The sequence below is a fragment of the Semicossyphus pulcher genome, unplaced genomic scaffold (assembly GCF_022749685.1).
Source record: "Semicossyphus pulcher isolate SPU_LCO1_2020_fin unplaced genomic scaffold, fSemPul1.0.p SCAF_16, whole genome shotgun sequence".
Lineage (NCBI taxonomy): Eukaryota > Metazoa > Chordata > Actinopteri > Labriformes > Labridae > Semicossyphus > Semicossyphus pulcher.
In genome coordinates, this window is record NW_027211670.1 from 15250682 (window position 1) to 15529143 (window position 278462).

The 278462-nt window shown below is 41.3% G+C and overlaps 13 protein-coding genes across 16 annotated transcripts; 5 read left to right on the forward strand and 8 right to left on the reverse strand.

The window, feature by feature from the left end:
* The first annotated feature begins 1155 nt into the window (after nt 1–1155).
* Nucleotides 1156–36586, forward strand: ccdc186 (coiled-coil domain-containing protein 186). Its single transcript, XM_069664788.1, has 16 exons — nt 1156–1222; nt 2757–3762; nt 4041–4167; nt 6073–6201; nt 8223–8435; nt 9981–10100; nt 10776–10880; nt 13045–13143; nt 14547–14633; nt 14715–14857; nt 17616–17871; nt 18078–18267; nt 20225–20323; nt 20482–20710; nt 27343–27562; nt 33426–36586. Exons 2-16 carry the CDS (start codon nt 2810–2812, stop codon nt 33507–33509), a joined length of 3054 nt encoding a protein of 1017 aa, XP_069520889.1. The 5' UTR covers nt 1156–1222; nt 2757–2809; the 3' UTR covers nt 33510–36586.
* An 11359-nt stretch (nt 36587–47945) lies between these two features.
* Nucleotides 47946–50072, reverse strand: adrb1 (adrenoceptor beta 1). Its single transcript, XM_069664394.1, has one exon. It carries the CDS (start codon nt 49937–49939, stop codon nt 48746–48748), a length of 1194 nt encoding a protein of 397 aa, XP_069520495.1. The 5' UTR covers nt 49940–50072; the 3' UTR covers nt 47946–48745.
* A 6790-nt stretch (nt 50073–56862) lies between these two features.
* Nucleotides 56863–82541, reverse strand: nhlrc2 (NHL repeat containing 2). Its single transcript, XM_069664459.1, has 12 exons — nt 82379–82541; nt 79900–80052; nt 77311–77360; nt 74311–74716; nt 72694–72815; nt 72477–72606; nt 69487–69580; nt 68969–69200; nt 64531–64653; nt 64181–64390; nt 63780–63993; nt 56863–59794 (listed from the first exon to the last, which is right to left on the reverse strand). The coding sequence occupies exons 1-12, from the start codon at nt 82539–82541 to the stop codon at nt 59538–59540; spliced, it is 2154 nt and encodes a 717-aa protein (XP_069520560.1). The 3' UTR covers nt 56863–59537.
* A 505-nt stretch (nt 82542–83046) lies between these two features.
* On the forward strand, nt 83047–100306 carry dclre1a (DNA cross-link repair 1A (PSO2 homolog, S. cerevisiae)). The gene is made up of 9 exons (XM_069664843.1): nt 83047–83479; nt 84608–85939; nt 86023–86156; nt 88427–88545; nt 89460–89603; nt 89831–89976; nt 91683–91837; nt 92287–92428; nt 99710–100306. Exons 1-9 carry the CDS (start codon nt 83074–83076, stop codon nt 99874–99876), a joined length of 2745 nt encoding a protein of 914 aa, XP_069520944.1. The 5' UTR covers nt 83047–83073; the 3' UTR covers nt 99877–100306.
* A 1527-nt stretch (nt 100307–101833) lies between these two features.
* Nucleotides 101834–113008, reverse strand: LOC138594008 (pleckstrin homology domain-containing family S member 1-like). 2 transcript variants are annotated; one of them, XM_069665098.1, is made up of 17 exons: nt 112844–113008; nt 112379–112416; nt 111989–112086; nt 111773–111888; nt 111523–111657; nt 110289–110364; nt 110118–110144; nt 109367–109423; nt 108976–109047; nt 108778–108855; nt 108585–108625; nt 108453–108491; nt 108251–108376; nt 105893–106012; nt 104910–105005; nt 103630–103765; nt 101834–103549 (listed from the first exon to the last, which is right to left on the reverse strand). In XM_069665098.1, the coding sequence occupies exons 2-17, from the start codon at nt 112401–112403 to the stop codon at nt 103478–103480; spliced, it is 1314 nt and encodes a 437-aa protein (XP_069521199.1). In that variant the 5' UTR covers nt 112404–112416; nt 112844–113008; the 3' UTR covers nt 101834–103477. The 2 variants fall into 2 exon arrangements, with proteins under 2 accessions (XP_069521199.1, XP_069521198.1); XM_069665097.1 differs by having other exon boundaries at nt 101835–103549; nt 108778–108858; nt 112844–113007.
* Nucleotides 113009–115126: 2118 nt separating this feature from the next.
* On the forward strand, nt 115127–118258 carry LOC138593743 (E3 ubiquitin-protein ligase TRIM39). Its single transcript, XM_069664836.1, has 6 exons — nt 115127–115174; nt 115289–115384; nt 116788–117015; nt 117128–117147; nt 117301–117443; nt 117619–118258. The coding sequence occupies exons 1-6, from the start codon at nt 115139–115141 to the stop codon at nt 118194–118196; spliced, it is 1101 nt and encodes a 366-aa protein (XP_069520937.1). The 5' UTR covers nt 115127–115138; the 3' UTR covers nt 118197–118258.
* A 1202-nt stretch (nt 118259–119460) lies between these two features.
* casp7 (caspase 7, apoptosis-related cysteine peptidase) lies at nt 119461–128476 on the reverse strand. Its single transcript, XM_069664122.1, has 7 exons — nt 128386–128476; nt 127963–128078; nt 124791–124942; nt 124566–124694; nt 122798–122973; nt 122325–122463; nt 119461–122115 (listed from the first exon to the last, which is right to left on the reverse strand). Exons 2-7 carry the CDS (start codon nt 128076–128078, stop codon nt 121889–121891), a joined length of 939 nt encoding a protein of 312 aa, XP_069520223.1. The 5' UTR covers nt 128386–128476; the 3' UTR covers nt 119461–121888.
* A 1043-nt stretch (nt 128477–129519) lies between these two features.
* On the forward strand, nt 129520–150777 carry nrap (nebulin-related anchoring protein). Its single transcript, XM_069664837.1, has 43 exons — nt 129520–129714; nt 130439–130533; nt 130632–130719; nt 132481–132585; nt 132913–133020; nt 133148–133255; nt 133365–133469; nt 133554–133661; nt 133748–133855; nt 134210–134317; nt 134772–134888; nt 135599–135703; nt 135838–135945; nt 136057–136161; nt 136251–136349; nt 136471–136575; nt 136688–136795; nt 136898–137005; nt 137102–137299; nt 137960–138064; nt 138156–138254; nt 138341–138445; nt 139684–139791; nt 139922–140079; nt 141728–141881; nt 141966–142070; nt 143184–143282; nt 143527–143631; nt 143738–143845; nt 144099–144212; nt 144296–144493; nt 144786–144890; nt 144996–145094; nt 145182–145286; nt 145385–145492; nt 145587–145898; nt 145985–146089; nt 147004–147102; nt 147211–147315; nt 147419–147526; nt 147645–147956; nt 149526–149681; nt 149772–150777. Exons 1-43 carry the CDS (start codon nt 129649–129651, stop codon nt 150063–150065), a joined length of 5418 nt encoding a protein of 1805 aa, XP_069520938.1. The 5' UTR covers nt 129520–129648; the 3' UTR covers nt 150066–150777.
* Nucleotides 150778–150822: 45 nt separating this feature from the next.
* Nucleotides 150823–160668, reverse strand: LOC138593061 (hyaluronan-binding protein 2-like). The gene is made up of 13 exons (XM_069663900.1): nt 160641–160668; nt 159467–159553; nt 159267–159377; nt 158930–159049; nt 155674–155689; nt 153641–153735; nt 153194–153365; nt 152984–153075; nt 152640–152868; nt 152405–152547; nt 152182–152319; nt 151151–151293; nt 150823–150978 (listed from the first exon to the last, which is right to left on the reverse strand). The coding sequence occupies exons 1-13, from the start codon at nt 160666–160668 to the stop codon at nt 150823–150825; spliced, it is 1530 nt and encodes a 509-aa protein (XP_069520001.1).
* A 2704-nt stretch (nt 160669–163372) lies between these two features.
* Nucleotides 163373–169558, reverse strand: LOC138593062 (hyaluronan-binding protein 2-like). Its single transcript, XM_069663901.1, has 13 exons — nt 169469–169558; nt 169351–169378; nt 169164–169262; nt 168880–168990; nt 167441–167557; nt 167244–167360; nt 166970–167141; nt 166580–166671; nt 166246–166498; nt 166026–166168; nt 165797–165934; nt 163736–163881; nt 163373–163645 (listed from the first exon to the last, which is right to left on the reverse strand). Exons 1-13 carry the CDS (start codon nt 169556–169558, stop codon nt 163487–163489), a joined length of 1665 nt encoding a protein of 554 aa, XP_069520002.1. The 3' UTR covers nt 163373–163486.
* Nucleotides 169559–170892: 1334 nt separating this feature from the next.
* On the reverse strand, nt 170893–221384 carry dnmbp (dynamin binding protein). Of its 3 annotated transcripts, none has more exons than XM_069664135.1 (17): nt 221143–221384; nt 206014–206168; nt 204917–205039; nt 200585–202867; nt 180928–181136; nt 180726–180825; nt 179325–179472; nt 177105–177122; nt 175948–176147; nt 175249–175379; nt 175052–175156; nt 174843–174971; nt 174405–174737; nt 174130–174306; nt 173852–174050; nt 173090–173763; nt 170893–171874 (listed from the first exon to the last, which is right to left on the reverse strand). In XM_069664135.1, the coding sequence occupies exons 2-17, from the start codon at nt 206156–206158 to the stop codon at nt 171689–171691; spliced, it is 5160 nt and encodes a 1719-aa protein (XP_069520236.1). In that variant the 5' UTR covers nt 206159–206168; nt 221143–221384; the 3' UTR covers nt 170893–171688. The 3 variants fall into 3 exon arrangements, with proteins under 3 accessions (XP_069520236.1, XP_069520235.1, XP_069520237.1); XM_069664134.1 differs by having other exon boundaries at nt 174402–174737; XM_069664136.1 differs by lacking the exons at nt 200585–202867; nt 204917–205039; nt 206014–206168; nt 221143–221384 and adding an exon at nt 193476–195333 and having other exon boundaries at nt 174402–174737.
* Nucleotides 221385–228918: 7534 nt separating this feature from the next.
* On the reverse strand, nt 228919–247691 carry cpn1 (carboxypeptidase N, polypeptide 1). Its single transcript, XM_069664405.1, has 9 exons — nt 247076–247691; nt 244527–244723; nt 242728–242883; nt 237262–237438; nt 237011–237122; nt 232677–232816; nt 232055–232154; nt 230215–230333; nt 228919–230039 (listed from the first exon to the last, which is right to left on the reverse strand). Exons 1-9 carry the CDS (start codon nt 247308–247310, stop codon nt 229929–229931), a joined length of 1347 nt encoding a protein of 448 aa, XP_069520506.1. The 5' UTR covers nt 247311–247691; the 3' UTR covers nt 228919–229928.
* A 2327-nt stretch (nt 247692–250018) lies between these two features.
* Nucleotides 250019–270494, forward strand: LOC138593509 (integrin beta-3-like). Its single transcript, XM_069664544.1, is given in 17 exon segments — nt 250019–250084; nt 250087–250168; nt 250171–250245; nt 250672–250757; nt 251408–251606; nt 251739–251991; nt 253449–253611; nt 253888–254049; nt 254204–254299; nt 255137–255226; nt 255721–255855; nt 257569–258013; nt 262858–263080; nt 263167–263267; nt 264004–264123; nt 268813–268979; nt 269647–270494. Coding segments are annotated over 17 exon segments (2532 nt in total). The 3' UTR covers nt 269716–270494.
* Nucleotides 270495–278462: the final 7968 nt, after the last annotated feature.

The window sequence follows — 278462 nt, forward strand, 5'->3', positions numbered from 1 at the left end:
TCTTGCCAGAGGGGAGGGTGTCAAAGAGACTGTGTCCAGAGTGAGAGGGGTCGGCCACAATCTTGCCTGCATGCCTCAGTGTCCTGGAGGTTACAGACAGGTCAACAAGTCTGAATGAAACAGGAATGAAATTGATTTTCAAGTACTTCTGTTTGTTCAAAGAAAAAAATACTCCGAATCAACTCTGTCTATATCTTGTTTTGATAGGTGATATGAGTGTCCACGTATTAAATCTTGATTTGCCTTTATTGCTATTTATATTAGTTATTACTGCGCCTATTTTTTAACGAATACAGAAATGTATGCAAGGATTTATTTCTGTCCAAAAAAGCTGCAAAAGACCAAAGCAATGCCCTGAAGTAATGAATTTGAAACAAATTAAGACATATTTATCTTAAAGTGCTATGAGGACATTCATTTCTTAGAAATAATCATCTGTAACCTCTCCATCAATTGCTTTAAAATTAGCTTCACTAGTGAGGGCCCAGATTCAAACCAATAGAGAATACACTATATTTTGGTAGAATAATTTCCATGCATACAATATTTATATACATTCTTATATCATAATCTGTACGTATTGGAACTTTCAGTCTGTACATTAAGTTATCAAAGCAGCAAAAGCCACAAAAAAATTAAATGTCCATTAAAATGTCCAACCAGAATACTGAGCATCAAGAACTGTGATATACTAAAAGAGGTACTTTTTAATCTTATCAGTTAATGCCTGATATTCCCCCCCCCCCTTTTTTTGTATCATAAATTCAACAAATATTTAAATATATCATGACAATGCGAGAGACAACTTGAGAGAAGTTTGGAGTTAAACACACCCATCTTACCTTTGATTTACATTTAATACAATTATGGGCTGCAAGTAATTTGCTGCCTTGCTTGCCAGGTGTGTGTGTGTGTGTGTGCTTGATTGTTCTTTCACCTGCCTTGTAAGAATTTATTATTATGTCACTGATTATTTATCCACTGTAATTTCGAAAGACGAATAACCTGTACCTGTCGTGTTTTGACGTCACATCTACGTCATATCTGACTGGCTGTCATTGGTTGATATCGCCTCATCGTTTCTCCCGCAGTGGCCATATTTGTTGATGTGTCATATCAAAGTGACTTGTTAGGACTATCAGCTGGTGAGGCAGAGAGCTCAAAGTTCAATATTATCCCGATTGTCTCCGCGTTGAGCCACATCATGGGTTTTTCGCATTCGGTGGGTAAAAATATAACCATATTTATTTGGCGTTTATGTTAGATGCTAGTGTTAGCATTGCTATCTGAAGTGTTAGCGGATTTTAGCCTGCTTGTAACCTAGCATGCTAACGCCTCTCTTATCAATGTTGGCTTAGCTAGCTAAAGCAACCAGTGACTCCATGCAATATGTCAGTCTAAACTTTGACATGGAGTCTAAATGACCCACCCATTGTTATTTTGCTGTGTTTTAGTGTGTGCTGTGTAATGTAAGGTTTTTCATATTACCTTGTCGTGGCTAACTAGACAGCAAGCGAGCTAAAGTCAGAGTTAGCCTAGCAGGGCTAACGTTGAATAATATGTTGATAAAACGGCCCTAAACACAAATGGCACATCGGCCTTCTGCTTGCTAACTACATAATAACCAAGTATGGGTGTGTTTCAATCAGGCTGGCCACTGACATAACGCTAACTATTTTCGACAGGGTTGTGGCATGACACCTGTCACCAGAGCATCCACATCATTTGTGTTTCAGCTGCTATGCTTTCGCTGCTTAGCACCACAAACACGATTGTGTTTCTGTTGGTATTTATGTTACATTTACCACGAGGACTATGGTGAGCATAAAGGCTCCAGGTTTTAATGTAAGACTTTAAAATTCCATCTGTTATGTGTGTGAAAGGGCAGTGGGAGACAACAGTGCATAGAAGATGGTATTGAAAGAGGTGTAACCAATGATTCAGAGAGGATTGTGGATAAGGAAACATGATGTTACAGAGGAAGTCATCAAGAAATTATCTTCGAAAGACTTTTTGTCAGAGAATTGTTTTAAGGTTAACATAGCTTACAGAAATTTTTAGTCATCTCTAATAATAACAACACAGTAGATGCAGAGGTTTAAGCCATGACTGGATGTTTCAGGCAGAGATAGGGCTTGGCTAATTTGTTTATTTGTCTTTTTCATGGTTAAAGTGGGCAGGCTCATGGGATTGGAAGGTTGGATTGGAAGCAAACATAATAAGGAAACCATGTCATCTGTAGTAAAGTATACAGTACCTGTACACTACAGTCTTTGTCAGAGCTCACTGTGTGTGTTTTAACATAACCTCTGACTGGATTGGTAATACACCAATGAGGCTGTGTAATAATCTTGAATTGCTATCTTAGTTCTATGACGTTCTGTGCTACATTCAAATATGTATTACCATGTCACGGGCGTTGACAGGACCACACCTCTCAGTGTGATTCAAAGTGAGTGTGTCTATTTTGGCCATGTCAGGTATGTGTTCCTGCAGGTAACAAATAAACTTGTAAATTATGCAAGAGCTAACATGAGGAAATGTGAGGCTTATTGTTGGGATTATCAGGGTTTTTCCTGTCTCGACACAAAAATAAGATTGTACTTTATGACTTGAAAGCAACCTGGATTTTTGGCTGTTCCTAGAAAATCTTTTATTGCATGATTTATGTAAACCAAAACAATTTATTAGTATTTGGGCTTACTACATGTCCCTCTTTCTCCTGTGTATCTGCGTCTCCCCCTGTCTTCTGGTAGATTTGAACCTGAGAGGGACCAAGGAACAACCTTGTCCTGCTTCAGAAACACGCATGATGGAAGGATCAGAGGCTGAGTCTGTGTCGGCGGGTTCGCAGCCGGAGAATCAGCTTCACAACAGCGCGTCTAACATAGAAGAGGGGGAGCAAATCTCGCACAGCAGTGCAGACGAGGCAGAAAAGCTCAGTCAGCCCGAGGATGACGCACAGCTTGACAGTGAATTAATCAAGACTGCGACAGATGTTGAGACGGACACAAACAAAAAGGCGGAAGCTCAAACATGTCAGGAACATGTAGATGGGAGCGAGCTGGATGCTGATACCGGCTGTGCTGAAAGTACAGTTCCTATTGAAGGTGCGATACCTTCACTGTCAAATGAGGCAGATGGACTTCTGGCAGTCACCACTTTGAATAATGTGGTAGAAAGCTCTCCATCTGTTCTTGAAGGGACTGTAGAAACCTTATTGACATTTGATGAAGTGCAGGATTCTCATGCCACCTCAAACAGCACCAAGCAGCCATCAGTCTTGACCACAAATGGCTCCACAGAGCCGTCGCCCGCAGATGATAGCGGCTCTGCAGAGAGTCCATCATCCTCTTCCGTCCAAAGCACTTCCAAAAACTCCCCAACCGACTCCACAACAACCTCTGGGATCTCTAATGGCCCTTCCACCCCCGATTCAGACACCGTCAGCTCCTCGCTCGCTTCCAGCCCGCAAACCGGCGCCGACACCGCAGCCCCCTCGCACACGCTGTCAAGTCCATACGACACTGATTGCAGCCGAAAGCTCATATCCCAGATCCAGCGCTCGCTGTCGCAGGAGTCGCTGCTGGATGAGCTTGAGTCGGAGCTGTTGGCTTGTCAGCTGCCTGAGGGGGAAAGCGGAGGTGGGAGGAAAGGCAGCCCGCCTGTCAACGGACTCCCGGCAGACCAGGAGGGCTGCATGGTGGTCTTTGAGAAGTGTGTGCAGTACAAGTACGCACAGCAGGAGAAAGCTATTCAGAGGTAAACTGATGTAAACACCACCTTTATCACATTATTACTCTGCTATTGCTGTATGTACAGTACTAAGCTTTCAGTGCATCAGCTTAACAAGAGATTTCCTACATAATATATGCTATTGTTTTTATTTAAATCTGTCTTAATTAAATTCAGACAAAAGAATGATTGTTTTTTGCAGCCATGAGACCAAACGTTATGTCTGTCTGTATGACAGAATTCTTCAATATTTTGTGTGGACGTCAGATATTGTATGGTTGTGTGTTGGGTGTCTTTGTGTACAGGTTGCTTGAGGAGAACAAGAGGCATCAGGAGCTGATCCTGGGGATCTGCTCAGAGAAAGACAACATGAGGGACGAGCTGAAAAGGAAGGCAGAGACGGAAAAGCAGCACACGGCCACCATTAAAAAGGCTTGTTCTCTTTTTTTTTTTACAGTCTATTGTTCATTGTCGTACGGCACCGACTTTTTTTGAAACATGACCCAGGTGATGTGGTCTGTATCTGTCCCTCAGTCCTAAACAAGAGCATTGTGAAGAAATGTCTCTCAAGACTATTTTTAATCACAGCTTGAAAACAACAGCGACCTATTCATCAACGTTTCATCAACAAGGAAGTGCTCCACTGTGATGCATTGTCTGACTTCCAGCCTGCTGGGCGCGCACTGACCTCTGCTCGTTGTGATCAAATAGCACCTGCGTTTTATGCAAGTATTTTGCTGTATAATGTTTAGTTTGAGGAAACGTAATGAAAAACTTTCCTCCGCCGCAGCCTTAAAGGGCCAGTTCGCCGATTTTCAACCTCAGTCCTGTCATGCTATTATGGGGAGCTAATGCTATAATGGTAGAAAATAAATGCAATTTCGCTCTGTGCCTTTGGAGGACGCTATCCGCCTCTCCAGTGGGCCCTGGAAAACCTCCGCCAGACTATGTAAAACACATCATCTGGCGGAGGCCAGGGAGCTCGCTAAACTACACTTCCTCAATCTAGGACGCCCGCCTGCGATGGCATGTCTCGTTCAAAATCGTCAGGTTTGTAATGTAGTAGATTTTTTTAGACGATCCACCAGTATATTCTCGTTGTATTTCAGATTCTGTACCGCTCTGAGCCGTTGCCTGCAGCGAAAGCGGTAGTATTTCACTCCGGCGTCTCTCACTGGTCCGTTCCTTTAAGGGAGGGGCGCAATGCATGCTGGGTGTTGTAGGAATGTAGAATGGGCGAAACCACGAGCTGTTTGTACGACTTTCTCCACAGCTACGGCGCCAATTTCAAATATTATTACTTCTATCAATAATAGAGAACACCAGCTTTGACTGACAGTGGCTTCTTCCAGGGGCGAACTGCTCTTTTAAAAACAGACACAAACAAGATGGCTTATTCCTCATGTTATATCTTACATAATATTGCCATCCAAAAATGTACATCAATGCTATATTTCCTTATCAAAATCGAGAAAATGTGCAGCCGATATACATCCATCTGTTTATTAGGTAAAATAACTAATAAGACATGAACAATACTTTGATATATGTAAAGTTCAAGGACCAATTTCCCCTCTTCTGAAAGCCTTTGCTACTATTAGAGGACAAAGCAGAGGACAAATGGCGTCACAATGAACCTCCAATTAAATCTAGATTCTAGCCCCGTACAGCTGGTAATTAGGGAAGTCAAACAAAGCAGCCGAGTGGGGAGAAGAAAAGGACGCAGAGCTCTGATTACTAGCATTCAGCATGCATCATGTGCATGACAGGCCGCATTCATTAACGTGAGTTCTGTGTGTTTTGAAGCGTCCTCTTGTTTGTGTGTCATACCCTTTGATTTACAAACCCATAGCATGTACGTAGCACTTCAAAACACAAGCGCTCCTCTATTATTGATTGGACCTTCTGTATTCATTGGACACCTGAACGGCTGTTGCTATAGAAGGAACGGTAATGAAGTCAGGCTGTTGAGGTAGCAGCGTTTGTTTAAGCTTTGTGCAAGCAAAAGGGTGTACGTGGGATGTTTGTGACTTACACCCCATGTATTTTCCACTAACAGTTTACGACTTGTTAGATAAAGTGTCTGTAGCTTATGGGCGTAAGTAATTGCATATTTCAGATCAGAAGATCATCGCAGTCGTACGTAACTGTTAGACGCTAATCTCTCTAAAACATTTCAGTCATATTTTAAAACAAATAATCTGATTTCCAGATATAGAAAAAAGCCAAACTGCATTCCTCTGTCTCCATTTATTTGCCTCCAGCGTTTTGCATCATGTAGGTGTGACCCAGGCTTACTCGCTGCTTACCCTGTCTGTACACTCCCTGTCTCCGCAGTTGGAGGGCAGGGTGGAGGAGCTGGTGAGGGAACTGAAGGAGTCGCGGGATAGACTGATCCACCAGGATCACGCAGCTAAGGCCGCCCTGCAGCAGATGCAGAAGGAGACGTCCTACCGGCTAGAACAGGTATAACTGGAACCCAAATGCTGCAGAGAGTCTTTGGTAAGCTGGTCATACCAGATTAGCTTCACCCCCGTCTGATCCTTATTTGCATGTCTGGCCCTGTTACAGGCTTTTATTACATGCTGCTACAACACCACCCTTATGCTGCTGAAGTGAATATTCTCCTTGCAATGTTTTTACTTTAATAATATGATCGCTGTATCTTTTTCAATGGCTGTTTTTATTTTATAATATTTAAACTATATAAGATCATTTGATATTGGTCAAATATCCATCCATCCATTCTCTGTACCACTTATCTTGTTCAGGGTCGCAGGGGGGCTGGAGCCTATCCCAGCTGTCATTGGGCGAGAGGCTGGGTACACCCAGGACTGATTGCCTGTCAATCACAGGGCTGACACATAGAAACAGATAACCTTTCAGGCTCAAATTCACACCTACAGGCAATTTTAGTGTCAACAACGAGAATGTCTTTAGACTGTGGGAGGAAGTACCTGGAGAGGACCCTAGATGCACGGAGAGAACATGCAAACTCCACACAGAGAACTAGGAACCTTTTAGCTGTGAGGCAACAGCACTAACCACTACACCGCCGAGCAGCCCCTTAAGTGTTCTAAGAGTTTGGAAAAAATGGAAATGACCTGAGATCGAGATACCCGACTGAAGCTGAAGTTAAGATTCTAAACTCCTCTGATCTTAGCCAGATAAAACAACAGAAATTAGCCTTTGAAATACCACGGTATGAGAAACTCCCTCTTAGTATCATTGGTGCATTTACATCTCTGAGTCCAGCTCTTGTGGTCAGATATCCCACTAAAGCAGCGGCTTGTCAGAGAGAAATTTCCAGCCGCTTACTCACACAGTTAATGAAGACATTTAAAACCACAACGCAGCACGGTGCTGGTGCTCTGAGTCATTCACAACACATACAACAATCAATCACAATTTTTTCACTGGTTCCATTTGCTGCATCACAATATAATCAATATAACTTCCGGTGTTTAACTTCTATCTCATTAAATATAAAAAAACTGTCATCATTTTTAGATTAAAATTATGCAAAAAGCTAAAATAAAGGTCACTGACATCTGGCTAAAAGTATCTTTTGGAGACGTTTGCACAAAACCAGCAGCTGACCCGTCCGGCTCTTTGCAACACAGAACTCTTGTTATTGCAGATTTAATCACTTGTTTAAGCGAACAGTGCAGGAAAGCACATTTTTCATCCTCCAGGTCTGCACACCTGGCTGAAATCATGTCGTGTACCTTTCTCTTGAAAGTTTTGTCACACCTGACAATTTTTTAATTTCACCGTCCAGTGAACAATACGAGGTACATTTGGCACTCAGTCGCTCCTTTAAGCTCTTCCCTTGTGTCAGCCCTGCCTTGTACTGCGATGGCGACCCAGTTCTCGTCAACTGTTGCCCCCCGGAGGTTTGAAACATTTGATCTGGCCATCTTAAAGAAACTCTTTCTCTTTTAACCTTCAGGATGCAGGCAATAATGAACAAAATGTACTTTATCTATTTAATGTGTGTCATATGCAGCTCTTAAAGCTCTACACAGTTTCTCCCTCCACCTCCTCCTCCTCCTCCTCCTGCTCTCCTGAATGTCCTCTTGTTACAGCACACAGCACAGATTTGCCACAGCAACATAAAACTCTTATCCGACAACTAAGAAATGGCACATGAGCGTTTCATTGGCATGAGGAATGTACACACCAGCGTGAGACCTGTACAGAAAGCAGAGAGTGAAGTGTTTGCATAGAAGGTGTATCACGCTGTGCCCTGATTTTTCAAGTGCTACGTTGGTCGAGAGCTGCTCTAGCTCAATGAAAATATGAACCTCGAAGTTGCAGCATGCTAATTAGAGCAGCCACATGTCTTCTCCCAAGCCATCTGCTGTCAGGGAGCTCTAATGAAACATCACTTTCTTCTGATCATCTAACGATCCATCAGTATAAGCAGCTCAGTGATTATAGAGTGGGACATTATATAAACCTCATGATATCAACACCCGCTCCAGGTGAACAAGAAGTCAGACGAAGCGCGCCAAGAGAAGGAGGCCATGGTGATGAAGTACGTCCGGGGGGAGAAGGAGGCCCTGGACCTGAGGCGGGATAAGGAGAGTTTGGAGAAGAGGCTGAGGGAAGCGACGAAGGAGGTGGACCGCCAGGCCCTGAGAGGAAACCAGCTGGCTCAGGAGAAAGGCCGGCTGCAGCAGCTGCATGATGGAAAGGTAAAAACTCCGTCAGTTTAAAGTGTCTTTTAAAGCGAACATATCCTAAAAAACATGAAGACTTTATAGCAGGTCTGCTTATTTGCATGTGGCTTGAAAGTAAGCTTCTGACAGCACACACACCTGTTTTAATGTATCTAATTGTACGGAAAGCCCTTTGAGCATTTATTCAATATCCTTGATAACAAGCCTCAGTCTACTACACTAGTTCAGTCTTTGACAGCACTAGTTCACTAGTTAAACTCTGAAAGCCTTACTAGCTAACTAGTAGACAGCAAAAGCTCTGACATATTGACTAGTAGGCGCCAAATATCCACTAGTTATACTAGTGAGCGACATTTTGACATTACTAGTTAACTAGTAAGGCTCAAAATGTTTACTAGTAATGATCAAAGTGTCTCCTAGTTACACTAGGTAGGGTCTGTTTAATCTTACTAGTAAACTAGTGAGGCTCAAAAGGACTTACTAGTTAAGAAATGGGAGCAGAAGTGTCCACTAGTTACGCTAGTGAGGGCATTTTTGACCTTTACAAGTTAACTAGTAAGACTTAAAATGTTTACTAGTAACGACTATAATGTAAACTAAAAAAACCAACTAGTATTACTAGTGGGCATTTTGGCACACTAGTTAACTAGTCATGGTGAAAATATATACTACTCAACTAGTACGGTCAAAAGCACCCTTACTAGTGTTACTAGTTGACATTTTGGCACTTACTAGTTAACAATCAAATACTTTCACCATGACTAGTTAACTAGAAGTGTAAAAAAACCCTCACTTGTGTTACTAGTGGATATTTTGGCTTGTAGTAGTTAACTAGTAAATATTTTCACCATGACTAGTTAACAATTGGGTAAAAAAAAGGCCCTCACTAGTGTAACTAGTGGATATTTTGGCTCTTACTAGTTAACAAGTAAGTGTTTTCATCATGACTAGTTAACTAGTAGGATCAAAAACGCTCTAGCTAGTGTTACTAGTGGACATTTTTGCCCCTACTACCTAACTATTGACTCCTTTTGAACTCAGCAGTTTACTAGTAATTTCAAACAGACCCTTACTAGTGTTACTAGTGGAAATTTTGGCTCTTACTAGTATAGAAGTAAACATTTTAAGCCTCACTAGTTAATTAGCAAGGTCAAAATGTCTCGCACTTGTATAAGTAGTGGAGATTCTGGCTCGTACTAGTTAACATGTCAGAGCTTTTGCTGTCTACTAGTTAACTAGTAAGACTTAAAGTGTTCAACTAGTTAACTAGTGCTGTCAAAGACTGAACTAGTAAAGGAGCCTGATGCTTGATACTAAGGATATTGAATAAATGCTCATAGGGCTTCCGTACAGTTGAACTAATCTTTGAATCTGGTATTTAGAGGTGTAGCGAACATACAGATTTTATCTTGCTGCTCTTTAGTGTTACTTCTGCTCTGGTTTGAGTCTTATCTCGGCAGTGTGTTTGAAGGTAAAACATCAAAACCTCTTAATCCTAACTCAGCCGAAGGTATGTTTGTTGTTCTATCCTCTCACACTGTTCCTGCTTTGTGTCCTCAGGAAGGCGAGGTTGGCAGGCTGACCCGAGAAGTGGAGAAGTTGAAGGAAGAGGTCAACTCGCATCTGATTAAGGTCAAATGGGCCCAGAACAAACTGAAGAGTGAGGCGGACGCACACAAGGTGATGTAGCTGTGCTTTCTTGCATTTATTTTATGAAGCAAACATGTTGAGATGCAAGTATGACCGATGACTACATGAACTCCTTTCACCTCCAGTGCCGTATTAGTTTGAAAGTGCACACTTATATTTCTAAGTATATTTTCTTCATCAAGTCTCGAAACCATTCCTGTTTGTCAAATCCGTGCGCCTTCTCCTAAGTACTTTCAGAATCAAAGTGATTTCCCCTTCAGTCATTTTATGTGCAGCCGCTCCACAGAAAACATGATTAGATGTGTCTGTTTGATTTCAGGGGCGAAATGAAATGGGCCGAAAATGGCGCCGTAATGATCCTGCGAGGAAATCATCGTTAACAATGTTTCTATTTCTGAAAAACGTCTGTTACAAAATAACGCTTTTATTTTTAACTGCCTCCAAGGAAATACAAAGCTATAAACAAAAGGGGGGAAAAAAGCAACAACTCAGCGGGTGCTGGAGGCCACAGGAGCTGAGTCACTAATGTTTCTCTTTGCGTGTATGTGTGTGTGTAAATCACTCTGAACATGTGTATATATGCCAGGAAATAAGTCACAAAACAGTTACCTTAACAAATCATGTTCATGGCTTTATACAGTACAGGCTTTTGCTTTGAAGCGAAGAGCTCTTTTTCTAAGTGTGTTTATGTAACTGTGTGTGCAGGAAACTAAAGACAAACTGAGAGAGACCACTTCCAAACTGGCCCAGGCCAAAGAAGAGACCGAACAGATCCGCAAGAACTGCCAGGACATGATCCGAACGTACCAGGTCTGTGGAATTTATCACTCGCATATTGAACGTTTGCTCACATTCTTGTGCTTCAGCAAACTTGTACTTCTGTGTCAGAGAAATGGAACTCACAACTCTATGTGAGAGATGTGAATGGAATAGATGTAGATAGATTCAGTTAATCTGTCAAAATGAAATGGATGAAATTTGAGGAAAAGATGTGTTAAGATGTTAAACAGGATTGATTCTGCTTCAGGAGGCAGTTTTCATTCAAACCTTATGATGGTGGTAAAGAGCTGCCTGTGTAGGAAAGATGAATGGGAGCGACTGCACTCCTTCATCAGCAGTGTGCTGATGAAGCAGACAGCAGTGCCAGCATGTAACAGAGGAGTATGTCAAAATAAAACAACAGGACCTGAAACTGTATCTGTACAGGAAGGACTTTCTGTCTGTATATCTGTTATTCAGTTGTCTTGCCGACCAGTTTTCCGCTGGAGGTTACACTTGGTAGGTTTGTGGTGAGGACCGGGGATGCAGGCTCAAATTTGATTCAGTTTTGTCAGATGGTGGTGCTATAACAATAAACTGTACGTCTCAGCTTGTAACATTTTTACTGTAAAACTCCAAAAAACATGATTTTTTCTGATTTCTTTGGGTCCAAACAAATCTATCCAGATGAGCCACTCATATTTTTATCATCTTTGCCATGTGGAATATTGTCCATGTATGTGTTTTTGTCTACTACTTTTTAACATGTTTAACTAGGAGTGGGACAAGATATTGATACAGCAACATATCGTCGTCCTGACTTGTGCAGTACAATTATTAATATGCTGGTGCCAAATATTGATTTTGTAATTTACAAATATACGGCGCTCTAAACAGATTTTTCTGCAATTTTTTTCTGCGTCACTACGTCATGACTTGTGGTGGCGCTTATGACATGAATGAGGATAATGTGAACAGAAATGAATTGGCCAAAGAAGAAGTTAATCAGATATCGTGATGTCTCATTATATGATTGCAATATATCAATTATAGCAGAATCGCTGTATCGTGATATTATCATTTTCGTGGGCCACGTAGCGCGTACTGTATCGCGTACTGTATCGCGTACTGTATCACGCATCGTGTCGCATACTGTATCACGTATCATGTCGCGTACCATATCGCATACCGTGTACCATATCGCGTATCGTATGGTGTACATTATCGCGCATCGCATCGCATATTGTATCGCGTATCATATGGCATATCGTATCCTGAGGTACCCTGCGATTCCCACCCCTTTTTTAAATACATTTCTTTGGCCTTTCATGCCTTTATTGACAGAGAGAGGACAGTTGAATGAGTCGAAAACAGGGGAAGGGAGAGTGGGGATGGCGCGCTGCAAAGGGCTGAGGGTGGTAGTCGAACCCGGGGCTGCCACATGAACAAGCCAAATAAACAACAGCGGGACCAGTTTACTCCTCACACAGTGTTCTCACGGCAAAAGAGGGTCCGACATTTCTGTCCACACATGATCATATGCAGTTCTGTTACGCAATGTAAACAATCCTGTTCAACAATCCATCTCTATGTCCCTACTGTGAATTGTCGCTGTTTATAAAGCTTATAGAAGGTGCAGATGTCATTTGGGATCGATCGATCGATTGTTTTCATCGCTACGTCATTAATAACGTCCCTCGTGCACACGCGGCTCACGTGCTGCGAGAACTGAATTGCGAGAGAAAATAGCGGATTCTTGATATGAAATGTCATATCTTCTAATTGCTTCTCCACCTGTGTGTGAATGTGTGTATGACAGGCCTTTAAATATCCCGGGAATCCTTCATCCAAACAAATTCACACTTGCCGGGTGTGAAGACCCGGGGGGGTGCAGTGTGGAGAATAATGTAGATCAAATGAGCGGCTTTTGAAAGCGGTTCTGAATTGTCACTGCACTAGTGCATGTAGCAGGACCACAAATAAAACCATCAGATTTCTTTGTTGCAAACATGTGACTTATGTTTTGGCGTCTCACAGTCATCACCAGTTGCTTCCTCTTTCCACTGTTGCCATTTCATAAATCTTGTCTTTCCTCCCCGCTAGCCTCCTCGTTACGTCAGCCCATCTGCTACTGCAATGTTAGCCGCTTAATTCTCTCTCTCTCTCACCCTGCTTTGTGTCTTATTTTGGAATCTTGTGCCCGTCTTCCCTGCAGGAATCAGAGGAACTAAAATCCAACGAGCTGGATGCTAAACTGAGGGAGACTAAAGGAGAGCTGGAGAAACACAAGCAGGAACAAACAGACCAATTAGAGGTGACTACTGCTGTGCACACATACAAACACTCTCTTAAACACACGTGTACACAACTCTTCAAACATGAGCTGGCTTTGTGAGTTAGCTCTTAAATCCTGCTTAAAAATGTGAAACAAACAACATTATTTGTTGATACACTTGGTGAATATTCGTCTGTGAATTCTGTTTCTATTCGCGTCTGTTTGACAGTCCATCAGGGACAACAACAAGAAAAATAATGCACCTATTTGCTATTAATCCGAAATTGAATTTACGTCCCGTCCTGCCAGACCATTAGTCAGCCTTTTACTGATGGTCTTCATGCCAGCCCTGCTAGTAAAAATGTTTATTCTCAGCACTTTGAGAGGTGTAATTGCCTTAAGTAGGAATGAGTAACAAACTGGCACATCGGCTCGACGGGCAGACAAGCAGGCTCGGACGTGGACTCGATCCAAACACAATGGCCTGTTTTTCTCTCTTCCCTGTTCTGAGGGGAATCACTCTTAAAAATAAATGGCCTAGAAATGATCAATACCAGAGCTGGGCCTCTCGACAACAACCCAGAAGAAAATCAACCAGGCTGGTTAATCTATCGGGGTGTTTACACCCGTTAAATGTTACACTTACACACATATCAGGCTTTAAATTGTCTTTTTATGCTTTAATTTAAGCTGAAAAGTTGTATTTTAGTCAGAAATTTGCTTATAAAATGATTATAATCTTTCCGATTCTGTTTATAACAAACTTCTGTTAGTCCGTTGCTGGTCTGATTTAGAGTTTTTAGGTCAATCTCAACCACACAGGACCTTGATTTCGTCGCATATCTCTGCCCTACTAATGAAAGAAAATAGTCCCAGCCTGTGTTTATTTTAGCATGTGTGTTTAGCCCAAAATATGATGCAGCTCAGCCGTGACTAATCCAAACACAACAGTTGATTTTTCCATTACTTTGTTGGTTGTAAATAAACCAGGATTGGACGGGATGAATGTAGGACATGGACGGTTAATTTGCCTGCATCTATTTATTACTGGCATGTTGTCTTGGATACTGCGGGCTACTAATAGCTTCTTGGAAAAATTGACTAGCGGTGGTACCGTTAATGGCTTTTGTTAAAAAGATGAGAAGGAACATTAATAAGCTTTGCTTTCATATGCGTAATGAGGGCAAAAGCAAAATAACGTTAATGAATGCCCCGCTTTGATCGCTGGAAATGCATCTGTAATGAAAGATGCCACTGCCAGGATTTTTCATTAATTCTTTTGCAGGAAGAAAAACGTTTCATTAAGTGTGACTGAGGATTAAGAGGAAGGGTGACACCACTGAAACATCCTTTCAGAATAAGGTGTCTTTTTACACTTTGGTTTCTGAGGTTTAGAAGCAGAAATAAGTTGGATCTAATATCGACCTTCATGCACGTTTCAGGTCCACAGAGTGAAAGCAAAGGAGCTGGACGACCTGAAAAGAAGCTACAAAGAGGGCATGGATGAGCTCGACACTCTACGCACCAAGGTGTGTATCGCGCGTCCTTGAACGCCTGTGTGGGCACAAGATATCAGCAGGTATTAAAAGCTTAACACGTTGTTTCTTCAGTTAAAATGTCTCGAAGACGAGCGTCCACGCTGGGAGGACGAGCTGAGCAAGTACAGGGAGATCATCAACCGGCAGAAAGCCGAGATCGGCCGGCAGAGGGAGAAGCTGGAGGAGATCACTGCGCTGCAGGAACAGCATGAACGGTACACACGCACACACACTCTCTGTCTCTTGCTGATGCAGGAAAAGCTCTGAAAGTAGAAGCTCAAGCATGGAGACGCTGCAGCAGGAAGTTTAATGGTACACCGGGTATAGAGAAAAATCAATTTAACGCACCATAGGATCAGTACAGCATCTCCAGAATCTAAAGGGAATAATGAATCTGCACGTTAACATACAGTACGTTAACAGAAGCCACAGTATGAGCCAACAGTGCGTCTTCTGGAAGCTGGAGACACTGGGATTTCCAACATGAGCATTTACCGCACAAGTAATTACCATTAATACAGTCAGCCTCTTTAGTCGGAGTGTTTCATTTGCTTTAAATGCTGTAAAAAAACTCAGACATTGCAGTGCACTGAGACAACCCGATGATTATGTGAGACATGAATAAGCGTTTTTAAAGTTTCGCCATGTGTCAGTATTAAATTGCAGAGCTGTGAACATCATGAAATGCAGAAATTAACGTCCTAAAATGTTCATTAAACCCAACCGCAGTCGCTCTAGATGATGGCCAGAAATATGACAAGCTCGGGCATCTTTAGAGCTTTAATAGCTGCACTGATATTTTCCTGATGTGGCTGTTTGCTGTAAACTTTGTAAATGTGAGGTATCACTCTGTTAATGCAGGGCGTGATTCTAAAACAGTACTTTATTAATCCCAGAGGGGAAAGGGGGGTTTTAGTAGCTTATTAAACATTACAATGAAAGAAGAGCAGCAGGGTGCAGACAGGGTCTCAAGGTGTATGTATGTGTCATACTATATAAGAAAGATAAGGCACTAGAAACACTTAAAAATGTGAAGTCATAGGTATAGTTATAATTAAGCACACTCGAGGGAGTGATGTTATACTGAATATCAGCACGGCTGTCGAAGATAACTACAGCCATGCTGATATTCAGTATAACAGCACGACCTCAAGTGTGATGTTGATTTTATACAAGTTATACAAGCGGCAAATAGAAGTAAAAAGTAACAATCAACAACAGATTTTTTTTTTTGCTCCACCAACTCAACTAGTCTTTTGTTGCCAAGCAACCCAAACATTCTCCTGCACTCTGCGTCTCCAGGTTACCACAGATCAGCTGTTTTTCTATCATGTCATCTGTTTGTTTTAATTGATCATCAGCCAGTGAAATAAGAGTCTGCTGTGTGATTCAGAGGTACCAGCTTGATCAATGTAGACACACACACTCTGCTGTAATGTTAATTAACAGTATTCAGAACAGCTGGCTGAGGCGGAGTGATACACAAAGTGAAAAGTCCCAGTGCTGTTATACTCTATATTAGTACTAATGGAATGCCTCTTATCCAATCAGATTACTTGCTCGGAACTAACTGTTGTATATCATTGTATAATATATGATACAGTAGGATAGGAAGTATTATCATATAGATAATATCACGTACATATAAAGTTACCTGTAAGTATTGGGTCAGATGTGTGAAAGGCAGAGTGGTTAGTACAGATGAATTTTAATCCAGTGGCTGGAGGTTTGGCACGTGCAGATGTGTCGTACAGCCTGATTGAGGTAGGTAGGTACGGAAGCCTTTAGCGGACACGCATACATACATTTTATTTATTTTCCTTTGATAACAAGTAATAAATAAATGATCGAGATCTCGCGAAAACAACCAGAAATGACTTATCATCACAGGAAAACAGAGTAAATAAAATGTATGGATGCATCTCCGCTAAGGGCTTCCATAGGTAGGAAAGACTTACTACTACTTTATACTACGTAGCTTAATATTGTGAATACTTTCTGTTCTATACTGTATATATTAGGCCCTGTCTCTTCGCATTAAACCCATATACACTTTATATTTTATATTTCACTGATATTTGAGTTGTTATTTTGTATCACTCTTATTTTGTGCTGTAAATTTGGAGCAATCATGCACTAAAATGTCCTTCAGGATGAATAAAGTTCAATCTTATCTCATCTTATTTCTCTATCATGTTCTGTTGACTACAGTGATTACTAACAGGCTCTTCCAATAACCTTTTTTAAAGGCCATAGGAATAAAACGTGGTCCTATCAGATGCTTTAATCGGCTGCTTTGGTAAGCGGAAAATGATCAGGGGGATCTTATCACCGAAATGTAAGATAAAACTTAAAGAGGACGGACGGTGATACCTTTTAAAGCTTTTAAATTTGCTGAGACAGTAAAAATAAAATATTTGCTGTTATTTAGTTTCAAAATAAAAGCATCGTTGCTGTATACAAGCACAGGTCTGGACAGTTTCTCATCAAGTTTGTCATGTAAAGGTCAACTTAAAGTCTGTTCGTTACCATTCAAACATAATTAGTTTTAAAAGAGCCGTACAGCCTTTAATAAAGTTCTGTCCCCTTTTTATTTGAATTCCTCCAGTCCCTTTCTCACAGGATTCAAAGGTAGGCCAGTGACAGATATAGCTCACAGGGCACAAAGTGACTCAGGTCCTTCTGTGGGAGTGCGGTTCTGCCAGCCGCGTGCACACGACTTGATAGAGAGAGAGAAACTTTTCCACTTTCTGAGCGTGCCAGGGTGCCGTAAGTAGGTGGTGCCAAACCAAATTGATTTGTGCAAAAGCTTTTTTTCTGGCTGTCATTTGAGCAGCAGGACGTTTTTCCACAACTTGTACCGACATTTTTAGTAATTGGCAATAATATGTCTCCAGTTCTGGGTTCATAGACAACTTCACCACACATTTAAGTCTTCTTTTTAACACCTTTGCATTCCCGTTTGTGTCTCAGGGATCAACAAGAGATCACGTCGCTTCGTGAGGAAGTGGACGGCCTGACCAACCAGATGGCCGACCTCCACCGCGATGTGCAGGGCAGCAGGGAGCGCGAGGCCGAGTTGCTGGGCTTCACCGAGAAGCTGAGCAGCAAGAACGCACAGCTGCAGTCGGAGAGCAACGCGCTCCAGACGCAGCTGGATCACCTGACCAGCACCTTCATAGAGCTGCAAGCGAGGCTGGAGGAGACCAATAGACAATTAGATGACAAGGTCGGGCAAACCTACAACTGCGATTAAAAAGTGTTTATTCTAGTGTCTTGTTGAGATGTTTGACCTAGAACATACAGTGTCCTTAAAGGGAGGTATCTTCTCCTCTGATTTTCAGGAATTCAGCAGCCATTGTCACAATATCTTACCATCAGGGCTGTTATTGCTGTATTCCATTAATTTTATCCCCGTCTCCACTAATCCTGCAGTCGCGGCAGCTGAAACAGGAGGAGGTGCTGAGGCAGCAGGAGGTGCAGGGCCTGCAGGAGGAGCGGACGGCGCTGCAGGTAGAGGTGACCCAGCTGAAGACCAGAGTGGAGGAGCTGAGGGACGAGCTGGTGACTCAGAAAAGGAAACAAGCTGCCAACATCAAGGACCTGACGAAACAGCTGACACAAGGTCAGGAAACCACCCTACAGGATGTTTCTGGAGCTGAGTCATGGCAGGATTGCACCTTATTAGAATTTTGTTTTCTCTGCGCCATATGTCTTGATGAGCCACTGTTATTCACCCGTATCCTAAAACATGTGAAAATACAATCAAAATAAAACCCTGTGATGCTTTGTTCCCATTGAAAACACACAACAGACTTTAAATTACGCCCTGTGCACCAGTTAGACTGAAGCCCTGTTTGTGCTGCACCCGGGTGTATCTTTTGCGCCTAGGATGGAGCAGGCGTAAGTTTAGAAAGTCAGACTTAAATCCACGGTAAAGCAAACGGTAAAAGTAACGGTCACAAAACTTAAAAGAAAAACACAGTGGCCGTGCTTCTTGTTGTTTTACAGGATAAATTTAAGGCCGTTAAAACGAGCGTGAGTCATCCGTGACTGGACAGGAAGTTGATCGAAAGGTTTTGTTTTTGTTCCCGTTTGAATTAATTAAAGAGCTCTCCCCTCAGCTGCAGCATGTGTCGGACAGAAACGCGTCGCTGTCCCCGCCCTGCAAGTGCTGATTGAGCTCAGATTTTGTGTCAGTAGGACCTTTCAAAACACTGAGGGAGACATGATAACGGCATGCTCGATTATTTATGTTTCCTCATTTCACTATCCGTAAAATGTATTTTGCTTTACTTGTTTTGTTAGGCATATCTTCTGTCGATCAGTTGATGGGAAAAGTTAGCAAGTGGAGACGTGTGTTGCTTGGTAACAGTCACCGGAGCGTTCACATGGACGTGCATCATAAGACAGGGCGCAGCTACAACCGGTGTCAGTTAGGTTTGGTGCACTCGGTGTAAATTCCAATCAAGAAGTCGGTCCTCGTTAAGTTGGACGTAAGAGATAAGACCTATTTTATTCCGTCCAGCTTGTGCGCACAGTTTTAATTCATCATCAGCCAATGAAATAAGAGTCTGCTGTGTGATTCAGAGGTACCAGCTTGATTAATGTAGACATACAGTCTGCTGTGATGTTAATTAACAGTATTCAGAACACCTGGCTGAGGCAGAGTGATACACAGAGTGAAAAGTCCCGTACTCATGGAACGCCTCTTATCCAATCAGATTGCTTGGAACTAACAGCTGTATAATTATAAACAGGACATCACCTTTACATTATTACATATATAATTAACTGTGGATAAAAGTGTCTCGTTGTAAATGGCTTTTAAGCCTTCCCTGGGTTCATCCCCTTCACTGTGATATTGATGTTTAATGTCGATTGGCTCTGCTGAGAGAGACTCAGTACTCTGGATTCAATGTCAGGTCACACATGCAGATTAAGCACAGTGTTGGAATATCGAGGGTTTATGTTCCTCTCATGCTTGGATTAACAGCTTCCTCTCCTTCCCTCTCCGGGCACACACACACACACAGTAACTTTAAGACACTATTATCTTGTATGCACATTAGCTTTCACTTTAAGTTTCACGCAGAGGACGTTTTTATTAGGAGAGAGTGTGCGATTATTCATCATCAGTGTTTCAGACTACAGTAGAGTCATATTAGTCTTTGTTTATGCACCAAGAGTTTGCTGAGCTAGCAGTCTTCTTCAGCAGCAGCCTGTGTAACATTTATTCAGGTAGACACCTTCAAAGAGGAGAACGGAGAGGGAGCTCAGCCAAGTGATTATGCTTAGATTTGACTTTTATTGTGCTTTTTGTGGACTTTTTAACAGAATTTATGAAGTAAAAATATTTTTTTTTCCTTTTTAAATCCAAATATTTTCCTGCTTGCCTTTCATTAATAAGATTGAACTGAAAATTTGGCATCACCGGACTCAAATTAAACCCAAATTTGGAAAGAATTTGCTAAATTCAGTAACACTCATTTGTAGAAGCATCTTAAATAACTTTAATGTCTATTGCACAGATTTGTACGTGTTTTACATCTGACAGTTCCTCTTTCTCTCGTCCTCTACAGCCCGAAAGAAACTGGAGCAGGTGGAGAATGGAGGCTGCGACCGGGAGTCCAGCAGTATGGGCAGTCGATCAAGTTCCTCAGGTACTACTGCGAGATTTGGTTAGTATTTAACACACAGAAGTCCTTTCAAAAAAGACTAATACTCTTCCTATAAAGTTTGTTTTCCATTTAGTCGCATTCATTTTCCTCTAAAAGAATTCAGTGTTTGTTTATAAAACAATAATAAAACTCCATCTCCCCTTTCTCTGTTCCCAAAGGCTCCTTGAATGCCCGTCACGGCGGCGGCGGCGGCGTTGAAGAGCGCTCACCAGAAAGCCAGTCCAATCCCTCGGTGGTGGTCGTGGACAGCTTCCCAGAGGTCGACAAGGCCGTGCTCGTGGACCGAATCGTCCGCCTGCAGAAGGCGCTGGCTCGCAAGCAGGAGAAAATCGAGTTCATGGAGGATCACATCAAGCAGCTGGTGGAGGAGATCCGGAAAAAGACCAAGTGAGTGGCATGGGCCGAAGTACAGGGAGCAGAGAAAGAGAGGTGGCGGGGACATTTTCTTTCCTTCACAATGCACTCTGTGGTCAAACTCCTCCCAAAATGTGACTTCAGCAAGGTGCGGATTTCCCTGGTGCAGCGGGTGGTGGTGTATCGAGCTCAAACAATATTAACAGATTAAGTCTGGACATGCACAGCAACTTAACTCAACTGTTTATGTAGCCTCTTTCGCACAAATATGCAGCCCAAAGTGCTTCACATGAGAACAATGAAAACAAAACCAAAGAAAGAAAAGAAGCTAAAATTGCAACAAAAAGAAATGTTACAAACCAAACCAAAAAAAGATTATACAAAATAAACACCAGGGATAACAATTAATTTAAAAAAACAATGATAAAAAAACACCAATGCAAATGCCAAGAAGCATCCGACTCAGTGTTTCAGAGCCTACAGTAGTTTTAATGCAACATTAATGCAGACTTTTTCCGCCAGCAGGTAATAGTCGGGAACATTTGCAGCGAGCGAGTGGGTGGGGTGATGACGTTTATATCATCAAACCAGAAGAGCGGCACATAACGGGATGATTAAAAACATCCGAGGTTGAAGGGGAAGGGAGGGTCGGTGAGGGACGTGTGTAAGAGGGCAACTCGGGGGCAGAATGGAATTGTTCTGGAAATTGTCAGGAGTGCATTTGTTATATTGTTAATATAAAAGTTGCTCTGAGGAAGATACAGCACGCCCCCCAATGACTTGTTCATTATAAACTGCCAAATACTGTGGTACCCTGAAACATCTACGGCTGTCACGATACAAAATGTTTCTAAGCGCAGTGAAACACTAACGCCCCCTTGCGGTTCAGTGGATAACCGCCGCCCCAGACAGCTGCCGGAGTATGTTTTGTTTATTCAACTGCAGCGCGACCCCCAGACGGTAAAACATCATCGACATGAGTGAACACAGCACGAGCGGTGGAAACGCAAGTTTATTATCACTGCTTAGTTTGTATCCTTCATTGTCGAAATGTAGTTGTTGTTGTAGCGGCTAAACGAGCATGTCGCGAGACTGCACACGGGCTCGTCAGCGGCAATTAGATGCACAGAGGGTTGAAACAGCGGTGCTCTGACAGCCAGGTTTCTTTTGCTGATTACTGTGATTTTTAAAAAGAGTTTGTTGTTGATGATGTATCGTTCTGTTTGGGGAAGATGAGGTGCTGCCCTGGGACGCACGGACAGTCCCTTTGGACTTTAATCCACCCTGTGGTTTGCATCACATAACAGTGGTATTGCGGTTACCATGACAGCGCTAGAAACATCCTGTGGGTACTTGAACAGCCACAATCGGTGTCACTCCAGTGTACCCCAGCAGTGAGAGCTGTTTCTTACTTCTTTACGTGTCCTTAAAAGAGTTTAATAAGTGCATACATTAATGCATTTTTACAAGGAAACCAAATATTTTGCTACACTGTACCTCACTCCGTCGTGTTTCAGTGCTTCTGCTTACCTTGTAAGACCGTATCTGCTTACACACACAGTTTATCTCTTCTCTAGTTTCTAACTCATGCAAACACGGCAGTTCTGATTCATGTCAAACTTTCCTCCGAGCTATTTATAGTCGAGCCGATCCGGATGCAGCGGTATGGATCCTGGATGACGTGCCATCCATATTCATGGCAATAACCTAAACTAAAGGGAGGGTGTGAAGGACGGTATAGCTGTCCTCATTTTTTGTGGATCGTGGGATAAAACGGGTTGTGGGTCTAAAAGATTTCACATAAAATAATCTCATAAGTAGCAACAAAGCTGGGAAAAAGTTTTCTCTGCTGGGCAAAACAAGTGAAATCTTCTCCATTGATCAGTTTCGATCACTGTATTAAAGTTCTGCATCCCGTCGGCGCTCGTTTCCAGATATGTCAGACGTCTTCATTCGACTGGGATCATCCCACTTCTCATTTGTTTCTCGAGCCGTACTCTCTGATTGAATCCATTAGCCTCAACCTACATTCAAGAGTTAAAATTGAGGACGAATCCCACGGTTGCTGCCGCTAAATTTAGCTCTGTAAGAGATCTTCAGCTAAGCGGGGGGTGTTACATTATACAGAATGTGGATGTGAATTTGTCCTTTCTGTCCCTTCCCCTCCAGGACAGGCTGGTGATGAGCTCACTGTAAGCCTGGAGCTGGAGATAAATGAAAGAGGCACAGACGTGGAGGCAGGAACCTAGAGGGTCTCTGTCAAAGGAAATCAATAGGCCATTATTTGATTTGGTCACCACATCCATACCCTTCTTTTTTTTGTATTTTTGCGCTTTTAAGCTCATTTACTGTTAAAGATTACAGCCATTTACTTCTCATATTTACCCACTATTTGAGTTTGGAGGTGGGAGGTGCTATTTCTGTTACATCGTTTCAGGATGTTCATCTTCAAAGGTGCATTTGGGTTAGAAACATCCGATCACCAGAGCTGTGAAGAGTACTGAAATATTCTACTCAAGTATAAAAGTACTTGTTTAAAGAATGACTCAAGTAAAAGTAGCTCGCTAAAAAAGTACTCAAAGTAAAAGATACTTAGTTACTTCCCCACCCCGCTGATTTTTATAATAAACGAATGTTGCCATGGTTACTTACACATGCATCCTATGCAATGAACTGAAAAGGAAGAGACATCAGACATCTGCAGCAAGTTCAGCTAACAATGTGTTCTAGATCTAAAATTCAACTTGAGACCAATTCACTTGACGCTGTGTCAGGAAAGTCGTTCAGCGTTCAGATTTCCCGACTTCCTCGAATGCATCAGATATCTTCGATCCGACCTCCGTTCAAACAAACGAGCATTTTAAAAGTTGTTTTCTTCTCCACTAGAGGACAGACCTGACAACGCTTCATTTTTACTTTAAACTAATCTGCACCATGATGTTGAAATTTCAGCGAAGGCAAGATCCGTTAATAAAAATAAATTACAAGAAAACGGTTTATTTATCTGTAAGCAAACGCAGCACGTGAAAGAAGCTGTGTCGTCGTCAGACTATAGCCGTAGGATCCGAGATTGCTTCCTAACTAACGTGTGTTACGATGTGTAAAAAGCCAGCGGTGGATCAGCATGTCCCGTGTTCTGCGAGCTAAATGACTCTTTTTTTCGATGGAGTCTGGTGGCTTTGTAGAGATAGATCTAACGGCCATTTCTGGTTAAAAACTTCGGCACCGCTGTGTTGACGCGATGCTTGACACTTTATGATGCAATGAATTTGACTGGCGTCTAGTCCAAGTCAGTTTTCTTTCTAGCTCCGAGTATCCGTAGATACATATTTTACTCAGTAACAGATGGATGTACAAATGTAGCGAATTACTTTACATACTCACGAAGCTTAAACTTTGTTGCCGTCAGATACCTGATTGTACAACCTCCAGCTTTATTCAATTAGCGTTCGGATGCTGGGTCGACTTTGGATGAAGTAGACGACTACCACATTGTGTTCAAGCAGCTTATTCATGTCCCGCTAGGACGTCAGTCCCAGGTCATTGACTGTAATGTTCGTACAGTGTGTGCCACTTGTTGTAAATGAGCTAAAACACGCAGAAACAGAAGCATCATCCGTTAAGGGCAATGATGTCTGTCCTTCAACACCCACACCTGGTTATTATCACTATTAAGCCTTAATGGTCCATTCGTGGTACTTGAATTAAAATGATGCTGATGTAAACCAGATGAGAGCAATGCAGGAGGAGGAGGTGAGGGCTGTTTATCTGCAGAGCATCACTGTTACTGTGTTAGGTTATCAATGGTAACTGTGAATCGGAGCGATATGAGCTCCCTTGTAGCCCTTTATGGATCCACAGCTGCTGAATGTGGTTAAGATTTATTGTAATGGAGACGTCGAAGGTTATCTGGGAAACCAGTGGCAGATGGTTTTTGAGCTTCTCAATGCTTCTGCTTTTAAAGGAAGGATAGTTGCCTTTAGATTACAGCTTTAAGATAAGATGATTGAAAGGCTTAAGCACATCTTTCTTTCTCTGCATCTGCATTTTGTTTTGGCCCCACATGTAGCCACCTCTAAAAATAGGGCACATTTATAGCTGAACTGTACCCACAAGTACCACCTCCCGTTCATGCATGCTTGACTTGCCGCGTTCATCGCTTCACACTCTCGCAGCTTGGATAAAATTTTTTACTAACAAGTAAGTCATTGTCTTGCTCACATCCGACCCCGTCCCCCCTTCCCAACCCGCCAGCCCGTGCATGCCTCTCAGCCCCCCATGTGGCCACATCTTTAATTTCTGTCACTTTTTTTGTTTTTACTAAACACTTACGTGATGGGACTGGGGTCCAAATATGGACCCTCGCAAGTCTAGTGAGAGGTAAGTCTCATTTTCTGTCCGTGCAAGCCCAGCTGGTATGTGTGTGTATGTGTGTGTACGTGTGTGTGTGGGGACGATTAATGATGGTGGCTTCTTTGTAGTGCTTACGCAGCTGCTGTATCATTTCATTCTGCTTTTTTTGCACCACAGGCTTTTTTAATTGTAGTGCACACACTGCGAAATACACTTTTATGTGCATGCAGTGCAAAGATATGAATAAAAAACATACAAATTAATTAATATTTCTGGTTTTATCCTCCCTTCTAACTGTACTTTTATTCTCTAAATTTGAAATCTTAATTCGCTATAAAATGCTGATAAAAGGAGCGCTGGTTTAGCTCAGTCGGTAGAGCAAGCACCCCATATGCAGAGGCCACAGTCCTTGACACAGCGGCCGCATGCTCGACTCCCGGCCTTGCCCTTTGCTGCATGTCATCCCCCCACTCTCTTTCCTCCTCATATTTCCTGCCTCTCTTCAGCTGTCCTATCTAACAAAGGCAAAATAGCCCAAAACAAATCTAATAAGTAATTTTGCATTTTAAGGATGTTTAACACTCAAGTGTCCCAGGCTGCTGCATGCCCATAAACAATTGTCTTGGCATTGTCCACCACCAATAATGCATGGTACATATTCTGTCTTTCGCACAAATCACTCGCATGTTTTCACCCCTTCCAAAATCTACACACAACAATACAACCCTTGTTAAACAGAGATATTTAAAGGGGGGGTATTATGCTAATCTCAAGCTTCATATTTTACTCTGTGATACCTGTGGAGTAGCTTAGCATAATTTACAGTTAAAACAACTCCTACTTTTTCTCACGCTAGTGCTCTGTGCAGGCCCTCATACAGCCTCTGCCTGAAACGACTCAGTCAGCTCTGTCCCTTTAAGAAACCCCGCCCCCTACAAGCCCGCTTTCTTCTGATTGGCCAGCTCTCCCAAGCCTGCTGAGGCTTCACTTTGTGATGTCACAAAGTGCAGCGTGTAGAAAAAGCAGTGTGAAACCTGGCGTTCACAGCAGCCTGCAGACTGAGCTGAGAAGCCTGGGGATTACTCCAACATACTTTTACCTACAGATTTGAAACTTCACCCACGTTAAGTCTGGACATCCAACATTATATATATATATATATATATATATATATATATATATATATATATATATATATATATATATATATATATATATATATATATATATATATATATATGTGTGTCTTAAAATGTGAAACAGCATAATACCCCCTCTTTAGCAGCATCACCACACGTTAAATCAAGGCCATCACAGCGTAGGATGTGGGTAGGATAACTGTTTCGGTTTCTTTTTATTTGTGGTACCTATGGTCTTGTTTTTATAGCTAGATAATGATCAGTAGTAGTAGTAGCAGTAGTAAAATTTGTCTCTGTTGTAGTCTTAGAAATTGCTACGTCTTGGTATTCCCCTCTACAAGTCAAGCAATCCTTTTGACTCTGTAGAAAAATGCTGATTCCTCCCAGTGGAAATCTTCCTGCAGAATCTCACTTACGGTCAGGAACGTCCCTTTGCACAGAGCTCATCCTGCTCATACCCACCTTCAAAATGCATCCCTCTCAAACACAGCCTGAATTTGAACGAAACAAAGCCAGCGTGTGCGGGCGGAATATGGTCGATGTTTCAGGTTAGTGCTTAAAGCGTCGGAGATATTGATTACTGACCCGTCTCATGGGGAGGTGTTTGACCTTCGATGCTGGACTGCACACAGCCCTCTTCACCTGTCCACACTAATAGATAATAATGTAGGAGGCAGTGATGAATTTAACTCTTTAAATTGAAACACACCTGCACGTCGGCGCTTTCTGTGCTGCGCACGGTAAAAAGGAAGTTAACCTTGACACTGTGTTTCTGTTTAGATGACGACGTATTATAAGAATGAAGATTTATCCTCCCTTTGAACGCACACACATTCACACAGGCATGCAGTTTATATATTGAATCCTGCAGTCTGTTCTGATGCTCTCTGGCTGGTACAATAACAGTCATTCTAACTATGACTGAATGTATCCTCCGCACAGTACAAGAAGCCATCTCACTTAATTTAATATTCCAGAAACGTCCGCTGCTTTTTCTGCTGGAATCAGTTTTCCGCCTCTATAGGAGCCCTCCACGCTCCCACCTATAAATCCCACTCTCTCAATTTTCCTTGCCTGGCCGACGCCACACATTCAACGTCGCTTCCCCCTCCCTTTTTCTCCTCCTCGCTTTTTTTTTTAATCATCTCCTCCTCTTCCTCTTACTCCCTGCAGAATTATCCAGAGCTATGTGCTGAGAGAGGAGTCGGGGGCCCTGTCGTCAGAGGCGTCCGACATTAACAAAGCCCACCTGAGCAGGCGAGGAGGCATCATGGCGTCGCTTTACACCTCCCACCCGGCGGACAGCGGGCTGACCCTGGACCTGTCGCTGGAGATAAACAGGAAGCTGCAGGCGGTGTTGGAGGACACGCTGCTGAAGAACATCACTCTGAAGGCAAGTTCTCCCTCAGCAGGTGTCACGCTGGCTAAATTTAGAGACGCTTTGGTGATATTGTTGATGGTGCAGTTTACTTCTAAAGCTCTTATTTTGCAGTTTGTGTGTAATTGTTTTAATCAGACGAGACTGAGTGGCTAATTAATTGGCTGCGTCAGTGTCATCACTGCACCTCTGGAGCTGCACAGCCTGACGTGACTTGACTATAAAGTGTGCAGGCACCGCCATCGTTATATAAATCATACTCTGTCAAACCAAGCTACAAAAGGGTTACGTATGTTAAAATACACTTAAATCACACATAAAATAGACACGCTGTGCAAACTGTATCTATGTTGCCACCCAGCTCGTGAGGGGAAAGGGAAGCAACATAAAACCAGCTGTTTATTTAGAATAACATAAAACAACAACAGAAGGTGAGGCAAAATACAAGTGAAAAGGGGCCTGTACAACAAAAGGAGAACTCCAAACTAGAGCTAATACCCCGTTTCCACCTAAATTTAGCGTGTCGACGCAGGTTTTTCCGACCGGGGTAGACCCACTTATAAATGCCAATTGTCTCCGTTCCCATTGTCAGTGAAGTATACTCCTGTCGGTCTCTTTTCTGCTGCGTCACCCTCCACCGCGCCGGGCACAGGGTTAGTAAACAGTTAAGATGTTATGGTGGTTTGGTCTTTGTTGTATCTATTACTCATTCAGTCTGTTTATCAAACTGTCTACTGCAGAGTCATTTGATCTGGGTCTGTAACCTTTCCCACTAAGCAAAAAAGCTGGGTGTTAGTGGGTTTTTTGACCAGGGTGATCTTTCTTAAGGTGAAACACAACAGAAATCAAACCTGACTAACTAAACTAGACTAACCAAACCAAACACCAAGTGATACAGCACCCCTGCACCTAGTGTTAGCAAATTAAAGGTGCATTGTGTAACTTTGAAAAACCCTCGTTGAGTGAACTGCAGTCAACCTTCTTGCACGCGCTGATGTTATCCACTTGACTGTATTTTGCTAACTTTGGCTAACTTTGGCAAACCGCCTGCGATAGCAAACAAGCTAACATTTGATTGTTTGCTAACGGTAGCTTTTTGCCAGCTTACAGCTAGCTGGCTAACATTAGCCTATAGGCAGATAATGCAACGATAATGGCTAATAGAAAACAATAGTGTCGTTATACACATTTGCTTTGTTCTGCTACATAATTTACTGTTGGCCAAAGTTAACAGCGTTTGTCGTGTTAGCTGGCGGGGTTATTTATCAAGCTAGATAACAGATATACACACTCGGATAGTATTTTGGTTGCCATAACGTTAGCGAGCATGCTAACGTAAATACACTGCATGAATCTGGCATTGTGCTTCGTAACAAAACGGCGAATTACGCTGGCGAACCAGTGAATCGTCATAAGCATTAGCTAACGTTAGCCAGCTAAAACCACAATATCACAATGATATATATTTCACATGCTTTGCAGCGATGTCAGCTTACTTGTTCAATAGCAAGAAAGTCAGTTATGTGTCTGTTTTGGTCCCCAAAAGCAATCGAACGTCTCTGTGATTCACATGCTCTGCCGATGTTGGCTCTAGTTTCCCCCTGACGTCGGTCACATTCCTGTTTGGCCGGAGGGCGTCACTAGATAAAACGTATTTTTGTTTTTTATTCTTGCGTGTACTTTGTGTTGGTGTTGTTGTGGGTGCCGGTCGTTTGTTGACGTTATCCGTCTCCATTTCTCAGCTTGCGTTGTCGCATGTTGCACAATGTTGGCTGTAGGGGGCGGAGAATGAGCTCTCGGCAGCGAGACGTCACGTCCTCTTCTTTTCGCGGGTAAACCGGCCCGAATGCTTTACATACAAATCAGCCCACAGGCTGTTACAGGCAGGGAAGGAAGTAAGGGAAGGTCTTAATTTTTCAGTTCCTCTACTATCCCTTCACACATTTGCAATATAAAATGATTAATACATGTAAAAATGCGCCTTTAATCCTAACGTGAATGGTGTAATTAACTAAACTAATCTAATCCCTGGCCCAGTCCAGGTACAAAAACAAGTGCCTCAGAACAAGATCAACACAATCGGCACTCTTAAATACAATGCTGCGCCCTGTGTGTTAGGCTGGCTAAGCCTTGAGAGGGGGAGTTGGCGGTGCTCTCCTCTGATTGGTGCGTCATTCTGGGCCGACACCAATCAGTCTTCTCCAGCCAGGAGCACAGGTGTACCAGATATCCAGCCACACACAACACACACAATCAAACACACTCCAACATGGTTAGTCAACCACACTGGGAGTGTATGCTGGCGGCTGTAACAATCACTTTTATCATTCCTTCCTGTTGGCCCTTCAGTTTTATTGCTTTTATTGACAGACAGAACACAGCTCCACAAACAAACACACTGACGTTTCACACATGTGATCACTGTTTTTTTCCAGACGGTGCCATTATAAAAAAAAAAAATATTAAAAAAGGCATGTATATAACGATCCATCAGTAAGGATTGCTGTATGCATTCAATGATCATCCATCCCTCCATCACCTATGCAGTTTATCCTGTTCAGGGTCGCAGGGAGGCTGGAGCAAATCCCAGTCATTAGGCGAGAGGCGGGGTAAACCCTGGACTGATTGCCTGTCAATCACAGGGCTGACGAATTGAAACAGACAACTGTTCACGCTCACACTTTACGGGCAATTTCAGAGTCACCAATGAACCTAACGAGCATGTCTTTAGACTGTGGGAGGAAGTCGTAGTACCTGGAGGGAGAACATGCACACCACATCAGTTGTGATATCAGGAAATGATGCATTGTTGTTCTAATAATCCATCTAACATCCAGCTGAATGAAACCTGTAATTAACACGCCTTGTAATTGGGTATTTAATCTTAATAGTGTCCTAAGCTGATGCTTACATAAAGACTTTATTTAGCTTGTTATTTTTCCAAACTTCAAACTTCACACCTACACCAGCCGAGAGGACTGCTGGATCCCCGAGTGCCTCTACTGTTACACTCCTGCAGAGTGTATGAAACGCTCACGCAGAATACTGATGAGAGCCTCATTGAGCTTTCACGCCGTGAGAAGTGAACGTGTTCAGGCATCGCAGCCGACCTGGCCTCATTCAGGAGCAGTTGCTAATCTTCCTTTTCACTTTACGAGTTCTGACAGAAATGACACGTTCCTGCCCGGGCGGCTGACGAGTTTCTTTATGGTTGAGATTTCAATTTGAATCATGTCGGGTACCTTTTTTTTAACACGTTTTCAACCTCTCGGCAGCTCCACTCACATCTCGTTTCATCGTTTCTGCTCCACATCTTTCCAAAGAGCTGAAGAGCTTCTAATAGAAACTTATTTGAATTAATTTTAAATACTTTATCGTCATTATTATTGAATATTTCGGCTGATTTTTAGCCACAGAAGTAACCAGAAAGGGACGTGTTTTAGGGGCATATTTAAGCATAACAGGAATCATACAGTTAAGATGTGAAATCAAACCTCATATCGGCGTCTTAACAGCTTTACTGCGACAACAACAGCACAGGAGAGTTAATAAACTCTCTGCAGACAATATGGCCGTGTTGTTGTGGATGAAAGTAGGACAGGAAATGTCAAGCCAGCTGTAACTCTTTGTCCGGTGACTTGTCTGACATTTGCGTTGTGTCTCCCCAACCTTTAAAGCGAGGGAAAGCTTGTGTCACGCTGTCTGTAGTTAACTTTTCATTTCATTTTAAAGGCCGACAGTCGAGTCAGGACGGCGAGGCCGTCACGTTGTCCGTCAAACATCTCCGTTTTTACAGAGACGACACGTTGGAAACTCATTCAGAAGCTGCATTATTGATGTTAGCGCTAAGTAAAGAAGCCATGCCCCACTGACACATGTTTTTCCGTCTTACTGGTTCATGACCTAAAATAGTTGATTGAAGCCTACTTTGGCTTTATCCTCATTCAGCCCCTGTGTGCGTGAGCTCAGGCCTGTGGGTCTTCATTGAATTAGGGTGCAACTGAACCTGTTAGTGTTCAACGAATGAATGTGATCCACCTCTAAACTCTGGCAAAATGTGACTCATCCAGATGATGGACTGTACCCACAGGAAAATGTAGCGACAGTCTGTTGTGTTTAGGTTGTTTCAACTGAATGAAATAAGAACATTTACCATATTTACCTTATAAATGTTTACCTCAACCATCCGGCTAGGATATGACACATTTATCAGTGTTCAATTAGTTTGACATAGAGTACACTTTATGTCGGTATCTTTGGATTAAATTAACCTGTATTTAAACTCTGCGTCATGTGCGTTGAACTTAAAGTCTACTGTCTTGATTGATGGTAACAAACAGTGTTAACAATGGTCATCACAGAGCAGCATTAGTATTGATTTAGAGTCGTGTTTTTTGGTCATGTTCAATATTTCGTCTCCGTTTTGCTCTGTTTTGTTCTCCACCATCTGCTGAGTTAATATCTGCCTCTTTAGCTGCTAAATGTTCGCTGTCTAGTTGCTAACTTTGTGCCTGCTGTGGCAAGAAACTAATGCTAATGAAAGTTGTTCGAGTGAACAACTTGTTAAGCATAAAACCAAAACGGTGAGATATGAAGGCCGCTAAAACTTGCATAGAATGGAGGAGAATCTTCTCCAGACGCTTTGTGATGTCACAAAGTGTAGGAACTCTATATTTGGGCATCTGCCTGAGACACAGCAGAACTTACTGCCCCTGGCACAGTTCAAGGACACGCCTACCCAGCAGCTCAGTCTGCCTCGGAAGTCTTTTTCCCTCCACTGCTCAGCTCGACAGCTCTGCTCGTCAAGTTGTTTAACAATGTCTTGTAGAAAGTGTTTCTTTGGCTGTGAAGGAAAGGACATCAGTGTTTACTTTTCCAAAGAACAAGAGCTCCAGACGTTCATTTCAAATCGAACAAGTGAAGTTTAATCTTTGCCGACAACTCTGTAACAGCCACAGGGTAGGAGGCGTGCCTCAAACACTGTGTTCTGCCCCTTTGGCAGGCTTTGGAGAGCTGGCCAATCAGAAGAAACCGGGCTTGTAGGGGCGGGGTTTCTTAAAGAGACAGCGCTGACTGAGTCGTTTCAGGCAGAGGCTGAAAAATTAGGAGTTTTTTAAACAGTAAATGATGCTAAGCTACTCCACAGGTATCACAGAGTGACATATGAAGCTTGAAATTAGCATAATACCCCCCTTTAAGTGTATTCACTAATAGAGGGAAAATGTTTTGTTAATTCTACTTGCAGATTGCTCACTTATTTTCCACAGGAACTTACTAGAAAGTGTCAAACACATCTTGATTTTATGTCAAACATCGGCAAAAAACCTGCTCAAACAGGCCCAGAGTTACTACTTTAACATAATAGAAGGCTGAAAATGTATGAATGCTTCTAATATGCCCACATAAACAAGATGAGCTCACTAAATGTGCCTCATGTTCTGTTTTAATTTGTTTATGCTGGCACATTAGACGCTTTAATAATTATAATTCTATTTTCGCAAACAAGCAGCTTCCTGTTGTTTTCAAGCAGCACTACATTAAACCTAAATGTGACAATAAATTGTAACGTGGGAGATTTTCTGGCAGCCACTTTTCTTCTGTGGAATAAAGATGATTGGCAGTAAGCACGAAGTAATGATATAAAAACACTGACAGGGGCGCAATAAAGTAACAATAAAACAAAAGGCTCTGACAGCGGCCAATTAAGACGTCGCATTTACTCTGATGGATGGAGTCTTTGTTGTCATATTTCAGTTAAATCTGCTGCCACAGTTTGTACAGAGCCTCACACAAATATTACCGCTGATAAGCAGCCACAGCAGAATATTTAACTTTAACGTTTTGTTGGAGTCTAAAAGCCTTTTCCTCTCTCTAACAGGAGAATCTGCAGACACTTGGGGCCGAGATCGAGAGGCTCATAAAACAGCAGAGAGACCCTGAGGACGGCGCGAGGAGGAAGTGACATCACACCGTCACAGGAAAGAGGAAATAAAGGACCAGGAAGTATATAACACCATCTTTGAAGGGATGGCAAAATCAAGGATACCTTATGAAGGAGCAAAGTGAATCTTGTAAGTGCCAGTAGCAGCTTCTTGGACGACCTTTTGACCTCTCGATGAACATGTCCGAACTTACTTGAACTCTCATTAGTCCATCCACATCAAACCAACTCCGTATCCTCCTCCGGCACAACAGATCTTCCTCTGGCTAACGCCTCTGTCCCTTCAGGCCAGGTGCATCGAGCTTGAAACTCTCTGCCTTGTAAATTGATTGAAGATGCCATAATCATGAATGTAGAGCAAATTCTACTTAAAAAAAAAAAGACTCCTCACAGCTCCTTCCACTAAACAGTAAGTTAACTAAGATGATCATCGCCCAGCATGCTCTCTCTACTCTCCTCCTAATGCCAATCAGCCAAATGTATTCATTGTGACTGCACAGCTCTCCATATGTGAAGCAGAAGTGAAAAAAACAGACAGCCCTGGCTCGTGGGGACCTCCGTGCCACCTGCGTATTTGTCATCTACTCCTGCCCTGCACAGCACTTACGAAGCAAAGGTGCCTCACATCAGCAGAGCCACCCATCTGTGTGACACCGGAGGCAGACTTACAGCACTGTGCCATCTGCGTGGAAGTATCCTCATGTTTAGCGCCAAGAAAATCTGTGACTATAATATCATGTTAAGGATGAAGTGTAGAAATTTTGGCCATTTTGAATGTGTTTTTTTATTTAATTAAGTTAGCCTGTTAGTTAGCCTGTTAGCTTGAATTCGATTTTTACGGAAGCCCTGAGTGGACATGCATCCATACATTTTACTTCCTCCGTTTTCTCGTGATAACGAGTTATTTTTGGTTGTTTTCTCGAGATCTCGACTTATTTACTCGACACGGTAACAGTAGATCATAACGCGTGTCCCCAGAGCTGGTCGGTAATATCACAGTGACCAGCCTGTTGTTTTGTTTTCTAGATCGCCAGAAAATTATCCCGTTATCTCGGGGAAAACCAGCTTTATTATCTCGAGATAACGGGAAAAATAAGGCGAGATCCCCAGAAGAAACGGAAATTGTTATCCCGAGGTAACGAGATAAATAAGTTGAGGTCTCGAGAAAACGACCAGAAACTCCTCGTTATCACGGGAAAAAGGAGTAAATAAAATGTAAGGATGCATGTCCGCTTAGGGCTTCCGTAGATTTTAAGTCAGTATGTTTGGTAATCTAATTTTATTCAGGCATTTAGACTGAAGATCATTTTTGTTTCCTTCTTTGTTATCTGTTTACATCCGCCCCTTTTGCAGGCAGCAGCCTCTCTCAATCAGACATGCGCATCTAAATATTTACGTTGCAGCTTCCCTTAAAGTGGCTTGTTAGCATCATTATCATTCCTCATCCAAACAGAGGCTGCAAACATGCTAACATGTAGCTTGTAGAAACTTCTAAATATGATCTTTTAGAGGCGGAAAATGTTGCCGTGTTCATGCCACACTCCTGTTTTTATTTGTCTCTGTAGTGCCACTGAGTGTGTCGAGCTAAACCAAGTGTAGAGAGGGAGGAGATATGTAGCTGTAGCTCAGGAAAGCCGATGGAACCTACAGAAATATATCCAGGGACAAAGTGCAATCCTTTCTTTGTGCTGAATTTGTTTGTGCGCCAGTTTTATATGTCTGTTTTTATGCTTGTGGACGTGCAACATGCGACCGTGCCGGTGTGTGACTATTTAAGTGTCCAAATTGTGTGTGCCTTTTCTTTTTTTGTTTTGTTCAAACCTCTCCAGCGTTATACCTTCATGTGTGCATGGTTCAGCTGTCAGAGCTTGTGGGCTTTTTACCCGTTTGACCATGTTTGCTACATCCAGAGGGGTAAACATGATTTGCATTTAGACCAGAGTTTGCAGCCGCGTGAGCACACCTGCAGCGCGGAGCGCAAAAATGCTTCTGTCTCTCGTTCACAGCTGTTTTTTCGGTCGTACACACACAAACATGCAGGATGAAGGGTGTAGAGCCGACGACGACTAGTTCGGTTCAACAGGACTAAAGTTTCCTTGATCTTTATTTGATCTTGACCTCAGAAGCTGTCACAAAAGATAAGCCTCCATCTCTCTTATTTTCCTCCCCCCCAATCAGAATCAAGCCTTTATGGGTCATGAATGGTTCCAGGCCAATCCCCTTCCCGTACACCCTGAGGCGATGTTGAAATAGCCCACTATGTGAATAGAGATGAAAGTTTCCTGGATTGAGGTCACGGAGTCCTTAAAGCCTCCCTGCTGCTGCAGTGGTCGCTCGCTGTTTGATGTACCTCGACTTTTATGTCATGCAAACTGATTTCCCTCTGAAGAACCTGAAGATCGCTTCTTTATCTCCCTGATAATGGAACTTAATAACCTTTTAAACTCCAAAAAAAAAGTTCCATACGGTTGCACTTTTGCCCCTCTTCACATGACGTTAAGGTTTCTTTTTCTATCAAGCTGCAGGATTATTTCGCTTTAATTCATCTGGATGCTTTCATGCATATTTTACATCGTTGAAATTAAGCCGCTTGCTGCTGAATAGGTAGAAATGTTCGCAGCTTTTGTCCTTGTTTCAGGTGCAGACGTAAAATACAACCTATGCAAAACATGGGATTTCATAATTAATTCCTCATAATTCTCCGAGGCATGCCAACAGGCTGCTTCTGATTTCGTCACCTGTAAAATGCTGATTCACACATTTCCACAGCCTTGAAATGAAGCCATGCTGCAGCATTATGTGGACGAATGACTAGAACCTAACTATATGGATATGAAGAAAATGGTATTCAGTATGTGTGAGTGTCAAATTGTTACATGACATGATTCGTTTTTGTTTCTTCCTGCCGTGCAATGATTCCCCCCGTTCTGTTTTGTGGAATATTCAAACTGTGATTATAATATACATTTGTAAATAAGTCGATCTGTAAAAATATAATGAGATGTTTTTAAAAAAAATGCTGATTCTGGATTATGTTTGTATATATGGTGTTTCCAGGGAATAAAAGGAGATGAGTCTTAACTTTCTCTTGAATGTTGCACACTGGTCTTGTCTCATGTTTTTCGGGGTTTTAAAGGGGGGTATTATGCTAATTACAAGCTTCATATTTCACTCTGTGATACCTGTGGAGTAGCTTAGCATAATTAACTGTTAAAAAAACTCACACTGGTGCTCTGTGCAGGCCCTCATACAGCCTCTGCCTGAAACGACTCTGTTCCTTTAAGAAACCCCGCCCTTACAAGCCTGCTTTCTTCTGATTGGCCAGCACTCAGAAGCTTGCTTTCTGACATCACAAAGTGCAGCGTGTAGAAAAAACAGTGTAAAATCTGGTGTTCACAGCAGCCTGCAGACTGAGCTGAGAAGCTTGGGGATTACTCCAACATACTTTGACCTACAGATTTGAAACTTCACCCACGTCTAGTCTGGACATCCAACATTGTAACATCACATATATGTCTTAATATGTGAAACAGCATAATACCTCCTCTTTAAGGATGACAAAAACATCTGTTTGCCTGGTTTATGTGTTTCACTGACTAGCATGAAGTATAATAAAGGTTGTAGGGATATTTTACAGAGTCGAACTCTCACACAGTGACTCTTTGTGGGTTGCAGGCAGCTGCAGGTCCCCTCTTCAAAAGCAGCAGTGTCAGCAGTACCAGAGGTCACGCACATTACTGCACCACTGTCAGTCATAGCGGATGATTTAAAACCCAACGCTATGGGAATTCTCAAGGGTGAACTTCTTCACAACCTGTCATTTTAGTGTAAGGGAATGCATCATTCTTGTGTAGGTGACCTAGTTTCATAATGGCCCTGAAGTTACATAAGCTGAAAAATTGACATTAGTACTAAGTTTAATATTAGTAATATATTCACATATACAGAACATTTTGAAAAATGTTCATTACAGTTTCCTTAAGTTCATGGTTAGAGCATTAAATTTGTATTTAAATTTGTTGGTTAATTATGGCATTCCGAGCTCTGTTATTTCTTGATAACAGACCGTTGTTATGAAAAACAGACCGTTGCTAGGGATGCGGCTCTAATCACACAATCCGGAGGACTAACTGTAATCATATCAATCCACCGAAAGAAGTCCAGTAAATTTGACGTCGGTCTTTTTACAGAGGGGGAAAAACAGAAAAGAGACAACACAGCGGAGAGAAGGCAATGAAGGTTAAACGATGCACAAACTGTAAGCTATGACAGAGAGATCTACAAAACTGGAGACGGCACATGAAGTTAACATTAAATGTAACACAGCGCCGGATACAGCAGGGTTCAAAGAAAAGAAAATGTCAACAGACTCAGAAAAGTGACGACACAGAAAACCTCAATGAGATGCTACGCTGATTCCTGCGATCTGGTTCAACTTGTCTTACTTCACCGTCAGTGGAAAGGTTTCCATTTAATGTGAGTAAAAGCAGCTAGCTTAGCTCATTTTGTGAAGGCTACAGAGCTAACCGTTGCTATAGACACAACTCTCACTGTGTTAATTTTTAAATCAATAAAATCATTTCCAATATATTGTGTCAAATAATTGATTTCGTAAGTAAAAATTGTGTGTAATGAGCGGGATAACGTATAGTGAGCAGGTTGTTATCGCAGAGGAACCCCGACAGTGTGAGCAGGGTCACCCTTACATCATATTAGGTAAATAAAAAGCTACACATTTTAAACTAGTTAAATGGAATTCCATCCTTTTTATTCATTAGTCTGTTTATATATCTTTAAAGTACAACTGCATAAAATGTTGTATAAAGCTTTCTGTGACTCCAGGGGAAGTAGAACTTGGTAAATTGTCACTTGAGTTTGAAATGGTTAAGTTAAGGTCTAAGGACTACAAGTTTGCTTTTAATAAGAAAATCTGGGTTGTTAGAAAGAAGTGAGCTAACTAGACCTCGTAAGCTAGCTCCATATCTCTTATTGAGGCTAGCAGCTGGAGGCTACATTAGTCACACTCATGTGGTGTGAACAGAACAAATTGTAGTTTGGAGCAGAGAAAATGAATCATCTGTGTCCAATGAAGCAGCCTCCAGTGCACAAACAAACTACAATTTTGTCATGTTCATTTAGAGGCTAGCAACTGAAGGCTACATTTGATGTTATTGTGTTATGCTAGTGTTGGCTAATGTAGCGTTCAGTTGCTAGCCTCTGAATGTACCTGACAAAATTGTAGTTTTTGTACGCATTGCAACAGAGAAAATGAATCCTCTCAGTGTCCATTGAAGCAGCCTACAGTACACAAACAAATAATGTTGTCATGTTTATTCAGAGGCTAGCAACTAAAGGCTACATTTGCTGCTACAAGACACAAAAGTCTTTAATGAACATGCGGCAGTCAAGTTGCATTTTGGGTAATGTAGGCGTCAGGTTTTGACAAGGGAGAATAATTATTTTTTAAAAGGTCGCTTTGGTTCGGCTGTGCCTGACAGGGTAATAGGTCTACAATGATAAATCAGTTCACTTTTAGCATTTTTGCTAGATAATTACTCAATGAGTCACTTATCAACTTGGCGACTAGATTCCAGCCGTAGTCCAAATGAGATTTTTTGCGGTCCCTTCCTTCTGCATAAATTAGCTAAACGGGCAGTTTTGTTGAACTCATTCATCCTGCCAATCTGCATTCATCAAAATCAATCATTGTGCACAACACTTCACTTCTCATTACTCTGTCCCACGCTTGCACATGTGCAGACATTTGAAAAACACCTACAGACCAACTGGTCGCATTTGTCATCCACACAAAACACCACTTAGCGGGAAAGTAAGACATTCCCTTTCTTGAACATTCCTGTCATGCTTGGCTGAAATTTCCCATTTTCTCTGCAGGCGCAGCGGCACACGACAGGTTCAGATATCCAATTCAGGCCAATGATTACCGAGGGGCTATTTTTAGCTCGCTGATAATGGATTCTCCTATCAGCTTAGATGACCACCCTTGAATTCATAAAGCATTGCCTGTGTCCTTTTAGATGCAGACGCAGCAGCGGCCATTAAAGCAGCTCTCGAGGTGGAGAGATAACAAGCCTGACCTTGTCGGACTATTTTAGTTCTCTATATACCCTAACGCAGGCAGCTGCAACATTAAGATAAACACATTGAATATAAATGAGGCTCTGTAATGAGTATGATTACAGACCACTAATTCTCTTTGTGCATAAATATACCTTAATAATTGGGAATGTTAATGTTTCCATCCAGTCCTACTAATTAGAAAAATCAGTCCTCATATGTGTGGAAACGCTCAGTAATGTCGTACAGTAACAAACTCTTTTGGAGAGTAAAATTTGTGAATGGAATCATGAATGAAAGCCTTTTAAGCTTAAACAATTGGTCTTTCAGTTACATAACATGCAGCCCCCTGAAAGCTGTCTGGATATTGTCTCCTTTATCGTCACGCTGGAGGCCGACAGAATAGAGTAGCAGAATCGCAGCCTTGGGTCAGTGCTGAGTGCGGGGAATCAGCAGTAACGGGCTTTGAGAGTGATGAAGGCTTTTCAACAGGCTGGTGCTTGAATATTTCCATTTACTTGTCCTCAATGCTTTTATTTTACATGTAAGCTACATTTGTTTAGAAGCTGTACTTTAGCTACTTCAGATGTTCTTGTTTTGGGAGCGCTTTTGTTACATAATGGGTTATCAGCAGTTCATGTATTTTTAGCATTGTTTTAATGATAATTTAACTTGAAGGTGAAGTGTGTAGGATTTAGTGGCAACTGGCAATGAGGTTGCAGATTGCAACCCACTACCAACTGCTGCACTCGCCACTTTATTCCAAGCGTGTAGGACAGATTGTCCCAACCATGTACCACTGTGTACCAAACTAAATCTTCCACTGCAGATTTCATTAAAATAAGCCTGAAAGACACGGAAAGATCCAACTTGCCTATAACAGCAATTTACATTTTTTAAATTAAATTCTAGCTGCTGTTTGGCACAATGGTGGATGTAAATGGACTGTACTTATATAGCGCTTTTCTAGTCTTCCAACCACTCAAAGCGCTTTTACACTCACATTCACTCTGATGGCAAAGGCTACAATGCCAATCACCAATCAGTACCATGCACATTCGTACCTGATGGCTATGCCTTTGGGAGCAATTTGGGGTTCAGTGTCACGTCCAAGAACATTGGACACGTGAGTGCAGCATTCAGGGATCACACCGCCAACCTTCCGATTGAGAGACTACCACTGAGCCACAGCCGCCCCAGCTAATATTGGAATGTCAGAGTATGTAGGAATGTCAACATGAGCTGCGTTTGCACTTGCTTCTCTAGTGCGATTGAAGAGTTCAAATCCAACCTCATCAAGCTAATGTTAATGTTGCTAGTTCAGGCTATATTGGATGTTAATAATAATAACATGTAATCACTTTTGTCTGTTGGTTTTCAGTCAAAGATTTGGGCAACTTGGAGTGCAATTGTTGCAGCAAGGCTCCCGCTGCCGGGTAACAGTCATGTACCATCAGTGATACACATTGTTAGGCTTCTGGATGACAGGCAGTGTGAGTGAGACAAAAAAAAAGGATTCAAAACCAGTTGACAATTTACTAGTTGAGGTGTAGCTTTATTCAGGCAAAAAAAATCATTATCAATCAAACATCATCAAGTGTCCTCTGTAGAGACAAAAGAAATGGAGGTTATTCAGACAGAAAACACAGGCTCTCCTCATAGCCCTCACCTCCAAACTGACACACATCAATCCAACAGTTGATTTCACACACCTTTTATACTTTGCTTTTAGGCCAATCACAGGTGACCTCTGTAATCAGTGCCATCTTGACCACAGGTGAACTTAATCTCACCTCTCCAGGAGTTGATTACACTCAAGCATAACTGAACAAAGGAAAAATACTGAACAAGCGGCCATTTTAAAGGAATAAATAATGAAAACACCCCATTTTTATCATAAATTCAAACAGAAAATAAAATAAGAAATGTAATCAAATCACACATATTTAACAATTATTATGTACAATTATGTTTGAGAGGAATGTACACCTTCCTCTTAATCAGAACAAATCTATCATTTTGCGGGGTTGCACACTTTTTAACACACATACTACAGTTTGGAAAACAATGGTGTATGAGAAGCTATGTTGGCCATGAAACTATACAAATAATAGAGGATAAAAACATAGAGGGTTAAAAAAACGCTCAACAAATGGCTCAACATAGAACATGTTTGGTATGTCCATTTGAGGCTACTGTAGAAACATGGCAACGAACATGGCACACAATGTGGAAAAGACCTGCTTCCTCTGGAGCTCATTTTTACGGTATTGTTAAAAAGTCTTCTTTAGATGTGATTTAACCTCACAGAAAACCTACTTATGAATATGCCAATAATTCTTACAGTTGATCGCCCTGTCTTACACACCACACCTTTAACTGATCTGCTCCAAGCCTGTGCAGGTGCTGGAGGCAACTTGAGGCTGACAGCAGCAGTTTGTTGCGGAGGGTTTTTGGATGTGGTGAACCATTGTGATGTTTAGCTGGTGTAACACATTAGCCTGCACTGTGAGGAGTAAAAGCCCTCAATATCATTTGGCGGTCTTCCAAAAGGGCATTATTCCTCTTTTAATTCTCTGAGGACTTTGAACACTGTGAAGCCACTAATCCTGAGAGTGAAGTCCACCTCCTGAATCCCAGTGTTTTTGTAAAGACTGCTCATTTACACAGAGCCATTAACATTAAAACTAAGAGGCTTTTAAAAGGATTAAGGGCTGCGCAAAGACTTAAAGGCAAACATTTGTATCAAAAATATTCAAAAAATGCTTCGATGTGTGAGAATGGTGGTCAGTTCTCTGCAAGCTGGGTGAAACACAGATGGTATGTTAGTGTATTAGCCAGCTGTTGAGCTAACACATCTTAGTCTTTCTCTTGTTTTGCTCTTGTGTGGTCATTTTTTTTTAACGTTGGCGTAGTCACGTTTGGTAAAATGCACTTTTTATTTTGCTTCTATTCTGTAGAGTTAGAGAAGCAGTCCATTCAAATTTGAGGGAGCTGATTAGCTTAGCCTAGCTTAAAGTAAAAACAGGCTGAAACAGCTAGCCTGGTTCTGTGTGCATTACGCAAAAACCAAGGAAGTCACTGCATCCGGCCCAGAAATAGTCCATCACAACTCTAACCCAACCCTAACCCCGACCCCTAATCCTATGAAATGTTTTTTTAATTTTTTAATTTTCTTTAATTTTTTTTAATTTTTAGAAGAAGTCACCATCTCCAAGATCTACATTTTTCTATCTTCGTCGGTACTTGTAGTTGTAATTGCAGGCGTGATTTTGGACCTCAACCATAGTATTCATTTAATCGCAATGCTAGCCAAGACACTAAAAAATGTGTCATTTTTTCCTACGAAATTTATGATCTAATCATAAATTTCGTAATATTCATTAAGGTGAAAATCTGTGAGATCTTTCCTGAAATTTGTGAATTTTACAGGTGCTGATTTCGCTTCCTTTGGACAGCCAGGCTAGCTGTGTCCTCCTGTTTCCAGTCTTTATGCTAATCTAAGCTATTCAGCTAACTAAATCTGGCTATGGCATCAAATTTCATAGACACAGTGTGGGAGTTGTATCATCTCATTTGACTCTCAAAAAGCAATGCCAAACTGCTCCGTAAAGGACCATTGGTGTTAGCATACTCATTGCCATCTTGTTCACAAAATATCAGGCGATCAAGACGGACTCCTTCATGGTAAGAAAACGAATCACCTGCTTAAGTGTAGGATTTAGTAAGAGGTCAATAAATATGTACAATTCGAAAAATAAAGCCACATTTGCTGCAGCCTGATCGTGAACGTTTCCAAAAGGCAGTCATTGGTCTGCTACGCTAACAGTTCATATTTCTGTACGTACATCATTTGACATAATAATTGTCAAATGCTTAACATGACTGACCACAATCGCCCAGCCTTAACATGATCAACAATCAAAGCAAGCCAAAGTGGAGCAGATGGAGGCTGCTGAGCGCCAAGTTCACATGGGAATCCAAACAGATGGACACACGAAGAGAAGCACCTGCGTTTGGCACGGAGCTGCTACGCTCACAGCGTGAGTTAGAGTGGAAAAAATCACAGGGGAATTTAGTCAAACAGGGTTACGACACATTTATTAGCTAATGAGAGCTTTATCAATGATTTGCATCAGAGGCATGTACAAGTTAAAGGGTCTACTTGAGTTCATGTTTGTCATTTAGCCATAAAATTAAGGTTTAAAATGTTCTTTGCCTGCAAGCTAATCTCACATATTACCCATTAAATCTAGTGTTAAAGTGGTTAGCTTAACAGGCTAATGAAAAATACATTCTTTACATATTAATATTGATGTTAACTAAATTTAATGTCCACAAACAAAAGATTTGAAATGATTTAACAGCGCCAAAGGGGTACAAAAGCTCCACTTTTACCCTCCTGTTGCATGGACTTAGTATGCTAGTGGGGATCTGATAGCGCCGCAATCATTAGCAATCAACAATAATTAGCCCCAGGTGCTGACATTTCAGTTATTGTTCTGTTTTTCCCTCTCACTGTGCAAGCACAACCTCCCTTCTAATCTACCTCCTGCAGAAAACGACAGTATTTGCATAATATTTTAGAGCATAATGTTTTTTTAATCATGTTTCTGCTGGATGTTCGCTAATTAGCTTAACTTTGTATTTCTGTTGTCAAAAAGCCATCTTACCATCCTTTGTTTGGTCACCAAAGGAGCGCAGTGAGGGTCATGTAACTGACTTTGATTTAAAGTGTTGTTTTTCTTTGTTCCTGGAACATGTTTTTTTTAAGAAGGTAATGTCTCTTAGCATCAATGTCACAGTAGCATTTTCGGGAAAAGCAAATAAGTCACATAGTCTGAATGTTTTTCTTGATGATTATGATGTTTGTCTTGGTCGGTCTTTAATCAGTGCAGATGGCAGTAGGAGGTTGTTGGCAGAGACAATAATATTCCCGGTCTGGACGGGAGGAGGTCCAGCCTGTCTAATAACTGAATGAATCCTCACACCTGTTGCTGCCTGAGATGATCTAAGCGAAGTACAGACACTCCTTTAAAGCTGTCTGGCTTCATTCTGCTGCAAAACCATGTTTGGTGCTTGTTTCATTAGCATGTGGGAACAAAGGAATTGGATGGGGAATGATTTCAGTTTGGATTGTGCCATGTCTTGTGAAATGGCCTCATATTCCCTGGACAATTAATATATTTGAAAGAGTTTGAACAATTAAAGTGTAAAGTTTCAGATTTCTGGAGAAATAAACTTATTAGCTGTCTTTCTGAGAGAAAGATATGAAGCTATATGAAGTTGGTAGCCAATTAGCTTAGCTTAGCATTAAACGTGAAACAACTCTTTTGATAGGTATCCTGCATTTTTGGGTGACAGCAGTAGCTTCCTTCAGTCTCTGTTGTTTGCTTAGCTTAGCTTAGCTTGGCTTAGCTTAGGTACAGTAAATAACAAATTGTTGTTTTTGTATGAATTAAACAAGATATAACATGTTAATTTATTGTGCTAGCTTGAACAAGATCGATTACAATAAAGTTAATGTAGTAGTTTGACATATTGGGAAGTGTACTGCAAAGCAGAGAGTCAAGAGAAGATTAGCTTAGCTTAGCATAACGAGTAAAAACGGACATTTTCACAGACAATTGATATATTTGACCCAGTTTGTAAAGTTTCATATTTCTGGAGAAATAAATGTATTAGCTGTCTTTCTGAGATAAAGATGAGAAGATTGAAACCACTCTAGCATGTTAGCTGATTATGATGCTGCAGTTTGTAGCCAATAGGTTTAGCTTAGCATGAAACTGGAAACAGCTCTTTTGAGAGGTAACCTTGTATTTTTTGGTGACAGTAGTAACTTCCTTTCGTCTCCGTTGGTTGCTTAGCTTAGCTTAGCATTAGTGCATAGCCTAACTTCCTTGTAAATCAAGAAATTGTTGTTTTTATTGGTTTTTGTATTAATTAAACAAACAAGATATAAAATGATAATTTCACATGCTAGCTTGAACAAGGTTGATTACAATGAAGTTTATGTAGCAATTTGACATTTTGGGAAATACAAATATTCACTGTAAAGCTGAGAGTCAAGAGAAGATTAGCTTAGCTTAGCATAAAGAGTAAAACAAAGGCTCTGTCTGTCGGTGACAAAATATGCCTCCAATTTCTTGACTGGAAACCTTGAATGGTGGCAACTGCTCCTAGCCAAGAAATAGTCCGACCCATAACCACAAGAAAACCACAACTACATGTTTCTAAATGTCGATTGTTGAACATGAAAGAAAATGGAGTGTTATTTGGTTGGCTTCAGAAGGGCAGGTATCCACATGATAGACTAACTGTTTGCCCCTGATTCCAGTCTGTATGCTAAGCTAACCAGCTGCTGGATGTGGCTACATATTTGCTGTATACAGACAAGAGAATGGTAGCATCTTTTCATCTAACTCTTGGGGGAAAAAAACATGTATTTTGCAAAATGTAGAACTATTCCTGTGACATTTGGGAATAGAGGACTTTCATGGGGGAAATAATTGTGCCTCGGCTGGCACATGGACTTGTGAAACTTTCCCAAAAAAATCCCTGGACAATAAATAAATATGAGCAAATTTGAATAATATCAAAAGACGATACAGTCAATAAAAAAATATATAAATATTTTTCAGTGTCACTGCATACTAAAACATATTCTTGGTGTGAATATTTAATAAACTTGACCGTGGAATACCCCATTGATTATTCATAAGTCTGAAACAATAACGTCTGATACTGCAAACGATCCGTTGATATCAAGTGATCTACCCTGACTCTGGAGCAGCGAAAACGTCTACTTATACACATGAAATTTAAAACAATTATTCTTATACTGGCTGATTAGCTTCTCCATCTGTGAGCCCTCTGCTGATCTGCACAGACACAAACTTCCTGCCAAACAAACAAAGCTTAATAATGAAACAGGCCTTTGCCAGCAGGGGGCCATCAATGATTCTTTCTGCACTGCTGCTGTTGTTGTTTTTTCTGAAAGCCGAGTTTCATTCACACACATTAGTTCAGCCAATCATATTTGAACAAAGTTCATCAGTCAAAACAGCTGAGCTCGGTTTCATTCAGGTTTTTTTCCAGTCTAATCGGGATGTGCAGCTCGGCCCCCGAGGGAGAGCGTCATTAGCAGAATACATCATGCTAATGCATTTTAAAGACGTCCAGCTTAACGGCTAATTTATATTCCTGAGAAGGAACTCCTGTAAGAGCCACTTCATAACACCAGCTGTCAGAATATTTACTTAAACAGGTTCCAGAGGCTTTCAGAGTGAGGCAAGAGGAAAATTCAACAATCAAAGAGCTCACATGAGCGGTATCTAAACTCCTGGATGAGAATCTTTCAGCCTTTTTGGATTTTAGGTTTGACAATGATACTCAAAAACAAGATGATACATATGAGACTTTTGATGGATGTTCACCTGTGAAAACATTTATGTGATGTATTTGTGGCTGAAAAAATCTATAATCAAAAAAAAAATAACCCTGATGATGTCATAGTGATGTCACTATTTTGTCTTTGGTTGGAGACTTTTTAAAAAGAAAGCCAGTGTGAAAGTTGAATATGTTAGACATAGGAGGCAAGGAGGGTCTAATGAAAAACACAATCAAGTTGCATTATGGGATATGTAGGATTGAATGTTTTTTTTAGCTTAATCCATATTACAGTCTAAGATTAAGTCTATTTTGGGCTCCAGTGAACCGAAATCGACCCTTCTTTAAACATGTCTCACTTCCACAAGTGTGTTCAAGTGAAATATTAAATTACTGAGGGAGTCCTTTAAAGTTTAAAATAGAGCACAGTCACAGGAATTGTTGTTTTTGTTGCAATTAACAAACAGGTCAAAACTCATTTAACTGGGGTAAAATGCAAGTTGAAATACTGTCGTGCAAAAAAAATGTCCAATTTCAAAATGTCGTCAAAAATGGTACAAAAATCTTTCCTGAAACAGATTCATTATGTGAATTCAACACGTATAAAGTTGTTTCAGATTTGTAGAGTAAATATTGTAGACCTGAATGAACCTTTATCATAGCAGGGCTGAGAATAGAATAAGCATGTAAACACTTAAATCACAATATTCCACAGTGCATGAATGTGTATGAAAATCCATAGTTTAAAATTAGGATTTTCATGGGCCGAAGTCTCCACAGGGGCCAATCAGATTCCAGCTGCTCTCAGCGGTCCAACAAACACAGAGGGCCTTTAGCATTTGGCACCAAAACCCTGCAAAACTATTGTTTTCCATTTTCAAGTAGTTTGTGAATGAGCGAGGTTCACAGCAGGAAGAAAATTACATAATATCTCCCGAGGCATTTTTAGTGAAGCTGAAAAAAATCCAAATGAAGCTCAAACAGTTTAAATAACAATGAAACGTCCTTTTATTTCACAGGAGTAAACACACCACCTGACAACAGCATGTAAAGCTCAAATGAGAAAGACAAAGAGAGAGGCTCAAATTCCTCACTTCAGTACTAAACACCACCGACTCTAATATGTACAAAGGTCGTGGGAAGCAGCCCCACATTCACGCCCATGTTGTTGTAAAAGGACAGAATAAATACTCGTCTATTTTACATTAATGTTTAATATAAACAAATACCTGCCGTACAAATTGCACTTGTCGATGGCCGTGAGGTAAAACGGTGAAACACATTGTGAGCACTACAGGACTACAGTACAGTCACTCTGACAAATGTCTCGCGCTTGTCCAAAGCTTATGAATAAATATAACCAGTTCATTACGGTGCGCCTGAGGGGACATTTTTAGAGGAAATTTAAGGATACCCAGTTCCCATAAATAGATTATCCTCCCACTGAAGCTCCAAACTGCTGATTTAATAAAATAAGAAATGCTTTAAACTACAGGGTCCCATTTTAGGCGCATGTACCCATTTTTAAAAAATTAAATCTATCTACATTTTTAGGGTTGGTCATTTTTGGCAAATTTGAGTTCCTAAACGGTCTTGCCCTGCTTTCTCCATCAAAAATATGGCTTGTAAAACATTTCTGTTGATTTTGCCTGATGTTTGACTTCCCGGAACGAAATGGAACAGCTCGTGCGCAAACCCTTCCCAAAGAGACACCCGTGTTCAAAGAGTCAACGCCCGGTTTTGTCACCATCTGCTGTAATCCTCCTTGAAAAAAAGAGTTTATTTTTCATTCACAGCTGTGATTCAGAGTGCGACAGTTTTACGCCCCCCACCAGGCTGCTGTCACTGTTGTCCAAGGCTCCACAGTCCGACCACATCCCCAGCGCGCCGGGCTCCAGAGCAGTGACGAACCCGCCGGAGCACCGGGACAGGTCGCAGGAGCTGATGTGCAGCCTGCGGTCCGCCTGCCTCGGGCAGCACAGCAACCGCTTAAAAGCCTTCCTGAAGTCCGGGCTCCGGCAGTAAATGATGGGGTTAAACGCTGAGTTCACGTACCCCAGCCAGTTTAGAAACACGAAAAGGTTCTTGTCCACCATCTCTGCGCAAAACACCCGCACGACGTTGACTATAAAGAAAGGCAGCCAGCACAGGGTGAACGTCCCCATTATGATGCCCAGTGTTTTGAGCGCCTTCTGCTCCCTGAGCGCCAGGATCTTGGACGGCCTCTTCTTGCACTTGGAGGTCAGTCCGGTTAAGGTGTTGTGAAACCTGCCCTCGCACTTGTCGATCTTCCTCAGCTGCTTCTTCGCCTCTCTGTACACGCGGGCGTAAACAAAAATCATGACCAGAAGAGGAATGTAAAAGGAAATAACAGATGAGGAGATGGCGTAAGCTCTATTGGTGACAAAGTCGCAACATTCCGGGTCCTCGTAGCAGGCTGTGTCCTCGCTGTCCCGGGACCAGTGCATGAGGATGGGGAGGAAGGACACGAGCGCAGAGATGGCCCACACTATGCACACCACCGCTTTGGCGCGAGCTTTGGTTAACAAGCTTTGGTAGCGGAAAGGCGAGGTGATGGCCACATATCTGTCTATGGCGATAACGCACAGGGTCTCGATGCTGGCGGTGACGCAGAGGACATCCACAGAGATCCAGAACTCGCAGAAGAAGGAGCCGTATTGCCACGAGCCGCGCACCTCGAGCGCAGCGCCAAACGGCACCACCAGCAGCCCCATGATCAGGTCCGCGCTCGCCAGAGACACGATGAACACATTGGTGAGCGTCTGCAGCCTCTGCGTCCTGGCTATAGCGACAATCACAAGAATATTCCCGAACACGATACACAGGACGATCAATCCCATCACCAGGCTCATCCCCGCCATCCACTCCTCGGACGCGGCCGCAGAGGAGCCCGGCGCGTCCGACGCGCCGCTCTCGGACCCATTCTGGAAGTTCACCGGCGAGGTCGCGCCACCGTCCCCCATGACGGGCTGCTGCGCTGTGTGCGGGACCAGGTCGGGTTCATCAAGGCAAGTGCGAGGCACCCTTTTTCCAGTCTGCACGAGCCCCGGCTCTCTCCTTCCAGTCGCGCGCCAACTCCACCTGGAGCTCCTCTCTCTGCTTCAGCCTGCGCGAGCTGCTGCACTGGCCGGGACATCAAAGCAGGCGGTGACATCAGAGCTCCTGAGGACCAATCAACGCCGCTCAGCAGAGTCACAACAATGAAGCTGATGAGGTAAACAACACCTGAACCTCAAAGATTAAACATTGAGAAGTTAAACGCTTTGATTTAGGAAGACTTTTTTGTCAAGCAACTAATAAGTCTAATTTATTAGAAAATCTGGACACAGGCTTGAAAAAGAAGAAGAAAGAAAATACTTTAGTTTGAAAATTCAACTCTTCCAAAAATGAATGTAGGATAATTAAGGTATGATCTGTTTTTATAAAGTTTTCTTTTCTTGTCGCCTAATTTTGTATGTTTAATTTTTATATAGGAGAGGTGAATTATTGAAGACTGTTAGTGATGTTGTTTGTAAAACATATATGCTATTTTCTCTTTGTATACTTCCTGCTTATTGTAACTGTATGAATGTTGATGATGTTAGTCACCCTTGGCAGTGTAGGTGGTTAACTACAGCTGCTATCAAAGAGCTAAAATATTCACCTGCAAAAGACCAAAGTTGTACTGAAACGTTGGGATATTAAAACCTTTGTGTTGCTGCTTTTTCTCCTGTTGTTCTGATTTCCCTACACCTACGTGATGTGCTTACAGCACCTCTCTTCACACATCCAGCCTCCTACCTGAACCTGTCTGTTTCTGTTATCTGTCAAAAAATCTGCCAGTCTTTGGGAACATGAGAAGCCAAATATGGAAGCTCAAAATCCACCATGGCATTGTGAACTATACAGGGAATTCCCAGTTTTCATCACTTGCCACCACAAACAAGATTTGTTATTCCACTTGTTCGTTTTTATATTTTTATCACAAAGAATACATTCCGGGACGATGAGGTCGGGCCAGACCACAGATCTGCAGCTGGATTACATGAAACCTTTTAAGTTGACTATTGACAAACAGCCAAACCTTTCATGCGCATTACTACAGAAAAAGTGCTCAGGTCAGCTGCAGGTCATTAAAATCCACTTTACTAAACTTTCTTAAACTACCGGTTAAAACAGGAATTTAGAGTTGTCTGTGCTTTGAACCAGAATGTCAACACACAGACCTTTTACACTTTAATATACGGTCAAATATGTTGAAATGACAGCTGCCTACATTCGCTGCAAATTTGCAAGACGCAAGACTTTCAAATGTGACCACAAGGACAGATATCTAGATTATCGGTAAAGTGGAAGCATTTGCAGCGGCCTTGTGAGACACACACAGATGGATGACGCAGTCGGAGCTGCTTGTTTGTCCTCTGTGCTGATCAACATGCCTGTTTCTGAACCTGAGGAACCCAGCGCCAGAGGCTGCGACACGACCTGACCCAACGTGACAAAGCTCATCTCAGTGTCAACAGCAGCGTATCATGGATGTAGACCTCGGGGACTCACTGTCAGCAGCATGTCAGGAGGCTGAAATAATCCTGCTTCAGGGTTTTCTGAGGACGATTCAAATACTGGGAACACAGGTTTTTCTTTGCTGGCAACTTAACATCCTGCTAATATGTAGCTTGATTTTGGTTGTGACTTTGGCTGTGAATTAATGATAATATATCAGACTTATAATCAACAGTTTATTGATCATTTAGTGATGTTTAATTGATCAAATTTTGGGTTGCAGTTTGTGAAAGCTCTCTTTGATTGACCTCTTACTTTAGAGGCGACATATTTTAGCTCTGCAATCAATTGTCTATGATTCTAATGTGTGTTTTAAATCACGTTGGTAAAGTTTGTTTCATTTTAAAAATTGTTTACATGTTTTACTTTAATTATTTTTCGGAGCCGCTCCTTCCTCTTGAAACCAACAAGCCGTTTTGTCATTCAAAGGTTAGACCTTAGCCACGATTGGCTGACAGTATTTGGAGTGACCACGTAGCCCCTCCCCCCACGTGGGGGAGCGGCCACACTGCACTGTCGCTCCAAAGTTGTAGAAAACACGGCTGCTCTAGGATCGGCTATTCGGCCTTTATATGTACGAGCCAGAAACGCCAGGAGGTATGGGAATGGTTAGTTGAAATTTTGACAAAGACTTGGCTACAAGCGAGTGCAAGAAGGCAGCCTGAGGTAAATGACGGTGAATGATGGTCGATTTCAGCGAAAGCAAGGTTCTACGTAGAAACCTGCAGCTGTTCTGAACGGCCCATTTCAGAGGCGACCTTTTTAAAACATGTAATTCTGGAAAAACACAGAATAATGCAGTCATCACTTTTTCCCTGTGAACAATAAACACCCACAGATGTGAAGCCCATGAAAATATGAGAATATCCATTCAAAAGATATGGCCCCTTTAACACACAGTGCTGCACAGGATCAGGACCAGAATCCATTTAAAACATTTATAACAAAAGGGATTTTTCAGACACTGAAAATCCAGAATTTGTTCTTGTAAATGGCTTAAAGCTGTTATATAAGACCTGAAAGAACAATGATAGAATTAGTTTCTCAGTCTACAACGCATAAACACTCAATATTAGGAAGTGTGCTTAAGAGTTCGGGTACAAGCAGAAGAAAATGTGTTGGATGTAACATCGATAAAAAGTCTAATTTTACACCAACAACAAATACAATTAGAGGAACATTCAGTATTTGCCGACCACAGTTTGTCCCTAGAAGTTTGGGAAGTTAAATTTACTGCTTTATTTTTGTGTCTGACTTGGGGGGTCGCTTTGGGAGCATTCGGTCTTGTGACCTTAGTTTTTCTCAAATCTTGGCTCCCTCTCATGTCTGCCGTGCTTTCTCAGGGGGTAGAAAGTAGGTCCAATAAAAACTGTGTACAGTGAGGTCTTTTGATGCTTTAAAAAAAAGAGATAAAATGTTGCTATGATTTTTTTTGACTGCAAAGATCCATGCAAATAAAGCCCACACTACCTACACGGACAGATACCACTAGAGGATAGTGATTCTGATTATACGTACTTTAAAAAGCTGTTACCTCAGAAACATTACCCACAAACCCTTGCAACAAATCCTCAGCTCTTCTGGTGAATTGATTTCTCTTAGAGGCTACTTTTAAAGCATTTGCACCTCTTCAACTTTCCACATTTTTGTGAGATTGCTCCCTCACTTTCACAAAAAAAATAGGCCGAGCAAAGTGCTCTCGACCGCTGAGCAGCAGCTACCTCCCACATATCTTCAAGCAAGTTTTGCATGCTGGAGAAAAAAAAGTGAGGTGGAGCCGGTTCAACTTGACTTAGCAGCTTGACCTCTTAACACAGGCATCGGGTCAAAGCTGATTCCATTATCCAAAGTGTAGTCTGCAAAACAGCAGCAGACAAACTCTTGTGTGTTGTGTTCGGGTTAACTTTTCATTGTAAAACTTTTTATTAATGCTTTTTGAGTTAGTATTCTGTCACACAGGCTGGAAATATTGGCTAATAATATTTTATCTCTCGCACAGATATGATCTAAATGGATCTCACTCAGCCGGAATGAAGAGTAAATAAATGTTTCTGTAATTAAACGTCTGTAAAAACATTTTCCCCACCGCTAAGCCTCCATATGGTTTTAACTTTTAGCCAGCTAACATCATTATTTAACTCCACACATAAACCAGAGCTAGCTTAGTGCATCATATGAGTGTCATAAGGATGGTTACAGGCCCTTGAGGAGCTAAAAGGAGTTGTGGTCGCTCTTATCTGATCACCCCGATTCAAAAATCCTCGTGGCTTACTTAAGAGGTTATATCACGTTTAAATCTGTGTTAATTTTAATTCGTCATATGACTTTATAATTCATCAGTGGAAGCAAGTAGAGGAGGCTGCACTGCCTAATGACAGCCCTGACCTGTTAATATGTAAATGTGCTAGTTCCCTGATGATATTTTAAGTGGGCACGTGTTAATCGAGATTGTGTTTATGTGTGTGAGGCCGGGTTAATGATGCTGTCAGAACGACGGCGAGTAGAGCAGATGAGGGGGATGGAGGGATGAGACAGGAGGCGCACATACAAGAGGAGGGAGAGAGGAGAGCCTGTAATGACATTTTAAGTAATTATCTCATCAGCAGCCACATAGTTGAAGGCAGATTTAGAATTAATAACTCTAGTAAGTCCAACTTTTCCACATGTAGCTAAAAACCACTACTCTGAATTCATACACTTGATTCCTTAAAGGTGGTATGTGAAGCATTTTACACAATTTCTTTGTATTGCCAATTCTCACATAGCTGCTATTTCCTCCATGTTGTTCAAGGTTTCCGTGGTAAAAACGGAGGGAAACTGACAAATCATTACCATTTCTCGCTTCCTAATTCTTCAGTAAGTAAGTGAAGACGATGGAAAGTTAATTCTGTAGGACATTGAGCCATATCAAAGTAAAACAACATATCTGATAGCCTGTTAGCTACCTTTAAAGAAAGGCTAACATTAGCATTCAACCACTTTCTAGCTAACATTAACAGATAACTGTAAATTAATTAAGGACTCTACATGGTTTTTCTGAAATGTATTTCTCTCTACAGCTACCCTACAGTACACTAACTTTAGCTAGTGTGCTACAGTAACCAAAATCAACAAATGAAAAGCAGCCGTCAGAGCACAAAGTCCCATACAAAGCACAAAGTTTATCTAGCTAAGCTACAGCTAGCTAGCTAACCTTAGTTTGTTTACTTGCTGATGTTATTGCTAGCAAAATACTATCTGATTAAAATTGTTTGTTGGCTAGCTAGCCAAATAACTTTTTCAGCTAACGTTAGCCATGATACTTTGTTAAGCATTATGACAAAAGGTGTTGATTTTAGCCAACAATAACTGATACAGAAAACATTTTACGCAAAATGTAACACTAATGTGACGCTGGTCAATCACGTTCAGTCCAGTAGGGTATGTACAGTCACTGTTTTGGGCGATGATCAAGATGCTAACTTGCGACTAAGGTGCAAACACAAGCAACAGGGTGCTGCCTGTCGTTCTTTCAGTGGCCATTGGTATTATTGATAACGTTTTTGTGAATTTGCACATAGTTCCTTGAAATTATTTTAAATTAAAGGCCAGCAAAGACAAGACATGTAAGCCTTTATGTTATATAGTAACCTCTGGTTGACCACTAGTTTATTCATATGCGTCTTATCTCACTTAAGTAACATAATTAATTCAGCTTTATGTATGTTGCATTCGATAAAACGATATTTCCGACAGTATCTTTTGACATGTATATCTTGAGTTACAAAGCATTTATAACAAGCACGTGCTAACATAATTATAGATATTGACTCTTCTCAGAAGTAGCCTATTATCTGTGCAGTTACAGACTATAAACAGTATACTCTCGCTGTAGTTTCATATAAACTGTTAAAATACCAACTAGCCAAATTCATGGCCAAACATCTAATATTTAAAAGTTGCACGATTTACTCCTATTAGAGCGACACAGTGCCCAGCTGTTTTATGGGAAATCATTTTGCCTTTTTAAAGTAAATGAAGTAATATTTTTGCAACCACATTTGACAGGGTAATGTCTTCAGTAGAAAGGAATGGGCTTGGGGCTGAAAGCCACAGACCGAGTAGCAGTAAGTCACAAAGTGTTGAGGGATGGACTAAAACATTGTTTTTCTTTTCATTTATTTTGTTGACAGAGAATTAGCGAGCGGTAGCAGCCTTATCTATGAAGTGTTTTGTCCTCCATCACCTCAGGCGTGTTGATCGATGGCTCCTGCTAACGTGGGAGGCTATTTGTTCTGTGTGTATTTGGCATGTTTCATGTGCTGACAAAGGTCTGCTTCAACAAATAACCATGTATGATATTTCGTTCCAGGGCTTTTTTGCATTTGTGTAATGGTGTACTTTCTCTGGACAATTAAAAACATTTCAGATCCTTACAGATTTCATTCTTTATGATTGTGTTTTGGCTTTTCTAGTTCAGGTGGTGCTTTATATTCAATGGTGGTGTATTTTCAGTGTGGTATTTTTACTGAGGTCGTAAATCTTCCGGCTTTGACGAGTCTTGGGCGATAAAGGTGTCAAATATGACGACTTGCTTCCAACATTTTATTGTGAATCACTTGTTTATGACCAAAACGGAGTTAAGTGGTCATCACTCCAATACTGATCTGCAAAAATGAAGGCAATGTGTTGTCTTTACTAACAGGAATGAGACATAGGAGAGGTATTTACTGCATGTTGTGAACAAGAAGCATGAGGTCAGCTCGCATGTAAAATGGCATTGGTCAAAATAATGACGGCACTCATTTGAGAAGCCTTTGATTATATTTCTGCAGTGAAATCATGTATTAAAGAGGGGGTATTATGCTGTTTCACATTTTGAGACATACATATAGTTACAATGTTGGATGTCCAGACTAAACGTGGGTGAAGTTTAAAATTTGTAGGTAAAAGTATGTTGGAGTAATCCCCAGGCTTCTCAGCTCAGTCTGCTGTGAACAGCACTTTGTGACGTCACAAAGAACCGGCCAATCAGAAGAAAGTGGGCTTGTAGGGGCGGGGTTTCTTAAAGAGACAGAGCTGACTGAGTCGTTTCAGGCCGAGGCTGTATGAGGGCCTGCACAGAGCACCAGTGTGAGTTTTTTTAGCTGTAAATTATGCTAAGCTACTTCACAGGTATCACAGAGTGAAATATGAAGCTTGAAATTAGCATAATACCCCCCCTTTAATGGATAACGTTAAGTCATGCTGCGTGACCTGATGCTGTGAATATGTAAAGACCTCGTATGGATTGGAAGCAATACTCTCTATTCAGTTCACAAACAAACCAGACTTCATAAAAATGTTTTATTACTTTTTTCTTGCATCTTAAAGTGCTGCATTGAAAAGCATTAACACACACGGTCCCAAACAAATAATAAAAACGTGCCAGAATGTGTCTGAGAAGGCGGAGCAGTAACAAGAAATCAAATGAGAACCGAAAACAATGTGAGGAACTTAATGCCCACCAGCAGCAACTCAAGCTCATTACACTTCATTAAAAAAAATGAGTGCTGAGAAAAGCTGCAAGCAAACCGTTCGCAGTTCATTTGAAATAAATAACTTGTGGGAATAAAACATTCCTCCCATTACACAAATATTATTGCTTCTGATACAGTTTAAGCGTCGTCGGGTCGCTCCATCCATATAGTAGCATGCGGCATACGGGCAGAGCGATCCAAACCAAACAGTCGGGAAATACCAATTATGTTGTGCGACATGATAACAACGACTCTAATCAAAACACTCTCAGGCCCATTTCTGACAACAGCTCATTACTCTGAAAACCAATGACAGCTTCATTATCATATACATTAACAGAGCATGTTTTAATCTTCACATGAAGTGTATAAATGTTGGACAGAGAGGTTTTAATAAGACTTTCTTAACACAGCATCGCTCACAGTGCACAGGCAGAAGCAAGTCTGCATTGGTTTGCATGTGGTTGCTTCCACTTAAACAGAACAGGCACTTTATTCATTGCTTAGATAGGAGCAATATTTCATGGTCTTAAACAAAAGGGCTCCTTGTGTCATGAATAATCTGGAAGTCATACAGGCAGTGGAAAGCTTTAAGCTGTGAGTGTAAGCTTTTAGAGACAGTAAAATTATGTAAACAAATGTTTATGAAAGCTTGAGTAGAGCGCCTGAAGGCACCATCTAAGATGTAAACTAAAGTGGCAACACTTAGACATGGAAATACATCATTTAGAGGCATCCACAGTGAAGATATGAATGCTCTTGTGCTAGACGTTACTGATATATTAATGATTATACAAATGTAATCTGTGCATAGATAACCTCTCCTTAACCTCACATGTTTCATTTTGGTGATGAGATTAAAGGAAAGGTGCGAGATCTTTAATTTCCTATCCTTATAATCCCACTGAAAGCCTCTTAGGATTTAAACATCATATTTTCTTTAGAAACTGGCATTAACTTGATATTACGTTTAACAGCAATGTGAGCAAAGACAGAACGTCTGAATCAAATATCAGCTCCTTTAAACTTCCCTTTTTCTTTTATTCCTACCATTGTTCGTAATTACTCAATAGGCCGAAAGATAGAGCTACATTAATTTTTGTATTTTTTGGTTCGGACCATTGACCGCATAAAAAGATGGACGACATGACAGCTCCCTAAAAGTGAAGCCAAAACATCTCTATCGCCCCCTGCTGACTGGCTGCAGTACAGGTCATAAAGCCCGCCTCCTCCATGTTAACAGATGGGACATGAGTCAAACTATAAAATCAAAATACACGTCAAATAAATGTTTCTCAAACATGGTTTCTGTCATTATAGCTAGTTATTATCATGTTGATTTACGTCCAAGTGTTCATTTTTCTGACAAGTTTATTTTCTAATTAGTTATTTGATGCTGTCAAAATGATGATTGACAGCTCTGTTGACAAATACGGCTCCTGCAGCCAATCAGTCCCGGATTAGCAGAGTAGAGGAGGAGAAACAAAGAGAGGAGACATAACTAAAACAATCACTACAGTCTGTGAACGTCTGCTTCAGACCAACATAAAGAAGCTCTTCTGCTGTTAAATATGCAGACGTGCGGGATCTTTGCTGTTTATTGCCGGTAATTTAAGTGTGTGTTTTGGTTAGTAGAAGTGGCTACCGCGTCTCCACCCGCCGATCTCTACTGCGCGGTCTCTGGCTCCAAATGACGTCACCAGCGCAAGATGGCAGTGCCTGTCACAGGGGCTATTTTAGCTTTAATTTTGTACAATGTACGAATTATATACAGTCTTTGGTTTGAACACAAACATACGATGGCCAATACTTTTTGCAACGCAGGAAATAGTTGAATAATAATTTTTTAAAGTGGCAGGAAAATTTTGTTCGCAACATCTGAATGAAAAGAATCCTTTCTCTCCATCTGGCATTTCAATCAAGGCTAATCAAGGTTTTAGTTTTTCCTTTGCTTTATATATATATATATATATATATATATATATATATATACATATATATATTACTATCTTAACTCCTCCACATCATTCAATGACAAAAATGTGTTAATTTGTCTTCCCGTTTCTTATTAAATCCATGAAAAATCTACTGTGTTCTGCATTCATTTAGTCCTGTTGCAGTGTGTAATAAATACGAAGGTCACTTATTAAAGGTACAGTTATTGTTCCTTACAGTTAGTCCACATTTCCTTGTAGGAATATGTTTCATAAATATAGTATCATACAGATTCTGAAGTTGTTTTTTGTGCACAGCCTTTAAAAGATGCCCGGGGATGTTCCTATTTGTACTCCTATGAATAAATGTCACAAGGATTCGGAGAAGGGGCTTCTGAGTACTTTGAAATGAAATTCCACTGAAAATCCGGTTTGTATGAACGGCATTTTTGTTAGAAGCGACAGTCAGAGACACTCTGTGCTTTCTTCCTCCAGGACTATGAACAAAGCAGGAGCTGGAGTTAGCTTAGCCAGAAAGTAAAAACAATGTTTCAGAGAGTGTTGAATATAAATACAATAAATAGGTTTCAGAAGGCATGAGCCAACGCCACAGTGACGTCTCCGTCTCCAGGACTGGCACTTATTTGAAGAGGCTGGGTGAAGGAGGCAGCTTTCATCAAACAGGCGTTACCTGTTTCCATACAGTAGTAAACCCACACACCCAGAGTGAGTTTTGGATTGCTGTCCTTTATAACAGCTGGAAGTTCGGTGGAGATGGAGAGAGGCTTTGACAGATCCGTGATGTCACCAGTTACCACCTGTCCTCCTAACAGCCACTCGTTACCTGTGAAAAACAGGAAACAGAAGTTTTGTAGTTCAAACACCATCAACAGGGCAAAATCAGAACTACAAATTTTGCAATAAGCTGAAACAAATACACTACCAGTCAAAAGTTTGGACACATTTCCCCATACAAGTGAATGGGAAAGTGTGTCCAAACTTTTGACTGGTAGTGTATGTCTGCAGACACCTTTGCAGCTCTGTGACAGATATTATGAGCTAAATGCTAACTTGCTAACAATGGCAATGCAAACATGCTAATTTTACATCACGTTCACCATATTTGTTCGGTATGTTAGCATGCTATCGTTTGCCAAGTTGCACTATACATAAAGTACATGATGATTCAAATGTCATTGGATTGAAATTTCATTGCCTGGCATCATGAGACTTTTTCCTAGAAAAATAAAATACAGACTTTTACAAAGATAATATAATCTAAATCATCACTTATGGGCCTCTATACATGTGTGTTGGTGAGTGTGTGTGCAGACCCTTGTGAGACCCTTCCCTCTGCATCCATTCTGTTGTTTTGCTTTGCATGGGACGTTTTCGGGAGGGGCGCTGTTGTGGTTCCCTGAGCCAATCACAGTGTATAGGTGAGAGTGGGAGTGGTTCAAATTAGTAACTGGCACCCAGTTTGAATGTGTTGTTGACTAAATGCAAGGAAAAATCCTACTCATTATACCTTTAATCTCTTGGTTCATTTTCCGTGTCAAAGCAGTGATTTCAACGGGTGACAACCACAATGCATCTGGGCAGTACGTCCAATCAGAGCAATGAAAGTGGGACGTAGCGGTAGGCTTCTGGGCTACTTAGCTAGTTAGCTAGTTCCAACATCCAATTTATAAGGCTACTAGTTCAACATAATACACAGATGTTTGGCATGACATGATTTGGTCACCAATATTTACAATTTTTTGTAATGTACATTAACGTTGAGTTGATTAAAAATACACAATAACAGATTCAAAACAATCCACATCAGTGGCAGCCATCTTTGTTATTCTTAAACGGAACTACCATATCAGATAAAGGGTTTTGATTAGCCTGACCTGAATCACGCTGGATGGACTTTATTGGGTTACTTACAGAAAAAGCAAAATGTTGACCTTTTGATGCTGCTAGATGAAAGGTTTACGAGACCACCAAATGTCATGGTACTTATTAAAAACAATAAAAATGTCAGCCTTCTGATGGCGCTAGATAAAAAGTTTGGCAATCACCAAGGTCATTAGGATTGCCCTGTGAGGACCATGAATGTCTGCACAAGATTTCATTGCAATCAATCCAATAGTTGTTGAGGGGTTGACCTACCCACCAACCTTGCCATCTCAGAGGTACAGCGCTTTCACGGATAAAACGAGATCAGTAATGATGTTCCTTGTTCTGAAAGGGCAGATGTACTGTATCTGTATGAAAATGTCTCTCTGATGTCTAATTTTTAAGATTGACTCTGGCAAGGTGCTCCCTTTGTTCCAGCTCAAGTGAAAGCATTACGCAGCACAGCTAAATGGAGTCCTTTACAACATTAGCCACAATCCCAAATAACCCCATTGAATCAAGTAGAGTGAGCATGAGGACATGACTTTACTGAAACACCGGGGGATATTTTTAGTAACAGAAATACATCTTTAGTGTCTCAACCTCTGAAAGATGAATGAAAGTCGTGAAAGAAAGGGCCTCGAACTTCAACTGTGAGAAAATATTACGCCAGAGAGTCCGTCAAATCCATGCCAGCGATGATTAATGAAGCTGATGCTTAACATGAGGGCCCTGGGACGCCATTTCTAAAAAACAATTTAGATGTGCCGTGCACTTTTAACTTGATCCATTAAAATTCCTGCCTGTGCTCTGATGTGATCAGCATAAGTCTAGACTGGGTTTAATCGGACAGCGGAGGATCACGTAACATAGCCTGGTAGCTAATTATGTGAACCAAGGCATGTCGTCTTATCGAAATGTTCTAAAAATAGCCGGCTGATACGGCTGACTGCGTGCTGCATCGCCCTGAATGATGGAAACACTTTTGTTCCAAACCTAATGAATGGACCATCAACCACATCATATCTCAAATCACTTCACACACGACCAGCGACTCAGACTTCTGCTGAATACAATGGAGCAACACTGAAAAAAAGCCATGTAATTTATATATTTAATTGCAATTGTAAAAACTTAATGTCTAAACTAAGTCATCCCACATCTCAGAACTATAAATTGATGGTGTGGGCCGGCAGAGTGAGAGCTTGTTGTGCAGTGAAAATGATGGTTAAGCATCATTCACTTCCATTATTTCTGGACAGATTCATGGCTAACAAGCAAAACAAAGCCTAGTAGGAGAGATGGAGGGTTTGCATCCAGAACAGAGCCATATTAAATGTACAAAAAGTATTCGAGGAGCAACAACTTTTACTCTTAAAAGCTATTGAAAACAATAGCAGGGCCTGTCCTTGATATGAATTGATCCTGCCTAAAGCAGCGTAGGTTCTGCCAGCTGCAGAATCGAATGCACAAAAGCAGCCAAGTCCTAAAGTGTAGAAATGGGATTTGGTTTGATTTCACGACAACATCCTAACTGCCCTCTTGCTTAAATAACTCCAATTCTCCTCAATAAAACCATTCACAGCAGATTATTGGTCAAGTCTTTGTCAAACACAGCTCGGCTTCCCTAAACAGTAAGGCAAATCACAGTTTAGGAACTGCATGCAGGTACAGCAGATCTGTCAAACTTGAGTGATGCAAACAGGGCAGTATCAAAAGCAATACTTGTCATACAAAGACTTTGTGTTCATGTATTTGTCTTTATGAAACCCAAAATGCAAAAATAAAGTGTAAAGATACAGAATATTGGTGCGTTTGTGTTTAGCTAATTTAGCTAGCTTACTTCCAAATGTTTTAACGCACACATAGCATAAAACTAGGTACCGGTACCTGTTTGATCTACTTTATTATACTGTTTTTTTCTGTTATATTAGCAGGAATAAGCTAACTATAAATCATTGGTGGACATGGATAGCGCTCAGTGTTTTGGCATGACATCATTTATGCATATTAAAAACCGTTTGTCAGCTGGTAGTTCTCAACCGACTCATTGAGCCAATGCCTTTTAAGCTAGCTACATTAGCTAGCCAAAATAGCTACGTTAGTTAGATGAAATAGCTAGCTAAATTAACCGGCGACGGTAGCTAGCTACAATAAAATTAGCTAGCAACACTTGTTGCTAGCATATTTAGACTTCTCGTTTTAAAGTGGACAAATAGGCCCCGACTAATGTAAAACTTTTTTTTATGAAGATTAAGACACAATGTTTCAAAAATGACAAATCATTTTTTGTGTTGAAGCTACCACCACTATCACTGTTAGCTGCAGAAGTTCTTACTTACTACAGTTTAATAAAAATTAGTTAACTGTTTAATTTTAAATTCACTACTTTACGATACAGTAGGAGAAGTAAACTTTGCATGGCTATACAAAACATTGGTGGCCATTTATGAGTTATTTCCATGTCTTTTACATGGATAGCCTTTGCATTTTGGCATGACATCATTCATGTTGCCTGTAAATGCATATTAAAAACCCTTTGCTAGCTGGTAGTTCTCAGCCAACTCATTGAGCCAATGCATTTTAAGCTAGCTACATTAGCTAGCTAAGTGAGCCAGCTAAGGTGCCTAGCTACAATAAAATTAGCAAGCAACACTTGTCGCTAGCATATTTTAACTTCTTACATTTTAACGACATGGACAAGAATAACAGCATTACTTATGTAAAACTTTGTGTGAAGTTTAAGACGCATTGTTTTAAAAATAAAATAATTCCAGTGTTGAAGCTACCACTGCTAGCACTGTTAGCTGCAGATGTGCCATGCTAGAATGGAAAACTTGACAGTCATAACAGGATGAGGCTAAAGAACAATGTAGATGCCTTTTGCAGGTATTAAGATTCATGTATTCATAGCATGAATGTGATTAAAACATGATTGAACTCACCCTCAGCAGAGAGAGCCCAGCAGCTGGGAGCCTCTTCAGTGAGTTTGGTTCCTTGTGGAAGCGTCAGGGTGACTGACATGATGAGAGTCTGGCCTGCACACACCGCCACTGGTGGCATTTCTTTCCTTGGAGCTGATTTAGGCAGCTTGGGGGCTTTGGTTGGACCTAAAGGCTTTGTAGGTACTGAATCTGTGCAGTCCATGGAGACGGGGAACTGGACAGGAGAGAGATTTGGATGTTATGTTTTGAAGGAACAAAGAGAAAGCTATTAACACCCACAATGTTCTTTCTTTGTACAAAAGCTTTCAGGATAGTTTAATTAATTACAAACGCAGGAAGACAATGTTGAGTGCTTTCTCAAATTTGGAAATTAGATTTTCTCTCAAACACAAAGAACGGACCAGTGAGACAGTCTCGGAGGCCAGGTCAAGCACTTTGATTTGGTTGTTGTTGGTATCAGCCACGTAGAGAAGCTTTCCGTTGTCGCCCACACAGATTCCTCCCGGTTCATTGAAGCTGGATTTGTTAAAGTCAGGGCCCAGAGTATCTGCAGCCTCTCCGGTCCCTGCTAATGTGCTACACTGCTTCGTCTTTGGATCGACCACTTTAATCTGAAAAAAAAAAAAGGTCATGTTCTGTTTGTTCTCGATATGCTACATGCTGCGTTTATCCACTCAAAAATGTAAAGAAAGACTCAGAGGCATTAAGTTTAAGCCCATTACAGTTGAACCTTGTGACACGCAACAGTTACCTTGTGGTTGTACGAGTCGGCCACATAGAGCAGGCTTTGTTCAGGAGCCCAGGCAACACCGAGAGGATGCTGCAACTTGGCGCCGACCCCTTTCCCGTCTACATCCCCGAAAGCAAAAAGGTTCTGGTTTAAAGATAGAAAACATCCACAAGAGATCAGTTGTAGATATAACAAAGTACAAATGCCCAAACTGCACCTTGTGACACCTTTGTTTACGATCAGCAAAGGGTCAAAGAACATAGTGTTCGACCGAAAATAGTGAAGCAACTCAACTCTAAATTTCATTTCTGGAAAGAGAAGAAAGGGAGGCTTTTAAAGCATCAAGATAAAAGGACAGGAAAACCAAGAGCCTTTCCCATATACTTTAAACGATAAGATCTCATTGAAGTGGAACTATCTTAAAGGTTTCTAAATTATTAATAGAAGAATGGGACAAGAAATATTAATAAGTCACATTTGTAAAAAAGAAACTGGAAAGACAAAAATAGTTCCATGAAGCATTCTTAAGAAGTTGTCAAGAAAAGTATAAGTACATAAGTGACAAATGTCATGAAAAGAGGAACATTTTGCTCTACAAATCTGATTCATTGTTTTCTAAAAGTGGCAAAAAGCTAATTAAGTAGTGACAGCAGTTCTTCATTCCCCAGATTGTTTCACATCCAATCAAAAAACAATTTGTGGGAAATGAAAAACATAGCTATTCATTCTGTATCACCCCGGTCAATAAGCACAATTAATTACATAACAATCTCGTAATATGTCTCATGACTCTACAGCTCACACAGTTCACTTAACAGTGCTGGATGTTCTGTTAATTCCATCAATCCAAATGTCAGTGGGTTCATCTTCACCGCAGGAGTGTGACCTCTGCTTCACATCGTGACACAGCTGTTTGCAGGAAAATGACAAATTCCTGCTGTTTAAAGGAGGAAAACAGGACATACCTACTGTTCCTGGCTTTGAGCTTTTACTTTGAAACATACAGGACTTTTAGTAGGTTGGGCTTTAGCTTAAATAACCTTATTTGCTGTCTTGTCGAGAGTTAGACGAAAAGAATGATACCACTCTTGTGTCTTTTTACGAAGCATAGGCTAGCAGACAGTTAACTTAGCTTAGCATAAAGACTGAATAAGAATTAAAAAACTTAAAAACTTTCCCCCCAGCACTCTTAAAGCTCATTGATTAACACAATGCGTCTGTTATTAAACCTCTTATTGGCGCAAGAGCAAACAACAACTTGCACCAGGAAGTCGTTGCACCCCGCCAAGAAAGAGTCCAGCGCATAACCCCCAGTAAAACCACAACTTGTTGTATTTAGACTTGGGTTTTTGTTACGAATTATCCAATATGTGTGTTAATTAGTGAGCTTTAGAGGGGCTGGTGGCTCGACCTGTGGAAAGAGCCAGGCTAACTGATTCCCACCATTTCCAGATTTTATGCTAAGCTAAGCTATGCCGACTAGCTAAAGCGTCATATTATACTTCTCCCCCAACTCTCTGTAAAAACTGACTCTATTGTTTCACATTTTAACACATATATAATGTTACAATGTTGGATGTCCAGACTAAATGTGGGTGAAGTTTCAAATCTGTAGGTAAAAGTATGTTGGAGTAATCCCCAGGCTTCTCAGCTCAGTCTGCAGTTTTTTCTTCATGCTGCACTTTGTGATGTCACAAAGTGCCGGCTCAGCAGGCTTCAGAGAGCTGGCCAATCAGAAGAAAGTGGGCTTGTAGGGGCAGGGTTTCTTAAAGGGACAGAGCTGACTGAGTCGTTTCAGGCAGAGGCTGTATGAGGGCCTGCATTGAGTTTTTTTCGACTGTAAATGATGCTAAGCTACTCCACAGGTATCACAGAGGGAAATATGAAGCCTAAAATTACTAAAAGTGCTAAAATGATTCCTGGTTTTAATACTGTTAATGTCTGTACATAATAAAAGCAGAAAGAAGAAGATGACTTGAAGAAAAGACCTACAACCGCTCAGTAAGAGACAAAAATCTATGCTATGCTAACGTTTTCCCAACTGAAGTGCAAACATGTCACCTCACATGCTCAATAACTTGTAAAAGCTTTAATCCTGTTAAAGGTTTAATTGTCTCAGTTGAAATAGCTTTAATGTGTTTGGGAAACAAACATTTTACTGTATAAAAGGTTTTTGTTGACTTACCACAATGTTGCATAAACTGTCTCAGACTCCCGTTCTCAAAGGGGACCATTTTTTAAAGTTCTTGTGGCTTTTCTAAAATACACCAGTGTGATAAACTAGAGGGAAAAAAGGCCTTGAGCACATGAAGGTACTACAAAAAAATGTTTTCAGTTTTTGCTTAAGCAACAATGAAGAGAGGTCGTGCTTATTTATGGCTCTTCTTTAATCAATGCTCTCTATCGAAGGAGTAATGGCCTTGAAACCTCATGATTGCAGAGAAGTTAACCAAAGCTTTGTGCAAAATTTCTCCGTAGATTGTGTTTGTTTTCCATGTCTGCAAATGTGTTACATAAATGTGCAGGTTTTACAGTGTGTGTTAGCTGCTGATAGATGGTGGCTGTACAGGACGTATCATCATTGAAAGCGCTGCATTAGAGGTGATTTATTTATAGTTCTTGCAGTCTGCTTTGGGAATGCACTTTAAATTTCCGCTACCTTCTGTTCAAGCTTCTGTTCACTTTAGTGCCTTTGATAATATTAGATAAGAAATTTTCCTTTTACAGAAAGACTAAATGATCAAAGAAGCCCTCATGCTAACTAGGTTTGAGGGAATGATTGGATCATAAATTAACTAAAGAGGAAAACTTCATTAGAGCCACTTCAGGTACACTTAGTACTCGTTCTCTGTAGCTGATTTGCTTAAAACAGCCACCGAAAACAACTGTTATGAACCATCTCATCATAATGATGTTAAACTAGAACTGCAACCATGAGTATGTAGGTCTCTTTCAACCCCTAAGGGCCTGTGTCCACTAACTGCGTTTTTTGTGCTGGCAGCGCCCACAACCTCAATTTGAGAGCGATTCTCACCTGCGCTTACTGTTGCTATGATACGAAAGCTGTGTTGCAGCACTTCAGCTTCCCTTAGTAGTGACCATTAAGTCTGTTTTAAATTGCTCGGTATGTAATATTTGATTTTATTCATGACATTTTTACGAAGAAAATGTGAAAACGAAAGGAATCCAGTTTATATCTTAAGTCCCGCCCTTTCTTGATTTTGATTGTTCGTTGAGGGGGAAGTGACATTTACGAGTGCACAGGTGTACCAAAAGTAAAAGAGGGGGTATTATGCTGTTTCACATTTTATGACATATATATATAAAGTTACAATGTTGGATGTCCAGAGTTTCAAATCTGTAGGTAAAAGTATTTTGCCAGGTTTCACACTGTTTTTTTCTACATGCTGCACTTTGTGACATCACAGATAGCTGGCCAATCAGAAGAAAGCGGGTTTGTGGGGGTGGGGTTTCTTAAATGGACAGAGCTGACTGAGTCGTTTCAGGCAGAGGCTGTGAGAAAAATGATGGGTTCTTATAACTGTAAATTATGCTAAGCTACTCCACAGTTATCACAGAGTGAAATATGAAGCTTGAAATTAGCATAATACCCCCCCTTTAAACTATTTTCAGCTGTGAGTGCAGCAACAAAAAACAGCTGACGCTGAGGTTTTTGTGCGGAGGACGTTGAACTGTGTTGGTTTTGTATAGAAAAAACTGTCAGTGTAACTGTGGCCAGGACAGGGGATATATTTGTATATTGATATAAATAAAAAATCCCATTAGCCTAAATATAAACAATGGAATAAGTAGGCCTTCACTAAACAGGAGATGTCGCACCACAGTCAGACACGTTTCTCTTCAGAGCATGCTGTTGTCAGTAGACACGTCTTTTTGTGAGGTACATGGAGGGTAGAACAAGGAGAGATTGTCCACTAATCATTGTCGATGACGTCTTTCTCTTTTGACGTCACAAAAATTAAACAGATCACATGTATTAAAATTCCCTCCAGGTACTGCTGCAAAATCACATTCAGGAGAATGGGACAAACGTATGGTCACAATGGCCCTAACCGCTGACCACCATAAATTATTAAGTTCATCCTGGAGTCCAAATGAGTATTTAAAAGATATCCACTCCAGGAGTTCTTCAGATATAGCTTTGAGGGAATCGGACGGTAATAAGGCCATTAAGTGATGTTGACCTTTGACCTTCTTGGTAGAAAACTTTCTTATTAGTTTTATCTTATTAGATGTATTTGTGTGTGTAATGAATTTATGAGTGTTTGAGAGATCAGAGTGACCTTTTGACCTTTGACCAATACAATCTGGTGTCATCTAGTCCTGAAATATCACAGTCTGCAGAAAGGACGGAAAGACAGACAGATAAAGTCAAAGTAAATACAAGAAAAATTAACTCCATCCATCGCCATCAGTCTGTCAACTGTTGCACACTCACCATCGGGTCCCTCTCTCCCCCGACCAGCAGCTTCACGGCTCCGTCCTTCAGTGCCAGCGTGCGGATGGTGCTGCTTTCGCTATCGGCCACGTACAGGCAGCTCCACGGCTCCTCCGGGGCCGAAGCCAGGCCTGAAGGCTGAGCGAAGCCCGCCTTGTGTGGGTAGGAGTTGTTTCTGTTCTCCTCGCTGCCGCTGCCAGCCCATCGCACGCACGTCCCCGCCTTAGACTCGCTGTTTGTGAGATTAAATATCAATGCAAAAAAGACTTTCATACAGAGCAGAGAGTATGACTTTAAATATATCATAGACATGGCTTCTTCTAGAATATTCCTCTGCGGTTAATGCGGACATACATCCTTTTTGTCATTGACTTCCTGCAGCCACACGAATAAAACAAGTCATATAGGAGAGTAAAAAGTGTTTTTTATCTGCTTTTAATTCTTTCTATTCTTGGAGAAGTTGTATTAGTGTTTCTGAATGGAGGCGTCTGCCTTCATGTCCATGTCCGGTCTCTCACCTTCCTTTGGGCAGCTTTCCATCAGCTAGGAATAAAGCCCAGATCTGATGGGTCCCTGCCATGGCTATCCACAGCACGTTATCTCCAGCGCCGCCTACGCATACACATAAAAAACACACACACAAACACACACATTTGAGTAGAGAAACAGGAAAGCTGTGTCACTGCTTTTGGCTGTCACTGTCATTGTCAATATCATCAGGAAGTGGAGCTAATATTTGTGCTAAAGGTGGAAAAGGTCATTTTGGACGTGTCTGAGCTATGAAGAGAATAAAATGTCTTAGAAATGAAATGCATTTATTTATTGTTTTTACACCATTACAGAGAGAAATATCTCTGCTGATGCAACAATTTTGAAAAGTTTGGTGGCGTCTGAGTGTCAGAAATGCAGCTCTGCAGGTTTCAACGACAGCCGGTCTGACAAAGGCCACATGGCACCTCAGATACACTGCCATCATGACTGAAGCACAGCCCTTGCAGCCTCGTACAGTATCTCAGTTGTATTTTTAATGCCGCGCAGAGCTCGGCTCCTCTTCATCACATCTGGAGCACTGTCGACTGACAACTCCGTGACTCACGGCGTCAATGTCGCCGCAGCACTTTACAGTTCAAAAGGTGCTCGGTCCTCTTGATTTGATGCGTTTAATTATTCATACACATCATGGGGAATAACATCATGAATATGCAATGAGTGTTTGGATGTAGAGGACAATGTTAGAGGAGTTAAAGGTGTGATAGCACTTCCTCAGAACATGTGGTGACGCGCAAACCAGCCGGCTGTGTCATCCATTAACCTGAGCAGAGAATCTGACTAAGACTGATTACCTTCTGCATGCAAGCTGAGTGCAACACTAAAATAATCAAGGCCCTGAAAATTAATTTAATTAATACTTTAAATTTACACGACTATGATAAATGATTCAATCAGCATACCTCTGAAACGCAAACTGACTGCTGATGAGAACAGAAGTCGCCACAGGCAGAACAAACACGCAACACTTTCATCTTTTGTTTGATTTATGTAAGTACACAATGTCAGTGGGACACACACACACGACATGGGCGTCAATTTGACTACACATGTCGGCTCGTACGACCACCTCAGGCTGGAAGAAGCACTTAAGATGCCTGCTTGTAAACAAAGTCAACCAGAGGCGACAAAGTTAGAGAAGAAAAGAGGACTTAATATTTCACAATAAAAGTTTGTTTGAACTTCTTCGTCTATTTAAACACTTCTTTTTTAATGTTGTTCTTGAATGAAAGAAAAAGCAAGTAACTATTTCAATAACAAAGTCTTGTATTATGCTCGTAAACAGAGAATACAATTAAATAAATAAAGAATTGGAGCAATATTTGACCTACAATTTATAAATTAGGCTAAATCAGTACATGGTAATTTTTTATTTAACGCTTATAAATCCCATAGACTGTACAAAAAGATGGACGCCATGACAGCTCCCTAAAAGTGAAGCCGAAACATCTCTATCGCCCCCTGCTGACTGGCTGCAGTATAGGTCATAAAGCCCGCCTCCTCCATGTTGCCAGATGGGACATGAGTCAAACTATAAAATCAAAATACATGTCAAATAAATGTTTCTCAAACATGGTTTCTGTCATTATAGTTAGTTCTTATCATACCGATTTACGTCCAAGTGTTCATTTTTCTGACACGTTTAGTTTTAATGAGTTATTTGACGCTGCCAAAAGGATGATTGACAGCTCTGTTGACAAATACGGCTCCTGCAGCCGATCTGTTCCTGATTAGCAGAGTAGAGGAGGAACGGCGAGAAGAGACTTAACGAAAACAATCACTACAGTCATTGAAGCTTACATATCTGTGAACGTTAACCTCAGACCAACACAAAGAAGCTGTCCTGCTGTTAAATACACCGACGTGCGGGATCCTTTTTTTTGGTAATTCAAGTGTGTGCTTTGGTTAGCGGAAGTGGCTAGGGCGGCTACACCCACCGATCTCTACTGCGCAACTCTGGCTCCAAATTACATCAGCAGCGCAAGAAGGAGCAGCGTCTATCACGGGGGCTATTTTGGCTTCACTTTCGTACACTGAGGACAGATGGAGATGCGTCGTCCATTTATATATCATGGATAAATCCTATCAGCCTTATCTTTCTTTTTATAATTTGTAAGGCTGATGGGCACATGTGACATCACAAAGGTCTACGATATTAAAAAGTGAGTTTAAAACAGCTTCCTGATTTAATAAAGAGAGTGTGGAAGATATTAAAAAGGATTAATAACGAAGAAACATTTCCGAAGGGGAAAAAAGATAAGGCAGAGCATTTAGAACGATTTAGTTTTGATATTGAAGAGGAGGTTTTAGACTCCTTTGTGGGAATGTAAAAGGACCCTGTCTGGTAGTTTTCATTACTGATTGTTGAAGTCAAAATGACTTTCCTAGAAATGAATTCCGAGAATCCCGGCAACTTCCGAGAACTAATAAAGCCCCATTCATGTTTTCATGCATGTCTGAGGATGCTGAAACAGTTTGTGTTATCTGTGTACTGATACAGATTCTATTCAGGCATGAGGGAGTGTCAAAGTTAAATTACTATTTGCTTCAACTTTGTTCTAATCATGAAGAGATGATTTGTAGAAAAATAAAATTGAATTATTTGTTTTTACACTACAATGTAATTTGGTTTCCTTAAAGTACATATTTAATGCTATGTATTAGCTATAATATATACGCGAGTAAAAACAACCCTTTTTAAGAGATGTTTAACTTCCTGTTAGACTTTCCCCTCCTTCCCCATCACTGTAATCTAACCATGTCTATTTAATCTGCGACCGAGGGAGGGACCGCCCTGCCTCTCAGAATTTATTGATTGTATGGCAGCATGCACACAGCAGAATACAGCTGATTCAGTGTGGCAGGCGGTGAAAGGAAGGGCAGACACAGAGGGGAAATAAGAGGACATGTTTCACATGTTGCCCTTCCAGTTCGGGTGTGACGGCGGCCTGAGACTCACCGGCAGAGCCAAGAGTCACATCCCAAGGAGAGCTGATGGGCTGCTGAGGTCCCATGGCCCCGCCCTCTCTGTCTGTGCCCTGGGAACCTACTCCGGCTAGAGTGCTGACTTTTCGCTCCAACAAGTCGATCTAAAACACCAAAACAGCACAAAGGAACGATCAAAAGACGGGAAATTAATAAAGAAAATGCAGTTATTTAAAGCGAAAGTTTACTACCTTTCTGATCAGGTGGTTCTCTGTGTCGGCCACGTACACAGTGTCTCCTTTTATGGCGACACCCTGAGGGGAGTTAAAGGATGCTTTGGACACGTCGCCATCTTGCCTCCCGCTGTCAGGCCCTGGGACACAAGTGGAAATCACAGTTTCATGTGTGCTTAGAATACCTCTTTTACAGGCCGTATTAACGCCATATGATTCATCCGTTTTATACATTAGATGTATATTAAGCGTCTTCATCCTGGATTAAATAAGTTAAACACAAAGACGAGTGATCTGTCATCAGAGATGAATAAATATCATCCATGTTTATGTTTCTAGTAGATTCTCTACATCAAGAAATCCTGAAAGAGCTTTGAAGGGAAATTTGTGGGTGTTCAGACATGATTAGGTATTACACACTTAATGTAAGCGATATTAAGAATATGTGATCTTATGTGGCTCTTAAAGCTTTTGACATTGACGAGTGGCCACGCAAAGCAGTGTTAATTCTTCCTTAAAGCTCCTGTGAGGAGTTTTTAGCTGGTTATGAAACAGACTGAAATTAACACAGATGCCTCTATATGAGCTAAAACAGCAAACAAGATGCTCAGTGACAAGACTGATTATTTCTATATAGTTATTTTTAATGCCTAAAGCTGCTGGCGATTAACTGCATGCTGCCTTTGTTAACATTTTCCAGGGCAAAAATGTAAAGTGAGTGATACATATGGCTGTTAAAGAAAGCTGGATAAGATTGTTTGTTAGAAACCACCACTTAAGCAGGTACAGGACAAAATCAGCAAAGAGATAAGAGGTGCAGCTTTGTCGACAGGGGGCGCCAAAATCAACACAAACTGAAAGTTCCTCACAGGAGCTTTAAGTTAACTATTTATAAATCCCTAATCAGTCAGTTGACAAATCAGTTAGATGTATGCATTTCTTTCTTCCCTGCCTAAACTTTTGCAATAAAAAACGTATGACCTTGTGAAGATATGATTTGGTGGATATGTAAAAAGCATTCATGTCTATTTACAGCTGGAGCATGTGGAATTAATATTTAAACTTGTGGCTGTGATCTGTTTAATCCGATGTGCTTGAACTACATGTAAAAAAAAGATGTGATCTATTTTAGGAAGGGTAAATACAGAACAGTACAAGTAGAGAACATTCGGGTCCAAAGCTTTTTGTCAGTCCATTTAAACAGAACAAAACATGTTTTTCTTTCTTTCTTAAAAATGTGTCCAAATAACGACCTTTAAGATTTATTTGACGCGTCGTGCAGACATACAGATGAATGGGGTAAACGGGGTAAATGAGGTAAACCTAAACCCCCCCCTATTTTGTCCACACTTAAGTCAGTGCCAGCTCCCAGCATGCACTGGTCCCTGCTACTGCCAACCTCAGGGACAACACAGAGTACCATGCGGCTCCTCTGAGAGTTGCTGAAGCATGGGAGCAAACTAAAAATATTAGTGTGGCTAAAATATTGTGGTTAAACTGAACCGCTTACAAAGCAACAACAGAACGTTTTGTCCAAAACTTTTATAAAAAAAAGATTAATGTCTTCTTTCAAAATACCCAATAATGGAACAATAAGGATCTCAGCATCTCTCCATCCTGTTTCCTCCATCTCACCTCCTATGACATGTTCAAGCTGTCCAGTCACGGTTACCACCAGTACTCGGTGATGCCCAGTGTCTGCGATGGCCAGTCTCTTCCGGCTGTCGTCTATGGCCACCTTCCCAGGAAAAGACAGGACGCTGGGAGGCAGGGAGTCTCGGTAGAGCTTGATCCCCACTGTGTGTGTCTTCAGCAGCCCCCGCTCACCGTAGTACCGCAGGGCGATGTCAGTGAAAAGCATCAGCCGGTCACGGTGGCCTTCGCCAACCAGGGAGAAGAGCAGGTTGCCACGAGGGCCCAGCAGGACCAGCGTGGGCCAGCAGGACACCTCCAGCTCGTGCCAGAGGCTGGCCTCGCTGTCGTTCACCACCGGGTGGCAGATGTCGTAGCGGAGCACAGCGCTGCGGATGTTATCCAGGACCTGAAGGGTTGACGAAAAACAAAGACAAAGCAGTCAGAGCTGGGAGTCTGTTGCTGGGATAGTTTCTTAGTTATTTTCATCACTGATTACTCTGGCAATTCATTGTTCAACTCTTTTGCACCTACTCTTTGTGTTGATAAAAAAATCCTAATGTACATTATAGTTAAAAAGCAGCCCAAGTTGACACCAGCTTGTTATACCTACAAAAAATCACTTCCTGTGAAACATGTACCAAGAAACAAAATACCACGCCGTATTAGGGTCATTGTATAAACAAACATACAAACAAACAAAAAAACGGAGCCGTAGGAGAATAGTAATATTCTGAGAAAAAACTTGAAAATTCCGAAATTAAATCCCGAAATTTTCCAGAAAAAAAAAACGTGGATATCCCTGAGATTAAAGTCGGATATGTGCCCCCAAAAAAGGGAAAATTTGTGAGAAAATACGAAAATTTATGAGATTTGCGAGAAACAAAAACTAGGAAAATAATGTTTATAGGAGCCACGACCCCCCCCTGCAAAATGTAGGTTGGTTTTCACGGCCACCTCCCCCTCGATTCACCTGTTTCTCTTCGGTGCTCTGCCCTGTTGCCACTGCTGCTTACACAGGCGCTCTGTGCGCACAAGAAACAGACTACAAAGCGGAGAAAGACTGAGCGACCCTCTGCTGCAAAAACAAACTATGTCTATGCCCCCGGGGGTTACGATCGAATGTGAAAGTCACCCTACCACTCATGACGGCTACTAAAAGTAAACAAACCTGCATTAGTGACAAACAGAAATACAAAACTACTTTAAACACTCCTAAAAACACTATTTACACTTTTACTAGTTGTTTCTCGCAAATTTATATATTTGCTATTTTGTTCTGGCAAATTTACCAAATCTCTCGCTTTAATTGCAGAGATATCAGAGTTGTAGCGTGTGACCAGGAGGTGCCTGACATAGGCCTGACCTGACCAATAGTTTAATCAGTAGAGAAAGTCTCGGATATGAGGAGTGGTCAAACTTGCGCCGTTGCCCCAGACACCCCCCGCCTCAGAAGGAGAGACCCTTTAAATAAGAAGTGACACCTACTCTTACTCTCTTGCTTCTTCCCTTTTTGTTTTCCACCCTTCGTCCCGGCCGCTGACGAGCGCCACCGTCCCCTTTTTCCTCCGGAACTTCTTCCCTTTTTCGTTTAAAGTTTTGCCCGCGAGGAGGCCCAGAGCCTGCATGCACTTTGCCGTGCTGAAGACCTCGCGAGTAGACATTGTTCCAGCATTAGATCCGAACTGCTCAAAATACAGTCTCCATTTCTCCTGGTGCTCAGACAAATCTCAAGCCCGAGCCCAGAAGACGCATTCAGCCTCCATCAGGCCCAGGCCGCAACGTCGATTTATGCTACATAGTTTTGTTCTGGGAATATTACTCTTCTCCTCCGGCTGTTTTTTTCTTTTTTTACAACAGCCTTAATACGCAATAGTAGCAAAGGCGATCTTAGCGTGTTTTCTGGTCTCATATGACCAAAATGAGGGTAGATATGATGTGATTAATAATTTCATCTATGCTGGGATGTCATCTAGTGTAAAATTGCAGATTAATGCTCGAGGGAAACTTGTTTATGTTGATTTTTTTTTGCATCACACACATCATCGTCCAAGCTGCTTGAAGTTTAGCGCCAAGAGCAGCTAAACGTCACCCAACAGCAATGTGACAGACTGGTGGAGAGCATGCAGAGACGCCTGAGCTGTAATTAAAAATCAGGTTATTCCACAAAATATTAATTTGTGAACTCTTCTTAAGTTAAAACATTCGTATTCTGTTGTTTAAATACAAACATGTTTTCTTTGCGTTATTCGAGGTCTGAATAAAATCTGTTTTGCATCTTCCTTTTCTTAAGCAGCCGTCATTTTCTTCAAATAAAAGACCTAAATGAGTAGAGATTGACCGATATGGTTTTTTCAGGGCCGATACCAATTATTAGTAGTCAAGGAGGCCGATAACCGATATTTGGAGCCGATATTTATTTGCAGTAAAAGTGAAAATATTGGCGTCAAAATTTTGAATAATACAAACTCCAACACTTAACTTTGTTTAAATGCCTTTAAGCATATGTTTATTAAACAAACAAACAAAAAGCGCAGGGAGTTCCCAGGGTCAGCAGCATCTCTTATAAAGTTAACTGAAAATGTAAATAAATAAATAAATAACTTCCTGAAGTTTTATAAAGTAAATAAAACAAAGTCAAATAAAATTTGCAAAGAAATGAACTTTTTCTCCTCTCCGCCGTGTGTGTGAGCACTCTGCACTCTTATCGGCCGTCGGATAAAAAAAAAATAAAAAAAGGCCGATGCCGATATGCGTCAAAATGCCAAATATCGGCGTCGATAATCGGCCCGGCCGATAATCGGTCGATCCCTATATGTGAGAACATTTTATTTGGAAGTAGAGAGACATGTTGTACACAATAATACTAAAGTTAATTTTACACATTTGTTTCCAGAGCTGTATATTAGTTCCTAATTTGCAGTTGTGTAAACACAGATTGAGAGCAGAACCGGACCAGCCGACCCAAAGGTAAAAATGAGGAGGAACAATGAAGACACTCACCTTTTCATTGGGAAACTTAGCCGAGTGTACGCCAACAATAACCAGTCCATCTAAAGGGGAGGGAATATTAAAACAATTAAGCATCCACACATAACATCGTCGTCATTTTATCAATGAACTGAGTGTGACAGTAAGTGAAAAAAAACCCCACAAACTCATGTCCAACAAGTAATTGCATGAGTATCTGTAAAATCTTCCCTCTAAATCACTGTGTCAACAAGTTACATAAGGTTGATCAATAACAGGGTCACAAAGACACACACACACACACACACACACACACACACACACACACACACACACACAGATGTGTATTACAAAGAGAACCGGATGTGGATTTTCTACTAATCCTCAAGGGTCTCGCCTTGTTGTCAGCTCAGGTTCATGGAAATGCTTTAGAGCCGGGAGGCTCTGAAATGTTTATCTCAGTTATTTCTTGGTACTTACCAAAGTCTGCTGACACCACGCTTATTACACACACAGTGGGACAAATTGCTTAAGATTCATGACTTTGATCAAGGCCAGCGGATGTTTCAATGTTACGTAACTGATGCTCTCAAACTTCATAAAACACATGTTTTGATGCAGCTCATTTCAAACAAGCTATGTTGTTGTAGCTGATGATCTTGATAAGGTCACTTCCTGTTTCCCAAACAGCCTGGCACGCTCTATTGAAACACAGTCACTTCTGTAACCGTGTCCTGTTGCTTGATTTGAAAGCTGCATGTAAAAGAAAAGTGGAGCGATGATGCGCGATAAATATACAAATATTGAAGTGTGCATAGTAGCTATAACTCCTACTTTCTTTGTCTATATGCTGTTCTGCATGTTATACACAATACCTGATTGCTCGATCTAAATTGACACCGATTAATCTGAGGGTAGCTGCTAGCAAGCTTGGGTTTCATCTGATTGCATGGCCATTATAGCCAGGCTCCAATTTACAAATATGCGGTGCTCTAAACAGATTTCCCTGCGAGTTAGACGCACCGCGTCACCACTTCATGACTCCTCGCGGTGGCGCTTATGACATGAATGAGGGTGACGTGATTAATTGGCCGAATAAGTTAATCAGATATTGTGATGTATCATATGTCTTGCAATATGTCAATTATTGCAGAATCACTGTATCAGGATCTTACCGTTATTGTGGGCCACGTATCGTATCGTATGCTATAATGCTAGCGTCAGGCCGGAAGAACAGTAGGTGATTTTAGATTAAAATATGAGAATATTGTGCAAATAAAGGGAGCTGTACTAAATCTAAACAAGCATACAAAATGGAAAACGGGGCTTATAACCACTGTGGGCATCAAATTAGCAGATTAAATGCACAATTTAGTTGTGAAAGACAATTTAAATCATGTTTATTTTTATAACTAACAATCCCTCTGAGTGAGTTTTTTCCTTGTTACAAAAAACAGGAAAAGATTTTCTGCCGTTTTTGGCACACAACACCATTTATAGCTGCTTCCAGTCGCAATAAAGCAAACAAAAGCCCTCCATCCTCCATAAATGCACCAAACTGGACATTTCCTTTGCATCCACTAGCATCATTAAGTCGGCAACAAAGGTATAAACACAATCCCAAACCCTCAAACTCGCTCTATCTGCAGTGGATTTCGTCACCCCTGGCCTCTGCCAAGCAGTACAGTACCAGCACAGATTGCGGTGACGATGGGTGGGTGGGCGGTTGACTGTGGGAGTGACTGGACAGGGTGGCTCCCACACCTCACTGACCAGAGCAGCAAACAGAATGTACCCACAGCCGTGCCAAAGATAAGGCGAGTGAGATAATGTGCGACAGCACGGCGGTGCGTGTGTTCTGCGTCCCGCCTCGCTCGCAACTGAATTGCGACTGCACAGCTTCCTCAGATGATCCCTTTGAGGGTCAGCGGGGAGCAAGAGTCAGTCGGATGTGATTATGCTTTACATGGAGCGGCTATATAAAGAGCCATACAGTTTGTGAGGACAACTAAGGGCCCTTGTGACACTGCAGCTCGGGAATATTTTTAGTTTCCGTCTCCTCACAGCTCAGATAAGGACCCGCTTTCACTTGGAAACAATGTTCGACAGCTTCTCTGCCCCAGTGAACTTACACATGTTCCTGTGACACAGCAAGACACATAATACAGAACTATTGTGTTCCCTCAGTAACACCTGCCAGGCAACTGCCTCCTTAGAGACCCACTGTACCTGTAGTCTTGACTTGTATTTTTGTATTTTCTTCTTACTTTATGAACCTGTTGGTAAACCTGAGCTAGATACTTTTTTATTTAGCCTACAGCTAGCTAAACCTGTGATTTTATAAGCACTGGATAGAAACATATGAATCCTTTGTTTAACTCTGCCCGGTCAAGACCACAGAGACGACAGAACACAGACAGAGAGGCGGCTGCATTTGAACCAAATCAGCACATTTTTTAATTCATTTATATTATCCGTAATCGGATAAAAAAATAATAACATTACCGATAATTGTAAAAATGCTGAATATCACCTCCAATAATCAGCCAGGCCGATAATGTGTTGACCCATAGTCAATACACCCACGCTGACAGCTGTGTTAAAGCCAGTGTGAGTCCGTACCTTTGACAGAATGCTTCTTCTCCAGCTGGTGCAGGTCAGGCAGGATGTGCATGCAGTTGATGCAGCAGTAAGTGAAGAAGTCCAGCAGCACCACTTTCCCAGCCAGCTCCTCGTTCAGAGACAGAGGCCCCTCCGTGTTCAGCCATTCCAAGCCTGGAGCAAATCACAGAGTGGAAAATGATGCGGTCTTATTATTAATTATGTTTAGTCACAGTGTAGGCAAACAAATTCGCTTTGCAGTGCCCATCACTGCACGCGTGTATCTGTTAGGCCTGATTCTGCCTTCATGTCACACGGGGGGAAAGTTGATGGATCTGACGCAAAGACTTGGAAGTGCCCACAGCTTCAGAAGTGTTATGAAGCAATTAAACGCCACAAATTAATTTCTGTAGATTTAGATTCTTCTCTGATAATTTACACTTATCTCCAAAAGCACTCCAGATGGTGCCTGATAGTGTTTGTCATGCACACGCACTTCATTAATAATTTTTCTTTCAAGTTTTACAGCTAAATGAGCCCCAAAAAAATCCAGCACAAATTACTTGGAAGTAATATCCGGAAGTTTTACAATTTTCAACACACACTATGTTATAATCAAGGTAGACATAACCTTTTTGTTACCTGCCCTCCCGTCTTACAGGTAACTTGATGTTACGCCAAGGATAACCCTAAAATTATACACCTCAAACTTGCAGATTAAGTAGAAAGACTTGAATGTTATGCACTTTAAAAATTGTCAGGAGGGTTTGTTTGGGTGCCTGGTTATGATCCCTACAAAGCCCTGCTTATTCTGCTGTTTGATGTTCTACTGTAGATCCCCATCTACTGGTGTGATCAGATATTGCCAGCATGCTGCATACCTAAACAGAGGACCTAACTGTAGTGTTGTTGACACCAGAGGCATTTTATTTTATTTTTATGACTGTACTGGAAAAATTTGATTTTGAACACGATTTATATGATTTTGTGCCTTTACAGAGACCACTGGAGACAACTGGGGCATGCCCAGTAATGCTGCGCATGGTACAAGCAAAGACAAGGCTTTAGGGATGCACGATTTTTTATCGATATCTGATCTGCCAATATTTTCCAACCGTTTTTGCCGATTGCCAATTTCAATACTGATATATTAGGCACATGTTTGTGGCTTACCGCTGGGGTACACATGGGTCTGTATGTGACTGAGTAACTGACTGACTGAGTGAGTGAGTGACGGTACATTCACAGCCGTATAGAGACAGAGTTGTGACATCGCAATGGCAGCTCATGGAGCATATTGGACCTCCACTGACGCGACTCTCTGTCTATAAGGCTCTGGATACTTTGTTCGGGGGAGTAGGCGGGGCTGCCCCTCGTCCGCAGCGCGCACCTGCTTTCAAAAACGTTGTCATCGGCCTCATAAGGACAGTCCATGTAACATATTGCGCACAAAAGCGCACACTGACCTGATGCGGTTAGCCACATACTAGTTTTGACCTAGTTTTGTTTTTCAACCGAATTGCAAAGAACATCAAGTCTCCCCTGTAGTGTAATTGATATCATGCCTACTCTTATTGGAATGGCCCACTGGCAGATTCTTGATATGGGCGATTAAATTTGTAGTGTTGAATGAATGAGATTTGGCCCCTCCTCGCATGACTGATGCTGAGCACAACCTTGCTGTCTGTTTCGGAAACTTTGGAAAACTGCCATACCACAAGACATCTTGCACCTTTCTTCACGCTTGATGGAAGAGGAGTGGTGCAGGCAGTGTGCACGCAGAGCTAATGTCTGAGTAAAGCTTTTTAAGGGAATCATCGAGCATTTAGGCATAATTAAAGTGCTGTTTTATTGGCAGAAAATATCGACAGAAAAATGACATATGTGCTGATGTCAGTATGTCATTTTCAAGCAGTTATCTGCAGATACCGATAGCATGCTGATAATATTGTGCATCCCTACAAGATTTTATGTGAATTAAACGTTCAAGACACGGTGACTTCCTGGTTATACTCATGGTCATAAAATAAAACTCGTCCACCGAAGAAAGTAGCCTATACATTTGACAGAGGAAGTTGACTCATGCCTGCTGAAACCTGTTATATGTTATATGCAGAGCTGACACACTGTTGCAACTAAACACACATCCGGAAGTATTGCATTCTGCAAAATAAGGCATCTATACATAGCAGCAGCTCTGAATTTGGTAGGAAATAGTCCCCTTTGTCGCTCGTTACATGACTGTATTACTAGTTGCTTTAGGAAATGAACTGTTCGCTTTTAATTATCGAAAACACTTAGCAGAAACATAAACAGACATGGCGAAACTTTGTCAGTAACTGAATGCCAATAGAGAAATAAGACAAAAGTCTATTTATGTCGGACGGGACGTGTCGAGACATGTAGTGACAAGCTGAGTTAGCAAACTAGAGTTTAACTGTTTAACTGCTACGAAGAGAATTACAGTGTTGAACTAGCTGGAGCTGTAACATGGACTAACCTGTTTGGAAATTGGGTATTTTCAGATCCTCTCCTTCGTCTAGTTTTTTCAAATACTGGTGGACAAGATTTTCTTTCTCTTCTTGCGTCGTAGCTTCTTCTAGGTCGAGATCCAGCTGGCTTTGGATAGGAAATAAAGTAGAGAGGCTGTACTGGGACGCCATGTTTCCAACAACAACCAGCCTAGCAAGGTAAATTCACAATGGTGATTCACGTCGCTCGTTTCGACAAAGTACGTAAAACAATATAATAAATCAGAAGGCTTTTTCATATTTAATAGGTAAATGACTTAACAAGTTATTAGAACAATATATATATATTGTTTATTCTAACGGTAACTCTAAGTTTTAATTAATCCAGTTTGGCAAAATATGTGGAATCTGCTGCTCTGATTCTACACTTGTCTTTACTTTACATTCATTGTACTGTGGCGGTAAGCGTTAACATGTATTTGCTAACTATACAGCATGCAGCTATGGGAGAAATTATAACCATGTCGTAAAATATTAATTAACAGAAACTAATTCGTATTTGCAATCGTTCCGGTAAAATGAATCTCTAGTAACCGCTTTTCTGCTGTTACGTAGCTTGTTTTGGGCAACCGCGGGAAGTTAAAACATCCATCTCTGTGTAATAACAAGGGTTTAGCCGGGGTTGTTGGGTAACCTCGGGGACGTCACGCTCATTTTGCTCCAAATGTCACAGAAGGACGACTCTGAAAATGACATTTGGGAATATAAACCTCTTGAGAAGAAAAAGAAGAGAAACAAATCAACGTCTGCATCTTCTACTGTCATTAAAAGAAGATGTACAGCCAGAAAAACCTCCAAGAAAGACACAGCGAAGTCACGTGACATTAAAAACAAGACAGTTGAAAATGGGGATTGTAGCACTGTTAACGGACATAGCAGTTTAGAGGAAATTAATAAAACCTCAACGTCGTGTCCTGTTGATGACACAGAGCAAGTAGACAGTGCTGGTGAGGGACCATCCTCTGGAGACTTCTGCCCCATATGTCAGATGCCCTTTTCCATTCTGGTGGTGCAGAGTCAAAGGTGGCATGTTGCTGAATGTATGGACACCACCAGGAACACATGCAAAGGTACAGACATCAACACTTCCTCATGTACGTTATCTTAGAATTGACTGACGCACTGATGGACACGTGCATCATCAACAGAAACCCCTCATCACATTATCTGTATATAAGTATTTGTAGACCTTTGGTTGTCTAATGGCCTGTTATACTGTATTCTGATGCACACATGCTGTTTCTTTCAAATGGAGGAAATTAATACGAGTCCTATCATGTTATACATTATAGACACAATTCAAAAAACACCTCTAACACACTTAAGTAATATATGTTACAAGATTTTCTGCCTTATTATTCCATTATACTTCAAGAACAACTCCCGCAATTAAGTACTTATTTCCCTAAAGTTGTGGGCTTACAAGAGACAGATTAAAAAAACAAAATAATAATAGTCAAAATTAATGAACCAGAGCTGCGAGATTTGCAGACTTTTTTCACTAGGACGGTCAAACACTACATTTCCCATAATTCAGCTTCCTGAATCTGCTGCATGCTGCTCATGACATATGGGCTGGATGTCGGAGGTGAGTCCCCTGTTACCGACTCATCCGACTACCCAGGAACATTGTATTTGTTCAGAGTTTACCATGTAAGGGTTTGTATAATGTATTAATGATATGGCATTGTATTAATATGAATGTAATTGCCTTAAAAGGTTGACTTTGGCCGATATGAGGCATCCATATATTTGTTTGTGTTCTGTATTTTCAACCTCCAAGTTGGATATTTGTACACTGACAGGGAAATATGAGTTTCTCTGTCATTGTTACAACTTTATGTTCAGGGGAACTTTATTTACCTGTCCATTTACCAATCAGGTCCTCCCTGATTGGTAAATGTCTTTCAAAGAACATGCCACTTGTTTGTCAAGGCTTTTTTTGTTGAAAGCCCAGTTCAAGGAAACCTTACGACATATTTTGTGTTATTGTCTTTAGAAAGCTCCCTTAAGAGCCTCTCCAGATTTTGTACCTTAGAGGAAGTTACTTTTCTCAATTAGTATGTAGATGTGTAAAATCATTGTATTGCGAAAGGCTCCTCAAAGTGTTTTGTTTTTATTTTCAAAGTGCCTTTTAATTATCATTCCATGCCCTGCCCTGATAATCCTACTTTCTAAATGTTTATCTGTTCACACAGAATGTCCCGATGGCCTCCAGTGCTCCTCCACCATTCCAAACCATTACAAGAAATTCAACCACACACTCCTCGCCCACAGTCGAGCAAACGGTGACACAGCCCTCCTCAGTCTGTCCCAACAGGCCAGCCCCAGTTCGCTCCAAGGACTAATAAACAATAATGAGTCTGACTCTGTTTTGGAGTCTTCACAGGACAGCGCTGTTAGTCTTTCTGTTTTATCCAATCGCAGTATATCCCCTCAGAATAATCACACTGGTGCAACCTCTTCTAAACCAACAAATGGCCTTTTGTTGCTGCGCTCGCCTTGCCCCGAGGATTTAAAGAAAAAGAAAGGCTGGTCCTCCTTAACCAAAAGCCAAAAATCAATCAGTTCTTCCCAAGAAAGTAGATCAGAGCTTTCATCCACTCCTGTCGAAGCAGAGAGTGGGACACAAGCTTGTGAACATTTCCCCGAAAGCGAACCCTCCCCTGTTGATGATTTAATATCCTATTCTCCGCTTTCGGAGCTCCCTGCAGAGACTGAAGTCAAAATTAGCGAATGTAGAAAATCCCTCTTTAATAATGAAGCACCTAAAAATGAGGCTGAAGACTCGATGGAGCTTTTCAGGGATGGTTTCTCAAGTGAGGACGAGCTCCTCTCTGAATTTATTGGTAGTTTGGACTCCGGTAACGTTCAGGTAAAGGAGCCTTCTTCCTCCAGCACACAGCTGGAGTCAGTTACCTCATTAGCGCCCACCAATCAGCTGGCTGCCTCTGCTTGCACAGGTGAGTCCACCAGCGCCGTCAAGAGTAGTATTCAGTCACCTCAAAGTCTGGTTTTAGAGCGGCTGAGAGAAACTATTCTGAGCTCAGACAACCTGCCTTTAAAACACTTGACTGACAGCATTGATCAATCAGAGCAAGCGCCTTCATCACAAGCCTCCACTGTTCAAAGATCTCAAAGCATGCCGCCTCTGAAGGGCCCGAGCAAGGCGGGTCAGGCCTCCAGTCTGAAGCAGTCCGACATCGGGGTGTTCTTTGGCCTCAAACCTCTGAAGGTGAAGGAGAAGGAGGCCGAAGGTGGACCAAACGGACTCAACAACAACTCTATTCCAGCACGCGGTGAAAACTCAGGACGGAGACGACAACAGAGAGGAGGACAAAGAAAAAGTAAGACTGACAGCGCTGCAGGCGCCTCACAGAGCACAGGGACTGTTGGTAATGATAATGCAGGGGATGCTCAGGGAAACGCAGGGAGAGGAAGGAGCAGAGGATGGAGAAGAAGGTGGAACAGAGTGAACGCTGATGGAGAAGTGGAGCTGCCACGTTGTCCCTTCTACAAGAAGATTCCAGGTAAGGACAGTGACCAGTTATGATAATACATGGCTGCAAAATGTTTTGATTTTATTGGATGTAAACTTGTAATGTCTGCTCAGGTACAAAGTTTACCATTGATGCCTTTGGGTACGGAGAGATCGCAGGCATCACTGCCTACTTCCTGACACATTTCCACTCAGACCACTACGGAGGGTTGACCAAGAAGTCCACGTTTCCAATCTACTGTAACAGAGTGAGTCACGTTTGCATTAGTAAAATATAAATGACTACCAGTATTATTGAACTCCTTAACTAGGTGCTTCTTGGTGTGTGTTATATCTGTGCCTGAACAGATTTATTTAAAGGGCCAGTTTGCCAATTTTCAACCTCAGTCCCATCATGCTGTTATGGGGAGATAATGCTATTATAGTAGGAAAAAAAAATGCAATTTCGCTCTGTGCCTTTTGGAGGACGCTACCCGCTTCTCCAATGGGCCCTGGAAAACCTCTGCAAGACTACGTAAAACGCGGAGGCCAGGGAGCTCGCTAAACTACACTTCCTCAATCTAGGAAGACTGCCTCCGATGTCATGTCTCGTTCAAAATCGTCAGGTTTGTAATGTAGATTGCAGACCCGAAGATTTTTTAGACGATTTGATACCGCTGAGCCGTTGCCTGCAGCGAAAACGGTAGTATTTCACTCCAGCGTCTCTCGCTTGGCCGTTCCTTTCAGAGGGAGGGGCGCAATGCACGCTGGGTGTTGTAGGAATGTAGAATGGGCGAAACCACGAGCTGTTCGTACAACTTTCTCCACAGCTATGGCGCCAATTTCAAATATTATTGCTTCTATCGATTACAGAGAACAACAGCTTTGACTGACAGTGTTTTTTTCCAGGGGCGAACTGCTTCTTTGAAGCTCCTGTGAGGAACTTTCGGTTTGTGTTGATTTTGGCGCCCCCTGTGGACAAAGCTGTACCTCTCATCTCTTTGCTGATTTTGGCCTGTACATGCTTAAGTGGTGGTTTTAAACAAAACAATCTCATCATGCTTTCTTTAACTGTCATATGTATCACTCACTTTAAATGTTTGCCCTGGAAAATGTAAACAAAGGCAGCGTGCAGTTAATCGCTTCGTCTGACACCTAATAAATAAATAAATAATCAATGTTGTCGCTGATGGTCTGATTTGCTGTTTTAGCTCATGTAGAGGCATCAGTGTTAAATTCAGTCTGTTTCATAACCAGCTAAAACTCCTCACAGCTTTATTTGGTAGGGACAAAGCACGTTAATGTAGAGCTTTACAGTGAAAGAGGATGTAAATAGGGCAAGGTTAGCAAGAATGCTAATAGGCAGATACCAAATAATGAAAAACTACAGGAACAATAAACAGAGTCAAATATAGAATACATGTACAAATACATTGTGCAACATGTTAAGTTAAAAGTTATATTGAATAAAAAGCCATTTATGTTGCGTGATGCTTATTTAATGACTTGTCCTGCACAACATAAAGGCATTTTTTGCTTTAATTTTAACATGTAACAGTCATGCATGGTTGTTTTTAACCCAGATATCGTTTTAGTCCACCTTTTTGAAACTGCATCCAACACAAACTCACCATTTTTCTCATTCGAACTGGAAAAGAAAGAAACATTGTGCCACTTTTGATGTCTGCAGTTTTGTATGCAAAATAAAGGCCTGTTTGTCCTTGAATACTAACGAAGGGATTCATTCTTTGAAGGTGCTACAGACCCTTTTTTTTTTTTTCAATAATCCTATTTATTTGCACCTCCATTAAAAAGCTCTCTGACTGATCTCTGCCGCGTAATTCATACAGTGAATGCCTGATCCACTTATCTCACTGCACTGGGTAGAGTCAGAGTAATGAAAAATTAGCTCGCAGTTGGCGGCTATGAATACCAATTTTCCATTGGCTCGAGCTGTTGTGGAGTTGATTGAAATTTGAGGACCTTTTGAGGGGTTTTTTAAAAACAATTTCGGACAAAAACACTTGAGATCCATGAAATGAGGTTTGTTTTGGTCTCATTTGGTCCTTCAGATAATAGTTATTGCTGTTATATATGGCTCAAGCTAATCAAAATAACCCAACTGATAGCATCAAGTAAGAGGCTGGATGTGACGTAAGTTCAATTGGGTCATGATTTATCACAGTAGAGTGTGCGCACTCTTGGGATTACATCTAAAAACAGACTTGCAAGGACTGATTGGGACTCCGTCGGGGTTTTGTTTATTTGGTGGGTCACAGAAATTCAATGTAGAGTGCAGTACAGTGGGTGGGTCAAAGCCCAGAAAAGATCGACCAAAATCCCTGAGGAATTAAAATGTTTAGGATTCTATTTTTGGGAAATCACTCGATCAACAGCTTCATAATGAGAGCTGATTCTGACTCTTAACAGGTTTTTTTTATAGACTCCAAAAATCCAACTAGGCTTTGGTGGCTGCTGCTGCATCGCTGGTACAGTATGTTATAAATATTGACTGAGTCTCCTCTGCCTCTCTCGTCAGATTACAGGGAACCTGGTGAAGAGCAAACTGAAGGTGGCAGAGCAGTACGTCCACATCCTCCCCATGAACACCCAGGTCACTGTGGAGGGAGTCGATGTCATCCTCCTGGATGCCAATCAGTGAGTTCTCTACCTACCTTCAACATAAGCCACTGATTGAATTGAATTTCCCCTCTGGGATTAATAAAGTATATCTTCTTCTGATCACCTACTTAATATGGCCCAGTGACTGTATATAAAAGAAGAGTCTCAACCTCCTCCTCCGCCCGTCTCCGTCCAAGCAGCGCTCGAACATCGTTCCAAATTTGTCAGTGCTGAGTTTGATACACAGACTGAATGAGTAATAGATACAAAAAAGACCTAACCACGTAACATCTTCACTGTTTTCTAACCCAGTTTCGGCCCATTTAACAGCAAAAAGCTTCCTGTGTTGGTCCGAAGCAGAGATTCACGGTTATGTAAACTTCAATGACTAGTGATTGTTTTAGTTACGTCTCCTCTCGCTGATCCTCCTCTGCTCTGCTAATCCGGAACAGATCGGCTGCAGGAGCCGTATTTGTCAACAGAGCTGTCAATCATCCTTTTTACAGCATCAAATAACTAATTAAAAATAAACTTCTCTGAAAAATTGACAGATGACAGAAACCATGTTTGAGAAAAATATATTTTGATTTTATAGTTTGACTCATGTCCCATCTGTTAACATGGAGGAGGTGGGCTTTATGACCTATACTGCAGCCAGTCAGCAGGGGGCGATAGAGAGGTTTTGGCTTCACTTTTAGGGAGCTGTCATGTCGTCCATCTTTTTATACAGTCTATGATATAGCCAGTTTGTCTGGAGGGAGAGTGTCCTCATGAGAACTGTGGGAGTGGTCAGTTTCATCTTGATGACTTGTTACCACGGCCTGCTAAAAGACACTGGAAGAAGTAACATCACTTGAATGCACTTGATGGATAAAGATGATACTACAGCCATTGTTATAAAAGTTAAAACAGCTTCCAGCTTCACTTCCTGTCTGTGTCTGTTCCTTCAGTTGTCCAGGAGCGGCCATGCTGCTGTTCTTCCTGCCCGATGGACAGACGGTCCTCCACACTGGAGACTTCAGAGCTGATCCCTCAATGGAGACGTACCCGGAGCTACTCGGCCGCAGGGTGCAGACGCTCTACCTGGACACAACGTTAGTACCTCCCCGTCTCCTCTCTCCTCTGAGGTTAGAACAGAGGACTGTAGTAATATTGGACTTCTCTCAGCTGTGACTTTTACGGATGGTTACCGTGAATATTCTCAGACCAATATCGGCTAAACTGTGCACTTAGTTCTCAGTCTATGTCCTCAACTCTCTCAAGCAGTAAACTCAATAACTGTGATGCAGATGTCCTGAGGTAGTTCTCCTTGTCCTTACAGCTACTGCAGCCCCGAGTACACCTTCCCCAGACAGCAGGAAGTCATCAGCTTTGCAGCCAGCACAGCCTTCGAGTTGGTGACGCTCAACCCACGTACGCTGGTGGTGTGCGGCTCCTACTCTGTGGGGAAAGAGAAGGTGTTTCTGGGTGAGTGTTCAGTCTCAATGATACTTATTGCATCTGTTTGACCTCAAGGATCCATGTTATTTACCTTACATACCTTAAAATTTGAATACAATTTCTTGGTTTCAGCTTCTAACATGAAAGGAGTTGATGCTTTTTTGTAATTTTGTAAATGAAAAGTCTTTGGGTTTTGGACGGTTGGTTGGACAAAGGAAGCAGTTTTCTGACATTATTTGACCAACGGATTAATCAATTAATCGTCAAAACAACTGGCAGGGGGCGCTGTTTAGCTCAGTTGGTAGAGCAGGTGTCCCATGTACGGAGGCTAAGTCAGCCATGCATTGGCCTTGGGTTCGACTCTGACTCGCTGCCCTTTGGTGCATGTCATCCCCACTCTCTTCTCCCCATATTTCCTGTCCGTCTTTACTGTCCTATCAAATAAAGGCAAAAAAAAAAAAAACCTTAAAAAAAATGTAATTAAATTTGCCTTGATTTGATAGGACAGTGAAGATGGACAGGAAATGGGTTGGACTTGCACCAAAAAGCTGCGGGTCGCAGACTTTGCCTCTGTACATGAGGCATTTGCGAGAGTACATTGCGAGAATACACTTCCCAATTCAATGAGACGTCCACGGTTGGCTCCCTTTGTTACCGTTGTAACTCTTGATTTTCCTCGCTGACGGTTGCTTTCCTTTTTAAACTGTTTGCCTTCATCGGAGCGTCGAATTTGTTTCTTCTTCTTTGGATTTTCACTTATTTTTGAAGTTGTATCTGTAGTCATCGATCTTCTTTGTTTGTTCAGCCATAGTAGATTACCGTTTACTCGCAACACTTGCAGAGACTGGAACAGCAGCCGCTCAGCTCCGCCTACCCTCTCTGGTGATGGAAAACGCGTCACTAACTGGGCGCTGCTTGTGATTTTTTCTGTGAAGGTCGCCACAGACACCCAGTCTGTAGTACTGCAAATGTGAAGGCTTTCATCAGTGGGGCTCTGGCTCAATCACCATTGTGTTACCTCATTCGGTGATAGATCGAAGATAATGTGCTTCTTAGCCAAAGGTACATTTCATAACATACCTATTCCTGTGGGTACACATGTAGCGGTTATGACCGTGACTAATTATGCTTAAAAAAAAAAAAAGGTTGTTGTCGGATTGTAACAAAAGTGTCAATCGGGTGACGGTTAGAAGGAAAGTATTCCCACCAACACAAACCGTCTGACGTGTTTCTAAACCTTATTGTAAAAACGGCGTCTGCATCCTTACATCAGCTCTGACCTTTCCTCCCATTGAAAGGTCACTGAAACGGGAGCTCTGTGGAGAATTGTGGATTATCTGTAAAGAGCCACTCGATACGTGTCGTGTGTAGATCCTCTGGTAGTGACGCATGAATGATGCTCTGTCCCACTTTTGGCGGTGAAGTAATCAAAGCAATGTCCTCACAAAAGCGGACAAGATGCATTCATCGTGTAATCGCGCTGCTTCTGCCTGAAACTGGAGAAGAGGAAAACAACAGCTGACTTAAACGACTCCAGCATCGTACTCATTGTCTTCAACTCACACAGAAAAATAAATCCATATTGTGTTTGTTTGTCGTTAAGCAAATTAAAAGGAAACTTACTCATTAAATAAAATGTACAAATGTATATCAGGGTAACCATAACAACAGGGTAGTTAATGGTGTTAAAATAAAGAGGCTTCACCACAGACCTTATTCTGCTTCCTTCGCAGCACTGGCCCAGGTCCTGGGCTCTAAAGTGTGCCTCTCTAGAGACAAATACAACACCATGTGCTGCCTGGAGTCAGAACAAGTCCGACAAAGTATAACCACTGACGGGAAGGCGGCCCAGGTTCATGTTCTACCCATGATGCAGCTCAACTTCAAAGTAGGTGCAGCGGCCTCATTCTTCAGCAGCGATCTGAGAATAACAGTTTTTTACGGTGGGACTCAGGGGAGTGTGAAAAACGGATCTATTTTAGGAGCATGTTAAGGGAACAAAATACTTTAGCGAATTAGGTCCCTCAGGCAGTTTCTTATATACTTACTGCATTTTAGTCCAAGTATTAAGAATATTTTAAAGTGTTTGCAGACAGTTTTAAAGCAGGAAAACAAAGGATTGATAAAAGTGAAGTAATTTCAGGGCGATGTTCCCGGTGTTGTTTATATACCCGTCTAATGTTATGAGTTTAAAAGCTGCACAAACATGTGATATCAGTACATTTTGTTTATTTACACATTTGTTTTCTTTGTGAAATCCCACTCAAATATTCGTGCATCTTCGCTAAGTTTAAATATACAACTGTCATTTCCCCGTCTCCCTCCTCTTGTCTCCAGAAACTGCAGGATTACCTGGCTCGCTTTTCTTCCCAGTACGATCAGCTGCTGGCCTTTAAGCCCACAGGTTGGACCTTCAGCCAGCAGGTGGACTCAGTGGAAGATATTCAGCCTCAGATCAGCGGCAACGTCTCTATCTATGGTATGAAGTCCTCTTTTTTTCTCTCTGACACGCTTTAGCACACTTGGCCTGAAAAGATTATAAATAGCTAAGAATAATGTCTGAATATTTGTAAATACTTCTCTTTGCAGTATAAATCAGACCTGCAGCTTTATATAGTGTAAACAGCACTACTAGTTGAAGGTGTTTTGCAAGCTTGGATGTATTGGTGCTGTTATTTCCTGGCAGAATGCACTTCTCTCTTTTAGTCGCCAAAAGCAGAACCCTGTGAGGGTAAAAAAATCTTACCCTCTTGCATTCACAAGAGACTTAATCACAAGAGAAGCATTTCTCTTACATTGTATTTGTCCTGCAGCTCCCTCTATTGGCAAAGAGAGGAGGTGGTCCGCAGTCTATCATACAAATGACAGTACTGAAGTGGGTCATGATTTGATTTAGCCGTTTGTCCTCCTGTCCTGTATTTCATGTTCTGCATGGGTCCATCCACGCCACCAGCCAGCTGGCCTGTAACTCCCAACCAGCCCAAGACTTTTGCGGTGTGATAATCGTTTTGTGAGTCAGTCAGGCGGAATAAAAATCGCTCTCCCTCTCTCTGCTTTAGGTTGATAAAGTCCTCCTTGCCGTTTCTCACCATGTGCTACTACTGCTCCTAATATCGTTCTCTGCACGTGGGAGGATTAACTGTAGCTGGGTATTTTCAAAGAAGCAGGGAACATCACATTTCTTGAGGGTTGGAGTGATGACAGAAGAAGCAAAATAGTTTTCTCATTCTCTCCTTGAAAGGAAAAGAAATTAATCATTTATGGTTGTAATGTTTCAGAACGTAAGATCTGGCTCATTGAGAAGTTTTTACTTGCTTAAATCTGATCTGTACTCAGCCTCTGAAGTCCCGAAAGGTAAAAAATATTATCTTGTGCACACAGGATAATAACTTAAGGGATTGAGCTGCGTGAAAGTAAAAATCATGTCTCAAAAGTCTGTCTAGTTTAGTTATAAACCACCGGTCCTTCCCTCGTCTTCTAAATAAATATGTAGCACTGTTCTGCTGTACAAGCTTAAAGAACAGCCCCTAGATCCGTTAACTTACACTCACTATAAATAATAATATTGTACTGTATTTATGTGTTGAGTGCGTGCCTGTCTACAGCGTTAAAGAGCAAAGACTTTTATCACATTAATAGAAAGATACCACATAAAACACTTCAGCAAAACAGTTAAATTGACAATATTTAATAAACCAAAAATTATGCCTAAGTAGCAAATAAAGGAAATGGTAGTATTGTCCCAACAGCTACAGGCAGCTTTAAACAATACAAAGTTTCTACCAGTTAGAGGTTTCACTCTTTTTCTCCCAAAGGGAAAATTAAACCCTGGTTAAACAATATTATAGGCACACACAACAGTACCTAACACTTATTTAGAGTCAATATATTTATACTTAACACAATATTGGTGGGCCCACTCTATTGAAAACAAAACAAAGAAAAAGCCGGCAAATTACAAATAATTAACCCCCGTTGCAGGCCTGAGCGTGGTGTGGCGTTGGGCCACGAAGACGAAGATAGCCGAAAGTGGCCTCCCTTACGATCAGGGTTACTCACCACCCTCGAGAGTTCAGAGTTGCATGGTCCTTAGTTCCCAGATGCGGCAGCTCCTCACATCGATCCCTCGCATTGAATGATGGAAGAAAGTCTCTCCTTCTCACCCGAGGGGCAGCTAGGCTGTTCACGATCGTCCAAAGCACTCGTTGTCCCTCTCTTGTCCGCTGACGATATCCAAAAGGTGTGCTAGCGGGGATGTATCTCTAGAGCTAACACGGCTACAGCCCGCTAGCGACAGCTAGCTGCTACCATAGCTACTAGTTTAGCGGTGCAACACTAACCAGTCTTCAATACTGATCCCAAAAAAACAAACAGCCACAGCAACTGACGGTTGACTATAATGTCCATGTATCACAGTGACATTCACAAAGATAATTTTACAGAATACAAATAATAATACCGTTCTTCAGCGCGAGTGACGGCAGTCCCGCGGACTCGCTCTGAATCACACAGACCTTCACTCATGCTCCGTTGTTCTCCCGCCCCCCAGCCAATCAGAAACAGAGGAACTTGACAATGCCCCAAACTGACAAATAGGGGAAAAGAATACAACAAACAGCATTCTAGTATGTATAGTCAACCTAATCAGGTGTAAAGTGCTGTACCTTTCACACAAACTTATTATGCTGCATTCACTGTTATCTGTAAATTACACTACTTCACATAGAAATAGCAAAATAGCCTCTGTGGCACCTGTTTCTCCTCTGGACCAGATGGAAACCTTATTAATTGCCCAATAGGCAAGAGGTGGTCCCGGTGTAAGTTTTTGACTATGACCCTTCCTTTCTCAGGCTTTACTCTGAACACAGGCAGGTTGGGTAGTTTTTCGACAACCACGTAGGGACAGGAATTCCACTTGTCGGCAAGTTTATGCTTACCTTGTAGATTTGTGGCTCGAATTAGCACGCGGTCCCCCTTCTCTAGAACCTGGTTTCTCACTCTGGTGTCATAGTGTCTCTTGTTTCTTTCATGTGTTTTGTTAGCTGCTTCCACTGCTAACTGATAGGCCTTTCTCAAATTGTCTCTCATGTTGTCGACATACTGCAAGTAGTTCACATTATCCTCCCCATCAGGTGATGTTCCAAAGCACAAGTCAATGGGTAGACGAGCTTCGCGGCCAAACATCAAGTAATACGGAGAGTAGCCAGTTGCATCGTTCCGGGTACAGTTGTAGGCATGGACGAGCAAACTGACATGCTGGCTCCACTTCTGTTTCTGGCTCGGGCTGAGGGTTCCCAGCATGGACAAGAGAGTACGGTTAAACCGCTCTGGCTGCGGGTCACCTTGGGGATGATAAGGGGTTGTACGGGATTTTTTGATACCCAACATTTCCAAGAGCTCTTTGATTAGACGACTCTCAAAGTCACGCCCTTGGTCCAAGTGAATTCTGGCTGGCAAGCCGTAATGCACAAATTATTTCTCAACTAACACCTTGGCAACAGTTGATGCTTTGATCTTTGGTTGGATAGGCCTGGGCGTAACGTGTAAAATGGTCTGTCACAACAAGGACGTTGGCCACTCCCCTTGAATCCGGTTCAATTGACAGGAAGTCAATACATACTAAGTCCAGGGGACCATTGCTGGAGATTTGGTTCAAAGGTGAGGCCCTATGAGGTAAGGTTTTTCGGGCAATGAACCTACCGCAGTTTTTGATGTACTGTGTGATGTCCACAGCCATCTTAGGCCAATAAAATCTGTCCTTTGCCAGCTCAATGGTGCGGTCAACTCCCAGATGACCTGAGTCATCATGCAGTGACTTAAGCACTTTCAGGCAGTACTCATTGGGGAGGACTAATTGTAAGGTCTGTCCCCCTGCTGGTCTTGTAGCTTTCCTGTACAACAGGCCTGCTTTTATCAAGAGTTTATTCCTCTCTCGCTGCAGTAACATGTTGTCTGGACTGTTGCTTTGGGTGGTCGCAGGCCAAACTCCACTTTTTACTGTTTGTTTGGTGACATTGATTGTTGGATCCAGATCCTGAGCTTTGCTTATTTCCTCATTGGTTAGCTGTTCCAAGGAGCTCACCTCCAGTTGTGTGAGAAAGGTATAGACACCAGGGAGTGCACTTGGTGGAGCTCCAAGCTGGTCGATGAGACGGTTGGGGAGCTCTGGTGACTGAGTGATACGGGCTTGTTGACAAAGAGCTTTCACACCTGATATACTTTTGAATGATCACAAAAGACTTCCAGTATCCTGATGGAAAGAGACGATGGCTGGACTGAGTGTGACAGAGCTGTGCGAGATTGATGACCTTGCCACCAAATTGGTCCTGGACCCTCTGCTGGGCTTCTGCACCCATAAAATGAATACTAGTCCTTTACCAGAGATACAGTGTTGGGATAATCTCAAAGAGACCCGAGTGCGATTTCAGAGTACACATGACTTTAACGCAACACTCGAGGCGCTGACAGTGGGCGGACTGGCTGGTGACTATTTTAATTCTATGGAAAGCCATCGTCAGGAGCTACTGAGGCAACATGTCTATCGCTATCTCAGTGCCTTCCTGCTAGACAGTGGTGTCAAAATAGAGTCATGTGATAGATACTCTTAAGAGATCAATTGTACTCGCAAATGCTGTGCTCAGCTGTGGCTTGGGCCTGCAACTTTTATCAATCATGACTGCAAACCAAACTGCAAGTACTTTGGTGGCGAGAAAAATATTGCTTATATTGAAGTGATTAGACCCATCTCACTTGGGGAGGAGATCACATGTTACTATGGGGCCAACTTTTTTGGGGATGGAAATATAATATGTGAATGTGTCACCTGTGAGAGGAATGGAGAGGGCTACTTCAGACACAGAGGGAAGCAGCTTCATTCTGAACAACCAAAGGACCCTATGAGCCCAAAGTACCAACTGAGGGAGATATATCGTTGTCATTACGGAGTGTCCAGAGCCCAGAAGAGGGAGGGAGGAAGTACAGAGATCTGCACAGATGAAGGTATCGCAGGTGTTCCACATTACCTGGTTGCCAAGATGAGTGGCAAACTGTGTGGGATGTGTTTTGGAAGCTTTGTGAACTTGAAGCAACACCTTATAGTGTCCCACACTATTCCCAATAAACAGGAGCTTCAGCTTCTTATGAGATATGGGAATGCACGAACTTCAGGAAAGTTGGACTGCAACATATATTCGAAGAAAGAGCTTATCCGCCTTGATAAGCATTTAATAGACACACACAGGATTTATCCAGCAGATGAGCGAGAACCAATCATGAAGCAGGCCAAGAGAGCAGTCATAGTGAAAGAGATTGCTGCACTGAGGGAGTCCAACCCTGATGTGCCTATTGTATCCACGTTGGACATGGGGATTACCAATCAATACGAGGATTTTGTTCCACCTATTGGAGACCTGTCTAAAGAGCCCACTGATGAGGAACTGAGGCAGGAGCAAGAGGAGTCCCAGAAGGACGACAATGATCTTTACCTTTGTCTTCAGACAACTGACAGTTCATCGTCTAATGATTGTCCTTCCACTGGCATCGATTCCACCCCTATATCTCTTGGTCAAGACACATCCTCCTCCATTGACCTTCATCAAGCTCCCAGTCAGCCACTTCCTTCCACCCCTGTTCCTGGGTCTTCAAGCTCTTCATTCAGCAACATTTCTATGACTCCGATTCTCCAACCCCATTCCACCCCTCAGCGTGGGTCCATGAGTCCAGTGTCGTGTGAGAGTGGGAGTTCTCCATTCAACCTACCAGGGCACTTGAGTGGCCAGACTGAACACTCGACTGGTTCACTGTCAAAGACATGTGCATGCAACTGTGAGCATGTTTTTTCTAGGCTGCAGCACGTGGAACAAAAGGTGAATACTTTGCTCAAGATGCAGTCACAGGCAGCCACCCCCAAAAGTACACCACATAAAGCATCTCGATCGGCTCAAAGAGGGGAACGTGTAACCATGGCGAAGACGGACACATTTTTATATGAAAAGATCGTTCAAGACTTTGAAAGCTTTCGCTTGGGACCACGGACAGGAAGGAAGGACAGGGACAATGCAAAGCAGTCATCCAGCCACATTCGTCGCTTTTGCCTTTACATCGCTGCTGGCCTACCTTCCAGCTCCATCTCGTGTGACCTTAGGTTTTTAAACCAGATGGACAAGTTGCATACCTGGCCCAGAAGGGTTATGCATTCACAACAGTGAAGAACATGATGATTAACGTCATCATGTTTTTCAAAACGTGGAGAACTCATCCCAGCGGTGCCTCCATTTATGTAGCACTGTTCTGCTGTACAAGCTTAAAGAACAGCCCCTAGATCCATAAACTTACACTCACTATAAATAATAATATTGTACTGTATTTATGTTTTGAGTGCGTGCCTGTCTACAGTGTTAAAGTGTAAATACTTTTATCACATTAATAGAATGATACCACATAAAACACTTTAAACAGTTAAATTGACAATATTTAATAAAACAAAAATTATGCCTAAGTAGCAAATAAAGGAAATGGTAGTATTGTCCCAACAGCTACAGGCAGCTTTAAACAATACAAAGTTTCTACCAGTTAGAGGTTTCACTCTTTTTCTCCCAAAGGGAAAATTAAACCCTGGTTAAACAATATTATAGGCACACACAACAGTACCTAACACTCATTTAGAGTCAATATATTTATACTTAACACAATATTGGTGGGCCCACTCTATTGAAAACAAAACAAAGAAAAAGCCGGCAAATTACAAATAATTAACCGCCGTTGCAGGCCTGAGCGTGGTGTGGCGTTGGGCCACGAAGACGAAGATAGCCGAAAGTGGCCTCCCTTACGAGCAGGGTTACTCACCACCCTCGAGAGTTCAGAGTTGCATGGTCCTTAGTTCCCAGATGCGGCAGCTCCTCACATCGATCCCTCGCATTGAATGATGGAAGAAAGTCTCTCCTTCTCACCCGAAGGGCAGCTAGGCTGTTCACGATCGTCCAAAGCACTCGTTGTCCCTCTCTTGTCCGCTGACGATATCCAAAAGGCGTGCTAGCGGGGATGTATCTCCAGAGCTAACATGGCTACAGCCCGCTAGCCGCTAACATAGCTGCTAGTTTAGCGGTGCAACACTAACCACAGTCTTCAATACTGATCCCAAAAAAACAAACAGCCACAGCAACTGACGGCTGACTATAATGTCCATGTATCACAGTGACATTCGCGAAGATAATTTTACAGAATACAAATAATAATACCGTTCTTCAGCGCGAGTGACGGCAGTCCCGCGGACGCGCTCTGAATCACACAGACCTTCACTCATGCTCCGTTGTTCTCCCGCCCCCCAGCCAATCAGAAACTGGGGAACTTGACAATGCCCCAAACTAACAAATAGGGGAAAAGAATACAACAAACAGCATTCTAGTATGTATAGTCAACCTAATCAGGCACGTGTAAAGTGCTGTACCTTTCACACAAACTTATTATGCTGCATTCACTGTTATCTGTAAATTACACTACTTCACATAGAAATAGCAAAATAGACATTTAAACCAGATAATACACATTATATGACCATATATACATTAAATAAGAAAACATCTTAGGGTTTTATGATATAATAATAACCCAGGGGGTTACAAATAGAAAATTGATGCAATTAAAACCCACATTTGAAAAACCACTGCGGAACAACAAAGTGTAGATTATCTTCAGACTTACACGTCTTTTCAGCATAAAGATGATTTAACGTTTAAAGTCACCTCTCTTGTTTTCCTGACAGGAATCCCGTACAGCGAACACAGCAGCTTCCTGGAGTTGAAGCGTTTCGTCCAGTGGCTCCGGCCTCTCAAGATCATCCCGACGGTCAACAATGGCAGCTGGTCGAGCAGGAAGGCCATGGAGAAGTGCTTTAGTGAGTGGCTCATGGAAACTAAAGCTACACGGTAACTTATACACCTGTAAAACTGTGTTTACGGAAATCGCAGCAAAGCCAGTTAATTCTCAATACTTGAAATACTGCACGACCTCGGAACAAATACGCAGTGTTTTACCCCTTCTGACTTTATTACTTTTAGCCTTACATGACTGCAATCAAAACACTACCATTTCAATGCGGACTAAAGGGTATGTGACGCATGAAATATGTCCATGAATATTCACATCCATTAAAAACAGGTCAAATACACACTCTTATAACACTGTACAAGTAATTTTGTTTTAATATCTTTCATGTATTATTGTAGAGAACTACACCTGTGTCATCAAGAAGTATTATACAATGGAACTGATGTACCGCCTCCAGTGTAACCTGACTGTAGCGCTGCTTTAAAACTGTGCAATGATCTGTCGTTTGTTTTCTAAGAACTTCAAACTTTTATGCAGGAAAAAATAAATATTTTAAAAGTTCTTTTTTCCCACATTGTAATTTTTTGCAGCATTCACCTGTTTATGTCAAGGAAATGTTTATGTATACAAAGAGAGAGAGAGTCTGTGGTTTTAAAGGTTGCAGTCAGATTTCATGTTGGCATCTCCACATATAGATGGATAAGCACAAGCCCTCTTCAGGCAGGAGGAACACCACTGTTACACTGCAGCTTTGTGTGCGCTGTCAGATCTGTGAGTAGTTTATCTCTGAGACGGCAGAGACGGAGCTTTCTGAATCTACTCCCTGTGGAGCTAGCTGTTCACGGAGGCGCCGCGTGATCTCTCCTTTCATGTAGAACAACTTCAGCTTATCCCGTCTGCCTGAGGAGCTGCGTGTGTTCGACCTCAGGGGCCAGAGGGAGGATGTTTGTCGTAAAATCAACAGTGTAGACACTGAAAGTGTTGATTTTGTTCTGCAGAATTCTACAGTATATAATATATACTAGGGTTTGCAGCCAGTGAAGTTCATTTTAATTTCCTACTTATTCACATACACACCTGCATCAGAGCTGCCTGGCAAACTGTTCTTGTAGGTTTCCATCACATCAAGACTACGTCTAGTGGTCTTCGTGGTCCTTCTGTCGTTTTCTTTTTCGTCATCTTCGTTGTCTACTTCTTCGCCATCGTCTTTGTTGTCTTCTTAGTCTTTGTCTTCTTCTATGTCGTCTTCTTTGTCTTCATCTTCTTCTACTTTGTCTTCTTTGTCTTCGTCTTCTTCTTCGTTGTCTTCGTCTTCTTTGTCATCTTCTTTTTTTATTTTTGTCTTCTTCGGCTTCTTTTTCGTTGGTGTCCTCTTAATCTTCTTCCACGTCTTCATCTTCTTCTTTCTCGTCTTGTTCTTCTTCTCCTTCTTCCTCTTCATCGTCTTCGTCTTTTTCGCCTTCTTCTTCTTTGCCTTCTTCGTCGTCTTCTTGTCTTCTTCGTCTTCGCATTGCGCGTTAACAAAAATCTCTGTTTTGAAACCACCTCCAGTTTTCATTACATCTCGCCTCTCTTCCCTATTTAAAATCCTGCTCGTGTCATCACCCACTGGTGACTGATGTAATAACCACTCTAATACCGTCTGTGGCTGCAGCTCGCCTTTTCCAGTACCCAGTTCTAATAATAAGAATAATAATGGGGTATCGCGTTCTCCCCTCAGGCATGGATGATGAGTATTAATTCTTGTCAAGCTGAAATTGGATTGACGGGAGCTCTCTTTGAAATATCTTTCTATTTACGTCAGCAGGTATGTCTTACTGGTGTCTGATTTTGGAAGATAATTATGTCGACAAATTATAAACGTATTGTCATACTAATAACAAAACACATCCCTGTGTATGATATAGATCTGCTCTTTTTTTTTTACCCTTGGGTCTAATTTATGCTTCAGTAGATGCAAAAAGGAAATTATTTTCCTTCATTTTAAAACTAAATTTTAAGGATTTTGTAAGTAAAGCAACTAAAAACAATTACATTTGTTGTTTTGCTTCATTTTAATAGCAATGTCAATGAATTCTGCAGCATTTATATCAATTATTTGACATCTTCAGGCAAAGAAAAAGGCTGTTACAGAGACACAAATAACAATCTTGTACAATTTATTCATTATTTTACAAATAAAACAGATTAAATCCCCCCACTGTAACCTACATTTGCATCACCCTCTTTAAGGATGCATTTAATAAAAATAAAGTGTATTTATAATACAGCACAGCTTGAGCATCACAGTTAAAGTACGGCGCCTAAATGTCCTAAATAATTCTGTTAGAAGTCTTATCTGATTAATCGCTCCATTAAAACTTACATTAAGCTTTTAAAGGCTGATACGACATCATGGGAAAAGGACTCATGTGAATATTGAAATAAGATACAATTATTTGAAGTTAAACCGGGCTTTATCCCGGCCCTCTGTGGACGCCGGTCTGTGACACGATTTAGAAACCGTGATTGGTTTGTAGCACATGAAGTGAGCGGGCCCTTTCATTCGGCGTTTTCTTTGTCTGGTAGTGGCTCTGCTCGCCAGACCTCATTTAAAAAAAGGATTAAAAGTATCTTCTCGGCTTCATTTCAGGGAAAAGCTTCTCGGCTGTCTGAGTCACCGTTTCTGCTCGGAGTTGGAGGGAAATAGGTGAAGCGTAGCCCGAGGTGCGACGGCGTTCTGTCGGCATATTAATTCACCAGACTTTCCCTGAAGGAAGGACGTGATATACCGATGCTTTCCTGAATCTTTGTTAAAGCACATTCCAGATATACTAAATTTAGGTGTATAACAAAATGAACTAAGAGCGAGCAGTTGAACAAAGTGTCTCATGAAGGCGTCATCAGAGGGCACGGCTTACAGAGAAGTGACATCACAGGCGCAGCATACCGAGCAGACTGGAAAATGAAGCAGCATTGTTGGCATGCAACAGTTATTGCTCACGGTACAATCATAACACACACATACAGTTTGTATATTTATTTCATAACATTACATTTCTGAATTAGGACCAGAAATACACATTCATTCTTCAGTTAAACTCTTAAATGTTGCTTGCAGCCATCTTGAAGTTAAGTTAGTTATTTACAAAGGTGTTCATATAGAAGTCACGTTTAGGATTCACCAAACTCATGTCCAGAATCACCTGAAACACTCGCAGTTACACTTTGCAACTTTTCATTTGGCTCTACTGTGCGTTATGTGTGATTTATATGTAAAAATGTGGTTATTAGTTCAGTTTAGTATCAAAGTATACATGCATAGTTTCCTTTTTTAGCACGACACTCCTTGCACAATCTGTAATTTATCTTTGTCTGGTTTTCTTTTGAATCAGACAGGCGGAATGAGGAAATAAGTATCACTACCTTTGCCTTTTGTTTCCTTCTAGACACAACTTTACATAGCAATAACACCCTATCTACAGTAAATACAATACACAATGAGCTAAATATATGGTGCTCTATTTATACTGCAGGTCATGGTGTAATACACGGCTAAAATGCATCTTTTTAATGTGTGAGATTAATTTAAATATACTTCATTTCACCAGCTTTACATTCACTTGTGGTTAATACATGGTACAAGCCCACAATCCTGGACAGGAAGTACCTTTTTACGAGTCATTTGAACACAACAGACACACAGCGGAAGTGTCTCTAAAGGTCAGTCAATGCAGGGACAGTTTGATGAATGCAGAGGCAGACATCCGGGCAGACGAAGGATGGTCACCCTTACCTGAAAAGAGAAGTCATTTACCTCTCAGATGAATTCATCACAGAAGTATCCTGCTGTTTTTTATGTGCGTGTGGACGTACCTCGCTCTTGAGCGACTTGCTGAGAAACATGTTGAACTCGTCCACGCTGCAGGTGTGCAGGTCGTTAACTGCCAGGATTTGGTCTCCTTTGTGAAACAGACACACCGACTGTGGCTGGCCTGTCCACCCCGACACACTGTGACACACACACACATCATCTGTAAGCTCATTCACACAGTATAAACCAAAGGTTCTCAGTCCTCCAGGTCATATGACGTGTTAAATCTGATGCAGTTGGACTTGGACGAGTTTGTTTACAAACTCTTCATCACATTTTATCACTATTACTGAAAGCCTTGCAAAGCATTTACCGCCATCCGAGATAACAGCTATTGTCTTCTGCAGTTTGTCTTACAGCAAAGGAGGTGATACGATCGTGTTGTCCACATGTTTGTTACTGGCACGGCTGAATGAAGATAGACAGATAGGCTTCTTTTTATCAGGCCAGCTGTCAACGAGGCTTGTAACAACTCACTTTTGTATGCTTTGTGTCTATTTTTTTCTGATTTACACACATGTGCCTGTGTAGACATTGTGTTAAATCTTATATAACCAGTTCAGTGAGAGACAGCTATTGATGCTTTAAGAAAGTCAAGGCTAAAACCAAAGTGCTGTTAGCCCAATAGAGCCTGGTCTTACATGAAAACTTGAAAAAAATTTAATTTAAATGTCTTTTTTTTTCTACAACTTATAAAGGGGATTGGTTTTCAGATTGGCAGGTTTGAGACGTCACAAACCTAAGCAGCCAATCCCGTTAATGGACGGGGTGACGCTATGCAAATAGGCGATGTGCTAATGTTAACATTACTGCTACTAATTTCTACATTTTAAGCTAGCTAAGTTTCAACAAGTTGCCGCTAAACTACAGCAGAGACGTGTTTTGTTTCCGTGACGGAGGGGGCGGTTGGAAATGTGAATAGTGGGCGGGGTCTATGCAGATTGGGGAATTTTTAAAGAGGGAGAAGGAGGAGATGCCTTGGGAGGATTTTTACAAGGTAATTAAACGTGTTTTGCAGGAAAAACATATCAGACACAATTTATTATTTCAAGCAGAGCATTTTATAGGTCTTACAACATGACTGGAGCTGCCCTTCAAACTAAATCCTGGTGAAAGTGTGCATGAAGAAAAAGCCCAGTGGCTTTTAAACACCTTGCTACTGTGAGTACCCGGTATCCCTCTTTTTCAAAGCAGTCCCATATCTGAGACTTGTAACATTTCTATTTCCCCACAGTCACACTGCAGTGAGGTCAGTGGTCCTATTTCCTAACTCTACACTTACCTTGGTTTCCCTTCAACTTCTGTCAGTGTCAGGTGTTTCTTCAAGTCTGCCTGCTTGATCTCAAACTCTCTCTCCTCTGGGGTGATGGTGTCGAGGCTTAAAAGGAAAAGAACAACAACTTAAAACAGAATTGTTTGTTATGTATTGTATATATTTTGACCTGCTTTGGAGATATCTTGACACTTTATAAAACCAGCAGGAGTGTTGGAAATAGGGGAAGAGAGAATTGGGGATGACGACACGCAGCGGAGGGACGAGGGGGGGAGTCGAACCCGAGTTTGCTGCAGTAAGGACAATAGTCTCTATACATGGGCCACCGATTTAACCACCCATCTTTAAGAATCGTTAAAGAAGAAAAGGGCTGCACGGTGACGCTTTGGTTAGCGTTGTCGCCTCACAGGGGGCCTTTCAGCGTGGAGTTTGCATGTTCTCCCCGTGCATGCGTGGGTTCCCTCCCCCCCCACAGTCCAAAGACATGCTCGTTAGTTCGATTGGTGACGCTAAAATTGCCCGTAAGGTGTGAATGCAAGCGTAAAAGGTTGTCTACTATACGTGTCGGCTCTGTGAACGATTGCCTCCTTCATAATGACGTGAGGGTTTGTATAGATAAGGGCTCCTCATTTAAAGCAACTTCACCTGAGTCGCTCTTCTTTAATATCAAGTCCCGCTCATTATTATCCAACATTCATAACACTGCTTGCAGAAACCATCCGGAAACCTCTCCAACCAGTCCGGCAACATGTCGACGCCGATCCCAAGGTTCCTCTCAGGTTATTTATTTTACTGAGTCACTGTAAATGAGGTGATGTGTTTTTTTATTTTGCTCTCTGTGACCATCACAAAGCTGTTTCTGGCACAGATGGCAACACAGTGGGGGATTCAAATGTCTCATTGTACCATTGCTCATGACACCCCCACAGAAAATGTCTCTCTTTCTAATGTGTTCATGTTGTCTGTTTTGGATTCGGGGTCTAATCTCTCACCTTTCAGTGGAGCTTTGTTTATCCAGTGTGTGGGAATTTTGTGTGTCAATCATCTCGACGGGAGACATGGCGCCGGTGTCACTCGAGCTGCTGCTGAAGTCTGAAGTCAGACGACCCTCCCTGCGAAAAGGAAGAAACAGCACGAGAGACACTACATTGTTATTACTCTGACAGAAGACAAAACAGCAAGAGAGCGTAATAAGCAGCAGAATGACTTTATGGTGGGTACAGAATGACACAGAGGAAGAGCTCCATCTGAATCTGCATGCACAGTGAAGAAGGCTGAGTCAGAGGCAGAAAGCACAACAACAGACTGGTTCTGTGTTCGAAGCTGTGAATAGGCCACATTTGCCCTTGTGTCTTGAGGATTAAAAATACAGAAGTTTATAAAAGCAGCATGGGAGAGGCAAATCGTTTCCAAATCACAGCAGAGGCCTGAGAGGAAGTCTAATAAAGAAGCACCGTATTCCAAAGGTGGAAGATCTCACAGCAGTTAACCACTTGGAAAGAAATCAGAGACAGGGCACGAACACTGTGGATGTTATTAATTATTGCCTGCTGTGGTGATAACAGAATGCTTTTGGTAAACAAGGGAGTCAAGTCTGATTAAACTTGCCCCTCTTGAAATAAAGAAAGTTATGCTATTAGAATTGTTAGCATTGCCAAGCCTTAGTTTTGCTACTTCAAAAGATTAGTCATTCTAACATGCAGGAAAAGGTTTAATATTTACAAACCCATTCCAAACACATATCAAACAATAACATGTTAAACATCAATGATTTGCACACAATAAGGTTATGAGAATGAGGAGGGAGGAGTGTTCGACTACACAAACACATCAGGCATGTGTGCGGTGTTATCTTACATGCCACAGCCATGAAGGAAGACATTGTTATCTTTTAAAAGAGGAAATTTTTTTCTGTTCCCAAAGAAAAGGTGATTCATGAAATATAAAACACACCCTTTCTCAAGTCAGTACATGCCGGTACTTTCCAACTACAGCCCGATTTGGTTTCGGCTTATGGTGGCTAATGTTAGCATACATTAGCTAACATTTGCTAATGTATGCCACCATTTTCCCAATCTAATTAAACATTATTTAGAAGAAGAATTATTAGTTGTACTATTATTGAACATCACGAGTTATTTTTATGCTATATTGTCTGACATAGCCTATCTGACATTGAACAGACAAAAGGATTGCTAATCAATGAAGAAGATAATTAGCAGATTAACCAATATTGGCAGGTAGTTAAAGAGGTGATTTATAAAGAATTAAACACACTCTTTCTCAAGCCACTAAATGCAGGTGCTTTCCAGCTACAGCCCGATTTGGTCTGGTATGACCATTAGCTTATAGTAGCTAATGTTAGCATACATTTGCTAATATTTGCTAATGTTTGCCACCTTTCTCCCCAACCTAATTAAACATTATTTAGAAGAACAAAGGGAAGAAGAATTATTAGTTCTACTATTATTGTACATCACGAGTTTGAACATTTTTTGACATATCTAAAATTTTACAAACAAAAGGATTGATTGTCAATAAGGACGATAATAAGCTCTTAATCAATATTGGCAGTTAAAGAGGATTTATAAAGAATTAAACACACCCTTTCTCAAGTCACTACATGCAGGTGTTTTCCAACTACAGCCTAATTTGGTCTGGTATGACCAGTAAGTTATTGTGGGTATTGCTAGCAAACATTAGCTAACATTAGCTTGTATCAATTCATATTAAGAGAGATAGGCATTGTTTTTCCGTGGATATCACTAACTTGGTTATTAGTTTTTACATTTTTACCGCATCATTTGTCTTACAGTTACTGCCATATTATCCCATTATTGTAGCTAAAGTAGCTCTGATTAGCATTTAGCTTAAACAGCTATCATCTCGATCAGTTAACACCTGAACTATAAGAAAAAGTTTATACAAGGTCTGAACAATCCATATCATCAAATGTTATGTTTTACAGCTCAGCTGTGTATAAATCTGTAGGAATGATAAGTGCCATGCTGTTCAGGTGTTTTCTTTTAAACAAGATTAAAAGATATCTAGTGAAGCACATAAGTGGCTAAACAGGCTCTGAGATGCCATCTTTCTTAGATTCCCGCCCGGTTCTGGAGTGTCAACAGCTCTGTGCTGTAAAAATAACATGCTCGCTGTTGTCAGTGTAGGTGTTTGAGCCAATGAGGTCGTAGTTACCACTGATGAGTGAGCTATTTTGGTATCTAGGGCACTGACAAAACATGTTACACAAAGAGCAAAGGCCACTGACAACGAAGACAAAGTGGAAAGTCAAAAATACACACAGGGCAGAAAAAACTAAACGACCTCGCGATTAATCAGAGACGTACCTGTCTTCACGGGCCGACTCTTCATCGAACGGAGGGAGCGGCGAAATCTGGGTCTTCAGCTTGTCAAAGACCTGAGTGACGGTCCTCATCAGGGTGCCTTTGGTGACCTCCTCAACTTCTCGGTCACTACAAGAAATTATTAGTTATCATCATCATTAGAAAACATTCATCCTAGTGATCTTCTGCTTCATAAGAAACTTACACTGCCTGAGCCTGTCTTAGTTGCTCCATTGATTCATATCTATAAAAAACCCAGCAAGAAATAAATTACTACATTCAAAAATGTGTCACTTGAACAAAAGCGAATGTCATATATTCAACAATGAACACTCACAATGACTCATGTTTGCCTTGGGTCGTACCATTTTCCCCAACCTAATTTAAGAAGAAAAAAAGTATTATTTGTTAGTGTACATCCACATTTAGCATAATTATTATGGATATATTATTTTATATATTTTTTACATTAAACTGATAAAACAATGTTGGGCCTTTAAATCAATATTGAAAGTTAGTTTCAGCCCTACTTGTCTTATGTGGGTTTTCGGATAGTCATAGATTGGATTCGACGGCGCTGATGCTCGTCTTTTCGCATATTCATCATCCTGCTGTCAATCAGAGAGCGATATGACAAAGTGTTTTCAACCTCAGTCACCATTCTTTATCCGCCAAACTTCATATCATGCAGTCATGTTAACTTATTGCAAACAGTGGTGAAGTTTTACCGTTGCTTTTTCAGTCTCGCCATCCACAGTATTTGAGGACGGATCTGACATGGACCGTGCTTTACACTCTGGCTGAAGAAGGAAACACACACACAAACATCAAAGCACTTATGTGTACGATATTCCGACAGCAGAAATTGTCCCCCAATAAAATCCTGAAGAAAAATTGTACATGATGCCCAATGATCTCACTGTCCCTTGGGTTGGATACACATACATTTCATACAAAGGTAGAGATGTAGTAGACTAATTATATGCAGCTAAAACGTGTGTCTTTCCCTGCACAAAAAAAGAAACCAAACATAAAATAGAATCTGACTTGTTGTCATATTAACAAGATACATGTCATCATAATTTAAGCTGAGCTTTAATTAGAACATAGCGGACTAACCTTATCAGGCAAAGCGCTGACGCTCTTTCTCCGTGCAACAGGTTTTGAAAAAGCCTTCTGAAACAGAAAGAAGGAACTTCGTTTTTTAAATTGTTGTGAAAATGGAGGCAGAGATAGCAGGAAATAAAGTAATAAAAGGGGATTAAAAGAAGAAAAAAGCAATTAATACGATGATGAAAGTCATTAGCATACATTTAAGACATCTGGGCAATTGAGCTTGTACAGAAAAAACGTAGCTACAGCTAGCAGTCTGTTAGCTTAGCCTAGCAAAATAACTAAAAACAGTTGGAAACAGCTTGGTTAGCTCAATTCAAATTAGTTAGTTACCAAATTTTCTAACCAAAAACTCAAATAAATTCAACAAAAAAAAAAGTTGGAGTTTTACAGGAAGTTATTTGCAAGTTTTTCTTAGCCGAGAACACTCAGCCTACTTCCTGGAGCCTACACTGGTTGGCTGGCAACTGCTCCCCTCCATTAAATAGTCTTAGACATTTTCCCTAATAAAACAACTACTAGTCATTTTAACACTATGTTATTTAAACAGATGAACCAAAAAACATATAAAATGTTAAGTAGTGAGTTTAAGAAGTGCTGGAAGTTGGATGGCTTGATGTTTGCCCTGTTTCCAGCCTTTCAGCTAAGCTAATCTAGCTAGCATCGATCTTCTCACCAAACTCTCAACAAAAAGGTTTTAAATCAATTTTCCAAAATGTTGAACTATTCCTTTATTAGATAGACTTAACATATTTACCTCAACCGGGTACCCAATAGACAGGTCCTTTGGAGGGGGGAAAAAAATTGTCAGGGACAGCGACATAGCTTTTAAAGAAAATTGATTAATACCAAAAATAGCAGTTCAAGAGATGCTTGGTCTCTAACAGCTGTTGCAAAATCTGAAAGAAATAATAAACTGTACATTTACCTCTGTACTGATAAATTTATGAGGTCGATTTTTCAGGGCCTCAAAAAGGTCAGAGAACCAGTTGTCCACTTCCTCGCTGAAAGCAAGAGTGACATAAACGACACTTAAACACCTTATTTAACATCTCATTTCAAATTCAATTCCAAAAATCCGAAAATAAAGTGGAAATAACGAATGAAGCAACAGTTTGGTGTGAGCAGAGCAGGAGGGAAAGCCATTATCAATTGATAGACTGTTACTAAACAGGACATAACCAACATGATTTCTTTTTTATAAACCAAAATAGTTCATGCATGGGGGAAGTGTTTTAAGAGTAACTATAAATTGTCAGAGAGAGACTTGGGAGGAAGATTAGCCAACCAATGTGTGGCCTGAATTTAGGTTATACCACCGCAACATTCAAATTAATAAATGTAATGTATGAAATAAATTAAGCATATATAAAGACGCCCTCCAGTGAAAATCAAGTGTTTAACCTTGTCAACATCTCCATGTGGTGTTTTTCATGTGCTACAAGACATATCAGGGACAACATCATCAGTCATCTCCATGGCTGGGCCTGTCTGCTTTTAAACTGCAGTGTACCAAGGACAGGCTGAACCACATGTTTTCAGATTGGCAGGTTTGAGACGTCACAACGCTATGCATATCATTATGTGTAACCTATGGCAACCACTTCGGCGATGCGTGAGCCAGCTGTAACCGTCATCGTCATTTGTGCTAACTCACTACTGACTACTAACGTTAATGTTACTACTACTAATGACTACATTTCAAGCTAGCTAAGTTTCAACAAGTTGCCGCTAAACGGTGGCAGAGACGTGTTTTGTTTTCACGACGGAGGGGGTGGTTGGAAATTTGCATAATGGGCGGGGCCTATGCAGATTCAGGAATTTTTAAAGTTAAATACAAATTTAAGCAGTAAACTTTACTTTGAAAAATACACCTTTAAACACTGATCAAATATTGCAGAGAACTGATAAAAGGCTTTTAATTTAAGTTTTGGTTCAGGATTTTGACATTGATTCTTACATATTACCCAAATCACTACACCAATCAGTGCTCAAGCACAATTCTACCTTTCTATCCAGGTAAAAAGTAGAAAGACATTCTTGTGTACCAGCCCTGACTGTGGTATGTCAGGAGTTTTTATAGTACAGTGTAGTAAAATGCATGGACGTTTGTAATAAAGCTATAAATTCCATCTCGGTGCCTGGATGAACATTCAACTGACCTGGTCTCCCCGACGAGAAAGTAGTCCCTGTCTCCTGCCCGGATGTAGAGCACACAGGAAGCGGAGCACTTCAAACTCTTCTGCACCCATCCCCATCTCTGGTGGTCCTGAGGGCTCACATTCAGCAGGGAGATACTGACGGAGAGACACAAACATCACAGGTGTAAAGTTAAGGGTGGACTTGAAGTATTGATTTAAAAAAAGGTAGGGAAGCAGCACAGGCGTATAAAAAAGGTGTTGGCTGACATACTGTGATAAGTCTATCCCTCCGAGTGGCCTGTCCCTTTCTTGTGGACTCCTGAAGTATTTCAGTTGATGTTCCTGTTCACTGATTTTGAAGAGCACAAAATAGCGCCTCTTCCACGACTTTTGCAGAAACATGGAAGAAAAATAATGAAATGTAATAAAAACACACATAATTAGCTGCAGATTATGAAAGTATATGCTGTATGTATAGTTTTGTCACCTCTGTCTTCAACCGTTTTTGCGGGGGCGACTTGAACAGATATCCGGATCTTATTTCTGTTGTAACTCCGACTGGTCTGTAGAACACGGCGTTTCCCCCTGTGGGTAAAAGAGAAGCCTTTTGTTTTGTGGTCATTTGCTTTAATCCCGTCTTTGTTTACAGAAAGCTACAACTTTATTGTCCTGAAGTTGCCCTCTGGGTGTAGCTTGCAAACGATGAATTGAGGGAGATTTGAGAGGTTACTATAGAGCTGTAGATAAAATTAATAAAAGCACATTCCATGTTTCCTCGTCAGATGAACAGTATGACTCGGCAAGATCAGCTTTTCAAAATAAAAGTCAACACCTTCAAACTCCAAATAAATCAGTTTTCAAAGGCGCTATACATTACCGATGATCTTCTGGCCCTTATGCATCGTGACACCGCACCTAAACAAAAATAACACATGAATATGTCAGCCTGCATCTCTTCTAACAGTATAAAAATACACAGGAGGAATTGGCTAACACACAATGTAGGGTTTAAAAATAGGCTCATTCCTTTGTGAAAGCAGAGCATGAAATAGAGCTCTACAAACAAAGGCCTGCCTGAACGTGCAGGCGTACAATTAAGAAAAATAATTACGATTTCATATTCAAACTTTAAACTAATTTAGAAGACAAAATAATAAGTATAATCAGACAGTATCTTAGTCATGTTAAAGCTCAAGAATATCCTTCTCTAAGACAGAGCCAAACGTGTTAGCTAACGGATGCTCGTTAAATTTAGCATCACATCACAAAGAAATACACAAAGAAATTTTGTTAAATACACTGGTTCTAAAAAGATACGAAAAAAAAGAAGACATTTTCTTACGTGTGGAGCACCTGTTGATAGATTCTGCTCACCTCGCTCTCTGGGACTATAAGTGTTGCTGCATGAGGAAGCTGGTTCCTGCACCTGGCAAACTAAACTGGCCCATCTGGTTCTTGGCTTCAATTGCTTTTGAGGTCTTCCTGTGCTGTTTTATTCAGCTGCAGAATTCCCTCCCTGCGATCCTTAAAGTAGTTTGTTTCCACCTGGAAATACCCTGGACCCTGACCTCGTTTGACTCTTTTCTGTCACGTAAAATATTACAACGTCATGGGGTAATTACGTCTGAAAAATGCCACGTTTTATAATCAAGGTTTGGTTGGCTGAGGTCCAACTTTTTTTTTATTGTGACAATAGAGCGTCACAGTTAAGGACGCTGGAGACAAAAGAACAGATTGATGACAACTTTTGACTTCGGGGGATTGATATGTTGATCTTGTGAGGACAAACCACAGTAGTTTATTAATAACAAGTGAAGCTGGCGTAAGATCAGGATAGTGTACAGGGACAAGTCAGGTCAACAGTTGAAGAAGCAGGATCCAACATGATGGCAAAATGACATCAACAGGGATTAAAAATAACATCATAATACACACGTGACTTTTGGTAGGATGTTAAGTGGGTTGCACCTGTGTGACTTTTATTTTGAGGTTTAAAGAAAGTAAGAAAATTACAATTTTTTAAGCATATAAAAAGATAAATAAAATCAGTTAGTTAGCTGTAGATTTGCTTATCTTAAGTGTATGCATTCAAACTTTTGATTACAATTTTATCAACCCTGCAACGCTTTGAACCTAAACATTAAAAAAGACATTTTTTTAAACAATTATTTTAGTATATAGTATTTACTATAGTAGTATTTATACAATATGGTGAATGAACTGTACTGATATAGCACTTGAGCGCCCGATGGCTATGCCTTCGTGAGCAACTTGGGGTTCGCTGTCTTACCCAAGGACACTTCGACATGTGGCTGTAGCAGTCAGGGATCAAACCCCCAACCATCCAAATAAGAGACAACCAACTCTACCACTGAGCCACAGCCACCCCTAATATGCTAATCATTCACACACATCTATACACAGCAATTTGGGGTTCAGTAACTTATCAAAGGAGCTGGGGATCAAACCGCTGACCTTCTGAGTAAAGGGGCAACCCACTCTTACTCTGTGCCACACCCGGGTATTATAATATTAGTCAAAAGTTAATTGTATTTCTCTTATCTTATCTATGACAAGATATTTGATATTAATACACCTGTATGTTATTATATTGTGTTTAAACCTCAGCCTCTACTCACACGGAGTTGTTGAAATGTAATAAATAAAAACCTCTCATGTATGTAATTATTAAATGTGTAGTACTTCTATATATGTGAGATTAAAGTAAGGTATACAAGGCTAATGCTCAGAAGTTGCAGCACAAAAAGCTAAAACATGCTTTGCTCGCGGTAGTAGAGGGATTACTGTGCGCTTAGATGAATCAGCAGATTCACAATTGTTTGCATCACGTGATATAAAATGATCCCTCTCACATTATTATTTTATGTCGTGCCACATTTTCACACGTCCTTTGATGACTAACATGTTAGGATAACAACATGGAGGTGGACACGGGCCAGTTGAATTCTAAGGTAGCATTCACGTTCTGTGAATGTGCCGTGACGCGAGTGCGACTAAAATTGATGCCATCTGAGGAAGGAGAGTCTGTTGCCTTTGGTGCATGAGACTGCTACATGCTTGAAATATGCATGTGTCATTCACGCTATGCATGCAAAAGGTCACGGGGTCACTGAAAGCATTTTAAACAGGCATGTGCTGAGACTAATTCACCTAAATCACTCTTTGTGCTTGATGTATTTGTGAAAAATAACCTTGTATGAGTTGTCCATGAGCTACAAAGGCACCTTGAATGTCTCCCAAAAAATTTCTTAAAAGTGCATGTCGGCTACAAGCTGTACACACACACTCGCACACATCCACTCTACATCAAGGTCAGTGTCAGGTAAGTATAAATAGAGCTTTTCTGTTTGCCTAGAACACGGTAACTCTTCCTTAAGTCTGACAATTTAACAATCCGTTGCCCCTCTCCGCTTGAATCCTTGTTCTTGTCTACAGATATAAGACTCATGTCCTCTCCTTAATAAAGAAAGGCATGTACTTACAAGAGCACAAACAGATATCACAAGACCACCCCTCCCCCACAACACAGCCCCTACACCTGTGGCAGGCCTATAAAAACCCTTGTGGTCGTGCTGTCCCCTGTTAGTGGAGTTCAATCTGCACCACTGCACAGAAAATGAATAGTAAGGTAGGAGGGAAGGCCACAAATGAAGTAAGCGCTTTCTTTTGAGGAGAAAAGCTATTAACACTATTAACCCTCAGCATTTGTTCTTCTGATCTGTGGTTTGTGATCTATTTTGATGTTTTCTGCCTGTGTGTTTCAAAGGAATCTCTTCTGAAACATCAGCGGCACCTGCAGAAACAAAGAGATGTAATCGCCTACAGAATGAAGAAACTGGCAGCTAAGCAGGTGGAGATAACAGTAAGTCTAGTGTATTGTTCTGTTGTGAGTAGAAATACAATACCGTACAAATTGCTTTCTGACATACGTCAAAAGTCAATCATTGCTCTTTTTGTATTCAGCCTGCAGCTGGTAGCCAACACCTGCAACATAATCCATGGGGTTAAATGTAGAAGTATCGTAGTAGTATGTGTTTATAGGCCCATGTAATTCCATTCGGGGTATTGCCTGTGAACTTAATCTCCTAAAACATAACAAGGGCTTTATCACAAGGCCTGCTGCTGTGTGACTAGGATTTTTGTATTCATTGATTTCTTTTTCTTTGTTTAGTTTCAGATTTTTTTATAGTGATAGAACACTATCTCCCAGGTACAAGAGTTGTATTATCCTATTCAAATGAAATTCTGCACCAATATCAATGTATCTCTGTAAAAAGGTGAATTTGCCGTCACTAGGTTATTGTTAAACTGTTGTAACTGTTGCTAATAACGTAACGTTTTGTTCAATGTTTAAATGCAGCGATACAACAATTCCCCATAGTCACATGGCGGCCATTTTCCTCTGACGTCAGCTCATATGCTGTTAAAATGTTAGTCTAGCTATGTTCCAGGTTGTAAATGGTAAATATAAAATTGTTGTACTTTTACTGCTTCCCGACTAATGAACTACAAAGACAATGGATAGTGAAAATCTGGAGGGAGATTTCGCAATATTTCAAAGGAAAACAAGATATTTGATAAGTTGTGATCACTGCTAACATTAGCATTCAGCTCTCTCTCTTACATAACCTTTGCTACAAAGTAAATTCCAAGCTAACATTACTTTAGCTAGCAATTTACTCCTTTCCCTGTGTGTTGTGTAACACTACCAAACAGAGATGTATGGTGCACTCATGTCCTAGCTTACGTTAATTTTATTCAAACACTTTCTAGCTAACACAACGTTTGCTAGCAAGTACCGTAAATTCGTAACTAACATTACTTTAGCAAGGAATTTACTTCTTTTCTTGTTTATTGTGCAACACTAACAATCGGTAATATTAGATAGAGCTATGTCCTTGCTTACCCCATTATAGTAATACCCCTTAAGCTAGTAAGCGGCAGTATGCTAACTTTAGCTGTTGTCTGACCATAGCAGACAGGTTTTCAAATATGTTGATTTAACTTGAAATATGACCAGATTTCCCTTCGGATTTTACGTTTTTTCAGTTGCTAACCAATCTGGAATTAGCAAAATGATAATGACTTGTCAGATAACCTAAATGTATATGGCTTAGAACGTGGAACACGCCAGTACAGCAGTTAAACAGCATTTGAGCTTCCCACCCAGAGCATGACATTATGGAAAAAATGGCCGCGGTGTGAATATAGTCATTAGTATGCCGTTACAAATAATTTTTTAACCCTCGTGGTCCTTCACCTCAGAAAAAGACCAACGAAATGAAAGAGAAAATCAGGAAAAAGTACGAGGACATGAAGCGGGTTCTTGACGAGGATCTTCGGATCACGCTGACCCAGCTGGACACTGAGCACGAGGCCACAGAGAAGTTAGTGGAGGACAGAATAGAGGAGTGCTATCACCTCACTCAGGAACTGGACCAGGAACTGACTAACAGTGGTCCAATGGTGAAAACACAAGAAAATGAGATTCAGGTAAACAGATTTATAGTTCTGATTTCATGATCGTCATGGGGCATATAATGGATTTGACTGTTGGTCTCAAGCTGTTCTCTCAGTTCAGTCATTGTATCATATTTTTTTCCAGGCTGCTGAAACAGACAAAAGGTAAGTTCTAATTTTGGAACCTAACCCATGTGAATTTGATAAATATACTTATGTTATGAGCTGCAATAATGAGTCAATTATAAGAAGAAGAGTATGGATATTATATTTGTGTAATTTGTCAGGTGTCAACTCTTCCTTTTTTTCTGAAATTAGAATATCTGAGACTCTGAAGTTGACTGACCCTGACCTGATTCAAATGGACCAGTTCAAGAACGAACAAGTTCTCAGTCTCACCATCAACCTGCTGCTGTTCATCAGATCCCAGGTCCCTGTCACCAAGAAACTGTTTCAGAGCTGTGAGTTCACCCAAACAGACAGGTAGATTGACATGTGAAGGAGTCTTGCTCCTAGCTATGTCAAAGGTCACAGTTGCTGTCAACAAAGACAAACCATTTGTGTTTGTCTTACTTGTGTACTTGTAGTGAAAACATGAAAAACACAATAATTAATTTTCTGCTGTCTGTGACGTAGATGCTGCAGATGTTGTCCTTGACGCTGACACCGCCCATCCCAAGCTGATCATCTCTCCAACAGGTGAGTCTGCAACATATACAGACACCTGGCAGGATGTCCCAGAGACTCCCTCCCGCTTTGACACCACCCTAAATGTCATCAGCCAGCAAGGCTTCAGCGAGGGCCGCCAGTACTGGGAGGTGGAGGTGAGCGGGAAGACCTACTGGGAGCTGGGGCTCACCTACCCGAGCATCCCGCGCAAAGGCCGCGAAGAGGACTCCTGGCTGGGCCGAGGCAAAGAGTCTTGGTGTGTGGAGTACTTTAATGGAGACTACACAGCCTGGCATGGTGGCGTTTCGCATGAGCTGCCTCTGCTGGCAGGAAAGAAGTTCACCCGCATTGGGGTGTGCTGCAGCTTCCCCGGGGGTTTAGTGTGCTTTCTAGGAGCTGATACCATGACGCCGCTTTACTGCTTCTGCGCTGGGACGTTCACAGACGCGTTGTATCAAGCATTATGTCCTGGCCACGACAACGAAGGCACAAACTGGAAATCCCTTAAGATCTGTGATGCGTCTCGATCAGCTCCTGTTCTCTGAGGCAGGGCAGGAATACCTCAGGGTCAGGAAGGACGGGGCAGAGATGTTCAGGAATGTGTTGCGCTGTGGGGCATGCGCATCAGCTGTGTTATCTGACAATCTTAACTTCAGGCACAGCATCAGCTCTGAATGCTGTACATGTCTAATTACTCAAAATTTGCCCAAAGGAATTTCAAAAGGGTCTCTATTTTAAATGTATAGTTCATGTAATTCAGTCATGCTAAAGAAGTCCAAGAAGTAATAATAATAGTCTTTTATTTGGTAAGATGGAAAAAAAGAATATGAAGCAATTGATTTGTCTATCATTAACTGGCAAATTGAGCCCAAAGGAAAACAATGGTGATATTCAATAATTTTCTTATTGTTGAGAAATTCAATTAAAATATGTAAACCAATAATGTGTTAATCTGTTTCTCAAATAGGGGTACTACATCAAGGAATACTTAAAAAAAAAAAAAAAAAGGTGAGGATATCTGTCCACGATTTTCAGGTTTCAGCCCTGGACATGGTACCATCTCTACAGGATCTCTAGTGATAAATGACATTGATTAAGGCCAAATATGAGCCCTATTTATTGACCTATCTAAGGCTTTTGATACAGTTTACAACTTCTTTTTGTTGAGCAGATTGCCTGCTTGTCTTGAAGGTTATGCTTGTTATTGGTTTACAACCATTTAGTTAATTGAACTCAAGCAATAGTTGCAGATGATGTAGTCACCTTTCAAAGTGGTCAGAAAGCAGTACCCCAGGGATCTATTCTGGGGCCACTTTTAATTACATTGTATATAATTCATATTGCCTCAAAAGTAGGACAATGTTAAAATTCATGCTGATGACACTATTATATTCCTCTGTGCCGTCAAACAGACAAGCTCTATCACATTCGTAGACTGCTTTTTCCTCATTCAACAGGCTCTAGCTGGTCTTTATCTGATGCTCCCTTTGTACTTATGTCTCAAGCCTTAAAACTTCAGAACTCTAAAAATACCAAGGTTTAGGACAGAATGGGGGAAGATAGCTTTCAGTATTGCTTCACCCATCATGTGGTATAATTTTCAAATGAAGTTAGCCGCCCTTCCTGGTAGCATATGGCGTTTTCAAAGAGGTAGTGTCCGAACTTCTAAAGGAAAATACATGCATTGGTGTCAGCGGTCTAAAAATTAATAATGAGTTTATCAATGGGATGTATTTAAAACAAATTCAAAAAGCAACCATAAACTTTGGTCTATGTTTCCAGATGTTCAAAAAAATGACACACAACTCATTACACAATAACTTCTTTATGTTTAATACAATAAATTGTTTACATAAGCATTCCTCTGTTTTGAAGTTTTTTAAACAATGTATTGCCCCAAATAAAAAAATACAATGGGCCAGATTATACTTTCAATGTAATTCATTCATTCATTTTCCCAAATCTTTTCAAATATATTCCTGAGGACAACAGCATTTAACACCGGAAAGCATTTAAAATTTTACCCTTAAAAAATACATTTTTCCCTGCTTCAATTCCATTCCAAAACAAGTGGAGCAAACACTCCTTTCAGCACAGGTTGGGCACCACATCACTGATCAGAGATCCATGTGTCGAGAGGATTCAAGACTTGTTGCTGTATGGACAAGTGCACTTTGTGTAAAATGGGACGTGTCTCTAACTAAAGCCAGTATCGATCACACTTCTGGCAACTATAAATATAATTTAAAAGTGTTATGAAAAAAAGTACTTTTTACAAAATACAAGGATTGAAAAGGGGAAAAAATAATGACAGTTTAAAGTTGTTCCCCTATGTTACTGACAGATGCAATCATGTGAATAATGTAAACATTGCAGCAACAATAAGAGTTTGTATTGCAAACGTGGATTGTGTATGTTCAGACTTGTCACCACCAGTAATAGCTGCCTCTGTGATTGACAGACTTTCAGACAATAATACGACACATTTGCAGAAACAAACTTTGTGTAAGTTGTAGTTACCGTCAGCAAATGTCTATTATATCAAAATGATAGGGTTCAATTTATTCAATTGTGCAATGTTGTTTTTGAAAAACTTGACAAGATGCACTAAGTGCTTAAGAATAATAATTATTTATTTTTAACTTTATGATTTACGTTTTTTAATTTAATGATAAATTAGTTTAACAAAGATTAATTAAAAAAAATAAGATTAGGCAGACATTGCTGGGTGTATTTAACTAGAGTGTAGTGCATGTTATGACAATGAACGACACTAATATACAGTGAAATGATGTGGCATTTGTGCTTTGGGTCCTAGTCCAGTTTTACTTGATGGTATTTCCCTTTTTTTTTTGACAGTTCTTGACATTCATTTCTGGTTTCACTCCTACAGCATTTATCCTGTTACCTACTAAAGAGTCTAAAAAGGAATGTCTAACTTTAAAGCTTAGGAAAGGGATATTCATAAAGTGATATGTTGGACCCTGACTAATAAACAAGTGCGTAATTTTGGTCATGTAAAAAAATACATGCGTACTTAGGGTTGGACATGCAAGCAACACGTGACGTCTTAAACATCACGCTAATAAAACTTGCAAATTGGAAACAATCCTTGCTTTTATGGGAGTGGACTATATGCTATGCACTTGACCCAAAATCTCAAAGAAATAATGCTACACAGCAAAAGATTTTACCTTCCTGGCCATACGCATATGACATTCTTTAACATTACATTAACCCACAGCATGGGACATTAAAGAACCTGAGGATGCCAGCATAATGCTACCAACTAAAACTCTGCTAGGAAGGCTGAGACACCGAGCCTTTGGCAAAAGCATCGTCACATGTTTCTGCTTGGAGGAGAGTTGTCTTTTTCTTTTGTCTCGTATTTTTAACAACTGACAGCTGAAAACAATACATGGATAGTTGAATAGAATCTGATCCATTTTCCAGAGATTGTCATTCATCTCTAAATATGCAAAGGAAATAGTTAAGCCTAGGTTTTCTATAGTTTTCTAAAGAGCCCTCACTTTGGCTTCAAAATCATGTTTAAAAAAATCACAAGTAAAAGTTTTTTCATGAAGGCTTTTAAAACATTTAACTGTCTCCTGGTTTCAGATATACTTTTCAATGTAATGGTGACAGTTTTGTTTCACTATTCAAATGCTTTGGACTGAATTAGAATAAAAAAAAGTTATTGGATTCCCAATTTTTAGCCCACTTGCGTCTAAGGGATTCTGTAAGTTTCTGATCTGTGTCTGTAGAGACTCCTCTCCACACACCAAATGTCAGTTACTTCAGTTAGATGCAACATCTATCGCCAATGCTGGAAAATGGAGAGACACATATTCAGATATGATTCTCCAAACCCACAAAAACTGGCAGCAAATTTTACGGGCTGGTAGAATAACATGGATATTTCACAATGCCTGTCAGAAAAGATCAGATCAAATGTGACGCCATTTTTCTGAAGAATAACCTGAAGAAGAAGAAGAAGTTTCACTATCAACACATGAACGAGGAGTGCCACTGTAAATATTTTTTTTCTTACAGAGTGCTTATTTTTCAGGCCCAACTACACATGCAAAGTGTCATATGTGCTCCAAATGTGCAGTGTTTTGCTGGGCCTGAATCATCCCTGAATGATTTGACCGCTTAGTCGGTACCTGAAACAGTCAGTCAGTCAGTCGGTCGGTCAGTCGGTCGGGTCATACAGTACAGTGAGTTAGGCGGGCGGTCAGTTAAAATAGAGTTCTTTTGTCAGCATGGAGACCACGCAGGGAATCTGCTTCTTCTCACTGAAACGTGGGTCTTCAGACCAGGACTCGAAGCTGGTGGCCACCATGTAGTTAACCCGTGTCAGGATCTGCATTATCTCCAGCTGCTTGCCAAATTCATTAAGGACGTTGCAGAGCGCCTGGACAAACCAGGAGCCGCGTCCAGGGTTTCTCCATGAGTAATACCCTGGAAAATCAGCAAGAGTCAGCACTGTAATAAGGCTCTGAAGTTGGGTATATATACTTCAGAGGTGGGACCTCAATTCAAATTTTTAATCACCCGTAATCAGAAAAGGAGTACCCCAGGGATCTATTCCGGGGCCACTTTTAATTACATTGTATATAGTCAATGTTGCCTCAAGATTAGGAAAAAATTGGGTAAAAATCATAATTTACCTGGCACGGTGGAGTAGGCAAAGAGGAAATCTGCCTCTACAGGGATCTTATGTCTTGGATTAGCATCCGTCTCCAGGGTATCGTTTGGCGGACCTGAATCTGTCTGTATACCATCATCAAATTCGGAACCCCGACAAGCCTGGTGAAGTAAATGAAATGACATTTCATTGTGATCCTGAGTAGCTTGCTCAACGATGACCTGGTGAAGCAATTAAAAATTATCTGTTTAAAAGCTGAGATGTGCAAAATGTAACGCAATAAGTCTCATCTGTCCATGGGGAGCTACAACTTATTGTTATGTCTTCTCAACAAAAACACTTCTAAAAGTTACTTTTTCTGTCTTTTAACCTCTAGGTTGACCATTTGGGTCACATGTGGGAACTTAGCACAAATCTACAAGTTAATTATCCCCCACCACATTATTTTACACATCACACCAACATTCTCAAATAAAAGTCTTTGGATCTTCGTACCTGGATGAAGAAGAGTTTCGGCTTTCCGACTAAGCTTTTGCACATGTCCCCCCTGAACAATGAGGTCATGGTCTTGATGGGCATGGCTCCGTCCGTTCCGTAGATCATGCCCTCCTCACCGTGGCTTAGCAGGATACAGGCGAAACACGAGCTGTCACTATGGTCTTCTTCCGAGGCTGACCCATACACACACAAACAAACACTCGTCTCTTAGCTCGGCTCAGGCCTCATTAAGCTTCTTAATAGTGATCAGTATCATGAACTTAACAGTCCAATCTGGAGTTGATTTAGCCCTTTTGACTTTGAGAATGCTCCTAACTTGAAACTTACTTCTTATGTAACAGAATTAGGTCTCCGTCTTTGTACACAGAGCAATGCTGGATCAACAGTGTAACGGGCTGAAAACTTTGCAAACCGAGTGAGAAAAGAAACAAACAACAAAAGCGTGGTGTCCAGCATTTTGGGACAGTGCAACTCCAGTCTGTCGGCTGCTCTGATTCTTTCTGCTCCAATTTTGATAGCACTGAAGCCAGCTAAATCAATTTTGACACAGATGGTGGTAATGCCACGTTACATCTTTAAAAATGCAAATAGAAGTCATAATGAATCTGCAGAGGTTGAAATGTTGCAGTGCAAAAAATTTGCCTAATATGTTGCCAAAGGGTATCAGCATTGACATTCTATTAACGTCACCAAGAATTATACTAAACAAGAAGGTTCAACAGTGTTCATGAGTGGGATTCAGCTGGGTGATGGCTTGGACTCCTTGTCATGTAATCTAGCCAGTTGACCTGCAGGTGCTCTGATCAGTCACACCAAATTTACCCAAAACCATTGGAACAAATTAGTAGCAACATCAGAGGGATTAAAGTAATTACTTTTCCAGCAGCACCACCTGCTGTCTGGCAGTTAAAGAAAGTACTGTATCAATTGTTTAGTCTCTTGGATGTTAATCAGTGCATGAACATTATGCTGCAACTTAAGGAGATGTCTGGCAGTGAAATTCTTAACTTGCTTTAAAATACATTTTTTAGCCGGGATGCCGTTGCAAATATCAAATCTAACAATTAATTCTGCCCGGAGGAAGGTAGGACTATTTAGTTTGGCTGTGGAGGTGTTGGTCCCCTCATTTATTTTAAACAGCTCTTAAAGCTAGAGTTTGGCAATTAATTTAGAAACGTTTTTGTTTTTATTTATTTGGTCATTAGACCAAATGAAGGAATTAGATGGCTTCCCTGTCTCACAAGCTCAATGGGTGCACTCTGCCCACGTCGTCATTGCGCATAAGTCTTCTACAAGCTAAGCTAGCAACATAGATTCAGAAGTTAAATGTAGTTTGTTAAGGTTAGTCATGACAACAAGTTAACATGTTGTGGCTTAGACATTTCTTCTGTTGGATACTTAGAAATCTAGCGTGCTTCCGCTAAAGTTCCCTTTCCTAGTTATAATACAACTGAAAAGCACAACCTATTGAGATTAAATGACCACAAAGTTGAATTTACGCCCTTAAAAAACAATTCCAAAACTGAATATTATAACCTTTGTGAAGGTAGGATTCATTGCAGGCCCATTGGATTTAGCTGCATTAGGTTTGAGTATATGAAAAAACGCAAAACCTGCTAGAAGCTAGTATGACTTTATGAGGAAAGAAATCCCCATGCCGTTAAGAAACTACCTAAGCAGGCACGGAAGAGCTTTGATATCAGTTAACCTACACACATTAAAGAAAAAGAAAAGTGTGATAATGACAGAGGTCTTCAGTACTCACCCTCTTTGAGGAGATGCTCCATCTTCTCACAGGTCTGATCATTGTAGATGAAGACATCGAAGCCCAGGCTCTTGAAGCACTTGAACAGCTCACCCGCGTCTCGGTCTGTGCCGTTGCGTACATTCATCCCTGTCAAGACAATCTGTTTAGAATACACACTCTTTGTGCGATGATAGAGGACTAAATTTATTAAGTATACAATGTATTTAAACTCGTTTACAGTACCTGTCTTTTCATCAAAGTTTTTGTTGTTGATGATGATACACTTGCCCACTCGCTGGTGGCTCATCTTATACTGGAATGTTGGTGAAACAATTCTGTAATGGCTTTCAGAAGAGTAGTCCTGCTCCCGCGTCTGGCCATCCTTATTCTTCTTACTAACAGATTCACAGAGAAACACAATATTTAGGACAGTTAACACTTCAAGGAAGCATTGATAAAACATTACACACCTTACACAGAAGACACAAAAAAACACAACATAACACATGAAAAGGAGTTGTAATAAGATAAAAAAAAAAAACATTAAATAGAAGAATAACAAATGGACAGACCATTCAAGAGAGCAAACTTAATCTCAAGGCTGCTGCAAGTTGGAAAAACATCAATCAGGCCCAAAAGCCGAAGACGATATTCTTGAGTCTTTCAGAGCATGACGGTGTCTTTTAAGCCAAACTGTTTCTAAACATAACGCTTACTTTAACATTAGTAAACGCCAAGACTTGTACGGTAGAAAAACTTACATGAAACTGAAAACGCTCTAAATCACTTACTCAGGAATCAAAGAGTACATACATGGTCAAATAAGGCATTAAAGTCACAGCCAAATTTGGTCGCAGTAGTCCAGCTTTAGGTTAAAGATGAAACTAGAACATTTTTACTCAGCGTAGACATTAAAAAATCATAGTCCCATCCATGTGAGGAAATCTCCTGCAAGTGTCCTTTCTCACACACCTGTCATATTTCCATTCTTTAACAGATCCATCCAGATAGCAAAGCCAACAGTGGCCCAATGGGGGCTCCGAAAATCCAGGCTTGTTCCAGAAGAGCCTAGTCATCAAGTTACTCAAACACGGGAACAATACACAGCAGTGCGCACCAACAGTCTCATGCACAAACACTCGCAGGCAGCCCGGCCGTACCCTAATAAACATGTGATCCAGAACTTGTTGAAGCCCCCCTCCCACCTCCAAACTGTGCCAACGTACTGTACCAAACAATTGTGGAGGCTGGGCAAAGAGCTGCAACCCTGTTCTGCTGTGGGTTGGTCATGGCTGAAAGAGGAGCAGGCAGGAGGACAGTGAAGAGGAATATGCGGCGGCTGTGTCCATCTTACCTGGGTTCGTCATTAAGCGCTACGCCACTCTGCATCTGAAATGCGTTGGTTTTGTCTCGTTTCTTTTTTTTTCCCCCAAAAAGAGTACGTTTCTCCAGACCTGGCAGCTTAATTTTTAGCTGTGTGCTAGGATACTGACATGCTCTCTGTACTGGATGGAGACCTGACTGGGCCAGCAGGTGCTGAGGACGGGGGCGGCGCACTGTGAGCCCCCTGAGTCAGCAGCCTCGCCACCACACCAGTGCTTTCTAAAGGCCTATTCACACACAGCCCCAGCGCCCCGCTCCCTGCTGAGGTCAGACAGGGCAACAAGTTGCTCCTCTGCTGACAGGCACAGAATCTACCTGTACCCACATGCATACAGTGAGGGCCTAGTGGCCTCAACTTTAGAGATGGATGCACAAGAACTGAAAAACATCAGGAAATAGCAGCTTTGGATAAAACCTTAACAGACTAAAAATAACCAAAGACAAATCTTGATGTTATAATTTTTGTCTTTGTTTTGAGAAAGAGAATTTGATAATTAATTTCTTAATTTCTTTATGAAATTTCTTTATGAAACGAGAGACAGAGGCATCAGCTTTATTTGAATTTAGAAAAATGGTGGTCATGATTAAGTGGCCATACAAACACATACCCTTCATTGGACGCCATATTTAAAAATGATTGATGCTAATTTCTCATTATAATATCTTCATTTGACTTTTAATAGTTTTGCCTATATTATGAAGTGGAGAAGTTGCAAATCTACTATATGAGATGCTACTTTTTTTTAATAGAAAGGTTACAAATTGTGGCGCCAGGTTAGCTCGGTCGGTAGAGCACGCGCCCCATGTACAGAGGCAAAGTCCTTAACGAATCAGCCGCAGGTTTAACTCCGACTAGCGGCCCTTTGGTGCACCCCTCTCTCTCCTCATTCATTCTTCACTGTCCTATCAAATAAAGGCCAAAAGGCCAAAAATAATCTTAAAAATAAATAAATAAATAACTGTCCTTTGGTATCCTGATAGCACACAGAGCACAAAGGCGACATGTTTCATTTTCAGTTTCTGAAAGAAACATCACTGACAAACGTCCCTCTACTGCAAAGTCTCACAGTGCCACCTTGTGAGTCAAACTGGAATAAACACATGCTTCCCCCTCATTAGTGATGCCTGGATCACACTTTTTCAAGGAAGAGTGAGACATAAGACATTTATAAGGGCCCGTACTGTGTGATATCACACTGAATTCACATATCCTAATATAAGACTCTGTTGTACTACATGAATCTAGTTTTGAGTAGCCTCTTGAGGACAGACATCAGTCCCAAAATTAGTTTCACCCGCCTTGCATCCTTTTCACTAATTAGGTTTTCCAAAACTGGGTAGCTGTGACCAATCAAGGCTATGCATTTCATAATGTCTGATGTTTAATTAGGCGTAAGAGGAACAAAATGTTACTTTTATGAACGAAGAACTTTGGATTTGATAACGGAGCTTTGAAACTTAGTTATTAATTGCTTCTTATATTAATGAGTAATTATTTAAGTAAAAACAATATGTATCTTTATTAATACTGAGCTAATTTGACAGTGGTGTAGCCACTCTGCAATAGCTAAACAACCGTTGCTTAAAGGATAATGTGCCATTGTAATTATGAATATTATTTAAAAAATAATAAAATTTGCAGTTAACTTTCTGTTTCTACTGACCAGAGAATTAAAAAATAAACTGCATTACAGTACTGCAGTACCAGTATAAATTGGAACAAACAACAACTGAAGAGTAATGTTAAACCTAAAAAAAAAAGCAGAAGCCAAAAACTGAAGCAGAGTCACATGCCACAGGCCACAGATGATTTATCTTGCTGACGTATCCTCGACTGATAATTGAATAGTCATACATTAACTGGAAGCTGAAGAGATCATAATGAAAATGAAAGTCTAAGTATGACTTGCATATTCTTATACTCCAATAAAGTGAATTTGTATTGAGCTAACTTCCCTATTGTCGAACTTATAAGAGACCCCCCCTTCATGAGTTTCTGCAGGTGTGTAGGAGACGCTGTAGAGGAACTCACCCAAACAGAAGAAATCTCCCTCTGCGGTCCGGTTTGGCGTCTATAACGTCTCCCATCAGCTCCCCTTCTTCCACTTCACCCCCCAGTTCAGTTGTCTTAGCAGGTTCACCAGCCATCTGCACATAATTTTAGCGCTATTAAACTGTTCTGTACATGATGTTTTAAACACAACTGTGCAATGGCTAACGTTAACATTGATTTGACGACAACTTCGCTTCTTTTTTCCCTCCACTGGTGACATCAACACTGTTCAAACGGCTTATATGCAGGATAAACGAATATATATCTAGCATAGCTCTTAAATAAAAGCTAGCTTAATCAACAGCTTGTTAGCTTAGTGTCAGGTTAGCATTTTTTTAGCCAAAAACTCGAAAGCGAAACATTATTATCAACTTTGGGACGGATACGTCATCGAAAACTTACTCTGATATCCGTGTATTATGCTATGTCTCCTCAACCGTTGCACAAGTAGTTGTTTTCCTCTTCTTCAAAGTTCGCCAACTTTCAGTTCCTTTCAAAACTTGAGAAAGCGAAAGTACGTACAGCGTCACGTCTCTAAGGTGCGTAATTACGTCAGAGTCCTGTGTCAGTCAGGTCTGCCAGTTTGATATATTGACATGCAGTTTGAGACCAGTTACAGGCTTTTTGAAGTCAGTCTGCGCAATTTGTGAAGCATATAAGGCTTAATAAACAACTGTAAATGTGGGTTGAAACATACATAACATCGTAACTATAATAAACAGCTGTTTCATAGATACAGAGTGAAGAAATACCAATGAATAGTCACCACACATCCACTACTGTCCTACAACCAGTTATACCTTATGATACCAAGTCACTTTGTTGCTCTTACAAAATACATTTATTATAGTGAAATAAACATGTACAAAGACATGTGTTATAGTGACTTTATACTAGAGATTTATTGTGACACTAAACAGGTGCTCCTGATAAACAGGGGAGTAATCAATGTCCACATAAACTGAATTAATTCACTAAGATGTCAAGGCAAATTGCTTTGTCTAAGGAAAAAAAAGATAAAGATTCATTTTACAACAAGGCAAACACATTGGCTCGACAATTCTCCTTCTTTGGGTCCATACAGTTTTGATCAGAAAGAACGCTTTAACTTTATGCTGCCTTTCTCTTTTCTGGAAATTCTTTCCTCTTTTTTGGGAATGAAGCTGTTTGTGTTTCCTTCACTTTTTGTCTTTAATAATATGTCTGCATTTGAATCTGAAAACTAGAGTCACTCTCTTTTTACGAATCATTATACCTGATGAACTTAGTGAGACTAAGTAAAACTATTACGCTTTTGTATCGTAGTGTAATGACGAGATGAAGTTGACCTAACCCTCCAACTCTGGATCATGACACATACACGGTGACATCTGAACTCTCTGTCTCTCTCTCTTCCTGCAGACAGACAGCCGGACTCAGCCAGTCCTCTAGCGTGGTACATGGAAGGGGGTTGGTCCATCACGGGACGTGGTGTCAAGTAAGAGTCAGTTCCTAGTCTCAGAGCTAAGTTTACCACCACCAGAGACGCACGATCACCACTGTCTGGGAGTCAGTGTACACTGTAGCCTGATTGACCTGACTCTTGTTTGTGGACGACATCTGAAGTAATTCTCTTCTTCTGTTAATTTTTCTGAGGGTTTTTTGGGAAAAGGACAAGCATTCACCATGCAGTCCTGCGCCAGGTGCGGGTTTGTGGTCTACCCGGCTGAGAAGATCAACTGCATTGACCAGGTAAAACACAGAAATATTGAGATCCTGAAAAGGTTTCTAATGTTTGATTAGTACTTTAATTTTAAAAATCCATTCCAGACTACTTTAAAACCAACAAGGAAGTCAGAATTCCCTTTAAAGTGTGGTACAAACTTACAAAAGAAATGAGGCAATGTAGTTTATATTTTTAAATCGACTATTTATTAAAAACATTTGTCAAAAAAAAAACATTTTTTAGGTAAAATTGAAAAAATACTTCATCATTTTACTATGATAATAATCCTCGTATATCAGATTTAACACAGAAAAAGCTAACAACTTAAATATAGCGATATTTAAGCAACTGTACTTGTTTTTCAGCATCAACTGCAACACAAACTTTAGTTTAGTGTTTTATATTACAGAAGTTCATCATTTTGAACCTCACAGAAAGATGACTGTTGTAGCATGTGTTACAGATCGCTTCTGCAGTATAAAACACGTCATTTTAGCTGTGAGAGGTGGCTGTTATGAGATATTTGTATGACTGAAAGCAAGAGATGTACAGTTAAACACTCACATAAAAGCTATATTTAAGAAGAAGTCTGTGAGTCCTTTTTAAAGATCATGCTGTGATTGCTGCTGTTATTTTGGTCCTTGAAATTACCTGGCCAACACTTTTTGACGCTAAACTAGATTGAAGTCTGAATTTATAGACTAAAATTAAGTCCTTTATATAAACAGGATTTGTCCTTTTTTCCCCCAGAACTGGCATAAAGCATGTTTTCACTGTGACGTGTGTAAGATGATGCTCACCGCCAATAACTTTGTGAGCCACAAGAAGAGGCCATACTGCTCTGTGTAAGTGCTACACACCAGTAACACCTGATAATATCACCTATCATTTCATTAAAATTAGTGATTAAAATGATAAACCATTTTTCATCTCATCCCTCCAGACACAATCCAAGGAACAACACGTTCACCAGTGTCTATGAGACCCCCGTCAACATCAACGCAAAGAAGCAAAGCAAGGCGAGCAGCGAGGTAAGATGATGTCACATGCAAAAAAAATAAAACAAGCAACATGAGACCAAATATTTCGGCCTTGGTCTGAGTCAAGGTGCATTGTTGACCGGCTGACATAAGTCACTGTCTATGCCATGACTGAAATGAGCATTTATCATAGGTTTGGCATGAGTGAGGAGATTGCTATTCATAGTGGTCATTGTGTTGCTTTGGATTGTCGTGGCTGTATTTTTATAGGGGCTGATGCATGCATTACAATTGAATTAAAGAAGACCTACATTTATATATTATTCTCATATAGCACAACAACATTGTTGCTTGGGCACATTCATTAATAAATCCCAAAATGTAGTTATAAATGCTCTCCAGGTCTATTAAACTACAAATATATCTTCAGAAAACTCAAGATCTGACCCTAAGCAGTTGCATCACGATCAAAACCATTCTTATTCGCTCTTTAATGGTTGGAACACAGAAATATGGATGCCTGCTCTGAGTCCACGGTGACGGTAGCGCTGAGGAATGGAGAGCGCGGCTCAGGTTATTTCTGTTCCCGTGACAGAGGCCAGACAGCCCCCTCTGGTTTAACCCACTTTATGCTTCAGGCGGCTAAAATTATACGTCAGGAAAAACAGCCCTGCATCCCTTCCTCTCCTCTGCCCTGCCACCTGCTGCTGTCTGTCTGTGTCTACGAGTCCATGCAAAGCTCTTGTGCTTATATTAGCAGTGGGCTAGCAAGCTCATCAGCTACTGTTGTGTGCCACTAGAGAGCTAAAGGACTTAACTTGTTGATATTTGATCCGAGGGCAGACTTTAGATCAAACTGAGTGACCCTAAACCCTGTCCACTTCAGACGTAGTCTAAAAAAATCATGCTTTAGCTAACATGCATGGGGAAATGTGACCATATCTAAGGTTAAAATGAAAACCAAACAGCTAAGGTTAGCGTCCAACCACTTACTAGATAACATTTTGGTTAGCTAGGAAGTGGCTGAAAGCTAATATTACCATTTGGTAGTGTTACACAATACAATAGAAGAGGCATTAATTCCATGCTACATAATGTTAGCTAGGAATTTACTAGCTAATGTAATGTGGGCTAGAAATGTACCTCCTTCTAATGTAATGTTAGCTAGGAGGTAGTTGAATGCTAGCTTAAGCTGTAAGTTAGCTATAAGTTGTTTTACAATGAAATATGGAGCAATTTCCAAACTATGGGCTACCTTTTCTGGGCAAAAAAAGCTTAAATAATAACGACAACCTACAACTTGAAAAATAGTACAACATATTCACATTTGAGCTTCTAACCCTGAGCATGATGTTATAGGAAAATAACAGGAAAGAAACAAAACAAAATGGCCACTATAAAAACTAGAAGCTCATAAGAAGTCACCCTGCAAGACGGCTATTCTAATATTAGTGTTGGACATTTTTACAGCTTAAGGCTCATTAGCCAACAGCTCAGAGTTTCATCACTCAGTGCTACATTTTGAAACCTTCCTGGCAGGTCAGCTTCATCTTGATTGGAACATCGTATTTATTTATAACAACATGCTAATAATATCCCCTCAACATTAGGCATCGAGCTCAGGTTATCGAGTTTAAAGTTGACAACGTCAGAATAGAGTGATGTTTGGCTCTGTGGTGGGGAGTTAGGGTAATATCAGTCAGGGCCGTGAATTTGCTTTATTTCATGCATCCAACTCTCAGATTGGATGAGCTTGTGCAAATGTGTGCTGGCCTTGGCTTAATGCTTGTCGTCTGTCTGCGTCTGTTGTAGCTGAAGTATCGTGAAGATGGCGAACGCTTTATGTCCACCTTCCACCAAGACATGAGGTCCATGGAGCTGGAGAAGGCTCGCCTGGCCAATCAGATGGCCAGCCAGGTGAGCTCCTGAGAGCAACCGGCCTTTGCACCAATTTAAAGGGACCCGCAGCCCAAATTTGGATCCAATTTCCTGCATAAATTAGCTGCATTGCACATCTTATTTATGATGCAAGCAGTCCTTTTGCTCTTTCTTTTTGTTCCTGATACACTTTACAGCAGTTAATGTTATAGTTGGTCAAATCTGGTAAACACAGATTTGTTTACAGTCTATAAATTGACACCTCTTCTTATCACTTCATAGCAGATAAATTGACGTTTTGAAGTATGGGCAGCCTATTTTGTTAGTGGTTTAAAATGCTTAGCTTTGTCCTTGTTACCCAAACAGGCCTTCAAGTCTCAGTCTGAGTTCTCACAGCAGCAGACATGGTACTCAGGCTCTATGACCAGCCAGGAGGTAGTAACCATGTCTCAGGCGCAGAACAGCATCAGTGATGTGAGTACGCTTTTTACTCTTATTTCAGAGAAATGTCAAAAGAGGCAATTGCATCGTTAAGTAGAATCTCTTTGTTTTGAATCAATATTGGTTCGATGCCCTGATGGATTTTGTGTTTCCTCGGTAGGTGAAGTACACAGAGGAGTATGAGCAGTCGAAGGGAAAAGGCAGCTTCCCTGCCATGATCACACCTGGTTACCAGGCTGCTAAAAATGCTAATTCTCTGGCCAGCAGTGTAAGTTTCTTGTTGAACTGAAACCCTCATAACTCAAATCAGTCAGTTCATTTGACTTTATCTCAAGTCCAAGCAGCCACATTAAGTTGAATGTTTTCTTTCTCCTCAGCTGGAGTATAAAAAAGGACACGAGGAGAGAGTTTCAAAGTACACCACGTTTGTTGATCCCCCGGAGGTTCTTCTGGCCAAGAAACAAGGACAAATTGTCAGCGATGTAAGCCTTTAATTCACCCTTTTATGATGACCTCTGATGTTTGATACGACTTCTAGTATAACTATTGGGTTTTTCCTCCTGAAGTATGCCTACACAGAAGAGTACGAGCAGCAGAGAGGTAAAGGAAGTTTTCCTGCACATCTTACACCTGGATACAAGATGTCAAAGAAGGCCAGCGAGCAGGCCAGTGATGTAAGTACACAGCACAAAAAGGAACACCAACTCTGTGGCAGACCACTTGGTATCCCTTGGTCATTTGTATGTTTATGTCCTTCCAGATTAAGTATCGTCAGATGTACGAACAAGAGATGAAGGGCAAAGGCAGCACGGAGGCAGCTTCGGCTGATGCTGTTCACGCCAAAGAGAATGCACAGAACTTCAGCCAGGTGAGCAACTTACTTGAAATATCAATATTATATAGCTTCACAGGGCACCCAGTTATTACACAAATACTGCCTTTAATCAATAGTGAACAGTACATGGCAGAAATGTACTATAGGAAGAGATACAAGGATGCAACAGAGAGCATGTGTCAGATCCAAAAGTACAGTTTAAATGGTTTTAATTTGAAAATGTCCATAGCTATCGAGCCCCGGAGTCATGTTTGAAGTGTTTTAATTTTAACCCATTTAAGGCTTAATGAAAAATAGTTTACTGGACTTTATGAATTATTTGTATTTCTTCCAGTTTTTTTGGAATTACAAGTTAAATAAGTTGAATAAGTTATTCTCTCTTTGCAGATTGCCTACACCGAGGAGTACGAGCAGCAACGAGGCAAAGGAAGTTTCCCCGCCATGATCACTCCTGGTTATTATCTTGCAAAGAAGGCTCAGGAGAATGCTAGTGATGTGAGTATCGACCGGACAGCAACAAATGAACCCTTTCATTGAAGACATGCTGAGATATTTTTCAACTTGATTAGAAGTCAGAAATACTTCCTAACATCTCAAGTCTAACATAAAAGTAGTTGGAAGGTTGGCGTGTCTAAACTCCTTCAGGCCATGCAGTTAAAAAAGGAGCCAGTATCACGTGTAACCCTGTTGTACTGTCAAAACATTACAGAGTGGAGAGTGTAAGAGCTTCAGCTTCATCCATCATCTGGCCTTGTCATCACCGGGCAGAATAGATGAGGGACAACAATGTCCCAATGTCGTCATTCTTTAAATCTCCACTCTGACTAAATTAGACTGTGAATGTGTCAGCGTGTGTGTATGTGTGTGCATACCACTAATCTCCTGATCCTACACAAACACATCATGTTGTCCTCTTGTATGCACTAAATCAGCTCTCATCCCTTTGCAGCTCAAATACAGGAAGGATTTAACCAAGATGAAGGGCACCTCACACTTCCACAGTCTGACATCCGAGGATAATCTGGCTCTGAAGAACGCCCGGAAGATTAACAAGATTGTCAGTGAGGTGAGCGTGTCAACCTTCATTTTTCATTTTAACGTCAAACAATTTGGCTTTATAAATACTTTTAAATTTACTCTAAAGTCTGAGATAAATTATGCTGAAGTCTGTGTGTGTTAAGAGCTAGAAATATCAGGCACACTGTGTCAGTTTTCAGCAGACATGAAGCCACCCAACTTGCATTTTCAGCATCTCTGACATGCCTGTCCGCTGGACTTACAGCTTAACTCCAAGGCCAAAGGACACCCTGTCAAAATAATGTTACCTCATACAGGAGCTTCACTCGGAGTCACTATTGTCAGGCTTGGGAGTATGACAAATAAATGTGAGCGTCTATTCTGAGATAATGGGAGGTGTACCTCAGGGCTCAGTGCTTGGGCCATTACTGTTTCTAAAACCACAGTAGCTTTTGCTTGTGTACAAAGTTCAGAAATATCTTGAATGTTTTGACAAAATTCTCCCTGTGTGGTATTTTAGTGTTAAAGGTACTGACATGTTGAATGGTGCCATGGTGCTGTCATTGTTAAGCTGAGGAACACATATTTAAGATTGAAGGTCTTGGTGTCACTTGAGTTATGAAAAGTGTCAGTGATGGTGACTGATTATTGGAAGGTACTTTATATTTGGCTCAAGGTGTCACAAAGGATCAGCTCTGGCTCTATGATGAAAAATGTTCAGAAGCAGCTGCTGTCATTTTTCCTATTTTCCTCTACCAGGTGGAGTACAAGAAGGACTTGGAGAACACCAAAGGTCACAGCATCAATTTCTGCGAGACGCCACAGTTTCTAAATGCTGCTAAAGTTGCCCAGTTCACAAGTGATGTAAGTATGACACCTCCATTTTTGAGAACAAATAACCAACAGAATTTGATACTTGCCTGTGCTGTATTCGTCATATGGGCAACAGTGTAATGGTTGTATTAAAGAGACCTGCATACTTTCTATATTCCTAAAAGAACAAGTATAAAGAGAAGTACACCAGCAACATGAAGGGCCACTATGAAGACTCAGGGATCGATAAGAAGACCATGCACGCCATGAAAGCCAGGATACTGGCTAGTGATGTAAGTCTTGTTTTTCATGGACCTATCCTGCTATAGACATGGCATTATGTGAATTATTAAGGCCCCAAAGTGCCGGTTATATAACTGACCCAGTCTCCCTTTAAATTCTAGATTTCTTATAAACAAGGCATTGACCAGGAGCAGGGTGAATACAACTATCCAGCCACCCTCACACCAGGCTACAAAAGCCAGAGGAAACTGGACCCACTGAAAGACGTCAGTGTTTACAGTGATAAGTCACTATGTTGTAGATATGGAAATGCCTTTAAAATAACATCAAATAATAATTTTCTATTCGACTGCAGAAAAACTACAGGCAGCACATCGACCAGGTCAAGTACAGTCCAGTGACAGACACACCTGAGATTATTTTAGCAAGGAAGAACGCTAATCTTGTCAGCAAGGTAAGTAAACTTCACAAAAACTTGCACCACAAAGGATTGTTAATGTGATTAACAAGTTTATTAGCATTTATCAGCTGAAAAACACTGAAGAGTTTAATGTGTTATATTTTGTGTCTTTTAGCTCAATTACAAAGCAGACTATGAGAAGACCAAACACCAGTACACACTATCCCAGGACCTGCCCCAGATCAAACATGCAAAAGCCAACGCGGCCTTGTGCAGTGATGTAAGTTTGACATTATCAATTCTCTGCATTTACACTGTAAGTAGTATGTACACATCTGAGCTCATTTAAATGATCGGGAAAATTACAATTTGATCATTTCATTTTGATACAGATTAAATACAAGGAGGAGTGGGAGAAGACCAAGTCTAAAGCCTGCGACATTGGCGTGGACGATCTGAGCGTCAGAGCAGCGAAGGCTTCCCGTGACCTGGCCAGTGATGTAAGCAAACACACGCTGTTCTCCACTGCAAGGAGACTGTCTGAGTAAAAACTTAAGTGAGTTTAGCCAAATATAATTAAGTCAGACCGGCATGTGTTTCAGATTAAATACAAAGAAACCTACCTGAAGGACAAGGAAAAGGCGGTGGGGGTCAACATGAGCGACTCCAAGACTCTTCATTCGCTTCAAGTGGCCAAGATGAGCAGCGACGTAAGCAGAAGTCATTTTAATCCCTGATTACAGACATTTTTTACACATGTAAGACTCAATACAGCTATGTCTGACTTGCTTAATTGCCTCCATCAGATTCAGTACAAGAAGGGCTCCAAGGAGAGCCAGAGCCAGTTCAGTCTTCCTCATGACATGATCAACCTGAGCCACGCCAAAAAGGCCCAGGCCCTCGCAAGTGACCTGGAATATCGCACAAAGCTGCACGACTACACCGTCATGCCTGATGACATCAAGGTCCAGCAGGCCAAAAAGGCTTATGCCCTGCAAAGTGAGGTAAGAGACAAGAACAAGAAATGAGCCCTTTGGGAGTTACACTATACTAGAGTTGTTCCTAAACTGATACTCGTAGCCGAAATGCCTCTGATACAGCCTAAAATGCTGTTTTTCGGGTATCAATGAGTTAGCCAATCAGCGCCCTGATCTGAAACCATGATTTATTAGCCCTTCTAAAATAATTCACTTGTTTCCTCTCCTCAACAGCAGCCTACACAGCTAAAATAGTATATGTTGAAACAAGCCACTACTGTTTAAGAGTGGCTAAGAAGAACTGATTTCAGGTACACCAACAGAGCTCTGCTAGCTTAGAGTGTAACGTCAGTCTAGCTAGCAAAATGTTACATACAAAAGGAAAAAGTGAGAGCTGTTAAGTTAAGATAATTTAAACAGAAAAAAACTACAAAGTTTCATGTTAAACATCAGGGTTCTTCGATGGTGGGCACATGATATCAGGAGGGGCTGTTAGCCGAGCAGCAGCTAATGTTAGCTAGCTTGTTTTGTAGGTGCTTAGCTTGTTTTTATGTCAGTATACTGAGTCAGACAACAACGATAGGTACCACAATACATTCATCAGGGTTACTAGTATACAGATGTTTCAAAAAATATTAGTATTATAACATCTGCTATCCCGTTTTGACTCTTTTTGTCCCTCCACAGAACCAGTATCGCTCAGACCTGAACTGGATGAAAGGAGTGGGCTGGGACACTGAAGGGTGTATGAACATCACCCAGGCCAAGAAAGCTGGAGAGCTACTTAGTGATGTCAGTACAACTATGTGTTTGTGTGTACATATCTCAACTTGTTAATTAACATTTTATCTCACTGCTTATTAACTGCCCTTTTCTCTCACAGACTAAATACCGTCAGAAGGCAGACAGCATCAGGTTCACCCATGTGGCGGACGATCTTTCCATCAAACACGCAAAGAAGAGCCAGGAACTGCAGAGTGATGTAAGGTCTTCACTGTGAAGCTGACATAATTTACATTTAATTAAGACACACAACCAAATTATATGTTTTTCTGATTCTGTTTACAGCTGGCGTACAAAGCTGACACAGAGCAGATAATACACCAGTACACCATGACAAAAGATGAGCCCCTTTTCAGACAAGCAAAGGCTAACGCTGACCTTCTCAGTGGGGTAAGTTCAGTAAATTGCTTTGAATCTGCTCCAACTTTTTTTGTTAACCTGTTGACCATTCTTCTGCAATATTTCACGTAAACCTTTGTGAACAAAAGCATCACATATCCAAAAATTTAATTTAAAATCACCTTTTGTGAGCACTTTAATTTAACTACAGTTACTACTAACTGTTTTCTAGTAATGGTTTCAGAAGTGTTTGGGTTAGCTCTGACTGCTAGCTGGTTTTACAGCCTTTTTGTTTTTTGTTACATCTCTTATATTTGTTATACAGTATGTTCCATCAAATGTATTACATATTGCATACTTTTTCATCCCGTGCAGCAATATGTTTCTTATTTTGTTGGGTGTGTAGGGCCTTTGTGCAAAGTGCTGCTGTGCACAGAGTAAATATAGTTGCTAAAAAGTTGCTCATGTTGTTCTGATAAGTTAAACTGTAACATTGCGTTTCCTTACCAAAGTTGATTTTTGGTGTACCTCAGGGCTCAATGTTTGGGCCGTTTATGTTTGTGCATAAAATTGATTGAGTTTCTCTTTAAGAGAAACAATTTTGGATTTATATCAGTGCACTTGAACTACCTTACTGCTCAGTTTCATTTACATCCTACATTTATTTAGGAAAGAATTTACAGCACAGTAACAGCCTTGTTTCTTAGCATTCTGCCCCTTAACTTTAATTGTATTTTGTCATCAATTTATAATCAGTGCTGAGAAAGATATTTCCATGTTGACACACTCTGGTTCATCATGGCCTGTTCTCAGAATAGCTCTAATTATTTTGGGAACCAACTTCAAATCTTCAACTCAGGATTCTTTTAACTTCATTTCGTGTCCCCATGTGGCATAAAACTAATGAACCACAGAGTTTGTCCATAAATAAGATATTAGGGAAATTAGATTACTATTGGAAGTCATCCTAAATCCCCAAAAACATAATGCACTTAAACTGTTTCAAAGTTTAATTGGTTGTTACCAAAAGGTCATTCATGGCCAGTTTGCCTTGCATGTGGATAAAGGATATCCTTACAGTCTCCAGAGAAATTACTGTTGTACTGAAGACGTAGTGTGCAACTATATTCTATTTTCAGACAAGCACGGTTTACTGCCACATCTCATCCTCTCAAATATACATTATCAAACAACAATACATAATCAAACCTATCCCAATGGCGGATATTTACTATGTATGATCTTTTTAATGCATTTTATGACATATTTTTTCTTCTTCATGTTTTTAGAAAGTGTACAAGAGCAACTGGGAGAAGCAGAGGGAAAAGGGCTTCGAGCTGCGTTTGGACGCTCTCTCTATTCTCACCGCTAAAGCCAAACGAGACCTCGCCAGTGATGTGAGTCATTCTAAAAACTTTTCAATCATAATTTTAACTTGAATAGTTGCAGATTAGTAACACGTGATAAGTTCAGGCAATTCATATACCGGATTTTTTTGTAAAACCACTTTATCTTGTTTCTCTGCAGGTCAAATACAAGGCGAACTACGAGAAAACCAAAGGCAAGGTGATTGGTATAAAATCGGTCAGTGATGACTCTCAGATGGCTCACTCTGCGCTGGCCACCAAACTACAGAGCAGCCAAAATTACAAGAAGGACTACGAGGACACAAAGACCAAATACAGGTGAGACTCCTGACCTTTTTTTAGCTTTTAAATACACAATCTTTGTCCTTCAGAGCCACATTTATGTGAACTCAGGGGAAAACAGTCAACTGTATTTATTTAGCTGATAAGATCAACAGCAGTCCACTCAATTACTGAAGCTCTAATTTAAAGCTGGTTTAATATCTTTGACCTGTACTGAAATAAATGCAGATGTTTGCCTCAGAGGGAAACATGATGATGACTTAAGAACTTTGACATTAATAAAGGGAGTCGGGGTACAGGGTTTTAATTCAACAGTAAAAAAATGGGATTTTAAAGGTTATATCTCCTTCACCTAACTAATTCATAGGCACTAGTAATTGCTGACATTTTGGCCGACAACCTGCTTTACCTTTCAATAATTTTAAAAGCTTACAAGCACTTAGACACTTTTACCCCAAGAAAGAACCCCAAGCCCTTAACCTTTATAAAGTCTGCAAGAGTTGCTTCAGTATCCTTATATTTGGCTGACCACTGGGTCAGCCCTATGGGTCTGTCTGTGACTGACTGACTGAACGAGTGAGTGAGTGAGTGACGGTACTTTCAGAGTACTTTCGATAATGTAAAAAATAAAATGACAACAACGGCCCGGGAAACACTTCAAAATAAAAGCATTGTGTACAAACGAGGGGAGTCAGAATTCTAGATCGGGCTTTTATTTTGAAAAAGCATACCGGAAGTGTTGACCTAATTTACTCTCCATGCCTGCGACTTTTACTACAGGAAGAGATGTTAATATTGCTGTCAGAGATCGATAGGCATCAGCACAATTCATTTTCACCGTCTATTTTGACCGAGAACTGCGCGCGGCTCGCGATAAAAATAGTCGAGCCTCCTATTCTCTACATTTTCGGCACGCGAGTCGCGCGTGTCACGCCAGCATTGTGAAGACTCATCTGTTCTCATGCATTTCTAATGAAAATGAACACGTCCCACAGCCGTCACGCACACGCCACGCTTCCAGTGTTGCCCACAAAAGCGTTCACTGACCTGCTGCGGGCAGCCACTTACTTGGTTTTTGTTCTAGTCTTGTTGAGTAACAATGACCCAAAAACCAGAGAGCACTGATTCTGAATCACACCACAAGAGCTGGTGTCATGTTTCGGGTTTTAGCAAAAAGAGAGAAGACCCATATGCACTACAGGAAGAATTATTTCATAAAACAAAAGACAAGGCAAAACAAAGACTTACTGTGTAAAAATCCAGGGAAATAGAGTCCAAAAAACAACACAGGTGAAAACACAAGGAGAATCCAAAAGAGAAAACACGGGGTACTTGACAAAAGCTTTGACACAACTTCTCTCAGAGATAGACGATGACGAACTAACAAAGAAACAGGGGAATACAAAGATTATATACACAGGGGGTAACCAGGGAACGGTGAGACTGATCAACACAGGAAACAGTAAGGGCAGGGCCCACAATCCAAAAGGTGGGAAAAGAAACAAAGGAAGGAAGGAAAGCAACACAGACAAAGTGACAACAGTGACAGTAAACAGGAAATGAGGACTGAACAACCCCATACAAAGTAAATACATGATGAAACATACTAATTCATGACAGCTGGCCTCAAATCTTGTGTCATTTTGGAACAAAACATACCATATAAACTGAATCTCCTCCTCAGTGTTCACCTGGACATGCTGAACATCAGCCATGCCAAGAAGGCTCAAGACCTGGCAACCGAGACAAACTACAGGACCGTCCTCCACGAGTACACCACGCTGCCGACTGACATGAAGGTGGCCTGGGCGAAGAAGGCCTACGGACTGCAGAGCGATGTAAGTGTTATTGTTAGACATTAATAGAACATATAATTTTATATAAATACATTCTAAAGTGAAATTTGTGTGTGCCTCTATTAGAAACAATACAGGTCAGATCTGAACTGGATGAAGGGCGTCGGCTGGGAGGCCTCAAAATCTCTGGATGTCCAGCAGGCGAAGAAAGCCGGGGAGGTCCTCAGCGAGGTAACCTATTTCCCAGAAAGCATTGCTGTAATCAGAGTTTATTACATGTTTACAAGTTAATTTCAACTTATTTATTATAATATTTAAACCAATAATAATGGACTGTCTGATTAATCCCAGTTAAGTTACTATTCCTAACTGGAGAGCGATGTGGGTGAATTAGCACAGAGAGCATGAGAGAGTGATAAGCATGATTGTGTAACATATGTAGGGGAAGCACATATCTGGTTTACAGCTCAGGTCAAAATGTATTTAAAGAAACGCAGACCATTCCTGCCCTCCAGAAACTGGGTTACGTACGCGGACTGCGCCCGGCTATAACAAGAGACCAGACTGATTACAGTAACTGAAGCTGCTTCCTCTTTTGTTTGTTTTCTCTCTTTCCTTTGAAATAATTCAGTTAAAATACTAGTTAGGTAGATCCGTTTTGTCTTGGTGCCTTCCTTCTAAGGGAAGGGTTTTAAGCATCCTCCATTAACGCCAAGAGTCCAGTTTCCTAAAAGCGCCCAGCTGTTCTTATGAGTGCGTGTATAATTGGAAAACACAGCCTCGAGGCTTTATATTGGACACTCGTGACCTTTGATATCCTATCTGTTTATGGGCCGTGGTTATTTGAGTTACATTCATATTTGACTTATTTAAAGGGTAAAAAATAACACCAGATAACTCGTGATTTAAGTGTCTTTTTGACTTCTATACAAACTAGCCTCTTTAGCGTAAAGCATTTTGTCCCCGTCATGATTTGATATAATTTTTATAGAAACGAAAAGACTGACTGGCAACACCAGGCTCTATTCATAACCTCTTCATAAGCAGCATGTTATTTAAAGGGTCATTCCTGTCAGGGTTTCTAACATTAGACCATGAAACGACCGACTGCACTCATATAGAACAGAGCCTTGGGTATCTCCAAACTTGCTATGCATCTACTCCTGCATATTAGTCTTCATACAGAAATTACAGTACAGAAGGTAGTTTATTTGTTAGTGCAGTTTTTTTGTGATGACACGGTGCCCCCTCTTGGTCTTTGAATGTGTGTGCATCTGTTTGTTTATGGTTTCATCTCACCGTGACAGTCACAGGCAGTTTAATGTCTTTGTTTATCTACTCTAGAAAAAGTACCGTCAGGACGTGAGCGGTCTGAAGTTCACCAGCGTTGAGAACACGCCAGAGATGGTCCAGGCCAAACTCAGCAACAAACTGGCCATTGATGTAAGTTCAGCTGCCAAGCGTGTGTTTAATTGTTTGCTTCAAGCGTGAGATACAGTGTGCATTAAACCTTTCAATATGTACATGTCAAATCTTGCTTAAATATGCGATCCTTTGTAGCTGAACTTTTAGCAAAAGTCCTACGTCCTGCACAGGCGGTTACTTAAACATACATGTTATAAGAAAGCTTTAAATGGCACTTGAATGTGATCATGTATCAGTTATGCTATTTTTTTGTCTTTAACAGAGGTTGTACAGGGAGAAAGGTGAGAACATGAAGCACAACTACACCCTGAGTGGAGAGCTGCCTGAGCTGGTTCAGGCCAAACTCAACGCTATGAACCTCAGCGAGGTAAGACAACGCTCACACCGGGGGCGAGACATCAAACCATCCGCGCCTTTTCATGTGTGAGGTTTTCTATGTGAAGTTTATTCATTTGCTGTGTGCTTTTTTTCAGAGCTGTTACAAGGAATCCTGGACTAAGATACGTGACGGAGGTTACAAGCTGCGTCTGGATGCCATTCCCTTCCAGTCGGCCAAAGCGTCTGCAGAGATCCTCAGCGATGTGAGCGCACAACTTACAGTTTTAAAAATGAGTCTGAAAAGTTACAGATTGTTATCTTGTAACACAAAAGTCGCATTTCTAAACAACCTGGCACTCTTAAATACGAGCAGAGCTTCAACAAGAGCTAAATCCTGTATATAACAGAGCACATCACTTGTATAAATTGACTATTCAACACACTGGCGCCTTGAAACATTAAACAAGGTATGTCACTTTGCTACAGCATCCTCAAAGTGAATCATTGTCATTTCAGCAAAAGTACAAAGAAGAGTTTGAGAGGAGCAAAGGGAAGATGATCGGCCTGAGGGGGCTGCAGGACGACATAAACATCGCTCACTCCGTCCATGCCAGCAAGCTGCAGAGTGATGTAAGAGCTTCCCGACTGTAACTCAGCAGACTAATCAAACATTATATCATTTCAAACACTCTCTCTTTGCCCCTCTCCTCCAGATTAAGTACAAGAAGGACTCGGCGAAGGAGCTCTCAAAGTTCCACCTGCCCATGGACATGATGGAGGTGTCTCACGCTAAGAAGGCTCAGTCTCTGGTCAGCGATCAGGACTACAGGCTCATGCTGCATCAGTACACCTCGCTGCCTGATGACATGAAGGTGCAGGCGGCCAAGAGGGCATACGCCCTGCAGAGCGAGGTGAATATATTAACTGAATTTCACATATAGTATATGTAGAGTATATTGTTGCATGAGTATATAGGTAAAAAAATGGTGTTCTTGCGCGCCAGTTTAGCTCAGCAGTTAAATCAGACGTCCCATATACAGTACAGACCTCAATGTGGCAGCCCCTAGTTCGATTCCCACCCTCGGCCCTTTACCGTCCTGTTTCCGACGCTATCCACATCCTCTCTCTGTCAATAAAGGCATAAAAGGCCAGAGAAATGGTGTTTTTAAACAATGTATTTCCGTGTGTGTCTGTGTGTCACAGAAAGTGTATCGCTCCGACCTGAACTACCTGCGTGGTGCAGCCTGGATCGCCACAGGCGCTCTGCAGATTGAAGGCTCCAAGAGGGCCACAGACCTCATCAGTGATGTAAGACACCTTTATGTAGATTATAGAGTCGAATGTGCACTATGTAATCCTGATTTTTTGATTATAAACGGTACATTTTGTTGCTTATTGTTTGTCCTTTTACAGAAAAAGTACCGTCAGCAGCCGTACAACTTCAAGCACACCTCTGTCGCTGACTCGCCCGATATCGTCCACGCAAAACTCAGCGGGCAGATCACGAATGAAGTGAGATAATCAGCTCACAGATTTAATTCTGTTTTCTTTTTGGTTGTATTTTAAATGCTAAATGAGTTGCATCCCTCTCTCTCCCAGCGCTTGTACAAAGAGAAAGGGGTGAGCGACCAGCATAACTACACCATCACCAGCGAGAGGCCAGAGATCACACAAGCAAAGATCAATGCAGCCAACTTTAGTGAGGTAGTGATCTGCGCATCAACAAGCAGTACACTTCTTTTCACAGCGTGGGTTGGTTTAACTTTAATGATTGTTGGTTGTTTGTCTCTCTGCCTCTGCAGACCAAATACAAGGAGTCCTGGCACACTTTGAGGGCTCAGGGCTACAAGCTCACCATGCAGGACATCCCCTTCCAGGCTGCCAAGAGCTCCACAGGCATCGCCAGTGATGTATGAGCAAAAGCTAAATGAAAGAACACAATATTCATCTTAAAAATGTTATTTAATATAAGAATATAAAGCGAGAATATATGTGTCCCTGCAGTACAACTACAAACACAACCACCTGCTGGAAAAAGGGAAGCACATCGGCGTCAAGAGCGTCCTGGAAGACCCTCGTCTCCTGCACTGCCTGCAGGCGGGACGTCTGGCCAGCGACCAGGAGTACCGCAAGGACGCACTGACAGCCAGCGGGCAGTACAGCCTCACCCCCGACATGATCCACCTGGTGACGGCCAAGAACGCCCAGGCCCTCGCCAGCGAACAGGACTACAGGAAGAGGCTGCACGAGTACACAGTGCTGCCCGACGACATGAAGGTCAAGTGGGCCAAAACGGCGTACAACCTGCAGAGCGAGGTGAGAGGTGTGGGTGAGGAAGAGGGGAGGAGGACACTAGTTAAATGATTCATCTCGGCTGACGTGTTTTATTGCCGTATTTGTAGAAACTGTACAAGTCAGACCTGAATTACATGAAGGGCGTGGCCTGGGACGGCGTGGGCGCACCTCAGCTGGAGTCGGCGAAGAAGGCCGGAGAACTTATAAGTGATGTGAGTACACGTGGTGGATGGTATCTTTACTGGTTCTATATTTGTGTTTCATTGCTCTATAATTGCCCCCCTTTAAAGAGGGGGTATTATGCTGTTTCACATGTTACGACATATATATAATGTTACAATGTTGGATGTCCAGACTAGACGTGGGTGAAGTTTCAAATCTGTAGGTAAAAGTATGTTGGAGTAATCCCCAGGCTTCTCAGCTCAGTCTGCAGGCTGCTGTGAACGCCAGGTGTCACACAGACTTCTTCAGATGCTTCACTTTGTGATGTCACAAAGTGGAGGAACTCTATGGTTGCACAGTTCAACGACACGCCCACCCAGCAGCTCAGTCTGCCTCGGAATTTTTTTTCACTCTGCAACCACTCTGCTCAACGGCTCTGCTCGTCAAGTTGGTTAAGAATGTGTTGGAGAAAGACGTCAGTGTTTACTTTTCCAAAGGACAAGAGCTCCAGACATTCATTAAATCAAATGGAAGTTTACTCTTTGCCAACAACTCTGTAACACGGCCTCAGGGTCGGAGGCGTGCCTCAAACATTGCGTATGGCCAATCAGAAGAAAGTGGGCTTGTAGGGGCGGGGCTTCTTAAAGGGACAGAGCTGACTGAGTCGCTTCAGGCAGAGGCTGTATGAGGGCCTGCACAGAGCACCAGTGTGAGAAACTGTAAATTATGCTAAGCTACTCCAGGTATCACAGAGTGAAATATGAAGCTAATTTGACTTTTGGAATAAAATTTTTGATTTGAGATTGTATTTTTTTGCAATTTAGGATTAAACTCAATAACTTTTTCCTTCACTTAAAATTTCCTTAAATAAAGCCCATTAAACTTTAACATGGCTCATGTTAGCACATGTCACAGCCATCTGTGTGTCCTACTGTTAAAGTGTGTCTGGTCTTCTCTCATGCAGAAGAAGTATCGTCAGCTGCCAGACAGCCTGAGGTTCACCTCAGTGACCGACTCTCCTGACATCATCCACGCTAAGACGAGCTATCAGCAGTGCAGCGAGGTGAAGTGCAAAAACTAACTTTGGATTTAACTTAATATTTTATTATGCTTTAAGAAACTGTTATTGTAACAACTGCTCATGACAGTGTTGATATGTTTTACACTGCAGAGGCTGTACAAATCTGGAAAGAATGACGAGATGCACAAATACACTTTACACCCAGATGATCCCGACTTTGTCAGAGCCAGGATGAACGCCCAGCAGATCAGCGATGTAAGGCTCACAATCCTACATACAAGAAGAAAGCTTTATTAAGTCCTTATTGAAAAAGATGTCAATATCACTTTTTTGATGTCAATATTATTTTCCCATGTAGAAAGTTTACAAGGCATCAGGAGAGCAGGTGAAGACGTCGGGCTATGACCTGCGGCTGGATGCTATCCCCTTCCAAACCGCAAAGGCCTCCAGAGAGATTGCCAGTGATGTGAGTCGTGATTCTAAAGTATTTGCATGTAATTTCAAAGCCTGGTTAGTTTGAAGCCCTAAAATAATTCAGTCACAACCACTTTCACTAAATTGCAAAACTCTTCTCCCTCGCATAGCTCCGATACAAAGAGTCCCATGTGAGGGAGAAGGGCCAGCAGGTGGGGCTGCGCTGTGTCGAGGACGACCCTAAGATGGTGCACTCTCTGGCAGCCAGCAAACTCCAGAGCAACCTGGAGTACAAACGCCAGTCCAAGGAGGATCAGGCCCACTACAAAATCCACGCAGACCAGCCCGAGTTCCTGCTGGCTAAAAAGAGTCAGGCTCAGGCCAGCGATCTCACCTACCGCAGCAAGCTCCACGACTACACCTGCGACCCCGAGCAGCTCAATGTCAAGCACGCCAAGCAGGCCTACAAGCTGCAGAGTGATGTAAGACATGCTGAATTCACACTAGATTGGTTTTGTTGAGGCCTAAAAAGTGTGCTGCCTAACCAGTAATAAATCAGCAACTCGCCAGTGAACAAACTCGAGCTTTTGATAGCTAAAGAGTCAGTACGAGACCAAAACTAAAGCTAAAAGGAGAGGGAGCATTGGCCTTATCAGGTGGCCAGAAGCTCAGACTTCGTGGTGTTTGTATACTGTGTACTGAACTAGCTAACATACAACAAAAATGATGAGGGGTTAAATTCTAGTTTAGAAGTACTGGTTGGTTTTTTAAAAAAAAAATCAAATATTTGATTAACACATTGCAAAAGTTGCATGAAATGTGATTAAAGTTTAAATACAAATTTAAACTAGCAAAGAGTCCTAAAAAACAGGGTCCAAACAGATTTGTTTTGCCCTGGGGATCCTTGACCGGGGATCGATTTTTTCTTTGTTTGTTCAGCCATAGTAGATTACTGTTTACTAGCAACACTTGCAGAGTGCAGCTGTTAGCTCCGCCTACCCTCTCTGGCAGACCAACCACTGCTGGGTGATGGTAAACACGTCACTAACTGGGCGCTGCTTGTGACTTTTTCTGCTAAAGTCGCCACAGACACCCAGTCTGTAATACTGCAAATGCAAAGGCTTTCATCAGAAGGCCATAGGCTCAATCATCATTGTGTTACCTCATTCGGCGATAGATAGAGACTGAACAGACGTTTATTTAAATGAACACCTTCAAGATTATATCGTTAATCAAATGAAACCAAAAAAAGAACAATGAATTATCCATCTTTTTTTTTTTTTTTTTTTTTTTTACAGTATATTAGTAGAACAAAAACAAAAACAAAAAGTAGAACATTAGAACATGGGCTGTTTTTCCATTCATAAATGAAGGTCAAACAAAATACACAGATTTATATACACAAGTCTTTATAACGTTTCTGAAGCCTCAACAAGAAGGTGATCTGTTCCATTATAAAGATTTAATAAATGATGTCATGTCCGTCCTCTGTAGCTGATTTTGTTGTTGCCTTTCTGGCTGCTGTGCTCAGTGTTCTGAATTAGTTTTATTATTTGTAGATGAATTCCAACCAAAGTTGGTCCCAATTAAAGGTAACTTTCATTCCAAAATCATTTGCTACTTCTTTGTGGATCTTACACCAAAAAGTGTGAACTTTAGGACAAGCCCAAAGCAGGTGGTCGTGATTTGCTTCCTGGGAGCCGCAGTTTCTCCATCAGCTGGAAATGCCTGAGCAGTGAGACTACTGAACCAGTGTTATAAAATATCTAATGAAATGCTTCCAACTAAATGTCTTCCATGAGGTTGAGCTTGTTGTCTTCCATTGAAATTTGCAATATTTTGACCAGGTTTCCTCAGATGTGTAACTATTAGTTTCCTTACTGTGTATTTTCACCTCTTGAAGTCCTCTATATAACCTTGGAACTGTTTCAAGCCCAGAGTCTGCCCTGTAGGCTCTTTTAAATTTGAAATATGGTAAAACAAAATTCAAATATTTGTTTTTTAAGCCCACTTTAACAGGATGTTGTGGATGTTGCTTCCTTCTATTCTAGGTGAACTACAAGTCAGATCTGAACTGGATGAAAGGAGCGGGCTGGACCCCTCCAGGCTCACACAAGGCCGAGCTGGCCCGCAGGGCTGCAGAGCTGGGGCTAGCTGAGGGAGTGAGCACTGACGAGGCCATCGCAAAGTATCAGCACATGATGATGGTGAGTGAACAAGGATGATGAATCCTCTCAGGTAAACAATTCATTTTTAATATAGCGTGCTTGTTAACTTTCTCTCCCTCCATCTTTCAGCTGCATCACCAGCAGCAGATGGAGCAGCAGCTGCAGAATCAGCAGACCTCAGAGGAGGTGGAGACCAGTGAGGAGGTTCACCAAGGGGTCAACATGGACGCCATGGAGGTGCTTCACGTCAAGAGGAAGAAGACCATCCAGACGGTGCAGAAAAAGTCCACCACCTCTACGACCTCGTTCAAATCCATGGAGAAGAAATCAAGCACCTCCTCGTCTTCCTCCTCATCGGCGGCCATCCAGAACGCGATGAAGACGTCCATGACAAGTAAAGCTGCCGCGATAAAGGACGCGTAGATCTGAGAATTGGTTTTTATAGATGATAGCATTCAAGATGGCCACTTTCAGAAAGTGGATTAATTTACAGATATAGACTTTGATGAAATGACTGTTGTGACTCGGGAGTTACATAAGATGACAACAACGAAGTGTAAAATGTAGTTAAGCATGTTGAATCAGACAGGACTCGGGAAGTTAGTCAAAAGGAAAGTCAAGGCATGTGGTAAGCAAAGAGGAATTCAGGAAGAAACTTTATTTATAAGGTTGGATTTTAGGTATATTTGACATTTTGTTCAGATTTTGTTGAGATCCAGCAAAAGCATCAAGAATACCAAAACTGAATTCAGGTTGTTTCAGGCTAAAAGTGAAATATCAAATGGAAAGTTTGCATTTCTCTTTTGTATATCGAGTGTGTTTAGAAGATATAAAGCTGGACCAGAGATTGCTATATGGCCATGTGGTTGTTTTTTTTTATTATTATCAATAGATAAAAGATAGACGAAACCTTGTTGCAGCCAAGCGAAACATGCAGTTTTCATATGAGGTCTGCTAATCGAGTGCACTTTGAGCTAGGCTCAGTGAGAAACAAGTACATGCCTCATCAAATGATGTGTGACCTCCGTTTTGTCTGGCAGGTTCAGCTTTGTGAGTTTGTATCAGGTCCCATTGTAACTCAAAGCTGGGCTGGGAGTAAATGCTTGGTTTTATTGCTGATAAAATAAACTGTTTTTTTCAAGGCAAACTTGGCTGTTTATTCTTATTTCCAATTGAATGTTCAGTTCATCTTGCTTTTGATCCAGTCGACAAATCTGTGCACGTTGGCGTAGACGCCAGGCTTGTTTATCTGACCACAGCCGATGCCCCAGCTCACCACACCGCTGACGTAGTGTGTGCCATTCTGCTCGCATATCAAGGGTCCGCCTGAGTCACCCTGGAGAGTCAGAAAGAGCAAATTAAGCATATAACACTTTCTGTAGAGGGCCACTGAGGGAAGGATTCATGCATCTTACACATGCAGACTATGGTTGTCTTAAAAGGGTATCTTAAACTCTTGGATTCCCTGTCTATGTGAATGTGTTAACATTCTTCACATTCATACACACCTGGCAGGAGTCGATGCCGCCCTGCAGAGTGCCGGCACAGAACATGCTGTCGTCCAGCACACTTCCGTAGATCGGAGGAGTTCTGCACTTCTGGTCAGAGATCACGAACACACGAGCGTTCAACAGCTGGCCGCTTAACCTCTCTGAAAGGTGGAAATGAAAGTGAATAAGAAATATCTTACGCTATTTATCATGTAAAATAATAAAATGCATGACGGCTGAATTATTATCAGGGCTTACTTGGACACTTGAGTAAAGCAGAGCCATCGTTATTGTTATCAGCAGCACCTGCGCTTTCTCTCCCAATAAGACATTGCTAACATGGCTAAAAACATTCTAAATTAGCTTAGGCGAATGAGTTTAAATAACACAAAGTCCCACAATGAATTTCCACACAACTTTATAACAAGTCTCTGTTTTTTGCTGAAACTCTATCATATTTTATAGAGGAATGCTTTCCGACGAACGGACAGCTTTGCTAAAGTAACTGCTAATGCAAAATGTAGCAGCTTTAAGCTAGTTAGCTCAGTTGGCCGTGTAGCTAGCGGTCCTTCTAGCGGTATTTCTTACACTGCATCTAAAGGACCATTTTCAACACTTGTTCAAACAGAAATATCAAGACTTTAACTGAATTATTTTTTTGGGAGGAAAGAAAAGATACTTCATGAAATACCAAAAGCAAAGTTAGCATTTTAAATGGTATATTAAGTGTGTTTTGAAGCTACAGAGCTGAACCGGGTTTAGATTTACGGCCATTATTCGAGCAGAAAATCTATGTTACAACCTTGAGACATGGCAGTTAATATTGCAGTGAGGCACGTCTAATGAAAGATGTTATCCAGTGGCATCATGGGAAATGAAGGATCCATTCTTTTTGGCGCTAAACCCAAACTACTAACTTGGCCTCTTGCTGCATCACTTTGGACAATTCTGCAACCCATTTTTTTTGGAAATGCAATACTGAATTGTTGCATGTTAAAAAATAAAGTGTGTGAATGACATGAAAGGACTTTGGATGAATAGTTCATTACGGGTTTCTGTGGCTCCCCATCCTGAGACCACACACTCCTGTCCAGGGGAGAAGATCTGGTCTGGTAGACACGCTGCCTTCACAAAGCGGGTTTCATTGGCACAGTGAGGGCTGTCCGTAACTTTGAGTTTCAGCAGAGCTACACAGGACATTAACACACAAGGTAAATAATCATGGTTATGGCTAAAGTTTTTCTGTGTAAAAATAAATAACTCAGAACAAACCAATGTCGTTGTAAAGAGCGCTTTGAGACTCCCTGTAGTTCTCATGAACAATTGTTTGCATTACTGGGATGGTCTGGTCCATCTCCTCCTGTTTGTTTACGTTCACTCCTCCCAACACCACTTGGTATTCATCAGTATTTGAACTGAAATAATAATAATAATAAAAAAGCTTATAGTTAAAAAAAAAGAAGAAGAAACAACTGGAAAAGGCATAGAAGTAAAATACAAGACATACATGCAGTGTGCAGCAGTGAGGACCCAGCAGGACGAGAGGAGGATCCCACCGCACCAGTGGCCGAACTGAAGCGATGATCCTTTGGGTCTGATCTGCAGAGACACCTGCCAGGGGTGAGCCCCGGGGCAAGACTTGCTACCCCCAAATATCCTGCTAGTGGTAACAGGCCGCATCAGGTCTATTTTGCCGCATTGGGAGAACATAGAGCCTGGCTGGGGCTGGGGCTGGACTGGTGGCTGGGTAGGGGCTGGGATGGAGGAACAGCAAGTAAGATTGAGCACAGTGTGGGCAGGCAGTACATGAACACTGTATTTGTGTGTGTGCGTGCCTGTGTGTGTGATCACCTCCAGAGCACTTCTGGACTTTGCAATATTCCCAATCCAGTGTGCCTTGCTTTTTAACAAAACACCAAGGTTTTTCATCCCCATCGGGATTCCTAAGGATAAGTCAAATTTTTTTACCCTCACGCAGAAAATTACAATTTTCACTGGTAATGTCTTATTTTTCCACAAAAAAACACCTAATCAATAGATAAAAGTGCTTTTTTTTTATACCTGCAGTCGTTGTTATATTCCAGTCCAGGAAAGTCTGAGTACATGGTGAAAGGATCCTCTCCCTGTGCCAAGATGAAGAAGGAGTGCCAGTCGAGACAATCCCGCCCATCTTCCGTCACACTGACGGATCCCCTGTATGACTCTCCATTACCTTCGTAACAGTCAGTGGGTGCTGTACAAGAAGATTTCAAGTGAGCACAAAATCTTAAGATATTCTAACGCCTAAACGCAGATTTGTTTGACTTACATTGTAACTGAAAATGACAACATGTTAGATAAAACGGTGACGCTGTGGGTGTTTTTAAGGCTGTATCTGCTGTTTGTTTGTTTTCTCGTTTCTGTGAAATGGTACTTTGGAATTGTGTGCTGTGTCTCCCCATTAAGCAATGGTGATGTCATTCTGTCAGTAAGAGTAACGGCTGAATCTGGACTTTACAGAGTCTTTACCAGTTTGGCAGAACCTCCCAGTAAATCCATTAACACAAGCGCAGCCGTATTTGCCGCGTCCTTTGATGCAGGAGCCTCCGTTCTGGCAGGGATTGGTTTCACAGGGCGATGTGGACACTGATACAGATGAGACACAAACAGTTTAAAATTATAACAATGCAGGGGTGTAGCAAGGGATTCTGGGGCCCTCAAATGGTTTTGGCAACCCCAGGTTTTTTTTTATTTCAAGACATCGACTATTCTTCTTGTTTTTGTTGTAGACCCTCTGCAGGCTGTGGGCATGTCGTGACATCCTATTTATAAAGTTTAAGAAGATCTTAAAATGGAATGTAAGGGGGCTTCGGAAAATAACAAAATTAAAACAGGTTATGAGTAGGATTAGACATCTTAAATCTAAAATCATATTTTTACAGGAAACCCACCTAACAACTGCAGACTTAAAGCGTGTACAGAGCAGATGGCCTGGCCAAGTAATATATGCATGTTATAATAATTATGCAAGGGGAGTGCTTATCCTTATCCACCGGACAATACCATTGCAGATTGTCAAAACTATCCGAGACCCAGGTGGAAGATATGTTATTGTCCAATGCAATATCCTATCAATGACATGGAACCTAGTGAGCATTTATGGGCCCAATGAAGATAACCCCAGTTTCTTTAGGAATATTTTGCTTGACTTGTCTACCATGAATGGATTTTTTATTTTAGGAGGGGACTTCAATTGTGCTTTAAATCCAACAATAGATCGTTCAACGGGCCGCGACACGGGTAAAACTCAAACTAGAGAAACATTGAAGCAGGTGATGGAGGACCTAAATCTAGTTGATGTCTGGAGAGAACGTAATCCTGATAAAAATCATTACTCCTGTTATTCAAGTACATATAAATCACATTCCCGTATTGATTATTTCATTATTTCCAGGGAACTCTTATCCAAGGTTAGTGAATGTTGGTATAATGGTATCGTGATAAGTGACCATGCTGCTGTATCACTCAAAATACAAGTTGACAAAATTATCCATAACCCACCTAATTGGAGGTTACAGGCGAGATGGCTGCAAGATCAAGCTTTTGTTGACACTATTGGCTCTAAAATTAACAACTACTTTGAACTGAATTCTGACGAAACTAGTGCTTGTATCAGATGGGAAGCATTTAAAGCATTCATCAGGGGAGAGATAATTAGTTACACCAGCTATAAAACAAAACACTATAAAATGGAAATGGAAAATTTGGAAAATCAAATCAAAATATTGGAAAATGACCTGTATGCAAAAGATGATAATTTAAAACAAAAAGAAATTATTATATTGAGAGCTAAATACAATAAAATGTCCACAGATAAAACCGCCAAAAGCTTAATGTGGTTGAAACAGGCCTATCATGATCAAGGAGAAAAGGCTGGCAAACTTTTAGCCTGGAGAATCAAAAAACAACAAACTGACCGAGCAATAAATAGTATTAGGACACCGCAAGGGAATCTAACAATAGACCCGCAAGAAATAAATACATGCTTCAAGGATTTTTATGAATCCTTATATAGATCAGAATGCAACCAAGACTCGGATGCGCAGAAAACATTTCTTGATCACCTTCAATTTCAGTCACTATCTGATGACATAAAAAATGAATTGGATAGGAACATAACAACCGAAGAGATGTCGGAAGCGATCCAAAATATGAATAGTGGTAAGGCACCTGGGCCTGATGGGTTGCCTATAGAATTTTATAAAACATTTAAAACTAAATTAATGGAGCCACTTCTTAACATGTTTCAAGAATGCTTTCAGGAAGGAACTCTTCCACCCACTATGAGACTCGCTATGATAACCCTCATTCAAAAACCAGGCAAACCACCCACAGAATGTACGTCGTTCAGGCCAATCAGCCTGATGTGCTCTGACACTAAAATACTTTGTAAAATGCTAGCAAGAAGATTAGATCCACACCTCCCTAAACTTATACATAATGATCAAAATGGGTTTGTACGAAATCGTCAAGGTTTTCATAATATCAGAAGAGTCCTTAATATATTACATGAAAAAGCTGGTACTAAAGATGCAGCGATACTGTCATTGGATGCCCAACAGGCATTTGACAGAATAGAGTGGCACTACCTTTTTAAATTGCTACCACGATTTGGATTTGGAGAGAGATTCCTTAGATGGATTCATGTTCTCTATAAAAACCCAGTAGCAGAGATTCTGACCAATAGTGTTGTCTCAAAACCATTCAACTTGCAGCGTTCAACCCGACAAGGCTGTCCATTATCACCGATGCTATTCACTTTAGCTATCGAACCTCTCGCTCTGGCTGTCAGGGCCCATGATGGCCTCACGGGCATCCAGATAGGTGAACAAGAGCATAGGATATCTTTGTATGCCGACGACGTCATCTTGTTTCTGACCAGGCTTAAGGATAGTATTCCAAATCTAACCACATTAATTCAACAATTTGGAGAGTTCTCTGGATATAAAATTAATTTCTCTAAATCATCACTATTGTTTTTAAACAAAAATGAACGCCTGACGCCAACTATAAAAACACAGTTTACAAATGCAAAAAATGGTTTTACATATTTAGGCGTTAAAATTACTCCTGAAATCAAAACTGTTGTATCTTCAAATTATGACTCGCTAACAGAAAAAATAACAAAAACATTAGACCGCTTGACAGTAATGCCAATTTCAATGATTGGCCGTATTAATATAATTAAAATGGATATACTGCCAAAGTTCCTGTACCTTTTTCAATCAATCCCACTCCCACTTCCCAAGTGCTTTTTTAACAAAATTAATAGCACTCTTACTAGATTCATTTGGAACAATAAAAAAGCTAGGCTGCGCTTGAAGTTGCTTTACTTGCCGTATGAAAGAGGTGGCCTTCGTCTTCCAAATCTGCTGTGGTATTATTGGTCTGCTCAATTGCACTCTGCTTCATTTTATTTCAGCTCCAATTTTCTTCCAGCTTGGGTAAATATCGAGCAAACAACTACATCAGAGCTACCCCTCAATTTGTATCTACATTCAGCAGATTTGAAAACACTGAGAAAAAAGACAAAGAATCCCTTTCTTAGAAATGTTATTGACATTTGGTATCGTGTACACCAGCATATTGGAGGCCTCCCTGGCTTATCTCGTTTTTCTCCTATATGGGGAAACAGCGATTTTACACCAGGTAGATGTGATGGTGGTTTCAAGCTTTGGGCAACCAAAGGTGTGCAATGTGTAGGGAATCTGTACAGAAACGGGAAACTACTTACTTTTGAGCAATTATGCAATGAGTATGATATACCAATAAATAATTTTTTCAAATATCTACAATTGAAACATTTCATATCATCAAAAAATAAAGACCTAATGTCTGAGCCACCTTTGACAAACATTGAAAACATAATAGTCAATAATCAGAATAAAAGGGGACTAGTATCTTTGTTTTATGGGACTTTGGTGTTTCATGGAAAGGAATCATCTAAAGACAGATTAGAAGCTTGGAAAGTCGATATTGGAGAGGATATATTAGAAGAAGACTGGGAAATTGCATGCTTAAAGGCACAACAAAATACAATTAATACAAAATTAAAATTGCTCCAATATAAATGGCTAATGCGAACTTATATCACTCCAGTGAAATTGAATAAAATCTATCCTAATATTCCAGATATATGTTGTAAGTGTTTAGAAGAAAAAGGAACATTATTCCATTGTGTTTGGGAGTGCTCAAAGGTGCAGTCGTTCTGGCAGGCAGTGACTGGGACCATTTCCCAGATTGTGAATAAAAATGTTCCCCTGCAAGCCAAACTTTGTATCCTGGGTATATACCCTGAACATTTTGCTGTAAATTCTAAACAATCAGTATTGATTGATTTTGGGCTACTCCAAGCTAGAAGACTAATTGCTCTTTTCTGGAAAAATACGCAAGTGCCCTCAGTAAAGATATGGTTGAAGGAAATTGCAACACACCTTGCATTGGAGAGACTTACATATATTGTTAGAGGGAAAAGAAAACAGTTTCTCAAAGTATGGAAACCTTTTTTGGAATATTTGGAAGATGAGAATGTTACAGTAACTTGAACACCATCACTGCTGCTTTTTCTGTTATTTCTGTTATTTATTTATTTTGTTTTTATTTACTTCTGTTACCACTGTATTATTTGTATTATTATTTTCATTTCTCCCTTTTTGTTTTTCTCTTTTTTTCACGTTTGTTTTGTTGCCTAGTACACTGATGCATTATTTATAATTGCTTTGGTCATTGTTATTTGTAAGTGTCCTATATGTAAAAAACGCAATAAAATATTGTTTAAAAAAAAAAAAGAAGATCTTAAAATACAATCTACATCATTTTTATTTTTACAAATTAGAAAACTAAAGCTGACCTATTTTTTAATTTTATTGTCAATTTTACTGTGCCGATATAACTTTTTAGTCTGGAATATGTTTCTGCTTGACCGAGCACTTAATGTTCAATTTAAAGCTACTATGAGGAACTTAGCCGTGTTATATCTTTAATGATTTTGTCCTGTACATGCTTAAAGGTATAATAAATAGGATTTTTCCTTGCATTTTGTCAACAACACATTCAAACTGGACCCCTCCTCCTGGGCTCTTTGTCACCAGGAGCTCACTCACCTTTGTGCTAGCATGCTAACCGCCGGTTACATTTGCGCCAGCATGCATGAGGCACCTATCTGTTCAACAGAAAGAAGGCCAACTCTGCATCGCTATTTCGCCATGTTCGCCGGTCTGACTGGGGCCCAGTTGCTAATTTGAACCACTCCCACACTCACCTATATGCTGTGATCGGCTCAGGGAACCACAACAGCGCCCCTCCTGAAATCGTCCCGTGCAAAGCAGAACAACAGAATAGATGCAGAGGGAAGGGTCTCACAAGGGTCTGCACACACACTCACTAACACACGTATAGAAGCCCATAAGTGATGAGTTATATTAAATTTGTAAAAGTCTATATTTAATTTTTCTAGGAAAATCCTACTTATACCTTTAATTGATGGTTTTTAACAAAAGAAAAACATCCTGCTTTCAGTCATATGTATCACTCACTTTAAATTTTTGCCCTGTAAAATGTAAACAAAACCAGCGTGGAGTTAATCGCTACTATATAGAAATAATCAATCTTGTCACTGGTGGTCTGGTTTCCTTTTGAAGGTCATATAATCAGAATTATTTCTGTCTGTTTCATGACCTGCAATAAACTCCTCACAGGAGTTTGAACAAAAACAAAACAAAAGCAAATCGTGTAAAAGATGGGGTTAAGGATACTCACCTGTCTTGCAGTCGGGGCCTTTGTATGGAGGGGTGCACTTGCACTCAAAAAATGGAGGTTTCTTTAAGTTGGCGACACAGTCACCGTGACCACATCTGACGTTCTCGCAAAAATTTCTCACTAAATATTAAAAACAAGTTATTGAAAGAAAAAGTCAGTCAACAGAAGTAACTATAAATTGACCAAACATTGTGCATAAAAATTAGGATATTGCAATAAACTTTGCTAAACATAAACAGATTGATGCATCCAAAACTATGTTTAAAATAAAGCATAAAAACAAATGAATGGCAGCTGTACTGCTTTACAATTTGGACTAATCTTGACGCCATCTTACCTTTTTGACACCTCTTCCCTACGTATGGCTCAGGACACATGCATTTGAATTCTGTGGCAGATTGAACTGCACAAGAGGCGCCATTAAAGCAAGGGTTTGGATCACACACATCTGGAAACAGAGGAACAAAGTCTGCGTGTTGAAAGGCAACAAGGAGACACAATGTGCCGTCACATTCAGAGTTTTTCAGGGCCACTCACTGGACTCGTCCATGAGGTCAAACAACCAGTCGCTTATATCGAAAGAAATGGGGGGCGCGTCGGTGCCGTCGGATCCATAATCAAAGTCTGCCAAGAACAGAGAGCTGTTTAATCACTGGAGTTGTGCAACAACAAGCATAGTACACACACCTTTATCTCAATGATTCAAACATTGTTTATTGAAAAGCGTTTTCGAAAAAGAAAAAAAAACAAATTGGTTGGAAATTTTGCCGGTAAAGCTGATGAAGCAGGTAACCAGTTTGACCAGTTTGTCTGTTACTTAAATCAATGAAAACTAAACTAATACAGTTTAGAAATTTGCTAAAAAAAGAAAGTTTATAAAAGCTAAGTGCATACCCCCCACCCCGCTCTAAACTCCCAACTGAAACCATTCACCCCCCCGCCCCCCTTTATATTTCTCATCATTCTTTTTATTTAATACTAATAATAATGATAATAATAATAATAATAATAATAATGACGTTACATTCTTTTTTATTTTTTGTCGTATTTTTTATTAACTAGACTTTTTTTCTCTGTTATTTTATTCTTTAATACACACATTATATATACAAACACATAAACACATAAACTGTTTTTTCTGTTGTTTATTTGTTTTTCTTTGCTGTTATTGTAGCTTTGGTCATTGATCATCACCTCCCTGCATAACTCTGTCATGGTTATTTATCGTTCCTGTTCAGAACTTTTCTCTCACAGAAGAAAAAAAAATGTGTAAAAAAAAACACTTTTGGCACATCTTGTCTTCTATATAAATTAGGATATTTGAGGTAAAATAACATTTCCTGTGAGGACCGTTTCCTGTCTTACATGGAAAAATGACTTCTGTGGGGATACATTTAAAAAGAGAAAACATTAAAATTATATATTTTCTTAGTATATATTCTATGTCGTAAAATTTGAATATGAAACAAAAAGAAAATGTTAAACAAAGAAGTGTTTCACCACAATGATCAACCGTAGAAAAGATTCTTACGCAGGATTTCGTCCTAAAATGACAAAAAAACAAATCACAGGAAACAAAAAATCAACAAACTTTCTTTACCTTAAACTCAGAAGTCCCACCATAATAAAAACCATCCTGGCTGATTTATTAATAAGAATAAAGAGAAACTTACAACTGCGACATTTCGGTGAACGCTTATCACACACAGACATAAGAGCAGGACCCCTGCAGCCGACATGGTGCCGTGTGTAAGTCACTGCACAATGTAGAAGACTAAAGATCCAGTGATTGACTTTAATGCCCCAGAACTGCCTCAATATCCAAACTCAACCCTCACTGCTGTCAATATTTAGCCAGCTGCATTGATTATGTGGGAGTTTGTGTGTTTTAGATCTTTGCAACCCCGTGTGCACCTTGGTTTCACCATCTTTGTAACCTTGTCTTTTTTATACTTTACTTTAAACTTAGCAAACTTACACTTTGCCTCCATTTAGTTAGTCGAACTTAATGTGCAATTTTTCAGATATCCGACCAAGAAGAATTAAACTCTTACACGGTCAAACTTTTTTACCCTGACGTCGTACTCCTCACGCTATAAAATGCAATATGCTGTAAGAATAATTAAAGTATTAAGCCAGAAACAATTTGGGAATTAGATATTGTCAGGAAAGGGGGGGGGGGGTGGGACGCAGGTGCAGACCCAGGGGTGTCTCAAAGTTATCCCAAAGGGATAACCACAAAATCGCAGTAGCGATAGATTGGAAAGGGGAGGAAAAAGACAACGAAACTGTATAGAGCCGCTACAGGCTTCCTTAATGAAATAAAGCACTGAAATGATTAACTAAATCACCGCTGCCAAGCAGCTGACTCAAAACCAAAATTGTCCAGGAGACCCAGAAAACTCGAATAGAATAGAATAGAATATCTTTATTGTCATTGTACATGTACAACGAAATTGAGTGCAAACCTTATTTGTGCAGACAGAAACACAGAAAACAGTAAAAAATCAGTATATAAAAATAAAAATATATATATATCACATAAAAACACACACAGGGCATGTTCCAGTTCTAATAAATAAATAATAAAGTGCATTAATGCAGTTAAGTGCCGTTATTGCTTTTGGATAAAAACTGTTTTTTAACCTGTTTGTCCTTGTTTTAATTGTCCTGTATCTTCTGCCCGAAGGCAGCAGTTCAAACAGGTGGTGACCTGGGTGTGAGGGGTCTCTGAGGATGTTGTGGGCTTTGTGGAGGTTGCGAGAGCTGTACAGCTCATCCAGGGAGGGAAGAGGGCAGCCGATGATGTTCTGGGCTGTGTTGACGACCCTCTGAAGCTAAAGGCAAAGGCTGCCCGGGAGGCCTTTAATAACCCAAAAGGCTGGAGTCACACAAACTCTCCAGCACCCCAAATTATTCCCTGGGAAACAGGCAATTGACCACAAATACACACAAAGTTCTGAGTTGGTGTTTGCAGATACACCGACAACTAGAGAAGCCACATGGAGAACCTCTCACTACCTCTGAAGGTGAGATAATGAGTCAGCACAGGGCACTAGAGACTCAGGGTATATGAAGACTTCCCACACCTGGGCTTAATCAAAGCCAATCAGTGCCACACACACCTGATTGCAGTGAGTTGATTCTTTTTACCACTCTCACAGGGCCGAAAGGTTGAGTGCCCTCACAGATATGTACTTGCAATTTCAACAAGAAAGTGAATAGGTTTATCTTTTCAAATATTCTGCATAGATATTAAGTTACATCCCTCACAAGGTTGGGGATAAAGATAATTAAAGCTCCTGTGAGGAACTTTCAGTTTGTATCAATTTTGGCGCCCCCGTGGACAAACCTGTACCTCTTATCTCTTTGTCCTGTACATGCCCTTCCGTACCTGGAAAATGTCAACAAAGGCAGCGTGCAGTTAATCGCTTCGTCTGACACCTACAGTACCCCCCGCCAGCGGTTTCACGCATTATAAATAACTATATAGAAATAATCAATCTTGACGCTGATGGTCTGGTTTGCTTTTGTAGCTCATATAGAGTCACCAGAATCAATTTCAGTCTGTTTCATTACCAGCAAAAAACTCCTCACAGTAGCTTTAATATTCAAAATAAGTTTATGTATTTTGGAATTGTCCATTGGTATTTAAATTTTGACTATGTGCTAAAAACGTGAAGAGTAAAACAAACCACAATAGTTAAGTCTGTAAGTGGATAAATCTCACCAGGCTTACTTATTTAAGAGCTTTTATTTTACGTAAATGAAAGAATCAACACACACAGCATCAGGTAAACTGAATGGAGTGAACTTATGACAGTGACTGTGTTTACATTAAAAAAACAAACAAAAACAACAGTACATTAAAGGCGCAACGTGTCATAAAGAGTTAACCCTTGGTGTGCTGGGGCTTATTCCAGTTTTTTTCATGTTCCGAGTCTGATTTTTTTTTTCTTTGGTCATTAATATTTTGTTGTCTGTTTTTTTTGTCCCGAAAAAATGAAAAATAAAAAATTTTAATTGATTAAAACCTTAACGTACAAAGAAAAGTCTTACAATTGCACTGTAAATGGGCAAAGTTCTTAAAATTAAAAACTATTTAATGTCATTTTATGCTGAAAACATTAGTAAAGTTGATTATTTTAACATTTCTTTTATGTTAAAAATTGGTTGTTAATCATTTAAAAAGTTTTAGAAATAAAATTCACCTGGTCTTTGCGTAGTAGGGTGGACATGACGTGATGTGCAACGTAATTAAAGCAGAATGAGTGCAATTTTACTGTGGAAGTGAGGTTACATTGATCGTATGAATAGTTTGGTTTAAAAAACTCTCAGGAAACTTTATGTACATTTTTTAATTATCTTTATTAGTGATGGTGCAAACACACAAAGGAAGGACATTAGCATAGCGACAGTGATATCATTACATCAGGACAAGGTTTAAAAGTTGACATGTGTGAGGTAATACGTTATCTGAGTATGGAATGAGGACTTCTCTGACCCTAAAACAATTTCACACAAGGAAAGTACAGTACCGTAAAGCCGTATGCATCCTTATGTAAGTAAATGATAAGCGATCCAGTCGATATATCTGCGCACATTAGCGTAGACACCAGGCTTGTACTTCTTGCCGCAGCCGTCGCCCCAGCTCACTACACCCACTACATAGTGTGTCCCGTTACGCTCACACACCAGGGGGCCGCCGGAGTCACCCTGCAGGGACAGACAGGAAGTCATATCGGGCGCTTTCTCTTTTTATTCTCATAAATAATGTAAGAAGAAAAAGTCACATTTGTCACAGACCTGGCAGGAGTCGACGCCTCCTCTCATGTTGCCTGCACAGAACATGCTGTCATCCAGCGAGTTTCCGTAAACGTGCGGGGCACTGCACTTCTCCTGGGAGATCAGGAGGACACGAGCATCCAGCAGCTGGTTGGTACCGTACCTCTCTGAGACAGACAAAAACAGACAACTGTAAGGGTCAAATGCATTTCTAGTCTTTTCTGTCAATACATTGATCACACTGTCCTAGAATATTTCCCTTATTTACATTTTTCTCTCCAGAAGCCCAGAGAGGCAAGTGAGATAAGAAATTGGTGATTCATATTTTAAGCTTGATGTAATACTTTCAATCTTCTTAATGACTTAAGAAAAGGTGAGAAAGAAAAGTATTTTATAGCATAATGTCTTTAAGTTTCTTTATTTGACTATTAATCTGTTTTTAAAAAGTTAACAAATAAAAACTTTTTTTTTAAGGATCCTTTTTAACCCCGTAACCCTATTTTCTGAGGTCACATTTTTCACACTTAAATAAAGGCGAAGAAATCTTTGGCATGTAAAAAAAAACACAAAAATATATTTTCAGGATTATTAGTTTAATTGGTTGTTGTTGTTGTTGTTGTTGTTGTTATACTCATTTTGGCCACAAGAGGTCAGAAGGCACCTCTGCCAACTATTCAACAATACACTGCAGACTAAAAATGACTTACAGCATCAACATTTCAGCTGTTGTTAAAGGGATAGTTCGCTTTGTTTGAAGTGGGGTTGTATGAGATACTTATCTATAGTAAGTGTACTACATACATGGATACTGGTCAGCACGGCCCCATTGTTGGATCATTCAGCACTGGTTTTGAATAATCCTCTTTCGAAAAATGATCGGTGCAGACATGGAGCTGTCTCAGTGTTGCGCCTGGAGTGTGGATGTTTACATTTAGCAGAGCAGCCACCGCTATCTCACACAATGGTCACTCAGCAGAACTCGGCGTAATCTATAAGGTTTTAGAAGTCCGGAAAAGAGACAAGCGAGCACCACCGGTGATATCTTCAGAAAAATGAAGTGCGATTTCAGTCTGTGCTAGCCGCTGCACTTTCTGACACAAACAGCTGAAAAACTTCACGGCATGAAGGAAAACAAAGTCCTCTCGTCCCCTGCGTGAACGGCACTTTGTCCATAATATTGTATTTTCTTTGGTTGTCTCTTTTACAACCGCTGACACAAGCAGCTGATCCGACACCGTACGCTGCAGGCGTAGTAACACATATGTGTTGGGGTCCACACAAAGTAGTGCCAAATAAAGAGGCGTTCTTACTGAAAAGTGAAACGCAGTGATTTATTCAAATAGAGCGTACAATCGATGTTGGATTGATCCTATCTGCAGCAGCATATAGCCTAGCGTCCGTGCCGGTACTCCAGCCGGTTCCGAAACACCGGGGCCGTGCTGACCAGCATCCACTGTCTGTAGTACACTTAGTATTGATAAGCTTCTCATAGAACCTCACTTCAAACAAACCAAACTATCCCTTTAAGACATAAAAACAAAGAGACATTTAGACAAGACCTAGAAAATGTATTTTGCCTCACAAGGCTTCCGTACAAACATTTTTGTTTAAAGTTTGCAACAATTTATAAAGATAAAGTCGTATCACAGTATATATCAGAATGCAATATCCTGCGATGTTAGTATTATTTTACTAAATGCTTGTGTCTGCATTTTATCTACTAATATTTATTATATTAAGACAATATTATTCTTGTTATTATTCTTATATTAACATATATCGTAATATATACAGTAAGTAGGCATTTTGAAGAGTAGAAATACATTACCCTGTTTTCCGATGTAAATGCGTGCTAAAGGTGAATTGGATGAATATCCATGAGCTGTCAAAGTTCAAAACATTTTACCGGTTTTATCTCAGAAATTAGCTCTTTTATTTTTGTGTTATTCTCCTAAAACTACTTTATTCCTTTAAATTAAACACTAACTACATCTTTGCAATCACCGATCCCATTGACTCATTATGTCAGGACAGTTTGTTTTTCAGCCTGTGAGTGGCAAGACAGATTCAAATGATGCTTACGTGTTTCCGTGACGCCCCACCCTGAGATCACACACTCGGTGCCACTGTCGAACCTCAGGGTCGGCAGACAGGCCGTCTTTACGAAGCGAGTTTCTTTGGCGCAGTAAGGTTTGTCTGTGACTTTCAGCTGAAGCATGGCTGCACAGGAGACACACAGAGGAAAGATCTTAGGGAGATGCTTTTTGTTAACTAAATAAAGAAGAAAATAACTGCTATCTTTTCACCTTACCAACATCATTCTGAAGAGAGAAGGGGGTCTGCTTGTATTCCTCGTGGACGATGGCTTTCTCCACAGGAATGACCTGATCGTATTCTTCATCCCTCTCTAAGTCCACTCCTCCCAGCACCACCCGCATTTCTGCTCCGCTTTTACTGGAATGAGTAAATATAAAAGTCAGATCATGTCGCCCATGTACGAATCCACCTCAAACACAGATTCAGGAGCTCACATGCAGTGTGCGGCAGTGAGCACCCAGCAGGACTCCAGCAGGATGCCTCCACAGATGTGCCTGAAGGGCCCGGAGGAGCCTCGGGGTCGGGTCTGCAGGGACGCCTGCCAGGGATGGGCTCCAGGAAGAGACTTCTTTCCTCCGAAGATCCTGGAGGAGCGGCCGGGCTGCGGCCTCCCGCACTGGGAGAACTGGGCAGCTGGTTTGGCTGGAGTCGGATCTGTTTCATGGACGGTTGGTGGGGTGGCTGGAGCTGGGAGGAATAGAGAATCGATACGGGCAAATTAGAGCAGTAAAGGTGAATATTTTATCTTTCTGTGTGAGTGTGTTTTACCTGCAGAACATTTCCTGACTTTACAATAGTTCCACTTCAGTTTGTCGTCTTTTTTAATGAAGCACCACGGCTGATTGTCTCCGTCAGGGTTCCTTTAAAACACACAGAATTTAGAGCAAGTGTTAAAAAGCACAACAACTCTCTCGACCTGGCAATTCAACAACTATTTTATTTCCTCTTAAGCATCTATAAAGATTTATCCAGTTTAATAAACCTGACAACTTTGTTCCACTTTAAAGGACTCTGTTCTGCCTTTTGAACAAAATTATCAGGAGAAACATCAGCAAACACAAAGTTTAGTTTGAGTACATAAACAGGACATACCTTATATGCACTGTATCCACATATGAAAGGTAAACATGTGCCGTATTTACACAGAGGACTCCTCACCTGCAGTAATTGTGCGGTCCGATTCCGTCGAAGCCTGCGTACTCTTTGAAAGGATCTCCACCTTTCTGCTGGATGAAATAAGAGTTCCAGTCCAGACACTCTTCTCCTTCCACCGTCACACTCACCATGCCGCGGTAAAACTCTCCGTCCTCCTGGTAACAGTCGTTCGGCGCTAGAGGAAAAAAAACGTTTCCCTCAGGCCGGGTAATATGAGGCCTCTGAGAGGGTGGAAGTTGTTGTTTTCTTTTTGAGGAAAGAGAAGAATTTTATTTACCGACTTCGCAGAAGCTCCCCGTGTATCCTTGAGGGCAGGAGCACTGGAAGGAGGAGCGTTTGGAGCCTCTCGTGCAAGAGCCTCCATTCTGACAGGGGTTAGGTCTGCAGGCAGACGCTGGGAAAGCAGGCGAGAATATCAGTGTCAGAAGTGCAACAAAAGTTAGTGTAATAATTTTGACTGACAAAAAAACAGACCTTTCCTGCAGCTGGGAGGTTTGTACGGAGCTTTGCACTTGCACTCGTAGAACGGAGCTGTAGATGTCACCACACAGCTTCCGTGGCCACAGTTGACGTTCTTACAAACATCTTTCACTGAAAACACATCAGTTTTAATTTAATTTAATCTTAGTACATAATTATTACATTAAAATTTAAAAACATTTCTGTACTTTAATTCTAGTTTTGCTTATCGGAGCTGCTGTGTCTCCAGTGTGTTAAGCACTAGGGGGCGCCAAAGTCACAATTTTCACATCATATCATACACATACTAGCTTCAAATTATAAGCTTAGAAGTGATGTAAGTAAAGTCTGTGATATAGTTGTGCTCAGGTAGCATTATTACTTTACTTTGATCAAATGTCCAATACATTTTTTTCCCAATCAATTCTATTTTTTTAGTTTCCTTTTGCCATGGATTTTTATTTATATGATGGTTGTACATTATGGTGTGATTAAATAAATAATTTAATCAATCAATAAAAATATACTAATTTAGCCTTAAAGCTCCTGTGAGGAGTTTTTTGCTGGTTATGAAACAGACTGAAATTAACACTGATGACTCTATATGAGCTACAAAAGCAAACCAGAGCATCAGCGACAAGATTGATTATTTTTACATAGTTATTTTTAATGCCTGAAACTGCAGGCGGCGGGGTAGGTGTCAGATGAAGCGATTAACTTTGTTTACATTTTCACGGGCAAAAGTGGAAAGTGAGTGATGCATTTTTGTGGTGATTTTTTGTTAAAAACCACCACTTAAACATGTATAGGAGTAAATCAGAGAAGAGATAAGAGGTACGGCTTTGTCCACAGGGGGCGCCAAAATCAACACAAACCGAAAGTTCCTCACAGGAGCTTTAAATAAAAATAAAACTAGTCTAAATAAAGATAATTAAATACTCAACTCTCCGATATGCCTAATTAAACGCAGTAAAATATAAGGTTGTTAAAAACAATGTATCTTTAAAAAAAACACAAACATACAATTTTTCTAAACTTTTTTTGTTTACAATAAAAACTGATTTTGAAAAACAATCGATTTAAAGTACTTTTTATAATTCCGCTAAGTACCCCCTCCTTGGGGACTGAACATTAAGTAAATTTGCATGCACCAGATGTCTTTATGAAGATAAACTAATAAATAGTTGTAGACATGCTTACAGATTTACTTACATAATAAATAAGTGAATGTTTTCGTACTATGTATATGGGTTTAATAGCTACACTGGTAGCTACCATGCCGTTAACAAAGGATAAAAAATGTTAAATAGTTACCTAGAATTTTCCAGAATACCCTTTAATTGTATATCTGATTGATTGTAGTTGGACATGACACATATACATATAACCTCTTTAATCCATTGGCCAGTAGAAGGAGCGGATCCCTCCATTTAGATTGTTTAATACACTTGTACCTGTCTGACACTTCTTCCCTGTGTAGGGCTCGGGGCACACACATATGAAGCCTCCCTCAGTGTACGTGTCACAGCTGCCTCCGTTCAAACACGGGTTTGGGTCACAATGATCTGAAAGGAGACAGAAAAACCTCACCACAAAGATCAATCAGGAGCAGAGTGCAATGGATTAGCTCTGCATCATTAGAGATATCTTAGTAAACTACTTTGTATATTCTGGCATGCATGATTAAACCCTCACCTTTGCTATCTGAGGAGGGGAAACAGTGCCAGAGGTCATTTACCTGTAACATCCAGGAGTTCATACAACCAGTCATCAAAGCCGGTCGGATCCGAATCTTCTCTTGGGATTTCAGTGGGAAGGTCGTAATAATACTCATAACCTGTAAGGAGAGAAGAGGCATTAAAGTAGTCCAGTTTAAAAGGATGTTTAAGATTTAGTGAAGTGGAAACAAGGTGAAGAGTTTTTACCATCAGTGTATTCTGTTTCTGTGATCAGCTGAAACAAAATGAAGACACATCAATCATTCATCACTTTCTGATCTCTTTTAAAATCTAAAGAATAACAGTTTTTTGTCCGCATACTTACAAACAACTCCTCTCCAAACGCAGAGAGCGCACACAGCTGTAAGAGTAGAGCCAGCGAGCAGCAGACCGTGTGGATGCAGACCCCGGACATGATAGGATCATGCAGGGTAAGTCTATGGTCTGACATGGTGTCACCGACCGTCCTAAATAACCCCTGTCAAACATGGAGACCCCCAACACTCCACCTACCTGTTAATCATTGGTGCACTGCATTGATTTGACAGGAGTTACATGTGATTCAATATTTTGTCTTTTTTGACCTTTGACCTTTACTTCTGCTGAGGTCGACACAAGGAAAAAGTGTAAGAAAGTTGCACCGTCTGCACTATGTTGTGGTGACATGATTCTGCTGCACGTGACCTAGTATAACTGAGTTGCAGTTGGAAAAAGCTTCCTGTGGCACTTTCCTAATGGCCAGCAGGGGGCTTCACCAGATGCAAAACAAAGTCCTAGTGCATGAAAGTCGATGAGAAAATGACTTCTTCATCGGTTTTAAATTCAGAAAACAATTTTCTAATAATTTTGTGATCTCAGTCGCTCGTTTGAAGTCTTCCAAAATACGTCACGATGTTATGATGAGTTAATAGTCTTATGAGTTATCTTATCTCGTTTACACATTGCTAACATGGCGACCTGAATAATGTCTTGTTTAGTGTTAGGCTGCACTAAAAGACATTTGGTTGTTAATGTTTCAGTCATGTACATTTTGTTTAAAGCCTGTTTTATTGCTAGCTAAAGTTTACCAGAATAACAGATGCATCTAGCTAACTAAACTAGCGCTAGCTTTAGTTAGCTGATTACTGAGATTGTGTCTGCAATCACTCACACAACTAACTAGGGATTTCTTACTTTCTTACATTACTTTGTTTCTCCGCGCCAATAATTACGTCATTGCTGTTTTTGTCTTTCAGTGCAATGCTGAGTGGTGCTTGGTTAGTGACCACTGGTTGTTCACTACTTTTTACAATGCATTGTGGGAAACTTTTATTCAACTACAAAGGTTAAATAATTGTAACTAAACATTCAGACAGCACAATGGCAAATTCACCATATAGTTGACTTGAGTATGTAGTGAGTGATTTTGGACACAGCTGTAGCATTAGCTAACCTTTTGCTCGTCTCCAGCTCCACCTTTCGCCCATATATGGTCACTTCTGGCTCCAAAAAACAAGATAGTGATGGCCAAAAAACAGCAAACTTGTGGCTTCAAACAGTCCACAAAACAATGGGCGACGTTGTAGATACAGTATGTCCACTTCTGCTACGATACTGGCGGGAAGCTCCGACATCTACTGATCAAACAGAACATCTTTTTGCGATGGGATATAAATAATCCCAATAATGCCTTAGTTAGTAACACGGTGACGCTACACCTTTAATGATCTACTACAAAAGAAAAAACAAAGTTGTAATTTTTCAGCTGGGCTGTTTTTTTATTCAAACAGTGACCACTTTACAGTGGGAGCAATAGCATATTCTCAATATACAACACTATATATAATGTACACAGGAGTATGTGTAGACCACACACTCTCTCTCCCAGTTCATTAACCTCCTGACAGGTTAAATGGGTCATCACCTGTTTGCACTGTGTCAACCCAGTTACAAAGGGGGCATGCATGTAAACCATTCATCATATGCCAGATTAGTCTCATACAATACTCTCTATTCTGGTTGATGTCTCCACAGACACTTCAAAACTCGAAACCAGTGGAAAATCATCATAAGTGCCTCAAACCTTGATTGTTGAAGATGCATCATTCTAGTGGTGTAATAAACCAACACAGTGTTTAGGTCCGTCTTTCTGCATATCACTTGTTTTTTTTGTTTAGAAGAACCAGCCTGAACCCAAAACATTCACATTTCATTGCAATCTCCCAAAAACTCTTTAACATACAATTCATCGTCTTCAGCTCCAGATTATATGGCGAAAATCTGGTGCAATTCACAGGTTTTTCTCTGGAAACAAAAGGAGGATAGGGTTCAATTTTCAGTAAGTAAAAATAATATAAAAAGTCTATAAATATAGGCATATAATGCTAACTTTAAGGAGCAGTGTCAGCAGCAATAATCAGTCCTTGTCACTATCAAACTCCTTAACAACCGATAAAAATAAGTCACAGCGTGTCCTGATGCTTGTTTGTGTTTTTGTTCCGACTGCTCGCAGAGTGAGTTTCCTTTAGTTTAAAGTCTCAGGCGTCGTCCACATGAGAGGACATCTTCATGTGTATTCGGACTTGCGGATGTAGTTGGAAGGCACATAACCCTGCCGGCCGCCTGCCTCGCCCAGCCACCAGTCACTGTTCCCGTTCATGTCCTGGAACTCCAGGATCCGCAGCTGCTGGTTGGCCGAGATGCTCAGTTCATTAGCACAACGGGCATCGAAGGAGTAGAGAGCGTAGTAAATCTGAAAACAAAAAAACAAATTGAATTAATAACATTGTTTTTTTTTCATAAGCAGAATTTGTTTATGATTTCGGCCACAAAAAAAGCTGTAAACACAGCATGACATCAAATGAACCTATAAGGCTGTTATGCTAACATGTTAGCAAGCAGTTGCTAAATTTAATCATCCAAACTGGCACAAAACGACAATAGCATTGTTCTATACTACTATATCCGACATTCACTCTGCTTTTGGCTCCATTTTTGATCTCCACCAGCTATCAGAGGGAAATATACATGTCTTGTTACAAACCAAATACTCTAGTACGTTCACAAGCTAGTTGCTAACTTTGTTAAATTTGTTGCTAGGCTAGCTTTGAAACTGTCAGAGTAGAGTCATAATTCTTTATGGGTTCATGAATAGGACCCAGAAACAAATTAAAAGCAGTATTTTAATTGGCTTTAATGTAAGAATATCAATAAATGCAGCTTTAATAGCTTTTTTAGCCCCTTTATGTATTTGATAGCACGCTAATTTAGCGCCATCTTTAGCATCAAAGACAGCACTGTGGCTGACCCATTATTGACCACTTAACACCAGGATTGTTTTATATTCTATAATTAGAAACTTATGAGAGAACAGATATGAGATCTTGGAGATTATATCTATTTGGTGGCACCTTATGGCGATAAAAGGCGGGCGAATACGTCCCAGATAACCAGACGTCAATGGTTGGCTTCCTTTGTTACGGTTATAACTCTTGCTTTTCCTCGCTGACGGTCACTTTCCTTTTTAGACTGTTTGCTTCATCTGAGCGTCGAATTTGTTTCTTTCTCTTTGGATTTTGACTTATTGTTGAAGTTGTATCTGTAGTCATCGATCTTTTCTTTGTTTGTTCAGCCATAGTAGATTACTGTTTAGTCGCAACACTTGCAGAGACCGGAGAAGCAGCCGCTTAGCTCCGCCTACCCTCTCTGGCAGACCAACCACTGCTGGCTGATGGAAAACGCGTCACTAACTGGGCGCCGCTTGTGATTTTTTTTCCGCAAATGTTGCCGCAGACACCCAGTCCATAATAATACTATATACTGTAAATGCAAGGGCTTTCATCAGTGGGCCATAGGCTCAATCACCATAACCTAAGAGACATTTATTTAAATGAAAATCCTCGAGATCACATTTAAAAAGTTGCTTTAGTCAATAAAAGTTTATCATAGCAGTTACAGAAATTCTCACCTGATGACCGTCTAGCTCACTGTCCTGTTCTGGTTCTGGTTCTGGCTCTGGCTCGATGTACTCGTCTCTGGAGTAAGCTGACCTCTTCTGGCGGCTGTTGTCTCCGTTCCTCCACTGATGTGAACTGTTAGCTTTGTCTGTGTGTCCATACCGCTGTGAGCGACTGTTTCTGTGTGAAGAATAAGACTCGCTCTCAGAGAGGTCTGACATCTCCTTCTGGCTGCTCTGATTTGTGTAACTTGGATCGTACGCGTCTCTGTGACTGCCTGAATGCCTGTAAGAAGTCTCAGCGTCTCTGTGACTGGAGGAGTTTCGGTGGGTTTGTTCGGAGAATTCCCGCCGGTTTGAGGGGTTTCTGGGTGAGGAGTTCATGGAGTTGCTCTGACTGACTGAGTCAGGGTTGGGTGGGTCTCTGAGGTGACTCCTACGAGATGAGGAAGAGTCCAGAGAAGGGTGCGGCGATGATTGACTTTGGGGCTGCGAGGTGGAAAAGCTGACGGAGGCCGTGTCCTGGTTGAAGGTCAGGGTGCTGTTGCTGTTTTGGCGGGAGAACACGGGGGAGGAGCCGCCGTAGCCGGACTCGTTAGAGGACTGGCTCTCGATGGAGACGTCTGATTGGCTCCTGCGTGGGTTGTAGGGTTTGAGGAAGGAGCTGTACACAAATCCTTTAGTGACTGCAACACAAGAACAACAAGAGAGGAGATTAGAATACGTAGCTGATTGAACATTTTTCAGTGAGGGCTTGGGATGCTAATAACCCACCTCCATTATCGATTAGCCAGCGGTTGTTGCTTCCCATGGGGTCCTGCTGCTTGATGACACCCACAAGGTCTCCCTCTTGTATGGAGACGTCCAGATCCTGCGCTGCGTTGAAGTTTCTCTCGGCCTGGAAGAGTTTCTCAGGACCGAAGCGTACCAGAAGTCCCGCTCGGTGCTCGTCCGTCTGCTGGATGCAGTTTGTCTGAAAGGACGAGAGACATATTTAGATCATGTGACAGCAAAAAGAATTGACACGCAACTGGGATAAGAGTTCAACTCACAGGTTGTAGTTGCTTTTTAGAGGTCTGCTTCTCCAGAGTCTTCTTCTCGAAGGGCTTTTTCGTGGAGGTGGTGGGAGGCAGGTTCTCTGGGCAGAAGCTAAAGCCTTGCAGCAGCTGGAGAACTCGGCTGTACTCTTCTTGGAACTGTGAAATTATGTTGCCCTCTCTGCTAGAAAACTGCAGACAGAGGTAGAGAAAATGGTATGAGCAAAAAATACTTTTTAACAGCTTTAATTTCCATAAATATTGATGAAAAAAAAAGACAAACTCACAACCTGGAGGAGGGGCTTCAGCTCTCCTAGAGTCGTCTTCATGAAGTCCTTCTGAGCCTGAGCGAACGCCCGCACGCAGCCGGTAAACAGCTCCTCTGCAGCGCCGTGAAACTTCGGGAGCTCGTCCAGAAGCTGCGCGTTGAGCGCCTCGTAGTTGTTGCGCGCCACCTGCAGCTCGTCCTGGACGCGGCGGTCCTTGAGGCGGTCGGCGCGCTCCTTGCAGTTGTCGTAGTCGAGCAGCTTGTCGAAGCGCTTCTGGATGAGTTTGTGCGGCCCGGCGAACATGAGGAGCAGCTGGGTGAGCGGGTTGATGACCAAGGTCTCTGTGCGCTCCTTCTGCTCAGGGATGAGATGAGATGATGTGATCAGAGGTCATTCAGAGGTCATTCAAAGTGCATTGTAACAGCGCTAAGTGAGGCGAAACAGAGGAAGAGGACTTACAAACTGTGTGAACTGCTTGTCACTGATGCAGCGGTGAGCTCGCTGGAAGCGCTCGGGGTCGAGGACGCTGCGCTCCGTGTAGATGTCGCCGAAACTGATGGCTGCCAACACCTTCACTGATGCAGATTCCTAAAGACATGCATTTATTAGAAAGTTGGAGTGATTTGCATTTCATAGTTTTTCATGTGATTCTGGTAAAATGCTCGTACCCTTATATGCTGCAGATACAAGGAAATGTCCCTGATGAAACTCTTGATGAGCCTCTCCTGCAGCCTGAACTTCTTCTCCGCCTCATCAAACGCTTCATCTTTAATCTGGGACAAAGAGAGAAGACAAAAAGAGATGAGAGCCATTCAAAACATTCAGGATGTTCCTGAAGAGCGTAGCTACAGGAGCAGTGATGTACCTGAGGTGAAATCCCTGTGAGGTGTTTGAGGTGGCTGCTGACTCGGTTGGATTTCTTGATGATGGAGTGCATGCTCAGCTTGGAGATCTTGTCGATGAACGTGTCCTCGTCGCCTTTCCTGTACTTCACCACTGCGGAGAGCAGAAAGAAACCAGTTCAGACTGGAGAAAATGTGACAAAAAGACGACTTTCCCACCAAAATTAGCGCGTCGACGCGGGTTTTTCAGACGTGGGAAGACCCGCTAATAAATGCAGATTGTCTCTTATCCCATCGCCAGTGAAGTATACTCCTTTTGGTCTCTTTTCTGCTGCGTCACCGTCTGACGTCTCAAACGCACCAGAGACAGGGTTAGTAAACAGTGAAGATGTTACGGTGGTTAGGTCTTTATTGCATCCATTACTCAACTGTTTATCAAACTCGGCGTCGTCAAATTTGTGACGATGTTTGAGCGCTGCTTGGACGGAGAGGGCCGAAATTTGTAGCTGAGATGACAAGGAGTCGCAGGAGTTACCGACAACAAATTTTTATGTTCCAATCAATGCCGATCGGAGGCGAGGCGATAATTACCCGTGTCTACTGCAGAGTCATTTGACTAATGCCGATTGTAAGCAAAAAAGCTAAGTGTTAGCGGGTGTTGGTGGGTTTTTTGACCAGTGGGAAAGGGGCTTTAAATAAATCAGGCTTTAATGGTTGTTTACCGAGGTCCTTCCTGCGCTTGTACTCGTTGATGTTGACGTTGATCTCCTTGACGGCCTGCAGAGCCTGGGTCAGCTGCAGACGGTCGTGGTGGCTCTCCGGCGTGGCCCCCAGCAGCTCCATCAGCAGGAGCGGGTAGCGCATGACCCGCTGCACCGGCTTGATTAAGAAAGAGCCGAGGTTGATGTAGTTGGTTTTCCCCCTGAGGACGTGCAGAAAGAGGAGATGGGGTTTGGTACACACATATTGAAACTCTTCTTCCCATGTTCACATGTCTCTGGATCATGTGGATTGCATGATCCAATGATATGTAAGCATCATCAAATATACATATATTCTGATGATGATCAATACAGTTTGTAGGAGACATTAATTAACAGGGAAGGCACGATCAAAAAGAAATATTGATTTGCTTTGATTTAATGCAATCTAATGGACTCACTTAGGGACTGCAACCAATTCAACTGCATTTATTGGTTTGTTTATAGTTAATAATTTGTTGCTTCCTTTTTTTCTGACATGTTTGTTGTGTTAAAAGTGGATTTGTTGGCCTCAGATTTTCTCCAGACCAGGAAGAAGGAAGCTGCAAATGTGTAACTTATAATTCATTTCTTAGAAAGAAAACTTGTGTCAACTTTCTCATCAAATTATGAGAAAAGATCTGGCAAAAATCTTCTCATAATGTTGAGAAACGTACTTATTTTTTCAATAACACTGACTCCAAGTGTTACTCTAAATTGCTGTTGCAGTTTGAGTCCAGAAGATGGCATTAAATGCGTTGCTCTGATTTTTCCACAGAACAGGAGAGGAGGAGGGGTCATGCACGTGTTGTCGTCACAACAACAGCACACGGTGTCCACAAGCACATGCAAACAGAAACAGAAACAGCCAAAAAAATATGAATGAGCCCATCTCAGTCCGGGGGAAGGAAGTTGAAATGGCAGCACAGATATTTTTAGAGCCTTCCACACACATGTTGATTTATTTGCCGCCACAATGGGTAAACACACACATAGACACACACACACATACACACACACACACACACACACACACACACACACACACACAGAGGTAATTTCCAGGGGGGTTAGTGAGCAAAAGACATGCGGTCAAGTTGATGCTGGAAATCATGCCGACACTCTTGATGGAGACTTACCAGTCGCGGTAAATGGCCCTGTTGAAGGGAAGGTTGGGAGGAGACAGAAAGATGACAGGATTTATAAAGCTATGACCTAAAAAAACCTTCATACATGTTTGATTTATTTTCAAGGAGGGGTATTATGCTAATTTCAATCTTCATATTTCACTCTGTGGTACCTGTGAAGTAGCTTAGCATAAGCCCTCATACAGCCTCTGCCTGAAACGACTCAGTCAGCTCTGTGTCTTTAAGAAACCCCCGCCCCTACAAGCGCGCTCTCCAAAGCCTGCTGAGGCTGCACTCTGTGACGTCACAAAGTTAGGGCTGGGTTTAAAAAAACGTTTTTTTCCGATACGAATTGATTCTCATTTCAATGACCCAATATCGATTACTAAATCCCGAGATTGATCTTTAAAAATATGTATAAAAACGTGTCTGATCACTCACGTTTTTTAGCGCTCCTGAATGCAGCACGACTCAGCCAAATCACGGCAGTGAGGGAGACATGCCTGGACTTGTTTACTACACCTACTACGGAGACATCAGTGATCGCCGCCGGACTCTTTTTATCGTGTGTGCGTCGATGAACATGTAAGTTAGTTTTGCACTGATGTTTACGTTACTCTCTGTTAGCGTCGGCTTTGGTCATGAGTGTATTTTCGGCATGTTGTAGAGTATGCCTTTCCCCATATCTCTTGGTCTCGTGTGGTTTTGTTCTCAAATCTCGTGCAAGTTGAACCCCGGTTCGTTTAATCAAGACCATGAGCCAGATAGACATAAAATTGTTAATATTGTGTTGACTGCTGTGTGCTGGTCATGTTAAATAAAAAGTACATGATGTAACTTCTTTGGGGTCAATTATGATTGTAAACATTAAACATTTTGATAATGCACCAGGTTAGAGGTGCATTGATATTGTAACCGAAATACCCCTAAACAAAGTCGGAAAATCGAATCGAATCGGGACCTTGTGAATCAGAATCTAATTGAATTGAGAAATCCTTATCGACACCCAGCCCTACACAAGGTGCAGCGTGTAGAAAAAACAGTGTGAAACCTGGCGTTCCCAGCAGCCTGAGCTGAGAAGCCTGGGGATTACTCCAACATACTTTTACCTACAGATTTGAAACTTCACCCACGTTTAGTCTGGACATCCAACATTATAACATTATATATATGTGTTAAAATGTGAAACAGCATAATACCCCCTCTTTAAAGTCAGCAGACGAAAGACCGCAGACTTCACCTTAAATTTTGTACGGTTAATAACAGTCGAGCGAACTGTGCCCGTTGGTTGTTATGGTTTTGTGTTGTGAATTCTCTCTTAAATCGGGACAGAGGCCCTGAGGGGCGGTTAAACCTGCCAGTTTCTAAGAGGCGGCAGAACACATGACCTTTTTAAGCTGAATAGGTTGCAACAGACGCACACTTTAGTTAAAGAGTATTGTTTTTCCTGACAAGGCCTGAACATTTATGGCTCAAAACCGCCTCGAAAAACTGCAATAAAAACAACCTTTGTGTACACTTAAACTTGTATGTTGTACTTTTGTTTTTCTTCTTCAAACCAGCGCCCTTTTTTTTCCAAACACTTCCTGTGTTTATCTTCAAATATGACTTGCGAACTTTACTTTACAGAAACACAGCGGTGTCAGCTCAAGAGTCTGAGTCACTGATGGTGAAACTCGACAGGTGAAACCAGGCAGGTTACATTCTTAGACTGCTTCACATTGCTGAGAGCCACAGGAACGCTGTGAGACGTGGCACACGTACACAGCAGGACACTTCTCTATCATAACTCGCCTGTGAATCACAGCTCAAAGTCTGCTAAAGAAACCCTGTCATAAATTAATTCAATGTGATTCCAGCCAACCGGAAACCTTACTGTAACTTTGAATTCCATATCTAGGTGACCTTTGAAAACAAGAACAGTGAGGACGATCAACCGACTCTATTTTAAAGTTAATATTGTACTGCAAAATCCATTTAAAGCTAAGCTCAAAGTGTCTTATATTGAAAGGGTTTCATATAAAACAACCTGTAACAGTAAAGTGCCCTTTAAGTTAATGTTTTACTTGGATTCTTCTATTAGTGGCCACTCCCACTCTCTTCATGTTTTCATGCTGTGAGACACACCAACATGCACGTTTTTGCTCACTCACGTGCAAAAGTGTTTCAAGTTAAACACACAAGTCAAAGCTATCTTTTCCGACATGTTTCCTTCCTCTCTCCGTGACTCACCTCAGTCTCTCCAGACACTCCAACACGTGGCGTTGGATGTTTTCGTCTTTCTCGTAACTTTCCAGCAGGGAGATGGCATCGTCGTGGTTTTGGCAGTAGATCTTGTACACCTCCTCCAGCTCTGATTTGAAGTCCAGAAATACTTTCCCTGTGAGCACAAGATACAGAAACATGAGGTCGGGCTCATTTTAAAAGGGAAACAGGAAAGGAAGAAGTCAGACATGTTTCACTAAGTTGAAAGTGACACCCGGACACATGCCACTGTCACGCCAGTTGGTTATTTTTCACAGCAATAAATCAAATATTCTTTCACATTCACATCCTTCAGTTTATAAAATGTGATCAGCTGACAATTTCTCATTTAAAAACCTGAATAAAGTACAAAGAAATAAGTCGCCTGATTGGACTGTGGACTTCAATTCACAGGACATACACCGATCAGCCATAACATTATGACCAGCTGCCTAATATTGTGCAGGGCCTGCTTTTGCCGCCAAAACAGCCCTGACCCGTCGAGGCATGGACTCCACTAGACCTCTGAAGGAGTGCTGAGGTATCTGGCACCAAGACGTTAGCAGCAGATCCTTTAAGTCCTGTAAGTTGCGAGGTGGGGCCTCCATGGATCAGACTTCCTTGGATCACGTTTGGTAGGTGCTGACCACTGCAGATCGGGAACACCCCACAAGAGCTGCGTTTTTTGAGAGGCTCTGATCCAGTCGTCTAGACATCCCAATTTGGTCCTCATCAAAGTCCCTCACATCCTCGATCCCACAGGATCCCTGTCCGGCGCGTTACGTGTGCGCTGCGGTTCTGCTTCGTCAGGCAGCACAGGCCCTCGCCCACAGGAATCGTGTCTGGCCCGAAGCGCAGTGGAGAGCTGGCCCAAGCAGCTGGATTCGCGAGATCACGGGAAATTCGTGGAAGAACTACATAGCATCATTATCACACGAGAAAAAAAAACGGGAGTCTGTACATGGTGTTTTATTTTGAAATGACCGGATGCTCTATGCTGTATTCGTGGCTGACTTCCTGTTTAGAACGAGCTGCTCTGTTTAGCTTTACGCGTGCTTGAAGCGGCGTCCGACAAAAATAGACTTGGTGCGAATCTTTAGGACCGCGGCACATACTGTGGAATCAGGAGCACTGACTTGAATGGCCGCGATCAACTCCGGAGGTCGCAGCGCACACGGGATGCACCAGAGACGGATCCTGTGGAATTTGAGGGTCACATTTTTCCTGCTTCCAACACATCAACTTCGAGGACGAACTGTTCACTTGCTGCCTGACGTATCCTGCCCACTGACAGGTGCCATTGTAACGAGATAATCAATGTTATTCGCCTGTCAGTGGTCTTACTGTTATGGCTGTTTGGTGTATGCATCTTTAAGAGACTGTCCTTACCAATAGAGTCTGTGTCGTGCAGGGTATCACACAGGCGTTGTGACATGTCGATCACAGAGCCGATGTTACCGAAGAGCCCATCAAAGTCCACGTTCTTTACCTTTAAGAAAAAGCAGATAAAAGGTGTTAAAAAAGACACACAATTAGTTATTCCAGTAATGGTTGTTTATTTCAACATCCAACCACAGTGTTTGATCCCCACCTGCTTCTTCTGCAGTGGCTCGATGATCTCCTCCACGCACATCTCCAGGTCTTTGATGTAGTCCTTCTCCGTCTGCAGCAGCTCCTCGATGACCTTTGATCTCTTCTCCAGCATCCTCTGCTCGGGATCCTCCGTGCCGGCGATGGGGCCGGAGTCCGAGGTCGGGGTGGAGTCCAGGGGTTTGGGTTGGGAGGAGAGGAGCGTCATCTCTGGAGAGACAGGAGTAAAGACAGTTGATAAAGACCAATTTCATACTTTGGATTTCACACTATTTTTAATTCTTTTCTAATAAATGTATTAGTTTCTGCTTATAATTGCCATGAAATCAGTGTAAACACAAAGCCTGTGTAGCAAAAAAAGTTACACAAAGAGGGAAACGGCGTTCCCAGCCCACGTCTCCATTCATGTATCCAAACATCCTCCTGCCCGCCCGCCCACAAACCAGGCCCACCCTTTGCTCTTCTTCTCGTCTGACCAGCTTTTGATCAATGTCTCTGCTATCGCTCCTAGCAGGCTGATCTCTTTGGGGTGCCCCTGGGACTGGAGGGAGAGCCTGGTTCATGCACCGCTGCCTTTTATGAATGGAGCTATAACTGGAGTGGACTCAGGCTCTTTGTGTGCAGGCACAATGGTCTGTGACAGCAGCTACAGACATACAGGCCCTCAGGGAGCGAGGCAGCGGCATTAAAGAAGAGGCAGTGACAGGGGCAGAGGGAAGGGAGATAACCGGGACGGAGAGGGAGGAGGGAGTATAAAAACATTTGTCTTTTATTTTGTGATGTCGATTTTCATTCGTAAATCTTCGGTATCTTTTATTACTCTGTGACCCCTTAGTGTTGGTATAAAGGATTGCTTTCAACAAATCCCATTAAAAGAAAGCTTTTTTTTTTCTTTATCAAAAGAAAACATACAGTTGCAGTCGTCTGTTCAATGTCGATCACACACACACCCTCCTGCAGCTGTAAATACACACTTAAAGGAGCAATTCGCCCCTGGAAAAGCCACTGTCAGTCAAAACTGGTGTTCTCTGTAATCGTTAGAAGCAATAATATTTGAAATTGGCGCCACAGCTGTGGAGAAAGTCGTACAAACAGCTCGCGGTTTCGGCAATTCTACATTCCTACAACACCCAGCATGCATTGCGCCGCTCCCTCAGAAAGGAACAGCCCAGCGAGAGACGCTTCAGTGAAATACTACCGCTTTCCAATCAAGGACATTGATCGCTGCAGGCAATGGCTCAGAGCGGTACAGAATCCGAAATACGACGAGAATATACCGGTGGATCGTCTAAAAAATCTTCGGGTCTGCTGTCTACATTTCAAACCTGACGATTTTGAATGAGACATGACATCGGAGGCGTGCGTCCTAGATTGAGGAAGTGTAGTTTAGCGAGCTCCCTGGCCTCCGCCAGATGACGCGTTTTACATAGCCTGGCGGAGGTTTTCCAGGGCCCATTGGAGAAGCGGATTGCGTCCTCCAAAGGCACAGAGTGAAAGTGCATTTTTTTTCCATAATAGCATGATAGGACTGAGTCTGAAAATTGGCAAACTGGCCCTTTAATCACCAAATCTGCTGCTGAAAATAGTCCCCTAAAATGCACTTTTCATGTTTCTATAAATATGAAAGTATATGCAGGATATTTATGACATCTTTTAAGATTTATGACTTCTGTTGTGGAGAAGAAGTAGACGGATACAATAAAAGTAGCACTGATGAAATGCTAACTACGAACAATTCTTTGGAGGGGTGCCAAACACTGCTGTAGTAGTAGGTTGTGCCTATTTCACTATAAGGTTTGTTGCGTCTCAGTAGTAGAAGACGCAGCCTCCTGCGCTGCGCAGTGATGACAGATGAGGGTGACGTCACCTCTGCTCCTCGAACAGATGCTGTCAGAAGCTAATGAAGTTAACTCTGCTTACCCTAATGTTCCCCCCTGCAGATACCGGCATGCTTCACGACACAAAACAAAACAGCTACAGCATCTTAATTTTGTTTTAAGTAGCACAAAAAAAGCAGCTAAATCCTTCTGGAAACTTCACTGAAACTTAGCACGTGAGTGAATTGAGCGAATATCAAACGTACGATCGCGCAAAACTTAACTGCTTTATAGTTTCAAGCATTTCAGAAGTATCAGACATTTTGAACTAGATGTTTGATCCCTGGGCCACCCGCCTTCCGTCTTCCTGCTTGACCTCCTCTCTCCCTCTCTCTCCCCGTCTCCCTCTCTTCACGTGACTTGGCTAAAGCTCGCCTCAAAGGAGCTTTTCTCACTGTTTGCACCGTGTCTCCCCGCAGCACCCGCCTCCTCCACCACCGCCGCCGCTGCTGCTGCTGCTCTGCCAACACGAGCGCATATCCCCGCTGATGAGAAAGTAGTTCACTAATGGGTTTTAGAAGTCATACACAACACAAAAGGGGAGACGCAAAACAAAAGACTCAGACTTTAATTGGAATCAAATCGGCTTATTCCCACGTTTGATCCTCTGCGCGCGCGCACAACAACATCATATGCTCCACTTCGCATGCCGTGTCCGTCCCAACCAACCTGTTGAGACCGCATGACCAGAGTTTGACCCACTTCTGAGGAATTCCACTTTTCTTTGTTCTGTGAAATATTATAAAGTGGGCACACAAAGAGAGGCTTGAAACACTTAAAGTAGGACTCACCTCATTAATTTAAAAGCTAATTTACTGCAAACCGATTTTTATACGTAGGAAATATTCGCCTTCTAACAGCTAAATCTAAAATAATTTCCTTTACATGAATTGCCACACAGTAATCACAGCTGCTCAATAATGTAGGTGTAACATATCAGCGTGTTGAACAGGATCTGCCTGTGTCACTCCGTCAGCAGCAACAGGAAACACCCACATAACAATCACTTGGTACCGACTAAAATCACACACCTGTGACTGCATGCAAACAATCAGAGAGGCTAATCACTGAGAACAAACAACCACCTGCTGCTAAAAGCTACCTGTGGTAACAAGCCAGAGAATCAAACTAGTCAACAGGAAAAGTAGGAAAGTGTTTTATGAATGATTTTTCAAAATAAAGTTAATACAACTTGTTAAAAGAAGTCTCTACAGTCATTTTAAATCAGCTGCTTACATCTGTGGTCTGACTGTAGACACCTGTTGAATGCTAATACAGTATACAGCCTGCATTATGTCAACCAATAGCAACTGACTGCATCTAACAGGAAGACAAATGCTAAGTAAGAGTTCAAAAAATACCCTCAATAGGCCATGTTGGACACTGGACAGATTTTGGTGTATGTTTAAACTTTTAAAGGGGGAAAAAAAGCAAGCCATGGTTGAATGCAGTATCTTTGAACACACCCAGCACTGTAGCGCTTGTGTGATATTTAACTGTATATCATTTGATAGACTCTTCAAAACAGGGCTAACTCTGCAGGGGGGCTCAGGGAGCCTGTACAGAAACCCAGCAGCACATTCAAACGCTGACCTGGTTACACATATTAGAGAGGGTGGAATTTTATAACAAAGACAGTGCCTATGTAGTCTGGTAACATACACAGGGTTAATATGTGCTTTATGGGCTAATGAAGGCAGAGGAACTGTACTCCTTTCATTCCCTCCCTGCACTCCCCCTACACTCGTAATATCAGTCGGATTCCAGGATTAATGGTCTTTATTAATTATTATCTTATAAAATATTCAGTGGAAAAGTCCCATAGAACTATTATTGCTTTTTATGGAGTCAAACCAATAAAAGGACTACAGCATATACAGTAAATGTAACAGTAAAACTTCCATAAAGACGACCTTTACAACAAAACGAAAAAGAAAGCCAGCAAGGCTGCTGGTGCATTATGGGTACTGATGTTAATAAATTTACTTGCACCAGCTTTAGGAATGTAGCAAACGCATTTAAAATAAAGCATTTCCTCTATTTTAAAGCATGAATATTGAATCAAACTGGTGGGATGTTTCATTCAGACATTGAATGTCTCTTTTTCTCACAATCTAATGTATTATTTACCATTAAAATTAGTTCATTGTTCGGGAACGCCGGAATGAATATCTGGTGCGGAACACACAACCGGACCATGGTCCGCTAGAAAAGACGGGTCTCGGTCCGTTTCCAAACAAACCACGGTCCGGTTTGATTCTGGTGAGAACGTAAACGGACCAAATACAGGAAACAAACCATACAACTGTGCATTGTAGTGTTTACGGGTGCTGACATTTGCAGAGACACGCAGCGAGATGAGTAGAGGACAGACGTGGGGGAGCAATGAGGAAATAGAAATATGGGCTGAACAAACAATTTCACAAATGCTTGTGGAAACGTACAAGAACACGGAGGTGTTCGTTCTGTGGAACGATTTTCGGTTAAAAGTAAAAAACTCCAACAAAACATTAAAGTCCGCGATCATGTTGTATTGATCAGTTTACTCTCTTGCTTTGTTTACTTCAGGGACTTCTCCCACGTGGAAATTCTGACCAATCAGAGAGCAGTTTCCCCGCGCATCAAAACTTTTGGTCCGCTGGTAAAAGCTGCCGTGTGAACAAAATACGAACTCAAAATGCGACTTTGTAACAATCTGGTCTTTGATTCGGACCAAACAAACGGACATTAGTTGTGAATGCACCCTTAAGAAATCATGTGCCCCAGCTGCCCCCAACAGTTGGTGATGCACAGGCAGTAACAGGTGTAACCAATAATGCCTCGTTAAGAAAAGCAGGTCTACTCTTTTCACACGACCATATTTGGGATGATGGAAAATTAACATATGAAGAAAACTTATCTTGACCCATTGAAGTAATCAGATAATCTGTAAATGTCAAACTAATTCCTGACTGCAGTTTCCACACCTTATGAATCATGTTCAGCACTGAGCTTAGAGGTAAAAATACACAGCAGACTGGATTTCTGGGACAGCAATCACAGCAGGGAGTGGACTTGATGGCACAATAAAATGACGTGAGCAGACGACATAGTAATGCACTACACACCTATCTTCACACGTACTGGATGTATGAGTACAATCATGACCACTACAAATATGATAAAAGATTTCACAAGAAACAAGAAGTGGATGTCAGAAAAACTGATATTTGAAAACTAAATTTCTTTTCTGGTTCAAGTTTTCAATAGATCATAGAATGGCATGCAAATTATTATAAATTATTAGTCTCTTATTAATGCTTTTCTGGTAAATAATAACATAACTTAAAATTCACCCTTATATCTCAGCTGTAGAAACACAAAACTATATTTATAAGAGATATATTTCCCTAGATTCACTACAACATCTCTCCAAAGCTCAACATTGTCAAGGCCTCGTCTGCAGACAAAAAGACAGCAAGAGGGAGAAAAGTGAAGATGATGAGATTTCACCCACCTGCTGCTCGACACTTTCTTCAAACCACTTCAAAAACAAGCACCCCCACCCACAGTGCTTCAAACAACGCCACCCATTCTACGATAGTCCATTGTCAATCTGAAGTCCAGCTCCTGGGCCCTGCAGAGGACGGCGCGTCTCGCTGCAAAAACTCCATTCCAGATCTCCAATTAGCATGAGAATGCATGGGAACCCAGCATCATTAAACACACACACACAGGGGAGGACGACCACTCGGGCGGACAGTAAAACCTGGAGCTGGACTCTGGCTGTTTGCTGCTTTTCATCATGATTCCACATGATGTGTTCCAGTTCAATACTACATGTTGAGTGTCATAATACTGTGCAAGAAATTAATGGACAGTAACAATTTATACTAAGAGGAAATGACTGCAACTTTGGAATGCTACTGCCGATTAAGCTTCACAAAGAAACATCAAAATATCTGTCCTTTTTTTGAAGACTTTTTGGAGAGCTAAACCATCCAAAATGTAAGTATATATATTTCAGTTTGGAGAAGCTCAGTCATCCCTTAAAGCATTGCATTATGGGAGAATAGTGTGCACCAGCATGCTTTGTATGCCTGCTGGCCTGCTGTGATTATATTATATTTTACCGGCCTTCCATAGCGGTAAGAAACAGTACGTCTCATTAAAGCTCCTGTGAGGAGTTTTTCACTGGTTATGAAACAGACTGAAATTAATTCCTTTTTTTTTGGGGCTTGTTGCCTTTAATTGATAGGACAGCTGAAGACAGGAAATGTTGGGAGGAGAGAGTGGGGGACAGGCTGAAATCTATCAAAATAACGAGTCAACATCCCTCAGTCCTCCCAAGTTTGCTCACACTTGAGGATATTTTTAACTCTTCAGTATGATCTGCAAATTCTCAGAAGTACACTCAAGAATATTCTTTATTTTCTGTCCAGTTTTTAAGTAATCCTACTCTCAACTCGCTGTGCCACGCCAAAATCGACTAAAACCGAAAGTTCCTCACAGGAGCTTTAAATTGGGACTATTTTACAGCTGTTAGCTTTACTTGCCTATATCCTAGCGCATTTTTAGTCATTAAATCTGTCATGAAGAAAAACTTACTTTATCATTTGTCAAAAGACATGTGAATGATAAACTTTTGTTAGTTGATATTCAAAGAATGACTCCTTGTTTGCCCAATCATGCCTCCTTTAATATCTACTGCTGATTCTCTGATGCAGAGAACCATTGAGAGTCACATTAACTCACATTTGGCTGTAAAAGCAATAAGACATATGCTGAGTGGGAAGTCCAGTGAAGTCTGGTCCAGTGCTATGATGAGTCTGCTTCATGTTTCACAGTGTGCTGACATCTCAGGCTCCTCCTCTGACAGGCTGAAATCTATCAAAATAACGAGTCAACATCCCTCTATCCTCCCAAGTTTGCTCACACTTGAGGATATTTTTAACTCCTCAGTATGATCTGCAAATTCTCCGAAGTGAAGTCAAGAATATTCTTTATTTTCTATCCAGTTTTTAAGTAATCCTACTCTCAACTCGCTGTGCCACACTGATGGCTGTGTAAAGTCAAAAGTTTTCACTGCACAGCGTAAAGTCAGACACAATCAGGGCTGTGTGTGTGTGTGATCTGCTCCAAAGTTCACAGCAGAGCGCACAGTCGCATGGCAACACGAATAGCAGGGGGGCCCTCTTCGTATTAAGCCAAGTTTTGGAGGGCAGGGAGCGGCTGCGCTGAAATAATCACGTGCGCTACTTTGTGTGTGTGTGTGTGTTTAGTTGGGACATAGCTGGGAATAAGTTGATACAAGCAGACTCTTGCAAATGTTAACACCTAACAACCTGCAGGCCATGACTTGCTTAATACTGGATGTATTAGAAGCAAATGCATTAAGCTGTTTAATATGCGTGAGACTCTTAAAGGGCCTCAAACTGCATCATTTTCACACATTTGTTCTTCTTTTCTTTCTGTTTAAGAGTGCAAAAAGCCATTTAAAGCAGATTTTTGTTGGGTTTGTTTCAAATAATGACTGAAAAATCATTTATTTTCCAAAACAAAAATGTAAACATTTTGTTGGTCCAGTTTTGTGCCACCAGCTGCTGCAGCAGGTAGAAGGTTGCTTAAAAATGGAGAAAAAAATGGGGGTGTTTATTCAGTGACATACCATCCTGTTTATCTCTTTTAGGGGTCAAATGTCAAAAGGTCACATTCCTTCTCCTGGCAGAATCTCACAGCAACCTTTATGTGCCATTGTTGGGAATTCCTGGTAATTACAGCCCTCCATTCAAACCAAACAAGCCTTTATGGAAGCAGGCCGTGTACTGATACATGTAGCAGTCAGAGTGTGATTTCCCCCAGACATAATCCTGTGTTTGGTGTCCATCACGAGACACAACTCCGCTTGTTTCCAGGTGGCTACGGTCTAATTAACAAGTTCAATAACGCTGCACAGCGAATGGGAAAGACACTGTGATCTCTTTCGTCTTTGGAATTTCTCATTTTCTTTCATTACTGATGAACAGTGTCCAATTACTTCAAGAGACCATCAGTTTTGCATATGAGCAGAGGGAGCTTTAGGAGAATCTTAAACCGTTAAATGAGGGCGCCATTCAACCTAAAAGCTGCACTGTCTTCAAGTTAATGGAGAAGGAGCGGACAATGGGTCCACTGGGTCCCACAGGTGCTTTGGTGAGACACTGTGGGCGACATGAGAAGAACCAAAAACACCAAAATATACTGTTAAAGCTGCTGTGAGGAGTTTTTCACTGGTTATGAAACAGACTGAAATTAATTCTGATGACTCTATATGAGCTACAAAAGCAAACCAGACCATCAGCGACGAGATTGATTATTTTTATATAGTTATTTTAATGCCTGAAAGAGCTGGCGGGGGGGGTAGGTGTCAGACGAATTGATTAACTGCACGCTGCCTTTGTTTACATTTTCCTGGGCAAAAATGTAATGTGGGCAATACATATGATTGTTAAAGAAAGCAAGATAAGTGTTTTGTTAAAAACCACCTCTGGTGCTTGTACACGACACAATCAGCAAAGAGACGAGAGGTACGGCTTTGTCCACAGGGGGCGCCAAAATCAACACAAACCGTTAGTTCCTCACAGGAGCTTTAATGGTCGTGAATCCAAATGTAATAATAAATTACATCACAGATTTTATCTATTTATGAGGCCTCTTTCTACACAGAGTGAGCTCCTTTGATCCTGTGTGGGAAAATATTTTCTCCTTCCTTGTGAGAACCGACTTCAGGCCTTGAGATGACTGAGCTGGCAGCATTAAATCTGTTGCTTAATGTTCGACAAGTAAAGACAAAGATCTGCCGGAGGGCTTTTGAAGTTTTCCCACAACGAAATAAGAAAAGTTCAACTGTGCACTGAAGGGCTGGGTGACAAAACGCTGCCTTTTTTATTCCCCAATGTTGCCTTTGACACAAAAGCATGCCTCTAATACAAACAACCTTTAATAACAACATAAACCAACTCTAGAGGGAAGACAGTTAAACTATATCTTACTGTTTTTTATTAATATTCAACTAAGTGAACCAGATTGACGCCAACTATCCATTCCATCCACTTTAAAACCAAAAGAGATGCATGCGTCGATACTGTAAATGTGACAATTGTAAATGCTTAACAAATACTGTGCTGACAGCTGCTATAACTGGCTCTGTTCACCCCTTCAGTATTTGACATTGACGCCCCTATGTACTTACAAGAGAGTCTGACATAATGTCTGTGTGAACAGTCCTCTAAGCTAATGTCACATAGCATAGATCAACACCTGTAACCACTGTACTGTGGACGATGAGTAAACAGCTCCAGGAGGTTTAACCACAAACAAACATTTAAATTAGGTCAATTCTTATTAGTTTATCAGACTGTGACGAAGCATCATTGACGATTAACCCAGAACGGAGATTTGGAGCCCAACAATTGGGAAAAAAAACTCTGACGGAAGACAGCGTCTCTGTAAGTTAATGAAGTTCGACGATAAAGACATTCCAACAACAGGCAGCAAGTGTACAGAAGGCTGGAGCTGTAGCATAAAGTGCTTTGATGTTCCTGGTATTCCATCATCTCTCTAATTTCTAGTTTAAATGCATCTGATCAAGACTGCATTTTGCCCTCACATGACCTGGCTGTATAACCATTGCCCTTTCTTATCATGAGTTAACTAGTGCTTGTGGGAACGGGAGAGTCTTTTCCCACACATCGCTATGAAAACCCCCCAGATAATGTCAGTCTCATTTCCTCTGCAGATAGTGACGTTATCAACCCAGTACAGATGCATGCAGAGATGTGAATACAGTTACTCTGTGCCTGTACTAACAATATAGGCTCAAAGATGCTTCAATCTGGTTGGATGGATTAATCAAATAATCGATGATACATTATCACTAATATTGTATTGATATCAGCACAACAGCTTCAATGACATAAAGAAACTCAAGGAGGATAAGTGCGACCGCCACTGACTCATACTGACTTTTGGACTAGTACTCGCACATTTTTTTGCGAGCCAGCAGTGAGATACTTTAAAACAATGTCGTCAGACATTATGAGATCTTGTCCAAAGATGTCCCGTCTTAACTCCTAACTCCCCCACGCCACTACACCTCCGTCCCCCTGCCCACCAATGGCAACGACCTCTCAAGGATTACAGAGGACAACACAGCATATGCTGCCAGATCATAGCAGGATGACGACACATTACTGAAACACTGAACGCAGCAGAGGGCATCTTTTAAGAGTTTAGTGTGACTGCTGAAAGAAATTCAGGTGCATACTTACACCTACATCTTTTAAAAAATACATAAGGTGTCTATTGCAACATGCCAACACTTTACAAACCTTAGTTCATAATATAGCTGGAACTAGAATTGTAAAAGCTGCATGTATGTAAGGTGAAACATTGATTAGCAGCTGCTGCTTTCTAGGCTGCTAAGAGCCAGAGAGAGGTCTTATATCTAATACTGGATTAAGGAGAACAAAGGCCCTTGTACATACTTAAAGGCCATCACCAAGCCTGGGCCATCACCTCAATGTCACTGAATCACAGCGTAAGCCCAATCAGCACGGCAACAAGATTGCCTATAATGTTTTTAGCCATGCAATCAAATGCTTTACTCAGGGCAAACCCCTGACCGAGCTGAAACAGTTTAACAAGATTAAAGGATGACAAGACACTGCAGAGCCAAGTGTGCATGTGTGTGTGTGTGTTTTGAAAAAATGGCGTCATCTCTCAAATAAGCCTCCAATTGCCTCACAAGCACACACACACACACACACACACGTCTTGCAGTGAAGGAGTCAGGTTAGTGCCGGCCACCGCCTGGCACCAGACAGACCCCCGCCATCCACACACCATGCTGACGCTAGGGATTAATACTTGGACTCCCGAAAAGTCCGTGTGGTGGGGGCCGATCGGTACAGTGTGTGTCTGTTTGTGGCCGTGCGTGTATGACCAGTGCTTGTGTGTGTTTCTAGGTGACTGGGGGAGGGGATGTGGGGCGCCACCTGCTTCTTCTCAGACACAATAAACTCGGCCAGAAGAGTGCTCTCTCCTTCAATTCCTCAGGACACACACACACACATGCACACCTACTCTAGGTATTAGTTTGTCCTTGTGTTTACAGACCATGACTGTTTGAGTTTACCCTAGTGAACCCTAATTATCCCAACACCCTATGTCACCCATATCCTTAGAGAACTCACTTACTGACCTTTTCAACTCTGCCCAGTGTCAACAGTTGCTACAACATTGTCCTAGTATTTACCCACATTAGCTTGTGCCCTGACTGACTTGAATTAATAAAAGAGACGGAGGGGGGGGATCACAATTTATTGTTTTACTACCAAACTTCATGCTGGCCCTAATTTTGATATTTTACAAATGATACCCGGCCCTGTAATTTACATTATAATCAAGTTTGACTGTCCGTTTTCAATTCGTGAATCATAACCACAATGTCCAAAGTTTGATTAATATAGCAAGACTGTCCTCATGTCCTTAATATAGGTCAACTGTCCTCAGAATTGAGGAATGTCAGGGACTTGTGACATGTAGGCTGAACTCTTTGATTTGTAACATTTGTTATTTTTACACAAAACTTACTAAGGGCCGATCAGACAGAGCGCGTTTCAGCAGCTGGGGGCGGCTTTTCTGTCATTGTTATCAATGAGAGGCTTTTTGCGCGCTGCTTTTGCTTTGCCGAGCGCCTCACTTTTTTCCGTTCCGTGCGCCTCGCGTTTTTGAAGAAACGCTCCAAGCGCCTCGAGTTGAAAAAACTTCAACTCAAAGCAGAAAAGCACCCGACGTCATGGGCGTTTTTTCTCATTGTCCAATCGGATGAAAGGAGAGGCGAGCCTTCTGTAAGATTACAATGTAACGGTTAGGTTAATGACAGCTAATGATTCGGTGGTTGCCTTAACAACAGTAGGAAAAAAAGCCGCCCCCAGCTGCTAAAACGCGCTCTGGAGTCGGGTGTTTACTTCCACAAAAAAGGCAGTGCGGTGCGCCTCGCGTTTTACAGCCTGCAAAGCGCGTTCTGTCTGATCGGGCCCTAAGATATCTCTAAAACTGAGCTACCTGACTCAGCCTTAACTCTACTTCTTCATAAAGTGTGTATTTAAGTCTATGCCCAAAAAAAACAAACAAGACAATGAGAGCCAAGAAATAAACAGACTAGTTATGGGTATACATAGCATCAGTGATGCAAAGTACAGCAGAAAACAGGAAAACTGCAGACTGCAGACAGGCAGAGTGACAGGGGCAACAAAAACCCAGAGCCTACAAAACCTGTCCTGCAGGTTCTTAGGCCCACAAATACCTGACGGCTCACTTTCCTGTGAGATAGGCGATACTGACACATACACACATGCAGGTTCCAGCACACACTAAGTAAGAAGGTGAGTGTGGCTAGTCAGCACTTTAAAGCCCCCAGCATTGATTAGAAGGGCACCTCTGGAGGTCACCAATGATAAGAAATGAGACACCAAAGACAGTGGACCTCCCTCCTCTGGGTTATCTACAAGGGATGAAATGACAACAGCCCTTGCAAACTATGTGTCTTGTTTGTTAAGATATGTTTAAGGAACATATCAACATAACCTCTTGCTGTGCAAATACAGCATCTGGAGTGCCTTATCTCACATGACAATATCCTTGTGTTTACCTTGCTTTTGTTTCCTGGTCGTGGCGAACTGGGAGTTTCTTAGCGAGCTTGGCGCCGTCTTCCTGTAAAAGCTGTTCCGATCTAGTGAACCCACGTAAACGGGCTTGCGGTTCCGTTTTGAACCCATGCTTCCAGCACTCGACTCGTACCCCTTTTCCCGCTCATCGTTGTGCCGGTATGTAACGGGATCCTCAAAAGAGAGCATTTCACCGAGCGCCAACTTCTGGTTCTGCTGCTCAACCCATTTCTCACAGTGTGTCTTGCAGTCTTTTTTAGGATATTCCTCATATCGCGATTCTGCAGATATTGAGCGTAAATCTCGATATCTGTCTCTGGCACTGCTGTAGGAACGATCCCCTTCTCTGGATTCGTAACGGTCCTCCTTCTTCTGGTTGTAGTGGTCCACATTCCTTCGCTCATCCTCCTCCCTTGTTTTGTAGTGGTCCCTCCTTCTGTGGTCGTCATCTCTCCTGTCGTTACCTGTGTCCTGGTACCGGTTGTAGTGGTCTCTCTCCTTATAACCACAGTGCTCGTCCAGTTCAGAGTCATACTTGCCCCTTTCTTTACTGCTGTAAGTTTCCTCGCCCCTTCGATCATAGACATCCCTGTCTCTGTAGTTATTTTCCCTGCGGTCATAACGATCATCTGTATGCCGGTCATAGTATTGCTCCTTACGTTTTCGCTCATCATTGTACTCGTCCTCATCTCTACGCTGGTAGTATTCCTTTTCTCTGTAACGTGGACTCTCTTTCGAGTCATAATAATCCCGGTCGTGGTCATAGTAGTGATCCCTGTCCCGATAATTGTCTCTGCGAGCATAAGTGTCTTTATGATCATAGTAGTCATCATACTCACTGTTGTAACTGTCCTGTTCTCTGAGATCATGTTTGGGGTGTTTCCTGTTGTCATAATATTGCTGCTCTCTGTCCTCATAGCGCTCATTGTATTTCCTGTCATAAGGATCCCTGTGCCTGTATTTGTCCTTATGGTCATACTCCTCCAAGTCTCTGGGACTTCTATGATCATAACGTTCAGCATTATGGACGTTTTCTCTGTCCCAATCGTCCCTTCTTCTTCTGTCCTCATCTGGTTTACCATACCGTTCTCGAGTTCTTAAGTCATTATTGTCTTTTTCTTGTGGCACTCTGTTGTATTCCTGGGGTGTGTGATCCTCAGGGCCCTGGTAAAAGATAGGTTTGCCTTTCCATTCAGATATCCTCACATCTAGGTGACCATTCTCGGAACCAGGGTGGAAGTAAACGTCCCTTCCTGGAGGCTGGTGACAGACATTAGCCTGCCTAATTTGGGCTTGGTTGTCCCATTGTACTGGCCATGGAGCTTGCATATGCACTGGAGGTGGCATTGGTCCACCCACAGGCACCATCATGCCCCCATGAACTGGCATAGGAACTGGAACTGGGTCAACAGGACTTGCTACCATAACTGGTCCCTGTGGCTGTCCGGGAGGAAGTACTCCATACGCAGGATATCCAACCTGTTGCTGCTGAAGCTGCAGTTGGTGTAGTTGTTGTAAGTGTTGCAGATGGGCCATCCTCTCCCTCTCTCTGGCCCAACCGCCGTCTCCCAGCTCCTCCACACTCTTCCCTCTCCTTACCGGGCCACCAGCTGCATAGTTCCAATCCACTGGACCAAACATGACTGGGTTGCCGTAAACCACCGGGCTCTTCATGGCTGTTTGGGTTCAAAAACCCAGTGCTGTTAAAGTTCCCTGTTCAACGCGGCTTATTTCCTCTTTCCAAAATCCTGCATTCCATAACAAAGCGCCGTGGGAGACTCCACCTGTCAGGCATATTGTCTGTAACTCTCCCACTTGTTTTCTCTGTCTCCTCTTCACTGCCTCAGCAGGACTGCCTGGCCCAAGCACCTCCCAGCCCTCAGTGTAACTAAATCGTACCCTCCCCGCAGCTATCTCCACGAATCAGGGAGGGAGAGGGGGAGCAGGGTGTTTGAAGGTGGGGCCTCCTTGGGTTAATGATTCAGTCAAGTCGCATGAGTGGAGGATTAGCCCAACAGCCCCTCCCATTGCTTCAATTGGCTAGTACCTCTGTTTGCAGGAAAACAGTCTGCCTGGAGATTTTCTTTCATGGAAGATTGACAATAACTTCACAGTCTGCCTTTGAGGGGATGACAGACTTTGGCACCAAGTGTTCTGTTTTCACTGCGATGAACAATTCTCCATCCCTCCTTGCATCCTGTTTTCTTTGTTTTAGCTATTTCCTGTAGGTTCAGCCATGTTCAACAGGTCATTAATGCACCCTGTAGTGACACATGCACCTCATTCCTGTCTGTGTATACAACCTGCTCCAACTTTTGTATTCTAACTTTCAGCCCAGGTCCAAAGTCTGTAATCTTTGTGGGTAAACTGAAACTGAGCAAGAAACTGACCTCACTCAGTCAGTTTGACTTTGCCCTACATTACAGGGAGGAGCAATCATACGTGATAATGGTGTAAACAAGTTTTCTTTTGGAGTAATAATTAATTGAAATAGGATTGTGAAGTAGAAAACAAGTGAAAAGGTTGCCCAATGAAAGTACACGGCCTGATTAGGCCAGAGCAGCCACTGAAAAAGTAGCTGCTGGTTAGTACAATGAGCTATTGTTGAAGACAGTCCCCGCTCTCAGAAGAGACACGATCTTTCAGTGTGAGAAAAAACTCAAGCCTATTCATAAAGCCGGAGTATAATATATCCCTCCCCCTCTTAACTCTCCATGAAAGAGGCAGGCACTAAAAGGGACAGGTTTAAAGGGCTTGCATACCCTCACATAGACGTGACATACACAGAAACACACACATATAGGACAGTGTCATTTTAGCATGATTGGCTGGAACTTGTTGGTTCTCTAAATACCAAAGTTTGTATTTTTTTTTTGGATTTATATTTTGAGCCAAATTTAGTTAATTGGATCCAACAGGCATCAAGTTTGCCAAATAATTCCAACTTGAATGAGATGCTTTATAAATATCAAATTAATAGAGATAGTGATTAGCCAAAATTAGACAAGCAGAAAGCTATCTATATTTACACAATGACATACTCTGTAACTGGATGATTTTATCTTGTACCCTTTTTGTATCTTGTTTACTACAATACATGTCAAACATTATTAAGTAATATTGGTAAATTTCAGTTAAATTTACCTTAGACAGCTTTAAAAAACAGGACAGGATGTTTGTTTTTTATTTTGTTTTTCACTGCTAATCAATGCTAAGATGAACAGATGAACAAAACCCATATCGCACACGGACACAGAGTTTCGTGAGGTAAAAGCTGAACATAAAAATCTTACTTAGACATTGTTCTCTTCTTACATAAGGCTGTTTAATTATCAGTGCTGAACATCTCAGCTTTCAGAGGCAGAACACAACCGAAACTGAGTGTTGTGTTTGTGTGTCTACTGTAGGAATGTAAAATACAGCATTCCTCTCCGTGGCCGTGTTAGCTTATGTAAATGAAGCTGTCAGCCACTTCATCAACAGACAGAACATCTAAAAAAAAAAGGTGTGTTTTCCAGGAAAAAGGTCATATATCAAATGTGCAGCCTAGAAGTCGCCCAGGTTTGGAAGGCTGACTGAGGGGAAACCTGAAGCTGAAACAAATCCTCAGAACAGCGTTACACAGATCAGGCGGTGGTGTCATGGACGCGGATGGAGGCGTTTTAATGGTGGGTTTAAAGAATTAAAAGAGGGTGAAGGTCAAAGAGCAAGAAGAGAGGAGACAAAGAGGTGGTGGAGACAGAAAGACCTGCGTTAGAGCGTGAGGAAAAGAGCGACTTTCACTTATAATAAACTATCACTGCACAACAAACAGCATGTGTTTTGTGATTACCAGAACAGAACCCCTCGCCCTGCAGCAATGCACACAAAACAGCCTCACTTGTAAACAACCATAACCACTGTCATCCTTACACTCTTATAGAAACTGGTCTGTCTTATGTACAGAAAAAAACTTTACAGTATCAGTCACGCTCTGTTAGCATGTCATGTGATTGATTCTCTGTTTTGAGCTCAACTCTTTCACCTCGTTCAGCTTCTAAGGGGACTTAGCAAAACCCAGTCCAGGCAGAGCCCCATGTTTAAATTCCCTGCTGCCTTACAACAATAAGCTTACATTGTCTTTCAAATGTTGAACCGAGGAACACACCCTGCAGAAAGAGTGTGTGTGCATAGCAAAAGGATGACAAACACATTTCTTGCTACACCGATCCTGAGACTATGCTTGATATTTACACTCCTTTCTATGAGCTTAACACTAAAAGAGAAACAAAGGGAAACGTAATATATTAGCAAGTCGGACTTAAAGCTGGCAGTGTGCTTGCCTGTGTTTTTATCTCAACTCTTACAAATCATGTCACAATCTGACTCCATTTCCACATCTAACAGTGTTAAAAATATCAAAGGAAAACAGAGATTGCATAACTGATTTCCTCACTTTGAGAGAAATGTGTGAGAACTTCTGCAGTGATATGAGTGAATGGAAACTATGTGTTGGCATGACCCTTAGAGGCACCTGTAGCCTGCCCTCAGGCTCATTCCTGTCATTTGCAGACAAAGATAAGATTCATCCATTGACGAGCATTAATAAATGATAGATAACAGGATATGAGTCATCTAAATGCAATAAAAATAGAAGCAATATACGCAGGAATTTGCTCATTATGACCTGTTTTTGCTATAATGACGAACACGATTAAAGGAAATGTATCCAATTATAAAAGGCTGGAATCATTCAGTAGTAATGAGATTAGATGAGCTTAGAGTAGGTGAACAATAGCCTCCACTGTGAAGTCTGATAATCAGTTTTTGATCATTGATTAAGCTGCTTGAGTTAGAAAAAACATTAAATCTGAAGGAATAGGAGCGAGAGTGTGTAAACAGTGTAAAATATGCTGTATTAACATTACAAAGAAAGCTGTTAGTTGGCGGTTATTGGGGTAAATAGGCCTCATAATGAATGCAAACGGTTAGCTCTGCTAAAGTTGATGCCAGTATATCCATTGTCAAGACGGTTCATCCATTAAAAGCAATAAAAAAAAGTAAAAGTAAATCCTAGATTAGTCAAATGATTAAGAAAATATTCAGGGACAAAATAATCAGGTACGAGTAAGGGTGGGAATTGTCGGCCAATCGCGATTCTGCGATAATTGATATATTGCGAGGAGTCATGAAGTAGTGACGCCGTGAGTCAAAATCGCAGGGAAATCTGTTTAGAGCATCATATATTTGGAAATTGCAATATTGATATTTGGTGCCAGCCTATCAATAATTGTATCGCACAAGTCAGGACGATGATATATTACCATATCGATATTTTCTAACACCCCCACTAGATACGAGTGTCTGTATTTGGCTCATTCCATAAATTAAATACCTAAAAAAATCCAGTAAATTCATGAAATTGATGAACAATAACCGTTACAATCCAATGTTAGAAAAAACATCTCTATAAAAATGTAACAGAAGAATATAATAAAGCTTCACTGTGATAGCTGCCATGATATTAACAGTACATGATTACTCCAAATGCTGCCCAAGACTGAAAAAGGAAATTGCAACCATATAGGTAAAGTCAATTTGAAACAATCGTTGCTCTTAAGCAAGGCATTAAACTCCTGCAATGTCTTAATGAGCCATGAGAAGCAAGCAGGTTCCAGCTGTGGCCAAAAGTGATGTTAAAAAACAGCACCAATGCTCGGCCCATACACAACACAACAGTCTGACAGAGAACCTTATAAACAGCTTCTTGACTTCAGGCCTACCTGCCCCTCTGTTGGACCTGGCCTCCCAAGCGAGTCCAAACAGTGTGGAGATGTGAGCCACTGGCCATGACACAGCTCGCCATAACCACACTTTGGGCCGCACTCTGGAGTGGGCCATGCTCTGCCTGTCTCCTCTAGAGTGAAAATCCTCCAAAACCGCACATACTACATCCCCTCTCCTCACTCGTTTTTAAAGAAGGAAGGATGGAAGGTGCAAAGTGAATAAACTCTGAAAAATGTGGACGGAGTGAGGAGGACTTGAGGAAGGAGAGAGGGCTGGAAAAAGAGACAGAGGCCCATGTGCATTGCTTACCCTCTCGTGATATGTGGAATGCACTTCGTACCTATGTGAAAAAGTGTTGGGCTTCCAAAGACAGGCTGTACTACCAGACAGTATGAGATGGCAAAGACAGTCTGAGCTAATTAGCCATGGCTATTTTTCCGAAATCAGTGAATCTGTCCAGCTAATTAATGAAATCCTGCCGGACCAATAAAAAAGTTGGACAGTCTGGCAGTTAGACTTTACTAAGACACACCTGTTATTGACCTCTTACTTTCAGGTTCATCCTCTGTTTTGCTATGGTGTCACCATTAGGACTTAAATTAGCAACATAGTGAGACAAAGCAAATTTCTCCACACAGGCACACACAGTGTTATGATAACCCTTATTTTAAATACACAATCCTCCTTCCCCTGATCATTGTGCGCAGTAAATAGGGATGTCTTGTTTGCATAGTGTAGTGAGGAATTTGAATAACTGGTGTTCCTGTATGCGTGTGTGTGTGTGTGTTTGGGATCCGTATAACAGGTCAAAGAGGAAATCTGGTAAGCACTGATGGCTCATTTTTAGATTCCTGCTATATTACATTTTGTCCTCATGGAATTGTAATTACTTTTGAGGGAAGCTAGGCAGCAAGGACTTGGAAGTGAATCATGACATTAAGTGAAAGAAATTCTACTTCATTTTTTCCATTTAACAACTTGTAAAAGTCGCTTACTTGTAAATTGAAAAGAAAACCTGAAGGAAAACCTCTGCAGTGATGCGGGTAGATCTTTGTTGCTCTCAATTTAATTTATTGGTTTAAACTAGCATTTTTAGCTGTTTCAATTTGTCTGTTCTCACACAAAAAAGTGGTGTTAATTTCCATCAGTTCAATGATACAAAGACTTATGAAAATTACCAACTCCAGAGTGCCCTGGTGGTCTCTGGGTTTAAGGCCACAAATCTCATCATCCCCAGTTGGATCCCACTTAGACCATCCAAAACCAATCAAAAACCCATCACCATGCTTTCCAAATATTCCTCCCCCACTCACAACCCCTGTCTTACCTTGTAGCTGCTGCTGCTCCAGGGCCAGTGTCTCCAGCGTGTAGTTGCAGAACTCTAGATTCTCCAGGGCTTGCATGCGGGCCGTCTCATCCTCCTCTTCCTCCAACATGGTCCGGAGCTCCTCGGCCGTGTGTGCATATGCCTCCATGTCGTTCTCCACCTCTTGTAGCCGTAGCAGCAGCTGGTACTTTTCCTCCTCTTCCCTCTGTCTCTGACTTTCCAACTCCATCTCCCTCTCCAGCTCTTTCTCTGCTTCCAGCTGGCACTGGATTTCATGTTCCTGGGCAGCTGCAAGGTCACCAAACTCAGTCTGCCTGTCCGTCATTTGGTCAAAGATGTTCGGATCTTGTTCATCAGGGGTGTAGAAGATGTGGCTGTTGGCGAGGGACTCGCTGGTTGGAGGAGCGGTATTTTGTCTTGGGCAGCGAGGAGGTGGACGTGGAGGAGGGCGGGCGGGCTTGTACACAGGTTGGGCTTGGGGACGAAGGACTCTAGGACGAGGAGGAGGCGGTCGAAGGGTCCTGCGTCTCTCTAGTGAGGAGTTGGCAGAGTTCGACCGCAAGAGGTGGGACACTGGCGAATGCGAGGAGCCTCGAATGATATCGCTTTCATCACTGTAGTCCAGAATAGAGAAGTGGCGTGAGATTTGGGATTGCTGGTTGAGATCACCTACAGAAGATATGTCTCTGGGAGCACCAGAGCTCATGTTGGAATCACTGTAAGGAGTATTCAAGCTCTTCTCAAATTCAAAAAGCTGCTGGGTTAACTTGGCTTCCAGGTCACCCGCTGAGGTTGCCAGGGCATCTAAAGTCAAGGATGTTGGCATGAAGCCATTGGAGCTACGCATTGTTTGCTGGGAACGTTGCCTTGCCTCAGCATTACCCAACATCATATCAGCATCGCTGACGCTAGCATGGCGCGTTAGCTTCTTCTGCATATGGCCCTCGGCAAGGTTAAACAACACCTGGCCAAGAGTGGCAGTTCTGTTATTGGTAGAAGAGCCATCCATTGGTGGCCTTTGGTGGTACCTGCTGTCTTTAGACAAGCCAGGATAATTTCTTGGAAGTGTTAGGCTATGGGTTAATTTGGGACGTGAGGACTGGGTGTTACCATTAATAAAGTTAGACCGACTTGTGCCCAAAGATGAACCATGGTGCCTTCGGTTACGTGCAGGCAGGCTAGGACGAGCTGGGAGCCTGGGCCTTGCCGGAGGTGTGGATTTGGGTCTTTCTGGACGTCTTTGTACTGGAGCGGCAGGCCTACGTGGCTGAGAGTCCGGTCTGCTACCCCCATCCCTCTGTCCTCTGTTGGTACTTTGAGCTCCGGTGGTTTTGTGTTCCCTTTGCCACCTCTGCTCCTCAGTCCTCTCAAAGTAGTCCAGATCCCACACTGTATGATCCTCATATGTTCTCCAGTCAGCATCATTCTCTGATCCATTGGGACATAAATGGCCTGAGCTGTATTCAGAAGTAGAGCTATTGTCTTTTTCTTCTTCTGGTTCTACAACATTTGTTTCCTCTGCAGTTTGCTGCCCGTTGTCCTCCATTTTAACAAAACGATGAGGAAAAATACCACGTTGGCCTCGCAACTCCCCCTCCAGCCAACCATCTTCCAAAGTGCTTATAAGACGTATGCGATCCCCAGTATCAAAGTCCAACTCGCCTGGTTCCATGGCCCTGAACTCATACAGAGCCACTACATAGACACCACCCTCCTCCTCTTCTTCTTCTTCTTCTTCTTCTTCTTCTTCTTCTACCACAACCTCCTTCTGCTCCTCTTCGTCTTTTAGAAACACTTCTTGTTCTTCTCCACCCTCCTCCTCAGTCCCCTCGCCTGCATCATCAGGATCCTCATAGCTAAATTGTTCAGAATCATTGTTCAAGTACTGGCAGTCCATGGGCTCCTGAGGAGATCGGAGGGGACCCAGGAGCTCGACAAACCCTTCTGGGAAGATGCCCCGGCGGCCCGCCAGCTCCCCCTGGAACCAGCCTGGCTCTGGCAGGCCAGTTATGATGATCAAGTCCCCCTCGCGGAAGTCCAGCTCCTCATTGAGCTGAGCATGGAGGCTCATAAGGGCCCGGGCTTGACCCAGAGCGTAGGGAGGGAGCTCTGAAGCCTGGGCCTGGGCTGAGCGCTCAGACAGCTGCCTGGAGCGGCCTGAAAGGTTCAGCTCTTTTACGCATGATGTGGGGAATAGGCCACGGATGCCCCAGGCATTACAACCACGCTGCCAGGTTTCCCCGAGGTCCATGGACCCTCCAGCCTCTCCAACAACCACATCACCTAGAAAAACAGCATTAATAGAATTGTAATGTAATTTGTCATTTTAGCTAAGCACTACTTTTACTAATAAAAGGCAGTGATAGCCATCAGATGCCCTTGTGCTTGTTGCTATCATCAGTCTACAAGAGAATGTTTATATTCTCCAAATCAACCAATTACATATTTCATTATACAAAGAACAATCTTATAGCTGCTGATCGTAGGGTGTCCAACAGGTGAGCCTATCAGAGAGCTTGTGGGTTCCAAACTGTTGTTGGCCTTCAGGTAGCTCTGGTAACAGAACATCAGTGTGATATAAAAAGTTTTCTGGGTTCACCTATGTTACTGCATTTCTAATAACTGTACAAGGGTCAGCACTGCAGCTAATATATCTAGAGAATCAGGGACTATGGGAATGTTGACTGGTTGGACAGAAGTCACGGGGGTCACATTCCAAAGACCTGCGGCTCCACCTCCCATTGTGTCTGGAACCAAAACTGGATCGCAGCCAATATGGGCCGTGGAAAATCATACTGGAAATGAACATTTAAGCTCTCAAGTGGCCGGCAAAGACTGTTTCCTATGATTCGGGAAATGTTATTTATCTGTGACAAAAATAATATGAACTGTGATATTATTGTTCAGATTTGGTCATGGGTTTAAACAAAGTCAATTTAAATAAAATAAGAAATATGTATGTATGAGAAAAAATACACTGAACGAATCGCTGATTAATAATTAAACAACGTAAGAGCAGAGTTGTGAGCCCCCATTTCACATTAAACATTCTTTAACACAACCAGACATGGTAAACTAGATTCACTTAAATAATCTTACGTTTGAATAAACTTCTAATTCTATTCTAACTCACAATACTCCAACATCTACTATGACTACAACTACCAAGAGCACTTGAACATTAAAGGACAGCTGTTTTTTACCTATGTAAAAGATGTCTGCGAACATCATTGTTGTATACCTGAGTTTGATGAATAAAAAATAAGAAAAAGAAAACAAAAAAGTACTGAAACAGTGCGAGACAGTAGGAGGATTGAAACATTCAAGAGAGGACAGTTAGTTAGGTTTCAGTGTGGCATCTGGGGACATCTAGTGGGGAGTGTTGGAAGGTAACTGTGTGCTGTGAGTTTACTATTTGGTGCTGCAAGGTTTTATCTTACCTTTCTACATCTACATTTTTTTAAAAGAACAAGTTCGGACTTTTATCTCTTTCTTAATCTTATAAGATTATTTAATTCCCAAACCGGTTAAAGAATGGTGGTGGAGGTAGGCAAACACCTCTCCTTTGAGGAGGGAATGTTATGTTCATGGCCGTTCTTATAAACAACAGCTCGTCCCCAAACAAGAAACCAAATCTTACAAAAGATCAAACCTGTGTCCTGATTGTGGCCTCAGTTCTAACTTGTCTTTAGAAATTCCCTTTGGGTACAAAACGTGACTTTTACTGTCTTTCTTTATCAATTTTCTAGAGAAGCTCCAAATGTTGCAGCAGACTGACATCACAGGTTTGATCGCTTGCTAATTTCTCTCCAGCTCAGGGTTAGGGTTGTTTACGTCGATTTAAAATGATTGTTACATTTTTGACAAATATATTTTAACTGAGATTACCTTTAAAGAAGATTTAATGGAGGAGTATAGCACCTAGCCACCAACCACTATGACTGGCGCATTAAGGGCTTGTTTTACGACACATTTTAGTCATTTTGTTGCACCAATATTGGTTAAACACTCTCTACTTCTGAAATTATATGTTGTACATATGTTGTTTCAGTGCAAGGACATCTGACAGACCATAAAGACCAACACAACACAACTACACTACAAAACAAAACAAAACAAACAGTTTACCTGAGCACAGCGACATCAACAAGCAGTGTTAAGCTAAGTGAGAAAACATGACCCATCAGAGTTAACTCTTTAAAGCATTGTTTGACTTACATCTAGCAAAACATTCACTTATGAATATCAGATAACAAAGCCTGTGTGTGCTCTGTGTGTCATTACTTTAAAAACTCGTCATTTTCTGTATGAGTGCATGCAGTGTGTCCGTACCTCTCTTCAGGGACAGGTTGCACGACTCTGCTGAGCTGAAATCATTGATGCACACGTACAGTCTGTCTCCAGGCTTGGTGCTGGGAATCGTGACTTCTTCCACAAAGGTGCTGGGAAACTGACCTGCAGACAGGAGACAGAGGGAGAAGGAAATTGGATGAGTACAGTGGACGCAATAAAAAATTATCCAATGTATGTACGAGAAAATGACAAAGATGATTGCTGTAACTCATAGACATAAACATTGTTATCTTCATCCAATATCGTCATCCATAGTTCTTTATATTTGTACTTTTTTCAGAAGCAATGCGAAGACCAATTCAGGTGCTACTTGGTTTATAAATGGTTTCCTTTTTGCGTGATTATTGAAATACTGTTTTGTCCTACTGTTCTTCATCTGTTGTAACTCTATGAATAATTACATGTTAGTGACTGCTTGATAATTGACAGAGCAGATTAGTATTTAGTGTAAATAAAGAGAGCCCTTCCTGTAAACAATATGTGCATTTCTTTGAACTTTACTTCAGGATTTGTATGTCCGTTTTCATATTTCCAAGGAAGTCATGCCTATATATATTTCCTGATGTGCCCACACTGACTTCCCATCCGCACTCTGAGGGAATCCCCTTCCTCATCTTAAGCGACGTCAGAAAACTTAAGTGGATTTCTGTGAGTTTAACCTCTCAAGGGCAGAGAAAGAAAGAGAATAAAGACTTCAGGCACACATCCTGCAAAGAATGCCTTGTGATTTGTGATGTTTCACAGTTTCCTCTGCAGAATGTCCACTTGAACACAAACTGTTTAATGTGTAAGAGTTACTTTTTAAAGTAAAATCTGCCTGAAACCTTGCTTCACAAGTGGCAAGTCACATGTGTATGATTAACCTCATGAGAAGGAAGCAAACCAGGGTATGTCAACAGTTATTAGAAAGCATTGCTAGACTGCACCATTTGCAATTTCAAGCCCAAAAAACGAGAAGTGCCCACACATAAACACTTAAATGCCAAATAGTAGTTTGTTAGACGGAAGTAAATTGTGATAAAGAAACTGCACGTTCTTCAGCTATAAAGGTCAATATATGACCCCTGACATGTCACCTGTGACTCCATCTTTGTTTCCAAGCAACCAGAACTCATCCAGGACACTGAGCACCTCGATGACATCACCCGTGAAGAGTGGCAGCTCCTCTGAGACGCTGGGGAGGAACTCGAACACGGCACGCACCACCGACCCCACTTCCATTACTCATAACCTGTAAAAGTAAGTAGAGAGAGACAACAAGTTAGAGATAATCCCCACATTGTTTTATATTAAATATGCGTGAAAAAAACCCACACAGAATGGGGATTACTAAAAAAGTCTTTCCCATGCGGGGAGGTGTTTCCATTTTGTAAACAAGGCATAGTGGTGCTATTCAACACCCTCGCCATACAAATCAACAAATGCCTCACAGGGAGCGTAAGCTTTCGTGAAACAACACCAAATAAAAGGGGAAGTGAGAGCGTGAGAAACCTGCTGTAAAAAGGAGAGAGAGAAAAGAAGGAGAAAATCTAAAGAGAGGGAGAGAGCTGTACTTAAGACGGCTGAAGGACATTCCTCAACACTCTTCCTTCCTTCTCCTGTTTCTCTGCTCTCTCATGAGGAAACAGAGATGTACAGGAACTACAGCTCGGTGTATACTTATACTGGCAGACAGTAAACAGTAACAGTAGAGTATTTTTACCTGCTGTATGTTATCACTGACCTTTGACCTCGCCCCCTCCCATATTTTTACACCTTCTAGTCGCTAATATGAGCAACTGTTTCGAAATGTCTCCTTGCTTTAGTTTAGTTTAATTATGAGCAAACTCACAAGAAAAACCCACAAAATTAGCATCTAATAAGTATGTCTGCCGCCCTTGTGTATAATTATATGGCGACAGACTAACCACAGGTGGGGATGGACACGCTGAAAGAGACTGGAAATGAGAGGTCTGTAGTTTGCATCAATCAATGGAGCCTCTGTTAAGTGGCCCGACAGAGCCGAGGTGGTGGGGGGGACAGGACTCGAGCCCAGTTTAGTGTCACTGCTTCTGGGGAGAGACGTGGCTCAGGTTATTCTATATGTTGTTGTGGAGGTTGATGATAAGGGAAGAGATGACCACCATTACCGGAAGAAAGAAAGGGCCCTGAAAGCATGTCTGTTTGTGTCTCAGTGAAGGTTAAGCGGCTGTGTTTTGTTTCACAGAAGCAGCTGGTGTTCGCCGCTCACTGGAGTTGTGAACTCAACACCACACAGTGTTAAAGCCTCAGTGAAACTCCGAGCCAAGGAATTAACTAATGCAAGAGTAGTGGAGGCTAAAACACAAACAGGATGTGTATCTATTCACTACACAGAAGCCCTCTTGTTTCTTGTTAATCTTTATGTCATGTTATTATGCATTGATCTAATTCATCCTTTAAGTTCTAATTAATTCAGAATAGATGTTTTTTATCATAAATTGTTTGTGTTGATTGTCCATATGCCAGCTTCTGGTTTAACACTGGCAAAAAGTCGTTTTTAGGAATTCTGAATGATATTTTTAAGTGCGTCATTTTGTGAAAAAGTAAAATGTTGATGACTCCTTCTGCACTTGGTTTGTCCAATGAAAGGCTTTCTTCTCTCCCAAGGCATCAATGAGCTAGCGTGCAATCATGGATCAGACCCTCAAGGAAGTTGCAAAGTTGCGATTAAGCGAATTCACACAAATTCGGTCAATTTTTTTGCGACCTCGCAATTCTGGCCAATCCCTACAACTTTTTTGCTACTTTGCATTTTTTTCCAATTCCCGCAACTTTTTGTAACCCTGCAATTCTGGTCAATCCCCTCAACTTTTTTGCAACCTTGCAATTTTTGCCAATTCCAGCAACTTTTTTGCGACCTTTTTTGCGAATAAGCGAATTCACGCAAATTCAGCCAATCCCCGCAACCTTTTTGCAGCCTCACAATTCTGGCCAATCCCTACAACTTTTTTGCTACCTTGCAATTTTTGCCAATTCCCGCAACTTTTTTGCAACCTTGCAATTGGCCTAACCCCGCAACTTTTTTGCGACCTTGCAATTCTGGTCAATCTCTGCAACTTTTTTGAGACATTGCAATTTTAGCCAATCTCTGCACTGTGTAAACATGTCTTAACAGTGGTTTTATACAAACGTAGCCCCCAAATAACAGGTAGAACAGCTTACATGCAATAAATCATGTGTAGGCTCTTCTTTGGGCACATGGATAGCATTGAAATTGGCAGGCAGTGTGAAATTACTATTCCATGGTAATTTAGTTTCAATCACATTTCACATTCCACATTCACATTTATTTGACATCTTGACAATGAAATTCACTCAGAGTGATGGCTTTATTAGAGCATTTGTAGCTCACGGTGGATGTGTCGTGATGCACAAATATTGCAACTTACATAGCAACTTTTTAAAAAATATGCCTTAAAATCAGGCATTCCAGGCCGCAACAATCACAGAAAAAGCCTGGGAAATCCTGGATGGACTGTTAATGTCACTGTTTTTGTTGATGTTTTAACATTTATCATGATTGGCAACTGTGAATGCCAAGTAATATCTCTCTCAGTAACTTCCTGTTTTTCAAAGGAAACACAAAAATATGTGGACGCAAATAGCAATCTGCAAGCTGTTTCATGTGGATTTTCAACAAAGAATTAATGGGAGGGTTACTTAATGTCCTTCCTCTTCAGAATAAAGTGAACACCCTGAAGCTCTTCTTTCTGCTGATCCTCTGCTCAAATGGAACAATAGCTTACTGTCAGAGTGTGGCAAATTAAACATGTCCTGGCATGCACACAGGTGAGCACATATCAACCATCCTTTATGAATGGTTTCCATTAAACACTCAGGGATAATGATCTACCCAACAACTCACAGCCTCACCTCTTGGGTGTCTAAGTTTATTGAAAAGGTTTTAGAAGGATAAGGGTGAAGACAGATTGACCTGAATCGGTGTGGTTGGCTTGACATGTTTAAACTTACATCGTCACAATAATAATGTGAGAAAGTGACACCATACAAAAGAGTCATCTGGCTTTGGATTCGGTTGCTTTGATCTCCTTTGGACAGGCATCATATGTTAGCTATAATTATATTAATGTCAAATAATGTCTCAACATGACTGTATCAGCAGTAGTTTGTTTATTAACATACCACTTCACACTACTTGACTCATCGCATCTTGTTCACACCGGCCAGCTTAACGCGGCCGAGCTTACAACCAACACCCAGAGATCCACACCTCCTCCCACACGTGGTGCAGTGTCAGGACCTGCACCGCAGAGTCACTGGGCTGCTGCAGCCTTCTTTAAGTTAATCCTCAGATCTGCATCCAGCCAGACAAGCTCCTTAGTGTTATTTATGGGTCTGTCAGTGTGTCAGTGGCCCCGGAGCTCGGCGACTTTTACTCTCTGCTCTGGAGGATGACACAAGCTGCCTGATGGAAACACTGTTTGGTTACGTGGCCATCCCATACAGCAGTTACGCAGAATTCACATGGGACAGCTTACGTATAAAAATCAGCTAATTTAATTTATAAGTTAAACAATAAAATGCTTAATCCATTTAGTTTACTTAATGAATACATATAAGTATTGTTCTTCCACCAAGAAATGCAAATATCACATTCTAAAATGATTCTGTGTCACATGAGTAACGACATGATTATTTCATTAATGCTGAATTTGTGCTTGTATGTGGTACACATGGTTGGTTATTTGCTATGTAACAGTAGCCTGCAGTATTTTCCATGTTGGGCTGGGTGATGTAAGTTCCAGTTACATAAGAAATCCCTTAACATTCCTGTAGCTCCATTATCAGGTAAAATGTTGTCCAATACTTTGGTTTATGAATAAATACCTACAAAACTAAGGGAATTCCCATCAGCCTCAGCTGTACTTTGTGTCTAGTGCTAATTAGCAAATGTTAGCATGCTAATAATGCACTGAACTAAGGGCCTGTGTCCACTAACGGAGTTATTTGCGTTGGCAGTGACTATTTTCTACGCAAAATCAATGCTGTTTTTTGTCGCTCTGCTCACAGCGCTCTCAGTTGAAAATAGTCCAGCTTTTGGAACACCACCGCGCTAGCCAATCTCATTTTCCCTCACCGACCAATTAAAATCAAGAAGGGGCGGGGCTTCTGATATCAACTTTTGCAGCAACAATGGCAGAGGAGAAGCTAATCCAGGTTTAAAGCTAATGCTAACGCCAGGACACAATTCCTTTGCATTGTTTTTGTTTTCTTTGTAAAATCTCCTTGAATAAATCAAATAAGCATACAGAGCGTTTTAAAACAGACTTAATGGTCACTACTAGGGGAAGCGGAAGTGGTGCCAACTTTAGTAACCTAGCAACAGTGAGCGCCGGTGAGAAGAACTCTGAAATTGAAGTTGGGGGGCGCTGCCATCGCAAAAAACGTCGTAGGTGGACACAGACCCTAAGAGGGTAATCATGGGAAACATAACATCTACTAAACATCAATATGTTTGCATTGTCATTGTCGACATGTTAGCATGCTGACATTAGCATTAAGCTCAAAGCGACCCCTGTACATCTTCATGTAGCTGCTAGCATGGATGCTAATATAGCGTGGATGCTAGTCTTTGTCCTAACATACTATACTATATTTAATATTAAAATATGCTGTCTGTTTTTGGTTAATAATATGCTATTTTATTTGGGGAATGTTTATTTCTACATGTTGAGAACACATGGAACACATTTATACATTTAATGGCTAATATAGCTGCACTGCTGCCGCATCAATAACACAATGCTAAGCTACCATGTGATATCATGTAATGAAAAATTGCGGATGTAGTGTTTAATGTCTAAGTATTACTTTAACATCCCTTTAAAAAGAAGCTCTAAATCAACCATACTTTAGATGCTTTGAACAAGGACGTTATTACTCAAAATTTTTATCCAGCTAATCTTCAGTTCATTCTACTCTTTGCATTTCCACTGCACACATTATCTGACTTAGCACTATGTTTCTGATGTACTTCAAGATTAGTAAATTTTTTCAGTAAGTAAATCATTCTCCTCATTGCACTCTCATCGTGAAACCATGTGTGACTCACAACAACACTGGCAACCATTTTGCTTTGATTTAAAAAGGGAGGGAAAAACTGGATCACGCTGGAGCAGGCACGTCTGGAGTGAACTACGCAGTGTACAGGATTACTGTCCTAACACCAATGGAAAACACCACATACCTCCACCTATTCCTATTCAGTTCATCACAGGTCATTCAGGTCAGCACGTGCTGGACAAGTACAAAGGGCATTTTACACACTGTAAGGTCTTCACAACAATATTTAAACAGGTGTGTCTCTTTGATTATGATTTATGAGGTCTTGATAAGCAACAGGACTCTGATTATGATATCCTGAAACAACCGCCTGACAACGCTGATGACACAATTCAACAACAGCGGGCACTGAGAGGGTTGTTTAAGGGACAGAGGGTGAATGAGACCAAGTGACTGGGACGAGTGTGTTCCACTTGGCACTATACTGGAGAAAGTAACAGGATTACGGCAGACGGCTAAATCAACAGCTGACACACACTCACTCGCACACAAACAGAGTATATATACACACAGTTCACAGCTGACAGTGGGACAAAGCACCACCTGTCTGACCTGAGACACGGCCCTGGAACCATCATCACTCTTACTAAACTATCAGTTAGTGTGTGTACAGATGTGTGTGTTTCCAAACATACCTGTCAACAGCAGAAAGTCTGCTAACATTTAACATGAATAGTGTTTAAAAAAACTGTCACTTCAATTTATTCAAACCAAACCACAAAGAAAAATTTATGTGTGATTTTCTAATTGCAAGAGCAGCAATTTCAGTTGTATCTTACATAATTTATTAAAGCAGTGAAAGAAACTCTGGTTGCTGTCTGGTAAATATTCTTCATGCACTGTGGTAACCACCATCTGCAGTGATGTTGATCCCACACACCAGAACCCACAGTTGGTGATTTGAGTGGTTCTCTGGGAAATTGAATGGGTCCCCAATAATATTTTTGGTTCTTGAGAAACTGTATTGTTAAAATGTGTTTGATGTTGCTATGGTATGATACAGAGATGTGGACTTGAGACTTGGTGACTTGGACTCGAGTGGACACAAGTTTTGATGACTGGTGACTTTACTTGACTTCAGGCATGATGACTCAGATGACTTGCGTGTATTCATAAGTTTGAATGTAAGCTGTTAAATATAAAATGATATAATTCAATGTTGTCAAGTTTCTGTCTAACTATCAGGTATGTAAGCAGCGCAAACTGGGAATCATGATTGGAGGACTCAAAAAGCTCCCCGGTATTTGATTGTCATGATTTGATGCCTGGCTGTCAGTCAAACTACTCGCTATGGCAACACGCAACATCAAAGCCCCCCGCTACCTGATGTTTTTTCCCCAAAGAGAAGTCTCATCAGTCGTACTTGTTACTACTCATTACTGTCTCAGACCAGACCATCATCATGGCTGCGTCTGTGCCAAGATAATACAGATACAATTCACTGTCATACTCTATGAACAGGTTATATAAATTGGTCAATAATATCATTATTAGACGGGCTACTAATACCTTGTCTTTTCTCTTTATAAAGACCGGATACTACAGGTAAGAGTGCTGCATCTTGGGTGAATAAAAAGTGACTTGACTTGGGACTTGACTTGCCATAACTAAGGACTGACTGGACTTGACATAACCTGTGACTTGCTTGAGACTTGGATCAAATGACTTGAGACTTACTTGGGACTTGAGCAAAGATGACTTGGTCACAACACTGTATGATATGGTTATAATGAACAGATAATTCACATATATATGTCTAAAACGTGTTCCTAGCAACACCACTGATCTGGTTTATTTTCAAGTTAAATCTCAAATAATGTTCATATTTATTCGTAAAATCGTTTGTCTTTTCCCTTTAAATACAGATTAGTTTTTTTTCTCATATTCACAATTTTGTTTCCTTGAAATATTATTCACTGTTGTCTTCGATAAATCTAAGGTTAATTGTTAATTTTGTCCAGAATAAAATATATGCTGAACAAGTAAAAATTCTGCATATTTTTACTGTCCTAACTAGAGGTGGGACAAAATATTGGTACGGCAATATATCCCCGTCCTGACTTGTGCAATAAAATTATGAATATGCTGGCGCCAAATATCAATATTGTAATTTACAAATATATGACACTCTAACGTGACGTGAATGGAAATTTACTGGAAGAAGAAGAAGTTGACAGCCGGATGAAGAAGAAGAAGAAGAAGCCAGCAGGATACAGTCGGAACACAGAATCGCTGTATCGTGATATTATCATTATCGCGGGCCCCGTATCACGTACTGTATTGTGAGTTACCCTGCAATTCCCCTAGTCCTAACTGGTCTATTGCTATTTGCCCAGGGGTATCTCCAGCTTGCCTTTGTCTCCACAGGTACAGCATGGCAGGTGCTGTAACTCTGTTTGTGCGAGTGGAGTGGAGGAAGTGCAATCTGCTGACTGCCTGTACCTTTTATTGAACAAGGTCATCTGATGCCAACAATGAAGCTGCTGCCTCATTATCTGTCTGCCTGCCAGGACGCGGCTCACACTGATTCACAGCTCATGTGCCATTCATCCTATTCAGATACACTGAGGTGGCAGACTGGCACGTGCCTGTTGTGGATGTCAACACGCACACACACACAGGCCGGTAGAATCCTCTGGAGAGGGCTGGATGACAGCTGATGTCTTTTGATACTGGTTGTTTACCGGGAGCTCGTCGCAGCAGAATGCTGAGTCCACTGAAACCCATTCACCTCAGAACAACATCGACCAAACAGGTGAGCGGCCGGTGGACGGTTCTGGATATTAAAAAGTGCGGGACATCTGTTGCTTTTTCTTTTCACCGTCTAGTCTTTCAGCACATGTGATGGGGGGCGAGGAGGGGGGAGAGAGAGGACGACAGTTGTCAACAGAAGTCATGTGGTTTTCTAACCATCTGTTTAGAGTCAGTGCCTCCCAGATCCCCTGTATCATAATGACTACTACTTGTTAATTATAATATATTAATTGTTCTAATAGTAAACTACATTCATTCAGTCATTTTTACTCTGGTGTTATTTTCTCAAAGTACTTGAAAAAATCTGGTTTAGATGGTTAAACAAATTGTTTAACACTTGGTGCATACATTATGCTTTTTGGTTTCTTTCAAAGGGTTGGATGAAGCGATACATATCAACTTCCATCAGCCAGATAGCTTAGCTTAGCTTAGCATAGCTTAGCATTAAGACTGTTAAAATGTTCGACCTCGAGTGATTAATTCATACAAAATGAAGTTTTATGCACTTTTTCTGGTGGGCGAAATTATCATTTTATCCAAACAACAGTTCACAACCTAAATAGTTTCCTACAACATTAGACCTACAAAAGTAACAAATCCCCACAATTGAGAGGCTGAAACAAGGAAATATCTGGCATTTTTTTGACCAATGACCGAAATTATTTACCAAAATACTTGCAAATGAGCTTTAATTGATAATTCCACCAATTGGTTCAGCTCCATTCCACATACCATGGAATTATCTGGGCTCAAACCCAGCCAAAAGTCCCAGACTCTATCTCATGAAGGCCTCCTCGTAAACTACAAATGTATTCACGCCAATCTTCACATTGTGTTCTAATGTTGTTGCTCCAAACAACAAATAAAAAGGCAGGACAGTGAAGAGAGCAGTCTGCCTCTAGAGTACATTTCATCCAGATGACGCAGCACGCGGTGGCCTCGGCCAGCTGGATGAAAAGAACACATCTGGCAGGCTGAGTCAATGTCTGAAGACGCCAAACTTTGTTGAAATATTTCTGCTACGCTCAAACAAGCGAACAGCAAACATACAAATACACGGAGATGGTGTTCAAAGCATGTAGGTATAATGTACTGTACACTAACATGCAGTAGATACAAAGCCTGTTCTGACGCAAGGCCTTCATCAATTCTGACTGCTTACATCCAGAGACAGGAAGGACTGATCCTGTTATTTGAAATGGCCCAAACAGAAAGCTGATTTATGTGTTTGGGTGACATGTTTGAGAATGGATCCCATCAGCGTTTTGTAAACAACCTCAGGACATGAATCCACCCTTATTGAATATTTATTTAAAAGCCTGTAAAAACTGCAACCAAATAATAGTTTAAAGTTGATTTCATATTACTCAGAGCTCCATTATGTTCATTACAATACCATCGGCTAACGTCTGACAACCATATAGCCTTTGGGAACAACAGTGAACAATAGTGAGGCCAAGGCAGCACCTTGAACTGGTTGTCGTTTTCCTCAAACCATTCCTGAACCATTCTTGTAGTGTGTCAGGGCGCATTGTCCTGCTGAAAGAGGCCACTGCCATTAGGGAATACCGTTTCCATGAAGGGGTGTACTTGGTCTACAATGTTTAGGTAGGTGGTACGTGTCAAAGTAACATCCACATGAATGGCAGGTTCCAAGGTTTCCCAGCAGAACGTTGTCCTCAGCATCACACCACCTCCACCAGCTTGCCTTCTTCCCATAGTGCATCCTGGTGCCATGTCTTCCCCAGGTAAGCGACGTACAGACACCCGACCATCCACATGATGTAAAAGAAAACTGGATTCATCAGACCAGGCCACCAACTTCCATTACTCTGTGGTCCAGTTCTGACTACCTAAAGTGCCCAACTGTCAATCAGTCATCACATTCATGATGGTTGGCTATGCCACCGGGAGCAATTTGGGGTTCAGTGTCTTGCCCAAGGACACTTCGTCACATAGACTGAGGGAGCTGGGGATTGAACCTCGGACCTTCCGATTGAAAGACTCCACCACGGAGCCATAGCCGCTGTGTGTTCTGGCAGCTTTCCATCAGAACCAGCATCGACCTTTTCAGCAATTTGAGCTACAGTAGCTCTTCTGTTGGATCGGACCACACAGGCCATCCTTCACTCCCTGTGCGCATCAATGAGCTGTAGCCGCCCATGACCCTGTCGCTGGTTCACCAGTTTCCCTTCCTTGGACCACTTTTGGTAGGTATTGACCACTGCAGACTGGGAACACCCCACAAGAGCTGCGCTGCAGTTTTCGTCTAGCCATCACAATTTGGCCCTTGTCAACGTCGCTCACATCCTTACGCTTGCCTTTTTTTCCTGCTTCCAACACATCAACTTCAAGGACAAAATGTTCACTTGCTGCCCAACATATATCACCATCTGACAGGCGCCATTGTAACGAGATAATGAATGTTATTCACTTCACATGTCACGGCTGATCGGTCTATAAGAGTTGTATCGATCTTGTCATTGAAGGCTCTACAAGACAGATAACAACCCCCAAAAATTCGGACTATTGCTTTTTTTATTGATCACGTCAGACATGTTGCCTGCCTTACGAAACTTGAACGTCAGAGATAATGAAACTTGCTGCAGAGTTTATGACTCTTTAACTGGTCCCAGGTGAAACATATGGCAAGCAGGGAGGGACGTCTAAATACAGTATAATCTCTGATTAGCCAAGTCAGGTCCTGCATTGGAGCCATTTCTTGGCTTTGAATGAGCTGAGTCAGGAAAGGACAAGCCCGGCAAATCAGTCATCTTTTACACTTCTGATTTTCTTAAAGTCCTGTCTTGTTTGTATTTCCGCAGGATCAAAACTTTTATTCAGAAACAGCAAAGTGTGTTTTTGTGGCAGTTTGTGGATTCCATTCAACAGCAGAGTTTCTGACAGCCGAGGGAACATTTTAAGAGCTGCTCCATGAACGTAGGGGAAAACCAGGGGTGGGTCCTTGGAAAAAAAAACTCAAAATCCTCTCTTTGACTCATCCAAAGTTTTAAATCCACTTTCATCTTCACATTTTATTCACTTTTCTTTCCAGCATCTTCTCACATTGGCGCACACAGGGAATGTGCGCTTCCTCAGGGGATTTTGATGTCCTTCAGACTCTGTTCTTTCATCCTTCTAATTCCCGTCCATTCCTGTTTTTCACTCAGATATTTGTTCCTCTGTTCCTGTCTCAAGCTTGCACGTGTTGAGCATTATGGCCTCACACATATACACAAACAGGGTGGAACTTTTCTTTTGCATAAACATTTCCACAGCGAGGTGGACAGCTCAGAGGAAAGAGGCTGCGTTGACATGGATACAGGGATCTGTTTGGACGGCAGGAGGGTTTTCCCTGGGAGGACCCCAGAGGTGCCCGAGGATATGCCGCAGCCTTAAAACACGGAGGCCCTAATAGTTTGCATGTGAGCCGTTACATAACTGATCTCTGCCTTGGAATCACACCATGACGTGCCTGCAGAAACATGATCAATTCATGGAGGAGGGGAAATGTGCGTTCTCTTTTCTCGCAGTTCTTGCATCTACCTCCCAAACTTTTTGATAATTCAGGGTGAAGTGAGGACACGGACAAAAGACTGCCAAGATGGCACCACCTCGCCTGCTTCGATGAGTGTTTGTGAATCAACTCTTGGGAAGAACTCACTGAGAATAGCCTGGAAAAATCCCACGCAGAGGGTGGTGTCCACTGCGTATGAATTCAGCAAAATCAACCTTGAAACGGTTGCACACTCGACTAAGAAATATGTGATCACTAAACATGGATTGCTCTCAGCTTCAGAAATAATTGTACTTGATGTAATAAAACTCTTAAGGGTGTAATGGCTCAACAAAACTCAGTATGGTCCAATAAAGCAGTTGTTTAATTTGTCCACAGACATGTTGCATGGACTAAACATTACCATCTTTACATTTTATAAGATTATAAGCAAACGGAAGCAACACTACCTTGCTCTAAGCTGTTACACCGAGCGCCCTCACAGGCCTGGAGCACTTTCGTTGTGTTGACTGGATCTGTAGAACGCGCCCCGATTGGACAGTTTAGAGCAACATCAAAAATTTAGTGCTAAGTCACTTTGTGTACAAAGGTCAAAGGTCATTCGCTAAGGTGGATTGCATTTTAGTTGCTTTTTATTTCTATACAAACTAGGGCTGTACCCGAAGCAGATTTCGTTGAGTCGAATCAAATTTGGCCATTCAATAGGAAGATTCAACTATTCGTGGATTCTTTTTTTTTCATACAGCAGTGTTTGGGGGGAGCCTCATTCACCTTCATTAGACTTTAAAAAACCTCACAAGATAAAAATTGTGATGCAACCTCACAGCGCTGAGAAGGGGAGAGCACGGGCAAAGAGGGAGATCGTGGATTGAAGTTATGACGTGATATACAACTTAGTTTGATCATGGAGCCTGATGCTCCTCTACAGCTCTGTGTGAAATGTATGAACTACACCGCAGACTGGAGTCTCTGTTAACAGTGACAGACAGACAGAAAAATCTAACTAATTAGCCATCTACCTTGTTTGATGTGACTATGACAGTAGCAGCTAGCTAACTGAGCCATTTTAGCCAGTTTAGACTACGTTTTCGTCTTTAAGGCTTTAACCCTTTGTTCAGCCTGCATGAAAATGGCTGTCAACTGCCAAACCTTTCTCAGCGGGTTGCAATGGTAACGACATAGGCCTCCGTAACAACATAGACCGATGACACAACTATCTAAAGTAGAAACACGGTCAAGACACTGAGTGGACTGAGACACATCTGAAGAAATCATGAAAGTGGACTCGCATACGCATATTATCTTCTGTACTTTTATTATGGCAAATATGACCTAATGAAGGTCTCTGTACCAAGACATTCTTAATAAAAAAATGTCTCATATTGCAGAAGACAGTGTGTTGGCCAATGGTCCTAAACGGGTGCAAAAGTGTTGGAAATCTGTGTTAAAACGATCTCTATATGCCGAAAAACTCATTTGGGCTGGCCGTCTCAACAAGGCCTTTACCCCAATCTTGTCCAATGTTAGGAAACCCCTCTCTTTGATCTACCAAAAAAATAACTGTTGCACTTTTTCACAGTTATGCATTTAGCTCAAAGAACATTTGTCAGTGAATGAGGTTTACTTATTTAGCTCCAAACGTATCCTTCCTCTTTTCATTCCAGTTTAAATCAATTTAATCCACTAAATGTTCCTGCCTGGTCATCCATCCAACTTTCAACTCTGCGGCCTGCAAAGAACGTGAAGAATGTCACGTTTTAATGTCTGAGAAATACCTTCCCTGTGAAGTGATGGCGTATTACATAATAAGATGAAAAAACGAATTTCCCAGTTTTTGCAATGAGACATCATGTTATTTTTAACGTGCTATTTTGCGTTGCTCATCGCTGCCTGCCTCGATAGTGTTTGTGACACGCAGCACATGCAAACCGACACAAACATCTCAGGTTTCTGTGTGCTGATACAGGAGCCTGTCACAAATGCAAATGTTGAATAATTGAGCGTGTGGAGGACGTTTACGTGTGCCCCAAATCCTGACTAGGTAGCAAACACAAAGGAAGGACAACGGAAGAGGAAAAGATATCTTTGATTAAGGCTGATAGTAGTTAAAGAAGCTGATTTTCTGTGGTTTGCGAGGTATGACTCAGAAGGGAAGTTAAAACAGACCGTCATGCACTGACTTGATACACATGTTTGATCTTCACATGAAGCTGCAAGCAAAGAAAGCTTAAGAGTATGAGCCTGTCAATGCTGCTCTGGTCAGACAGAAAAGCTGCTTTTTAATTTAACACTTGTGACACTAATTGCTACTAAAAGTATTAATAAGCTGCTCTGGCTATTCCTACCATGAGATTCCTGTTGAGTTCCTCCATGTAAACTAATTATGGCTGTAGTTTTATGTCTCTAATGAGGTAATTGAGTTAACAAAGCCATTTAGTACAAACATGTATGTGTCCATACTCACAATTAAATTTGCAGCGCACTCAAAATCAGTTCGACTAAATCTGGACTCTGATTGTTTATGTGATAAGCTGGACAGAATTCAGCTTCAGACTCTGTGTGCCAATTGGCTTAGACATGTACACAACTAAACAACTTACTGCTCCTCCTACAGAGTCCTGTCAGAGCATAAAGGTATGCAGACCACCCTATCCACATATTATAATGTACACTACTCAGTAAATAAAATATTTTACACCTTTGCTGTCATATACTGATCTCAAAAACAACAGAATGTGAGTGCAACACACCACATTGTGTATGAATATACAGTAAAGAAGTTTGAGGTAGGGGTGTACTAGGCCAGTGGGGATAATTAACAGGCTGTTTGTTGGATTTTTATAGGAATTTAGCATTTTGTTTCAAAGAAAATCTAATATTGCGATATAAAATTACATGTGTAGCAACAGAGGATTTAAGCCATAGAGGGTAGCACATGTAAATGTAACAGCCTGTTACATAATTTCATGTCATTTCATCAAATACAACTGGACAGAATAGAACATAAGAGAATAACATAGAACAGAGCAGAATTGAACAGAAAACAGAATAGAACAGATTTGAAGAGAACAGACTGGTGCAGAATTTAACAGAATATAATAACATAGAATGACAACAAGAGCACAGAAAAGAACAGAATTAAACATAATAGATTGGAATGGATTAGAATAGATACTATATAGTAGAGCTGGACGTATTTGAACAGAAGATAACAGAATAAGACCAGAGATAAAAGAATGGAGTGAAATTGAATAGAACGGACGGATTGCAATAGATTAAAATGTAACAGAACAGAGAAAAATAAACTACAATAGACTGGAATAGAAAACATCAGTGCTTCAGACCAGACTCCCCAATTTAAGTGTGCACGTGTGTGACCAGAATCTTCCCTCAGTAAGTGTGTGTGTGTGTGTGTGTGTGACTTGTCTATGTGTCTCGGTGGAACAACTGACAGCACACAGCCACAGGTGACAGACAGACAGCGGGGGGATTATTAGGTCTGTAGCACTTGTGTTCACTGCCATCACTCATTCAGCTCACGTCATGAGTCAGTTAGCCCGATAGCTCTGTATTCACTTTCTGCAGGGAGGATAAATCCTGTTCAAAGTACGCTCTAAACGAGTGTCAACACTTCAGCGTAACAGTACAAAGCATGACAAAGAAGTATAATACAAGAAAGTGTATTACTTTAAATGTAGCTAATGGAATGTTTGTGGATGTGTCATTACGAATGTATCCCTACTCGTCCTTCATGTCTTCACGGGCATTTTTCTAGTTCCTCCAACAGCAAACGCTTAAAGTATTTGGTATTTTTGGTAGCTTTTCTTACCTGTAATGTGTCTTAAAGTCCAATGGAAAAACGTTGAATCGGGCCGTTAGATCCAGTCAGACAAGATATCCAACTTCTCCAGCCTGGTGATGTGTTGGCGGAGTTTTCTTTTCTCCGCGACACAACTTTTAAAACAGCTACAGTTCCGACCACAGTTCCGAAGTTGTGCGCATGCTCATTATTCCCGTTAAGAAATGCTTTAATTTGGAGTAGAGTATAGATAAAGCATGTTGACACGTCGCTCCTGGTGCTCTGTCTCGGTAGAATCAGCTGTCATCACACTAGAAACAGGGGCAGCCAGCGACTCCGCTCCTCTCCATGCCTACATACAACAACGCCACCCACTTTTTTTTCACAGAGACCCGTAGGTGTCCCGGCTGATGCCTGACGGAAAAGGTAAAGAAAGTGTGTCCAAAAGTACAGAAGAAGGACATAAATAGAGTAAGTGAAATTTAAATTTAACTCCACGAGAATTATTGTACAATTTCGCACAGTTATTTAAAAAAAGAAAAGAAAACATTAGTAGTGATGCTGCATGTGTTTCCGGCCCAATAGCCAGTGGTACATTTGTGGTAGGTCTACTTGTTCTGTAGGCTACTTTTCCTTCTGATGTAAAAAAATATATAACTCTAATCCATTATTTTTAACAGTAGAGTATTTTCCTTTTTACAGTTCGCTGATAGTTCTGGTTGTACTCTTGATGCTTTAACTACATTTTGGCTTGGCTAAGTCCTTGTCGGACTGGCCAAGGGTTTGACTCTGGCCTAGGGCCTTTTGGTGCATGTCATCCCCACTCTCTCTCCCACATATTTCCTGTCTAACTTCAGTCGTCCTGTCCAATATTGTAAAAATAAATAAATAAATACATCTTCAAGTGTATTTTGCTGATTGCACTTCTGCTTGAGTGACACTTTATATACAGGTCTTTCCCTGGTACTTAAGTATTTTTATGTTGTAGGCCCACTTTTAATCAAGAAAAGGGTCTGAGGACTTCTCTCCCCACTGCAAGTAACATAAATCCTCTGAGAAATAAAACTCAATATAAATCAGGTTAAGTGTCCAAGAGTCCATCTGATAAATACGTTTCAGAAACTCTTATTTTTTAAATGTGTTAAACTCCCTTGTAACTTCCTCGAGAGATATGGGGCCTATTTTTTCAAGCATGTACCTGATATATATCCAACAATGCTAAATATAGTTGTTAGAATATTTCAAGGATGTGTTCACTTTTTACTTTTTTTAGTTTAACAACTCATCATAATATTTCAACATCTTCAATAATGATAACGTCATCTAATGCATGTCAAACACACGTGACTAGAAAATAGAGCTCATCTTTTCTGTGGAACTGAAGAAGAAAATCAACATGAACATTTCCTCAATTCATTAACTCATTCCTGTGCAGGCCAGCACATGTCTGAGCTGTCCACTCCACCCAGGCCATATACACAGCAGTTAAAGGAAGTAGCACTATCTATGTTTGGACCTGAATAATCTCGCTGTAAGGCGCTATTTGGTGACTCATTTAGATTAATTTACCCAGCACTAATATGGTGTAGAAAAGTTCCCCTGCATTAAAGCTTCCTGACACCCAGCAGGAAGGTCTAACCTGCACTCTGTTCTGTGCGGCCTTCCTCTTTCATCAATAAAACAATGAAAACCTTTATTTAGAGAGAGAAAATCATAGTTGTTGCAAAAGGGATTATATGTTGGGTAAGCCTTTTCTCAGTCATGGCCACTGGGTGTTGTGGTGTGAAACACTGGATCCACATTTTTGCTGTGTCTGCAGTAATAACAGCTTCCTCATATGTGATCTTGTATGCACAGGACAATAGCAGGAAACAGAGCGAGCTGGATGCTTTTGACTTCAAGTGTTCGCACGGAAAATGGAAAGATACAGGAGAGGTCACAGTGGAAAACACATGAAAACAGGCTCACTAACATATACCTGAACACTCAGCTAAACACATGGACATATTGTATATACATAGATAAGCTTTATCCTAACATATCACAAGATTTCATGTATAACTGAAATAATCAATATTAAAAAAAATCCCAAAAAGCCCAGCTAATTTAACAAGACATCTCATCTAACCTAATTGTTTAACTTGAATATATCAATGTTAACTAAATCTAGAACTATTAAAGTTGATTCAAAAGATATATTTTTATTAAATATATTGGAGAGTTTAACCATCCATCCATTATCTATAAAGATTATGCTGTTTCAGGTTCACAGGGGGCGTGAATGGAGTGAACAGCTGACAAGAGGCGGGGTACACCCTGGACTGATCGGCAGCCAATCACAGGGCTGACACTTAGAGAGAGACAACCTTTCACACTCACACCTATGGGTGTTAGAGTCATCATTGAACCTAATGAACGTGTCTTTGGACTGTGGGAGGAAGGCGGAGTACCCGGAGGGAACCCACTCAAACAGGGAGACCATGCGATCTTCACACAGAAAGGCCCCCTTTGTCCGAACTGGGATTCGAACCAGGAACCTTCTAACTGTGAGGAGACAGCGTTATCCACTGTACCACCTTGCAGCCTTTCACAAATAAATAAATCAGTAAATGTTAAAATAAACAAATAACATAATGTGAGTACCTCCAACATGCCCTAATTTGCATTTACTTTCTCCAAAAATGTCTCCAAAACTCAACTTTTCCTCAAATGCTTTTATTTTTTCAGCTTCATTGTTGTTGTTTTATCACTTCCAATAAGGCCTGGCCCACCACTGTCGTAGAATCGCGGCATGAACTCTGAGTCAATGACTCTGGCCGAGTTGTTGTAGGAGATGTCTGACACTGTAGGACCACTGGTGGGCTTCATTGACGCCACTTTTGTCCAACTAATTGCACACACACAGCATTCACACACACGAGCACACCGCACTACAGCTGAGAACACTCCAGATCAGTGGCCCTGTATGAAATGCTGCCTTTGTCTTCTCTCACAGTGACCACTTTCATTCAAGGGCAGTATGTGGGTCTGTTGTTGTCTTTCAGTATTTGCTGCCAGTCGATCGTGACTATAATGCTCTGTAGGCAGAGAATACATTGGCCGCCTCACAATCGCCCTGTTGTGCCTGCTCTGGGAAACATCAGCTGTGTGAAAGTTGGAGAAAATGAAAATTATTGTCCTCATTTATTGAAGTTACCGGACGTTAGTTGAACTGATGTGAGTGACTGAATGACTTATGAATATTATCATTGTGGCTTCAGTGTTGACTAGCTAGAAGCATGGATTTAGTTTGCTAGTGTTTACTTCAAATTAAAGGCTGATAATTGCTGAGTATTAAAAGGAGGTTGTAGATTCTCAACAGAGAGTTGAACATGAATTACCAGAACAATTAGTCCATGAGCCAGGGGACCATGTCTCGTTGTGATTTTTATAAAGGTCTATGTCCCTAGTGTTGGAAAATGTATGATAGCATTGCAGCAATGGTAGCTTTCTAAATGTTATCACAGTTCATTATTGACACAGAGCCAATATAAAAGAGGTTAACCTACACAGAATATCATGGAGTCATATATCACTGTAATGCTTAGATTCTATTCTATCTACCAGTCACATTTTCATGACACTGAGGACAACAAAAAATTGACCTCTAACACTGTAACAGGACAAATTCTGCATGGCTCCATAAATGCCCTTTTAACTACCTTCATGTTGATCTAATGTGCGAATGGATAGGTCCATCACAAAGAGCACAAAAAGAGCTTTTAAAGATTATATATTGCATGAATAACAATTACATCATTTCTTATCAGAATAAACTTAACCTTGTGCAATTTGTTTCTGATAGAATGTTCAGAATTTTGCACTGGATTCTGTTATTGGGGCAGCTGCAAATGGTTCTGTAAGCAACAGAAACACAAAATAATACAAAAACTTTCCAAAAAAATGAATCAAAAAAGAACACAAGACAAGAAACTTAGACTTTTTTTGTTTTTATATTGTATGATTTCATATTTACTCTGTTTAAACATCTCATGTTGCTTTGCAGTACGGTAAAATTCGGTGTATAAGACAGTTTTGATACATTTTTTTCATGTAAAAAGTGGGCTGCGTCCTATATATAACGGTGCTACCAATATACCAGTATAAAATGCAGAGAGAGGTGTGTTATTGTGTTACAGTATTTTACCCAGACGCTGGCGCTATCCGGTTGTTAAGTGGTGTTTGTCACATCCCGCATTTAACTTCTCCTGGTCCAAGCCGCAACAACATCTCTTATTTACAATATGCTGCAGTGCTGTTTTGTTTTCCTCGCTATTTTAAGCAAGGAAAAGCCAGTGGCTCAATCGATAGAGCGCCTCACCCTTGAATCAAAGGACACGTTCAGACCTGGTTCATTTTTCACAGTAAGTAAATCAAGTAAATCAAAAGTTAGTGGGAAATATATATTTATTTTATCTAATCTAATTTAATAGTTATGTCTTATTGTATAATGATATAATGATAGGACACCATTAAGTACCTTATCTTTACTTATCATTATCCTGCTCTGTTTTAATCTCAGGTGGCATCTAGAAGCCTCTTCTCCCTGCATGCAGCCCACAGCAGTCCCTGCCTCCACCTGGCCTGCAACCCCCCCCTCTCTATCCAGACTGTGTCCACCTATACCTCAGCCTCCATCCAGACTCTTCCTCTTTCTCCTAAACCTGCTGGTGCTAGTAAGGAGAGTTGGTTAGGGGGCTTGAACATGAGTGGAAAATGATACCCAAAATGTAATGATCCTATTGTATTTACTTTAAACAACAAGTGATTATTATTGTTGTCCTTTTGTAGGCTGCAGATGAGCAAAACGTCCTGGGCATTGATCATGTGGAAAGAATAGCAGACAGTCTAGTGCAGGGGTCTGAAACTCAAGGCCCACGGGCAAGATGTGGCCCGGTCCGTGAGATAATATCATGTGTGTATCATAACTGGCCCGCCGGAATACAGCACTCACACTGCTGATACCGCAAATCCCAGAATGCACTGCAACAGCGGGCGCGCCAATCAAGACCTGCGAGCACCGGCTGTGTGAACCTCGAGTTTCAGGGCAGGGACTGTGTGATCAGACGCAGTGAGAGCTTTCCAAGACAAGCTGCGCCTGTGGAAGACTCAGGTGCAGCAAAGAAACTTGGGGCACTTTTCCTGTTGCCAATGACAATGACAAACCAAGTCTCCACCACTGTGTTCCCAACTGAACAACTGCGGACCTGGCAGAGTTCACATGGCTATTTGCTGACTTTGGAGCTCAGAAATTCAAAAAATCCAAATCCAAATGGAGCTGACAGAACTCCGAAACGATGCCCCAAGCTCCGCCTACAGCTGCTCGAATGCTCTGCATGTTTGGAAGCACATATCTGTGTAAAAACACCTTCACTCCACTCCAGTGTCCACAGCTCAGAACCTAACCACAAACATTAATGAACCTACAGCCAAGATAAGATGCCAAGCATCTGGCTCTGGCAAACAGTCATAAGAGCAGAGTGCACTTAAATACGTGTGGCAGGGGGTCCTAGCCTCATCTGGCCCTTGGGTCCGGACTTTTCCCAACCAAGCTTCCTAGAAGTGAATCAAAAATTAGCAAGTAATGAACTCTGTTTTTTCTTTGACATATTTTTCCCGACTTTATGTGCACGTATTTTCACCGTGTGTAGCCATGAAGTCGAAGCCGAAACAAATCAGAGCTTTTAAATTTGTACGGGGCAGCGTTGGGTTCTCTAAATGGATTGCGGACCATTTGCAACAGCACCACCCTTAGAGGAAGGCCTTACCAGAAACAACCATGTATTCAATGACAATATGCTATAATAGGAAACACCACAAGAATATTTTTCTGGAGGCCAATCAGGAGAGACTTCATTGAGCAAAGTGGTTGGCGATTAGACTCCATCATGATGTCTTCTTGTACTTGAAGGGGTAGAGAGGCCGAGAGCAGGATAGGATACCCCCCCGATGGAGTCTAGAAACTGGAGGTGCTGGTGGTGATGATGGTGAAGACAGGATGAGCTGAGGAGCTGGACCTGGAAACTGAAGAGATGGATTGCAGGTGAACGGGGTGGAGGAGGGCCGCAATGATCGCGCTGATACGACAAACTGTCTGCGGAAGGGAGGAGAACAGCTTTCAAATTTGAGAGCAGCAGGATGATTGGTCGACTAAATTTTCTTTTCTTTTTTTTTTTTACCTACCTGCTGATAATGTTCTTGCCTGTGACAGGTGGTCTTTCTGGCGATTGCACCCACAGTCTTGTACTTGTCCGTCACCGACATCCACTTGTTGGTGAGTGACCAGCGTTACTCCATGGCAAAGACTCGCCTCCATCTTGAGCTTCAGAACGCTGTGCGACCTCTTTCTCGGCCACATCCAATCTTGTCAATAAAACGCCTGTAGAAGGAGAGTGGAACCCAGCATCTTCGGGAAGGTTGTCAGACTCAATATCTATACAGTGCTTGTATGTAAAGCCACAAGGGTCAAAAACGTGTAGCCCTACGTTCATATTAATATGTCAACACAGAAAAATATAACGTCATAACATGCTAAAAACGCCTTAAGACGTTAGAAAATTACCTGTTAACAAGTTAGTTTTTAACTTGTTAAGACGTATAATATTGGGTGATACCTCTTCATCCGTTTCTGAGGGGAATCCCTACATACAGTCGCTGGAAGACAGCAAACAGTTCCCCACCTTGTATGAATTGAGGTCAGGATACAATACTTATTGAACTGGGGTTTAGAAATGATTTGAATTTAGTGATGTTATTCAAATCACCATTTTTGTGCTGGTTACTAAAATGTAGCTTGTGTTCTTTCATTTAATGTGGTGTGCTGGCCTACACGCCCACTAGATGGCAATATAGGAGCACAAGTGGCAACCTGTTGAATTTAGAATAATTGGAAGGCGGTTGATGTTCAGCATGCCTGATATACACTTGTTAAGATCTTTTCTGATTAATGGCGACATTTTTAGTGCCGCCAATGGGTATGTTTTTAATGTAATGGTCGTGTGAATTATACATTGTGACTATTGTGTAAAAAATAATCTAATTTAACTTTTATCTTTTCATGAACAGACTGTTAATTAGGAATCAGCTTTCTTGTGTCAGACGTCTATCACAGCAATTTTTGCTTTAATCAGAATATTAACCAAGTCGAAGCTTTTTCTGCCTTTCAGAAAGTAATGGAGCATTCTCAGAGAACATAGTATCACTGCTGTAAAGTAGTTTAATGGCAGAGGAAATGTATTGTATGTGTTCATTACAGGTCCCACCTGAGGAGGGCCATAGCAGCAACCATCAAAGGGAGACTGGAAGCTGTGGACCTAGCCACCCATGGCTTCTTGTAGATGTAGATAATTACAAGACTTTATGTAACTCGTGGAACAAGACTAGGTCAAAACCTTGTATGCGGATGACCGCATCAGGCCAATGTGCGCTTTTGTGGGTAACACTGGAAGTGTGGCGTGTGCGTTACCGCTGCGGGATGCGTTAAATTTAATTTGAAATGCATTAAAAAGATGAGTCTTCACAATGCTGGTGTGACAAGCGCGTATCTCAAGCGTGGAAGGAATTCTACATTTTCAGCAGTGTTTTGCAATCACATTTCAGCTTTCAGCATTCCCTCGCATTTTCTGCAAGGATCTGCAGATACTGAGACCACCATCGTTTTCTTCCTTTGCTGTACAGTAGTGACATCTACTGTCCTCTGTAGGTAGAACACAGCCTGAGACTTCAGCAAGAAAAAGTGAAACATCCCTGATTAAAAATAGAGTGAGTTTAATACTCTTAATATTCTCTCATTGAAGCTCATTATACAACACATTGTTCTGACCAAGTAATTTCATTGGATAAGAGGCATTCCATGAGTGCTGATATAGAGGACAACATCACTGGGACTTTTCACTCTGTGTATCACTCCGCCTCAGCCAGGTGTTCAGAATACTGTTAATTAACATCACAGCAGACCGTGTATGTCTACATTGATCAAACTGCTACCTCTGAATCACACAGCTCTTATTTCATTGGTTGATGATAAATGAAAACAAACAGATAAAAGTGTAAAACAGCTGATCTATGGTAACCTGTAGACACAGAGTGCAGGAGAATGTTTAGGTTGCTTAGCAACAACAGACAAGTGTCAGTTAAGTTGTAGAACTAGCTGAGTTGGTGGAGCAAAAAATAATCTGTTGTTGATTATTACTGTTTACTGCTATTTGCTCCTTTTGTAACTGTTGTATAAAAGCAATATCACACTCCAGGTTGTGATGTTATATTGAATATCAGCACGGCTATGAATCGCCATGACGATATTCAGTAAAACACAATCTAAAGTGTGATAATGCTCAAGTATTCCATATGATAATAATTCAGCATTTATTTAATGATATTTTCTTCAATTAGTTGTTAATGTTCTCTTATGTCTCCTGTCCTTTATGTTAACAAATATACAGACATGGTAAATAATGACACATTCTTTTATTTCACTTTCAATATTCAGCAAATTATAGAAATCAAAATCAGAAAAGTCCTTTACAAATACAGTATAACTGTGTTCATACAAATCAACACTGTTACATAAATACATCAGATACGCCGCTTATATTCAACAACAAAACACACAAACAAAAACGAGTTGACATACATAATCATAGGACTACAGAGATTAAATTACATACATATATTATGGTCAATTATCATTTCCATAATTTGCATGTGTGTGCGTGTGTGCGGGTGTATGTTTTCAGTATATGTGTTTAAATGTATGCGTGTGAAGTTTAGTCCATGTCTCATCTAGGGCCGAGTTTTAAGGGCGACTTGGGAGATGAGAGGTTCTTCTTGCCGTTGTGAGGCTTCACTTTCAGGTTTTGTTTTGGCGCCGTTTTCAAGTAAAAATGAAGCTGTGAGGGAAGAGATGAACAAGGTTTAAGTGAGCTTAGCAGAAGTATGTTTTCATCCTATAAGAACATACAAGACACAAACACAAGCCTCGTCCGGAGTTCTCTTTTAAAAGTTTAAATCAGCTGTTATGTTCCTGTCTTACTATGGCTGTTCATACACACAGCAGAAACACACCTGTATGGCCTCAGCTGGTCCCACTGTGACGGTGCTGGTGGAGGCGACGTAACCTGGGGCAGATGCTGTCACCGTGTAGGTACCTGGTAACAGGAGTCTGAAATAGTCGCCGTCCACTCCTAGAGGAGGGATCACATTGGAAAGGTTAGAGGGGGAAACACCAGGATTATTCAGAACCTTTACTTTAGTAAAAGTAGTAATGCAACGTTATGAGTAAGTCCTGCATCAAAACTGCTATGAAGTAAAACTTAATATTATCAGCAAATTTTCCTTAAAGTGAGACTTTAAAAGTTCAGAAAGTAGAAACAAATTGATCTTCCTCTTCTGCTGCTACAGCTTTTTTGGGTCTGGTACAAACAGCATTACATGGTGGCTAATTCTAGTGAATGTTCAGTGGTTATTGCCATTTAACTGACATTACCGATTTAGCTAGCTAACTTGCTGCACTTGCATTTATAATAGTTCTTTTTGACGTAGCATGAAGCAACAGTGGCCTTGTTCAGATAGCCCTTTGTTATAAAAGATGCATTGTTATATCTGGAGCTTTTCGATAAATATTACAGATATATTCATCTCTATTTACAGATTCTACATAGTAGAATAGTCTACATAGTAGAATCTGTAGGCAGGGATGTGGATTTCCGGGAAGGCAAGTTTTCTGGTTCCCGTTTGAAGTTTGCGTGTAGTCCGAGTAATATTGACCAATCATGTATCAGCAGGCTGCAGCGTATGCAAGAAAAACACGGCGATTTAGCTTCTTATTAATCTCTATAAACAGACATCTGCTGTAAGTTCAGCTAACAATCTGTTCTAGATCTAAAATTTAACTTGAGATGAACTCCCTTGACGCTGTGTCACAAATGCCGTTCAGGTTTCCCGACTCCTCGAATGCATCAGATCGATCCGACCTCCGTTCAACAAAGGAGCATTTTAAAAGTTTTCTTCTCCTCTTGAGGACAGACCTGACAAAGCTTGAATTTTTACTTTTCAAAAATCTGCATCATGATGTTGAAATTCAGGCAAAAGTGAGACCAGTTAATAACAAGTTAATCACAAGAACACGGCCTCTCTTTCTGTAACAATGCAGCGCGCGGAACAGGAAGTCTTGTCGGGAAGTCGTTTATCACTTACCGCCCGGCATGTTCACCGGTGTCCCCAGAGGCTGTATCGTCTCAGACTACAGCTGATAGGATCCGAGATTGCATGTATATTGGCGAATGCTCATATCTTTTAAAGTTTAAAAGATAAAAGCTAAAAAACACCAGTGTGGATACATTTAATGTCCCAGTAGGCCAAGGTGAACTTTAGGTGGTTTCATTTGAGGCATAAAATTACGTCAGGTTTAATGTGCTCATAACAGGGTTTTTAATATCTAAGGAAGGGAAGTACCTTATATTATCAGATGTAAAATACGTACAAGTATATTTTCCTCTTAAATGTAGTTGGGTATAAACAAGAATACAATTTAAACAACTGTTATTAAAATAATTTAAGTAAAAGGAAAAATAAAGTGCATAAACAGTAGTTTGCATCTTGTTTAAAGTGCAATTTCCCCACTGGTCACTAGAGGGTGGCATGTTTCTATCCACTGAGAGGGTTGACTTACATGATATCCACCTTCATTTTATAGTTTTAAAAAAGGTATTTTCTATTCTGTTCAGAGCTGGACCTCTTTCCAAGACACACAAAGGCTGCTCTTTATGACTCCACTTTCTGTCTGTAATAATGATTGTACAACACATGCTACCTACGTTTTTCAACACTGCGGTTAAGGAGTGGAAAACTCCGCTGATAAAACTATTACATCTGTAGAAAAGTTTTACTGAAAAGCCCGTCTCACCGGTGGTCACGTCGTGGTTGACGCCAGCCACCGAGATCTCAGCATTGCCGACGGGGTTGTTGTTTTCATCGAATACCATGCCTTTTATCCCATGATGCACCTGGAAAACGGGAGAACACACGTACATTACTTGTCAGTATTTTAGATATTTTTCCATCGCGGTTCAACAATTTCTCTCATTGCATGGAATAAGTGTGAGCCATAGAAAGGCTGCAATGTAACACCGCTTTTAATGCAAGTAAATCACTTCATAAAATTCACGTCCAACCGTGGTCCTCTGGTCTGTAACACACCAACAGTAAAACAGTCTTTACAGGCCCTTTGAGTTTGGTCTATTTAATCATTGCTGCAGAAAACGCTAGCCCTGCCACTATAAGAAGCAATACATCTCTGTATTTCATCTTGGCACTCTGACAATCTGGGATAAAGGAGATTTTGTGCTCAAACCAAGGCCTCTTTTCACGCTTGGCAGAAGGTAAAAGTCAGTTTACTTGTATTACGCTGAATCTCACGCAGCTCGTTTTAAGTTTCTTTATCCAGGAAAGCAAAGATAACTTTGAAAAGAAGCTATGGTATGGCACTTATGGCTCCTGGTAGTGAGTGTGTGTATTTGTCTTCTGACCTGTTCAAGGTATGAAACCAGTGCTTCCCGGTTGCCCAGCCATTCTCTGGGCAGCGCCGATGCAGGAGGGAACTTATCACAGCTCAGCTCCAGGGTGATCTCAAAGCAGTTGCTGTACAGGTAGTTGAAGTCCTGCATGCCTGAAACACACAAAAATATTTAAATGGGGACATATCGGTCATAGCAGTGGTTCCGTGTGCAGTTCATGAAGCCTTGGTTTTCCTCTGAAAGTTGAGATTTGTGAGGAGTTGAGTGATTTATAATTTCAGTCCATCTAAAAAAGAAATGTGACACATTTTTGGTCTGGAGCTTTTACTATTTTCGATGGCCTGATAACAACTCGTTTTATTAGTCTTTGGCTTTGCAACTGGGCAATAAACTACTTTTCATAGCAGCTGAATGCATGTGAGGCCCAACTTGGGAGCTCAGATCTAACCTCATAGACCATGACATAACACTTGGAGCAAAAGATGCTGTTAAAATAAACATAACGTGCTCCTACTAAATGCAACTGTGGGCGTTTTCATCTAATTCAAACGCTTTCATGACTCAACCGAAAAGCCCAACAGTTACACATTCCAAAAAATAATCCAGACCAGCCCTGGCCAGGGTTTACAGATCTAAGAAGTGTATTGTTATAGTTGGTATTATAGATTAACTGAGCTGAAGTTGAAAACATGCCCAGACAGTCAAAAGAAGTTGGTTTAATGTTGCTTCCGAGAAGTCTAAGACAAAACATTACAGTAAGTATTCATTAAATCTTAAAAACAAAGCCCAAAATTTTAAACTATAACTTGCTGGCGCCTGAGCTTATATAACTCTTTATGGCCTGTAGATGGCCAATGCCAATAAATAATATTATTATTAAACCAAACCCTAATAACAGTTCCACAAGAAAGCACTCTTGCTCATTTTATGGTCATAAATAATCCTCAAAGAGTTCATTTGCCAAGATTTACTGTTTTGATGTATTTATTATTCTTGACACTAGATGCAGAGCAAAACAAGGCATAGCGTATTCGAGGACACTAGACTGGAAAGACACTCTACAATTGCATATTACATTTTAAAAGACAATAGACAGTAAAAATAACATATTTGATAACCTGTTTCCTACTTTCAGCTTAGTCACTACAGCTAACTTTAGCATTTAACCAATTCCTAGCTAACATTAAAATTTGGTAGTTAACTTAACCTTTAGCTACCTTAAACTACCATTAGCAAGTAATCTTCACCTTTAACTCGCTAACATTGCCATTAGCTAGAAATCAAAGCCTTTCCTATCATATCATGAGACAATAGAAAACTGTTATGTTTGCTAGGAAGTGGTTAAATGCTAGCTAACCAATTCCTAGCTAACATTAACGTTAGGTAGTTAACTTTTACCTACCTAAAGTTACCAGTAGCAAGTTAACTTCACCTTTAACTTGCTAACATTACCTTTAGCTAGAAATCAAAGCCTTTCCTATCATATTATGAAACAACATCAAACTGTTATGTTAGCTAGGAAGGGGTTAGATGCTAACGAGTTATAATGAGTTATCAAATATGTTGTTTTAACTTGAAACATGGCCCAATGTTCCTCTGGTTTTTTACTATATGTTGTCTTTTTATTTGCTGATCGAACATGGGTTCAAACATACGATTTTATGATTTGCAAGCTAGAATACAGCTAAGATGTTTAAGCTTCCCACCCTTAGCGTACTGTCAGAGGAAAATGGCCGCTGTTCCGTTTGCTATCTGAGTAGTATCCAATGAAGTTTGAATGGGCATCTCGAAAAACCAATGGCTTATGCCTGACATCAATATAACATTAAATTAACCCTACAGAAGAATATTCTATCTGCATATGTTGAAGATGTCCTCCCTCAACCCCATCTTTGTGTGCCTGTCTTAGGTTGCTGGACGGACTGTAAATGATGACCAGCACACAGAAGAGGGAGTCTTGACACCAGTATCCCTGATGGATTATTTGGATATACGCTGGCTACACCGGAAGCCCTAAAATATTGGACGATGCCTAAAAAGTCAAATAAGCTTAATTAAAACGATGTATAAAAGGCATGTTTTCCCAGTGCAAAGTAAGGCGAGTATGTCTACTAATAACTAAACATTAATTACTACTGTCAGTGACAAAGTCAATCTAGCACAAGTGGGACTTCTTTGCATCTTAAGGGAACTCCCCTCCCGTCAGACTACCCATCCCCCATAATAATAACTTTCATACAGTCCCTAAGGTTGTTGTCTTATTGAAGTGTAAATGCAGTTGTTGGTGTAGGCTACAGCAGGTGAAGAGGTTAAAGTCAAGAGGAGAGAACAGCTCAGGCCTCTGAAAGAGTCAGAGAGTTCATGACCACACTGGGAATGAGTGCCTTGCAAGCCACTCAAGGCATGTCATTCATGCTGAAGTCGATGCCAGCCCCTGCCATCATTCATGCAGGGGGTCTTGTCATTCTTTGGATGGGTAAGGAGAATGACGTCTTCCAATAGAGTGGAAATTCATGTTAACAGTTTAGGGAACCAGTCATGTTATGCTTTATGGTGTTGGTAGAAAAAAAATGCTGGATTTCCCACAGTTAGTCTGAGGTATCGCGACAAACCTCCCTTCCTTTCGTGTAAATTGTGTACTGCTGCAAGCTGTATTAGTAATCATTACATCAGTGGAGGCACATAGAAGTTTAAATTTGGGAAATACACTTGTTCCCATTCTGCTAAGAGTAGGCTAAGGACATTGGTACAGCTTTCAGGACTTTATGTTTAATTGGAAGCTACCACAAGCAGGCAGTTAGCTTAGAACAAAGAGTGAGACAGCTTAATTACTACTACTCACTACTGTCTATTACTACAACTATACTGGCTAATTAACTAGCTAATTAGTTATTTCTTGATATTTTAATACCTACTGAAACAAATTGTGGTTTTAAGCTAACTGGCTAATGACTACAGCTTCATATTTAGTGTACATTAGTCTAATTGACGATGGTATCTATATCTGATCATCTCCTCTTAAAGTAAACAGGAAAATTGGATGGATTTTTGTTCGGATGCTAAAATCAGGTATGGGGTTAACACAAGCTTTTATGATTATCATACGTTTTATGATAAAAATATGTCAATAAATACCCAAATTAGAAGCAAGCTAGCTTAACGTTAGCTACATACGTTTGCGATGCATTGATGCTTTGAAATCAATTAAAGCATTGCATATTTGTAAAGACTATCTTGTTGAAAAAAAACACATTTCCACATCACCACATTTTCTGCAGGTATTCAAAATCCAATGGAAAAATACATTTTGTATTTTGCTCACTTGCTCACTCACTGGAACTTAAAAACGTAGATGGGCTAAAGTTATTGTTACGTCTTCACTAACTGATTCATTAAAGCATCGTAACACAAGCATCATGCCCTCTTCAAGCATTGCAAGTCCAGATATGGAGTCACAATTCAGACAGAAAATGTAAACAGTGGTTTTAGAGTAAAACTTGTACAACCTTTGGTCACTTTGGTTTATCTTACAAGTCTCATTTACATAGCTATATCATGAAAGCTAGTTTCAGCCATTTACAGTGAGAATTGAAGACATTTTCCAGTTATTATTTCTTGTTTTACTTTGTCACTTTGTCCCTTGTCATGAGTTCTCATCGTTTAGTTTTGTATTTAGTTCATTCTGTGTTCTTGTCAGTTTTTAGTCTTGTTTAGTTAAGTAGTTCACTTGTGTTTTTGGTTAGATCATTTCCTGTTTTACTTTGTCACCTTGTCTCTCGTGTTGGTCCACTTCCTGCCTTTGTGTTTCCCGCTTGTTTGATTGTGTGCCCTGCCCTGATTGTTTTCACCTGCCCCTTGATTGTCTCACCTGTGTCTGATTAGCCTCACCTCCTATGTTTATTTAGTCTTTGTGGCTAGTTCATTGTCTTTGCCGTGTTACCTGTGGACTTTTGTCATCCTTGTGGATTTTCCCTGTTCCCTCGTGGCTCCCCGTTGTTGTGTGTGTTTCCAGTTTTTCCTTTGGATTATTCTTTTATCTTGACTATGAAACTTTTTGTCTTTTGTTGGATTCTAGATTTTGTTTTTGCATTTTTTGCCTTTTGTAAATTAAATCATATATCTAAGTCTGCACCTGGGTCCTTTACCAATTTATTTTTTACCCAAACCGTGACAATTTTTTATGCTACTCAAGAGTGCCCCAAATCTTCATATTCTAATGCTTCAAGCTTAGCTCAGTTCCAAGATCAAATTTAAAACCTAACTTTTGACCTGGGAGGAAATTTCGATATTTGTGGGCACTGCTGAAGACAATTTACAAAATGCTCAGGAGCAGAGGGTTTGCTTACCTTTCGACAGAGAGTACCAGCTGGCCCCGTTGGTGATCCCCTCATCAAAGAAGTCCCCGCAGTTCCAACCCTTGTGCATCCAGCTGTGAGCGTACGAGTAAGTCCTCGCCAACTGTCATCACACACAAATCCAAGAATGCCCAGTCATCCAGATGTTTTCACACACACTCACACGCACTCATACACACGACACACAGTGATGAGAACAGATGTGTGTAGCATCTGGAAAGAATTTTCAAGCTGCAGCACACCTTTCTGAAGATTTTGTCATCTGGAGTAGCCGCGTACGTGGTCCTCCCTCGAATGCGGGGATCTCTCGACTTGTCGAAAGGGTAATTGGCGACTACGGCTCCCCCATGGAGGTTGGCTGATAGGACAAAATTGTAGTTTTGCATCCATTTTATTACTGCTAAAGTCTCCGGTTCAACCTGTGGAGGACGTAGAATGAGAAAGTTATAAATAAAGTGGAACTTTTAGAGCTAATCCACTTAGAGGGCAATGCACATCACATCAGCAATGTTCCAATATCTATTTTTTTTGTCTATTGGCCAACTTGACTACCAGTTCCGTTACTAGTTAAATAAGAAAACATATTAAACATTTATTAGCTTTACCACAAACCTGTTATTGATTTTGTATGATTGCTATCTTTGCTTTACGGCCAAGCTTAGTAAACTGTAGGAATCCTAACTTAAAAACAAGCTGAGCACCTAGGAACAAGCTACGCTAACGTTAGCAGTAGTTCGGCTAGCAGTCTCTTCTTACATCCTGTGTCCTTCGAAGACTGCCAGAGAAACCCTGAGTATTAACTTGTAACTGCTTTGTGTAGTCACAGGTTTAAAAAATCTTAACTTTGAATTAAAAAAAGCAACCTTTAAATAAGTGGTTGGAAAAAAAATGATATGACATTTAGCTAGCTTTAGCTAACGATACACTTCTAGCTAGCAGCTCACTGTTTTTCTTTGCCGCTCTAAAACAGTAGTTGCTAGTGGCTGCCATATTGTTGCTATGTAGACTACTGTTTTTGCAAAATAAATGATGGTATCATCTGCATACTTGCTGGTCAATTATTGCATTTTAAGCTGTATTGAAGGCATTTCCGATACTGGTTTTGGTACCAGAACAACTCTGCATGACTTATTGACTCTCTTGGAAATATTCAACTTTTACTTTTGCAAGATAAATCATAATTTAATCCAATTTACTGATATTGTTTCACATAACTTTATCCCAGACATTCCCCAAACACCATCAGTGGACTGACCACATCTGGTTTTCAGTTCACCCAGAACTGCTGGCTTCTCTGCCTGGCTGGTTATGTGGACAAATCCTTGTTTTCTCTGCTTTACTATAAGCAAGTATTTTGTGTAATTTTTCCCTTCCTTTTTAATTTTTAAGAGCAAGGGAATGCAATGTTTGGGAACAAATGTCCTTCAACACTTGAGTATATCTCACTTTATCTAGACTGGAAATACGCTTTGTTTCTGGAATTCAGGGACAAGATGAGGTTAGACCGACTTCTAAAGTTTGTGGATCCTCCTTTGTGATACTTCATAAATCTTTAACCTTCAGATTCTGGTTTAGGCCGCCATATATTGTCTCTGTCAGCGATAACTATCCTCGCATGCTCTTGGCCGTATATCACGCATGGAGACAAGCTGTAATACCTCTCCTTGAATAAGGTATGTAGGACAATAAACACAGTCTGGTCCAGCTGGAGAATAATCAAAACCCGATCTGAGACGACAGGCCTTGAATGCAGCATTGGTAACCAAGAAGCAGGACTTCTGTTTTGAGGCCTGGCAGGTGTTTATTGTCCGTGGATCTTTATATACACTCGTGCACTCTTTGAAGTCAGAGCCAACACTATGGTGTAGGGTTACATATGAAGGACACACACTGATAATCATAAAGTCGTGTTACGAATGCCATCTTAAACACAAACACACACATATCCGCACATTCTGGATCACTTAGAGGTTCATTGGCAAGCAATCCCAGGTTGGATTTAACACTTTATGAGGCCAAACAAATGTCAGCGGCTCATGTTGTTCTTCACAGACTATATAAATGCGGTATGCAGGGCTTAGAATAGACCCTGTTGTCAGTCTGTGGGAGGCGGAAAGATATAAAACATTTCTCTAAAGGAATCCCTTTAGAGAAACTATCCGTGAAAATTACAACTTAGCCGTCTCCGTGTGATTTGAGCATGGAACAATCTCTCTGGCCGAGGAGAGAAATGGACTCATTCCTCGGCGTGAAGCATCATCCGCTAATTAAAATGTAGCACGGTGGAGTGTGCACATGTGTAGCCTGTGAGAATGTAATCCTGACCGGCATGAATGAAGTATCTGTAACAGTGGCACAGTTACTCTTTTGTGTTTGCCGTTCAGGAGGCAGTCATGTGGGGAGGACAGCTCGCCGCAGGGCAGACCAGTGCTTTAGTTTTCTGGACATAACACAGAAACTAGTAAAAAAAAAAAGTAAAAATCAAAGGCTTGCTTGAAAAAACACTTTTTTGATATTTAACGATTAGTACTGTATTGATACCTTGCCAAAATCCGCTGCAGTTAAAGAGGTGATTTTGAATTAAGTTAATCAACCTCCCCTTTTAAATAAGTGGCTCAATGATACGGTTTCCTAACTTAATTTAGAGGCACTAACTCCTCATGTAGCTCTTTTGGCTCTTTCTCTTTACCGATACTGATACTGAGCTTGGCTCTATGTAAAGTTTATATCTGTGTACACAGCCGATACCTGTACAGTATTGAGCTGTCAGTTGTTGCTTCCTGATTTTATTATATTATTCCTGACATATTGAAAATAGTTACTTTTAAATATGCACATAGGTCGTGTATATATATCTTTTTTAAGTAATTTATTGCATCATCATCTTAAAGTAACAATCTCAAACGTTTTCATGTAAATAAATGTCTGTTAAGTCTTTATCTATCACCGAATGAGGTAACACAATGGTGCTTGAGCCTATGGCCCACTGATGAAAGCCTTTGCATTTGCAGTATATAGTATTATTATGGACTGGCTGTCTGTAGCGACATTCACGGAAAAAAACACAAGCGGCGCTCAGCAGTGGTTGGTCTGCCAGAGAGGGTAGGCGGAGCTAAGCAGACACTTTTCCGGTCTCTGCAAGTGTTGCGAGTAAACAGTAATCTACTACGGCTGAACAAACAAAGAAAAGATCGATGACTACAGATACAACTTCAACAATAAGTGAAAATCCAAAGAAAAAGAAACAAATTTGACGCTCAGAAGAAGGCAAACAGTCTACAAATGAAAGCGAGGAAAATCAAGAGTTAGAACCACCACAATTGAGCCAGCCGTAGACGTCTGGTTACATGAGGACGTGTGCTCCCACAATTACCAATCATTGCCAATGAAATATTTGAGATTAGAACTTTAAGTAAAACTACACTCATATGCCTTAAACGGATAACAGTTTCATAATACGATAAAAACAAACACTGCTACATTAATATGTAGCACTAACAAACACTCACATTTGACTTGCAGAGAAATCCTATTATCTGCCTTTAATAACACCCAGTGTGCTCAAGTAAGAACGATCAAACAGGCCGATTTAGAGACACCTAAAGAAGTTTAACCCTGAGAACAGAAGCCCGTTTAGTGTCTGCTGAAGATATAAGACAGCTGCAGACGAGACATCCCCAAGGACCTGACCTTAATACTTAAAATACACTTTCAGCCAGCTATTAGTGATAGTTTGACAGCATGCCTTCTTTCTACACGTTACACTGCAGTGATCTTAAATCATGAGTTCACTGAGTTACACAGAAAATAAATGTATCTACTGTGGCCAAGCAGAGCGATATAACCTGCATTAGTGAGCCACCAACATAACCCGTCAGCATATTCTTTAAATGATTGATACAGTTTATGTTGTTCACAGTGTAGTGCAAGTGACTGTTTCTTATACTTTTAATGGACATGCAGGTACATGCACAGTACCTGACTATACAGGATGCTTAGAGTGTTCTTGCCAAGTAAGAAATATTTCATGAAGCACAGTAAAGTGGGTGCCAATAGTCTCATACAAAGAAAAATATCCAGCAGGGCTTTAATCTACAGAAAGTATAACTGCTCTTGAAGTAGCAGTGGTGGAATATAAGTTTGTTTACCTAAATGCTGCACCTTAGCTCTATTCCTCATTATCAGATATAGTTACCACTAGAGATATCCCGATCTCAACTTTCGGATCGAAGGCGCATTTTTTAAGCCGACCATCTCACCCCAATCTTTTACGTCAACTGTTCTAAACCGAGCACAATTTGCGGCAGTACGCAAATGTGCGAGTAACTTAGCATTAATAACCCTGTGGCTAAAATGTCAGCAGTGTGGAAATACTTTAAACTATGAAGCGAAAACAGCCACTTGCAATATATGCAATACGCTGCGTTCAATACTACCAATCTGATACCACATCTAAAAACTAAACATGCAACGGAATATGATGCGTTCACTGAAAGACAGAGGAAAAGGCTTCTGCGCCAAAGCAACAAACTCTGGACTTTCAAAGGAAGGACAAATATCCCTGAGAGAGCGAAAAAGGCCAAACCAGATCGGGACTCGGTTTGACAGATATTTAATATTAACAGAATCGGATCGGGGGCCAAAAAAGCTGAATGGGACATCCCTAGTTACCACTTACTTCTAAGATTAAGGTTTAACACATAAAACAGTTTAAGATTTGAAAATGCAAAATATCAAGCCAGTTGTTCCCAACCCATCAGATTTATCTTGTGACTCTTTGAAGGGGCCTGACCCTTAGGTTGGGAACCAATGGATTAAAATACTGAACCGTATATAAAGTGGTTTCACCTCAGCCTCCTTTAATAGCAAAATGCAGACAACTTTATTTCATTAGTATTAATAATGCAAATTGTAATATCCAAAAAGCTAAACTTTATAAACTGAAGTATTCTTACGTTGTTGTACTATTGGTAAAGGTCCTCTTCCACCACTACAGACATCGCAAGGAAGTGATACTATAAATGAATTCACAGGATTGCTAACTATGTGTAGTGATGCACACACTCATACGATACTAGCAGGTAACAGCTACACTCTGAGACCGCAGAGTGGGTCAGTTCAGACTCTCATCGTGGTGACAAAACGTCAAAAATGTTTCACTCAGGCTGAAAGTCTTTATATACAGTACCTGTAGTACCGTGTCAGGTGTTGTGATTCTAAGAGTGCGAGAGTGTTAAACGATTATTGTGCATCAACTTCCACATCTGAGTTGGAACAAGTAAGGCTGCCTGCTTGTTTCATAATGCAAGGACAAAGGAGAGCGACCTCTGTCTGACCCAGAGGATAAGTTGTTTATATGACGAGGTATAGGTTACTACAGTAGAATAAGCAAACACACCCATGCCAAAAGGTCAGACACGCACAAACACACACAACATACACAAACAGCCAGCCGGGCCGTTTACTTTGTCCACTCAATGTTTAATTTTACAGGCAGTTTCTTTTCATTGAGTAACTTGCTGCGGAATCTGATCCACTACAAATCTCAACGTCAACACAGTCAAAGCCAAGATAACTCAGCTTTGTAACTCATGATTTAACTTCAAACATGGAACACAAACACACACGAGCAAGAGAAACGTACTCTCCTCACTGTTTCTTTCTCCCCACAAACACAAAGATGAAAGGGGCGTTTTTCTAGTACTGACCGTTTGCTCCCAGTTGTCTGGCAGTGGCAGGTGGTGGTTTCGTCCGTTGGTCTTCTCATAGTAGTACATGAGTGCGTTCAGGTCCGGAAAGTTCCGGTTCAAATCGATTTCTCTGGAGTTCCCTCGACCCACCAGGTAGCCGTTGAACTCTGGACCCTGTCGACACACAGACAACATATCAAACAGCAGCAAATGTTGGTTTTTCCCCAATAGATGGATTTAATTATCATTCTATCTTTTTGCCTCTTTGGTTTTAAGATACAGCTTCTTAAACTAGGACTTTATATTGTTTGGAAGCGGCAAAGGAAAAGTAGTTTGTGTGTTCCACAGTGTCACAGTTAATTTTCTTCAGTTGTTTTTTTCTGGACATAACCTTTACTTGACAATGATTTCTTTGTTTTTTAAATAGAAAGCCTCCAAGAAAAATGCTAAATATGTCACAAAAACACAAACAAGAAAAAATTCCAAGGCACTATGAGTCCTGAGTATTACAAAACGCCTATTATAACGCATGGCAGACACAATAGAGAAGGTTTTGCATCTGTCTGACGTTGTCCTTCTGAGTTAAATGTCAACGGCTGGATTGGCATGAAAATTGGTACAAACATTCATGTTCCCCACAGGATGAATCCTAAAGATTTCAGTGTTTCCTTGACTTTTCCTCTGGTGCCAGCATTGGAACAAAATTGAACCTCGTTCGGTGTATTATCAGCAATTAGCTTCAGCATGTGCCTTTAGTTTAGTTTAGCATGCTGACATGCTAAAATAAAAAAGTAATCCTGCGTTTACTTTGTGAAGCGACTGTATTTACTGTGACTTCAACCACCCATTGTTTTGAAGCCTCAAGGTTGGCATTACGGCCGTTGCCATCTTGTTTTTTTAGAGCCTGAAGTGACCATATTTGGCGTAAAGAGTGAATACGCAATGCTACGTCTCTATCCTTGTTGACAGGTCGCCATGGTAGCGCCGTGTCAATCACAAGTACTTTGGCTTCATTTTTTCCACTATTAACATAAAGTCTATGTGAACATGTTACACAATTATCCTGCTTAACATTAACCTGTTAGCATTGTCAGTGGCAGCATGTTAGCTATCTGACTTTAGCTTTTAGCTAGGTACAGACTCATAGAGGTGCTAGAATGGCTTTTGACTCTTGTTTTTCTGATGTCACAGGTATGAAACAATTTCTTGAGATAAATCAGTACACTGTGCCATCGAGGAATCTGTGACATGGAGCCACCTTCCTGTTTCTGTCCAGACGCTGCTGCATCCCAACATCTGTTGATGCAAGAAATTACAGTGCAGTCCGCATGTGTTGTCTGAGTGGCAAAGAGACACGCCGTCATGTGCAACTGGCCTCCTCGGGATATATAATTTGCCTCAGAGAGATTGTGTGCATGTGTTTGTTTTTAAAGGTGCCTGCATGTATGTCTGTAGTTTCAGGGTCCATATAATTAGCCCCCAGTAAATCTAGGGGCTCTCCCGGGAAGCTGATAGATGGGATTATTATAGATATTAGCAAACAGTGGGGGAAAAAAACTGTTCTGCACTGCCGGTAACACACATACCTTTAGATATAGGTTACTTGATGGAGTCATATGTGTTTGCTGTGACTTTATTTGCAGGTTTAAGAAGTTCTCCTGAAGGACTTTTACATTTCCACTGCCAACACCAAAGTCAAGGAAAAATGTTGGACCTATTTTTTTCCAAAAGTTGCAAATGATTGCAGAAGAAAAACTTGGTTTTCATTTGGCACATGTAAGCATAGAGCTCACATGTATTGTCAGGGTGCACATTACCTGTCTGGCAGCCACCTCGTAGCCGTCCGGGTTCATGGAGGGCAGGATGTGGATGCGGGTATCGTGGATCAGCCTCATGATCCGCTGGTTTCCGGCCCTGTATTCCTCGCACAGGAACTGGGAGAACTTAATGAGCAGCTCACGGCCGAGCACTTCGTTGCCGTGCATGTTGCCCACGTACTTGAATTCCGGCTCCACTGGAGAGGAAGTGGAGAGGTGAGGGGGGACATGAAGGTCAAAAGGCCACACAGAGCTGTCAAGCGTGACAGGTAAAATGACTGCCTGAGCGTGCACACACATACGTAACGCACATATGAGCACACTGACTTTAAGCTACTTAAAATACAGCCGACTGAACAGGTAGGGAGTGTTTATTTATATTTATTTATTTTTGGTCAACAGCATAAATGCAATACATTTTCCTTGTTGAAAGGGCACGTCCCCATTTTAGCTTTGCACTCCAGTCAGACAATCATCGTTAAACAATCAAAACAACATGACTAGGTCAACCTAGTATGTGGCTGACCGCATCAGGTCAATGTGTGCTTTCGTGTGCAACACTGGAAGCGTGGCGTGTGTGTGGCGTGTTCATTTTAAATGCATGAAAAGAGATGAGGGTCTTGACACAGCTGGCTTGACAGGCGCATATCTAGCGCGACTCACACATTGGAAATATAGAGCATAGGAGGCCCGCCTATGCCTCGCACACAGGTCTCGGTCAGCTAACGTTAGCCATTAGCTGCTAGCGATACCAGACCAACTAAGGCTGTATCTGCGAGCCTGTTAGTGCATTCAATTGGGGGTGTTTAATATTACTGTTTTGTTCTAAACTATTTATAATTTACTAATCTCAGTTTACATTATTCCAGTTTCTTTATCGGAAGCTCTTAAGGTTGTGACCAAGGTGAACTCAGGGCAGTGAGTCTGATTACATCTGATTGAATTATTTGGATAAGGTCATCTTACATTCCTATTCCTATCTGTCACTGATTGGGTGAGGCACCTATCCAAACAGTCTCCCTCTCTCTGTATAAGGTTCCCTCCTCCCCAGGGTCCCTTCATTAATCACTGCTGGAGTGTTGATAGAACCAAGGACCCCCTAACTCTGCAGCTGACAGAGCTACTGATAAATATTGCTGAGAACTTTGGTTTAATGATAAAAATATTGCTGTCTTGTCCCTTAAGTGTACGATGAAAATATGGATTTTAAACTGGATTATTAGATGTGTTTGCACTTCTGTAGTTCATAAGAAGATATAAGGGGGCTTTGGCGGGCTGTGGTATGTGGGAGTGAGCAGATACTCTTAAATTTATGAACACCCTTCACTAATTGCTTCAGGCACCCAAATGGCAGCTTGGTTGCTACAATTCACCTCCTTTTCTTTAGCAAGGGGCCAACTGGCCTTAGGTTCAGAAAACAGTGTTGGCTCTAGCATGCAGCTTTAAAAAGCACACACACACACACACACCAACCCTCAGCAGCATGTGAAAGAATGAACTTCCTAAAGGGTGCCGGAGGGCTGACCCAGACGAGACCTGAGGTCACTCCCCTCCGTGAAGTGCACGGTTCCTGTTTTTCACCCTCGGTCATCATGCAACAGAACAGGCGCACATCCTTCCATTCTCCTGAAGGAAGCCCCTACGTGTGCAAATGCAGATAAAAATGCAAGCTCAGCCGCAGCCAAAAGAGCATTCCCTGCAGTTGTCAAGCTTTTATTTTTTTTTTCCCCCCAAAGAGCTGCCATGAAAAATGCAAGAATGGAAAACTCTTCAAAATCCCGTCTGACCTTACGGCCTGCTTTCAGTGCAAACACTGTGATGAGGTCGTGGTTTTTCAATTTGCAACTGATATGCAACGTAAACACCTGGAAGCCGGATTCAGTGGTTTGGAGAGGGAGGGAAAACGAGCAAAGCTTTTGCAAGAGTCGGTTCAGGGTTAAAGTCATATTGACTCAAAGCGAACCTCTGTGTCATCTGCTCTGCTTTGAATAACACCCCACATGTTGTCAGCGGTTGGATGGCGAGAAAAAAAAGATGAAATGAATCACAGATGTTTCTCAATTCTTTCACTTTTAGGTTTCACTTTGTGTTCTCCACAGATTGCCGTCACTGATGTTTATCAAAGAAGCCAGCTTTTTGGATAGCGCCTCTTTTTTTTTCCCCCTTCTCACCATGAAGCCGCACAGTAATTCAGCTTCTGAAAGCTACATGGAAAGCTTGCGTTTCATCTCCTGTGGGAAAAAACTGGAGCCCCCACAGACTGCTGTGTCTCCTGCCAGCTATGCTCTCACTCGCCACAGCAAGAAGTGCAAAACAAATGGGGAGCCAGTGACACGGCCTGTGCATTTAATCCATTTGCTGCAGCACCAGGACAGTTTTGATTAACAGAAGTTGCTTTGAGAAGAGTGTGACTTGAATCTTAACTAATATAAACTCATTTTAACTTGGAATTTGCAGAATGTCTGCTATTTTATCTGCATGAAAACACTCTTAATCCTAACATGCCCATCCTCACTGAACTGTCAATCATTGAATCAGGTGTTACTCACATGCCTCATGGATTCCCGGGTTATCACTGAACTCCAGCACGTAGAGGTGGCGCCCCTCCACGCTGCGCCCGATGTTGTAAATGCGCGTGATGTAGGGGCACTCGCTCTGCACTGCAAACAGGGCTCGCACCATGTCCTCGTAGCGGTGATGCTGGAAGTCCGAGCCCCGCGCCAGGAGCCCCATCAGCCCCAGCAGGAGAGCAGGGAGCCAGGGAAGAGTCCAGCCCCGCTGCATGGTCCCTCAGACAAAGTTTTGCAAAAAGGAGGAGAGGAGGCCGCCCGCAACTTTGCAAAACCCTCACACACTTTCAGACGAATATTCCCTCACACACCAAACATACTCCCTCTTCGTCTCTTGTCCTCTTCTTTCTCCTCTCCCTGTGCCTCCTCCCACATACACTCCTCACACTGAAGAGCAAGTAAGGACAGCCCCCTGCTCCTTCTTTGTCTCACTCTCCTCCTCCAACAGCTGCTTCTCTCCCTCTCTTTGCCCCTTTGGGTCCTTGTCAAGTACATGCTACTTGCTTTATTGGCTCTTTCAATGCTTCTGCTTCAAGTAGTTCGCCCCACAGCCCCCCTCGGCTCTCGGCACACACAATCTGAATTTCATTCTGTCTCTGAGACACTCGTTTTCTGTCCCTTTCTTTGTCTCTAACGCTTGTTCTTTACTCCCTTTCCTGGGAAAGAGGGGTTGTTTCCACGGCACTGCGCTCCCCAACCCCTGCAGCCCTCAATCATCCATTCATTAACTCTTAAGTCAACACACAACCCCTTGTGTGTGTGTGTGTGTGTGTGTGTGTGTGTGTGTGTGGGAGTGCATGCACGGGCGCCTGAACTCCTTAGCTGAATCAGTGTGAGAGCTCTTTCGCAACCTTTGGACTTGAATTGTTGCTCTGTTTTCTCAAAGCAGCATTCACACACACACACACACACACAGGAAAATGCGTGTGTGTACGAGTGCACACACATGCTCTTCTGGCCCAGAGAAGAAAGACCAAATGCTGCAATTAGACTTCTAAAGACACAGGTTGATGCCAAGACACATGCATCCCCCCCCCCTCCCACAAACACAAACACACACACACTTACTGCAGAGTGTGTGCAAGGGGTGCTGTCAATCAAACCTGCAGGAGAAAAGAGGAGCTGTTTCCCTCGCTGAATGTTGTGCAACAGCCCGTGGAAGTTTCAGAATAGAGGGAAGGAAAGGCAAACGTGAAGCAAGAGACACAGTTACAGATGGAAAATTGAGCAACAGGAGGCTCAGGAGGAACAAGTGATGTCAAGGGAGGGAACAAAGAGAGGAGGAACGGCCTACAGGGATGCAGAGAAGCAGGAGAAGAGAAGGACAGAGATTGACACAAATAAGAGCATCTTACAGTCTCTGTGCATCAGTTTCTTGGAACTTCAAATCGTCAGCTCACCAGATAAAAAGATCTTTCTTTTCAGGTCTTTCTTGCTGCTGGCCCTGAATCGTAGGACAAACTTCTTGGGACAAGTTCAGCTTAACTTTTGGGGTGAAATCAGGGTCAAAGCATTTAAATTTGAATTTCAACCTTGAGTTACTGTGCTCATGACTGTGCTTTACTGTTCTCATGGCTTATTTCATAATATGGTCCCTAAATACTTGCTAAAAATCTCAGCTACTGTTCGTAATAATACTTGGTAATACTCAAAAACTAATCTTAAATAAGTCAAACTCGAGGCATCAATGATCCACACACACACGCAGACGCAGAGACGGAGAGGCAACATGTTGTGGGAAAATGACATCTGGTGGATGTATCTGGTGCTACAGTCGTGGACACAGTAGTTTTTAAGAAAACATCGTTCGAAAAATGTCTTTTAAAATGTCTTATTTAGCCACTACGTACAAACATATAGAATAGGATATTCATGTGGTCCCGCCCTTATGATTTACAGCAGGCTTGCTCTACACATAAACAAAAACACTTTTTACCACAGGGGTGCTGGATGTCGGTTAGAGCTGGGGGTGCTTCGAGAAAGTCAGTCTCTATGTGATGACGTCATAATTTCCGTCGCGCTAATACATATTTATTTTATTTTGTACTAAATTGGACTAATAGGACACAACTCTTAATGTTGGAATTTGTTGTTTTTTCTATGTTATATTAATATGTTTAAAGCTTCTATGTCATATGACCTAGTGTCCTCAAATCAACGTCAGATACTCACCAAATAAACCACACCTCATTATGCTGGATTTTAATCCAAAAGGCAACTGGACTTGGTTGAAGTTCTTCAAGAACCAGTTAACCCATTTTTATGGAAAATGTTATTGTTTTTCTTTTTCAATGGCTTCCATGTCATAATCACTGTCAGGTGTTAATACTCTCCTGGACAAATAAGACACACCTCATTATATTGGATTTTTTTACTGCTATATTTTATATTAATATTATTTGTGAAAAATGTATATTCCATTACAATTTGGTGAGAAAAAGAGAAATTCAGTCAAACAGCTCCTCATTTTCGTACACACGACCTGATGTGTATTTAATGAGATCAACCTGATTTGATATTGATATTGAATTTATAGTGGAGCAAACAGCACAGGAGGGCTTGACGCTCGTTCTTACAGGTTATGTCCACTAGGGGGCAGTTTATACTAATGCAAACCATAGACGCATATCAAACCTCCTACAGACTCGATTGAAGTCAACGCTCTCTTCATATTAAGCCAATTGCGCATTTGCATATCACAATAAAAGCCTGCAAATTTAAATTGATAAATGTTTTTAATATTTAGGTGCTTATATTCATATTGTCTATGAGAGGTTATTTGAATATTATACAATTTCCCTCGCGACATACAGTTAAACATACTCGCGCAAAAACAGACCCACCAAAATAAAAGCTCCTAACTCACTTTGGATGCACTCTTCCCGCCCTCTTCATGTAATAGTATGATAATGAGGGCTGTGGATGCGGAGTAGAGGGGTGGCTTTAAGACATTTGACTCTATTTGGAGTTGTGTCCATTGCAGAAGAAAGAGAAGAACGTTTTTTTTCTTGCTCTTTTCTACTTGGAGCTACATCAGCAGAGCTCGTTAGCAGGCTCCGTCCTCACAGAGAGCCGCACCAGGATGGGTGCTCACCCGGCCACAAGGATAGCATGGATTATGATCTTTATTGGAATAACAAGAGTTTACAGTAAGTTACAATACTACTATTTTCATCTTTTGTCATGTTCTGCCCCTGTAGCTAAGAACATTTTGCAGAGGAAAACTGTTTTTTGCTAACATAACCAGTTCAGGGTGATTACTTAAATTTGAGGAATACTGCATCATGTGTACAAAATAAAAACTTACGACCAGAAAACTTCTTAGATTGTTTCATTAGGCCAAAATTTCATATTTTGCAGTTTTAGTGATTTAATTTAGTTTTTAAGTTACGCATGTTCAACGTGTTCTCTTTGATCTGCCTATTCTGCCAAAAGTTTTTATTTTGAAATTAAACACAAGATAATATGAGAATATTTTTTCAGCTAGATACAACACATATTGCCTATATTTTATCCGACATACTGCATGGGAAATCACTGTACTTGTGGAGAAATAACTCTCCGTCTTGTTACAGGTTCAAACGTCTGCACCTCCAGGGGGGCCAGCACATGTAAGCAGTGTCTGGCTGTTCACCCCAGCTGCGCGTGGTGCCTCCAGGAGGTGGGTTCCTTTTCCACTTCGCTTCATTTAAGCAATGAGCTTTGTCAAACCGGGATGGTGCAGGGTGTTACAGATCTCCTCATCAGAGAAGTAATCTGGCTGAAAAGAATGCATGTAGATCTTCAAAATCAAACAGGTTCAGGTGGAAATTAAAGCAGCTTTTTCAAAGTAAAATCTGGGTTGGGTTCCTGACACAGTGACTGAACTTGTGTGACTGTAATGATGTAGTCATATTTTCTGCTTCACACTAATGAGTGCAATGATTTAATGTTGTAAAACTCTGGGAGTCAACGCACCCCACCTTACACTCAAGTGTTAAATTTTCTCAGGATGACTTGAGTACACTTGTTCTTCATGTTCAGGAACGTTGGTTAAACTATTCAGACAGGATGGACTTTTAACTTTAAACTGGAATTTGCAAGCAAGTCCAGAGTTTGTTAAAGAGATGACATTCCAGGAGATATTTTAATAGAAAGCACAATGTTCTGGGACATTTCTGCCTCCAAATGAATCCAATATGGCCTCTTTCTCAACACAGCTTTATCACAGATGGGAACACAGTAAATAAACAACATTTTGATTACATTTTTAACAAACCGTGTACATTCAAATTTGTGTCAAAGTATAAAATGTTCTGTTTTTTCTGTCAGGACTTCGGGCAGGGGGTAGCCGGTTCATCCCGCTGTAATCTCAAGAGTAATCTGGTGGCAGCAGGATGTTCAGCTCTGGAGTCTCCAAACAGCAAACTGCAGGTGATCGAGGACCGGCCCCTTAGCAACAAGGCAGCGGGGGCCACGCAGGATGTGACCCAGATTAAGCCCCAGAGGTTGAGCATCACCCTCAGGCCAGGTAGGGTTTACAGTCTGGGTTTGTGGTTTCTACATGAGTGAATAGCATATGAAAAGAGAAAGATTGTGTGTGATATAAAAGGAAGTCACATACAATAGTTTTGTTGTTACATACATTTCTGTGTCTACTTAGATGATGCAAAGCGCTTCACAGTGAAGGTGCGTCAGGTGGAAGACTACCCGGTGGATCTCTACTACCTCATGGACCTCTCCTACTCCATGAACGATGACCTCTTCCGCCTGAGGACGCTGGGTAAAGGTCTGGCTGAAGCCATGAACCGCACCACCAGCAACCTCCGCATGGGCTTTGGGGCTTTTGTGGACAAGCCGCTCTCGCCTTACATGTACATCTCCCCCAAAGAGGCTGTGAAGAACCCTTGTTACAGGTAAAAGAAAGAGTTTCACTGGCTGGAAAAGGGCTTCATACAGGATTTCTGTCCTTGTGGATTGATGCTTTTCTCTTACAGTTTTGTTAAACAGTTAATTGATGAACGATATGCTAGCTGTAACCACATGTTTACTGTCTAACTGCTAATAAGCTAACTGTCTCTTGGCTGTACATACAAATATAAAAGAGGTATTAAACTTCTCATCTGCTTCATGGTAAGCGGGTAAATCTATTTCTATGAATGTGGAACTATTCCTTTAGCAAAATATGCTGGCCACACGTAATTAACTCAAAAACTGCAGAATTAGCCTCCTGAACCAGCCTCCTTGTCTGTTCAGAGGCAGCTAAACTGAAACCAGATCTGTTAGCAGTGGAAACTTTATTTTAGTGTCTGCAATCTTACATTTTTACAGTGTTTTAATTCCTAATACGTGGGCCTACCTTGTGGTGTTGATTTCACTTGACTACTTGTTTATGTCTGTTTGTGGGAAGTAGCGTCATTATGCAGATGACGTCATTTTGTGAGGACATCTTTAAACACAGCGTAGCACAGTAAAAACTCATGCCGGCTCAGAGTCACAGCACTTGTTAAAGGCTTACTGTGGCTCCGTAGAGCTTGGTCAGCTGCTCTGAATCAGCTGCAGGTAATCTACACAGAGGTTAAGAGTGTCCCAATGCTAACCGCCATAGCTCCACCCAAAGGTTCCTGTAAGGGTGATTTGGTTGTTTATGGTCTCTTGGGGTCATTTATTTTCTCTGCCGAGATCCAGCCTCCAGGAATGTTTGGATGAAAGATAAGACAAGCGGAGAATTTTGGTTCAGTGTTGTATATTAGAGAGGGAAAGAGGGGTACAATGGAGAGAGAGACTTTTTTAAAGCTAACGTAAATCTTTGGGAAACTGGCAGCTTTTTTAGAAGAAGCTAGCGCAGTTTTTAGGTCAACTTTGATTGTGTCCAATACTTTGATTTATGAAAAAATTCTAATAAATGAGATGTGCGTTGGGTGCTAATAAGCAAATGTTAGCATGCTAACACACTAGCTAGAGATGATGAATTCTGTAAACACTATTCCTAACATCAGCATGTTACTGTTGTCATTGTTAGCATGTTAGCATGCCAACGTTAGCATATAGTTTGAAGCACCACTATGATTAACAGCATCACAGAGCAGCTAGCATGACTGTTAACTCTCAGTATTGTTCCTAATAACAACAAACCAGTAAAATACTGATGACGAGGTCGGGTCAACATTTGAGCTAGGATTCAACTGGGATTTAATGTATTAGGTCTTATAATTACAGTTAAAGGGCTAACTCAAAATAGCCAAAATAACTAGGCTACACAACAAAACTTGACAATACATACAGCTAAAATAAGCTTTTTATCATTTGATGAGGTCATACATTTGTGCATAAATGGATGATCAAAATAATGTAATCTCTGTTTCATTGACAGCATCAACACCACCTGCCTCCCCCAGTTTGGCTACAAACACGTTCTGTCCCTGACGGAGGAGGTGGGCCGCTTCACTGAGGAGGTGAAGAAGCAGATGGTCTCCAGAAACCGTGATGCCCCTGAGGGAGGCTTTGATGCCATCATCCAGGCTGCTGTGTGCAATGTGCGTACATATACTCATACACATAACCCTGATTTTGTTTACAATCTTGTTTATACACGTACACACTCAGGTATTTCAGGATTTAGAGAAGAACAAGAAGTAGATTTTAAGTCGACCATAATAAAAAGTTAAGCAGAGGGGATTTGCTGCTTGAGTTAAAGAATCCACCACACCGGATATTAAAATAAAAATGGACTTGTATTGATCTCAGCCTCAATCAAAAGCTGTAAATAAATTGTTTCTACTTTCTTTTCTACATGGTTTGATGGGAACTAGGAGCAGATTGGTTGGCGGCCCGGTGCATCCCACCTTCTGATCTTCACCTCGGACGCTAAGACTCACGTGGCTCTGGATGGTCGTCTGTCTGGTATCGTGCGGCCCCACGATGGGAAGTGCCACCTCAACTCTGACAACATGTACAACATGTCCACCACCATGGTTAGTGCATACTGTAAGTGTGTGTTTGATGCACGAAAAGTAAAGAGAGAAACAAAGAGAATGGAAGACTTTGTTTGAATATGCAGAAGTATAACAGGAGGATGTCAGTGTTTATGTGTACATGCGGTAACCATGGCGCCCTTTGTCCCCACAGGATTACCCATCTCTGGCTCTGATCACAGAGAAGATGTCCGAGAACAACATCAACCTCATCTTCGCCGTCACCAACCCTGTTTTTCCTCTGTACCAGGTCGGCAGCTTTTATTTTGAAAAAGAAACTGATGACAAATCGCAGTCATTATTCATCACATCTTGAACACACTGAATCGTTTTACATCCTCCAAACCTCACTGGTTATAAACAGAGATTCTTGGATCCTGCGTTGGAAGACTGGAAAAACTTAAAATCAACCAGTACTTCACGCTGTTAAGACACAGCAGGATACAAACTCAGACATTCCAAAACTGGAAACTTTAACTTGTATGGGTACTACTCACATGAATTATAGAGGGATTTATATTAAATATTGCTATTAAAAGAATGTAAGAAAATTGGGCAGGAAGGAGTTAGAGTGTGACATAATAGGGCTTTTTTAGGGTGTTTTCTCCCGCAGTGTTTGGTACAACTTTCACACCTATCTCACATCATTAAACCAATAAAACCAGTGTGACACAACAGTGAGTGTGACTGCCATAAGCTTTACTTGTACTTGTTCTGCCTTTTCTGCCAGATATCCTTTTCAATGTACATAGCCCCTGATTCAAAGGTTTTTATTGTTATAAAATGCTGTATAGTGTAAATAACAATCCTCTGGAACTCATTGTGTAGTATGTGGTTTAGTAGTTTATTAACTATTAAAATGTCAACTCAAAAAGGCTGAAAAATCAAACTGTCCCGTTATAACTTAACTTAACTCTTTCACATCAGCAAAGTAATCATTTGTAACATAAACAGGTTTTATGTAACATTTTAACAATGCTTCTCAATTTTGTGGCAAGTATCGGGGGGTATTTTATACATAATAGTCACTAATAATGTATTAGTTATTAAAAATAGTTCCTTGTCTGTGTGTCTTTCTGTCTCGTAGAACTACAGTGAGCTGATCCCCGGCACCACAGTAGGAATACTCTCCAACGACTCGGGCAATGTAATTCAGCTCATACTGAAGGCCTACACTGTAAGTGTTACACACAAACACACACACACCTCCGACTAGACAGTGTTTCAGTGGATGACATGTGTTTGCTGATGCACACCCACAGTGTCTGAGTCATGCACACGGTCGAGCCAAAGTCTCAGCAGAAATTCCACAGTGGCCGAAGTGTGATGTTGACCAAATGTAGCAGAGTCCTGGCTCTGGGTTTATTTGGGTTTAAAGTGCAGAGAGCAGGTGAACATCAAATGTGGCTTTAACACTGTGGCTGTGACTTTGTGACGCATGTGCAGACGTGCATACAAGCTTGCGTGTTAATGTGTGCACATGTATGTTTGTACACCCACAAAAACAAAAAAAATGAATTATGAAAAAATTATTTCATCCTTTGCATTTAAGTTTTAATGTGAGCAGTTTTAACCTCAGAACTTGATTTGGCTTTGAACATTTGGGCCTCATAATGCAGGTCTGTGCACTCATCCTCCCACGTGCCTGTTTTTCTCCGTCTGTGTTGCCAGAAAATCCGTTCCAAGGTGGAGCTGGAGCTTCAAGACGTCCCGGAGGAGCTGTCCTTGTCCTTCAACGCCACCTGTCTGAACGGGGAAGTCATCCCTGGCCTCAAATCCTGCTCTGGCCTCAAGATAGGAGACACGGTCAGTCACTGTCCCCTCTTTATTTCTAGAGGATAGTGTATCATTGCAGCGCCTGATTGAGGTTCCCTGTCTCGTCACTGTCAGAGTCTGGTGACATATTCTTTTCCATTCACCGTCTTTAAACAAGCCTACAGTTTTTGTGTCTTTTAACCTTTATTGCTTTCTCTCTGCTGTTTTGTCTCTTTTCTGTTTTTTCCTTCGATAAACAGAACGGCGGATTGCTATGATCCAGATTGTTTGATTAGAGCAGCATCCCTAGCAACGGTCTCTTCTTCATAGCAACGGTCTGCTATCTAGAAGTAGCAGACCTATCCAATCAGAATCAAGTATTTAAAGAGGGGGTATTATACTATTTCATATTTTAAGACATATATATAATGTTTCAATGTTGGATGTCCGGACTAAACGTGGGTGAAGTTTCAAATCTGTAGGTAAAAGTATGTTAGAGTAATCCCCAGGCTTCTCAGCTCAGTCTGCAGGCTGCTGTGAACGCCAGGTTTCACACAGTTTTTTTCTACACGCTGCACTTTGTGACATCATAAAGTGCAGTCTCAGAAGAAAGTGGGCTGTAGGGGCAGGGTTTCTTAAAGGGACAGAGCTGACTGAGTCGTTTCAGGCTGTATGAGGGCCTGTACAGAGCACCAGTGTGAGAAAAATGATGAGTTTCTTTAACTGTAAATTATGCTAAGCTACTCCACAGGTATCACAGAGTAAAATATAAAACTGAAATTAGCATAATACCCCACTTTTAACACAAACCATGTAATAAACGATTATAACTTCAATCCTATATCCATAGGACTTGCCATAGCAGAATCCCTGCAATATGGCTTCAATTTAAATCGTTGCCACTGAGAAGAATGAAAATAAACGTCTGTATTATACTTGTCAAAGGAGTCTCAGAACTCCAAACAAGTATTGTTGTACAGTTTATATTGTCATCCTCACACTTGGAGAGACCTTTAAGGCCTTTTCAAAGATATACCGTATGTAACAAGGCAATTATGGCAATAATGGCTTCTCATTAAGCAGATACAGTGTTTGTTTTAAGAAAAAGAGTTTCAAGGGCACACAACAGCTCTGTCACCCTCAGCCGACATGACCTATCTCTGAGGACTAATTATATCAAAGATTAGAGGTCATAATCTAGGCTTAGTTGCAAAAAATAACATGTTAGTCAGTCCCATTTGGCACATTTTTTGGTCTCTTTCCATTTCCCTCCTTGTTGCTCTCTACATGTTTCCCTCGTGATGTCAAAGAGCAGATGATGGAAAAAAGTGGATCAGTTCTGTTCTTTCTGTTCTCCTTCTGCCAGCTTCATTTAGAGCAAATTGTCAGCCTAAATCGCGCTCTATTCTTTTTTTTAATTTTGCATTTTTTCTTTATCACGGCTTCTTTGGCTCTGTTTCCCCACTCTCTCCTCACTCCAGGTGACATTTTTTGGCCTCCACACATTTATTTCTCTCTGCCTCGGCTCCCTTTATTTTCACCATATATGGCTCTCTCTCCAGATGTGGTAACTGCCCACTTTTGGACATTTACCAGACAAAGATGTAATGCTGAATGAACAATTACCTTTATTAAACACACATGGAGGCATTCCCTGTGTCATATCTTATAGCGATTAGACACTTTGAGAGGCTATCAAATGCTAAACGTGTTTTAACCAAATATGTTAATATATAAAATCTTACCATTTGGATTTCCTCTCAGGTCTCTTTCAGTGTGGAAGCCAGAGCTCGCGGTTGCCCCAAACAAAAGAAGAAAACTTTCATCATCAAACCTGTGGGCTTTAAGGACTCCCTCTCCATCACCGTCACCTTCGAGTGCGACTGCAAGTGTCAGAACAAAGCCCAGCCCAATAGCCCCAAATGTAATCAAGGCAACGGCACCTACGAGTGTGGCATCTGCCTGTGCCACCCGGGTCGCTTGGGGCCGCACTGCGAGTGTGCAGAGGGGGATTATAACCCCTCAGAGCAAGACCGCTGCAGTGGACCCGCAGGCTCCGGAGGACCTCAGTCTGCCATCTGCAGCGGTCGGGGAGACTGCGTGTGCGGCCAGTGTGTGTGCCACAGCAGCGACTTTGGAAAGGTGTGGGGAAAGCTGTGTGAGTGTGACGACTTCAACTGCCTGCGCTATAAGGGGGAACTGTGCTCAGGTAAGAGCTTATTGGCTTAAATAAGAAAGTACTTGTCCTCTTAAGATGGAAAAGTTGGACTGAATGACAACTTAGAAGTCAGTTGCTTTAGAATAATAAATGAGCTACTAATAGCTATCGATAGATTGCGATTTTTGTGTAGTGATGACATATGTTCATCATTTTCGGAGTGTGTACTACGCTTGTAGTCTGAGTAATATTGCCCAATCACATATCAGCAGGCTGCGGCGTATGCAGGAAAAACAGTGTGGAGAGCAAAAGCAGGCAGAGCGTGATCTGCCATAATGCCATCCCGGCTCCCATCAGCGTCATCTGACAACAACAACCTTCTTATTAATCTCTATAAACAGACATCTGCATGCTAACGGGTAACAATCCGTTCTAGATTTAAAATTCTACTTGAGATAAATTTGCTGACGCTGTGTCACCAAAGCCGTTTAGCGTTCAGATTTCCCGACTTCCTCAAATGCATCAGATCGATCCGACCTCCGTTCAAAAAACGAGCATTTTAAAAGTTTTCTTCTCCTCTTGAGGACAGACCTGACAAAGCTTGCACTTTTAATTTTTAAAAATCTGCATCATGATGTTCAAATTTTTGGCAAAGGTGAGACATGTTAATTAAAGTAAATAACAATTCTTTGTTTGTTCGTTTATCGCTAGCCGGCCAGCATGTTCACCGTTGTCCTCAGAGGCTATATCGTCGTCAGACTATAGCCGATGGGATCCGAGATTGAAAGCTCACTAATTTACAAGATATATCTTGTTTTTTTATCTGCACAAAAAAATGTAATGTAACAATGAAACATTGTGGTCTTTTGGAGGGTTATATATTATTTTGGCCGGGTGCAGTGATTTCCTGGAGTCCTTATCACCATTGTAAGGTTATCAGCTAGGCAAACAGGAGATTTAAAGAAGTACTGCACCCAGCCAAGAATCCCACACATACTGTAGCTGTTTCCCCATTTTCCATTTTAATGCTAAGCTAAGCTGAGCTTATCTGTGGCGCATTTCTCAAACTATTCCTTATACATTATTTTCATATCACCCACCAAACAATATGGCTTCAACTGAAAGATGAAAGATGAGATTAAAATGTTCACAGGACTGTCTTAAACATTGTGGTAGAGTTTCAGAGAATGTATGTCTCCTTGCCATCGGGGTTTGCGGTCCCCCGCACCACACTGACTTGCCACCCACCACATCTGGGAAGTATTACATACAATAACAACCTTCCCCTCTGCCCAGGACATGGGCTCCATTCACAATAAACATACGGTGCGATGTGTCCATGCATGTTACTGTAAGCTCAGGTTGTATGTTTCATCAGCGAGGCCGAGCTTTTGTACCACAGAGTTCAACACGATTCGTGCACAAAGAAGGATTTTACAAAATAGACGGAAGCTTTCTCCGGTCAGGGGGGACTATCCATTCTCTGAAAGTTTCTCTGTTGCGGTTGTGGTTTTTGAACACTGGGAATGAGTTTGTGTTTGGTGATTGTTAAGAGCTTAAACTCTGAAGGAGAGGGCTAAAAGAGACAGCGTGTCATCAAGCGAAAACAAGAAAAAACGTTACCCTGAGGGTGTTCATAGGCGTTAGACCCTAAACAAATGCTGTCAGTCTTCTTCTAATTAATTATTTGCCTTAATTTGCCTTATGACATAAGTCATATTACATTCTTACAAGAAATTATTTCAACAATGGAGGTACACTGTTTTTTTTAGAAATAATCAAGTCCACTGTAGCCAAACATCAGGAGGATTTCTTGTCTTTATTTGATTCAGCAACAAATATACATACACCATAACTGGCAGTTAATCTTTACATGTTAAAACTAACTATTTTAAAGGTGCTATAACTGTTTAGTCCTATCTGGACCATCGACTAGCAGAGCGGTAAATAACTTGGAATAATGTTTGAACCCTCCGTTGTTATGTGAAATTCTTCCTTTGTTCCTGACTTTGCCTGGTTGTAGCACAAGTACGGAGCTAGCTTACTGTATTTTTAGCTTTGCCTAAAGACTTGAAGCACTGGGAAATGGCATCGTGAGAGATCACAAATACACCTGCTCACACTTCTCAAGCTTACTGTTTAACATGTTTATTATCTATGTCAATCTATAATCAAAAAGAAGTGTAAGAACAACTTCTGAGAGAACAAGGCTAGCTGTTTCCCTGTGCTTCCTAAAATGCTAGCTAAGCTACCACTTCGCTTTGTCTATTCGTACATAAAGGACAGACATGAGAGTGGTCTCATCACTTGTGCCACTTCATTTTACTAATGTTTGAACCTTCCTAAGTAGTAATAATGCAAGATTTTCCCTTTGTTCCCACTCAGATGTAGCAAAAGTACGGAGCTAGCTTACCGTATCTTAGCTCTGCCTAAAGACTTGAAGCACTGGAAAATGGCTAGCATAGTGAAAGATCACAAATACAACTGCATACCTCTCAAGCTTACTCTTTAACATGTAACATGTTTTATCATCTATGCCAATCTACAATGAAAAAGAAAAAGAAAGAAAACTTCTGAGAGACCAAGGCTAGCTGGTTCCCTGTGCTTACGATAATGCTAGCTAAGCTAACACTTAGCATTGTCTATTCGTACATAAAGGTACGAGTAGAGTATCGTCACTTGTGCTCTGCTTAATTTTGTATTAGTCATTAAAACATGAACTGGTATTGAGTTGCCTCTGGGAATATTTTAATTCGGCACTGTTAATTGCATAAAGCAAGATTTTGGCACAGAATGCTGTCCTGCTTCAAGCTTCATCATACCAAAAAATCTCATATATCACTCAACCCCCCTCTGCTCCTCTCACAAAGAAATGTTTTCCTGTATTCCCCAGAGCCCATAGATTAACATGAAAATACCTTTCTGCTTACATATTGGCTCGTGTGGTGTAATGAGGCTAAAAATAAACCCATGTTTGGTCAGAAAAGGGCCAAGTAGAAGAGAACTACAAATGTTCTGTGTGCTTGTGTGTGTAAAACATGGTCTGCTTTTGTCTAGAAATACCTTGTTCAGAGGGAGGACTATAGTCTATTTTCTTCCCCCAAAGAGGAGTGTAATTAAAAGTCAGCGGTCCTGTGGTCAGTGGTAATGACAGTTTGGTCATGGTTCATCCTTTATTCAGTCAGACTACTTCCAGGCAGCTTCTTATTGTTTAGCAGGGCATTGTTTTGTGGGAGATTGGCCACAATGTTTTCTTCATTGTCACACTTTTTATATTGGCATGCACATACAAACATCACACACAGATACATGGAATAACAACAAACAAAGGAGCTTAAAATTACACACACACACGCAAACACACCCCACACGCACACACACACTGAATCATGCATCCAAAAATAAACGCTCCCCAGACACCACATGAACACAATGAGATGGGTTTTCTGTCTCTTAACTGTTGAAGAAACATGACTTACAACTTCTGTTTTCCAGTGTGTGGACTCAAGTGTCAACTGTTCCATACTTAGAAACAGAAAAAATATCATAGCAAGACATAACACTCATTTTCATATTGAAAAATTGTTCTTCTTCATTTTGAGTGGATGAAAACGGTAGCTTGTTTTAGCTACGTTAGCTTGTAATTAAAACAAGCTAGCAGTACACATATACTTTGTAACGCTAGCTTGTTTTAGCTAGCATGTTTTAGCTAGCATGTTTGCTGAATATCTAAGGGTAAAGACAAAGCAAAGTGGGTTTTCTGTCTATTAACAGTTGAAGAAACATGACTGAAAGCTTCTGTTTTCCAGTGTTTGGACTCAAGTGTCAACTTTTCCATACTTAAACAACAGAAAAAATATCTTAGCAAGACATAACACTCATTTTCATATTGAAAAATTGTTCTTGTAACATTTGGAGTGGATGCCAACGCTAAGCTTGTTTTAGCTACGTTAGCTTGTAACTAAAACAAGCTAGCATTACACAGTAGGCCTACATGTGTAGTGCTTTTTTTTAGCTAGCATGTTTGCTGAATATCTGGGTACAAAGACAAAGCAAAGTGGTAGATATTCCTCCAGCTAGCATGCAATTTCTTAAACATCCCTGTTAAAACACGTCATCACAACAGGAAAATACACAAAAGCTAGACAGGGACTTGTGGTAAATACACTCATAACCACTTAACAAGCAGCAGCAAGAAATTACAAGCTCATGCTGACTGACCGAACTTTGATCTAACCCACAGAACTTTGTTTTAAATTCTCGTGGAGTTCCCAAAATTTCCAAAGAAAACACAAGGAAAATGTGTATGCTGCATATGTCCATTTTTATGTTAATGATAGACTCATGAAAACATGTCTTGTCAATATAAATTTAATATTTAGAGTTGGAACAAGCTAAAACTGAAAATATATGATGATGGATGGATAGTGTGGAATAAGGACTAGCTACAACCAGGCTATTTTAGTAAGAAATAAAACAGGAAACTTTATGTCAAGGTTATAAATAAGCACATATGAACTAATATTAGCTTATCCTTTTTAGACGCTTTATTAGAAATGATCCACAACATTTGAAATTAGTCATAGTGACCACTACTAAGCATTTGTAGCCTTCCCCTTGTTTCCCAACTCCTACCACACCCTACACAACATTTCACTTGGTCACATTGTCCTCCTCTCTTTTATTGTTTATTCGCCTCCTCTTTTGCTTTTTTTTCTCCTTATACCACCCTTAAGTTTGATGAAATGTAAACCAGTAAACAAAGTTACAGTGGCTATGATAAACCTCTACAACGCCACAGATATTTTGTTTTCACTACAAAAAACCCCTCCTGAAATGTGTTTATATTTTAAATGGTTGTTTTCTCCCCTCCTCTGTCTCTCCTTCACTACCAGGCCATGGCGTCTGTAACTGCGGCTTCTGCCAGTGTGCACCAGACTGGCAGGGCGAGAACTGTAACTGCTCCAGACGCACTGACACCTGTATGTCCACCCTGGGTCTGCTGTGCAGCGGGAGGGGCCAGTGTGTGTGCGGGGTCTGTGAGTGCACGCAGCCCGGTGCCTATGGGGCCACATGTGACAAATGCCCTACCTGCCCTGACGCTTGCACCATGAAGAAGTGAGACCACACACAGAATTGTCATATTCAGTGTGAGGAAAGCTATATGAAATGTGATGGCCTGATGTGTGTTTTTCTTCTTAAAGGGAGTGTGTGGAGTGTAAGCACTTCAAGAGGGGCAGGCTGTTTGAGGACAACACCTGTTCTCGCATCTGCAAGGATGAAATTGTGCTGGTGGATGAATTAGGTGAGACGCTGCTGACCCCAAACAGGAAATAACTAGTAGTAGTAATTAGTAGTGAAAGGCATTACTTATGGTTGAGTACATTTTTTTTATTCATGCTACTAATACTTAACAAACTTACTGTTAAAGGTAATTGAAAAGTTTTGGGTTGCCAGGTTGTTAGCTAACTTTTGCTACTAACTTTTTGGTCACACCAGACCAAGTAAGATTGCAACAGAAAATCACTGAGTGTGTTGTATTGTGTATAAATACAAATTTTCATTTGTATAGGAAAAATTTGAAATGTTATGTAAGTACATAAAAAGTTTACAGAGAATTGCATCATGCTTCAGGGTGATAAACTCCAACCAGAGATGTTTTTCATACCCTGGCAACTAGAAAAGTTGTTGCTCATGTCTTATAACTCATCTATGCAGTAGAAATTAATAATTGATTCACTATTGATAACTATTAGTTACAACTTAAAATGTAAAAATAAACAAAAGTTATTTAACAAACATGCTTCTTAGCTGATAATGTGAGTGAAATTATCTGACTATCAAAGTGAGTTTATAAAATAAATGACAGTTGCTTCATGGACTTCAAGAGATGCTTATACAGCAACAAAACTCAGTTTACATCTCACAAACATGACTAAAAAGCCCATGTGCTGCTTGCTAGAGATGATGAGGCATCTGTCACACCAAAAACAAGGGCAATACCTCTTGACTAACTTAAGAACCGTTTTCTCTTCATGCAGTGCTCCATGACACAAATGCTGTGAACTGCACTTACAAGGACGAAGACGACTGCCTGGAGCGATTCCAATACTACGAGGACTCCAGTGGAAAGTCCATATTGTTTGTCGTCAAAGAGCCAGGTAAGAGAGATCCATCCTCCATGCGTACTTAACTTAACAAGAATTAGTTCTTAATGACTTGCCTGGTTAAATAAAGGTTAAAAAAAACAGTGCTAATCAATGACATAGACTTTCACAATTTCACAATACCTATTTATAATGTGATAAATAATGCTTTCTTTTAAATCTCTAAAGCCCTTTTCCCACTGGTCAAAAAACCCGCTAACATCTGGCTTTTTTGCTTAGTGGGAAAGGCTACAATCGGCATTAAGACCCGGGTCAATGACTCTGCAGTAGACCCGGGTAATTATCGCCTCGGTTCCGATCGGCATTGATGGGAACACAAAACCCGTGTCAACACGCTAATCTCCACCCCCTTTCTGGCGCGATGCTATGCTCCGTCGGTAACTTCTGCGACTCCTCGTCATCTCAGCTACAAATTCCGCCCGTCTCCGTCCGAGCAGCGCTCGAACGTTGTTCCATATTTGTCAGCACCGAGTTTGATACACAGACTGAATGAGTAATAGATACAATAAAAACCTTACCACCGTAACATCTTCATGTTACTAACCCTGTCTCCGGTGCGTTTGTGACGTCAAACGGTGACGCAGCAGAAAAGAGACCGACGGGAGTATACTTCGCTGGCAATGGGAAAAGATACAATCGGCATCTATAAGCGGGTCTTCCTGCATCTGAAAAATCCACATCAACGCAAGTTCGGTGGGAAAGAGGTATAATGAACATCATTTTCGAGCGTTTTTTTTAGTTAAAAAAATCCAGAGTTAGATATTTCCCCTCTGGAGTTAAACACCAAACCATGAGGGAAAAGGAGAGTTAAAATCAGAACCTCAAATTAAAGCTTCCTGCTTGTTTGCTAACACGTTTTCTGTTACATTTTTACACAATTGTAATTGTCATGTTGTGGTTAAAGGTTGTTCTGCTGCCCCAAAAGGGCTAAAAAACTATTGATGCTGCCTTAAGGACAGTAACAAAAAAATACAGTTAGGATTATATGTAGAAGACATGACTGAAGTCAAAATGACAGATAGAAAATAAATACAAGCACTGAACAGAAAAGGGTGACATCTCAAGCCAAAAATACATCAACTTATTAGTTCTATAAAACGTCCTCTTCTTGTGAAATCCATGTGTTTTTTCTTCACCCACGTATAAGCTGTCAGTTCCCTGCTTACATGCCCTTCATCTGCTTGTAAAGTGGCCAAAAAGAAAGAGTGTGGGGCGGTAAAACAGGCTTTAATGACCAGCAGTGCCCGCAGAGAAAGTCTGTCCCTGGGTCTGCCTTTAATGAATGTGTGTGTTTAATTAAGGCACAACTGGGTAGCAGAGAAGTAAACCAAAAATTTGCCTTGAACATGGTGCATCCCGCTGTGTCAAAGAGGGTCGTAAACAGCTGCCCAGGTCCTCCTGGAACCCGCTGACTCTACAGATCCTCCAGAGGAAAGCAGGAGAGGGAGAGACTAAGTAAGCAAAAGAAAGGGATAGACAGCATTTGAATAAGAGACATGAAGCTGTGTTAAGATTGGAAAAAAGGTTGGAAATAGTTGACTGAGTTTTTCTCTCATTTAAAAGTCCATCATAATTGTGCTGAAATAGGCTTGTAGCATTAACCTGACATGTTACAAGCTTTCTTTGTAGTGGCTAAAGGGATCAAAAGGGTCAGTCAAAGAGCAGGAAATAGAGGAAGTAACGTACAAGAAGAGAGGAAGAGGAGAAAAGCTTTGATGTCCGCAATAAAAGTTGCCCCTTTTACATCACCCAGCTATACGCTATCCAAATACCCGACAACCTATATGCATAGACATATGATTAGATATACTGAGATCCAGCTTGGCAAACAAATAAGAGCACACATGTACGACCAGGTGGCTCTTAAAACTGGTGGCTAGAAGTGTGAAGGTAAGACATTTTTGCCAACAATGAAGAAAATTGTTACCAGACTTCACTTCATGCCTCCTGTGACCATGAGAACAAGCACAAATAGTGTTTAGTATTGATTTAGCCATATTAGCTCCAAAGATATGGTATCAAATCTTATCAATTTTTAACTTCTGTTTTATTTACTAAATATGCAACAATCATACGTAAAGCAGCTATGACCAATATTTCTATTATCAACAATGGATAAGAAGGCATCGAGAAAGCGAAAGAGGGTGCCTGTAGTGACACATCCGCAAAGAATTCACAAACTTAGCTCTACAGTTAGCTTAATAGCACCTGTCAGCTAATTGTTGTGGTTTTTCGGTCTTAACATTACTGTTTTGGTTCACTCTCACCTCTTTTGGAACTTATTCGTCCTTAGCTGGCAGCAGTGTTCTAAAAACTTTCACTGTGGGCCACCCTGCATCAAACAACACACAGGCTAAGTCAGCGGCTAGCAGATGAGCATTTTGGAGCATTTAGCAGCTAAAGAGGCAGATATGTCATGTAAGGCAGTGAGAGGGGAAAACAAAGTTTAAACAAGAGTGAAATTTAGACGTAAATTCATGAGGTGGCCAGATACACAACTCCAAAAGAATGCTAATGTTGCTAGATGTCACAAAAGACAAGCATTTGCTAGCATGTTTGAGATACCAACTTAGAGGTGATAATATGTTAGTGTTGTGTTTACAGCTAGTTTCTGCTGCCCTCAAGTGGCCAAAAAGAGTATTCCTAAATTCTGATGAACTAAAAGAAAATCTCTCACAAATTATAAATTTGTACTTTAGACCCAATCACTCATTGTTAGAAGTTGACTGATAAAGAATGGCATGGTTATAAATTGCAGAGATGTGGACTTGATAATTAGTGACTTGGACTTGAGTTGACTCGAGTCACGGTTTTGATGACTTGTGACTTGACTTGACAAAAAATAAATGACTTGAGACTTGACTTGACTTGAGGCATGATGACCCGGATGACTTGCGTGTGTTCATAAGTTTGAATGCTGTTCAATATAAAATCATATAATTCAATGTTGTCAAGTTTCTGTTTAACTATCAGGTATGTAAGCAGCGCAAACTGGGAATTATTATTGGACGACTCAAAAAGCTCCCCGGTATGTGATTGTCATGATTGGATGAGTGGCTGTCAGTCAAACTCCTCGCTATGGCAACACGCAACATCAAAGCCCCCAGCTACCTGATGTTTTCCCCCAAAGAGAAGCCTCATCAGTCGTACTCGTTACTACTCAATACGGTCTCAGACCAGACCATCATCATGGCTGCGTCTGTGCCAAGATAATACAGATACAATTCATTGTCATACCTTTTGAACAGGTTATATAAATTGGCCAATTAGACAGGCTACTCATACCTTGTCTTTTCTCTTTATTAAGACCCGATACTACAGGTAAGAGTGCTGTGGTGGAAAAAAAATGACTTGACTTGGGACTTGACTTGCCTTAACTGAGGACTCGACCTGACTTGACTTAACATAACCTGTGACTTGGCTTGACTTGAAAAACTACTCAATATTTGGACCAAATTACTTGAGACTTACTTGGGACATGAGCAAAGATGACTTGGTCACAACACTGATAAATAGTACATTAAAGGACCTGAAAACGTACCATCTCAAAGTTTCACAGGGCTTAATGTCCCCATTTAAATTTTTAAAGATTCCAGTTTAGAAGACATCCACTAAGAATCGTTTAAGCTGGGAAAACCAGAGGCCAAACCATCAGTGGACTAATGAGAGTTGAGATGATGACTCGTTTCCTCCAGCTATTTAAACTACAATCTGTAGGCATAAAATGAAAAGTGATTCAGCTGTGCATGTGCTGTAGCTGTCCTATTGCTCCTCTTATTCAGAAACATATTTTGTGGTTAATTTAGGAGTTTTCTGGGACAACTAATGATGGGAAAAATGACCAAAGAGAGCCCAACATGTGTCATTGCAATCCGGGGTAGGCGGGCCTCTAATGATCGACTCTTTGAAAGACAGTCTGTCAGTCATCTTCTGCACAGTCTTCTTTAAAGAAATCAAATTCCTATGGAGTTTTTTCCAAACCGCATTGAGGGTCGGGAGATTTGTGGCCTGGCTGTGTGAGGTTACTGTTTTCCACTTCAGCCTGTCCTCCCCTCTGCTCTTTGGTATTTAAAAGTCACAATAATTTCTGTTCACAACTGTGACGCTGCACTCGTTCTTCTGCATCTGACAACATGAAGAAAACTCCTGTTACTCATGCCACAAGGAACCACCTCTGGAATGAATGCATAAAAATATGGTACTTGCAAGTGTGCAAGGTGGTTATACGTATGTATTTGGGATATCTACAAGATCATACATTTCTATTTTGAAACAAACGGACAGGACTGAAACCTGAAAAATACCCAATCCAAAAACCCATATAATATAATTTTAAGCATCTGTAACAGATAAGATCTTGTGTACCATTATCGGAAATGTAATGGATATGTGACAGATACATAAACTTGTATACCAATGGATCGGGTTTGATGACATGTGCCTTTTAGCATGACAGGTGTCAATATACTATTCTTAAACAGTAAAAAGCACAGTCCTCTATGTAAAAAGCTAAAGCAGCAAAAGCAACATAAAATCCAAGCGAGTTAAGAATAAAACGGGGAGGAAATGGCGTGATGAACTCAGACTTCCTCTGTCCACGCTCCTGCCTTATCGTCTCCTGTATGCCCACGTGACTCATCACTTTATCGCCTCTTTTCCGTCTTCTCTTCCTCTTCTTTCCAGACTGCCCCAAGGGTCCAGACATTTTGGTAGTGCTTCTATCTGTGGCCGGGGCCATCCTCTTCCTCGGCTTGGCGGCTCTGCTTATCTGGAAACTGCTTGTCACCATCCACGACAGACGGGAGTTTGCCAAATTTGAGGAAGAAAGAGCTCGTGCCAAGTGGGACACGGTCAGTGAATGTAGCACATGGCGGCACGTGTGCGTAAAGGATTTGATAAAAATGTACTCTTTGTGCAGAACTAACATAGAAATCAATGTGCAGTCAATGTTTATATAGATTTAAATAAAAAAAGATACATTTTTGGTAATGATGCCTTTATCCTCCACCCTGGGACTCTTTTTAAAACCTGACACACACACACTTTCATACACACACTCACACACACACTTTCATACACACTCACACACAAAAGGCCACACACGCAGTCTCTCACTCTGGTTGGCTGAAGATGTTTTTTTATTATTTTTGTGGCATGCTGTTTCTCCCAGCAGAACAAACGGCAGCCAGAGGAAGGGCTGGGTTTAAATTAGCTAACGCTAATTAGCCTTTTACTGGTAATAGGCCTCTTTGTGGCCTGAAAAAAAAACACCAAAATCCCAGAGGCCTGAAACCGCAAAGAATCATGGTAGTTTTTAGATGCTTTCTTAAAAATGGAAGTTAAATTGAAAAGCCACACATTCAAGCTCATACATGTGTCTAAATGAACCAGGTTAAATCTCAGAAAAGGTCAGAGGTCATGGATAATTCTAGAATTCCCTAATGACCTTTTAAAGATCTCATTTATTTGTGTCAAACTCACCTCGACTTATCTCTCTTTTGTGTATTTTTCCAACAGGGACACAATCCTCTCTACAAAGGAGCAACTTCGACCTTCACAAACATCACATACAGAGGAAAAGACTGACACTGCTGAAACATAAAGGATGAAATAACAGACTTTTACTGTCCTTTGTGGGAAGGCGCCCCATCATGTGCAGGCCTCTACTGTCACAAAACAATAATTAATAATTATTATGTTTGTAAATATGTAGAAATGATTCTGAGGACTTATTTTATCAGGGATTCGTCATTAACACCCTCTCATACTACACTGATGAATAAGATATTGTTTTTCTTTTTTATGTGACGGACGAAGACTTCTCCTACCGAAAGTATCCAGCCATGTTTGTAGTTTTTATTATGTTTGCCTAGATTTTACACAGCCCCCAAATTCTGTTAATATAGTTATTTTTTAACTCAACTATTTACAGTTATTAATGTTGTGGATTACCCATAGACTTTGCTGTGGACAGTTTTGGTTATTTTTCTCACCTATGGTGGACTAAGTCCATGTCTACATGTACAGGGGTGTTTTTCAAAACGTAGCTTTTTCTCTGTATTTCGGCCTTTCGTCTACACACAAACACCGTTTTAGGTCACTGACAATGGATCTTTTGTGAAACTCTAGCCAGGGTGAAGACTTTTAGAAAGATACGTGTAGTTGGGGTGAACAGTCAGCGTCAGCGTCAGCGACAACGACATTCCTTGCAAAATGACGGACGTGACAAAAACAGTTATGCTTCTAACCTTGCTAACAGGACTTTTTACATGTTTACACATATCTGTACAGTTACTCGTCCACTATATTGAGGTGTATACTCAATGCGCCACTGCAGCCTGCCAGGTAGTCTTCCGGCAATCGATTTTTTCGATTGGCTGCGATATTCTTTTTCTTCTTTGCATGACTGGGTTATATCGCCACCTGCTGGTTTGGCATTCTCATGACAGCGTTTCTGTTGTGTTTTTGCGTTGTCGTTTGGACTGGGATTTTTTTTATAACCGTGCTTGTATGACCGGGGTTTTTTGGGGGGGAAACGAAAAAGGGAAAAACTCAGTTTTGGAAAAATACCTGTGTACGTGTAGAAGTATCAAATCAAAAGCAACAGATGCAAGTTTTGTAGTTTTTTATGAATATCTGTTTCAGAGGCAGATAAAAACACAAACTATGAACCAGATGTGATACCAACGAGGCTAAATGGCAAAATATTTTTTAAGAAAATGATTTAGGGAATCAAATCCTTGAAGTCAGAGGGAGAATGAAAGTGCAGATGTTACCCTAGGAAAAAAAAAAAGGAATTTCCTGATCACAATTTTGTGATTTCCTCTTTGTAGAACTCTTTCAACAAACAGTCTTTAATTCAGTCAAATGACATGACATAAATAATGCTGGATTTTTGATGTGGTTTGGAGTAAAAGTGTTAATTTACTGAAAACTGGTGCCGTTTTTTTGTGTTGGAGGAAATGAGGAGCTTTGTTCCATAATGCATGATTAAAGATTTTCAATCTCAAGACATTTAATAATGAATGGATGACACCTTAGGGAATATCTTTTGACATAATAAGCAAATATGACACCTGTCTAAATGACTGATGTTTTAACAGGGAAAATCTGTTGGGTTTCTGTTTTAAATGTTGAAAACTTATTAATACATGAGCGGAAAGTCAGGGGTTTAATGACAACCTTGATTGAAATTACTAAATTTTGGGATTAGTTTTTAAAACTGCACTTTATATAACCAAAGACAGAGTATGAACACTTGTCTCTGACATGAGTGTTCAGGGCTTTTAAAATGCAGCGCTCTGCTTCCATCTACTGGACTTAGACTGTAACTGTAGCTCACTTTGTGCTGGGCGTTATCTGCAAATGACACGCTCCAATACAACATGAGGTACGTTGTACTTGCAGATTAAGTTCATTGGATCCATTAATACATAAAACTTTGAACACTGTAGTCATTAAGTTATCTTTACGACTGTTCAGTGTCATTGAAATGTGTATGGCGTTATACCTGTCGTCCTGTTCTGTGGGTAGGAGGAGCCATAAGAAACAAAAACTCCCACTTCGAGAGCCGCGCTGCTGAAAGTTCTTGGGCTCTTAGATAAATGCTTGGAGTGGAACTTGTTTTTTCTTTTGGGAGCGATAATCATGTCGTGAAATCTGGTACCTTGTCATCGATATATTTCTCCGATACAATGTGAAACATCCCAGCTCATACTAAACAGATTGGATATCTGACGATAGAAGTCTTTTGATCTACAGAAGATCAAATGTAAAAGCTGCTTTCCCTCATATTTATTCAGGAAGGTTATTTAAGGGAGGTTAATTTGATTGAATTCAAGCTTTGCCGGTTATTAAACCTTTGTTTTTGTATATATTGATATAATTTTTGCCAGTTATTAACAGCAGGTTGCATACATGTTAAGAAAGAAATTGAAATATATTAAAGCATGGAAATATGTAATTGACTGATTTAATCATTATTGTCATATAGGTATGTATGATAACATAACTTTATAAAATGTATAAAATGTATAAAATTATACAAATACAATAATTGAATGCACAAACTTGTAGAGAGGAGAATTTACAACCACACAACAGGTATAACGACATAGTCAGACAGCACGACAGGACGACAGATATAATGAAACAGTAAGACGACACTCCAGGACAACAGATATAATGACACAGTAAGACGACCTATCAGGACAACAGGTATAATGACACAGTAAGACGACCTATCAGGACAACAGGTATAATGACACAGTAAGACGACACATCAGGACAACAGGTATAATGACGCACTAAGATGACAAACAGGATGACAGGTATGTTGACATAGTAAGACGACACATCAGGACGACAGGTATAATGACACAGTAAGACGACCTATCAGGACAACATGTATAATGACACAGTAAGACGACCTATCAGGACAACAGGTATAATGACACAGTAAGACGACACATCAGGACAACAGGTATAATGACGCACTAAGATGACACCTCAAGACGACAGGTATAATGACACAGTAAGATGACAAACAGGATGACAGGTATGTTGACATAGTAAGAATTTACAACCACGAACGACATAGTCAGACAGCACGACAGGACGACAGATATAATGAAACAGTAAGACGACACTCCAGGACAACAGGTATAATGACACAGTAAGACGACCTATCAGGACAACAGGTATAATGACACAGTAAGACCACCTATCAGGACAACAGGTATGTTGACATAGTAAGACAGCAACCAGGACAACAGGTATAATGACACAGTAAGATGACAACCAGGATGACAGGTATAATGACGTAGGAAGACGACACATCAGGATGACAGGTATAATGACACAGTAAGATGACAACCAGGACGACAGGTATAATGACGCAGTAAGACGACACATCAGGACGACAGGTATAATGACGCAGTGAGACGACACATGAGGATAACAGGTATAATGACGTAGTAAGACGACACATCAGGACGACAGGTATGATGACACATCAGGACGACAGGTATAATGACACAGTAAGATGACAACCAGGACGACAGGTATAATGACATAGTAAGACGACACATCAGAACGACAGGTATAATGACGCAGTAAGACGACACATCAGGACGACACATCAGGACAACAGGTATAATGACACAGTAAGATGACAACCAGGACAACACGTATAATGACGTAGTAAGACGACACATCAGGACAACACATCAGGACGACAGGTATAATGACACAGTAAGATGACAACCAGGACGACAGGTATAATGACGCAGTAAGACGACACATGAGGATAACAGGTATAATGACGTAGTAAGACGACACATCAGGACGACAGGTATGATGACACATCAGGACGACAGGTATAATGACACAGTAAGATGACAACCAGGACAACATGTATAATGACACAGTAAGACGACCTATCAGGACAACAGGTATAATGACACAGTAAGACCACCTATCAGGACAACAGGTATGTTGACATAGTAAGACAGCAACCAGGACAACAGGTATAATGACACAGTAAGATGACAACCAGGATGACAGGTATAATGACGTAGGAAGACGACACATCAGGATGACAGGTATAATGACACAGTAAGATGACAACCAGGACGACAGGTATAATGACGCAGTAAGACGACACATCAGGACGACAGGTATAATGACGCAGTGAGACGACACATGAGGATAACAGGTATAATGACGTAGTAAGACGACACATCAGGACGACAGGTATGATGACACATCAGGACGACAGGTATAATGACACAGTAAGATGACAACCAGGACGACAGGTATAATGACATAGTAAGACGACACATCAGAACGACAGGTATAATGACGCAGTAAGACGACACATCAGGACGACACATCAGGACAACAGGTATAATGACACAGTAAGATGACAACCAGGACAACACGTATAATGACGTAGTAAGACGACACATCAGGACAACACATCAGGACGACAGGTATAATGACACAGTAAGATGACAACCAGGACGACAGGTATAATGACGCAGTAAGACGACACATGAGGATAACAGGTATAATGACGTAGTAAGACGACACATCAGGACGACAGGTATGATGACACATCAGGACGACAGGTATAATGACACAGTAAGATGACAACCAGGACAACATGTATAATGACACAGTAAGACGACCTATCAGGACAACAGGTATAATGACACAGTAAGACGACACATCAGGACAACAGGTATAATGACGTAGTAAGACGACACATCAGGACGACAGGTATAATGACACAGTAAGATGACAACCAGGACAACATGTATAATGACACAGTAAGACGACCTATCAGGACAACAGGTATAATGACGCAGTAAGATGACACATCAGGACGACACATCAGGACGACAGGTATAATGACACAGTAAGATGACAACCAGGACAACACGTATAATGACGTAGTAAGACGACACATCAGGACAACACATCAGGACGACAGGTATAATGACACAGTAAGATGACAACCAGGACGACAGGTATAATGACGCAGTAAGACGACACATGAGGATAACAGGTATAATGACGTAGTAAGACGACACATCAGGACGACAGGTATGATGACACATCAGGACGACAGGTATAATGACACAGTAAGATGACAACCAGGACAACATGTATAATGACACAGTAAGACGACCTATCAGGACAACAGGTATAATGACGCAGTAAGACGACACATCAGGATGACAGGTATAATGACGCAGTGAGACGACACATGAGGATAACAGGTATAATGACGTAGTAAGACGACACATCAGGACGACAGGTATGATGACACATCAGGACGACAGGTATAATGACACAGTAAGATGACAACCAGGACAACATGTATAATGACACAGTAAGACGACCTATCAGGACAACAGGTATAATGACACAGCAAGACGACACATCAGGACAACAGGTATAATGACGCACTAAGATGACACCTCAGGACGACAGGTATAATGACACAGTAAGATGACAAACAGGATGACAGGTATGTTGACATAGTAAGAATTTACAACCACGAACGACATAGTCAGACAGCACGACAGGACGACAGATATAATGAAACAGTAAGACGACACTCCAGGACAACAGGTATAATGACACAGTAAGACGACCTATCAGGACAACAGGTATAATGACACAGTAAGACCACCTATCAGGACAACAGGTATGTTGACATAGTAAGACAGCAACCAGGACAACAGGTATAATGACACAGTAAGACGACCTATCAGGACAACAGGTATAATGACACAGTAAGACCACCTATCAGGACAACAGGTATGTTGACATAGTAAGACAGCAACCAGGACAACAGGTATAATGACACAGTAAGATGACAACCAGGATGACAGGTATAATGACGTAGGAAGACGACACATCAGGATGACAGGTATAATGACACAGTAAGATGACAACTAGGACGACAGGTATAATGACGCAGTAAGACGACACATCAGGACGACAGGTATAATGACGCAGTGAGACGACACATGAGGATAACAGGTATAATGACGTAGTAAGACGACACATCAGGAGGACAGGTATGATGACACATCAGGACGACAGGTATAATGACACAGTAAGATGACAACCAGGACGACAGGTATAATGACATAGTAAGACGACACATCAGAACGACAGGTATAATGACGCAGTAAGACGACACATCAGGACGACACATCAGGACAACAGGTATAATGACACAGTAAAATGACAACCAGGACAACACGTATAATGACGTAGTAAGACGACACATCAGGACAACACATCAGGACGACAGGTATAATGACACAGTAAGATGACAACCAGGACGACAGGTATAATGACGCAGTAAGACGACACATGAGGATAACAGGTATAATGACGTAGTAAGACGACACATCAGGACGACAGGTATGATGACACATCAGGACGACAGGTATAATGACACAGTAAGATGACAACCAGGACAACATGTATAATGACACAGTAAGACGACCTATCAGGACAACAGGTATAATGACACAGTAAGACGACACATCAGGACAACAGGTATAATGACGTAGTAAGACGACACATCAGGACGACAGGTATAATGACACAGTAAGATGACAACCAGGACAACATGTATAATGACACAGTAAGACGACCTATCAGGACGACAGGTATAATGACGCAGTAAGACGACACATCAGGACGACACATCAGGACGACAGGTATAATGACACAGTAAGATGACAACCAGGACAACACGTATAATGACGTAGTAAGACGACACATCAGGACAACACATCAGGACGACAGGTATAATGACACAGTAAGATGACAACCAGGACGACAGGTATAATGACGCAGTAAGACGACACATGAGGATAACAGGTATAATGACGTAGTAAGACGACTCATCAGGACGACAGGTATGATGACACATCAGGACGACAGGTATAATGACACAGTAAGATGACAACCAGGACAACATGTATAATGACACAGTAAGACGACCTATCAGGACAACAGGTATAATGACGCAGTAAGACGACACATCAGGATGACAGGTATAATGACACAGTGAGACGACACATGAGGATAACAGGTATAATGACGTAGTAAGACGACACATCAGGACGACAGGTATGATGACACAGTAAGATGACAACCAGGACAACATGTATAATGACACAGTAAGACGACCTATCAGGACAACAGGTATAATGACACAGTAAGACGACACATCAGGACAACAGGTATAATGACGCACTAAGATGACACCTCAGGACGACAGGTATAATGACACAGTAAGATGACAAACAGGATGACAGGTATGTTGACATAGTAAGAATTTACAACCACGAACGACATAGTCAGACAGCACGACAGGACGACAGATATAATGAAACAGTAAGACGACACTCCAGGACAACAGGTATAATGACACAGTAAGACGACCTATCAGGACAACAGGTATAATGACACAGTAAGACCACCTATCAGGACAACAGGTATGTTGACATAGTAAGACAGCAACCAGGACAACAGGTATAATGACACAGTAAGACGACCTATCAGGACAACAGGTATAATGACACAGTAAGACCACCTATCAGGACAACAGGTATGTTGACATAGTAAGACAGCAACCAGGACAACAGGTATAATGACACAGTAAGATGACAACCAGGATGACAGGTATAATGACGTAGGAAGACGACACATCAGGATGACAGGTATAATGACACAGTAAGATGACAACCAGGACGACAGGTATAATGACGCAGTAAGACGACACATCAGGACGACAGGTATAATGACGCAGTGAGACGACACATGAGGATAACAGGTATAATGACGTAGTAAGACGACACATCAGGACGACAGGTATGATGACACATCAGGACGACAGGTATAATGACACAGTAAGATGACAACCAGGACGACAGGTATAATGACGCAGTAAGACGACACATCAGGATGACAGGTATAATGACGCAGTGAGACGACACATGAGGATAACAGGTATAATGACGTAGTAAGACGACACATCAGGACGACAGGTATGATGACACATCAGGACGACAGGTATAATGACACAGTAAGATGACAACCAGGACAACAGGTATAATGACACAGTAAAACGACACATCAGGATGACACATCAGGACGACAGGTATAATGACACAGTAAGATGACAACCACGACGACAGGTATAATGACACAGTAAGATGACAACCAGGACGACAGGTATAATGACATAGTAAGACGACACATCAGAACGACAGGTATAATGACGCAGTAAGACGACACATCAGGACGACAGTTATAATGACGTAGTAAGACGACACATCAGGACAACACATAAGGACGACAGGTATAATGACACAGTGAGACGACACATGAGGATAACAGGTATAATGACGTAGTAAGACGACACATCAGGACGACAGGTATGATGACACAGTAAGATGACAACCAGGACAACATGTATAATGACACAGTAAGACGACCTATCAGGACAACAGGTATAATGACACAGTAAGACGACACATCAGGACAACAGGTATAATGACGCACTAAGATGACACCTCAGGACGACAGGTATAATGACACAGTAAGATGACAAACAGGATGACAGGTATGTTGACATAGTAAGAATTTACAACCACGAACGACATAGTCAGACAGCACGACAGGACGACAGATATAATGACACAGTAAGACGACACTCCAGGACAACAGGTATAATGACACAGTAAGACGACCTATCAGGACAACAGGTATAATGACACAGTAAGACCACCTATCAGGAC

Coding starts and splice junctions, on each gene's coding strand:
- nrap (XM_069664837.1), top strand. CDS start 129,649: ATGCAGTCCTGCGCCAGGTGCGGGTTTGTGGTCTACCCGGCTGAGAAG. Junction 130,720..132,480: donor AAAGCAAGGCGAGCAGCGAG/GTAAGATGATGT, acceptor CGTCTGTTGTAG/CTGAAGTATCGTGAAGATGG. Junction 138,255..138,340: donor GCCAGGAACTGCAGAGTGAT/GTAAGGTCTTCA, acceptor TTCTGTTTACAG/CTGGCGTACAAAGCTGACAC.
- cpn1 (XM_069664405.1), bottom strand. CDS start 247,310: ATGCAGCGGGGCTGGACTCTTCCCTGGCTCCCTGCTCTCCTGCTGGGG. Junction 237,439..242,727: donor CAGACAACTGGGAGCAAACG/GTCAGTACTAGA, acceptor CGTCCTCCACAG/GTTGAACCGGAGACTTTAGC. Junction 230,040..230,214: donor GACCAGCTGAGGCCATACAG/GTGTGTTTCTGC, acceptor CTTCCCTCACAG/CTTCATTTTTACTTGAAAAC.
- LOC138593061 (XM_069663900.1), bottom strand. CDS start 160,668: ATGTCGGCTGCAGGGGTCCTGCTCTTAT. Junction 159,378..159,466: donor TGACCTCATGGACGAGTCCA/GTGAGTGGCCCT, acceptor CTCTGTTTCCAG/ATGTGTGTGATCCAAACCCT. Junction 152,548..152,639: donor CTCACTGCTGCACACTGCAT/GTATGTCTTGTA, acceptor TTATTATTTCAG/TTCAAATACTGATGAATACC.
- dclre1a (XM_069664843.1), top strand. CDS start 83,074: ATGTCACAGAAGGACGACTCTGAAAATGACATTTGGGAATATAAACCT. Junction 85,940..86,022: donor CTTCTACAAGAAGATTCCAG/GTAAGGACAGTG, acceptor ATGTCTGCTCAG/GTACAAAGTTTACCATTGAT. Junction 91,838..92,286: donor TGATGCAGCTCAACTTCAAA/GTAGGTGCAGCG, acceptor TCTTGTCTCCAG/AAACTGCAGGATTACCTGGC.
- adrb1 (XM_069664394.1), bottom strand. CDS start 49,939: ATGGGGGACGGTGGCGCGACCTCGCCGGTGAACTTCCAGAATGGGTCC.
- dnmbp (XM_069664134.1), bottom strand. CDS start 206,158: ATGGAAGTGGGGTCGGTGGTGCGTGCCGTGTTCGAGTTCCTCCCCAGC. Junction 202,868..204,916: donor CAACCTGTCCCTGAAGAGAG/GTACGGACACAC, acceptor CTGTTTTTCTAG/GTGATGTGGTTGTTGGAGAG. Junction 173,764..173,851: donor CTGGCTAATCGATAATGGAG/GTGGGTTATTAG, acceptor CTTGTGTTGCAG/TCACTAAAGGATTTGTGTAC.
- LOC138593062 (XM_069663901.1), bottom strand. CDS start 169,558: ATGTCCGGGGTCTGCATCCACACGGTCTGCTGCTCGCTGGCTCTACTC. Junction 166,672..166,969: donor GGACCGCACAATTACTGCAG/GTGAGGAGTCCT, acceptor TGTGTTTTAAAG/GAACCCTGACGGAGACAATC. Junction 165,935..166,025: donor CTCTCTTCAGAATGATGTTG/GTAAGGTGAAAA, acceptor TCTCCTGTGCAG/CCATGCTTCAGCTGAAAGTC.
- ccdc186 (XM_069664788.1), top strand. CDS start 2,810: ATGATGGAAGGATCAGAGGCTGAGTCTGTGTCGGCGGGTTCGCAGCCG. Junction 4,168..6,072: donor ACACGGCCACCATTAAAAAG/GCTTGTTCTCTT, acceptor CTGTCTCCGCAG/TTGGAGGGCAGGGTGGAGGA. Junction 10,101..10,775: donor GTGAGGCGGACGCACACAAG/GTGATGTAGCTG, acceptor CTGTGTGTGCAG/GAAACTAAAGACAAACTGAG.
- nhlrc2 (XM_069664459.1), bottom strand. CDS start 82,541: ATGGCGTCCCAGTACAGCCTCTCTACTTTATTTCCTATCCAAAGCCAG. Junction 69,201..69,486: donor GGAAAGCTGCCCAAAGGAAG/GTGAGAGACCGG, acceptor TCTCACAAACAG/CGAGTCTAAGGCGGGGACGT. Junction 59,795..63,779: donor CTGGGCTCTCTCTGCTGAGG/GTGAGTTCAATC, acceptor TGTTTTTCACAG/GTAACGAGTGGCTGTTAGGA.
- LOC138594008 (XM_069665097.1), bottom strand. CDS start 112,403: ATGCATAAGGGCCAGAAGATCATCG. Junction 112,087..112,378: donor TAAGGGCCAGAAGATCATCG/GTAATGTATAGC, acceptor TTTTACCCACAG/GGGGAAACGCCGTGTTCTAC. Junction 109,424..110,117: donor CTATTGGGTACCCGGTTGAG/GTAAATATGTTA, acceptor TTTCTGTTTCAG/AAGGCTTTTTCAAAACCTGT.
- casp7 (XM_069664122.1), bottom strand. CDS start 128,078: ATGGCTGGTGAACCTGCTAAGACAACTGAACTGGGGGGTGAAGTGGAA. Junction 124,695..124,790: donor AAACTTTGATGAAAAGACAG/GTACTGTAAACG, acceptor TTGTCTTGACAG/GGATGAATGTACGCAACGGC. Junction 122,974..124,565: donor GGAGCATCTCCTCAAAGAGG/GTGAGTACTGAA, acceptor TGTATGGGTCAG/CCTCGGAAGAAGACCATAGT.
- LOC138593743 (XM_069664836.1), top strand. CDS start 115,139: ATGAATAGTAAGGTAGGAGGGAAGGCCACAAATGAA. Junction 117,016..117,127: donor CACAAGAAAATGAGATTCAG/GTAAACAGATTT, acceptor ATTTTTTTCCAG/GCTGCTGAAACAGACAAAAG. Junction 117,148..117,300: donor GCTGCTGAAACAGACAAAAG/GTAAGTTCTAAT, acceptor TTCTGAAATTAG/AATATCTGAGACTCTGAAGT.